The following is a 222,054-nucleotide window of genomic DNA, read 5'->3' as shown; positions in this document are numbered from 1 at the left end:
AAAAAAAAAAAAAAAAAAAAAAAAAAAAAAAAAAAAAAAAAACTCTGGTCAACTCCTTCCTGACCAGGCGTTGGGCTGGAAGCCAGACAGGAGGATGACTTTGCCCACACGGCACTAGTGGGACTCACCCAGTGGCCATCCCGTGCCCAGCATCATGGGGATGCTATTGCTAACCTCTCAACTCCTCTGGTACCCCGATTCTACAGGTGAGGCACATGAGGTCAAAGACGTGAACTGAATTGCCTCAATTCAAATAGCAGGCCCGTATGATAATACTAATACAAGTAATAACAGTGGCGCATCTGAGTGGCTCAGCTGGTTAAGCATCTGACTGTTGATTTCAGCTCAGGTCATGATCTCACGGTTTGTGGGTTCAAGCCCTACATCGGGCTCTGGGCTGACAGTGCAAAGCCTGCTTGGGATTCTGTCTCCCTCTCTCTCTGCCCCTCCCCTGCTTGTGTTTTCTCTCTCGCTCTCTTTCTCAAAAATAAATTAACTTTAAAAAAGTAGTAATAGTAATAATAGCAATTATTAAAGCAATTAAAGTAGTACAGTAATAATAGCAATAATGATAGAGTACTATTGCGTCGTATTGAGCTCTTCTGGGTCCGCTCCTGCCTGTTTTATGTGTATTTGCTCATTTAATCCTCTTCACAGCCGCAGTGATCGCTTACAACAGCCGCAAACATTTATGAAGTGCTTTCTGTGGGTCTCAGGCTGGAGGCGCGCCTGCACTATCTCTTTGATTCCTCACCGCCATCCTGGGCAGTCACTGCCTCTCTATGCGGGTTTCCTCATCTAGGCAAAAAGGCTCATCACGAGGACTGAGTTATTTCTTACACCTCACATAGGACAGTGCCAGGCACGTACCAAGTGCTCAGTTAGGTATTATTGTCACTACCTGTATTATTAAGGATAATAGCCCCAGGGTGGCTCAGTCGGTTAAGCATCTGACTTTAGCTCAGGTCATGATCTCACAGTTTGTGAGTTCAAGTCCAGCTTTGGGTGAGCCCCGCTTCTCTCTGCCCGTCATAGGATTCTGTCCCTCCTTCTCTTCACACTCTCATTTGTGCCCTCTCTAATTAAAAAAACCAAAAAACAAAAAAAGCAGATAATAGCCTCAGACCTGTGTGGCTCATCAATGAAGCTTCTGTGCGGGGCGCGTCATGGTCTGGCGCAGGGCTCTGCCCAGAGACTCCGGGGGCGCGGGCTCCTGCCACCGTGCGGCTGCGTCTCTTGCAGGTCCCCTGGATGCTCTCAGCGAGCCAGCAGGAGAGAGAAGGTGATGCGGGTCGTGTGCGGGCTTAGCAGGGGCCAGGCCTGCATGGGGCACTTGGGCTCACTTTCCGGGGGCAGTGCCAGTCACAGGTCACACACCACAAGGGGACCGGGAAGCTCGTTCTGGCCAGTGCTCATGAGGCGTGGCCATGCAGGTGGGGGGTAGCCACACCGCTACCGCGTTAACCGTGTTTGCAGGTGAAGAACAGGGACCCGGGACCAGAGGGCAGAGGAGCCAGGTAGGGCCCGGGCCCGTGGGACCCAGGGCTGCCCCCTGACCTGCAGTGCTGGCCGCCCCACCCCTGGCCTCTCCCCTTTGCCGCCACCCACGGGCTCCTGCGGCTGCGTCCTTTGTCCAGCGCCCGTCCCCTCACCCCGGAGGCGGCCTGGGCCTAGCTCCCATCCAGCCTTTAAGAAGCCTCCGCACCTGGCGTGACATGGGCCGCGTCTAACGGATGCTCACGGCAAGGCGGTTCCGCGCAAGGAGCGCCTCGTGCGCAGGCCGTCCGGGGGCTGAGGAGAGCCCGAACGCCCTCAGGCCTGTCTCCTGGTGGAGGAGAGCAGCAAGCAGCCCCTGCCACTCTGGGGCCCGACGCAGGGCCCCCGGCAGACCCTGAGGGTCACCGGGAATCAGCCATGAGGCTGGATGCCCGTTGGCAGGATGGAGGCAGAAGAACCTGGAAGGGCGTGTGGAGAATAGACGTCAGCTGGGCCCGGTGGGGGAACCCAGGCCTGGGGCAGCTGAGATAGAAACGTACCCAAATAACGACGTACTGGTATTACCCTCGTTTCACAGGTAGGAAAGCTGAGGCACAAAGGGAGGCCGTGTCACCTGCTGGAAACAGGCAGATATGGGACTTGAGCCCTGATGTGTCTGAGGCTAAACCCCCGTGTTCTTCCATATTCCATAGACTGTGCTGCCTCCCCAGAGCTGGGGGGGCTGGGCACTGGCAGGGGGTAAGAGCCAGGAAGACACAGGCAGGCACCTGACTTGCCCGCCCCCGTGCACAGTGGAGAGACCTCCAGGCTGAGGGCAGGGGACCTGCTGGGTAACTTACCTAGTTCTGCCTCCCTGGCACCTAAGACACCAATGACTGGGACAGACTTGGTGTGGGGGTCCACATTCTGGACTCCCTCCCCTGTCCCATCCCCTCCCTGGGACTCCTGCTTTATGGCTCCTAGGTCTCCTGGGGGCAGAGTATGTGCTCAGCAAGCACTTTTTTTTTTTTAAATTTTTAATGTTTTATTTATTTCTGAGAGAGGGAGAGAGACAGCGTGAGCAGGGGAGGATCAGAGAGAGAACGAGACACAGACTCTGAAGCAGGCTCCAGGCTCTGAGCTGGCAGTCAGCACAGAGCCCGACGCGGGGCTTGAACCCACGAACCGCGAGATCATGACCTAAGCGAAAGCCGGACGCTCAGCTGACTGAGCCACTCAGATGCCCCAGCAAGCACTCTGTCAAATAGATGAGTGAGCAAACAAAAGAATGAAAATATATAGCCTTTTCTCTCAACATCACCTTGCTTTTTTTTCTCTCTTACTGTATTTCATATTTCGTCCATTACAGGAAGTACATTTTCCACATTTTACCACATGCAGTTGGGTCAATCAATCTCACGATTGCTGTCGGCAAGGTGACAGTCATGATAAAATTGTCATTGCCTGAAAAATATCTTCATCCGTTTATTTCAACTTACGCTTTTCTTTTTATCTGCACAGAGATGATAGGTTATGTGATAAAGGAACTTCACCAATGAGAAAAAGGATAGACATCCTAAGCAACAGTTTTCTGCCCGTTTAATTGGCAGCGCTGTTTTCTTAGCAACGTGGGAAATAAGGATGTGTCCTTATGATCCAAACATTTTGGAATCGATGACACACAGCATGTCAGGAGCATCAACATACCGAACGCTGAGGATAAAAACAGCCAACGAGCCCCGAGCTCTTTCCAGACTTTACATTCTCTCTCTGATTATAACCTAGATAATTACCACCTAGATGTTATTATGAGTCCCATTTTACCAGTGGGGAGACTGAGGCACAGAAGAGTCAAGTAATTTCCTCACAGTCACCCAGCCAGTGAGGCCAAAAGTTGGCCAATAGCAATTTCATACTAGAGCCTGGGTGCCGACCACTGGCATACCCTTCCTTCTGCTTAATGAGTGAAGAGAAGCATTGACATAGTCAACTCCCTTTGTACCACCTGTTGGGGGTAACACATTAATCTGCCAACATTTATGGAGCACTTGGTGTGTTTGGAATGAGCCCTGTGCGGGGGGCCATGGGGAATCCCAGTGAAAAGACCCTAGGCCTTCTAGATGTGCCAGATCATTCTAGGTATTCAGAATCTTCACGCACCATACCAACTTAAACATCTGTGTAATGGTCACAGACTATATCTGGGCAAGCTGGATATTTTAAGTACTATTAGGAGCAGAATGGAGGGGTTCAGCCAGTGGGACAATCCAGTAGGGCTTCATGGAGGTGGTAGCTTAGCTTAAATCCATAAACCTCGGGGCGCCTGGGTGGCTTAGTCGGTTAAGCGTCCGACTTTCGCTTAGGTCATGATCTCGCGGTTCGTGGGTTCGAGCCCCGCGTCGGGCTCTGTGCTGACTGCCAGCTCAGAGCCTGGAGCCTGTTTCAGTCTGTGACTCCCTCTCTCTCTGACCCTCCCCTGCTCACGCTATCTCTCTCTCTCTGCTAGAAATAAATAAAACATTTTAAAAAAAAAATCCATAAACCTCTTCCAGGGCTTCAACGAGGACTCACCAGTGCAGCCGCCTTCCCATGAGAACAGAAGGCAGATTTCACAGGGAGGTGGTGCCCTTGCTCACTGTCGGCTTTGCACCTTTGTGGCTGTCCTAGCTGGCACTTCAGCCCAGACTTTGGCTTTGGCCCCTCTCCTGAACCAAGCAGGCTATGAGTCAGGGGAACACAATGCCTGGGGACTCCTGAGGGGCAGAAACCCGGCCCAGCTGCCGTGTACTATCTGGGCTGGGATAGCCATCAAGTCCCAGATCCTGACGGAGAGGGTGTCTTCTCCATGCCGAGGCCACGGGCTGCTCCTTGACTGGGCTGCATCCAAAAGCAGTCAGTCCATGCTGTCTGATGACTGGTGTAGCGCTGGGTTCAAGTTCTAGATCAGTCATTTATAAGCATGACATTGGCTTGCCAGGCTGAGCCTCAGTTTCCTTCTTTTCTAGAAAGGATGTTAGTAGTACTGACTCGGCAGTGTTTCCGGGAGGATGTAGAGACGAGGTCCGCAGGCCCAGTGCTCAGCACAGTGCCTGGCAACTAGCAACTGGGGATGGGTGCTGGTTGGTGGGCGGGCACCGTGCTGCTGCTAGGCAGGGTGGGGGATGCCTGCAGGGGCCGGCGTCAGCTCTCTGCATCGGGCTCTGTGATGACAGCATGGAGCCTGCGAGGGATTCTCTCTCCCTTGCTCACTGCCCCTCTCCCATGGGCACACTCTATCTCAAAAATGAATAAATAAAACATTAAAAAAGGTTTTTTAATTCTTTAAATTTTTTTTAATGTTTTATTTATTTTTGAGAGAGTCAGAGACAGAGTATGAGTGGAGGAGGGACAGACAGAGAGAGAGAAACACACAGAATCCGAAGCAGGCTCCAGGCTCTGAGGGGTCAGCACAGAGCTGACACAGGGCTCAAACTCACGAAGCACCAGATCATGACTTGAGCTGAAGTTGGACAATGGACTGAGCCACCCAGGTGCCCGTAATTTCTTTCTTTTTCTCTCTTTCTCTCTTTCTTTTCTTTTCTTTCTTTCTTTCTTTCTTTCTTTCTTTCTTTCTTTCTTTCTTTCGTTCGTTCGTTCGTTCGTTCGTTCGTTCTTGTTTATGGTTTTGAGGGAGACAGCGAGCATGAGCAGGGGAGGAACAGAGAGACAGAGAGAGGGAGAGAGAGAGAACCCCAAGCAGGATGCACGCTGACAGCATGGAGCCCAGTGCAGGGCTGGATCCCACGAAACATGAGCTCATGCCCTGAGCCAAAACCAAGAGTCAGTCGCTTAAACGACTATGTCACCCAGGTGTTCCGTCTCCATTTTTCAGTAAGGAAAAAGTACACAGAGGTGGAGTACACCCCCCCAAGTCATGCCATGGAAAGGGGTGGCGTGAGCCTGGGTGAAGGTCCTCAGCCGCACCAGCAGTGCTCCCTGCCCCCAGCTCTGACGAAGAATCGGCGGTTGCAGATGACAGTCCTCGGGTTGGAACGATGGCCTCGGGTGCAGCAATTCACTAACGGGACCCAGGGCTTCTGCCCCTTGTCTCGCATGTCTGCTGACTCAGCCGTCCCCTGTGTGGGCCCCCTTCCTGAGCAGGAGGTGTTAGTGACACTTGCCCCCAAATTTCCCTCATTCACTACTGAGAGGAGGGACAGGGAAACTAGTGTGTGTCCACTACATTAGTTCTTCCGGCCTCATAACCCCCGGAAGCCCCACTTTATACAAGGAGCAGGAGAAATCCAAGCCCAGAGAAGTTAAGAAATCTGCCTGAGGTCACCCAGCTTAGACATAGGAGTTTCACGCTTCTAGCTGACTGAAGGGGGAGAAACAAGGGAAGAAGGAGCAGGAAACTCTGGGGTTACAGAGTGTGCCCCCCACCTCCCCACCCCTCTGCTTCAGTGCCTGTCGCCCCCCTGCCAGGGCCGGATGTGCCCTGGAATCAGCACCCCTCCATCCTGGTACCCTCAAGGGAGATGGAGCATAGAAAGTCCAGCTCCCAGGTCCCTTAGTCTGCCCATTCCATGCTGTCTCCAGGGCTCCCCTGCGGTACCACTTGGGTTCCGGGTGCCCCGGTGATAACCTGCTCACTCGTACACCTGGTGTCAGCGGCCCCTCTTCCCTGTCGCACTTCCTCACCTCTGCTTCTACCTCCTGAGAGCCTCACCTCAAGATCTGCTTCTGGGATCATCTAGACCAGGATGATCATCTTCTCAACCAGCGGTGATTTTGCCCCCAGGGCCATCTGGCAAGGTCTGGGGACGTTACTGATTGTCACATTGAAAGTGGGGCGGCGGGGGGAGATGCTACCAGCTTCTAGTGGGTAGAGGCCAGAGATGCTGCTACGTATCCTACAACGCACAGAACAGTCTCAACCGTGAGGAACGACCCAGTCCCAAACGTCAGTGGTGCTGAGGTTGAAACTCCCTGACTATAAACTAAGACACTGAGTGGCCCCTTCCGAGTGGTAACCCTCTAGCATCCTAGCCTGATGAGGATGGCCCACCAGAGCCTGAGTGTGCAAAGGCTACACGGGTGGGGACCTAGCCCTGGCGTCCCGGGGCTCTGGCCTGGCTTCACCTCTTCCCCCTCTACCCCGCACCCATTCCGTGTGGTTCCGAGGCTGTCCTGGCCCCACAAGATCCAATGCCAAGATGGGCAAGCAGGACAAGGCATGGCCAGTCAGAAAACCCCCTCCCCGGGCCACGCTGATTTGTTCAGGGAGCCATGTGACTCAAGGTGAGCCAATCAGAATATTCTCTGGGACGTTTCTGCCAGAGGCTCTCTTTGTACCAGGGCCAGGGCGCTGGCGGGACCTGGGCCCGGGGCATCCGCGGGTGTAAACAGCGGGCAGGCCTGACTGATAAATGCCGGTGAGGCAGAGTCTGACAACAAATGGATGGTTCCATGAATGAATCAGAACTTTCCTTTTTTGGAATTGCTTTCTGTCTTGACTAACAAGGCCCTGTCGCTCCCACTGGGTTGGGAATTTCCTGTTCTTTTATCTCCTCCCCTTCTCAGAGCCTGATGACACCACCACAGGGTCACCCAACCACTCATTTATGAACTCAGGTTACTCACCTACCGTCTGGCCAGTGGAGGACACCTGATGTAGTGTCTCATCCGGTCACACGGCTGACAGAACGGTGTCTGGGAAAGAACGGCGCCCACCTCGTCAAAGTCCCTGGGCCAGTGGTCTTTTCGGGTTCCCTTGGGGTGTCTGCCGCTCCCCATGCCCAGCCCCTGTCCTCACATCGCTCTGTTTTGTTTTTTCAAGGGAGCCGTGTGTGCATTTTGGGCTGGGCTGAAATCCTGAATCTGCTGCTTCCAGACTGAGTAAATCTGAGCAGTTCACTTCCTCCCTCTGAGCCTCGGTTTCCACATGTGCAAACTGTGGACGCTGAGAACGCTAACGCCCAGGGTTGCTACCGGGCAAAATTAAAGGAGATGGTGTAGGCAGAGCCCTTAGTGTCTGGCCCTTAGCGGACAGTCAACACTTTGGGGGAATAAGAATATTCTGGAAACATTTTCTGTTCGAAAAATAAAGAAGAGACGCCCTGGGCCACCCCTCCTGTCCTAAGCCAGCAGGGCGAGCCATCGTCCCTCCTCTCTGTGGCCGGCTGTCAGGAGGTGGGTGTGGAGGCCGGACGCACTCCCACCGGGGACCTCCCTGCCCTGGCCCGTTGGTGCTTGGCGGTGCAGCCTCGCCGGCACACCCAGCCCCCCACCCCGTGAGTCAGCCCCACTCCTTAAGGCACAGCAAAACCCGCAAGTCACTTCCTGGCGGCCCCAAACAAAAGCCTAGAACCCACAGTCCAGGAACTGGCCCCTTATCGCTTCTCAGGCCTGATAAGAAGGGCGACAGGGTCTGAGTCACCACCGGGTGGTAGCTGTTTCATGACTCCCCTGGCCTCAGGCCTGCCCCCGCCCAACCTGGCGGCCTCAGCCCTCCTTCTACCCTCTTCCTCGCAGCCATGCTGCCCTGCAATATCACTGCCAGAAGAAGCCGGCTGAACACTTCCTAGAAGCCGCAGCAGGCCACGCGGTGGGGCGCTCCTGGATTTTGTCAGATGGGCAGGCTCTCCCGGGCCCTGGGAGTGGGGCAGGGGGGGCCCTGGGAGTGGGGCAGGGGACAGGAACGGGGGGAGGGGGGAGGGGGGAGGAGAAGGTGAAGGAGGGGTGGGCCCACGCCCTGTTGCCGAGGCATTCCACAGGGAATAGCTCCAGCTGCAGTCTCCTGGGTGGGGGGGCAGCCTCCCACCCAGCCCCGCTCTGGTCCAACTGTCCTCCACCCAGCAGCTGGGATCACCCTGTTTTAAGGCACATTGGCTTGTCCCACTCCCGCTGAGAGCCCTGCTGTAGCTCCCCACTACCCCGGGAGGAGAGGCCAGGGTTTCTTCAGATTCCCAAAGCCTCACCCCTGCCATGCTCCAGATGGGGCTGCTCACAGTTCCTGGAAAGGAACTTCTCACACTTCTGGGTCTCTGCTGCCAAGACTCAGAGGTGGGGTCGCGGCAGGGGAGGGGTATCAGAACTTTCTGGGTAGGTAGGTGGAGGTTTGAGGAGAGACTTCCTGGAGGAGGTGGCATCTGAGTTGTCCTGGTATTCTGACAAGAAAGAGAGAGGCGGAAGGAGGGGAAGGCAGGTGATTCCCAAATAAGCCAGCTGCTCCTGTTCAGCCAGCTTCCACCTGAGCAAGGAACCTGGCTTCTTCCTAGGCAGCGGGGTTCTAGCGGAGAGAGTAGGCAGCTCAGCACTCATCACTGTGTGACCTTGGACAAGCATCTATCTCTCATCACCCCTGTAAACCAGGCTGAGGCCACCTGTCAAGGGCGGCCAGGGGAGAGGAAAGCCCACAGAGTGTATAAATGCCCAGTAGGCACTCTAGCCATTTGATGGGTGAGGGGGTTTTCTCTGGGGCAGTCTCTTGGCTGCTTCTCTGGTCTGGGTCAAGGGAAAGGGCCAGGGTCAGGTTGGGGGAGGGGTGGGGGAGGCGGGGAATGAGGCCAGGCCAACCCGAGTTTCCAATTGTTCTTGGCTGCATGTTTGCTCCTTGCTGGTGGGAGGAAATTCTCTGCACAAAGACAGGAAAGCAGAGGTGCTCTGTGGCAAAGGCAAATCTCCCAGCGGCAGCTGGGTGATCTGAGGGTGTGCAGTGCCCAGGGAGCCCAGGGAGGGTGTGAGAGCCAGGCGGGGCTCCCCTTGTTTAGGAGGCCACCACTTCCAATTCTGCTCCTCCCGACGTTTTTTTTCAAGTTCACAGCCATTGACTGAGGACCTTCTCCAGAGTACCCGGAAGACAGTACCCCCTCACCCATTGTGGTTTTAAATTGTGGTTTTAAGAGAATTCATTTTGTGTGTGTGTGTGTGTGTGTGTGTGTGTGTGTAGACAGAGCAATTTACATGCCACACCACTCCCCCACAGTAAGCATGCTGTATGATCAGGGAATTCACACAGCAGTTCAACCACCAGCACACACTGAGTTGCGAACACTTCCATCACCCTATTTGCCCATCTACAGTCAACTCCTCCTCCAGCCCTAGGCAACCACCGGTCAGCTATCTGTCTCCATACTTTTGCCTTCTCTATAAATCCCCACCCTGTTTTTTTTTAATTTTTTTTAAACTTTTATTTATTTCTAGGAGAGAGAGAGAGAGACAGTGTGAGCAGGGGAGGGTCAGAGAGAGAGGGAGACACAGACTCTGAAGCAGGCTCCAGGCTCTGAGCTGGCTGTCAGCACAGAGCCCGACGCGGGGCTTGAACCCACGAACCGCGAGATCATGACCTAAGCGAAAGTCGGACGCTTAACCGACTAAGCCACCCAGGCGCCCCAATCCCCACCCTCTTAAAAAAAAGAAAAGAAAAGAAAAGTAAAACCCCAGGAAGAATCTTGCTCTCTCCCAGGCCTGAAAAGGGGGAGGCTTTGAGGGCAAAACAGATTATGTCCATGCAGAGCCTGGCCCCTCTGGGCTAAAACTCAGAGAATTCTCAGAGAATAATGGGTCCTACTGGCCCATGCCGTCATTCCACAGATAGAAATCAAAGTGTCTGCAGCAACGGTCACTACTCAGGGCCTGGCCTGGCCGCGTGTCAGCTGCCCCTGGCCCCCACCCAAGAAGAAAGGACAGGTCTGGGTGCAGATGATCCCTGGGCCAGTGTGAGAGGCGCTCTCTAAGCGCAGACAAGTCTTGTCCCGCCCAGCTTGGACGGCAGAGGCTGAAGGGGGCTTCGGTGTCTGCCCAGGCCTCTAGCCTGACCCGCTGGGCCTGGGGTGCTGCTCTCTGGGCCTGGTCAGTTCTAGTTCTAGAGGCAAAGGCTCCTGTTCCCAACCTTAGCCTCTGGGCCCCCAACCACCCTGCCAAGTTCACTATGGGTTAGGAGCATTTAGAAAGGAACTCACTAGCTGCGCTGATTTATAAGTGACAGGAGACCCAGAGGAAGCAGCCGAAAGACAGCTCATTCTCAAAAGCAGGGCTAGTTTGGAAGCAAGGCTGGGTGGCGCCTGGACTGGTTTTTGCCTACAGATCACCTGGGTAGGTGAAAATTGGGGTAGCGGGATGGAGGAGTGTCTTTGTCCTAATCGGGGACCTAACATGCTTCACGGAGACTGGAGGCAGCCTATAAATGTCTGTTTCCCTGCAATGACGAGGCCCAGGAGGCAAACGGGACTTTCCTTTCTGACCTTTTCCAGTAGCGCAGCCTTTCTGACCCAAAGATGAGCAAGGCTGTGAGTCTGTGTGAGTGACTCAATAATAATTCAATAATAATGATGTAACAGTAAACACTGATTCACAGCGTCACAGAACTTGTCGCTCTAAATAGTATCTTATGGGGTATGTACCACTGTCACTCCCATTTCACAGATGAGGAAACTGAGGCTCAGGAGGTCAAGAAATGTCAGGAGGGCCCCGGAGCGGGAAGCTGGCTTTCTGTGTGCCCTGTGCTGTACCGACTTCTGCCACGGACACGCCTCGCCTTTCCCTGAGCCTTGTTAACAGGCCGACACTCAATCCTGGAGCATCAGAGAGCCAGCAGAGTGGACAGCAGCGCTGCCTGTGCCTTTGCTCTCTCTAGCGCCCCTTACTGCTCCTATGAAGCCAGGGCTCTGTGATGCCGGCTCATGAGAACTGAGTTTTGTCAAGTCATTGTTACAAGCTGAACTGTGTCCCACCCCCTCCACCATGTTCAAACCCTAAACCGCCTTCCGCCCCACCCCTCTTACCTGAGCGTGACCTTATTTGGAAACAGGTTCTTTGCAGATGTAATCAAGATGAGGTCATATAGGCTTAGGATGGCTCTGAATCCAATGACTGGTGTCCTTGTAAGGAGAGGGGGATTTGGAAACTGCAGATGCACATACAAGGAAAAGGCCATGTGAAGACAGAGGCAGAGACTGGAGGGATGTGTCTGCAAGCCAAGGAATGTCAGGATTGCCGGCAACTAGCAGCCCAGCAGCGAGGAGGCAGGCCTGCAACAGATCCTCCCTTGGAGCGTCCAGAAGAAACGAACCCTGCCCACACCTTGATTTCCGACTTTTGGCCTCGGGAACCGTGAGAGAACACATTTCTGTGGTTTTAGGCCCCCCACTTGGTGGTAATTTGCAATGGCCACCTGAACGAAGGAATATAGTTACTCTCTGAAACCTCTTCACCAGCTTTGACGTGTGGTCCCTCTCTAGCTGCTTCAGAGTCCTTTCAAAACTTCTCTTTTCCAGGCGCCTGGGTGGCTCAGTCGGTTAAGCGTCCGACTTTGGCTCAGGTCACGATCTCACGATTTGTGGGTTCGAGCCCCGCGTCAGGTTCTGTGCTGACTGCCAGCTCAGAGCCTGGAGCCTGTTTCAGATTCCATGTCTCTCTCTCTGACCCTCCCCTGCTCACACTGTCTCTCTCTCTCTCTCTCAGAAATAAATAAAACATTAAAAAAATAAATTAAAAAAAAAAAAGAAAAGAAACTTCTTTCCACAGCAGACCCAGAGCTGTTACTGCGGCTCACTCCACCCACTGGCCGGGATCCCCTGGCTGCACACCCCTCGGTCCCCAGCACTGGGCAGATCTGGGCTGAGCCCCCAGCTCCCCTTGGTCCCTAGCCTCGGTCATTTTTAGCAGCTGGAGGGCCGAGCCAGCCTGGCAACAGAAAGCTGGGTGGCAGAGGAGGGTTAGGGCAGGGGTAACCTCTCCAAATGTAGCCGCATCTGAGGAGTAAGGCAGAGGAAACACAAGCCCACGCCACCGGTGCTGGGGGCCGGTGCTCAGTGACACAAAACAGACAGCCAAGCGGCCCTCTGAGGACAGCGAGGTCATTTTGGAGCTGACTCACTCAGATTGGCAGAGAAGAGCGCACAAGGAGGAAGCCCGCTTCCCCCCGAACCAGAAACCAGTGAGGTGCACAGGGCGGGCCCGGGAGGCGCCGCTCGGCCCTTCATGGGTGCAGGCCGGTCTCCTTTCTCAGGGCACCTTCAGAGCGGAGGCATGGGGTGGGGTGCGGGCGGGCTGGCCACCGCAGGTCCCTCAGCTGCTCACTGCATGATCAGGAACAAGAGTCTGGCCATCAGTTGCTTTATTTGCAGGATGACCACCTTTGCCTCCAGTCCCCAGGAAGCTCCAAGGGCTCAGGGATGAGAAAGACCCGGCACAGGGCCTGGCATGAAACTTGCACATTAATGGGGAAAAAAAAGTTTTTTTAATGTTTATTTATTTTTGAGACAGAGAGAGAAAACACGAACAGGTGGGGAAGGGGCAGAGAGAGAGAGAGGGGGACAGAGGATCTGAAGTGGGCTCTGCACTGACAGCAGAGAGCCCGTATGGGGCTCAAACTCATCAACCTTGAGATCGTGACCTGAGCTGAAGTCGGACGCTTAACCGATTGAGCCACCCAGGCTCCCCAGTGCAAAAAAAAAAAAAAAATTAACATCAAGTCATTTTCAATTGCAATTCCTTTGGCTTTTGAGGATAAATCACTCTGAGCAGGAGGTTGGGAGGGGAAAGCAACTTAAGTATTTTTTTTCCAAAAAAGGAAAATACATTTTAGTTTTTAAAAACGACTGCATTCTGGGGCACCTGGGTGGCTCAGTCGGTTAAGCGTCCGACTTCGGCTCAGGTCATGATCTCACGGTTCATGGGTTCGAGTCCCTGCGTCGGGCTCTGTGCTGACAACTCAGAGCCCGGAGCCTGCTTCAGATTCTGTGTCTTCCTCTCTCTCTACCCCTCCCCCTCTCAAGAATAAGTAAATATTAAAAAATTAAAAAAACAACTGTGTTCCATTAATTCTAAGATGCACTTTTTTTTTTTTTACATTTTAACATCTCAAAAACCCAGATGTGTCTTACTAATTGGTGACAGGTTGTAGCTTAATTGGTAACAGTTTTCTTTTATGGTCCTATATAAAATAATGGTGCCTTTCAATCAGTGGCATCTTAGCTTTATGAAATGTGGTGCAAACTGGTCTGTGTATGAAGTTTAGACCCAGAGCAGTGTACATAACAACAGCTTCCCGAATGGTATGCTCCACCCGCACCCTAACACAGCAGTGTGAAAGTGCCTGCTTCTGGTTTTGTTCTCTTTAATTGCCAGCAAATCTCCCCCGACCAGTCACCCACACCTCCTCCAGTGCACCAGAGCCAAATTCATGCTCCCCTGAAGTCAGCAACACGTTACAAATTTCGTGATCAGTCACCTTCCCCTCCCCCTCCCCCAGTCGGTGTGCTGGTTCTCCACTGCTGCTCAGCCCCGTCTGGAGCCCAGTGCCCTGGGCCGACCAGAAAGCCAGGGGCTGAGGGAATCAATGACTTCAGCTTAACAAGCAAACAGAAAAAGGTATGTGCTGGGGCGCCTGGGTGGCTTAGTCGGTTAAATGTCCGACTGTCGCTTAGGTCGTGATCTCGCGGTTCGTGGGTTCGGGCCCCGCGTCGGGCTCTGTGCTGACTGCCAGCTCAGAGCCTGGAGCCTGTTTCAGAGTCTGTGTCTCCCTCTCTCTCTGACCCTCCCCTGCTCACGCTGTCTCTCTCTCTCCTAGAAATAAATAAAAATATTAAAAAAAAAAAAGGTATGTGCTGTGTGGCTTGCAAGTGACAAAAATCAGGGAGATGTGGGGCCTAAAGAGAGACAGCCATGGCAAATCAGAAACATGTGTCTTGCACAAGGGCAGGCTTTTCCGCCCACGATATGATTTAGCAGATCCATCGGGAGCCCTCACGCTCGGCTCCATGCCCACTTAACCAAACTGGGAAGAAGGAGGCACAGAGTTGCATGATAAGCCCGGGTGGGCTCTGGTGAAAAGGTGGCGGCTGTCAGGAGCCCCGGGCAGGGAAAGGTTCGGAGAAACACATTTTTCAAAGGAGAAGGGGAAGGTGACTGGTCCAAGGTCATTTGACTAATGATCAGCAGAACCAGTCAGGCATCCATCGGGTCTGGTCACTCGGTGAGCAAATCTAGGGCTCTGTCCGCTATGCCACGTGGCCTCCAAGGGCGATGCCCTCCTCCTCCCATCGGCAATGAACAAAATCTGCGGTGCCCTGAGCCTCGCTCCACGGCCTTCTGTAGATTACAAGCTCAGTACAAGACCACCAGGAGGAGGCGGGAAGCACACCAGCCTGGGGGCCCACTGGCCATGAATGAGACTTCTGTTTGCCTGCCCTGTGTGTCTGGAATTTTGTATGAAAACAATGAACTGGAAGGAGGCGAGAGCATGTTCTCCAAAGCAAGGCTGCCACGCACCCCTCCCTCGCTTTATAAAAGACCTGCTTTGTTTCGAGGAAAGCAAAGGAGAAGCTGGGGGATGTGCTTAGGTTTGGGGGAGTTCAGGCGTTTGGGGTTGACAAGCCAAGGCCTGGGAGGAGGCAGAAAAGTCAGGAGCCCAACCAGAACCTGGGATTTCAGGCTCTGACGATCTTTGTAACTGCTCTCGTATTTGTGCAATGCCTTGCACAAACTTGCAAATTGCTTTCTCAGACATTTTCTCAGTAGAGTGAGAGGCTGGGGGAAGGACAAAGAACACTTCATCCTTCTCCCCTGCTGTCTGGTGGTAGCAGTGTGCCACGCACCGTGGTTTTCTGCTTTGTCCATCACTGTCCCCGTGGCTGGGAGTCTGGCAGACTGAGCTGGGGTCCTGGCCTCCCTGCCTGCTAGCTTCAGGACCTTGTGTGAGATAAATGAATCGTGGTGCCAGCTGCAAAAGGGAGAATGGCCGTGGCTGTCCGGCAGGGTGGCTGTGAGACCGAGCGAGCCCCTGGGGTAGGGGAACTGGCATATGGTAAGAGCTCAAGTGACGGTGGGCCATTAGCTACATGGCTCGTGAGCGGTTGGCAGTAAGGCTGGGCACATGGCTTAGCCTGAAAGCCTCTGGGTATGTTGCCTGGATGGAAGTGCCATCCAGAAAAACAGGATGTGGGGTGTCAGGGGTGGGCAGCATCGCATCAGGCAGGCTGTGGATTGAGTGATGCTCCAGGTAGGGAGGGGACCACAGGGTAGGGCGGGGGTGGGGGTGGGGTGCTGGTTGACAGAGTCCAAGGAGGTGCGTGGCTGTTCACTTTAACTGTGACACACAAGCGCTGAGATCAACTGAGGCCCAGATTATATCACTCCTCTTCCTCAACGAGTCCCCATCTCACTCAGAGGAACAGCTACAATCCTTACAATGGCCTGTAGGGCCCAATACAGTTGGGTCCCCACTACCTTTCTGAACTCCCCTCTGGCCCGTCTCTACCTTATTCACTCTGCCCTGGCCACGCTGACCTCTGCTTGCCCTGAAACACGACAAGCATGCTCCTGCCACACGACTCTTGCACATGCTCTACCGTCTGCCAGATATTCACGCAGCTCCCTCCTTTCCTTCAGACTTCTGCTCAAATGCTGCCTTTTCAAAGAGCCTTCTCTGACCACTTGATAGAAAAGAGGAATCTGCCACTGGTGCCCCCATCTGCTGTACCCTGCTGAATTTTCCTCTAGATCATTCATCAGACCATGACATGCTTCATCATACATCCAAGTTTGTTATCTCTCTCTCCACATTAGAGTGTAAGTCCTGTGAGGGCAAGGATTTTGTTTGGTTAACTTGCTAGTACTTAGCACTATGCCTAGCATGCAATGGGTGCTCAATAAAGTATTTGTTGAGCGAATAAACCGCTGTTAAGAGAAAACAGCTGGCTGCCATACAGTGGTATGGCATGGGTCATTTTGGTTGTCTGCAACTACCATTTGTTGGCAACAGCTTTGTGCCAGGCATTGGATTAAGCCCTTGACATGCGTTAGCTTCTTTAACCAGGTACTATTACTATCTCATGTTCTGGATGAGGAAAGTGGGTCTCAAAGGTTGGTCCCCTTACTCAGGGAGTAATGGCAGAGCCAGAAATAGGTCTAGTTGTGACAACCCCGGGGTGCGGATTCCCAGCTACACGTGACACTTGTTCCTTGACACCAGGACTCCAGTAGGCTTACGAGTGATCTGTGTCCCTTCTTCACATTTTTTCACATTTATAAATTCTCTTTGGCAATAAGCAGGTATGAACTTTATAATCAGAAAGAGGAAAAGGTTGATCTGCCTGTCCCTCTGTCTCAGGGCATCACCAAAGCCTTGGGGATGCTAAAAAGGGCAGCTGCCCACGGCCCTCCAGGGAGCCTCTGAGTCCCAGAATCTCTGGGCACCTGGTTAGGAGCAGGGGGGATGTGGGAACCCCAGCTGCAGGTGATGACGGCAGGAAGACAGCTTCGGGGCCGGGGTGAAGGGAAGATGGAAGATGGAAGAGAAACCTTCCTCCATAGGGCAGTGTGCCTCCTGGCTTCTCCCGGCCTCTGGTACCACACCGACAGCAAACACGCGTCAAGGTCTCGGGCTGGCTTGCTTACCCGATGCCACTTCCCCAATCATGCCTGGCTTTGGTGCTGTGACGAGGCTCATATTTTCACCCAGAAAACAACAGGCAGACTCTTCTGAGAAGAGGATCCAGCCCCACCCCTTGGTGTGGGCTTCTGTCACTGCCAGGTCTAGTCAGGAGGAAAGGGCCGCTGTAACAGTGCCACTAAATCCTTCAGATCCACGAGAACCTCCTTTCCTCCTCAGTAAGCACCTGTCAGGGCCAAGAAACCGCATTCCCAGTAAGGAGTAAAAAAGCCAAATGAATGTCCTTGTTTCTAGAAAATACACACTAAAGCCTACTGGGGGATAGAAACATGATGGAGGAGTTGACTTTCTCAAACACTTCAGAAAGAAATGCGTGCGTGCACGCACACGCGCGTGTATGTGTACAAATACACAGAGTGAGAACGCAGATGGGGCAGAGTGTAAATAATTGGTAAATCCGGGTGAAGGGTGAATGTGAGTGGGTTCCTTGTGCCATTCTTGCAACATTTCTGTACGTCTGAAATCACAAAATAAAAAGTTACAAAGCAAAGGAACTACACCTGTGAGGTGTTCAGAGAAGGCAAGCAAAGGGTCCAACTCCTTTTCTTGTGCTCAACTGCCCGGGAACTGGAGAGACTGGTGATCACCTCATCCTTCTTCCCATGGGTCAGTCTGGACCCCCTGAAGCCTCCCGGAATGGAAAACATCCTGCTTGGACAAGAGTCTTGCTCACAAAGATGCAATAAATGCCCCGCCCGAAGCTGGGATCTTCGCAAGGGATCGGAGGAGATAACGGGAAGGGGAACTCGGGAAGCTCCCCGTGGGACGGCAAGGCCGGGCCAACATGGAGAAAGTCTGGAACTCTCCGGACAGGCTCCCCAGGGCAGCGAGGGCTGGAGGGCAGCAAGGGCGAGTGAGGCACAGCCCTGCCCTCGGAGCTCACGGCTTAATGCGGGGGAGAAGCTACACTCAGGTGACTCCCGGTGTAGGAAGAAGTCTCTCAGGGGCTGAGAGCGGGGATGCTGCCTAGGGAATTCTGGGAGGAGGCTGGCAGGGGCTGAACAGAAACAAGAATGCCCTGTGGCACGGCCTTGTGACAAACCCCCTTTCTGCTCGAGCCAGTTTGCGGGCTCCTCGCCACCAAAAGCGCGAATCCTCCCCCGCAGTGGGGGCAGCCTTTGCACGGTCAGGGGCACGCCCAGGTCCCTCTGCGTCAGCCAGTTCTCCCACCTGAAACCCCTCTTCCCGGTGTCCTCCCAAGCCCAGCTCTTCTGCCAGGGCAGCTCCAGCGTACACGAAAAACAATTAGACACTTTCCTGCCTCCCCCTTGCAATGCCTTGCTGTTATGGCCCCGATAAAATCTCTCCTGCCTGTCAAGTTCTGTTTGCAAGTCTTGCCCCCTTCCAATTTCTCAAGCTGCTCTCCAGAGAAGTCATTTGCTCCTGCAACACTGTGAGTCAACAACACGATTTGGCTGTTCAAACATTTAATGCTCCCACAGTATGGCATGGACAGGAAGCTATTTTGTTTTCAATGTTTATTTTGAGAGAGAGAGAGAGAGAAAGCGAAGAGCATGAGCAAGGAAGGGACAGAGAGAGAAAGGGAGAAAGAATCTCCAACAATTTCCATCCTCAGCACAGAGCCCAACGCAGGACTCAGCCTCGTGACTTCAAGATCAGGACCTGAGCCGATATCAAGAGTCAGATGTTTAACCCACTGAGCTGCCCAGGCACCTGGACAGGAAGCTGTTTTGAACTGACCAATCCCACCATGCTCTGTGGCTCAGATCTTTCTGGGGACCTTCTTGAGAACACGGACGCACTGAGCATGGAGGGCAACCTTGTCGCTTGAGAAGTGAGGGAGCCAAGCTCAGTCACCGGGCCTTCTGTTAGCTTGGAGAGGTGCACTTCCAGTAGTTGAAGAGCCCTCATGGAAGGAATGGAGTCCTGGCTAGATCAGAACAAGGACCAATGCAGTGAGAGATTCAAGGTCCTAGGCTGGAGTGGCAAGGAATACTTGTCATTACCAAAAGCTGCCACATGAGGGAGCTAGAGGAAGGTGGGGGAGCATGTAAAGCTCTGTCTTGGCCTCCATCAGAAACTCCCGTGTGCAGCCATTGGAACAGCCTCCAGTGGTCTAGGGAGACCTGAGAAAAATAGGGGCAACATGCTGAGGTTTTCATAAAGCTAGTCCATTTTCCTTTCTTGATACAGGTCCACAATCCAAAAGGCTCTGAAACCAAGTTTTCTGGTTTGGCACCAAAACTCATTTGGCAGTAGCCTTTACTTATTCCACTTTGTGGAATATTCACATGGTTCCCTGCAGAAATTTGACATCTTATTACAGATTGTTATATGTACCATATTACCTTTCAAAAATGTAAAAATCTTTCAATTCCCAAACAAATTTGGCTTCCAGGGTTTTTAAAATTTATTTTTGAGAGAGAGACAGAACATAAGCAGGAGAGGGGCAGAGAGAGAGGGAGACACAGAACCCGAAGCAGTCCCCAGGCTCTGAGCCTGTCAGCATAGAGGCCAACGTGGGGCTTGAACCTACGAACCATGAGATCATGACCTGAGCTGAAGTCGGATGCTTAACCGACTGAGCCACCCAGGCGCCCCTGGCTTCCAGTTTCATAAGGAATTATGGACCACTCTTAGGTAGGTGCATCCTACTATTTAAGTGTATTAAGGCCTTGTTTAATTAAATGATTCCAGTAAATAGCAGCTGGGGTTTTTTTTTTTGTAAAAAATAAAAACAAAAAATGTTATTGCTTGGTAAAATTAAAGGCTGGCAGCCTTCTGTCTTACTCCAAGATTTCTGAAACATTTTATTGTTCTGTGAAGTCCGACTCTGGCATAACGCACTTCTGGCTCTTTATAAATCTAGTCTTGATTAGAGCAGAGGTTGCCAGCTGGTAGCCCCGCCGGCCAAAGGGAGCCTGCAGACATGTTCTGTCTGCCTCACACAGGGCATTCTCCCCTCCCCTTAATCTGGAAAGTGAACACGAGGTCCAGTTTTCAGTTCTCTTGAAAATTCAGAAGATGCTGACAACGGTCCCGCCCGATAGAGCATCAGCTGGACCTAAGAGGCAGGCAGACCTCTCTGCTTTCCAGCCAAACCCTTTCTACAGACTGGAGTATCCAGTTTGCTTCGCTGTCACTGGACAGACAGGCGAGAAGAGACGGCCCTTTCTAGTTAGGAGGGCTGCTCACCAGTTCCGCAGAGGCCAGCGCCCAGCCAGTCCCCCACCCAAAACTAGAGGGCCGCTGCTCCAGGGAACGGACGGGCGGGGAGGAGAGGGGACCTCGTGCAACTTGCTCGGCTCGGTGCGCTCCTTCGCTGACCCGCTCCTTCCCACAAAGAAACTCCTGACAGAGCTGCAATGACCAGGGACACTGTCACAGCCTGCCGGGCCCAGCTGCTGAAAGCCTGTATGTGATAAGGTCCTTTGCCCAGAAGGACGGCAGAATTGTGAGGAGACAGTTTCAAAAGAAGGTATTAGTGCACTGAAAACACCTTTTTAAGAAGGGCACAATCTAAAGCAAAATAAATGTGGTGATTTTGGGTTATTCAACTTATACCTGTTCAACCAGAGCTAGTACTTTGGTCACTGTGGAATTTGTACAGCTAAAATATGCTTCTAAGTTTATTTACTTTGAGAGTGAGAAAGCATGCACCTGGATGTGTGAACCAGAAAAGGGCAGAGAGAGAGAGAGAGAGAGAGAGAGAGAGAGAGAGAATCCCAAGCAGGCTCCATGCTGTCAGCACAGAGACCGACATGGGGCTCGAACCCACAAACCATGAGATCATGAACTGGGCCAAAATCCAGAGTCGGATGCTTAACCAACTGAGCCACCCAGGTGCCCCCAAATATGCTACTAATATAGAGACAGTCTGCTTAGTGGAAACAGAAAGTAGAACTCTTTTCTTCAAATACAAAGCATGGAAGACAACATAAGAACCACCCATGGACCTGTCATCCAAAATGAACTTTTTTTTTTAAGGAATAAAACATTCATTTCAGTTAGAGCTGGTGTCCTGTCTCTGCCTCTCCTCCACTTCTCTAAATCTCATTTCCTTTCCAGCACCATCCAGAAGCAAATACACCTAGTTAGTATCTCTATTGTCACTAGTTACACCTTTCCTACATAGACAAGAGTGGTGGTTGTTTTTCATTCAATATTGTTTTAACTGTAGCAGAGTTGATACATACAAACCCATTCATTAAAATTAAGTTACTGTTGGATGGTGTTCCTTCACACAGCCACAAACCACAATGTATCTGTTTCCTTCCTGATGGACATGCAGGCTATTTCTCCGTTTTTGCTATTCTCTAGCATGCTTTCATGAATAAGGATCCTTGGACATATTTCCTTGCGCATACACATCTGAGTTTCTCCAATATAAATAATCAGAAGGGGGACTGTTGCTCAGGCTTATCCATTTTCAATATTAAGTAAATATTGTTCAATTCTCTCCCAAGAGGCCCTATCAGGTTACAGTCCTACCCACAATACTATTTTTCTACACCTTTGCTAACACTTAGCATTGTCAGACCTTCATTTTTTTCCACTGTGAAGATGCATGTAAAACATCTAAAAATTTTAAAAAGCACAATAACAAGCAAAATAAAGACAGTGACTTTTATGATACGCTACCTTATTAGAAATTCGCATTTCCTTGAATGGTCTTTCTGTATTTTATTAGTCATCTGGATTCTTTTTCTGAGACATGCCGGTTCACAGCCTTTGACCATTTTTCTTTTGAATTTTTCTTACCAGATTGTAGCTACATATAAATTTGGGATACTAATCGTTAATATATTTGTTAATTTTAATGTTTATTTTTGAGAGACAGAGTGTGAGTGGGAGAGGGACAGAGAGAGAGAGAGAGACAAAGAATGCAAAGAATGTGAAGCAGGCTCCAGGCTCTGAGCTGTCAGCAGAGAGCCCGACATTGGGCTCAAATCCACAAGCTGTGAGATCATGACCTGAGCCAAAGTCAGACGCTTAACCGACTGAGCCACCCAGTGCCCTCTGTGTTATATATTTATGTATATGTTACAAATATCCTCTCCCATTTTGTCTTTTATTAAATACTTTTCTTTGTATAAGTTTTTAATGTTAATATAGTTGAGTTTATTTTTACCTACGTTGACTCAACACCAAGGTCATAAATTACTTGTCCCACCCTCTTTTTTCACTAATAATTTGTCTTTAATTTGCTTGGCATTGTTTGTAATTTTTATTTTATTATTTTTTAATGTTTATTTTTGAGGGGGGAGGGGCAGAGAAAGAGAGGGACAGATGATCCAAAGCGGGCTCCGAGCTGTCAGCAGAGTCCAATGTGGGGCTCAAACTCATAAACTGTGAAATCATGACCCGAGCCGGTTGGACAGTTAGCAGACTGAGCCCCCCGAACCCCAGTGTATACTTTAAATAAGGCCAAAAGTCTGTAAAAAACAGTCTTCCTCTACAGTCAAATTTACATCCATGGAAACAGAATGTTTGCTGGGACTAATCGATTTTATTCCAGACTGGTGAGCACATCATCATACTATCCACCAGAGGCTACCACTAACATCTAGAAAGTAGAGCTTCAAGTCGACCTGAAAACAATTTCTACTTCCTTTATCTAACAAGTATTTGTTGAGTATCTAATATGTGCTAAGCACTGTACTAAGCTCTAAATGCACCAAAGTGAGTTAAGCCCCAGGAGTAGTCACTCCTCAGGGGCTCATGGTCTAGTGGGGAAGGCAGAGAAGGAATGAGCAATTACAGCGTAGGGAAGGAGGGGTAAGCTGTGAGAGGTGCACCTAGCCCAGAATGTCCATTAAAAACTATTCCCTCAGTTTCTCACATAATGGTTGAAGATGAAGGACATAGTTTTAAGAGATCTACTTTGAGAAATCTTGATAAAAGCTTCTGAACTTAGGTTGTAGGTATGACAGTTACCTTGAAGCACAAGCTTGAGAATTCATCACCCAAAAAACTCCATTTCCTAAGTGCTGTCTTGTTTCGGACTTTCTACAACTCATTTGGAATCAATAATATCAGTGACACAAGGGAAAGATGTAATTCCTATAAAAGCCTTCTTAATTTGTCCGGTTTGATACATTTCATACAGTCTGCCCATGATCTAGGTTTCCTAATGGGAAGTTAGGTGAGGAATCAGTCTCCAAACTGGCTCTCAGTGATCCCTGCTGCCTCTTAGTATCCATGCCCTTGGTTAACCCTCCCAAACTGTAACTGGGTCAGTCTATGTAACCAACCAAATATAGCAGAGTGATGTTAGGTCACTTTAGAGATTCAAAAGACTTCCCATCACTTGTCGTGGGGGAATGCCAGCTGCTGTGTCTGAGTGGCCCTATGGTGAGGCACTGAAGCCTTAGGCTAACAGCCATCTGAACGAAGGTCCTCCAGCCCCAGCTTGATTACAACTTCATGAGACCCTGATCCAGAACTCTCCAGCTCCTGGGTCCTCAGAAACTGATAATAAATGTTTGCTATTCTGGGGCACCTGGGTGGCTCAGTTGGTTGAGTGTCCGACTCTTGATTTCGGTTCAGGTCATGATCCCAGGGTCATGGGATCGAGGCCCGTATCATGCTCTTCACTGAGTGTGGAGGCTGCTTAAGATTTGCTCTCTCCCTCCCCCTGCCCTTCTCCCCCACTTGTGCACCCTCTCTCTCTAAAATTGGAAAAAAAATCTTTAAAAAATAAAAAACTAAATGTTTATTATTTAAGCTGATATTTAGGGCTAATATGTTATAGGACAATGAATAACAAACTAAAAAACAGGTTTTGAGACCAGAAAAACAAATAAGTATTCAAAGACCGGTAAACTAGAGCACGCAGAAGGTACTATTTTCTCCAGGTGCAATCACAGTACTTCATCATCTTCACCAAGAATAAGGGCTTTATGTGGACAAAACACATATGTAATTCACCATCTAATTTAAAATAGAAAGCTTTTGCAGGTGCCTGAGTGTCTCAGTCAGTTGAGCGTCCAACTTCAGCTCAGATCATGATATCATGAATGAGTTCCTGAGTGAGTTCGAGCCCTGCATTGGGTTCTGTGCTCTCATCGCCAAGCCTGCTTCGGATCTTGTCTCCCTCTCTGTCTGCCCCTCCCTCACTCGAGCTGTCTCTCTTAAAAATAAACATTTATACACACACACACACACACACACACACACACACACACGTATATATATATAAAGCTTTTTTTTCCTAAAGTTGCATGACTGAACAATAGATTCATGAATTCTCTAAGATATAATGGACCTGTTCATCATGTCATTTTCTCAGAGCAAATAGGTCCATTCCTTTGGTGACAGCTTGTACAATGTATCAGACAAGGTGGATCTGAAGAATCACCTCAGATATGCTGGCTATGAAGTATTTGGAGTGATCCTTTCGGTGTGAAAACTCTTACCTATCACCTTAGTTTATTTCTGCACTTAGAAATCCTACAAATGACCTTGTAAACCATTTTATATTTGCAGAGAGAGAAAGAAAAAGAAATGTTCTGAGAAAATGACAGGATAAACATCTCATGGTTTGTGTGTGTGTGTGTGTGTGTGTGTGTGTGTGTGTGTTTTGCCTCAAATGTTCACTGAACTCTCCTAAAGACCCAGACACGGCGCTAGACACCAAGGATTTACAAATAAATAAAACTTGGTCTCTGCGGTCAAAGAGGTTTAGACCCGGCAGGAAAGGCAGGCATGTAAACAGGTAAGAGTATGAAGCAAGCCATGGTACAAAGATGGGGTCTAGGAAGAAGTGCCCACTTCTGCCTGGGAGGGTCAGGGACGGGCTCCTAGCTTGGGCACACACGTTCAAATGGAGTGCAGCATTGAGCCACAGGGACAATTTGAACACCCATCTCAAACTGCTTGAAATTTAAGTAGGGCTTTGATGAAAATCAGACCAATATCCAACATCAGGGGTCAGATATTTAGCTGGCGTTGCATGGATTAAAACGTGTACATGCTGAAGCACTGACAAGAAAAAACATCTGGTGTGTTAGGATCAATTAAGAGGAAAATGGGGCTGTGGGGAGGTGCACAGGCCCCCCCCCCCCCCGCCCCAGCAGGTGCTGGCTCCCACAGCTCCAGTCATCGACATTTTTAAATGGGATTAACTCCATGAAGTGCAAAGTTAAAATGTCCAACTTCAAAACGATACCAAATTTAGTTTGTAGAAGCAAAGGTGATCAGCTTTATATATACTGACTTTATAAGGAGAATAAAAATTTGATTAAAAATACCCACGTTAACTCTTTACAGTTAGTTAAGGAGTACACGGAGGGGAGGGGTGGGGGGCACTGTGTGATGTGGGTGGTTAAAAAAGCATAGGCTAATTATCTCAGAGCAAGTTTTCAGCAAAAACCACAATGGCATAGCTATGCAAAGATTTGATAAAAAGTGAAGTCAAATCTAGTGGAAACCTGGGATTAAAGGAGTAGAAATGGCTGAGGTTTTTAATGCCTCTTTCCTTGGCTGCTTGAGGAGCCTGCCACCAGGAAGTGATCTTAGTCTGGCAGAAATGGATCCCTCCCGTTTAAGAGGGCACGTATGCTGTCTCAGCAGACGTGCCTGCTTCAAATTCCATGTGGAACGAGACGATAGGATGCACACACACATAAGAATTCAGGATAAAAAAACAACACAACGCTGCAGGCTGTGATTTCATAGAGTGGAGGTTTCAATCTCTCCTAAATGAAGTACTTGGGCCAGTTCAAGAGGCCAGAATTGGAAAAGATGAAGTGAACAGCATCTGTAGACAGTGGAAGCAGCATAACTAACTAGCAAAAGTTCTTTTATGCTCAACCCCCTCCCCAAGCCCCGATTCGTTTTGCTTTTTACTTATTTTCAATGTTCTTCTCTTTTCCAGAGGCTTGATCTCAATGTCCCTGCATGCCAGGAGTAGTAAATTATGTATTACAAGATCTGGGCTGAAACATGCTTCATCTTTAGGAAGAAATATAGAGCTGCTTACTCTCCCGAATGAGCAGTACTGTAAACACATGCAGTAAGATACGGCAAACATGTGCCACAATGTGCTAGGGGTTATTGATTACTGCTTCCATCCAATCCATGCCTCAGCCCATTAATGGAAGATCACTTTCAAAGAACTTGTCTGGTTAGGACACTTCGCTGCCTTAAAAAAGTGTGGCGGGTTGGGGAGCCTGGCTGGCTAAGTAAGTGAAGCATCCATCCAACTCTTGATTTAGGCTCAGGTTATGATCTCACGGTTTGTGGGTTCGAGCCTGCATCAGGCTCTGCGCTGACAGCAAAGAGCCTGCTTGGAATTCTCTCTGTTCCTCTCTCTCTCTGCTCCTCCCCTGCTCATGTGCTCCCTCCTCTCCGTCTCAAAATAAACACTTAAAAAAAAATTAAAAAACAAACAAACAAACAACACTTAACCCTAACCTGTTACTTGCAAAGTACAGTTCAGATCATTTAACAGGGCAAAATTCCAGGGAAGTAAAAATGCTTTTCAAGCACAATGTCTTTTCAAGGAAAATCAATCTTCAGGTCTTAATGGTTTTACAAAGCCAGGTACTTCGAGAAAAAACAGTCCTGTTACCCTGACTTCCTAGAAGGGAAACTCACCTTTGGCTCTGGCGTGGATGGCTGAGTGGCTGAAATTCAGTAAGAGGAAATGTGAGAGGACCTCTTCAATGGTACCACTGGCTCCTACATCTTCCTCTAGTGCATGGTATTGTAAATGCCGACTTCCTTGCCTGTATTTCCCCTCTACCTCAAAAGCTTTGTGATGAGAGGGACTGAGTAATGTCAGTACCTAGCACAGTGCCTCCTCGTGGTTGCTCAATAAATATTTGCTAAATGAATGGATATAAAACCATCAAAGCCTGCAGATACAAAGTGGAATAGCAAAAAAAGAAGTAATCCTCTTAATTCACAACTTCATAATAATTATTCTGACTTGGAGTAAAAAATTCTCTGGATTTCTTTCCCCAGAGAGGCAAAAAGGTGAAAATGGCTGGCTGGCTAAGGCCTCTTCCAGCATTCTATGTATGTGCATGCACGAAGCATGTTTAAAACTGTATGACTGAGTCCAAAACGAATACATCAGAATTCCTAAGTGCAAATGAACGTTAGTCCCTTTAAATGTAGGTACTTTGACAAGTTACTTATTCAGTATGAAAACAAATTTGGAATTCTGGAGAATTCTTTTTGTTTCCAATTTAAAGCAAAACCAGGGGCGCCTGGGTGGCTTAGTCGGTTGAGCGTCCGACTTTCGCTTGGGTCATGATCTCGCGGTTCGTGGGTTCGAGCCCCGCGTCGGGCTCTGTGCTGACTGCCAGCTCAGAGCCTGGAGCCTGTTTCAGTCTGTGACTCCCTCTCTCTCTGACCCTCCCCTGCTCACGCTGTCTCTCTCTCTCTCTCTCCTAGAAATAAATAAAACATTAAAAAAAAAAATAAAGCAAAACCAAAAAGCTTTTTAAAAATTCACAAAGGCAATATATATGTGCTACTAAAAACAAATCAGAAATCATAAAAGGAGAAGATAACCGACCCACAATCATACCAACAAAAGCACTACTTAGCTTGAGTAAATCTGAGTCCTCTTCCTATAAACATATCCTATATGTCTACATTGTTTCTTCATAAAACCAGAGTTATTCTATGCTGGCCAACTTCTCGCTTTACCTTAATATAGTATGAATATCCTCCCATATACTTTGCAAGCACAATAATCTGTAGTGTGGCAATGCCAATTTATTTAACCAATGACCCACTGCTAAATATTTAGGTTATTTACCCATCACTATTATATATAAAAAAAAAAAACCCACAACAAACCAAAAAAAACTACATTAAATGTCCTGGCAATCACAATTTAGTGCACACATATTATGTTCTCAGAACTTCCAGAAGCGAATTTTTTGAAACAAGGCTGTACATCTGTAACAAAGTTGATTTGTAGGTAGTTTGTATGTAGCAGATTACCATCTTTTGACAGTAGATATAACCACTGGAAGGAGCCAAGAGTCAGCTGGGATTGAATCTGGTGATTACAGTCAGACATCAAAGGAGGCGATACTATTTTTAGTTGCAAGCCTCTGACTGTTCAGCAGTGTGACCGGTTTTCACATGTGACTCAAAGTGGCTCTGAAGGCAGTTGCAGCAGGAATTCCGAACTGTTGTAAGCTTTGGCTCATTATCAAATTAAGCATATTACTTCCCAAAGACAAAACCATGAAGGGGACACACAGAGCTAGGCGATGCCACTTCCTCAGATTCCTAACACTGCAGCCACGTCTCGTTCACGTGAACAGAAAGTCTCAATTGTTGGGTCAATTCATTTTAAATAGCTGTACTCGTTCTCTGAAAACGTACATACTGGTGGCTTTCCAGGGTGACACTCTCACACAAACACTTATTTACCACTCAGAGAGCCGACACTTCACATGTATCATCTTTTTAATTTTCATACTACCACTAAACATATGGATGTTGTTCTCTCCATTTTACATACAAGGACCAGGAGACTCAGGGAAGAGAAGTGATTTTCCCAAGGCAACAGAGCTGATAGAGGGCAGAGGCAGATGCCAACATGACCTGTTTAGCCTCATGAGCCACATTCCTTCCCTTTTCTGAGCAGCCACGTAGCACCTCTGAGTAACTCTTCAACGTGCCATTACAGGGGTGTTCAATCTTAACTACTAGGATTAAAACTTCTTAATGACTATAACTACCAGTGAACAATCCTATTCTTTATTTAACCTGGAAGTGAACTGAACTGGAGGTATTGCTTATGAATAGGCTCATTCATATTCTTAAGAAAAACTGGCAGTGACTACAAAAACCCATTAATTCAATTTGAATGAAGTAAATATTGATACTAGACTTTACATTTAAAGAGACTTGTCTGGCAAGTGAGTCACGTTTTAACAATAACCATAGTAAAAGGGAAAAAATTAGAGGAGTAAGTTAAATAAAAGGCTAATAAAACTTGAAGGAAACAGCTCAGTGTTTTCTTTTAAACCCTGAAAAACACCATATATATATTTCGTTGCATAGAGTCATTTCAAGAAAAGACTATTAACAATCTAACAGTAAAGTCAACACTAAGAACTTCAATGATATCCAACTCAAAAATGCATAGGGAGAGTAAAGTTATTTTATTAAATCATGCACATCACGTGTGTTAGTGCAAATAGTTTAATCTGTACTCCAGAAATTCTATTGTACTTTATATCTTTACAAAATAGATTTAAAACAATTATTTACTTTAAAAAATGTAATTCTGAAGTTAAGCATTTCAGAACAATATTTGCAATAACCTATATACAAGAGGTACTGGGTACCACTGGCATATTAGCATTCTGTGGTGGAGTGGCTTCCTGCAACAGAAAAGGATGAAATGAACTATATGACAGCATTTTCTACAAGTCATTGGTGACTAATTCCTCCATAAATCTAGTGATCCTCCCAACAGCAAATCCCAAATAGCTTAAAATATAACCTTTAAAGTATAAACAACGACTGCCAAACATCACAAGGCAAATTATATCCTAAACTTCAATTTCAACACTTGGCTAGGCCTGTGGATGCCCACAGAACATTCGAGCCAATTCACTGACATTCCCTCCCAGTTGCACTGACTGAGAAATTTAACGAGGTGAAACTTTAGGATAGTCTACGACCTCAATAAATTTTATTGACATAACTGTGGTGCCGCACAAAACCATAGCTAAACTTTCACTTTTGTGTTTTAAATTTATAACATCAAGCAGTGTTTAGGTGCTTCACTGTGCATGGAACACTATTAATCTTGGGAATGATGCTTCTCATAAACAGAACGTCCCAATTAACAACAGTAAAAAGAAAATAACCATTTGCATACCTGACCAGGAAATCTGTTGGTAGGTAACAACAGCTCACCTTGAACATGAATTAGCTTTGAAGTATCATAACCAAATTAAGTCAGTAAAAGCTTATCTAAAGAGATATTAATTCTTTCTTCAATTAAACATGCTTGGAGGAAGAGATGATAGAAAAAAAAAATCATGCTTCCTAAAATGCCGTATATGAGAAAGTAACTTGGTTTTTAAAGAAAATATCTCTTTAAATACATGAGGTTTAATAAATTACATTCCAATTGACTCAACAGTTTGGTTTACTGCACTGAAATTGTAGAATTACTGTTTTTGCTCCCAGAAATACTTCAGTTTGCTCAAGAAAATACACACTCTCATGGAAAGGTTTTCAGAGTTGACGTCCTCCACATCGTCAAGTCACATTAAGGCTGAACAAGCGTGCACACAGTCCCCGAATTATCACTAGAACAGAATATTTTCCAAGTGTATTTCTCCTTAAAAAAAAAAAAAGAAAGAAAGAAAGAAAGAAAATCCACGCAAATAGTTGTCTCTAAGTCTTGTTCCCAATAGCTCAGTGGTTTTATAACAAGTAAAAATGGCGTAAATATGTAAAAAAAATATATATATGTGTATATATTTCAAACTGATAGGCACTGAGCACACAGGGCCTCTCTTCCCATGTATGTATTGGTTGTTTGGTTTGGGTAGTTATCGAATCAGAAAAATGAATCATCTGGCCATTAGAATTCAGAGTAAAATACCCATAAATTTAATGTTATAAATAATTTGGTGTACCAAGAAGCCTACTTTAGGCCACCATAATATTCAGAATCTCAACGTACTAATTTAAAAATTACATGAAAAATTGCAAGCAAATTATTGCTTACAGTAGAATAAAGTCACAATTTTATATCCTCTTTATAGATAGATACATTTTATATAAGTTAAAGCAATGACCCTACAGCTGTATTCTTGCACTTCTGCTGTCTTAAGAGGTAAAAAGGAAGAAAATGGTTCTGTTTGTCCCCAGCATGAGTGTGATGCCAGCTTCTAAAGGGAGGACGGTGTACGGACTCAAGAAACGCTCTCATGGAGAAGCTCTGGCCAGACCTGGCACGTACAGCACGATGGCTGTCACCGCAACCAGGGCAGCCAACATGGGCATCCAGGGCCAGGGTTTCTGTGTGGAAAGAAACCAAGAGTCAATATCACATTCTTCCCTCTCTTTTCATACCTATTAACCCTTTGGTTCCAGAGAGTCCTGAATACTTAACAGAATATTAGAAAAACCTTATCTTTGCATAAGAATAAATTTTAACAAGAAAAGAAAACAGATGAGGGAGTGCAGGTTAAATGGCATAAATACGTAAAAAAAATATATATGTGATGTATATATTTCAAACTGATAGGCACTGAGGAGAGTCATTAGAGCAGGAATGCTTTTAGAGGACGGTTGTATGGAAGTTACATTCAGTCTTGGGCAGTTTTCAATTTTGTTACAGTTGAAACCTAATAGTGACCTCTAAGAAACCCTATGGGCTGGGCTTGCTTTCTTTACTCCAGTGTCCAAATACTGCAACTATCTGATGTACACAGATGCCTGGAATACTGTCGGCTTAAAATGTTTATTTCTTCTTTTTTTAATGTTTATTTCTTGATAAAAACCAGATTTCTATGTGGGGGTGGTTTTACAGAAGGGGCTGGGGGGTAAGATGATAGAAAGAAAATGGTCTACACTTTGATCCTCTACTTGGAAACCACAGAAGACAAGATCAGATGGGGTTCAAGATGAGGAAGAGCTATTAGGACCCCTGCCTCTTTGATACTTTGGGTAAAAACCACGTCCAGTGCAGTAATGTCACATGATTATCTCATGTTCTACTAACACACATGCCTGTTGCAGGCAAGCATGGGTGGGCTATTCCCTGTTAACTTTTGGAGGGTTTACGTGCTCTGGTTGATAGCTTTATTTTCCACTCATGTTCTAAGAGGCTTACTGAGAAAATTGGCTTTTAGAGAAATATTCTCATGTTGCAGATCAGGGCTCAAAAAGATATGGGATAGGTTTATACTCGTATAAGTAAATGCATATTGGGGTTGAGATCATGAGCCAATGGTCCATTATGCTAATCGCATCCTTTTTCATCATCATAGTCACAGTATAAATATAGGCAAAGGTTGAAATGAAGAAATTCTACACTACAGAAAAGAAGAGGGAAAGGAGGAGGGGGAAGAAAGCTGGCTGAAAACTTCAAAGAGGCAAACGCTTCATTTCTCATTCAAATCTGATTAAACATGTAATTGGGAAGAGGGTACTAATAATATTGCAACAATTCACAGTCTATTCCGGTTTGCTAGAGACAAAGACTCAGTTAAAGGCAGCACATTAACAACTGGTTAGGTTGGAATTAATTCGTGGTTAGCATTACTACAAAGGAAACAAGACAAAATGTTATGCGATTAGTTGATTGTTCAGTTCATTTGTATGACACAATACATGGCATACTAAATGAAGGGTTTGCTTCAGGCAACAGAATACCTGTGTGATTCTGCCATGCACTATACTACAAATATGGCACAAACAGGTGACGGGGACGAACAGACAGGACTCAACAGTAGTGCTTGTACCTTTCTCTACCACAATGGACCGAAACACCAAAACAGGAAAGCCAGGAATAGGCCGATGAATACGGCTGGGACGGGTTGTAATATGGAAGGCTAAAGAAGGGAAGGGATATTAAAATCATTTTATGCTATAAAAAAATCAGATAAGATGATTTAGACCCCAGGGGGGTGGGAAGAAGGGTAGGAAGACTGAGGTAATAGAATAGCACTCAGGTTTTGAACTGATTTCAAACATTTTAAAGACATCTAATACAATTCAGAATAATGGACTGTGGTGTGTAACCAGCAGTTTAAAGGGACGGCTGGAAGCAACAGGCAATGTGGGTGCCCCTAGTGCGCTAATTAAATGCGGCACGTTAAGACAGAGCCATGGCAACATTTTAGTGACTGATGTTCTGCTGGACAGTACATTGTTTTTGCTCTGTACTTGGAATCCATTATTTGACAATGTAGTCCCTTAGAAATGGCTAAAGATTATTTGATCCTTCCATCAAAACCTTTTTTAAACCAAAACTTGTTTGTATGAGATGGTATTGCTTTCAAGCTTAAAAATGCCCTGTGATGTATGCTTCCTAAACCGAGCAAGAGATCTGACACAATGTGTGATAAACATATGATATATAAAGGTAGGCAGTTGAGTCTCAGGGCTTCCAGTTATGTTACTGGAATATAATTAATTTTTTAAAATGGATGGAGTTACTGCAATGAGTTTTACTACAGAGAAAAATTTAGTGCCATAAGTCTAATACAATAAAAAAAGGTAATTCACCTTTTAGGCAAATTACTGATACAACTATAAATAATAAAAGCCAGGTTACTTTTGAAAAGGCTCTAAAATAGTACAAGGGGATCCATTCTGATTATGCTAGATGTCTTCGCAGGTTAATTTAGTAGAAGGTGGACTGAAATTCCAAATTCAGAAAGATATGATTTAACACGAGAAATAATCAAACCATTATAATCTGATTTCAGAAGACTTCTGTAATCTACATTTTCAAAATAAATGCAATTTTGCTTAGCATGGAGCCTCATGCCCAATTTATCAACTTCTCAAAGGCTCCACCTAAGCAACAAGGCTTTATTTTCTAAAAAACTAATAGCGAAGGACAGCTGGACACAACTCATGAGCATTCTGGACGCAACTGTGTCACTGGATGCCATGCAACATCAGTCTCTTGTACTTGTGCGGCAAAACCAAGCAGAGTGTTTTCCTCTGCAGGAAGGATTTGGCTTACACCACTGCAGTGTCCAAGCCATGACACGGATTTGAAATAAGTCAGAGCACAACCAACTACACTGAACAGCCATCAGTTAGGTCCCACAAAGGCAATGGTCACCGAAACGTATAATAACACAACATTTATTTAGTACAACATCTTTTTAAAGACTATCTGCCTTCTTGGTAATGAAAAACAAATATTAAACTCAATTTATATGAAAATGTTCCAATTTCTCTCTCTCTCTCTCACACTCACACACACACACACACACACGCACACACACACATAGCTTTACAGAAACTCACCAAATATTCCCTAATAGTTATAGGAAGTCAAAAAGACACCAAGCTTTTTAGGAATATGTTGTAGTGAGAAAATTATTAGTATAAAATGAAAACTATAACGAAGTCTCCATTTTTTGATATACCCAAATGCTAAGGAGTTGACATGCACTACTCTTTCTTAGGTGGGTCTCTGGTGGTACAATGCTTCATTTCCCAGTAAGGGAAATGAAGTGCCAGATGATGGCTTGGTGACAGAACTTTAGATTCATCTGGGAAAATCTGACAGTTCTTAGGTAGATTATTTTCTTGCAAATAAGGCTCTTCTTCCAGGCAGTCCTCAGGTTCTTCTAGGGATACAGATTAAAGGGGCAGATTTTTACTCAAAAATTTGATAGCACAATGATTTCATCATGGAATTTTATAATGAAAAGCTCAGTTTATGTACTACAGGCCTCAGTTTCTCAAATCAGTATTAAGTCCTCTGAAGACACTTATTTCGGGGCTTTCACCTGATTCTCAGTCAAAGCTAAGGCAAGTTTGCAAAGACTTACATTATTTCCTTTCTCTCGGAGCAGCTTCAGGTTGTCTTTACATTGTTTGAGCTCATCTGTGATTGATTGTTTTTCCTGCTCAGTCATTTCAAACTTCAACTTCAGTTCTGAGAGTACAGTCTGTGTCTTTTCATACTAAAGGCAAAGAAAAAAGAGTGTGCAGACTCAACTTAAAATGGGTAGGAAGTTATGGTTCTCCTCAGGCTTAATACCAGACCCTATTTAGCCACCTGGAACACCAAAGTCAAGCCTTTTTGTTTCAAAGATGGTAAGAATCATTTGCACTAATAATAGGAAGTCTTTAATGGTAACTTTATTTTATGTAAGAACTTTCTGGCCCTGGAGTTAAAAAAAAAAAAAAGAGAGAGAGAGAGAGAGAGAGAAAGCACCGTTATGTCATCTGTTTCTAATATAAAGGGTCACTCTTTCCATTAAGTGAATTAGAGGAGGAAAGTAAAGTAATTTTCAAACTGAGCAAAAGAAAAGCAAGTGAAGAAAAACTCCAAAGGCTAATTAAATGGCAAGATTAGGAAGTCTGAGTTTATATCTTGGTAACCAATGTCAGCCAAGCTATTTTAGTCTTGAAGTAAAAAGTATTAACTCCCATCAGGCTTTCTTTTACCCAGGCATCACTAAAGTGTTCTGGATAAATGAATTTCTAGGCGAATGAAGTAAAGAAATAGATCCAAAGTACTGACTGACCACTGTGACTGGGGCATTTCTATCTTTCTACCTAAAACTTATAAACATCAATAAATAATTTTTAAGAAGCTGTTCCTGATAAACACTTCTCTATAGTGAAACATGCCACTTCCTGCTCTGAAAACCAGTTCACTGAATAACTTAATGTTCCGACAGATAAGCTATCCTTTGAACACAGGTGAGGCCAATGCAAGACACAGCATGGTTTGCCCCTACTTCAAATGCCCCAGGAGGTAGGAATTCTAGATTGGTTCTGCTTCTAGATACTGCATCTTATATGCAAGCTAGGCTCCCAATCACAGAGCAAAAACCATCCTGCTGCTGGTTATGCTTTTGTCTCAGCCTTTACTGCCCCACTCTCCCATCTCTGAAGGTTTTAGAAGGAAGAAAGGCAGACAGGGCTGAGTATAATATAAATATGTCATGGGTCCAGCATACCAGAGAGATTTCTCCTTTTCCCTCCTATATCCCAGATATTTCTCAATAAAGGAATGCCTTTATGTGGTGCTTCTGAATAAACCAAATACTTTGGAGTGATTAATTAGAAGCTCATCTTTATGCACTCCAAAGATAAATATTAAGCAGGATGCAAATGTATAAAATCATTAGTCAGAAAAGGTGGGGACAGGGGGATTAAGGTCAGCAGAGAGATCACCAGTAAATGGGAAGAAAGATATGGGTCTAGAGAGGGAGGTCAAATGTGAGAGGAACTCCTTGTTACCTAACAATGTTCCCCAGAAAAGGCCAGGTAGTATGCCAGACAATGAACTAAGGAGTAAGATTCATGGACTTAATGACAACTTTTTTTGTGGGGTCTGTGGACTTCCTTTCAGAAGGCAGAAGGCTGCTGGCGGGCTGCCAAAGCAAATTCAGTGTACCTAGACTAGTCTCTTAGAACATAATCAATTCTCAATGATCTGATTCTTAACAGTGAGTAATAAAGGATAAGTGAAAAGTGCTTTGCTGACCTAAATTTTCCCTTACATTGCTTCTCCACCATTTTTACATCCAGCTTTCCCTTTACACCAAAGCACTTAATCATTTCTCCATTCCATGGGGTGTGAAGCAGAGTGACAGGAAGGCAGCCAGTCAGGAAGTGCCTGCTGTTTACCTTCAGCCTGTGTGGAGGGTGGGAGGAGACTCGCCCTTGCTTCACCGCCAGCTGGTAAAGCCAAACAACTTTCTGGAGGTAGTCCTTGCACGACTGGCTTGTGTACACAACGTTTTATGAATTCTCAAATTATAGGTATCCCTACTAAATTCAAGTATCAAGATGCTTTTAGTCAAATATAAAGATGATATACCATTGTTTTTCTCTATTTTAATACCGAAGATTAAAAATTACTTCCTTAAGTACTTATGTTTCGTTAAATGTTCAAATAAAAGTTGCCATATATATAAAACTCAATTGTTGGAACAAAGGTCACTTTCTGCAGCCTTACTTTCACACCTGGCTTGGGTATCAGTTTTGCTCCATCTTGCTTTCTAACTCAAAGGTAAGAAACGAGCTCAGTACTGATTAAGAGGGAAATACCACACAATATTACCAACACCTTTGGTTCTTCTTCATAAAAATAATCATATGTGGCTTGCTTAGCTTGTAATGTTTTAGCCTGTTACAGTGCTGAAGATACATGATACTGTGCACATTAAGCATGATTCTATGAGAGAAAGGAGAACAAAGGGGAAATGTTGAAAGAGAATATATATGCATTAGTAAAAGGTAGTAATTCATTTGCAGTGGATTACACAGATAAAAGAACCTCATTAAAGAACATCTCAGTTACAGACTAGTATCCAGTAGTTGACATCAGGACAAACAGAAAAAGAAGCAATTTTACATTACAAAGGAGTGTGATGACCATATCATTTCACAATGGAAAACACTGAACAAGAAAATAGAAAAGAAACATACTGACAAGTTCAGACATATTTTTAAATGTGCTGCATTTAATGCAATCCAGAGCTATCAACAGTTGAGATGCTGTGACAACATGCCACTGCCATTTGAGGAAGCAGTTAAAGCATTTCTCACTGATTGCTCAGTGACCAGAAACAGGCAAACAGATAATGCAACGCAACGGCCAGTGCATTCACAGTAACATACAACAGAGTCGTCTTGCAACCACAGCATTCTCCCCAGATTCTGAAAGGACTATGGCATATGGACTGGAAGGGCACAAAGTGCTTACAGTATTAAATACTAGGATATTTACTTTGGCACAAAATTTGTGTTCCAACTAAATAAAATGAGGTTTCTCCCAGAATGCATATCCTTAGCAAGAAGATAAAAACGAACATGTTACAAAATCAGTATGGCCACATGTAAATAATATGTTACAGTTTTTTTTTTCTTTAAGAACAAACATGAAGACAGAGGAACAACAATCATGTCCACGTTCAGGATACTACAAGGAAAGGGAAGTGCAAAGAAAAACTGCATTGGTTAAACAGATCTTCTAAAAACAACTTTGGGCAAGTTTGTTATTAAAGACAAAGAGTTGTCTTCAATTTCCTTTTATGTATAATGAATCCTTCATTTAAGAGAGTCTACAGCTGGGGCACCTGGGTGGCTCGGTCAGTTAAGTGTCTGACTTTGGCTCAGGTCATGATCTTAAGGCTCGTGAGTTCGAGCCCTGCACCTGGCTCTGTGCTGACAGCTCAGAGCCTGGATCCTGGTTCAGATTCTGTGTCTCCCTCTCTCTCGGCCCCTCCCCACCTTGTGTGCACTTGCTCACTCTCTCTCTCAAAAATAAATAAATAAACATTAAAAGAGAAAGAGAGAGAGAATCTGTAACTGGGGTGGGCCCCGACCAGTAGGTCAAGATGCACCAGCCTTCTCTGTCCCCGGGGTTGGCCAGGACTCAATGTAGGGAGAATAAGGCAGCAGGACTGAATGCAGTTCTTTGCCTCATTGTCACCTTCAAGGCTTTGCTCAGAAAGAGGCTGGGTGGGGTCTCTACTCCAAAATCAAGTCAAGGTTTTACGCCAAATGATATGAAAAGTGAGCATACATATTTGTGAAGAAGGGAAGAAGAAGGGGGAAAAGGGGTGGCGGTGGGGGAGAAGAAAGTAAAAGGTCACAGAATCTGTGTTTGGCTGGCTGGCTATGAGGTGAATTTTAAGTAACTTTCAGGCTATCTAAACTGCGGGGTTTAGATAGCATTATGGTACAGCCCCACTTTGCTTTCCAAAAGTATTCCAAGTTAAATCTGATATTGTCTTTGAAAGATAAACAATGAATTGAGTAATCTGGTACAAAGGGCTTCTCATACAGGTCAGCTACCTGGTAGAGAAAAAATTTTAATGTAATTTTGCATATTTATATTTTTGAGAGCGAACTCTCTACTAATGAATTCTCTCTATATGGACCATGATACGCAGCTAGAAATCACCAAGCAGAGATGCTCCAATTATCAACTTTGTGACAGGTAATGGGACTTCTGCTTCTCTTTATTTCTAACTAGCATGAATATCTGATTTGCTTTTGCCTTTAAGTCCAACCATAATTGGGCTCATAATGTCTTTTCGCTTTACCTCTTTCTGTACATCCTTTGCTTGGTTTTCAGCCTTACTGAGAAGAGTTTTTAAATCAGCTGAATCCCGAAGATGCTGTTCTTTCAAGGATCCCACTTGACTCTCAAGCTCTTTCCTAGTCATCTGAAGGATGCTGAGATCACTGGTAAGCTCTAAACTCTGCTTCTGAGAACTGCAACATAAATATTAACAGTTATTCAATTCATGTAGAAACTAGACATAGCAGGAAGTCCAATTGCTTATACATTTCACTAGGAGGGATGGAGTAAATTTCAGAGGAGGAAAAAGTACATTAAAAAAAAGGTATGTTCAATAAATAAAAAGCATTAAAACACTAAAAAATTGCATGTTTAAAGCTGTGTTCTATTTTCAGATTATCAAATATACAGAGAGGCTAAAATCTTGAAAGCAGAAGTAGGAGGTGACTAATTGCATTATTTTGTTACATCACATTATATTATTTGTATTATAAAAAGATAAGTGTGGGGCTTCCCCAGGAAAATAGCAAACTTTTCAACTATCTTCTTATTTAAGTACTTGACAAATAGAAACTTACAGCTTAGGAGCCACTGTCAATTCAAGTAAAGATAAAGCTCCTCAAGTGAAAAGACACACCAAATTGGGGTGAAAGCCTGAAATGAAGAACCAGGAGGCTGGGTTCTAGACTCTAGCTCTGCCACTATTAAGTTGTGAGATGTTGAGCAAGTCACTTAACTGATGCAGTTTACTTCTCTGAGCAAGCATTTCCTGAGCTCTTAGGTCTGTGCCAGGCACCACGTTGCACAGACATAAATAACACAAGGAGCATCTCAGTGCCTGCCACCGTCAAATAAGATTGAACTCAATAATTTCAGAGGCTGTTTTCTGGCTTAAATTCTATAATCACTTTTACAACTTGATGTAAAAAAAAAATCCAATTTACACACGAGGAAAACAGCTTGATAGGCATGAATAGAAATTCTTTGTTCAATTCCTTGTGCATCACAAACAACAAAAAACAAAAGACCTTCACAGTGTAGCTGTTTGAAAGAATGTGGCTCCCATCTACAACAGAAATAGCTAAAGAGGAATAAAGTTTTCAAGATGACAGTTTTATGCTCCTCAGAAAGGATCATAAGATTCAGGCTCGATATTATTAACCAAGGCACTATGGAGTGTAAATTTCATTCTGATCGTATGCCAGGCAAATTCTTAGGGGTGAGTGTGATGTCAGCCCAGTATAGCTAGGAACTAAATGGCACAGAAGACTCTGTAAAGGAAGATTAACTTCTAAATGCTACTTAAATGTTGAGGAGGCTTACCAAATAAACTTAGAGGGCCACTAAACTAGAAAAGTTTAAGAAACAGAATTAATTTGTCTTAAATAGTTTGTGACTTTAGGCAGACAACCTTGACTAATGATATAATATATTCCACCCTTCTGGGACCTAATATTTTTATAAAATGTATGTCTTTACCTTATAAGGAGCTTGTTGCTCTTCAACGTTTCAACAAAATTTGAATTAAAAAAATAGCACTTAAAAATCTGCCAGATTCCAGTTAACTACATTTCAAGAATGAAGGATCAAGTTTAAATCTTTAAAATATCAATAATCCCAAAGCAGGAATGATTTTAGATAATCAATATTAGTAATCAAAGATCAGTATTCCTCTTCTTTTATTTTCTTTTTTTGAGTAGTCTCCACACCTAATGTAGAGCCCAACATGGGGGGCAGGGCCTGAGTTGAGATCGAGAGTTGGATGCTTAACCAACTGAGCCACCCAGGTGCCCCAAAGATCAGTATTTCTCACTTATGATAGAATACCAAACTACATGGATTCACTAAGATTCCAAATATAAGGAATTTGAGAGTGTCTAAATCCCTTATAATCCCTTTATACCAAACAATTTGCCCAAATGTGCTGTCAACACAGACATCAGTTGGTACATACATATATATTCACATGCATATAGTTGTGTCTGGGCCTTTATTTTGTCCTCTTCAGATTTTGGAATTGTTTTAATAAAATTTTACATGTTATAAACATATTTCCTCTTTGTTGTTAATTACCTCTAAACATTTAAAAAGTATAACACATAAATGTGTATTACATTACATAGATATACAAAAGACTAGAAAGATAGGACACTGAAAGAGAAAGAAGTTTTATAGATATTGATAACACATGGTATTGTAAGAAGGCATCTTAGGGGCGCCTGGGTGGCTCAGTCTGTTAAGTGTCTGACTTCGGCTCAGGTCATGATCTCATGGTTCGTGGGTTTGAGCCCCGTGTCGAGCTCTGTACTGACAGCTCAGAGCCTGCAGCCTGCTTCAGATTCTGTGTCTCCCTCCCTCTCTGACTCTCCCCTGCTCATGCTGTCTCTCTCAGAAATAAATAAAACATTAAAAAAATTTTTTTAAAAAGACATCTTAGAGAATAAATGAACACTCCTTGTTCCTTCAACCAGTTTTTGATTTTTAAAAATGTATAATCTATTGTAATTGTTTATAAGCAGATGAGGCTTACCATTTCCTGATATATCTAGTCCTTTCTTTTTTTTTTTTTTTAAATATTTTTATTTATTTCTAGGAGAGAGAGAGAGAGAGAGAGACAGCATGAGCAGGGGAGGGTCAGAGAGAGAGGGAGACACAGACTCTGAAACAGGCTCCAGGCTCTGAGCTGGCAGTCGGCACAGAGCCCGACGCGGGGCTCGAACCCACGAACCGCGAGATCATGACCTAAGCGAAAGTCGGACGCTCAACCGACTAAGCCACCCAGGCGCCCCTATCTAGTCCTTTCTTTATTGTTTTCCCCTAAAGCGTGTTTTCCTAGGAACGACCTTGATCACAGAGTTTTTGCTAACCTTGATGCTCTTGAGGAGTAAAAACACAAGGCTAACTAACGAGAGTAAGGACTCCCATTTCTGGTGTACTGTGGGGAGGGAGATGGATTCATTAAGATTAATTAAGAGTAACTTCAATAATAAACATGTATGAGGGCGCCTGGGTGGCTCAGTCAGTTAAGTGTCCAACTTTAGCTCAGGTCATGATCTTATGGTTCATGGGTTCAAGTCCTACTTTGGGCTCTGTGCTGACAGCTCAGAGCCTGGAGCCTGCTTCGGATTCTGTGTCTCCCTCTCCCTCTGTCCCTCTCTCACTTACACTCTGTGACTCTTTCTGTCTCAAAAAATAAACATTAAAAAAATGAAGAAAAAAATCCACGTACTATTTTCACATTCTGAATTATAACATAAACATTGTTTAAATAAAAATATGGAATGGATCAAATTTTTAAGGAAGAAATTGATTTTAATTTTTTTTAATGTTTATTCATTTTTGAGAGACAGAGCACAAGTGGTGGAGGGGAAGAGAGAGAGGGAGATACAGATTCCTAAGCAGGCTCCAGGCTCTGAGTTGTCAGCACAGAGTCCGACACAGGGCTTGAACCCACGAACCATGAGATCATGACCTGCGCCAAAGATGGATGTTCAACTGACTGAGCCACCCAGGCACGCCAGGGAAAAATTGATTTTAAACTATACATCAAATGTTGATGGGGAAGCAGGAGTCCACTAAATCTGCTGGAGTAAATATATTGTCTTCGTTGGTTTGTATGTAAAGTATTGGATATTAGAAAGACATAACTGATCATATAATATTATTACTCTTTATATAACTGTGAAATTCGAAAGCTGAATTTGTATCTTTCAATCTTATAAATTCTTTATTATAGTCATCTCCTGATCACCCTTACTAACAGAAGGGATCATTGGTGTGAAAGAAAAATAATTTGTATTTGAAATTTTTATCACTTAATCTATAGGAAAAATTCAATCACTGATTTTAGATCTTTGCCATTTGTTCAGCGCTTTGGTGAGAAGTTGTATTCCATGAATATACCCTGAGTACACCAAAAGGAAAGGACATGTAGAATGAAGGTGGAAGTAAAAAAAAATACTGCTGAAGTATTACTGCTGAAGTATTCCGCTATTGTGCTTAACTTGTCAAATAGCCAAAAAGAGCCTGGCTGATCATTTTGCTGCAAGAAGGTAATTAAGTATCAAATTTAAATTCAATTAGATGAAAATTTAAGATAAAGAAATATTTTGAAGCTAAAAAAGAGTTCTTGCATACTTGTGTAATTCTTTTTCTTGCCGCTGCAGTTCTGATGATAACAAAACATTTTCCTTTTTTAGAGAATGGCATTCGGTTTCCAATACATTCCATTCCTTTCTCAACTTCTCTAGTTCACCTAAAATAGTCCCAAAATATATTCATTAATATAGGAACATAACTTCCATAGTAATTCAGAGGATAAGGGAAATATTTCAGAGAAAAACATACCTTTCCCCCCAACCAAAAACTATATATTTTACATGGCTATTCTTTGATTCCTGTTTATTTTGCATCTCTACCTCAGGTAAGTCCCACCACCTTGAACTTCATATGACAAATCATTCTTTTATATGACGAATAATTCTAGTAGTATTTAAAATATTGTAAAAAATGTCAATTTAATTTATTGTAGAACTTGCAGACCTGAAGAATTTTTACAGCCCCAACATAAAAACATTACTTTATACAATCAACTGTGATCAAAGAGAAAAATAGTCCAAATGGTTATTCTGTGCAAATTATAAAGTTATCACTGTCAAGAATTAAGAGTTTTACATAAAATACGTGTACTCACCTTGTAGCCTTGTTGCTTCCTCTCTCTGCTGGTCCTCACACTGCTGACACCGAAGCTGAAAACTGTTTTGCAGACTTGTGATTTCTTTCTCATATTCAGACGCTGCTTTCCGCCACCGCTCAAGCTCAGCTCGCACCTTCTTAAGCTCGTCTTGTAATGAAGCAATGTCAGTGTCCCGCTCAGAGGCAGCCTTTTCTGCTGCCTGACGAAGGAGCAAAATTTCATCTCGGGCACTAAGCAGTTCATCTCGAGTGCTTGTGATTTCACTGTCCTTCTCCTCCCGGAGATTCTCAATATTGATGTGTAACCTCTGCAGTTGGGCTACAAAAGGAGATTTATCTGTCATTTTCTTTGTCCAAAGCAATTACAAATCAATGAACTGCCCAATTGGGTCTATAGTTACTACAAACTGTACAAACAATCTGTGTTTAATGCAGAAATGTCAAAATACAGAAACACAGAGAGTAAAAACCAGAGTGATCTTTTTATTTCTCCCACACAGAAAGTTCCTTCTAACATTTGGTATTTATATCTAGATTTATTCTAGATTTTTATACACGTATAAAAGCAAAAACAAAGAGGGACTCTAACATATATGGTGTTCTCTTTCCTGTTGGTAATGAATATCTTTTACTAACAAAAAAGTTACACTGTGATTTCTTTGACTAATCCTTTATTTTAGATATTTTAGGCGTTCAGTTTTTAATTACTATATATAATACTGCAAGCCTGATTTTTTTTCTTAGAGTGAATTCCTAGACATAGAATTGCTTGGTCAGATGGTATGCATTAGTTTCCTGTTCTTGATTCAATTTTCTGTTCAAATATCAATTCCTTTAAGAAGCTTTCTCTGATGACTTATCTAAAAATAGCCCTTTCATTCTCTAGCCCATTACTCTGCCTTTATTGGATGCCACATTATATATTTGCTTACTGTTTATCTTTTCCACTGGACTGTAAATCTCTTGCATATTCTATCTTCAATATTAGCAAATAACCAGGAATTATTGGTTGAATTAATGAACTGACAACATTAATGAATACTGCCCAATCAAGGAGGTGTATTTTTAAGATTTATTCTTATGCCCTCAAGACTTGAACTGGAAAGAATCTGTATAATATACTTGGTTCAGAACTAGAAAACTAGTGCTAGTTACTATAACACTAGAAAATTACAGGTGGAAAAATTCCTTAGGGTAGAAAAGAATAATAATTAAAATAATTAAGAAGAAAGGCTGAGAAAGGGGGAGGCTACTCGATAAATAAGCATTAAAAAATTAGGCCTCTTAGAAAGTTTGCAGGAAGCACTGAGAGGTTAACAGGTTCAAAACCTGAAAAGACATAATGGCCAGAGATGAACAGGACCATATGCTTGTGAATAAAGTCATGAAATACACATGCTGGCACAGGGGGAGCTCAATGATGCCTAGGTAAGACAGCTTTAAGAACAAACGCAGCTCTAGTTATAGAATCTTTAGGGAAAATTGACCAAACGCAGTACAGAACGGAAATATAGATTGAAATCAGATTTATATAAGCTAATCGATAAAGGCTTAAATTATAATAAGAGTTTAAAGAATTTCCTATCAAAAAGGCAATCTACCTCAAAATTCTAACTTGACCATAATAAAATTTAAATTTTTAAGAAAACCCAGAAGACTGCTTTTTCTCAGGGATATTTTAGGGTAAATATTATAGGCCTCAGACGGTGATTTCCTATTTTTTCTGTACTGAGATTACTTGACTACTTTCTTCTCACCCTACATCTCAAACTAAAACTTTCAAATAACATTAGTTCTTTCTTTCAATAGCAATTTTGTGTTATAGGAATTTTACAATCGCATGGGAAAGAAAGGTCTCTCCTAGGGCTCTCACATTTAGAGCCTAACAGTGCCAGGAACTCTGGCTCGAAGAAAACCCTTGGCAGGCAGGGATCTTTCTGGTCATTTCTGGAATGAACCTGTGACAGCCCACACAAAGAGACAGCAAAACGGTGGGTATGAAGAGCAGCCTCTACCAATGAAGGCAGTGCAGGGATCATTGTGCTCTTCCATGTGATATATAATTTTTGTTGTAATGGAAGTATGTTATGAGCATTAGAAATGATATCATCAAGCTAAAAGTGCTAATGCACAGAGCAGCTCAAATTGATGTCCTGTCCAAAGACCCCCTGTGTAGTAACTCACTACATAACCCAGAAAGTGACAGTCTTACCAAACCCATGTCTTCACCCATGTTCTTCCCACTCCAAGTGTCTACTATTGGAGTATTAGGGAATCTTCTCTTGTATCTTCTTAAAACAAACAAACCAACACACCAAAAAAAAAAGCCTACCAAGAGGTCTAGTTATAGTCTCAGATTCTAGGGACAAACGAAAGCCGTGAAAAATGGGAACCCACCCCACTCTTACTTTCCATTCCTTTTGAATCACAACAAGCAAACAATAATAATCCCACATAGCCCTGAGGTGTTTCATACCTTGAAGAACCTGTATTTGTTTACTGGATTCCTCAACTTGATTTCGATAGGCTTTTCTTTCTTCTTCCAAAAGAGCTAAAAATAAAATACAATATATCTAATTTTGTGAGTTAATCGAAGTATTCAGAATTGAGCAGCTGGAAATTTCTAAGAAATTAAATTTTATTTCTAAGAAGGAAACAAGCTATGGAGTAAGTATTATCAGTATTAGCTGTTAGATAGTTTAAAGATTTTAGGAGCACAAAAGAGTAGTAATAAATACATTCAATTGAGTAACAGTTTTTTAGACCTTGTATCACCAAGATAATATGTGCTATTCTTTACATGAGAAGCATTCTTGATAGTTGTTAATCAGCATTTTTGAGCTTAAGTTTTAAAAATAGACTTAACATCCTCATGTTTACCATCAAGGACATGGTAAGTACCGACTAACAGAAAGTTCTGAGTTCCTCTTAGGATGCGAATCTTCCTCCTGATCAGGAAGGCCATCTTAGAGAACATGAGGACTCCACTGGCCACTTACTTTCTCTTTGTTTTTCTAAGACTTTCTAAGATACCAGTGACTGCAACTAGGTAGTTATTGTTAAAGATATGGAAATGTCAGCTCTGGAGAAAGAACAGTCCAGACTCCACTGGCCTGTGACACTATGGATGAGTAAACTACTAGAGAAGAAAGTGGCTGGGACACCGTGAAATCCTTTTATCTTGCCTGGTTCCTCCCATTTCCTGAAGAATATGCTATAAAATCACAGGGAAGGTAAGTTTCCCTCATCTTCTACTGAAGAGCCAACATTAGGTGTAACTAAAACTTTGGAACTGAAATACATCATTTTTTTCCTTTTGTTGTACTTTATAATTAACTGTTAAGACCTTTTATTGGTACAAATCCTTCTTGATTTTCACAATGGAATGTGACCAATAATGGAAGAAAGTAGAGCAACTGGGGCTCTCCCCACTTTATTAACCCGAAACATAAGTTCAGGGAGGGTAAGTGAATGTCCCAAGATCCCATATCCAATAATGTTGTGGATCTGGAACAAGATACCATACCTCTGGACTCAGTTATATCACAATGCTTCCACATCCCCTAAAGAATCAAAGTAATCTTGATCTCACCTTGAAGTTCAAAGCATTTTTGTTTACTTGCTCTAGCTAGTTCCTGGGCTTCAATCAATTCCTTGCGAAGATGCTGAATTTCTTGTTTTGCCTCAATTTCTGACTGTGCACCCTGCAAGTCATCTGACAAAAATATGTTTATTTTAAAAGCAAGAGTTAGTATCACACTATAACCTCTACAATCAAGTATTAGCCCTCTCTATCATGTTTAGACATGCATAGTTAAAGAACATAGCACAATGAGTTAAATAAAATTTAGAAGCAAATTATATTAAGGATTTTAGTCATTTTACCCTGGTCAAAGAACAAAAGTACAGTTAAATATATATTAGTAATTCATAGCAATGGTATTATAAATGTGTATTAATATATACTAAGTTATACATTTCACTCATGTAGAGCTCATGTAAGGCTTGACATTCAGTAAGATGGGCATAATGCCATTCTTCTTTATTTTGAAATTGCTTGATAACAAGTCAGTAAAATTTCACTTGGAACTGGAAATGGAAAACAAAAACAAACTTTTCTTCAAGAAAAAGTATTTTAGCATTATTTCCCTAGTTGTGGGAAACATAATAAGAAATCTCCACCATTCTCACTTTGTCATCAGTATCTCCCCAACACTACACATACAACAAATGTCTGCTGAATAATTAAACGATGTAATCTCAATGATTTTATCAAAATAAATTAGATCCAGCATTACATCTCAAATATGCTCCGTCCTTTAATGTCTTTTCTCTAGTCACTCTGCTCATCTTTCACCATATTAAAATTTTCTGCAATTTTTTAAAAGTTTATTTATTTAGTGTGTGTGTGTGTGTGTGTGTGTGAGAGAGAGAGAGATAGAGAGAGAGCATGAGCAAGAAGGAGAGAGAGAGAGAGAGAGAGTGAGCATGAGTGGGGAGGAGCAGAGAGAGAGAGAGAATCTCAAGCAGGCTCTGTGCTGTCAGAGTAGAACCCAACATGGGGCTCAATTTCACAATCTTGGGATCATGACCTTGAGCTGAAATCAAGAGTTGGATGCTTAACTGACTGAGCCACCCAGGCACCTCCAAATTTTCTGCTATTGAACACTGACTTAAATAAGTATATCATCAGTTAGGCCATATTCTTCTAGTGCATTCTATTTGACTATTACTTTGACTTACAAGTAGCTCAGGCATAATAACTTTATTAAAAAAGAGCTAGGAGGGGCACCTGGCTGGCTCAGTTGGTAAAGCATGTGATTCTTGATTTTGGGGTTGTAAGTTAGAGCCCCAGGTTGGATAGAGAGATTACTTAAAAATAAAAGTCTTAAAAAAAAAAGCTAAGAATAAAAGTTTACAATATGATTACAGCTGGTCTTAGATGTTACATACCCATATTTTCACACTCCTAGACTATATCCTACTTTCTCTTGCACAGAAAAGTAATTTTGAGCCTAATTTCATTTATTCTAGTCAACCTATCAATTTTTCCTTCAAATGGTCTCTTGGTAAAGAGGGGGTCATGTAAAGAGAGAGAGACAGACTTTCCAGTTGGCAGGAGCATTGTCACAGCAACTACAAAATTTCTCTTCTAATGCCACACACTAAGTTTGCAGAAATCTTGGGGTGCCTGGGTGGCTCAGTCAGTTAAGTCTCTGACTTTAGCTCAGGTCATGATCTCTCAGTCTGTGGGTTCAAGGCCCAAGTCAGGCTCTGTGCTGACAGCTCAGAGCCTGGAGCCTGCAGCCTGCTTCGAATTCTGTGTCTCCCTCCTTCTGCCCCTCCCCCAGTCTGTCTGTCTCTCTCTCAAAAATGAATAAATGTTAAAAAAAAATTTAGAGTCTGCAAACGTCCTAGCTGACCACCTCTGGATTTATCATTATGTAGGACAATGTCCTTATTGTCAGGAGTTTTTAGGAGGGATGTGTCACAATGCCTAAGCCTTATTTTCAAGTGGGTTAGCAAAAAAAAAAAACCAAACAAACCTCCAAAACCAACCAAAACTGACATAAACGCCTTAGTTCTATGTTTGTGTGTGTTTTATTTTTTTAATCTTTTAAAAAATTTTTAATATTTATTTTTGAGAGTGTGTGCACGCACACACACAAGAGGGTAAGGGGCAGAGAGTGAAGGGGACAGAGAATCGAAGGCAGGCTCCAGGCTCCAAGCTGTCAGCACAGAGCCCAATGTGGGGCTCAAATCCATGAACTGTGAGATCATGACCTGAGCTGAAGCTGGACGTCTACCTGACTTAGCCACTCAGGTGTCCCAGTTTATTTATTTTTTTTTAATGTTTATTTATTTTTCAGAGAGACAGAGCACATGAGAGTGGGGGAGGGGCAGAGGGAGAAGGAGATAGAGGATCCGAAATGAGTTCTGCAATGAGCCCGACATGGGGCTTGAACTCAGGAACTGTGAGTCATGACCTGAGCTGCAATCAAGAGCCAGATGCTCAACCAACTGAGTCAATCAGGAGCCTCTGTTTGTGTGTTTCTGTTTTTTGTTTTTGTTTTTTAATGTTTATCCTTGAGAGAGTGAGAGAGACAGAGAATGAGCAGAGCAAGAGAGGGACACAGAATCTGAAACAGGCTCCAGGCTCTGAGCTGGCAGTCAGCACAGAGCCCGACGCAGGGCTCGAACCCACGAACCGTGAGATCATGACCTGAGCTGAAGTCGGACGCTTAACCGACTGAGCCACGCAGGTGCCCCTGTTTTTTTTAAACTAAGCACTTCTGACATTTGGGGCTGAATAATTCTTTGTGCAGGGGGCTGTCCTGTGGATTGTGGCATGGTTTGTTTTGTTTTGTTTGGTGCAAAAAGGTGATTTTATTAACGCACAGGGGCAGGACCCATGGGCAGAAAGAGCTGCCAATTGTGGTATGTTTAGTAGTTTCCCTGGTCTCCACTCACTAGATGCCAGTAGTATCCCCTCTGAGCTGTAATAACCAAAATGTTTCCAAATATTGGCAAATGTCCCTTTGGGGATAAAACCACTCCATGTTCAGAACTACTGTTTCATCTTACTAATTTGATAACCAAGAAAAAACAAATCTTTATGTAGATTTCTCTTCCACAGAAGCACTGGTTAGCACCTCTGAAACTGCTTTTTGTATATTCTAAAAGTGATCAAATAAATACTGTAGATAAAGAGAGCCAGTTTCTCACTGCTGGAGAACAGAATTAAAGCTATGGAAACAAGGAAGACGAAATTAATCCTATGGTGTAGGGTATGAGTTAGAGTATGAACTCAAATAGACCTGAATGTGTAGACAAATGCAGATGTAGAAATAAATACAGGTATGTGAGGCTGTATATATACATATACACATATGTGTGGGCATAAGTATGCGCGTATATCTATTTCTTAACTGTCTGTTGAGTGGGCCTAGATGCAATGAACACACCAAATACTCAGATCTCGGTTTCTAAATACTATTCTCCAATGAAAGAGCTCTTTGGAGAAATTGCTGACTTCATTGCTAAGGGTAGGAAAGTACAAGATGAATGTAGAACATCTTTTGTGTCAGAAAGTAAGAAAGGGCTCAAAGAATGGTTGGTTCGTGTTGAAAAGATACAAGGGGCTCCCACTGACCAAACATGGGACAATGTGAGCAACAAAATAGGGGCACCTGGGTGGCTCAGTCGGTTAAGCATCCGACTTCGGCTCAGGTCATGATCTCACGGTTCGTGGGTTCGAGCCCCGCGTCGGGCTCTGTGCTGACAGCTAGCTCAGAGCCTGGAGTCTGCTTCAGATTCTGTGTCTCCCTCTCTCTCTGACCCTCCCCCACTTGCACTCTATCTCTCTCTCTCTCAAAAATGATAAATGTTAAAAAATCTAAAAACAAAAAAACAAAATAAATAATGACAATGAAAGGTTATAGGCCACTGAATAACACATTAGTCCATGAATTCACAATAATATAGATAAACGAGAGGGAGGGAAGGAAGAGAAAAAAAACAAAACAAAATAAAAAAAAAACCCTCTTCCTTGTATTAGAAAACCAGCTGACAAATGTAAAAGTAATGACAGAATTAGGAAATTACTATTTGGCAACTATTCAGGCAAGAATCCTCAGCAGATGCTAACACTAAGTAGATAAAAGTTGAGAAGTAACAGGATATGTATACAAAGTTAACATCACCAGTGACAAAACAATTCAATATCAGTTGTCACTTGATATGACGTCCAATATTATTATTGAGACACATTTCACAAATAACTGTGGTTTTCAAAAATGTCAATGTCACGAAACGCAAAGACAGACTGAGGCATTGTTCCAGTTAATTAAAGGAGACCAAAGACATATGACAACTGAATACACTGTATGACTCAAGATATTCTTTTATAATGACATTATTTTTCTTTTATAAAAGACATAATTGGGACAACTGACAAGATGTGAATAAAGTCTGTGGATGTGATAATGTAATATATCAATGTTACTTTCCTAACTGTGAAACTTATATGGTGGCTATGGAAAAGAAACAGAAAATAAACACTGGAGTGTTTATTCGGGAGTAAACGCTATCAGGTCTGCAATCTACTCTCAATGGCTCAGGGAGAGAGAGGAAGGTGGATGGAGGGAGGGAGACAGATAAATCAAATCCTGTAAAGTGGTCACAACAAATGGAGTGAAAGGTTAATATCTGGAGAAATCTGAATGAAGACTACATGGAATTCTCTGTTCTATTCTTACAACTTTAAGTCTGAAATTGTTATTAAAATAAAAAGTCAGTTAAGCATTCAACTCTTGATTTCAGCTCAGGTCATGATCTCAGTTTTGTGAGATGGAGCTCCATGTCGAGCTCCATGCTGACAGCATGGAGCCTGCTTGGGATTTTCTTTTCCCTCCTCTCTCTGCCCCTCCCCTGCTTGTTCTCTCTCTCTTTCTCAAAATAAATAAATGAATATAAAATTTAAAAGATATTAAAATAAACAGTTAAAAGAAACATTTCTAAAAAAAGCATTTCTACAAAAATACACATACAAATAAAAAACTGAAACAAAGAAAATATGGCAAAACCCTAACAATTGTTGAATCTAATTGTTGGAACAATTCAACAACTGTTGAATCATAAATATATGAGTGTTTTTGGTACACTCCAACTTTTCTTGTGTTTGAAATTTTTCATAATTAAAAAAGATAAATTTCAATCCTAATGCCACAATCGTAGAATAAACCCCAATCTTTTCTGTCTAAATACTTACCCTTAATCTATTCTGCCCTTCTGCATTCTACCCTACACTGGGATACTAAAGCAATTTTCTTACTTAGATCAAGAACCTATATTGACTTTCTTTTGTATTAAGTGCAGACATCTTTATCTGACTTCTAAATTTCTCCATAATCCAGTCATTACTTATTTTCCATTACTCAATTCCTACTAGTCTCCTTAGTAGTTCTGCCTCATGACTACTTTCCTCACACACCTTTGTTCATGCCATTCTCTTTTACTCCTCCAAGCCTGCCCATCCTTTAAAGCCCAGGCTGAAGCCTCTGCATCCAAAGCCCTGACATCTAACACCTAGTGCACAGGGGCCTCTTGCCTGATTTCTAAAGCTTGACAGTAAAACCTAAGCAAACCAGTACGCTCTTTACAAGTTCTCTTAACTGTTCAATAGCATTTTGTTTTATTAAAAATTTTTTTTTTAATTTGAGAGAGAGAGTGGGGAACGGGAGTGGGGAAGGGGCAGAGGGAGACAGAGAAAGAATTCCAAGCAAGCTCTACAATCTGCGGAGTCCAATGTGGGGCTCAGTCCTACGACTATGGGATCATGATTTGAGCCAAAATCAAGAGTTAAATGCTCAACCAACTGAGCCACCCAGGCATCCCTAGTTTGACTTAAAAACATTTTTTTAATGTTTATTTATTCTTGAGAGAGAGAGAAAGAAAATGCAAGTGGGAGAGGGACAGAGAGGGGGAGACACAGAATTCAAAGTAGGCTCCAGGCTCTAAGCTGTCAGCACAGAGCCTGATGTGGGGCTCAAATCCAAGAACCGTGAGATCATGACCTGAGCTGAAACCAGACACTCAGGCACTCACCCTTAAATTCATTTTTTATAGTTTTTTAAAATGTTTTTATTTAGTTTTGAGAGAGAGACACAGAGTGTGAGTGGGAGAGGGTCAGAGGGAGAGGGAGACACAGAATCGGAAGCAGGCTCCAGGCTCTGAGCTGTCAGCACAGAGCCTGACACGGGGCTCGAATCTAAGGACTGTGAGATCATGACCTGAGCTGAAGTCGGACACTTAACCGACTAAGCCACCCAGGCACCCCTAGTTTCATTTTTTAAAGGAGAATGAGCCCCTGTGATACTTAGAATTTTGGAAGAGACCTACTCATTTCATTTTACAAATGAGGAAATAAAAGTCCAGAGATCTGAAATGGCTTAGCATCTGGGAAGTGGTAGAGATAGGACTAGAATTCTCACTCTAGCCCAGTTGTCTTTCCATGGTAACTTCTTAGTTATATCATAGAAATTACCTTTAATTCGCATGCATTCCTCACAACTAACTCTTATTTCTTCTTCAGAAATAATAGGGTTCCTATCATGGATTTCCTTTTAGTAACACATGTTAAATGCATATATGTTTCACGCTTATGTTCCATACTCTATACTCCATCTAATACAATGCTAGACATATAATAAGCTCTTAATTATCTGATTAATATACAAGGTAACCAAAGGTTTGCATCTAAAATGTGTAGATTTAAAAAATAAACCTAATAATCATATGTGAATTGATATAATAACTAGAGAACTATTTCATTTTGAGGAAGGGTATCATTCTGTAAATGAAGAACTGTATATAATCCATCTTTAAAGTCTATTAAAGGAGACAGCTCTTGTCTGCAGCAGAACAATTCCCTTGATCAGTGATGCTGTGAAACAAAACTAATACCTCCTTTTTAAACTAAAAATAATGGGGGTTGCCTGGGTGGCTCAGTTGGTTAAGTGTCCGACTTCGGCTCAGGTCATGATCTCATGGTTCATGGGTTTGAGCCCCACATGGGGCTCTGTGCTGACAGCCAGCTCAGAGCCTGGAGCCTGTTTCAGATTCTGTGTCTCCCTCTCTCTCTGACTCTCCCCTGCTCAGGTTGTCTCTCTCTCTCTCTCAGAAATAAATTTAAAAAACCATTAAAAAAACCCTAAAAACAATGGACAGGACTTTATGTTAAGTAATTATGTTTCAGAAAACTATAATCTAGGCATTAATAAATTGTGTTAACAAGGAATTTACTATTTGCAAATTATTTCTTTGTACCACATAGTAAAAAGGATCGGCATTTTAATTAGAGCAAATAAGATGCCATGATCAAATAATGGACACATACAAATTCTACATAGTGTTTGATCACAGAAGTTGAAGATACCAAAAATCTTTACAAATTAAATTTAATAAACACAATGGCTATATTCAAACTAATAAAGTAGTTAGTGTACAGATCCTGTTTTCAGAAAACCAAGTGCCATTTTTTTTTTTTTTTAAATCAAAGACCAATAAGCAAATCATTTTCTGCTAAGGTCGATAAGGGCACACTGTATTTCATATGGTTGTTGGAAAAATGCATTATTCGTTTACTATGGCTTGGATCACTCTCAAAGCGTCTCACTTTTGTCACAGGAAGGGACTTTTTGTATCAAGCTACTTCACAATCTTGGGAAAAGTGTTGTGATGATGACTAGTGGAAAGTGTTTACATGAAAATAAGTGAAAGCCTTTCCAAGCCAAACCCATTTTATATAGATGTGCAAGTCAAACAGAAATAAATCATTTTGAGGAACAATGATGAGGTGGAAAGATGAACAGAATCTGTTTTCACTTTCACGTAAATGGTGTATCCTTAGAACTGCCTGGTGTATACAGTCTGGGCTAGGGGCCAGCTTTTCTTAGACTAAGGCTGGCTAAATTCTGTAAAGTGATCCACACCATATAAGAACTCACAAAACGAACCAGCTCTGGCACACAGAATACTAAACTGAATTTGGTGTTTTAACTTTGAGGTTTTAACTTAAATTCTGAAGTTTTAATTTAAAGTCTGACCTTTGCTTTAAACATGGTTGAGATACTCTGGATCACTTGGAAAAGGGCCAAATCAAAGCACTTCTTCCCAAGTTTATTTTGCACACGTGTGTGTGTTGAAGGCTGATGTAGCCACCACATCATGATAGTTACCTCATCAACTAACAGAAGTGATCTGGCCAAGGCAGCTGGCCAGGCGGGTGCACCCTCTTTTAACTGACTGCCCTTCCCTTTGCAAGGTCTGGTAGATAGCTGCAGGCTGGGCTGATGAGAATAACTAACACAGTGGAGAAAGACCACTTTTCTGTCACGGGTATGTGCAGCCATGTGAGACAGTCCTGGGTGGCACCCTGATTACGAATGCAAGTTTGGCCGCAGCCTTTTCCTGTCAGTTCTCGCCCGTTTGCCATTCCTTCTGACCAGCCGGGTTCTTGAAAACTGGTTCTTTTGTTGGCTCCTCCGTCCTCCCCATCATCCTTTTTTTTCTCCATAAACTCCCCTGCTATCATGGTCCAATTCTCTTATGCGGAGAATTCCCAAACATGTTACTGCCTTCTTTCTGACCAAGTCTTTCATCACATTTGTGCCACATGGCCTGTGCTCCATCACACTTGTGTTCTTGTACACTTCCCCCCCTCTGACAGATGTTATTCAGACTTTAAACATTGTTTCTACTTGTAAATGTAGGTAGTATTTTAAAGGAATGCACGGCCCTCTTTTCCTTCCTGGCATACTCTCACTTATCTTTAACCACCTCATTTGGGAAGCCTATCCTGACTACTGCTCAACCGGAACCCTGCCCTAGCCAGGAAGTTAGCTGTGCTGTCCAAAGTTTCTACCACACCCATTAAAACATTTTCTAAACTATCAACATATCTCTTTTCTTCAGGCTGCAGCCTCATGTGTCTTATCTCTCTATCTCCTGGGTCAATAAATATCTCAGAAATAAATGTAAATGACTTTCTAGTCTTTGTGTCTTGTACTTTCAACTCCATTTCTGGTTCCTAGGTTGACAATACAAAAACTGGGATACCTTTGAATGTGAAAGGAAGCACTTTTAATAATTGTGCTGGGCAGAAATGGTTCCATGCAAACCAGAATCTACATTCAGGTCACCCTTTCTGTTCAACAGTGTGCCAAACTTAAACCATCACTTTCCCCAGAGGACATCTCTTCTTCCAGAAATAATATTCTTGTTAATAACACTACCATCCTTTGAGTAACTCGGGGGTCAAATGCTGGAATTATATCTAACTTTCATTTATCTCTCATATTCAGTTATTTAGGACTACCGATTCAAGAGAAGATTACTGAAAAGAAGATGATAAGACCAGAACAACAGGGACCCAAACTGGATTTTGTTCTTTTGTTTAAATTTCCACAGCAGGCATCCTAGTTCAAACTCTCAGTGATTACCTAAGCCTCCCAACTGGCTGCCTTACCTCCGGCCTCTACCTATTCCAGTTCATCCAACAAACTGCCCCAAAATATAGGCCTAATCAGATCATTTGTGCACTCAGAAGCTATAGAATTCTGTCAAAAAGAATCACCGCAATCTACAAAATACTCAAATGATTATGTGAACAAACTTTAATTGTACTTGTCAAACTCAACCAATATTATCTGGCTTGTAGTTTTTAATATTCCCTTTGTCTAAGAAGGTATCTCGATCTTTACTTCTTATAATCAAACCCACTTAAAAAAATCTATCTATATCTAGATAGATAAGAAAAACAAAAAAGATCTCTAAAAGAAAAACAAAAAAATAAATAACTGTGATGCTATTATCACGCTGCAAATAACGAGGAATTCCTTAATATCAAGTATCGAGTCAGTATTAAAGTTTTACCACTGTCTCAAATTCTTTTTGAGTTGGACTGTATGAAGTTCTAAACAAGGCTCATACACTGCATTTAGTTGACATATCTCTTAAATCTCTTTTAACTTATAGGCTTCCCCATCCTCCTTTCCTCTTTTCCCACAAACCCTGCAATTTACTTTTTTGTGCACCCTAGAAAATTCTCCACATTCTGAAGTTCACTGTTGTATCCCCACAACATCATTTAGATATGTCCCTAGTTTTTTACACATCCTGCAAGTTGGCAGTTGGATCTAGAATCCCAACGAGGTTCAGGATTGAGTTTTTGTCACTGAATAGGCCATACATGGAATGACACACTTTCAGGGTCATCTCAAATGATACATCTTTCATGAGGCTCAAATTGCCTTTCCTGCCCATCTTCCCAGATAAACGAAAAGAAACAAAAATCCTGCCCAGTCTTTCTCTGTTCTTGAACTGCTAATGACTACAACCACCAGGAAGCAGCTTATTATCTATACCTCGCCTACCACCAATCGGACTAGAAATTCCTCTAACCCCAAGGACAGTCTTATCAGAGCTCAAAACCACTGAAGTCCCTGGCATAGTTCCTTAAATAGAACAAACTTGCTTTAGATACTAGTTACATTGAATTCTGGTTTTCTTCTACCTTCTTGGGGGAAATGATTAAATACACAGGAGCTTGTGGTTCAAGCCACATCTTTATTTGTCCTTCAGAAATGGCATAAATTGGTTGAAAATAATATTTCAGGAAAAAGGCACTACTGCTATCATCATTTTATTTATATCTCATGGTGAATATTCAATCTATTTCAGATTCTCTTCCTAATCCTAGGTGATGAACATGAAAGGTAGCACAATATAATTCTAAATCAAGATTGCCCCCCCCCTTTTTTTTTTAGAAGGGAAAGAATAAAATTTAAAAACAGTGGTTCAAGAAGTTAGGCACAGGGTTTCAATGAGGAGAATAAAGGGGCTACTTTGTACAACTCTCAATGTTAATCCTGTGGCCTAATAATTGATATTCTTCATTTAAGAGAAAAGTTCTATCAGTCTACTGAACCTAATTATAGAGATTACAAAGCATCACCACACACAATCAACCATAATCTAAGTGTTTCTAATAGGTGCCAGTGAATATATTATTTTCAAGACATTATACAATTCTTACAAAAGAAAAACAATGGAAAAACAACCATTTAGGCTTTTCTACCAACTGCTTTCCCCTAAAAGATATAGTAAGAAGTATAGTTTTTAAACCCCATAATCTTATTCAATTAATGAAAAGTTACTCTTTAACACATAGGTCTGCTTTTATCAATCACCAACATGATTTTTTTTTAAATTTTTTATTTATTTCTAGGAGAGAGAGAGACAGCATGAGCAGGGGAGGATCAGAGAGAGAGGGAGACACAGACTCCGAAATAGGCTCCAGGCTCTGAGCTGGCAGTCAGCACAGAGCCCGAAGCGGGCTCGAACCCACGAATTGCGAGATCATGACCTAAGCGAAAGTCGGACGCTCAACCGACTGAGCCACCCAGGGGCCCCACCAACATCATTTTTAACAGTGTCTCCATTATGATGCTTAACAGGTTATGTTCCCAGCACCATGGTGAGTGATCTACCTGCATTATATCATTTAATTCTCACAATAAGTCTCACTGACAAATGAAAAAATAAAAAAACAAACAAAAAACGGAGGCACAGAGGGGTTAAACAATTTGCCTAAGGACAGGTTACAAATAAATGGCAGAGCTAGGATTGAACCCACAGCTCTCTGACTCAACTTCTTGGGTAGAGTGTGTTACTTTCCTAATGCTCTTATGGTTTTATAACTTTGATGTAAGAGGTCTATTATCAATTCATTCAACAAATAACTGAACATCTGGCATTGCGGTATGCAATGGGATAAAAATAAAATCTAAAACAGACAGACACATAAAATCACAAGAGCACTTGTAACCACTGAATATAATTAACACAAGCATAAATGTTACTTATAAATCAATCTGCACTCGGCTGCTGAAAAGATTTCTGGCAGATTTCTATAGTAAAAAAGACCATAAAATAGCTACTTTTGTATGACAGGTGCTCATTACTCTTGTTTCTCTATGTTCCCACAAAGACCCAGGGGTTCTGACAGTTTTTGAGCATCAGTAACAGTTTATACAGCAACAGTACTACATCTCTGAGAAGAATTAGAAATGCTCCAAGATGAGATTTTTAGACTAGGCAAACATTAACTGAGACTTACTACTACAACACTAGGGTGGGTAAAAATCATGCCTCATCAACACCAAAGGTCACCTGGGAAGAGTGCAGACCAGTAAGAGGGCTAGGAAAGTACTGGAAACTATGACTGTACTAAAAGGCAGGCTGACAACTGTGCTGTAATTGGTCCAGTGATCCTCAGAGCTTCCCTTAGTAATGGAATTCAGTCAGAGGTAACTCAGCCATGCAAGCTTCAGTATCCAGGATGAAGAAGAAAGGCCAGGATGCCCAGATTAAGGACCTCTAAGAGAATCTGGGTAATAATCTCTTGCTAATTCCCATCACTGACAAGTAGGTCAACAGCATGGTCATGCAGGGTGAAACTAAGTCTTCCTCATATAATCCAAAACCCAGGTTCTAGACTGAGATTCCTTAAAAGCCCAGCCAGAAGCATAGGCATCTATCTCTACACAGAGAAACTTCCACAGGCTGTTTTTGCTAATTCCAGACAGTTGCCCAGTGTTATTCCATTGCTACCAGCATGTTTAACCCACTGGGCTGAACTTCTATATTAACTTGTCCTGTGTACAAAAGGCAATATAAAAGAGACTCAATGGTGACAATCACAAATTTATCAGTAGGCCACCCAAGGCACTTTATTTTAAAAACACTTCTATAAATATTGACTTATTTACTATTATTATCAGTCTAAATAAGTAAATATCAAGAAACAAATGTAGCTCTCATTTAGAAGTGATTACAAGTGAAAGTTTATTACATGCACTGCTTATCTTAGCCCTACCTAAAATTTCTAGAAGAGGGCCCTAAGAACCTAGGGATGTTTACTGGAGGATAAGGAAGACCAGAAAATGAGGAAATTTACAACTGCTACCATATGACGATAGAGCAAACAGGTAATTATTTCAAGAACATTATTATTGTCTTTTTCTAATTTATGTTAAAAGTGGTAATGAGCTTCTATGAGCGATATCAAGGTAAACACAAAAAACCTACAGCTGCATTTCATATTCTACCACTTACTACTCTGCCCTTCATAACCTTGATTGATCTAAATTATTTTACAATAGAAATATTTTATTTGAAGCATTGGCATGAACACCAACATTTTAAATTTTAGTTCCTGCTACCTTAAAGACCCTATCTTAATCTTTTAACTAAACTTAAAACTTCACATAATACATACGATTTTGTGGTGAATCTGATGCCCTGATTTAAAGTGTTGTAAAAACATGTTGAAGTACCTTTTAATAGGGACACTTTAGCAAGAGGTTCATTTAGGTCTTGCTCATCCATTTGGGCGTCTGCAGGGGAAAAAGATAATTACAAACAGCAATCAGCTCTATCATTAAGCTATCATTATCAAAATAAACAAGTGAAATTTATACAGGTATTATATTTGGATAGGTGAAAGTAATTTTAACAACATATCCAAGATTCAAAGGATTATCTCCATAAATGGAAGGAGGCTGCTTTTTCCCCCAAACACAAACTTTGAAATATACACTCACATTAACCTGCATACCTACACTGCTCAGCCAGTAACAATAACATCTGTAGATTTGCAAATACTAGGTTACAACTCACCTGTAGTGTCGTCACTACTCTTTTCCTTGCTTGGACTCAGAGTATCCGACAAATCAGATTCCTTTGCTCTTGCCTGGTTTTCTACCAAGAAAAAAAATAAAAGTAGAATCTCATTACAACTGTATCAGTAAAACCACCTTAGGTTTTGAGTGCTCTAAATCTACTGATAGTGCAAAATACTTTTAAAATTAACTGAGGTCACTAAATCTCTTACTTCTTTACCACTCTACTCCAAAATGGAATGCTGGTTATTACATGTGGCTCATATTAAATTATATTGTGGATCATGTCTGCTGTGCAGAGGGCTGCGGCTTTTGTCAAGGCTGTCCACTGGCCAACTAGAAACAAAAATGAAGCAAGCTTTGCTAAAGTATTTAGAGAACTGCAACAAATATAGCAAAATTCCAGGACAATGTGGACATTGTTTGAAGATGATGAAAGGAAATGGCTCTCTTATATAAAAACACTAGTTAGGTTGCCTTAGCAATAGTTATACTAAGCTTTGGGATTATTTGCAAGTGGTGTGCTGCCTGATCCAATGAAGACATCCAGGCCCCGATTCCAATAAGTTGCTCTCAAAAATCCTAACTATAAGCCCAACAATTTTGTTAAAGATGGTCAGCAATTAATTACACTATAGATCCTTACCTATAATGGCACTTCTGCATGTTCTATGGCATGCATTATAATAGAATTTATAGAGATGGTCATTTCCCCATTCTCCACAAGGCCTCGGCCAAGCTTTATATTCCAGGACTTAGCTATAATTTGGTCCCTGCATTAATCCACACATGAGCTCTGTTTCAGTCAGGCTAGCTTCTTTACAGGGCTGAGACATGCAAGTTCACTATGATCTCCAACTCTGCTTGAGTTGATATTTTGCTAAACTCAATGACCATTCTACTTGGCCTATTCATTAAGATGCAGCTTAAGCCCCAACACCTCTAAGAAAGTCTTCATTTCTCCATCATGCTGCTCTTTTTTACTGCATCTTCTCTGTGTCCTACAATTTTGTAATTAATCATGTTCTATTTTATATCATTCTCTGTGTATATATGTATCTTATTTCTTTAGTTAGATTATAAATTCCCTGGGCATATGATTATTTTTTATAATGTTATATGATTGGCTATACTGTTTGTGGTAATACATACCAAATATCTAAATGTGCATATCTACTTCTAGTATTTTTCCTTAGGAAAAAAGACTCCATATAGTATTATAAGGATGTTTACTGCAGCAGTGTTCATCATTGAATGGAAAACATTCAAGATATATTCCTATTAAGTAAAACTAAAGGTTGCTAGAGAACAATATGCATAATACGACCGCATTTAGACAGAAAATAGCTATACATTTAGCTATGAATTTTCAGTTGTACATATTTATTGAAGTCTAGAAGGATCTACAACAGAGATACCTATGATCATATCTGAAGGTAGGGACATGGCAGATATTTACTTTCTAGCTTCATATTGTCATACATTGTTTGAAAAATTTATTTTTCAAATAAATAAAAAATTTATAATTTAATTTATAAATTTTTAACAAAAATTTTTTATAATCAACTAAATCAAGATATTTTCCATTTTTAAAGTAATCAGAAACATATCTAAAACTATTAATATTAAAATATATTTAATAAATATTAGAATATAAGTTATTATGTGTATTCCATTAAGAACATCCCTAGAATTTGTAGCTTAATTTGTGAAATAGGCAATAGATTGCAAGAAGCCTCTTGCTTCTTTTCTCACCACCATTTCTAGTCCAAGGCCAATTGCTGAGAGACACAGAGCTTAGATTAGAAGTGAAGTCACTTACAACAGAGGCCCATGGGAATCCAATCCATGACCTCTGGTGCATTCAGTGTGCTATAATCAGACATTTCTGAATATTCCCTGTTTTAATGACCAAGTTACAATCTCAAACAAGGCAGGCTAATACATCTAATCTATACACAGAACAGGAACCACTGTCATAGAATAGAAAAGTGACTCTCTTCTGATTTTAAAATTCTTGGCAACTTTGTGATCAAGATATTGAGGAAAACCACAAAGAACATATTTTCAAAAGTATTCTTTTGGCTTAGAAGGAACTTTATTTTATATTAAAGTATTAGCCAGGAAGGTAAAATTAAAGGTGGGACCAAATCTTCCATTAAGATCTTAGTAGAATATTAAGTTCCATGAGGGCAGAGATTTTGGTCTGTTTTGTTAAGTGCTATCTCCCCAGTGCAGAAAACGGTACACGGTGCATAGTAGGTACTCCAAAAAGAGGCTGTCTGAAGGCACAAATCTACTTTGAATAAGAAGACAAAGTTGTGAGCAAGTCAAATCATGGTCCATCACTGTTATGTCCTGATATTACATTATTATATGGAAGCAAACCAAATCTATTTACGAATCAAACACAGGACACAACAAAAGAGAAGTAGAGTATCTCCTTCTTTTTAAAACATCCATTCTTGGGGCACCTGGGTGGCTAAGTTGGTTAAGTGTCCAACTTCAGCTTAGGTCATGATCTCACAGTCTGTGAGTTCAAGCCCCGTGTAGGGCTCTGGGCTGACAGCTCAAGCCTGGAGCCTGCTTTGGATTCTGTGTCTCCCTTTCTCTCTGCTCTTCCCCTGCTCATGCTCTTTCTCTCCTTCAAATAAATAAATAAACAAATAAATATCTTAAAACATATTAAAAAAATAAAATACATTCCTTAGCTATGAAGCAGTACCCAACTTTCTAGTATTAAAAAGTCCTGGGGCACCTGAGAGTCTCAGTTGGTTGCCTCTTGGCTTCAGCTCAGGTCATGATATTATGTCTTTCTGTCCCTCCCTCACTCTCTCAAGATAAATAAACTTTAAAAAAGAAAGAAAAACCTCCTTACTGGTTGATTTTCTGTGCAGTACTTAATCATTAAGATACACACCAATAATATATAAAAGAAAATAGAAGAATAGCTACCAACATCATTATCAAAACTGTTTCCAAACTGGAAAGCCTACAAGGTGACTATTTTCACTGTATCTCTGAGAAGACATATGATGGATGGGTGAAACAAATATACTGGCCACAGACCACTTCCTACACCAACAGAACCATTAGTTGGAAACAAAGCAAGAAGGGAAATGAGAACTAAACATTTGTTGAATACCAGAACAATGTCCCTAGCTTTGTTAGCAATATTTCATTAAATTCCCACAGTTAAATACTGTCAATTCTATTCTACAAATGAGGAAACTGAAGTTTAATACGTTGCATATAGCTAGTTAGTGGCAGAACCTAGGGTTGAAGCCACCTGTTTCATCTACTAGTATTTTTCTACCTCCACCCTCAGGCCACAGTAAACATACAATGACTATACATTGAGTTAGGGTTTAAATAGAAAGCACATGTAACCTATGATTATATTTTGTATTAGATGAAATATCTGAAGGAAACACTAAGACTTGTAACTGCTGGTAATTAGCAATTTCTAACAATTGATATTTTCCTTTTTTTAACGTTTTTATTTGAGAGACAGACAGAAAGAGACAGATCACAAGCAGGTGAGGAGCACAGAGAGAGGAGACACCGAATCCGAAGCAGGCTCCAGACTGAGCTGTCAGCCCAGAGCCAGATGCAGGGCTTGACCCATGAATCGTGAGATCAAGACCTGAGCTGAAGTCAGACGCTTAACCGCTTAACTGACAAGCTATCCAGGTGCCCGACAACCAATATTTTCAATGAAGAAAAATCCTATAAAAAATGTCACTGATGAGAGCATTTTAAAATAAAACAATTTAGAGGGCACCTGGGTGGCTCAGTCGGTTAAGCATCCAACTTCGGCTCGGGTCATGATCTCACGGTTCGTGGTTTCGAGTCCCACGTTGGGCTCTGTGCTGACAGCCAGCTCAGAGCCTGGAGACTGTTTCAGATTCTTTGTCTCCCTCTCTCTCTGACCCTCCTCTGCTCACGCTGTCTTTCTCTCTCTCTCAGAAATAAATAAAAAAAAAAACATTAAAAAATTTTTAAATAAAACAATTTAGCCAAATCCAAAAGAAATATTTTATAGCCAGATATGAAACGTTTAATTTGTAACTTATTTTATCTAGTTTGTTACAAGAATTAGTGTTCCTCTGCACAGAGAAATGCTTGTAACATGTTGGCTGCTGACAAAAAAAAAATCTCTGGGTATGTAAAACTTGTATCTGTATTATTAATTTTAATGGATGTATTTTATTCACTTGTGTGGACTTACTTGCTATAATTAATAAATGTCCTTATTATTGGACACTTACGTTTTCCTCTTTTCGCTTTTAAAACATTGATATAAATACCCTTGCATATTTGTCCAATTTGTTCCTTAACATAATAACTCAGGAGTGGGATTGCTGGATCAAAATGCATGCTCTTTAAAGCCTTTAACACATATTTTATGGCCAGGTTTCAAAACCAAATTAGTAAGGTGGCACAATCTTTTTCAACAATTACATCGCATAATTTCAAGCAAATATATTCTAACTCAAAATGCATTAAATAGAAGCACTATAGCAAGATACTTTTCTTTAATTAAGAGCACTGAGCTTTGTTTCTCCCTAAGGCTCTCCTTCCACTTCAGAGTGCTGGCTCTTCAGCTCATTTGATTAGGTGCTTCGGTGGTGAAGTAAAAGCTATGTTGAAGTCTGTTCTCATCTCACTTTAATAAGATGAAATAAATTGCCACATGTACTAAAAATAGTCCATTGCTCTGAAACCCAATGCCTGTTTGCCAGAACAATATTAGTGATGCATATTCTATGCATTCTTTCCCCAAATATGGCATCTGCCGTGCACGAAATTCAGAATGGAAGCCACCGGATACTTGAAATAACATTCTTTTTTTAAATATTTTTAAAAGCTGAAATGAATCCAGTTGCTCTCATGAAACAAAATGTACTGAAATAGAGTATTTCAAACTTTTATCACTCATTGTTTTAACTGACCAAAAAGATTGTGACTCTAGTTATAAATTTTATACTGGTACCTTCTGATGAAAATCCTAAAATGATAATGAGCATATCATACCAAATTTATTTGACCAATTTCCCTAATGCATGAAAGTGACTTGACAATACTTTAAAACTCACTTTTCTTCTCTGACAACTGTAACAGAAGAGAATTAATAGAATAAACTATTTCAATTTATAAGACTCTCATCATAAAATACAAGGCGATGCTACATAACCACTTTTGCTTAAATCAAATTGAGTTGCCAGAAATTAACAAAATATTAAATTTCATAAGGAATGTTAAAGGTATAATAATTACAGAAAGAGAACTGCAAGCATTTTTCACCTGTTTTACATTTTGTTTAATTAAAAGATTTACATTGTGTTTAATTAAAATTTTATATCAAATGTAACAAATATCAAACACAAAACCTGAAAATAATGCTAGAAGAGAGACAGATCAGAACAAATCTTTTAATACCTAAAGAATCTATTTCAAATGTTTAAAAAACCCACACATATATGCCCATTTAAAAATTAAAAAGAAACTTTCCCATTAAGATATCCTTCTTACAACAGAACTCCAACTATTTTATATTTTATGATACCATTACTGGATTGTCATTTGGTGAGCTATAAGAAATAAGTTGATGGTTAAAATACTATGACCTTGGAAATGTACACCAACCTCCATTACCCAAAAGAATTGTTAAAACCCACAGAGAACTCACAGAAAACGAACCTTTTGAAAGCTTTGTTTCTTCTACCACTTTGGTTAGATGCCCCTCGACGATCAGCTTCTCTGCCAAAGAAAATAAACGTTACTATCCAAGCCCAAACTGAGTAGCCTTTCCCTGAGCGGGGCAGGGTAACACATTCCATGACCAAATTTAAAGATGATAATATTACTCCCATGACTAGGCTTATACAAAAACCTGAAGCTGGTAGGAGAACTAAGAAAACTCAAACTATAATTATAATAGTGCAGTCAGATTAATACGGAAATCTAGGGGCAGGGGGGCAATTTGTCTTTTATTTTCATTAGTTTTTACCTTAGCTAAAAAGCCTAGGCCTTTTTAAAAAGGACTCATAACAAATAAATCCTCTTTAAATCAAGGATATAAAGTTGAAATAAAGGAATTCTGAGAAAGTAATAGTTAAATAAAGAAGTAGTATGAATTATGTTATGTGAATAGTGTCCCCATTGATACAATTCAGCTTAGATGCATATAGGACATGCTTCAGTAAAACAAAGACGAGCCAATTATTTAAAGATTTTACTGTTTTGTTTTGTTTTATAGGTGATTCTCTGTAAATGTATGAAACGTAGCTTCTTCATAATTTATTTAAATTCAGATTTTCATATTCTCTGTTTCACTGAGAATGATATCTATTCTACACCCCCCATTATTGAATCCTGTATGTCAGCTGCTCTCCTTGAATTTACACATTTGCAGTATGTGAAGTCATTTCTCTATTCTTTCACTCTTCAAATCCAATGTGGCTTGGTCTCTACACCCACCATTCAACTGCTAAAACTGTTCCAAGGTTACTATAACCTCCAAAGCCCACAGCTCCTTTTAATAATTTTGCACAGGCTTCTTGCCATACATGGCAGTGTTTGCCCCTGCATCCTTAAAAAAAAATTTTTTTTTAAGTCAAAGTAACAGATTTGGATCCTACAAGATGTATAATGTAAGCTGTCCTACCCATCTTCTTTCCTCTTGTACTCCATTCTTGAAATTCACTTCCTAGAAGCAACATTTTTTTTTTTTTTTGAAGAAGGAACAACTTTTTGGGGGCCTTGATGGCTCAGTCCAGTCCACTGAGCATTGAATTCTTGATCTGGGCTTAGGTCACGATCCCTTGGTCGTGGGCTTGAGCCCCACGTTGGGCTCTGTGCTGAGTACAGGGCCTGCTTGAGAGTCTCCCATTCTCCCTTTCTCCCTCTCCCCAGCTCATGCTTCCCTGTCTCTCAAAGGGGAGAAAAAAAAAAAAAAAGGCAACAACTTAACTTAGATTCCTGAGTAACAATACAGAACAGTGTTCTACTTCACCATATACATGTAGCATGAGTGGAAAAAAAATACTTGTTGAATTAAGCCATTTAGATTACAGAAGTGTATTTATTGCCATATTATAATTTACTTTATGTTATGACTAACAGAGTATGAGGTCCTTTGTTTCTCTCTGCCAATTTTCAGAATCTTCTCTTTATCCCCGGTGTTCTTATATTTCATATACTCAGAACATGATCTCTTTTTTTTTGAGGTGAAATTCACATAACATAAAGTAATCATTTTATGATTATTCAGGGGCATATAGTACATTCACAAAGTTATGCAACCACTACCTCCATCTAGTTACAAAACATTTTCACTGCCCCAAAAGGAAACCTCATACTCGCTAAAAGTTTACTTCCCATCCTCCCTTCCCTGTCTCAGCCATCACTGAATTGCTTTCTGTCTCTATGAATTCCTATTCTGGATACTTCATTTAATACTATCATAAAGTATGTGAATTTCTGTGTCTGGCTTAGAGTGTGTGCTCTTTTAAAGTATACTGGAATAATGGGGTGCATGGGTGGCTCAGTTGGTTATGTGTCTGACTTTGGCTCAGGTCCATGATCTTGCAAGTCTGTGTTTGAGCCCCACATCAGGCTCTGTGCTTACAGCTCAGAGCCTAGAGGCTGGTTTGGATTTTGTGTCTCCCTCTCTCTCTGCCCCTCCCTTACTCACTGCCTCTCTCTCTCTCTCTTTCTCTCTCAAAAATGAATAAACATGAAAAGAGAAGAAAAGAAAAGAAAAGAAAAGAAAAGAAAAGAAAAGAAAAGAAAAGAAAAAAGAGAGGAGAGGAGGGGAGGGGAGGGGAGGGGAGGAGAGAAAAGAATATTGTGTTAGGGTGCATGGGTGGCTCAGTCGGTTAAGTGTCTGACTCTTGATAATCGGCTCAGGTCATGATCTCACCATTCATGAGATTGAGCCACATGTGCGCTGTCAGCACAGAGACTGCTTGGGATTCTTTCTCTCCTCTCTCTCTCAGACTCTCTCTCTCTCTCTCTCAATAAATATTAAAAAAAATCTAGTGTTGAGCATTCAGTGCATCCTTTCAGTTTAGCAGCTCATATCTTCAATTCCAGGGAATTACCATCTATTCTATTTCACTGACAAATTCTCTTTTTCATTCTTCTTCTCCCACTCTCTCCCTTACTCTACTCTAGAAATCTTGTTATTCAGATGTTAGATCTTCCCCCTTTTTTATTATATATTCTGGAATATTTCCTCTACTTTCTCTTCCAACACTAACTCAAAAAGATATATGCACCTCCATGTTCATTGCAGCATTATTTATAACAGCCAAGATATGGAAGCAACCTAAGCATCCACTGATGCATGAATGGATAAAGAAAATGTCAGGGCGCCTGTGTGGCTCAGTTGGTTAAGCATCCGACTTTGGCTCAGGTCATGATCTCACGGTTCGTGGGTTCGAGCCCTGCATCGGGCTCCGTGCTAACAGCGAGCTCAGAGCCTGGAGGCTGTTTCAGATTCTGTGCCTCCCTCTCTCTGACCCTCTCCTGCTCACGCTGTCTCTCTCTCTCCCTCTCTCTCTCTCAGAAATAAAGCATTGAAAAAAATTAAAAAAAAAAAAAAGAAAATGTGGTGTGTGTGTGTGTGTGTGCACAAATACACACAAAGGAATATTACTCAGCCATTAAAAAGTAATGAAATCTTGCCTTTTAGGATAACATGGATGGACCTTGAGGGTATTATACTAAGTAACATAAAGTCAGACAGAGAAAGATAAATACCATATGATCCCATTTACATGTGGAAATTAAAGAAAAACACAAGTTCACAGATAAGCGAACAGATTGGTTGTTGCAAGGCAGGAGGGATGGGGGTGAGAGGAATGGGTGAATGGGTTCAAAGGTTAAAAAAAAAAAAGCCTTAAGCATAATAATGCAGAGCACAAAAGCCATATGTGAAAGCACAGACAGATTTGCCTTCATAAAGATTAAAATTTTCTGTATGACCACTCACTAAAACACAGGTAATGGGCTGATGACAGACACGGAGAAGATATGTGAAAAATTAACAGATAAAAGGTTATTATTTATTATTATAATAAATAATAGGCTATTATTAAATAAATAATAACCTATTAAATATAATAAAAGGTTATTATTATTATTATGTATTATTCATACATTCTAATGGGGTGAAGAGGGAGAGATGATAAAGAAATAAACAAGTAGTATGTCAGATGGAGGCAATGTATAAAAATAAAGCATGGAAGAAAGAAAGGGAGTATGGGGATGGCAAGCAAAAATGTGAGGCACTTTGGAAATGAGTAAGAAAAGTCAAACACCACAATAGAAAAGGGGCAAAGAATAACAATATGTAATTCACAGGCCCAGAAAAACAAATGCCCAGCAAACATGTGGAATTCATGGTCTATCCACTGAAACAATACTATGGCATTATGCACTTATCAGTTCAGCAAACATTCAGTACCAGGAGGGGTGTGTAAAACAATAACCTTGTGTCTTTCTGGTGGGAGTGTAAATTGGTATCATTTTATTTTTAGAGGGCAGTTTTGACAGCACCTATGCAGATGCTGAAAGCATATGTCCTTTGATCCCACAGCCCCTATTTTATGTATTACTCTGGAAAACGACAATTGTACAGATTTTCAACAATGCAGCACTGTCTATATTTATAAAGGTGGTGGAAAATTTTTTACTTCTACCAAAAAAAAAGTGTTAATCTTCAAGATCTCTGTCAACAACAAATTCATTTTAAATAGCATGAACTACCTGCAGTATTTGCATAACTTCTAAATGTTGATGCCTAGTCTAACTCTCTCGTAGGACCCAGAACACGAATGATTGTCTAACTACTTCCCAAACATCTTCACCCAGTAATCCCATGAGAACGTAATCTCACCATGTCTAAACTAGAATTTATTTTCTCTTCCTTTCTCTTGGACGGATTTGGCATCTCACTCCTCATCTGTAGCCCATGCTTCACGTCTCTAATAAGCTATACTGATGTCTACCTTTCCCAACAGACTATGAACTCTTTGAGGAATACACTCATTACTTCAAATATTTACCATGTGCCAGGTACAAGACTAAGTACTCCTCATGGATTACCAAGGTAAATGTGATCAATATAGGAAATGAGAGTCTAGTGAAAACAGGAGGGTATCTCATCAGTAAATTAATTCCCAACACAATTCTGACATATAAAACAGGTTCCACAAATGCGGCCACATGAATATAGCAAAATAATAAAATAATATAAATGCAGACTTTGAAAGTCATTTCAATCTGTCTCTAGTATGTTGAAGATCTAGGTAGAACCTTGTTTAAAAAATCATAAACATACATTAAGAGTAATTTGTTGCTAAAAATGCTCACCCTTAGAACAAAATCTGAAGTCCCTACCATGACTTACAAAGTCTATATTATCTAGCCCAGGGGTCAGCCAACTAAAGCTCCACAGGGCCCAATGCAGTCTGCTGCCTGTTGGGTAAATAAGGTTTTAGAGGAACAAAGACAGGTGCATTCATGTACATACTGTCCTTAGCTGCTTTCCACTAAAATGGCAGAGTTTAGTAGTTGCAAAAGAGAATTTATAGCCTGCAAAGCCTAAAATATTTACTACCTGGCCCTTTACAAGAAAGAAAGGAAAGAAAGGAAGCAAGCAAGCAAGCAAGCAACCAAGCAAATATTTTCATTGTTCTAAAACCCCAAATTCAGACCAGTTCTAGTTTTCACACAGTTTCTCTCTCACACACTCTTTCCCCAGATACATGTACACCTCACTTGGCTTAGTCCCAAATCTGTTCAAATTCCACATGCTACCTTTGTTACTACCTACTGTCTTATATTCTTTCATTTTTCTTCAGTGGACCCATCACTACTTGACATGTTATTAGTTTATTAGTTTTTGTCTCCTCCAGAGAATGTAAACTCCTTGAAGGCAAATCTTTCTTTGTCTTGTTCATTTTTGTACCCCCAACAGCTAAAATAATGCCTGGTATATACATAATAGATGCTTAATAAATATTTGCTGAATGAATGATTTGAATATCTATTTTTAAAGGGATCAAACTTAGAAAAGTTATTTGGATGTTTTTATCATTCTAAAAAACTAAGAATTAAATATGCAAAAAGTTTTGCACAGTACTAGTATTAAAGTGCTAAATAATAATCTGCTGCTATTGTCACTATTGAAATATTTAAGGGTAGATGATCAAATCTGGTGAGTCATTAATGGCTTATAATCAAATAATTGAGGAAAGGGATACTGTTTTGTTTTAATGCTTATTTATTTATTCTGAGAGAGAGAGAGAGTGTGTGTGAGTAGGGAAGGGGCAGAGAGGGAGAGAGAATCCCAAGCCAGCTCTGCACTCAGCAATGCGCGGCTCAATCCCACGATCTGTGAGATCGTGATCTGAGCTGAAATCAAGGGTACAACGCTCAACCAACTAGTCACTCAGGCACCCTGAAAAGAACACTGTTTAAAAAAAAAAGTTTCTAGCCCCTGGTTCTCAAACTTGGAGTGAACACTTCAATTCTTTGGGAACACTAAAAGTTGGAGGCTACCAGAGACTCAGAAGAGAACCCCGTATAATGATAAATGCAGGCCTTGAAAGAACTATTTGGCCTGGCACAACTGAAAGATAAAATAGAGGATTTACTTACTTTTAAAGAACTCCCTCTTTTAAGGGATACTCTATGGAGATAATTATTCATTTTCCCTATTTTAAAGCCATACTTATTTACTGTGAGAAATAACATACAGAGAGGAACACAAAACACAAAAGTACAGGTTAATAAATTTTTTATTTTAAAGCAAATGTCTGTATGACCACAGCTCAAATCAAGAAACAGAACCTAACCACAAGGGCGTCTGGAGTCTCTGACTCCTGGTTTCGGCTACAGTCAGGATCCCAGGGTTGTGGGATTGTGCTGAGCATGGAGCCTGCTTCAGATTCTCTCTCTCTTTCCCTCTGCCCAGCCCCTGCTGACTTTCTCTCTCTCTCTCTCATAAAGAAAAAAATAAAACAAAAGAAAGAAAGAACCCAAACACAACACCCTAAAGCTTCCCATGTTTCCCTTTCCAATTAAAATCCCATTAAGGTAACCACTATCCTGACTTTGTGGTATTTAATTTCTCGCATTTCTTTATAGTCACACTATCCAAATGTGCATGACTAAACAATATACTATAATTTTAGTGTTTTGAGCTTCACATAAATGTAATACTATAGTATGTATTCTTTTGTGTCTAATAACATCTAGTTTAAATTAAGAATTTTCCTATAATGGGGACATAAACTACTATGAGCAGGGAACCATACCACATATATTCTACTCTGTCATAAATAACTTGCTTTGGCTTAGAGAAATAAAAGTTTAAAAAATGAAAATTAAAAAATATTTCAAGTGGAATATGTAATCAGAATAAGCCTGAGATTGTTCAGAGGCGCTGATCTCACAGAGTGATGAAAAGTAAACAGTCACCGAGCAACACTGATTCAACGCATTACTCCAAATAAGGTAATTTTTATGTGAGAGCAAAGCCCTAAAAGGAAGGAGGGAATGAGACAAACATATACAGACAGTGACTGTAATTTCAAAAGGGAGGTGGGAAGCAGGAAGAGACTTTTTCTTAAATCAGGCAAAAAACTTACATAAAACATGAAATATTAAGAGAATTAGACTTCTGCTTCTAATAATAAAAACCATGAAGTCTCATAGTAACCATGGATTAAGAATACAAAGACATGAAATTTATTTCAAGGCATTTGTTAACTCAATCATCAAAAGGAAGATGCCGTTTAGGGAGAGGGCAGTTTGCATGTACAAAGTGGACCTCAAAAGAAAGTTTCTCTGGTACACAGCTGTGATGCCTCTGCCCTCACCCAGACAAACAGTAGCAGAAGTAAAGTGCAGGCAGTAGCCTGGAGAAAGCTGCTTTTTACTCTATGCCCATAAAGTGAGTCTCCATGTCCTGAGATTCTCCACCTTTTACCTTTTATTTTTGTGCTCAGCATACAAGTCAAATGACAGAGTTCACGGGATATATATAAAACAGATTTAGAGATGCACAATTTAACTCAGAAAGCACACTTAGCAAACACAACAGTCTCAATGTATTAGTCTTCTTTTCTTTTTAAGTTTATTCATTTATTTTTGAGAGAGACAGTGTGAATAGGGGAGGAGCAGAAAGAGAGGGACAGAGAGAATCCCAGGCAGGCCCCTTGCTGTCAGCACAGAGCCTGAGGTGGGGCTTGAAGTCACAAAACCAGGAGATCATGACCTGAGTTGAAACCAAGAGTCAGACACCTACTCAAATGAGCCATCCAGGTGCCCCTTAACATATTTATTAAGTTTACGTGGTAAACCTTGAGTAACTAAAATTTGCAGGGAACATGGAATGTGGAATTCTACTTAAATCAAACTTCATGCCTGAATCCCTAAAGAAGAAAATATTGCTGGAGTTTTTTAGCAAGTTTTATTAAAGTTACTTGTTAGTTCTAGATTTTACATGGTAATTTTTACAGAGAAAATTACTTCACAGTCCTGGAATTATGCAAAAGGTTATATTTAAATCTGTTCAAAATCCAATCTCTTTGCCTGGGATTAAAAGCTTTTCTCCTAAAAGAGAATTAAAAGAAACACAGTTTCTTTTACCATAAAAGGAAAACAAACCGAAATGTGTTCCAACTCATTTAATTTCATCAAAATCACCTTGTAAATGGAGACAGCCAACAACTAAACCATTCTCTTATGGGTTCATATACATAAACTGAAAACCTCGGTAAATATATTAAAAAGACATGAGGAATCCTACAGAAGTGAATTATTTGCTTTCTAATTTTAAAGCACAAGGTGAATTTGGACTATACAACAAGTACCGTAAACAATGAAATCTAAGTACTTAACATCTGCTTTTTAAAAGACTGGTAATAGGGGTGCCTGGCTGGCTCAGTCAGTAGAGCATGTGAGTCTTGATCTCGGGGTTATAAATTTGAGCCCTACTTTGGGTGTAGAGGTTACTTAAAAATAAAAAATCTTTTAAAAAATCAATAAAAGACAGGAAAATAAGACTATAGGGTGTCACTGCTCACAAAATATAAACTTCATGTTCAAGATCATAAATCAGTTCAAGATGTCTATCAGTGAAAACAATGGCAAAAAAGTTTGTGTGAGATTATAAAAAAATAAACCAAAATTATTTTGAAAGTTCACCTGAGTAAGATTTTATTCAAATTTGCTTTGCTTGTCATAATACTTATTAAACACCACAATTTCTGTACCAGTAGCTTGTCATAAAATGATGAAAACACCCCTTCTGACAACAAATCAAATCAGAGTTAACTCTTACTATGCCACCTCTGGCTATCCAAATTTAAGGAGCCAACATATTTGAAAATTTCTGAGATCCAACTGGTATCCTCATTAACCAAACTCTTGCTACTTGCTACCAAATCTCAGGAACAGGGAAGATTCAGATAATGGACTATATCCCTAGTTATATCCCTAGGTATATACATGAATTTACAGTCCAAACTTCCGTTTGCACTTAGGGACCCAATGGATTCAGATGTCTATTAAGACTCATATTTTATTTTTTGTTCTTTGGTTCATTCATTCTTTGTCCACAAGGAAAGCATTTTGTATTCTCATTTCTCCCTCTTTATACCACAATTAACATTTTCCCATGCCACTGTATAGTCTTTGTAAACATAATTTTATTGGCTAATATCCTTGTTGAGCAGATTGCGGTAACTTATATAACTTCTGCTGTATCTCTGAATATTTACTGGCCCATTTTCCCCCCATAACTACGACAAAACAAATATCGCCATATTTTTCGTAATGTAAAACAAACATTGTTCTGTGTTACAACTACAGCTAAATATTTTACATACACATTTTGTGATAATATCTTAAATGATTTTTGCAAATTGTAACTTAGTAAGCTTTCCTTTTGGATAGTTCTCTGTTCTTGTTTCTTTGGGCTCAAAATAGAAGCCCCAAAAGTTTAAAATAAAATTAACTTATTAAACAATGGTCACATGTAATGAAACTATAAAATCCTTCCCCTAAAGATTTATATTTTAAATTCTATATTCTGCTTTTAGTCGGTTTCAGTGGATGCCAATTATTTTGCCCCAAATTCCTGTGCCAATTTCCTGTAAAAGTATAATTTAGTAATCAGAAGATAACAAAAACATAAACTAATCTTTGCTTTATGAAAAAAATGTAAAGGACAAACGAATGTGCCATATTTATTCATTGATTTTCTTCAAAATATTAAACTTACATACAACATAAAATGGACAAAAATAGAAGCTCTTCTAGAACTATTAAATGAAATCCCAGGTTTCCTTAAGGCATCTCTAAGGAGTATATAACATTGGATCTACTGAGTTTCTGTCTGCTATCATTACCAGGTGTGACCCTGTCAACCTCCCAACCTGAGACTGGGGGGCGGGAAGAGAGCAAACAGGCAGAGAAAAATGTTCAACAAAGTTGTGTGTCTGGTAGGAAAAGTATAGATAGCATCAGTAAATCTTTGTTACACATGACCTTTAATTGTCACTAAGAGGACCAAGAGAATATCACAACCTACTGATTTAAGCAGCTATGTGATTTTCAAGTATGAGAAAATTCATGATACTTTGGCTTAGAATTCAGCAGAGGTCTAAATCACCTCAAAAGCTAACCTCTCTATCTTTAATGTATTATTAAAGATAGACTTCCCAAGGGTAGGTGGCTGATGTCAGAATGTGGGACAATCTATCCCTATTCCTTCCCTAGAAAGTTCCTGCTGCCCTAAGGGTCATCTTCAGATCTGAGTGCCCAAACTAAATCATGTTTTCATGGCTTCATTTAAGAACTTACTTAAGAAATTCAATTCCAAATCTGTGATAGAACTAGAGAGCAAATCAAACAGGTTAACGTTATTACTCTTTCTTAAGTGTACACACAGAAAGTTCAGGTGCTTGACATTCAATTTCATTCCCTGCTCAACTACAATTTTTTATTTAAAAGCTTGAAACTTCCTCCTTTTTGTGTGCAATATGAAATTCATATTTGAAGGCAAATGCCACAAGAATATTTTTCTCAAAAGAGAGAAGCCAAACTGGTATGAGAAGAATCGATGCTGTCTGAAGATGGCCCTCTGTGTACTTCTACCATAACAAACACAGTGAGATCTTTATTTTTCCTCTCATTTTTCAATGTTAGCCCCTGACTTCATTAAAATCAATGTGAAAAATACTCTGTACTCACTCTGGCATTCTATGAATTGATGAATAAAAGTGCAGTCCCCGCCACTCTTTGAAAGCAAGTGCTCTAATAAAGAAAGAAACACCTTTAAGGATATCGTTTGTTGCTGTTTTTGAATACCAACAGCAAAGGTAGGAAAACTGAAATGTATTAACATGAGTAACTCTGAATAAGATTCATAAAAGTTTAAGATATTTTTAATATTAATAGCAGACATATTTTAGAGTTAATAAAGCTAAATGACTCAGAATTATATAATCATTCATTTGTACACTGACTGGTTAGCTTTTAAAGGTGCAGTTTCTATCCAAAGAGCTCAAGAAAACCACAGACATATATTGCTAAAAAGCTTCTTTTCTTTTAAAATATACCTTTCTCCATGACAGTTTATTAAATACATGTAAATAATTTTTAAATTTTATCATATGCTTTTACTGAATTGTCAAATAACAATTCTCTAACAGTCCCTCTTCAAAGCTATTCTTAAGAGGCAAAAAATAAATATTTTAAGAATACCATAAAATAACACCTTAAAATTTAACAAACTGATGCAATATTTTCATTTTTATGCTTTCACTTCACAAATAACCTTTCCTTTGAGTCATTTAATCTGTACTTTCCATACTCTCAAAATATTACCCAAATGATTAAAATCAATGCCAGGCATATTTTAAAATAAGAGCTCAGAGAATGGTTTTGTTCACGTCAAAAAGAATTTGTTTTGTTTTGTTTTAATGAATGAGAAGAATCAAAACCTAACAGTAGAGCTCTTTTCAGCTATTATAATAATCTTTATTTACTTTGATTCAAAGGGTTAACTTCTAAATCTGGATAACATCTTTCAATTATATCTCTGGATTTTTCAAAACTACTAGAAAGACTTTGGAAGTTCAAGTGTTAAAAATATATCACAATAGGGATGACTACCTGGAAGGTGGGAAAGCACTAAAACCTGTGAGAGAGGACATGGGTTAGTAGCACTCTGACTGTGAAAGTCTCTTTTCCTTCTCTTTTCAACCCACCTTACCCCTTATCATCTCAACTTTGAGGGGCAGGCATCTCCTACTCTAATCATTGGTTAGCTTCTCTTGACATCTTTACTAATAGACACCTTCTTTACCTTCATACTCGAATCTATCATTATTTTTTATCTATTTACATGGTACACAGAGCCTCCAGTCAACAATTATATATATGTAATATATGTGTGTATATAGTTGTACATAATTGCATAGTTATATAGTTATACTATATAGAGATATGATATAGCCCCAAAAGGAAGAAAAATGGCTAACTACAACAGAAATTTAAAAAAAATCTAGGGGCGCCTGTGTGGCTCAGTTGGTTGAGCATCTAATTCTTGATTTTGGGTCAGGTCATGATATCATGGTCTTGGGATCAAGCCCCACATCGGGCTCCACACTGAGTGTAGGACCTGCTTATGATTCTCTTTCTCTCCTTCTGTCCCTCTCCTCCTGCTCTCTCTCTCTCTATATATATATAATAAAAATAATAAAATACAAAAGATAAAAATTATACAAGTCTAATAAATAGCATTTGCTGATTGGCGCCAAGAAATCCTAAACAGGAGCCCTCAGCTGAATAGTAATTACCAAGATCAAAAGTTGTTTTACGTAAATCCTATCTAAGCTGTGATAACATTTTCAGAACTTCAACTACACAACATCATGGTTAAATATGAAAACTCATTTGAAGCCAAATTTTAACCTAAAGGACTTTATGGAACTTATTTGAAACAGAATTTCAGACTATCATCACAGGACTTTAGATGACATTTATTGATGTAGTACATCCCACCATTACTGATCAAGCCTCAAATCAACCTTTTATCTACTCTGATTTTGCTATCTGGACTCTACATTAAAGTGTTTATTATACTAGTTTAGATAAAATGCAAGATTAATATATTATTATATATATATTATATATATGATTTCTACAAAGGCATTTTCTAAGACACCTGAGAGGAAAAATATTTCAGATAGTACATGTAAAGGATTTGGATGATGATACTTTAAGTACTTCATTACTTGAATTCAGTTCCTTGGGAATTCATTTTGCCAAAACTATAAAAGATGTCACTGAGATACAAAAAGAATGAGCTACTTAGCGCAGGGAAGGCAGGGACAGGGAGGCATGTGTAAGATTCCAAACAGGGCTGTGGAAATGCAAAGAAAAAACAGATACAGAAACATAATAGAGAACTGTGCTACTTAAAATGTGTTTTATTTATACACATGTGGGTACTGAGCCCTGAAAAAATGGCTAGTTTGAATTGAGATGTGCTGTAGGTATAAAATAAATATCTACTGGTTTCAAAGGCTTACTAAGGAAAAAAGAAGGTGAAATACTTCACTTATAGTATTTTAATATTGATTATATTGTTGAAATAATATTTTGGATGTAGTAGGTCAAAGTAATTAACATTATCAAAACACATTATTAACACTTTACCTGCTTTTTATATTTTTAATGTGGTTTCCATAAATTTTTAAATTATATATGTGGTTCTCATAATATTTCTATTAGACAGTGCTTTTCTATATTAAGGTATATTCAAATATGCCTATTAGAGAAGATACAGAAAATTTTATAGTATAAAACCTATGCTTATAGCAGGTAGTTTAAAGTAATTTCAAAAATAAAGTTTATTAGATAAATAGTATTGATCTTAACATCTTCAGACATTTTAAAAATATTCTCTTATAACTATAATTGGTTCTCTACTATTTAAAGACTAATTTTAGTTAAAGTCATATCTGCTGGCATATTATGGTTATGGATTTTTGGTAATATTAGAATGCTTGATAACTAGCTTGCTATTCTTTAACAAATGATTCAGAGCAGACCCATCTTACTCCAAAATCCACTGTACACTAAATCTGGTGTAATGAAGCTTTTGTGCATATCAAGATATTTACTATTCTGTCTCATTAAAGATATACTATTTGTCACCCCCACACCAATTTATCACCACTAAAAAACCAAACATACTAGCAAGTGAAAAATTATAGAAGAACAGAAGAAGTACCTTATTTAGTACCTTATAATCAGTAAATTATATCCAAAATAACTTATTCAGTCTTAAATCAAGTTGTCTCTAGCTATTCTCATCTAAATCAATTGGAATTGACAAAAAAAAAAAAACCATTTAGCAGTAATCTTATAACCCTAAATCTGATAACATCTAAAGATGATTTAGTGTACATTAAAGGATTCTCTTAACTGAAGGAATAACGTGTTTCCAGCTTGAATTAACACTAACATTATTAATAAATACATGCTCCAATCAAAATGGTGATTGGAAGGTGTTCATGTCAGAAAGAGGAAAAAAAGGCAAATAATGACAACAAAAAATAAAAACTCATTTAATGATAACAACCTTTTAGAAAATGAGGATTAAGTCATTTTATATGCTCACTAAATATAGGTAATAAACAAATTAATAATATTAGTAATATTAATAAAATTAGTAATACTGGGATGAATATAAACTACACCTTTAAAAATTCTCAAATTGAAACTCAAACTGGAATTCTAAAATGTTGACGTATTTTATAAAATATATACAGAATAGTCAAATAACAATGATTAATGACAATAATTTCTAATTTAGAGTTTTGAGATTTTTATAGAACATATGTAATATTATTAGGTCTTGAACTTGCAAGCTCATACCTAGATAATTACCTAAGCCTATTTTGCCAATTCCTAACTAAAAACCAACCAAACAAAAACAAGAGCAAAAAAAGCACCCCTAACTTTATCAGAGTTGGTTGCTGCCCAAGAACGATAAAGATATCCCCTGATACATGAAAAAAAAAATTTAATAAGAAGTTCTGAGTACTGACCTTGATGTCTTCCACTTACTTCTATATAAAAACTAAGATCAGAGGTACACAGATTTGTAAATACAGAAAATAATTTTAGTCATTCTGAGCTTCAAGCGTCTAATGCAGAATCTGGCACATAGTTGGTGCTCAATTAATGTTGGATGGATGGAAAGGGGAGGGCGAAGGGGGATCTTCATGACTGAAGGAATGTACAAGTCAATGGGTAAAAAGTACCCCATGCAGTAACAGGAAAACCAATAGTGGCTATACATTTTTGGCAAGAGATAAGGCAAGCTATCCAGAAAGAAGGGTCACAGTATCAAGAACTAATAAAGGATTTTTCAGATAGTAGAAATGACTGACCCTGTTTTCTCTGATTAAAGAAAGAGATGTACAGTATAAAGAAAGCAGCTTCAATGACACATCCAAGAGCTCAATGCACTGTTAAGTAAACTCATGGCCAGGGATGGGGCAGGACACAAACATTAAAAACAGAGGCCCCATATTCCAAGGAAGCAGTACTCAATGGAAGAAAATGATAGTGGAGTTCTTTGAAAAATATATTGGGGGAGAAGTTAATTTTATGCTATATAAATCAATGCTAAAGTTGCACTTGAGCATTTTCCTGTTAGTTAGATCATTAAAATTTCCATATAACAAGGGATATCTAACCAAAAATCAGAGCTTTAAGAATTACAAAATAAAGGGAAGCTTTTTATAAAAGCTGGGATTCAATGGTCCATGAACAGCATGCTTTTTATTCCAAACAATGAAAACCTTAAAATGCTGATCTCTCTATCCTGCTTAAGTAGTAAAAGGATATCATGAAAGGAAAACATTTAAGGTTTTTACACTACCTTTTTCTGTGCTCCCATTTATTTTAGGTAAGAAGTCATCAACTTGTATCCCTAGGATTAAGACAGTGTATCATTGCCTGATCAAAGAAAGGGTTACTTTAAAACTGGTCTCATGGCATTTTGTATTCCTACTTGCATTAAGACAGTATAGAACACTTTGAATTTATTTTTCCAAGAAGGGTTCAAGGGATCATTTTCTATAAACTCAGAGAAAAAGCTACAACTGCCTAGGAACCTTCCAGTGAACCTCAAATGAAAAAGAATCCTGCTGTGTTTGTACTTTTCTTACTTAAGTATCTCTAAGTAGAGCTTCTCAGATGCACAAATTTCATCTCAAGGCCTAAACAACAGTGCCCACTAGTGGCAATGAAGCATACTTTTGTAGAAAATTTTCTGAAAGAGTGTGGATATATTCTACCTAATACATAAAAAATAAGTACCCAATGAGACAGTAAATATCAGAAATTCAATGATAAAAATTCAGCTTTAGATAAGAAATGTGGTGACACACCTACCTAAGCTGCTGCACTCTTTAAGAGTTTTCTCCTGAAGATGTTCTAACCGTACTGCAAATAAAAGTCCAAGAAAAAGGTATTTCACAGATAAAAGGAAAAAAAATCAAATCAAATCAATTTCTGGATTAGCTAACTTACCTTGTAAAGCCGTTAGCCTTTCATTGGTAAAGTCATTATCAGCTTGCAAAGCTTCTATTTTTGCCTGGAGCTCCTGTTCTTTTTCTTCCATTTCATCTATTTTATGTTGTAATTCTTTTTTCTCAGCTTGTCCCTTCTGTTGGATTTCTTCTTGTTTTCCTTCTGCTACCTGTTTAGAGAGAAAAAAAAAAATCAGTTATTTTATAGTCTGAACTTGCTTTTAGAGGCCTTAAGGAGGACTGCTTTAATTCACATAAATTTCTAAGAAAAATATTCAACATTATAGGACATATTTGTAAATGTTAAAATGATGTCACAAGTGTTGTGCGTTGGGGTCATACTTCCATGACATCTAGGAAAGAAAAACTTGTAGCAGGCAAGCAGGCCTAATCCATATAGATAACAGTGTCAAAATTAAAAACTCCACAGTTTTCAAGAGGGAAATATATACAGTTTTTCCCTGAAATTACTATTGTTTAAATCAGTTTGTAAGTTCTAAAATGTAACTTACTCTGAAATTGTAAACTAAATTGTGTTTAGTTGAAGGAATGATAATTATAAGCACTTTTCAAGATGACCTCCTTTTAACAAGACCAATCTTTACAACTATTAGTGGTTCTCACCCACCACATAGAGGAGATGTTGCCCGGGTCTTCTCTAACAAATACGTATCTTCTAGCCACTGAATCATGCTTTGAATGATATAAAGATGGGACTTCACAAACTCAGTTATAACATTTTAAAGGACATTTATGGTCTGGTCTTGTCCTTATCCTAAGAATCCTACACCCAAGCTACAGGGAGCTGCAGTTGAAGCAGTTAACAGCATCCCTAGAGGCTACAAGGGTCCATTGCAAATCACTCCAAGGTCCCCTGGGCTTGCTCCAGCACTAATATCTGCTTTTGGGGCTGCCCAAGGATAAGCACATTCAAGTTTATAGAAAGTCTAGGGGCGCCTGGATGGCTCAGTTGGTTAAGTGTCTGACTTCGGCTCTGGTCATGATCTCACAGTTCATGGGTTCAAGCCCTATGTTGGACTCTGTGCTGAACACTTGCTCAGAGCCTGGAGCCTGCTTCAGATTCAGGAGCGTGCTTCAGATTCTGTGTCTCCTCTCTGCCCATTCCCACTCACGCTCTGTCTCTATCTCTCAAAAATAAATAAATGTAAAAAAAATTTTTTTTGAAGTCTAAATATCTTGAGGCTCGCAGATTTGCATCTACTTCCTATTATATATTTAAAAATGCCTGTTGTGAAGTACTATTTATTTCCTTCCAAATGAAATATGTCAGCTTTTACAGAGTTTCAATTGTCTCTGGCAATGGGGCTAAATGGAACCTTATTATTTTTTTTTAATTTCTGAGAGAGAGAGACCACGTGAGCAGGGGATGGTCAGAGAGAGAGGGAGACACAGAATCTGAAACAGGCTCCAGGCTCTGAGCTAGCTGTCAGCACAGAGCCCGACGTGGGGCTCGAACCCACGAACTGTGAGATCATGACCTGAGCCGAAGTCGGATGCTCAACCGACTGAGCCACCCAGGCGCCCCAATGGAATCTTATTTTTACAACAAATTTTAACTATTACCAAATTTAAATCAACAACTATTCAGCAATGCCTAACCTCTTAATCTATCCAGTTTGTTAGGGACAATTAACACATTTTCAGGTTGAGTAAATACATACCTTTAATTTATCAGATAAATCTTTAATCTCATTAACTGCTCCATTATATTTATTGGCTAATTCTCTTAATTCTTCCTGAGTCCGTTCATTCATTTCTTTCAGATGGGTACATTCATCTTCAGTATTACTCAGACTTCGCTGTAATTCAAGTTTACAGATTACTGATTTAAAATAAATGTATGTTATAACTTCAATTTATAGAAAGTATAATTCTATGGGCTGTTCTAAATTAACATCTGCCCTGGCTTTATATAAGACTGAGTTAAATAATATAAGAATTTTAATTTATTTTAGGTACATACTAAAACAGAAAATACAACAAAAAATTTGAAAAATGAAACAATAGAAAGGGGACAGGGAGGAAAGGATGTTACTTTTATATAACTACTCCTTTAAAGAGCCACTGGGTATAACTTGGTCTTGAAAATATTTTAAGCTTATCAATTCTTGAAACCAAGTTTAATAATTGCACAATCAATAAGAAAACAGAAGACAGCTAGCAACTTTCTTGTATGTCAAATTAATGACACAACAGTGAATTAGTTATTATGGGATGAGGCTATTACAGAAACTATTACTATCCTGTATACCACAGTATGTACTATACACTATATATAATATTTTTATTATTTCATTTATAATGGACATTTTAGCTAAATCCAGTAACAAATAACTTCTGTAGTAATTCTGCAGTGGTTCAAAGGAATGACCTCCATTTTCAACTAGGTCATTTTTAAAGTGACGAGAATCACATTTTGATTGTTTCTAAAAGACTTAGAAAGGGCCTTAGAGATATTTTCCCCTTTGACCTCCAAAGTTAGACACAGTTTTATTCTCTAGAGGATGGGTAAATAAGAATACTGATGAGGTTCTCCACCTTTCAATGACTATCCTCAACTTGAAGAAAAGCAAAACCAGGTAACCCTGGCACATATTATGGTCCACTGTGTGAAGGCTGAATCCTAAGCAGAGTGCAAATTGTAAGACTCCTTGATTAGATTTTCATTTGCCCAGTCACTAACTAGGGACCACAAGCACCAAAACTCACATGGTTATGTTGAAAATTCCCAACAATGAAAACAGCATACTACCCCTTCCTACTTGATAGAAGGAAATAATACCCAAGTTTAAAATGTTCTAGAATATTAGCAATTTTAGGCTAAAAATTTTAAATCATATTACCATAGTGTATTTGTTAAATTAAAATACCTCAACTTCTGAAAGTTTTCTAACCACTTCAATTTTCTCCTGAAGAACCCGCCTCAGGGACTCTTTGGCTGTTGTCTCATAGTTGTGTTTATCCTCTTGTAATGCTATAAGTTCCTTCCGTAAACTATCTTCGGTTTGATTCTAAGATTAAAAGATATTTGTAATTATAACCAAGTTATTTTTTTAATTATTTACCATTTGAAAAAACAACACATTATGATGCTCTTTGAATTTTATATTACCACAAATCCAAATGATGTTGCCCCTATATTAACTGAAGCTTGAAGCTCTATTTAAAAGTTCCATTAGTAATTTATGCCTTCACAAATATACTAATTCACATTTCCAATAAAAAAAAGTCAAACAATTTCTCAAATGTACAAAATGAATTAAGTCTCCTATCTGTCATATTCTCTGTAAGCTACAGTATTTCCATTTGTGTGCAAAAATAATCTCTTACTTTCAAAGGGGCCTAGCATTTTAACACAATGGTTAAAAACAAAAGCAATAACAGTACCTAGAAGAAAAAGCTGATTCCAGCTCTGAGGCAGGAAATGTACAATATGAATCTGGAACATCTTGTCTAAAATGACAGCAGGAAGCTATGAAAACCTGCTGAGATTGTACCAAAAGGACTCAGACACCAAACTGAAAAAGCTACAGTTGATCAAAGGTGAAATAATTTGAACATCAATAAGAACAACAAAATGGAACAGGTTGAAACACCTGAAATATATTTAAATCTAGTTTGGAGGGGAAAAAACCACTTCATGGTCATTCTTTGGTGGATGAGAAAGAACTAATTCATTATTTTGGAATATAGTAAATAAAAAAAGAAAATCACGTATCTGCCTTTCCTAAAGAAAATGACTTCAGGTAACAAAATAGTTTATGAGAGGGACATAACAGAAGTATTTATAGAAGTAACCCAGCTACAAATAAAGGAATGATAGAATTACAACATCACCATTTTTGCAACCCTTAATAATGGATCAGGCAAGGATCATCAAAGGCTGCTAATATGTCAAAAAGAAAGACAACTAGATTATGGTGCCTTTTGGTGAAAGTACACAATACTATTCACGAAGTACTGTTGGCAAAAAAGAGTTGAGCCTAAATCAGGTAAAATCTCTAGATCAAATTACCAATTTACAGTGTGGGTGGGGAGTTAGAAGAATGGTTAAGTAACAGTCCAGATTGAGGCAAACTATAGAGGACAAATGATTCAGTTTCTCCAGCAAATGTCAAATGATAGAAAAAAGAGAGTTATACATGGATATTCAATATACAATTCTTTGTCCTTACATGTATATTTGAAATTTCCTATAATGACAAAAGATTTAAAAGAATGGAGAAAACATATAAATGCTTTAGAATGTACTCAAAATGACAGGCAAAGAAATGAAGCTATACAAAAAAATTTTACAAATTTTTCTTTATGAACCCTTACTTGAGATTAATACTTACTTTAGAGCATGCCTGTAATTGGTTTCCCATAACTTCTAACCGTGATAAGAGTCTATCTTCATCTATTAAAGCCTGTTGAAGAAAAATTAAATATAAATAAAATCCCAGGGTAATTAAAAAATAACACATATCAAAATGGTTGCTACTGCCAAAAAAAAAGATGTAAAATCATAACACTGACCAACACCCACTGTAAAATGCTAAATGTTTGATATTTGGTCATTAGGAAATAACTGCCTTTGCCTGCTAAAAAATTTCAGTTTTAGTTTAATCAACATTTAAGAAATATTAAACTATGAATACAAAAGCAACTGGAATACCTGCCAACTGGTATCTGAGGCCTCCTGGGTGATGGCAAGTAGCCGCTGAAGTGTGGCTAGCTTCTGTTCCAACATCTGTTCCCGGTGTAAGGCCTCCTAATATTACAAATCATAAAAGAGATTCTAATGAACTCAGTATAATCCCTTGAAGAGTAATCAATTTTTAGCACATTCTGAAAATATTCTCCTATCCCACTTTGTATTTTACTTTCAAACCTGACAAATCCAGCTTGTAAAAAATATATAAGCCACATCATTTTAGCCTTATTTCCTGGTCTGTTAGGGGTACTCTAGCTGCACCTACCACTGTTAACAGAAAACAAGTTCTCTTGTTTTTGTTTTCTTTTTACTCATAATTCACAAGAGTGACTTTAAAAGAGAAGCATGGCTGGTTCAGTCAGTCGAGCATGACTCTTGATCCTGGGGTTGTAGGTTCAAGCCCCACGTTGGGCATAGAGCTTACTTACTTCCTTACCTCCACACCTCCATACCCCCATACATACATTCATACATAGGAAGAGTTAAGGGGGGAAAAAAAGGAAACCCAGAATAGAAGAATACAACAAATGGTTAGCCCTGCATTTTATATATACATACTTTCAAAAATATATACATATCTTTCAGAACAAACTCATTCCAACCTAAGCCAAACAATGTGGTCAGTAAAAAAGATACTTCTTAATGGCTTAGCTGCATGGATGACATCTAAATTAGAAATGTCTTTTAATTTTTCCTTTTAAGAATGTGATATATATAGGGGCGCCTGGGTGGCTTAGTCGGTTAAGCGTCTGACTTTCGCTTAGGTCATGATCTCGCAGTTTGTGGGTTTGAGCCCCACATCGGGCTCTGTGCTGACTGCCAGCTCAGAGCCTGGAGCCTGTTTCAGTCTGTGACTCCCTCTCTCTCTGACCCTCCCCTGCTCACGCTGTCTCTCTCTCTCTCCTAGAAATAAATAAAACATTTTAAAAAAAAGAATGTTTTATATATATATATAAATATATATATATATATGTTTTATATATATATGTTTTATATATATATATATGTTTTATATATATATATAAGGGGAGAGAAAGACTGTTTCACTTTCACAATCTATTGCATTGTCAGGTGTTCTGATTCTTTGAGACTGTATATTACTTAGGAGAAATCGAATATGCCAAAAATAAGAGTCCACTAATGTAATTAAGGAGTCAAGGAGTTATATAACTATCTGGCAACTCCAAAGGAATATTTTTCCAGAGAAGGACATTAACAAGCAAACCTTCTCTCTAGATCACTTAACATTTGATAGCTGTTAAGAGGGTCTCCTTCACTAGAAGTCAAGGTGGAAATGTTCACACAGCATTCAACAGTGGTTATGGCACAATTTTAAATTTCACTTTCTTCAATTCCTGTCATTAGCCAAAGAAGAACACTTACTACCCTAATACCTGTGGAGCCACCTCAACAAAGAAGGGTATGCTTCAAACACAATTCTTGAGGTTTAAAGCATGCATTTATTGTTGTCCACATCCGTGATAAATAATGATCAGAGAAAATCTGATCTAATTAGAGTTAGAGGTAGTTTTTTTATGTAACTCTGTAAGTATAGATTAAGGAATCTAACAAAGGCCATAAAACAGCCTATACTTAAAAGAGACTAGTTGTCAAGTTTATTTTAAGCTCTTAACACATTCCTAATATTCAGAAAATTACACTAATGCTGCAAAAAATTTTACTTAAAAACAAAGCCACCAAATAATCACTACTTCCACTAGGTGGTGTAATTTCACCTTTTTAAACTCAATTCCATTTAGAGTTTCATAATTCCACGAACCACATCCTAACAGAAATCTAATACTTCCAGTTCTTTACTTTTAGTTCTAAGGCATGACATGTATCTATACCAGCTCTTATTCAAAAGTTTTACAATTTACATTAGAACTTCAGCAATTCACACAGAGGTATACAGAAAAAAAAGCACAGTATAATATTCTCTCAAAAATCAGAAAAGAATAGGGGCGCCTGGGTGGCTTAGTCGGTTAAGCGTCCGACTTTCGCTTAGGTCATGATCTCGCGGTTCGTGGGTTCGAGCCCCGCGTCAGGCTCTGTGCTGATTGCCAGCTCATAGCCTGGAGCCTGTTTCAGAGTCTGTGACTCCCTCTCTCTCTGACCCTCCCCTGCTCACGCTCTCTCTCTCTCTCCTAGAAATAAATAAAACATTAAAAAAAAATTAAAAAATCAGAAAAGAACAATGAAAGATTATGCCCACCTACAAATATGCAAAAAACAGACAAAGTTGGAAAGAGTATTGAGTGAGTCAGGACATTAGATTCACAATCCGTGATGACTGATAAGTATACAGTGTATATAGCCTTGGGAATCATTTTTATCTAGATGAGCCCCATATTTCTCATGTGAAAAATGGAAGGTTGGACCAGATTAATCTCAAAGTTTTCTTCTACTTCTAAAAATAAGAGAGATCTAGGTCAATTAACGTACCTTCTTTTGAGTGGTACACAACTGCTAACACGTATGGCATATATTTTATGTGCCAGGCACTGTTCTAAGTGCTTCACATATATATATATTGATTCATTTATTCCTAACAATTCTGTGAGATAAGTGCTATTATTATACTCATATCACACATTAAGAAAATGAGGCACACAAAAGGGTTAAACAACTTTCCCAAAAGGTAGGAGGTTAAAGCCTCAGATTGAGTACAGGGAACTCTGGCTACAGTCTGTGCTATTAGACATTCTACTTAAACTGCAAATGTGCAACTCTGCTTTTCTATGCACCATTATATAACACCCAGCAGAAGGTAAGATGTGATTATTACTCTGACAATTTTCACAGATTTGTACATTCTTAACCAAGAGAGAACTGCTTTTAGTGATTGATTCCTTTAAAGGAATGTAGGAACCAGGATCACCAGTTTGGTCTTATCATTTTAAAAAGCAATGGAAGACCTACAAATGTGATATGAGTCACTCAAAGTCATAGAACTCAGCAACAGAGCCAAGATAAAAAGTCCAATTTCTAAATTCCTTATCTAGGATTTTTCTTCATTATGCTCCCTCACCAGAATAATAAGAACATAATCCAGCCCAAATCTCCCAAAATCAAGAGAAAACACACACACACACACACACACACACACACACACACACACCACTTGTTTCCTTTTTAAAGATTTATATAGCTCTTTCTCTTCAGGAGCCCACTCCATGTATCTGCCTCATCAAGATGTCTTTCTACAGACTCAGCAGCATAGCACAGTGGTTAAGGACAGAGACTCTGAGGTCTGACTGTCTGGGTTCAAATCCCAGCTCTACTACAGAGTAGGTATGTAATACTGTGTAAATTATTTAACCTTCCAGGCCATCAGTTCCTCTGTCTATAAAAATGGGAATAAAGTATGTACTTTACAGGATTGTTCTGAAGATTAAATAAATGGAAGCAAAGAGGTAGACCAAAGTCTGGCATACAGTAAGTGCTATATAATTATTTGCTATTATACTATGCAACCAAAATCTCTCCAGATTTAATTTTCTTTAAAAGTCATCTATGGATAAAGAATTATTTTGAAACTGTATCATATTTAAATGACAAAAACTTCTCTTGTACAGAACCTTATCTTTTCTAGATTTAATAATCCTGATTCTATCTTTCTTCACAAGACCTAATTTTAATCCTTTTTTTTTACTTTGAAAAGATATTCTTTTGTACTTATAGCCAGCCAGTATTTCTTTACCTTGTATTTGTGAACTAGCAAAATTAAACCTAAGTTCTTTAATTCTCCTTTTAAAAACTAAGAATTTTCAAGATTTACTTTTACCTGTAGATACTGAGAAAGCTGGAATAGTTCCTGAGAGTACATACTTGGAGTGTTAGCAGCAACCTAGAAACAAAATGACACAAATACCAATAGTCACACAAAACATTTATAACAGACTTTAAAGCAAACCAAGTCCTTGAAATGTCTATTTACTGAAATATGCAAAATAAAAATTATTTTTTAGCTTAACCAGTTCCTTTCATTTTCAAAATATTTCTGTCCCATGTGTAGAATTTGTAAATGGTATTTTGTTGACTAGTCTGAGATTTATAAGCAGGGTGGTGAAACAAGTACTACTCATGAAAAAACTCCTTGATAAACCAAATCACAAGCACAGCCAAAAGCAACAAAGCCCTTTCTTAATCCAGAAATAACTCCTAAATCAATAGATCTGTATTTTCCCCCTTTAAAATTCATTGTTAAATACTTCTCCAATATGTCAACAAATCACAATTCATTTACAGGTAGCCATCTTCAAAATGGGATTTGTATGTGAGGGTATGGGGAGAGACAGGACATGAAATACAATGCTTTGTCCACTAACCAGAAGCAATGAAAATAGGTCTCTAAAAAACAAAAAAAAGAGGGGCGTCTGGGTGGCTCAGTTGATTAAGCGTCCGATTTTGGCTCAGGTCATGATCTCACTGTTTGTGGGTTTTAAGCCTCACATCAGGCTCTGTGCTGACAGCTCAGAGCTTGGAGCCTGCTTCGGATTCTGTGTTGCCCTCTCTCTCTGTTCCTCCCCCATTCATGCTCCCCTTGTCTCTCAAAAAATTAATAAATGTTAAAAAAAAATTTAAAAAGAAAGAAAGAGGGGATCCTGGGTGGCTCAGTTAAGTCTCTGACTTCGGCTCAGGTCATGATCTCATGGTTCATGGGTTTGAGTCCCGTGTCGGGCTCTGTGCTGACAGCTAGCTCAGAAATTGGAGCCTGCTTCAGATTCTTTGTCTCCTCTCTCTGACCCTCCCCTGTTCACTCTCACTCTCTCTCTCTCTCAGAAATAAATAAAAATTAAAATTAAAAAAAAAAAAGAAAGAAAAAAGAAAAGAGCTTTGTCTGTTTTTTCTTCTTTAAACTAAAGTAGGTTTAAGAAGAAAAAGATAGGAAATAATGGTGTTTTAACTACAAATTGCAGAAAAAAAATACTTAGAATTCAAGAGTATTATGAAACATTACCTTCTATAAGGGTTTCTCCCAAGTGTGGAACATAGAACCGTGCCATTATTTCTGCACCCCCCAACACCACCACCACCAAAGAAGGTACTGATAGGTTGCTGTAACATCTGTCCATATCCTTAATACCACCATGCCTTTTATATAACATCATTACTAATGATGTTAATAGCATCATTCCTGATTAAGCTCAGAAAGCATATTTTTTAAAAAATATGCTAACTAGAATTCAGAGAAGCGGCATTATTTTTAAAAGTTAGTCCTAAATTGGCAAGGTCATTATTTACTACTGAAATAATTCTTGGGATCGCTGAACTTGATGATTAACCACTTTTACTTCTAAAAAAGGAATTTAACAGAGAACTTCAGTTTCAGGCTGGCTTTCAGTCTTTATCCACATGGAAGAAAAAAATGTAAACTATTTTCCCAATAGTTTAGTCAGTACACTAAGAAAAAAAAATCTACATTAATATCAAAAGATATATATATTTTTGCTATTAAGCAATGATATCTACAGTTTATTACCACATTATTTCTGAACAAAAGGAAAAATACTAACAAGTAATTATCGCAAAGTTTCTGACCAAATCAGGTTAAAACTGATTTTCAAGGACAATAAAAGAACAATTTCTGTAAACCTGTATTTCTGTTATTTCTGTATTTCTACATATATGTTGGGGAATGTTTGGGCAGAAAAACTAATAAATATTTCTAGACAGAATTGTATTCCAGAATAAACATCAGTCACTAACACTTTCATACTTCTGGCTAGGCACAAAATAAGATCTCCTAGTCTATACAACCAGCCCTTTACTTGAGATAACAAGGGCTTCTCCTAAGAAACACCCACCCTAAAATTTCCAAATAGTAGACTGCAATTAACCAAATATACACTGCATGTACTTTGTTACAGAAGAAAAATAAATTTCTAGGTAAAGCATATTAAAAACCAAGAAAAACATTTTCCAAAGCAATATAGTTGAGTTAATTTGGAAAAAAAAATCATTACTAACTTACTTTGTCAACAGGACTTGGTAATGGAGCATGGATGACACTGAAAAGAAAAATTTAGACTTTTTATCTAATTTCCTGACAACAGAGGACACAGTATGACAGTACCGGAATATCTTAAACTCCAAAGTTGCTACACATGCTTTCACATAATTAAAAGAATGTGAATTATTTTTTAATCCTTCATAAATACATAGCATTCTTAGAAAACAAGGTAATAAATACACAGATCTACCTTTTACACATAATATATTTTTAAAGACAAATTCGAAATTCAAAATATATTAAATGCCCTTTGAGGATCCACTATTTAATGAGGGCTCTGGTGAGTTTCATGGCTATAGAACTTCTAGATATCCATTTTTCATTTTGGAACGTGTAAATTACTTTCCTTTAAAATTAAATGTTCCTATACACGAAGTCTTAAAAATCAAGGTTCTATTTGAAAGAAATCTATAATCTGGAAACTTGTTCTCGTGGAGAACAATTTTAGCTAACCAAAGAGTATTACTATTCTCCATCGAGCCACTTCACACATTAATAACTGAAAGCTTAAATGTAAGTAGGAAACTAAACTCCGTATACCTCTTTAAAACTAAGCAGTAAACAGACAGTATAATTGGTACTAATTGCCTCTTCAGCCTTATAAAGTACTGACAGATAGGCAGTGTCGTGTAGCAGTTAAGTAGGCAGGCTCCCTGGGTCCAAATTCTGGCTCTACTTACCAGCTGTGCAATCTTGGGCAAGTTACCTAATAAGCACTAGATGTCTCAGCTTCCTTCTCTATAAAATGGGGATAACCATTAAAAAAAACAACTCCAGGGGTTACTGTATTAAATGTGTTAATATAAATAAAGAGCTTTAAACAGTACCTTGAACCTAGTAGCACTTGATTCTACTACCACTCCCAGGAGAACGCAGCAGCTAAGGAAGCCAGGGACCCTATCTTACAATACCTGGTAAGCTACTGTGTGGGGACTGGGGTGAGTAGAGAGAACACAAAGCAAGGTTACCACCCACATCCCCTACCAGTTGCTAATCACTCCATATCCATATCATAGCTGCTACTCTGGTAATGGTCACCTTGAAGGTTGACTAGAGTAAAGCTCCTAGATTCAACTGGTTAATCACGTGTAAACTAATGGGAAACCGATCTATGACTTACACATAAATGACAATTTACACATAAATGACACAGAAATGACAACTCTGATCCCACTGTAGTAACCACAAACATCCTAAGAATTGTTTCAATCCAATTAGTCACAAATACACTAAAACACTGAATAAAATGGAGTAATATGAACCAGCACACCCCTCCCTTCTGAGCATACATGGTCCTGTACAGACTCCCATTGAGATCATAGAACCCTTTACTTCTTCATTTTCACATGTGTGTTTTTAGGCATTGTGACCAATTTATGTCTGGATCCCCAGAATCTATCACAATGCCCTGGCAAAGCTGGTGCCTAATAAAGGCTTAAAAATTAGGCCAACTTTAGCTTTTCTCTCTACCCCATAAACATGGGATAGACATCTTAAATGTAACTTTTGTTTTCTTCACTATACAAGTAATACATATTGATTACGTGTGTGCAGTAATAAGAGGAAATAAGTAAAAATTACCTAATGCCAGCACCCAGAGGTAACCTTATATACCTTTTTCTCTGTTGATATGCACATATAGGAAAATGAACTTAATAAAGTCTAAATGAACCAAAAAGTACTCAGGGGTTTTTATTCTATTTTTCTTAGTGACCAAAGTACAAAATTTTCTGTTCTTGTGAAAATTTAGTTAACCAAAGTCTAAAAATCCAGCTAAGCATTCAGTAAGTAATATATTTATTTGTGTGTGTGTGTGTGTGTGTGTGTGTGTGTGTGTGTGTGTGTGGTATGTATTTTACAGAAACTATCTTGGAAATAGATGTATTTTGTTTGGATTATAAGAAAAGTTCATATGCAATAGGGAATGCAGAAGAAGAAAATCATATTTAGTGTTAGGATTGTGGAATTACAGGCAATTTCTCTGTTTGTTATCATTTAAAAATTATTTGTAGAGGGGTGCCTGGCTGGCTCAGCCAGCAGAGTACACAACTCTTGATCTCAGGGTCATGAGTTTGAGCCCATGCTGGGTGTACAGATTACTTTATAAAATAATATTTGTGTGATATAATAAAAATCAAGGAAGAAAAAGAATTTTTTTTTCTTGAGAGAGAGAAAGAGAGAGAACAAGCAAGGGAGAGGGGCAGAGGTAAGAGAGAGACAAGCTTAAGCAGACTCCATGCTCAGTGTAGAGCCCAACATAGGGCTTGATTCCACAACCCTGGGATCATGTCCTGAGCAGAAATCAAGAGTTGGATGCTCAGCCAAGGCACCCAGACACCCAATAACCAACTTTTTGAGAATTATCTAGTGAAGATCTTAAAAGCATTAAATGGTATGTATACAACGTACCTTAAACTCTAAGCATTCTGTTGTACCCAAAAAATATCTTGAATGCTAAGAAAGATTACAGTAATAGAACGAACCAATGATTATCGTGTGCTTAATATATGCCAGGTAGTACACAAAACTTTAAGTGCACAAACTTGCTTAATCCTCCTTATAAAATTCCTGCTCCACAGGTACTCCTGTTATCTTCATTTTTCAAATGAGAAAAAGGAGGTCTGATCAAGTCACAGAATAGGTGGAGTCGGGCTTTGAAACAGACTATCTGCCTCTAAAGACCGTTCTGATCTTCCTCCAGCTCTGGAGCAGTGCCTGTCCCAAATCATCTTTTCCAGAAAGTCAGCCAGATTATGTACAATGAAATTGGCTGCAAAATTTTAAATGATGCTAATATTTAACCACATAAGAAAAACCAAACAATGAGAAGGAAAGAAGGACAAAGATGAAAAGCAGCAGGAAAACAAGAAGGACAGGGGTACATAGTTCACGAAACATAGACTGAGAAATTCACATGCTCTACTAGACGGAACCTGAGATTACAGATAACCCTTTATATAACTGCTCAAAGCTTTTAGCTCCATGGAAGAAAAATCTCATTATCACACAGAAACATCAAGGTCTTTAAGAAGCCACGTATCATTAGCTGATTAATAGTTATTCTTATTTTTAAAAACTTACCCCTTGACTCATAAAAGCTGAGTCACATTAAAGTTCCCAAAGTTAACTGTATTTTTAATAACTAAACTATAATATAGACTAGGAAACAGATTGTTTTGAATTTAAAATGTTAAGGGGTGCCTGGGTGGTTCAGTCAGTTAAGCCTCTGACTTTGGCTCAGGTCATGATCTCGCAGTACATGAGTTCGAGCCCCACATCAGGCTCTGTGCTGACAGCTCAGAGCCTGGAGCCTGCTTCAGATTCTGTGTCTCCCTCTCTCTCTACCCCTCCCCCACCCCTGCTCCCAACCTCTCCCCCTCTCTCTCAAAAATAAACATTAAAAATTTTTTTAAATAAATAAAATGTTTAAAAATTTTTGTTTTGCTTCAGATATCCTTAAAGCTAAAAAAAAAAAAAAGGTAGCTTCTCACTGAAGCAAAATATATAGTAATTCTAATGAAAGCACAGACTGCCATGGTAATAGAGGAGCCTCTCTTTGCTTTCTTTTTCATTCTTTCCTCTTACTACTCTACTTTGCCTTCAACTTACTGCTTATCTTAACCTCCCAACCTCAAATCTTTGTCTTTGCTTTTGAAGGATAAAAAGTATTATGCTGGGTATAGAAAAAAGGTCTATACCTCCCTTGCAAATAAAAATACTTAAATTTAATTAGTAATTACTACATAATGATAATCTGTGAAAAGCGCCAAGATTAAAATGTACTCATATTTAGATCTTAACATTACATTTTATGAGTAACTCCCCTCTTTCAAATTTGTCTTCCTTTAAATAATCTTTCCACTGCTTCAGGAAAAAAAAAAAATACATAGCATTGGAAAATCCCTCCAAAATTCCCATCAAAATAGGCTACTAACTATATTAACACCCCTCAAGGTCCTAAAAGATCATGATACCAGCATTAACTTTAGAGGGAATCATACTTTAAGAATCCTATGTTAAATGCAGATCAAAATACAGTTATCATTCAGGGCACCTAGGTGGCTGGCTCAGTAGGTTGAGTGTCAGACTTGATTTCGGTTCAGGTCATGATCTCAGGGTTCATGAGTCGAGCCCCTTGTCGGGCTCTGTGCTTGAAAGAGCACAGCCTGCTTGGGATTCTCTTTCTCCTCTTTTGCTGACCCTCCCCCATTTTCACCCACAGGAGTGTGTGCACATTCTCCCTCTCAAAATAAACAAACATTAAAAATAATATTTTTAGGGGTGTCTGGGTGGCTCAGTCAGTTAAGCACCCAGCTCTTGGTTTCAGTTCAGGTCATGATCTCACAGTTCATGGGTTCAAGCTCCATAATGGGGCTTGGGATTGTCTTTCCCTCTCTCTTTGCCCCTCCCCTATCTGCACTCTCTCTCTCTCTCAAAATAAATAAACTAAATTAAAAAAAAAAATTTAAATGCAGTTATCACTCACCAGTGACTTACACACCCTAAAAATTTTGAAAAACAACTAATTATCCATCAAAATATAAATTGTAAAGTTAAATTTGGAAACAAAATAACCTATGCCTCCGTATACATTATTATTTACTAGAATTGTAGCTAACGTGAAAAGCAATTAAAATTAAGTATATTATATTCTAAAATTACTGGATTAATTTTCTACCATTATTAGAATAATCCTGAACTGTTAACAGTATACCATCATCCAGAATATTATTAACCAATGTAGCTAATACAAAAACTAAATTATACTCACTCTGAGCGGAGCCGGGCTTCCATACCATCTGGTAGAAAAAGTTTTATTGTAGAAACAATACACCCATGGGTAACTGTTTAAAAAAGCAAATAAGATGGATAAAGTAATTGTTAAAAAATACAAACCTTCATGTCTCTCATACTCAAACATATATTTTATTCTTAAATGTAATATTTTCCAGGAAAGAAAAAAGACTGGTGGTTTAAAGACAATATTCATTCCCTTGGATAAAGTCCTCTCTATTCGTTCTGAATCACAGTTGCAAGAGAGAATTACAGATAGAATCGTTAAGTGTCCTAACCTCCAATGCTGTGACAGTCCATAAAAAGTCAGTTGAACATGTGGAAATACAACTGAAGAGAGGAAATGCACTTTCTCCGCTATCAGTTGGCATCAAAACCTAACTCCAACTATTCCCCAATTTAGAAGTTAGCCCTAATTCCTCAACCTGTAACTTCTAGCCACACCTCACAAAACTCTAAGTCCTGCATGATATGGCTTGAATATGCTCCTTGATTCCCCATTTTATGAGTGAGAAAAAACTAAGACCTCAGACAAAGGAGATTGCTTCTAGGACTCTGTTATTAAGTATCAGAGCTGTTTGCTAGAGCTCAAGTCTGAGGTTTCCAGTTCATTATTTTAACTTGTGGTTCTGTATTCTCAGTGCTTTTTCTTCCTTCACCCTCAAACTTTTTTATATAACATCACACCAGTCACTTTGTGGACAACTTCTTATTGTTGCTTCTTATTTCCTCCTTTTCCTTCTGAAGATCTCAAGAAACAACCCCTCCCCAAAAGCACCATTTATACAGAGCTTCTCTTTGTATATGGGTTTTATAGAAAAAAAACTTTTTTTGCTGCTTTAAGGTTGATGGCTTTTTATGTCTCTGTCCTTCAGAGATGACATTTTCCAGGGTTATGGTTCAAAGTATTAATTTCTTTACTATACCAAAATCTAATTAAAAGCTATGGCATAATATACCATATGTGTATAATCTATTGTATCATGATAAGAGGGATGGCAGTTATATGACTGTATACATTTGTCAAAGTTCAGTGAGTTATGCTTGTAAAACTGGTGTTGCAAGTAAATTATATTTCAATAAAACTTATTAAGAATAGAGCTAATGCATTTATGTATGGGTTATTCATTAAGTGATCAGACCCATGAATCATCAAGATGATCTTAGAAACATGAATATTATTCTGACATCTGGAAATACACAGTAAACTTAAGAAATTTAGCATAGTTTACTCAATTTTCATTAACTTAGTATTGAAAAGTGCTAATACAAATCAAGAACCATCTATGAGACAGTTTTCCAAATTCTGCCTAACACAGCAATCAGAGCCCTGAAACACTGGGTTCCTTCCTTCCTTTCAGGCCTCATTCTCCATCCTGCCACCAAAAATACCCTGTGCAAGACCAAGCTACCTGGATCTCCAAATCCCTTGCTTTTCACAACTCCATGCACTTTATAAGCTGTTCAGTCAGTGATGTCCTTTATCCCCTTTCCAGCATGACCAAACACCACTTATTCATTCAGCTCAGACTTTCTACTTCCCTTCACCAAACTCAGTATCTGAGTTAGGGGTCCCCAAAGTCTCCTATACCTACTTCTTATAATACTGAGCACACTGCATTATGAATATTTATCATTTTTACAACCATTGCCTCACCAGTTAGAGTCAACTCTGTGAGAGGAACAAGGATTGGTTGCTTTTCACTTTTAAAATCCTGTTCTAGGGAGAGTTACCTGGTACACACCAGGCATTTAATAAATGATTACTGAATATGCCAAAGAACATGTCTGTTTAATAACTTACAGCTTTCATTACACAGAGGTGAAGACATCTCTTACTTTGAGGACAGCAGGGTTCACCTACACTTTCAAGAACCACCTAACTCCCTCTTTTTCCTGGCAGAACACAGGAAGGGGCGGATTTATCTCAGCTCTATGGCTCGCCCAGAGATTTACTATAAACAGGCTACAATAAATACATGAGCACAATACAAGAAAATCCAGGAGTACTGACACCTGACCAGTATATTTACTAAATTGATAATAAAGTCTAAAAAAATCGGTGCAGTGAGTTACAGAATAAAACTACAGTGCCAGAGCTGACAAGCTGTGATATATTACATCACAATTTCCATTGCTCAGACTTATCATCCCAAAGTCCAACAACGGGAATGAGGTACAAATCTGTGAGATGAATCCAGGGCTAATACCGATTGGGCAGCACAGGGTTGCTGTACTACTGAAAGCAGTTAAAGATCAGGTCTGACTAAGTGACCATCTAGTCTAGCCAACCGTGCCTTTGAAAAGGTTCTTGTGACTACTAGATACACAGATGCACAAAACAAGATGGTTTTTCTAAATTTGCAATAGGTAAGTATTTAAAACTACCTGATAAAAATGTTTTGTTTTAATACTTACATAAATCAACTCTACATAGCAGGATTTTCCAAAATGGACTTCTAGCAGGTGTTAACAGAAAAGGATTTGGGGGGGGTCACAAAAGTTTGGAAAATACTTGGTAAAAAGAGATGGAAAGAATTTTTATTTTTTCAAATGAGTCTTTCACAGAGCTTAAAAGGCTTTTTGTGCATCATAAGGCTCTAAAAGTAAGACACATTTTCTAAATTTATTTGACCATTGAGCATCTCAGTCCCCTGTTTTTGGAACACGTAAGACAGGAACTAATATTAGGATATTTTATATATGATATTATACAGTATTATGAAAAAAATAATTTGGAAGGTACTGCTCTAAAATACTCTATAAGCACATTGTAAACAAATTTGACTCAAAATTCACCCAGAAACATCATTTACCATTTTTCCAAGACTCAAAGACAAAATTAATATTGTAAAACACACAATTTAAAAGTTTCTTGGGCAGATTAAGGAGGCCACAGGATCACTGCCACATTAAATACAAGTACCTGTTGCTTTTGAAAAATCTGTGTTATATCACTTCGCATCTATGAAAAGCCTACATTAGTACCTGTTTTCCTAACTGAAAGAAATAACTGAAAGGATTCTGGCTAATTATGAAAATCAAAGTGTAAGCAGTATTCAGCATCTGTTTTGCAGCAAGCTGTTACAGAGGCAGTAATAGAGCCCCACGAAGCTCCTTCCCCATGAACTACACTCAGCATCTCAGCTTTGAGCTGCCATAACTTGGAACTGTGTCTGTGAGCACCTGTACTTTATCTCAGTTTATTTTGTACAACCATTAGCAAGATATCTCCTAAGGCAACAGAAAAGCTTGAGAGGTTACTTTTTGGGTCTGGGAACTCTAAAAAATTTTTCCATTAAATTAATGGTAATTACTTCTTTATGCCATTTTTAAAAGGTTTCATAGGAATGCTCTGCTTTCCGATAGCAAGGAAACCTGTATGCACATGCATTATAAGCTACATGAAAATTTCAGAAATGTTAAAACGTGAAAACAGATGTGTCTGAATCAAAGAAACAACGTATCTATGGAGAAAAATCTGCAATTACTTATAACTGTAAAACTTTATTAAAAATCAAAACGAAGGGGCACCTGGGTGGCTCAGTCGGTTGGGTGTCCGACTTCGGCTCAGGTCATGATCTCATGGTTCATGGGTTCAAGCCCTGCGTCGGGTTCTCTGCTGGCAGCTCTGAGCCTGGAGCCTGTTTCGGATTCCGTGTCTCCCTCTCTCTCTGCCCCTTCCCCGCACATGCTCTGTCTCTCTCTGTCTCAAAAATAAATTAACTATTGGGGCGCCTGGGTGGCTCAGTCAGTTAAGCGTCCGACTTCAGCTCAGGTTATGACCTCACAGTTTGTGGGTTCGAGCCCCGCATCAGGCTCTGTGCTGACAGCCAGCTCAGAGCCTGGAGCCTGTTTCAGATTCTGTATCTCCCTCTCTCTCTGACCCTCCCCTGCTCACGCTGTCTCTCTCTCTCTTTCTCAGAAATAAATAAAACATTAAAAAAATTAAAAAAAAAAAACAAATAAATTAACTATTAAAAAAATTTTTTAAATAGATTTCTTATTTAAAAAAATCAAAATGAAGACTACCTAAGTTGTCCCTTGTGGGTTTTTACCTCTATTATCTCACACAGATTAATTTGTTTTTGAGTTAATATATTTACTTTATAGTACGAAGGAAACCTTTTCTATTGCCTCTTCACACAAGCATCACTCAAAAGACCATGTTCACTGTGATTAATTTAAAAAGCTGTTTAAGGTCCTGGACTGGGAGACTGAAACTTCTGGGGTATGTTGTAGTCTGGTTCTGTCTCTGTTCCTGCACTGAGTTGGAAGATCAACATTATTCCATATTTGAGTAGTTTCAAAGATCTCTCTCTCTCTCTCTTTTTAATGCTTTTTATTTTGAGAGAGAGAGAGAAAGAGAGCATGGAGAGTGGGGGAGGGGCAGAGAGAGAGAGAGAGAGAGAATAAGAGAGAGAGAAAGAGAGAGAGAGAGAGGGAGGGAGAGAATCCCAAGGAGGCTCCATACCCAGTGCACAGAGTATGATATGGGGCTTGATCCCACAACAGCGAGATCATGACCTGAACCAATATCAAGAGCCAGATGCTTAGCTGACTGAGCCACCCAGGCGCCCCCTGAAGGATCTCTTGAAATGACTGGCAATAACAGGAAGCACAACGAGTGAAGACCAAAGAAGTACAAGAAACATTTATAAAACCAAGACCTAAATGAGAGGTGTTAACATTTCCAAACTGGGGAATAATCTGCTTAATTGTCTTTTGGCTGCAATCTAAGATAAAAGTTATCAAACTTTCATTCCTGAATTTTTTGCTTCATAAAACTTTTGATTTAAAGATTTTTTTTTTAAAGTCAGAAAAGAGGCAGGGAAAGTTAGCTGAAGAGACGAGTAACATTAATTCTAAAGATTTTTTTTGGTATTGATATTCTATCATTCTGTCTTCATTTGTGAGCTGGAGTACAGTAATAAAAAGCTTTCTCTCCTCAACCACTTATTTATATCAGGAATAACTCCTATAGGAAAGGTAGCATAAATGGTTTATGCCTTCTCTTTATTTACTTGTTTTCAGATTGGTTTGTCTAGGCTTCCAAGGATGATCAAATCTTTTTGCCTTCTTTTTAGTATTGTTTAAATGTATGGATTTATACACATTTGATATATTTCAATCCATTGCTATTATTTGATGCTCAAACTGTCCCATCTTTGATCAGTTGGAACACCATGTTAATTCCTCAGTTTTTTGACACAGCCCTACCAGTCTTAGATAGCTTCACTACTTTATAATATGACAGAATCTTCTAGGCTCACCCTGTACATTTCCTGCCTAGACTCAGAGTCAGCTATTTCTCCCAGAAATCCTGTTTTTAGCTATTTATTTGGTGGGGAAAATCCTTTCTCTGTGTATATGAATTCATTTGCTACTTTATTTCTCTAGCATACACTGGAGCAATACTTATTATTGGTTTACTTTTGTATTTATGCACATGGAGTAGTGGGTCTTTGGCTTTACCTGTCTGCTATAATAGTCACTGAGAACCTGCTGGCTACAAAGCAGTATGGTGGTAAAGATGGGGAAAACCAAGATGATTATGACTAGGTCATTGTCCTTGAGGAGATTTCAATTTATTTTGTAGAGAGAACAAGAAATATCTAACATAACAACCAAGGGGGACATTTTTCATAAATGCTACAAGGGGTACATTACGGTAACTGGAAATGGACAAGGCAGGGGAAGGATTTATTAAAAAGGTAAGAGAAAAAAAAAGATTTCAATAGCTAAAAATGGAAGGAAAGGCCGAGAGAACGGCCTGAGCAAAGACACAGAAAGAGAAGGAGGGCAGGACGAGGAGACTGGAGAGAGAAGGTAGAAAATATATTTCAAGGCCCTCTGAGTGCCAGGCTGCAGGCTAATTACACAACACATGTTAATCACTTACAGCAAACCATGTAAATAGTCATTTTTACGTCTCACATTACAGATGAGACAGATAAGACAAGGTCAAAGAGGCTAAAGTTAACTTGCTTGAGATTATACCTTTGGCAAGTGGCAGTGCTAGGATTCAAAATAATCTTTTCTATACACCATCTTATCTTAAACTGTAGTTTAACAGCTTAACATATATTAAGGAAAGTAATGGGAAACAAAATCAAAACTCTGAACTGAGTCTACGTTTTTGAGGGCCTTAAGTGTACAATTAAGCACTTCGGACTTTATTGTACAGTATGGCACAGCCTTCTAAAAGCAAGAGAATGACAAATAGAGCTGTAACAGAAGAATATGCTGGAGGCAAGGGGATGGCAGAGTATGGCAGTGGGAAGTGGAGAGCTAGTGTAACCCCTGAGGTTGGCAATAAGAGAAACAAGTAGGAGCAGGGAAAGGGGACAAATGACCTGGATGGCACAGCTGTTAGGGGTAAGGAAGAGACAAGATTCAGAAAAAATACCAGAATTCTGAGTGTTTGAGAGAATGATGGAGTAATATAAGAAATTGGAAAATCGGTAGAATGCTCTAGTTTGAAGGGGAAATTAAGCTTTGTACAGGGTGATTATAAGCGGCTTGAGGACAAGGGAAAGCATATAAAACAGCTGCTGCCAGAGACGTAACTGAGCAGGGTTCTTAAACCTGTTTTCCAAAAGACCAACCAAAGCTTTTAAAAAATAGGTATGTTCAGGGACACTTGGGTGGTTCAGTCAACTAAGAGGTTGACTCTTAATTTCAGCTCAGGTCATGATCTCGCAGTTTGCAGGATTGAGCCCCACAAACGGGCTCCTTGCTGACAGCATGGAGCCTAGCTGGGATTCCTTCTCCCTCTCTCTCTGCCCCTCCCCAATGCGTGCACATACTCTCTCGCTCTCTCTCTCTCTCTCAAAATAAATAAACAGACTTTAAAAAATAGGTATGTTCAGTCCCCACACCTTGCAAATCTCCTTCTTAGGACTGAAGAGTGGGATCCAGACATCTGTAGTTTTAAAAGTTCTGCAGGTAATTGTGATGCAGATAATTCCTGAATCGAGTATCCATTTTGTAAATGAACAAAATAAGACTGCCATGCCATCAGACAGATTCTCTTAGTCACCCGGCAAACCTGGCAGAGTCTCTGCTGAATCAGCGTTGTGATTTTCCCTAGCAGCCGGAAAGTGGAAGAAAGTAAAGCTTCTGGTGAAAGTTGCCAAAAGCCAGGAATGAACAAGGACAGCAAAGCCAAAAGTGAGGGGGTAATCTAGTAGTAAGTAAGAATACCTTTGAAATGGCCAGTGACAGGTTTGAAAGAATAGACAGGTAAAGGAGCTTGAGGCTGCAGCTACTGAGAAAGAGATGTAGACTTAATGGCAAGAAAAGATGATACAAATGACTGGCAACGGTTTTAGGAATAATAAAAGTACCTGGCCCAGAGATGAGAACTTTGTATATACATTTTACCAATGTTCACATCGAACATCACACCATAAACCTTGAGGTAGGTAGTAGTATCAAGAATCCCATTTTATTAGGGTGCCTGGGTGGCTTAGTCGGTTAGGCGTCCGACTTTCGCTTAGGTCATGATCTCGCGGTTCGTGGGTTCAAGCCCCGCGTCGGGCTCTGTGCTGACTGCCAGCTCAGAGCCTGGAGCCTGTTTCAGTCTGTGACTCCCTCTCTCTCTGACCCTCCCCTGCTCACGCTGTCTCTCTCTTTCCTAGAAATAAATAAAAAAAACATTTGAAAAAATCTTAAAAAAAAAAAGAATCCTATTTTATTACATGAATAAATTAAAATTTAAATAGGTTAAAGAGAGGTAACTAAGTCACAGCAAAATAAAAAGGGTGGTGGGGAACAAGAAGGTTGCCAGTTTCTGATCCACATATTAAGCTTCTGGGTTAGGAGGAAGGTTGTCAAAATCTTAGTTGAGGTAAGATGGTAGAAAGAACTTATGTAACATGGCAGAATAAGATTCATAAGACATTTTAAAATTTATTAACCAGTATGTGCCAGGTTGTGTGTGGGGATTGAACAATGAAGACAGACACACTGCCTGCTCTCGTGCAGCTTGCAGTTCAGTTTAGTGAGGGAGACAAACACACGAAGGAGACTGTAGTGTGCAAAAGGAACATAGAAGGGCACCTTTTCTAGCCTAGAAAAGTTTCTAGCCAAAGGAAAATGCATGTGCAAGGGTTTGAAGACCAGAAGAGACAAGGTCTATTGCGGGGAGTAAAAGTAATTGAGGGAAGTTTGAGCACAATGCAAAAGGAAGATACCACTGACCTTGCTCATAATAGGCCCCTCGTTCACAGGGGCCTACCTACGAACAGATATTGGTGAAGTGGACTTTGGTGACGAACTTCCTGCAGTTATATGTTAAGTTTACAGAACTAACTGGTCCCAAGCTTTGCAGCAGAAGGTTACTATAATGTTATGTGACCCAGAAAACTCATGCCCTGTCTGAACAGTTTGTGGGTTTGGGAACAGAGGAACAGTTAGCACTGGGCTCCTAAGGCCCCCATTCCAGGAAAATCTGATAGGCTGGCTTTCTCTCTTCCTCACTTCTTAAAAAAAAATCTGTTAGAATGCCATCCTATTTGTTTACAATATTTTATATCTTTAGGGCAAGTTTGTACAATACTGACTGACCAGTGAGTTTTCTTCCTAAAGTCACACTACGTGGAAAGCTAAACATCAAAATCAGCTTGTTTTGGAGAGGCTGGAATAGAACAGACACTATTATGAATGGGTATGTTCAATGACATCAGGTTCCTATAATCTTAATAAAATTATGATTTTACACACACACGTATATGTATTAAAAAACCACTTTCATATATATATTTTGAAATTTCCTTTTATACATTATTTTACATAAATACATAAATGTCACAGATAGTGGAAGGTTTTTAATTGCAGTTTTATTAACCCCACGCTTTTTAATTTGGCTCCCTCTCCTTTATTCCTCCTTTCCACCCACTCCAGGATGACTCAGGTAGTGACCACATGCATCCTTCCATGCTTTTCTCCCCGCGTTCAAATAATCATCTACAAACATACATATATGTATACATTTAAAGGAATTGGTGAGACCTTTTAAATTTTCTTTTTTTTTTTCTAACATTTATTCATTTTGAGAAAGAGACACAGCGTGAGTAGGAGGGGCAGAGAGAGGGAAGCACAGAATCAGAAGCAGGCTCCAGGCTCTGTGCTGTCAGCAGAGAGCCTGACGCCAGGCTCGAACTCACGAACTGTGAGATCATGACCTGAGTAAAGTCAGCCACTTAACCAACTGAGCCACGCAGGTGCCCTGAGACTTCTTAAAATAATGAAATTATTAGTAATAATTCCTTCCTCAACAAGCTATTTTTCATAATTTTATATCCTTACTTTATATGTATTCAAAAGCACTATGTAGTACTGTTTTGCATTAATTCATGCTTTACGTAAATTGTGTTGTACCACACACATCCTTTTGTAATTTGCTTGAGATAATGTTTGAAAATTATCTTTACTAGGGATATGCAAATTCACTTCATACATTTTTATACCTGTATAGTATCTGTGTTATTTTTATTCTATTTTAATTAGAATTCTTACTTAATTTTTTCTATTCATTCTACTTATTTAAAATTTTTATTAGTAACAATTCCTAAACTTGATCAAATGTCTTTTCTTTCTTTTGAGTTTGGCTTTATTTTGCAGTATAGAAATCATTTGGGGCCATTTGGAGACAGACATCATTGAAGTGAAGGCTCTGTCACATCAATACTGCATTGCAGCTTGGTCTACTGAAGAAGCCAGACCTGGGACACAAAAGAAGCTTCTACCTTTACGTGTTTTATGATAGGTTTCTTTCCCCTTTTCTCTAATCAATTTTATAAGGTTAAAATACCAACATGGGCTTCCTCCAAAATGACTCTCACAGTCTGGAGTTGGGTTAGAATATTCAGCGCAGAAGAATTTTAGGCCCACATAACCCCAACTTTGTGGCCGTGTTACATGGGCACTCATTAATACTTGACAGGACACAGAATGTAAAAGTATAGGGAAAACGTAGGGATGCTGTCCCAAATTATGGAATATTCAATTGTGAATCTCCTTAATGTTAATGAGGATATCACACAAGTTGTACTGATCCAACTCTTGAGCAGTGAAAGCACATAACTGCGAAGGCTACAATGATTAAAAAAACACAAATACTGTATTTAAAGTGCTGTGTATCAATATCACAATGTTTTTTTTAAAACTAATCCTTCACTAAGGGGGGAGGGGGGAGCCAGTATTGGTTAAATTGAACAGAATACAGTAACCTGCCAATTCTGAATAGCCATTCCATGAAAACAATACATATTAGAAAGGAGAGGAATGACGCGTCTGGGTGGCTCAATTTGTTAAGTATCCAACTCTTGATTTCAGCGCAGGTCATGATCTCAGGGTCATGAGATTGAGCCCTGAAAGGAGCCTGCCCAAGATTCTCTCTCCTTCCCCCTCTTTAAAAAAAAAAAAAAAGGAAAGAAAGGGGAAGAATATTTAGTTTAGGAATATGTATGAATCTCAGTTTTGATTATAAAAGCAGGCTTTACAATATTGATTTCATGTAGTATATATCATTTGCCAAAAGCTAAGTTTGTCCTAATTAGTTGATAAAATGTACCGCTGTTAGTCTTTCCCACAGATGTCATTTTTCTTGTGCTTCATTTCCCCAAAGTCAAACTTGGATTCGGTTATCCTCTTACGAATGTCTTTAATGTCATCACAAGCTGTCTCAAAGTGAGTTGGAGCATCATATGTGCAGGAAATAAAGATACGGCTTTTTGTTATCAAATCTTTTGGTACAAAGACGTCAATGATGCTAACAAATTTTTGTTCAATTGTTTCCAAAAGCTCCAAATCTGGTCTGATTCCTTTCTCTAGTTCCTTGGTCTCTACCACTGTACTATGGAGATGTTCCTTTGTGCTGCCATATTGTGTGTGGAGGAGATCAAGCAGACATGACTATGTGACTTCCAACTGACTTGGTTCTAGGGAATGATGATCTGGCAGGAGTTGGCATCACTGGTGTTCTTGATGGGATGGCTGAAGATGCAGATAACTCTGATCAGCTGGCCCATTTTTTCTACCCAGTCTTTTAAATAGCTGGGATCACAAATGAGCTGCTTATAGCAAGCAACCTCTCCTTCAGACTTCACACCAATCACTTTTCCATTTTGCAGAATGATTTCTTCAGTGTTTTACTGAGCATGTAGATACCACCATAAATAGCACTCAACCCTGCAAATTCTTGTGGCAGTTCTTCAAGGCCACAGAGTGGATAAAGGCATGCCATATATTGCCAGAGACTTACCGTAAAGTTTAATCCTATTAATGGTTTCACAACGTGGTTGATCTAGTCATCAGTTCTATCAAGTGCCAGGGCATGGCCAGTAAAATCAATGACATCATGTCCCAAGTCAAATTTCTTGTCAACCTCTCGCATTGCAGTCTTCTTAGGATCAACACCCTCAAAAGTTCTGGGAAGCCACATTTTTTTAAACAGTCCCATTAAACTAGATGCCAGGGCTTCTGCTTCAGTGGAAGGAACCTTGTAGATTTCTCCTCCCTTATAGACAAAGTTCTTTTCAGTCACTTTGAAATCCAGATAGTGAGTAACCTCTGTATAAAGCAGCATCTTTTTTTTTTTTTTTTTAAGTTTATTTTGAGAGAGAAACCGAGAGGGCAAGTGGGGAAGGGGCAGAGAGAGGAGAGAGAGAGAAACCCAAGTAAGCACTGCACTGTCAGCACAGAGCCCAATGCGGGGCTCACATCCACAAACCGAGAGACCCTGACCTGACCAGAAACCAAGAGTCAGATACCTAACTGACCAAGCCACCCAGGCACCCATGTATAAAGCATCATCTTAACCAGCTGACCACTGGCCATAAGGAACTTAGGAATTAAGACAACATTCCAGTCCCTTCCTCTCCCCAGTAATGATGGTGATGCTCCTGGTATTTTAAATCTTTTGTAGAAATCTTCCAGAGGTGTTGTAGGTGCACTTTTTCCTCAATATAGGTTTCTATCCATGTGAAGAATTTTCTTTTCATTCACTGATGTTATACCTCACAGGATATACTCCAACAGGCCGGTGCCCAGCGTAATCACAGGTCACATCTTACTCCTCATTCATGGCAAGGGGAGAGCAGGGACCAACACCCAAGGAAAGGAGAAACACAGGGACTCTAGGGGCCGGGGGCTATAAGGCCACCCTGAAGTGACATGGGAAGTGCTCAGGCTCCTCAGGTCCTGACAGAAAAGGAAAGCCAGGACTATATGTAAAATGGGGCCGGAGAGGAGGGAGGCCAGCTGCCACCTCAGATAGAAAAAGAAGGATCAAGTGTCTTTTCAATACCTGCTGGTTATACAGTTACAGGTTTTTCAGTTTTAGTTTGTGGATGATGTTGGTCGATTTCCCCAACACTGAATCATTTTTGCATTCCTAGAATAAAATCTCCTTTGTTATTTATTCTAGCTTCATTTCTGAAGTTAATTTATTAATACCTTAATCAGAATTGTTCATCTATTGTCACAAGTGAAATCAGTTCTAGTTTTCTTTTTTTGTACTATAACTTTATCGGAATTTGGCACTAAGGATTTTGAAAGCTTTCCACCTTTATGCATGTTTGGATTATTTAAATAACATTGAATGTATCTGTTTTTAAAAATAAGCTAAAATCCAGCCATGAATGCCTGTTTCTGGTCAATCTATAATAACTTCCTCTTCTCTTTTAAGGAAATCAATGTACTCAAGTTTTCGAAATCTTGGGATAATTTTGCTAGGAAAACAATTTACTCTGGTTTTTTTTTTTTCCTTTTTCTTTGCCATAGGTTGACATGTACTACTTTCTCAAAATTCTTTTAGTATGTCCTGTATCTGTATTTAGTATCCTTCCTCATTCCTTATCTTACATTTTTTGCTAGTATTTTTTTAACCTAGTAAGAGAATCAAGGCTTATGAGTTACCCATTTTATTGTTAGCTGGTTGGCTGGTTGATTTATAGAGAGGTTGATTTATAGAGAACCAGCATTTGGTTTGTTTATCCCTTCTATAGTTTTTTGCTTATTTCATTAATTTCTGCTTTTTATTTCCCAGTTTCTTTTTTTGTTGTTGTTGTTTTTCCCTAATTTCTTCTAAATACCAGGCTCCTTCATTATCTTGCTTCTTTAGTACAGAAGGAATTTAAAATTACACTTTTTATCTGAGCAAAGGATTTAGTGTACTTTGGTATAAAAGTCTCCTTTCCTTTCCTTTCCTTCCCATATAAAGTTTCCCTTTTGATTTTTTCTTTGATCCAGGGGTTATCCTGCAGTGCTGTATAATTTCAGTAGGATTTTCCAAGTAATATAAAGCTTATCACAGTACTGGTTAGCATGGGGCAAAGTCTAACTTTTATCCCCTGGTGTGTGCTTAAATGGGTAGCTCAACTTAGTGGCACAGCTTATCCCAAGAGGCCATGCATATCGTAAGTCAACTTTCTGAAGGCAATAAATAACAAAAGAAACAACATTTTAAATGATGAAATTTTCTTAATTTCCTTAAAGTTGGCATAAAAGATAGTTAAATTTTCAAAGAAGCCTATAAGAATCTAATGTTGCTGAAATAATAGTGCACTAATAATAACAACCTGAATTTCAGGATTGTCCTTTTAGCTTCTTACTACATGTTCTAAAGAATGTCTCTCATAGCTATATGGGAAAGAAGAGTAGGAAGGAGTTTGGAAAGAGTTACATTCTAGAACAGTCAGCCTTCTAGACTTCTGCATATATGTTGGCATATTAAAGACTGAGAAGTCCTGTTTACCTTTGGTTAACTAATCATTTCCTACATGTATCTGATAACCTCATTCTTTTATTAATTAACACCGTGAATTCTCTTAGGGAAATGCAAGCCAAGAAGACAGACGTTCCTTGGAGAAAACACATAATCAAACTGTCTTCTCTGTGGGTTACTTACAGCTGAGGCTCACTAAGTGTTTGCTGAATGCCTTGGTACCAGAGGTGGTGTGATGTGGCAACAGATGTTACAGTGTCTGACATAGCTGTTCTCAGTACGATCTTAATTTAGTTGAGATCTCTTAGTAAGGAGGACTCAATATTCTGCCTCAAAATATAAACTTTCTTTTCTATTTTACAATTGTAAATGCAAATTCCTAAGACTTTGACTCTACCCAAATACAAATATCAAAACCTAACTCCTGGAGGAGACCATCAAAGCCCAATGAAAATAAACTGTGGTTGCAACAACCAGTGAAAGTTTATAAACATATACACACATGTACACACACAGCAGCAGCATCACCACCCAGCCGCTGTCATTCTTCCCCATGCCTACTGTGAAAAATGTCAGAGACTGATGACTTAGAGTATCACCAGATCCAAGTATGCTCCAAGAAGCCAAAGAAGAAACTTGTCAATTGCTTCCACTGTCCATATTAAACTAAGAGAGTGGAACTGCACACTTTGGTTCCTATTTCATTTAGTTTATGATCCAGCCATATAATTTCATGGTCATAAAGTAGATAGTAAAGCCAGGTAGAGCCAGGAAGCTTCAGAATTATAAAAATAGAGCCAATCTACATTTATTTAGCTAGAGAACTTCTGGTTTCAAAACCTGTTGAGATGTGAAATTTTCTATTTCATAGGTACTATGAACTGCTTACAGAACCCTAATTTTGTTTGAGCCAAAATGTATGCAAAACTGGAAGGGTTAAATTATAACCTATGACAATCATAGAGTTCCTGATACCACCTGCTAAGTAAGTAACTTCCCAGGCTTCTTTGTAGCCAGAGGTAGCTAGGCATGTGGGCAATGAGACAAGAAGAGTAAAAACCTGCTCAGAGAATTCTATGGAAGATTATTCTTTCAACATTAAAAAAAAAAAAAAAAAAGCCACACAGGAAGACATTTTGTCCCAGCCTCACAGTTTTTGCCAAGGACACTGGCAGGAGGAAAATAAGGCATGAGGCTGCAGCCGTCCCTCTTTAACCATGAGGTGACAAGCAAAGACATAAGGAAAGGCGTAAGAAAACATGTTAAGGACAGTAAGATGGGAGGGGAGTGAGAACCCTGGATTCCTGATAACATCACTGAGTCAGGTGTACAAAATCTGACCCACCCTTTACAATAAATATCCATATGGTTTCAGCTCCTGTTGGATGAATATGCTGTTACTGCAGCCAACTGTTTCCTAAATTAACACAGGAATGTCCTATATTTTCATACTGTGATGAAAAATATAAATCACTTATTAATGTTTCAGAATTTAAATTTTTAGAAAAGCAGTAGGAGAAGAGATTTTCAATTTTTCACTGCATATAATGCTGAATGTAAGTTGCTTTTACAAACATGAAATGTTTTATAGCATTAAATAGACTTTTTTTTAACTGAAAAAGACAAATAATAGGAAAATCGATCCATACCCGTACCTTTCCGTGTGTTCTCCGTTACATCTACCCCAAACTGGATAATGTCACCAGAAAGAATTTCACATGGTGGACTTTCTTCAGAGCCTCGACTCAATCTCTGGCTATTTATAAAGGTACCGTTACTACTTTTAGTGTCTTGGAGATAAAACTGCAAACAAACAAACAAAAAGAGCCAAAGATTAATATTTATAATTCCAAACCCACTTTAAGAAAAAGGACTTCCAACTTTACAAACTACAACAGGTGGATTTTTCCCCCTACCAATTCAAACCACTTGTTTCAGCTATGAAACATATATATGAAATGAGAACCTGGACAGCAAGTGATTTAAAATCCAGCTAGCTAGACAAAACGGTGCAATCACTCTGGAAAAGAGTTTTATAAAGTCCTCAAAATGTTAAACAAGAAGTTAGCATATGACCCAGCAATTCTACTCTGAGGTATATATGCAAGAAAACTGAAAATATGTCACAAAAACTTCTACATGAATGTTCATAGCAACATTATTCATAATAGCCAAAAAGTGAAAACAACCCAAATATCCATCAACTAATGAAGAGGTAAACAAAATGCAGTATGTTCATATTATATTATTTGGCAATATAAAATAATGAACTACTGACTCATCCTACAACACGGATGAATCCTTAAAATACTAGGCTAAGAAGTTAGTTGCAAAAGGCCATATACTATAGAACTTCATTAAAATGAAATATCCAAAATAAGCAAATCCACAGAGATAAAAAGCACATTTTTGGTTTTAAGTGGTTGAGGTGCCAGAGGAAAAAGGTAAAGGGGTGAGAGATTAGTGGTAGAGAATGACTGCTAATGGGTACAAGTTTTCTTTTTGGGATGATTAAAAAATTAAGCTATAATTTTTTTTTTTACAAGGCAGGTAGACAAGATTCTAATTCTATACTTCCATCCCCCTCTTTGTAATTTTGTTCCTAGAATATCTGGGTTAAATCAAAGGAAGTGTATATTTCACACGCAAGGACAACCGGTTTTAGGTAATACCTATAATTAATAGCTATCAGCTAGCTAACGTACCTGGTATCAGGAATGACACATCTTCAGTAAATTCTCTGTAATAAAGCAAATCAGAGACACCAGGAACTAAAATACTAGAAGTGGCTACAAAGCTACTACTTCCTGGCCTCCTAAACTTGCCTATCATCACCTGAGTAATTTCCCTCTTTTTTTTTTTTTTAAATATTTTTATTTATTTCTAGGAGAGAGAGAGAGAGACAGCGTGAGCAGGGGAGGGTCAGAGAGAGACGGAGATACAGACCCTGAAATAGGCTCCAGGCTCTGAGCTGGCAGTCAGCACAGAGGCCGATGCGGGGCTTGAACCCACGAACCGCGAGAACATGACCCAAGCGAAAGTCAGACGCTTAACCGACTAAGCCACCCAGGCGCCCCAATAATTTCCCTCTTTAAAAAGGTGAGGGAGGGGGTGCCTGGGTGGCTCAGTCAGTTAAGCATCCGACTTCGGCTCAAGTCATGATCTCGCGGTTCATGGGTTCGAGCCCCGCGTCCGGCTCTGTGCTGACAGCCAGCTCAGAACCTGGAGCCTGTTTCGGATTCTGTGTCTCCCTCTCTCTCTCCGACCCTCCCCTGCTCACACTGTCTTTCTCTCTCTCTGTCAGAAATAAAACATTAAAAAAAAAAAAAAAAAAGGTGAGGGAGGGGTGCCTGGGTGGTTCAGCAGGTTAAGCGCCCAACTTCAGCTCAGGTCATGGTCTCAGGGTTTGTGAGTTCAAGACCGGCATTGGGTTCTTTGCTGTCAGCGGGGAGCTTGCTTCTGATCCTCTGTCTCTCTCTCTTTCTGCCCCTTCCAGCTCGCTCGCGCTCTCGTTCTCTCTCTCAAAAATAAACATCAAAAAAAAAAAATTTAAGGGGACAAAGGGTGTGCTAGTGTGGCTCAGTCAGCTGAGTGTCCAACTCTTGATTTCAGCTGAGGTCATGATCCTAGGGTCTTGGGATCAAGCCCCGTGTCGGGCTCCATACTGAGCATGGAGTCTGCTTGAGATTCTCTCTCTCTCTCTCTCTCTCTCTCCACCCCTTCCTTTTGACCCTCTCCCCTGTTGACGCTATCACTCTCTCTAAAATAAAAAACATTTTTAATTAATTTAAAATAAATAAATAAATAAGGGGGAGGTAGCAGGATGCATAGGAAGTCTACCTACTTATCACCTACCTTTTCTAAAAGAAATTAGACAAAATTGGGATCATGCACAATAGACTTACTAGGAAGAAAACAACCAATAAAAAAAGATGTACCTTTCTTTTTGCATTTTTCTACACTCTCCAGCCCTGCTTATTCTAGCAACATATTTTCACTGAATTCCTTCCTAAGGAAGACAGGAAAGAAGAAAACTAATATTTATTAAAATATATTTTACACCACCAGGCCCTCATTTAATCTTAACATTAAAGCTATGATATAGATATACGTCCATATATCTCATTTGTAAATGAGAAAAATGAGGCATAGGCAAGTTATCTTCCAAAGGTTTAAGAACTAGGAGCAAGGATTCAAATAACAGAACTGAAAGGGCCATTTTTTCCCCATAACCTCACACTGACCTTCAAATTTCATTTATCCTTCACTCCTTCCTTCCATAAGCTCTTTTCCAAAATGAAATACAAAAAACTTGCAGCAAATATGAATATGACATTCTTGTCATTAATTCTTAGGTGACAATATAAAGGCTACCAGGCTGTCTATAAATGACTTATTCTCCATTTGTAATTCAAAAATGACCAACTGTTAACTTTGGCTAGCAGTTTGTATATTTAATTACAGACCACGAATAATAAAAATTGTGTTGATATGTAACAAGTCCATTTGAAATGGACGGGCCTTCCCATTTCACACCATGGAGACAGGCACAGGCAATACAGTCAAGTAGAAACACTTATCCTCCAAGTTTTTCCTACACTAGAATCTGCTATTATATAAGGAAGTCTGGTTTTGTTCTTTAATGAATATATTCTTGGGAAATGTGGCAATATCTGGATTCTGGGTTGGTCATCTGTAGATACTGCGTGTCTTGACAGGTCGAATAAAGGGATTATACTAGATTTACAGTGTTTTACAAACTTCAAATTCTGATCCATTAGTATGTTACTAAGTAAATTAGTAGTCTGTGGCTAGCATTTATTTAAACTGTACAGAAATAAGTACATATGAAATGATGTTCAGTACTGTTCAGCAAACTTTGGCAAACAAAAAGATGTGTGTTTCAACACTTCTTACATAGCTCTTACATAACTCTAAAACCACAAATTTTCAAATTAAAAAAATTTAAAGTCGACAAACTAGACTTTAAATTAAAGACAAACACAAGAGATGAAGAAAGGCACTACATAATAATTACAGGGCCCATCCATCAGGAAGAACTAACAATCATAAATGTCTACACACCGAATATGGGAGCACCTAAATATCTAAAACAATCACAAACAGAAACAAGCTTATAGATAAGAATGTGCTAATAGCAGGGGACTTTAATACTCCGCTTACACCAATGGATAGGTCAACCAGACAGAAAATCACTAAAGAAATAATGGACTTGAAAGACACATTGGACCAGATGGATCTGACGGATATATTTAGAACTTTACATCCTGAGGCCAGGGAATTTACTTTCTTCTCAAGTGCGCATGGCACATTCTCCAAGATAGATCACATACTGGGACATAAAGCAGCCCTCAATAAATATAAAAGAATAGAGATCATACCATGCACACTGTCAGATCACAATGCTTTGAAACTTGAAATCAATTACAGGAAGAAGTCTGGAAAACCGCCAAAAACATGGAGGTTAAAGAACACCCTTCTAAAGAATGAATGGGCCAATCAGGCAATTAGAGAGGAAATTAAAAAATATATGGAAACAAATGAAAATGAAAACACAACAATTCAAAATCTATGGGATGCGGCCAAGGCAGTCCTAAGAGGAAAGTACATTGCTCTCCAGGCCTATTTCAAGAGATTAGAAAAAGCACAAGTCCAAAATCTAACAGCTCACCTAAAGGAGCTAGAGGCAGAGCAACAAGAACGCCCTAAACCCAGTAGAAGAAGAGAAATAGTAAAAATTAGAGCAGAAATAAACAACATAGAGACCAAAGAAACAATTGAACAGATCAATGAAACCAAGAGTTGGTTTTTTGAAAAAGTAAACAAAATTGACAAACCTCTAGCCAGGCTTATCAAAAAGAAAAGAGAGAGCACCCAAATAGACAAAATTATGAATGAAAATGGACTTATTACAACCAACCCCTCAGAAATACAAGCAATTATCAGGGAATACTATGAAAAATTATATGCCAACAAATTGGACAACTTAGAAGAAATGGACAAATTCCTAAACACACACTCACTACCAAAATTCACACGGGAAGAAATAGAAAACCTGAACAGACCCATAACGAGTGAAGAAATCGAATCAGTGATCAAAAATCTCCCAACAAATAAGAGCCCTGGACCTGATGGTTTCCCTGGGGAATTCTACCAGACATTTAAAACAGAATTAATCCCAATTCTTCTCAAGCTATTCCAAAAAATAGAAGTCGAAGGAAAACTCCCGGACTCATTTTATGAAGCCAGCATCACTCTGATTCCCAAGCCAGACAGAGATCCAGCAAAAAAAGAGAACTATAGGCCAATATCCTTGATGAATACGGATGCAAAAATTCTCAACAAGATCCTTGCAAATCGAATCCAGCAGCATATCAAAAGAATCATCCACCAAGATCAAGTGGGATTCATTCCTGGGTTACAGGGCTGGTTCAACATTCGCAAATCAATCAATGTGATACATCATATCAATAAAAGAAAAGATAAAAACCATATGATCCTGTCAATAGATGCAGAAAAAGCATTTGACAAAATACAGCATCCCTTCTTAATAAAGACTCTCGAGAAAGTTGGGATAGAAGGAACCTACTTAAACATCATCAAAGCCATCTATGAGAAGCCTTCAGCTAACATCATCCTCAACGGGGAAAAACTGAGAGCTTTCCCCCTGAGATCAGGAACACGACAGGGATGTCCACTCTCACCACTGTTGTTTAACATAGTGCTGGAAGTCCTAGCATCAGCCATCAGACAACAAAAGGAAATCAAAGGCATCAGAATTGGCAAAGAGGAAGTCAAACTTTCACTCTTCGCAGATGACATGATACTCTACATAGAAAACCCGACAGACTCCACCAGAAGCCTACTAGAACTGATCCAAGAATTCAGCCAAGTTGCAGGGTACAAAATCAACGTACAGAAATCGGTTGCATTTTTATACACCAATAATGAAGCAACAGAAAGAGAAATCAAGAAACTGATCCCATTCACAATTGCACAAAAAACCATAAAATACCTCGGAATAAACCTAACCAAGGATACAAGAGATCTGTATGATGAAAACTATAGAAAACTTATGAAGGAAATTGAAGAAGACACAAAGAAATGGAAAAACATTCCATGCTCATGGATAGGAAGAATAAATATAGTTAAGATGTCATTACTACCTAAAGCACTCTACACATTCAATGCAATTCCAATCAAAATTGCACCAGCATACTTCTCAAAACTAGAACAAACTATCCAAAAATTTGTATGGAACCACAAAAGACCCCGAATAGCCAAAGTAATACTGAAAAATAAAACCAAAACGGGAGGTATCACCATCCCAGACTTCAGCCTCTACTACAAAGCTGTCATCCTCAAGACAGTATGGTATTGGCACAAAAACAGACACATAGACCAATGGAACAGAATTGAGAACTCAGAAGTGGACCCAAAAGTATACAGCCAACTGATCTTTGACAAAGCAGGAAAGAATATCCAATGGAAAAAAGACAGCCTTTTTAACAGATGGTGTTGGGAGAACTGGACAGCAACATGCAGAAGAATGAAACTAGATCATTTTCTCACACCATGCACAAAAATCAACTCAAAATGGATAAAGGACCTGAACGTGAGACAGGAAACTATCAACACCCTAGAGGAGAAAGCAGGAAACAACCTCCTTGACCTCCACCGCAGCAACTTCTTACTTGACACATCCCCAAAAGCAAGGGAATCAAGAGCAAAAATAAACTGTTGGGACCTCATCAAGATTAAAAGCTTCTGCACAGCCAAGGAAACAACCCAGAAAATTAATAGGCAACCAACGGAATGGGAAAAGATAGTTGCAAATGACATATCAGATAAAGGGTTAATATCCAGAATCTATAAGGAACTCACCAAACTACACGCCCGAAAAACAAACAACCCAGTGAAGAAATGGGCAGAAGACATGAACAGACACTTCTCCAAAGAGGACATCCAGATGGCCAACAGACACATGAAACGATGCTCAGCATCCCTCCTCATCAGGGAAATACAAATCAAAACCACACTGAGATACCACCTCACGCCAGTCAGAGTGGCTAAAATGAGCAAATCAGAGAACTCTAGATGCTGGCGAGGATGTGGAGAAACGGGCACCCTCCTACACTGTTGGTGGGAATGTAAACTGGTACAGCCCCTCTGGAAAACAGTGTGGAGGTTCCTCAGGAAACTAACAATAGAACTCCCCTATGACCCAGCAATAGCACTGCTAGGAATTTACCCAAGGGATACAGAAATGCTGAGGCATAGGAACACGTGTACCCCAATGTTCATAGCAGCACTCTCCACAATAGCTAAAACATGGAAAGAGCCTAAGTGTCCATCAACAGATGAATGGATCAAGAAGATGTGGTTTATCTATACCATGGAATACTACATGGCCATGAGAAACAATGAAATCTGGCCAGGTGTAGCAACATGGATGGATCTTGAGGGTGTTATGCTGAGCGAAATAAGTCAGGCAGAGAAGGACAAATATCATATGTGTGCACGTATAGGAGGATTAGGAGGAACTTGACGGAGGACCAAGGGGGAGAAGAAGGGCGGAAATGGTGGGGGAAAAGGAGAGAGGCAAACCACGAGAGACTCTTGAATGCTGACAAAAACTGAGGACTGATGGATGTGGGGGGGAGGGGGGGTGGGCATAGAGGAGGACACTTGTGGGGAATGAGCACTGAGTGTTATGTGGAAACTAATTTGACAATAAACTATTTGTAAAAAAAAAATAAAAATAAAAAAAAAAGTAAAAAAAAAAAATTTTAAGTCAGCATTAAACCAGGTTCCTTTCATTTTGACATGCCTGTATTACTGCCCGAAGTACAGCCTCCATTTAGCTTGAGCATATATCATTTACAGTATTTGTTCACCTTCCCTCTGCTCTCAACCTACTAGTGGCTTCCAGACACCAAGGATGAAACCTAAAGCTCTTATCATTACAGCCTGTAGGGCCCTACGTGATCTTGCTCTCTGTTCCCTCTCCAAACTCATTAAGTTCCACTGTTTGCTATCCTCATCCCTCTTAGCCACACTAACCTCCACTCATGCCCCTGAGCCTTTGTCCTTGTGTATAGCTAGACCACATTAGTCTACTTCCCTGAAAAACTATTTTCATTGATATGCTTTAACCTTCTGCCCTTGGCTGTTTTGAAAGACTGCTATTAAAAATTATGCTTCTGCATCTTCTATGAAACAATCTACTATTATTCAGTCTAAATTGTACAGAAACTATTCTACGTACATGTTAGGCTCCTGAAGGTATACAGAGGTCAATTTGTTCGTAAGGGCCTGGGAAGGGACTGTGTTTACTTACAGTCCCTGGATGCATTCCCCATATGTAGGTATGTCAACTGATCTTTTGTCACTTTTAAGCCAGAAATATTTTTCTTGTCTATGCTGACAAACCTTCTTCTATCAGGCTTCTTCTTTTTTTTATTTTCTCCCTTAGAAGAGATCAGTCTTGTCTACTCTAAATTTTTTTTTTTCAAATCCTGTTGAAGCTTTAACTATCTTTATTTCCTAGTAGCGTTAAGAAATGTCCGAGTAGCTATAGTGTTTGCACTAACCACCACGTATTCACTTAGAGCAGGTGTTTAAGTAGCCCTGAATTTATAAAACCCTCTGTAGCTTGTGGCCAAAGTTCAACTTTCACTGTTTTCAGAAAGATTTTATATCCAATGAACCACTTGTTTTCCCCTGAATAAATGTTAAGCTCCCTGAAATCAGGCATTGACTTTTAACTGAGAGGTTCTCCCTGCTCTACCACTTTTCCCTGGCCTGTTGATTCTGATTAGTTTCAATGACACAGGAACTATACTTCACAGGTTGCATAATTTGTTCTTTGGCTTTCAGAAAGATTTTGTTGTTCATTCCATAAACAAATATATTTTGCATCACTTTCAAATTTGCTAAAATGTGTAAATACTTTTTTCATTTCCACAATAATGATAAATTGCTTCTTTCTAACCCGTTCTACACTGGTAGGTTCTGCAATATCCAAACACCAATAAATCAATAACATTTGAACTGAAACTTCAGAACAAAGCACTATATAGTAGACATGCAGTAGCCCAGGGGCCAGAACCTCTAAGCCCATACAGGAGAGTTTTTGAAGTGTGAGCACAGAATGGATTATGGATTCTAGATGGCAGTACTGCGACACAAAATTTTCATCTAACTAAATTACCACCTAAAATCAAACAGATTGGCTAAGATAGCAAACCAAAACCCTACAGAAAATATTTACAACAAAAGCAGGTGATGGGGCACCTGGGTGGCTCAGTTGGTTGAGCATGCAACTTCAGCTCAGGTCATGATCTCGCAGTCCGTGAGTTTGAGCCCCACGTCAGGCTCTGTGCTGACAGCTCAGAGCCTGGAGCCGGCTTCATATTCTGTGTGTGTCTCTATCTGCTTCTCCCCCACTCACACTCTATTTCTCTCTTTCTCTTTCTCTCAAAAATTAATAAATGCCAAAAAAAATTTAATTCTTAAGAAAAAGTAGGTGACAAGGTATCCACACAAACCACAAAATAAAAGTGAGGAAAACATCAATAGCCACCAGACATACATGAAATCTGCATCTGTGCCAGAGGATGCAAGGGAAGCAATGGTGAATTTGAGGGACTTGAGAACACCTAACTAGTTATTAGGTATTCACTGGACAGTGTGGCAGCCAATTTGAGAGGAGAAGCTGAAATTGGAAAAGGTTTAGCCCAACCCAATAACAAGTGAGCATGAGTTAAATTCTGAAAAATGCTGGAACAGCCTGAGTCATATAAATTCTTAAAATCAACCTACCAACCAAAACTGCCTTTCAAGGCAGGGTTCCATAGGAAGGGAAGTTGCTGGGTTGGAACCAAAATTGAGCCAGGTAGGGACAACACAGACAAGGAAAGAAAAGATCAAAATAAAAATGGAGAAGGGGAAAGGAGCCACTATAGTTTTAAGCATTTTACAAAAACAACAGGAGAGGGAACTCTGTGACATTAGAAAAGTTCTCCTGAACCATGAACCATAAAAGTTCAGGAAAACAAATTTCACATAAAAATGAGCAACAGAAAAATATCAAAGCCCCATCCCATATGGTTATTTTAAGAAAAATGAGACTAAAGAACAGGACAATATCCCTACAGATTATGAAAGAAAGACCCTGAAATCAAAATTATAACATACAATTTCAAAACAAGCTAGGAGACATCAATAATTCAAAACACGAGAAAGAAATATAAATCACAATTACAAAACTCCAGAAAAGGTGAAAGAACTCAAAAAAGAAAAGAAAAAGCATCATTCTGAAATGATGAATACAAAATTAGAAGGGCAAAGTGACTAAATATAACAATCTATTAAGAGAAATAAAAGGTGAAAAGAAGGACTTTTTTTTTTTTAAATCAAAAAGCAGTGAAGAAAGATACATCAGCAAAATGGCAAAGCAGGCAGCACCAAGCTCCCACCCCTCTTCAGAAACACTGAAAAACAAGTAGAAACTGTCAGCACCAACTTTTTCAGAATTAGAATTCTGGAAAATAGTCTTACAGAAACTAAGTGAACACTGAATCAAGAAAAAGGCAACTTAAAAATGGTAAGACATCTTTTGTGGCATTACTTACTCTTGTCCCATACCCTTCCCCAGTCAACAGAAGTCTTGAAGAGATCAGCCTGCATTTCTAGTGTGGGACCCTGGTACCCGGTTCCAGAGAGAGCAGAGTAGAACTAAATCACAAATTATTTTGTCTATCTGTTCTAACCTGTCTGAGACTACCTAAAGGACTGATGCAAGGCCCCATCTCTGTTCAGCCTAACTTGCAACTCACACAAGCTGGAAAAGCAGAGGCTGGATGAAACAGTGGAATTTATCCCAACTGGTTCAATATAAGAAAGTCAATCAATGTAACATACCACATTAACAGAAAGAAAAAAAAAAACCCAAACAATCATCTCAATTGATGTAGAAAAGGCACTTGACAAAAACCAATACCCTGTCATGATTTTAAAAAAAGCTAGGATTAGCAAGGAATTTCCTCAACATGATAAGGGACATTTATGAAAACCCCAGAGCTAACATAATACTCAATGGTGAAAGAGTGAAAGCTTTCTTCCTAAGATGAGGAACATGAAAAGGAGGTCTGTTTTCATCACTGCTATGCAATACTGTACTGGACGTTCTAGCTAGATACAAGAAAAAGAAACAAAAGGCCTCCAAATTGGAAAGTAAGAAGTAAACTGTCTATTCACCAATGGCATGATTCTATATATGAAAAATCCCACAGAACCCACAAGAAAGCTACTAGAGTTAATAAACATAAAGTTGTAGCTTACAAGATAGACACACAAAAATCCGTTGTGTTTCTACACATCAGCACTGAACAATCCAGAAAAGAAATTAAGAAAGCAATTTCATTTATAATGATATCTAAATAAAATAACTGGGAATAAATTTAACCAAGACGTAAAAGACTTATACACTGAAAACTACAAAATATTAACGAAATAGAAAGGCATCCCGTGTTCATGGATTGGAAGACTTAATATTGTTAAGGTGTCAATATTAACCAAAGTGATCTACATATTCAATATAATCGCTATCAGAATTCAAACGGCCTTTCCTGCAGAAATGGAAAAGTCAATCCTGAAATTCATATAGAATTGCAAGGGACCCTAAAGAGGCAAAACAATCTTGAAAAAGTACAACAAAGTTGGAGGATTCACACTTACTGAATTCAAAATTTACTACAGGGGCGCCTGGGTGGCTCAGTCGGTTAAGCGTCCGACTTCAGCTCAGGTCATGATCTCACGGTTAGTGAGTTTGAGCCCCGCATCGGGCTCTGTGCTGATAGCTCAGAGCCTGGAGCATGTTTCAGATTCTGTGTCTCCCTCTCTCTCTCTGACCCTCCACTGCTCGCTCGTTCTCTCTCTCTCCTCTCTCTCTCTCTCTCAGAAATAAATAAAACATTAAAAAATTAAAAAAAAATAAAAACAAAATTTACTACAAAACTACGGTAATCAAAACAGTGTGGTACAGGCATAAGTACAGATATACTTAAAGTAAAATTAAGAGTCCAGAAATAAAACTGTACATCTACATCCAACTGATTTCAACAAAGGTGCCAAGACCCTCCAACAGGAAAAGAATAGTCTCTTCAATAAATGGACCTGGGACAACTAGATAACCCCACGCAAAAAAATAAAGCTGCTTTATCCCATATACAAAAATTAACTCAAAATGAATCAAAGACCTACAAGAGCTAAAACCATTAAATTCTTTTCATTCATTATTTCTTCAAAATTTTTTCTGTTCTTTTCTCTCCCTCTCTTTGCCTTCTGGGATTTCCATAATGTGCATGTTGGTACATTGATGATGTCCCTTGGGTACTGTTCATTTTTCTTCATTTATTTCTTTCTGATTCTCAAACAGGGTATTTCAATCACCCTATCTTTAAGTTTGTTTTTTTTTTAATTCCTTCTTTTGCCTGTTCAAATATGCTACTAAACCTTCCACTGATTTTTATTTCAGCTATTTTACTTATTCTAATTTCTATCTCTCAATTGATATTCCCCATGTGTTTATACACTGTTCCCCTGATTTTCTTTAGTTCTTTGTCTATGTTTTCCTTCAGCATTCTGAGCATATTTAAAATAAAGTCTTCATCTCTTAAATCCAATGTCTGAGCTTCTTCAGGGACTTCTTTTTCCTGTGAATGGGCCACAATTTCTAGTTCTTATACATTCTAGTATATTTTGTAATTTTTGTTGAAAATTGGACACCTTGAAACTTATAACATAGCAATTCTAGAAATTAGGTTCTCTTCTATTTCTAGGGATTGCTGTTGTTATTTGATTAAGGATACAGTTGTTGGGTTAGTGATTTTTCCAATTTTTTTTCTTTTTGCAAAGACTATATTCCTTGTTGTGTGTTGTCATTGAAGTCTTTGATCTGTTATTTCTGTGATCAGTCAGGGTCCTGATAGAGATTTCTTTAAATGCCAGGATCCAGTCAGAAAAAGGGGCTAGAGGTATTTTGTCTCTTTAAATTCCTTTGGCAGATGCCAGAGAAATCACATTAGCCTGTGGATTTTGAAACAATGGTCAGTTTCTGTGCTGGCCCCTCAGCAATCAAAAGCAGCAGTCAAAACAAACAAACAAACAAACAAAAAAAAACCCCACAATTTTTGAAGGACAGGCAAAATGCACAAGGTACCATGGGCCACCATACCCACAGCTGACTGCCACAAGGCTGGGGGATAGAAAATGGTAGTCACTATGTAAAACACCAAAATTCCCAGCAATTTACCAGCTTCTTCACTAAGCATTGCACTGGATGCTGCAAGTCTATGACTAGACTAAAGAATTTCAAAACAATTACTTCAGACAGTTCATGCTAACTTAATAGCTGTCTTGGTAAAGGAACCAATTTTTGGAGCTTCCTTCTCTACCATTTTCCATGACATCATCATCCCCATTAGCTCTATTTCAAACTACAAATCTTTTCTTGGGCCAAATCAAACAAATCCCCAACCTATAATAATAGCTACCATTTACTGACTACTTGCTATGTACAGGTACTCCTGATCCTCAAACAATCCTACCAAGTAGATATTACCATTTCCATTTTATAGAATAAAAAACTGAGGCTCAGGTATTTTAAGTAAATTGCCATGGTCTCGTAGGTATTGCAGATTTGACATTATTCCTTTAAAACCTCCACATCGTCTTCCTCCTCTCCTACTTAGATACACATTCTCTGGTCTTTGAGTACAAACTTATGAAATCCCACTTTGTTTATGAAGCTATGCTGAAGCAATCAGAATAGTAAGTCAAATTTAACTCCACAATTAAAGCAAATCATTTACTTGGCACCTGTCTTGGAGAAATTGCACATCTATAATATCAAATGCAAGCACCTCTATACTGAGAATATGTTAAGAGAGTATGAGTTAAGCACCAAAATCCAGAGAGGCTGCTAAGCAGAATAGTTAGGAAGAGTCAGTTGCTAAGGAGGCACTTACAAGTGAGGGTGGTGATCTGAATGAAAGGCAAGGCGATGGAGGAGGTGGAAGAGGAACAGGTATTGCAGTACATTTATATATAGTTAATGCCCAGCCGCAGAGGGTAACAAAAACCAAAGGACAAATGGGGAAATGCAAGATAAAGTGAAGCTGTAAGAGAGGGTCTTGAACACTACACTGTATTAAGGAGTTGAGACTTCTTAAGAGAAACCACTACTAAAGGATTTGATGCAAATATTGTTTTAGGAAGATTATTCTAAAAGCTCTGATAATCTAGCAGCTGTGTGTAGGATGATTTGCAGTGGGTGTAACTAGAAATAGGGAGATCCATGACTTATACATTTTTTGCCACCAATAATTTAGTTACTTCTTAGAATACACCATGTATGTTATATATGAATGTTTGTTTATATATTTTATATATTTTTGTTTATATAATGTTCTTGGCTTCCTAACTACCAAAGAACCACATGTTTCAGAGGCTGAAATTTTTAAGCTGTGCCACTGCAGGGGGAAATACAAAATTCTATTCATATGCTATAGGAAAACACATGGAAAAGTGGTAAAATGTTCCTCACCAAAATGAAATCTCATATGTAAACCAGAATGAACTTGTCCACTTAAAGATCTTGCAAATGTTATGAATTTGCCAAGATTTGTTCCATCTCCAAGTGATATTCCAGACATACTCATTGTACGATAATTTCCTTCTCACAGAAGAGAAGGAAAAGTATTTCTTCTACCTCTCTACATAGGAATGGAAATAAGATTATGAAGAACAGAGAAAGTGGGAAGGAGAAAATTTTTAATATTTAGTGAGAATAATACAAAACATACAAAATAAAGCTAGAATGACCACATCCTTCTTAAATATGCAAATTGTGACAATCTTTCACTGAGAATTCAGGCAAAGTAAACTAGATTTCTGAAGCTCAGCGAGATATAAAATAAATATATTAGAACATTAGTTCTGAGAGGTGAGACTACCGAAGGCCTACACTAAATTCTAATTCAAAGATGAACATATTTCCCACATCCTAAGAAGTGACAGGTTGACAAGCAAATACTGATTATTATCTCTTCTCCAGGTGTGTTAATCACAGCAAGAGCCATTCAATTTTGTCTTTGCGGCTCCTGTTTAAGTAACTGGTATTAAAGAACAGATACTGATCCTAAACTCAGTTTTTTAGATGCCAAGAAATCTCTAATTACTTCAAAGAATGTCAAATACTTTATTTCAATATTTAAAATAGATATTTATTAAAAAAAGTATCATGTATTTTAGCATAGTAGAGATAGAACAAGGAGATATTATGATATTTTAATACATAATACTCTGACTATACTTTATAGGTCATTATTTTCCTCACAAAATGTTACCTTAAACCATCCTGAGATCAGCTGAAACAACAAAGTTGCACTTCCACTCTTTATCTCTGATTGTTAAAAACCTCATCCATAGAATGACAGCCTTGTTTGCCACAAAAGTAAATCACTGTGATCATATTCGTGGGAAACATTGAACAAAGTACTACGTTTAAAAGATGCACTTACATATTATTTAGTAATGCATACAACAGGATCAATCTAAGGACAGCTGATATTCATCTAGATAGTCACTAAGATAGGGGGAGAGGGAGAAACTTTAAAAAAAAAGTTTCCATTAAAGACTAGCAAAATTGGCAAAATATAGGAATCTAGATCTTTTTTTTTTTATTTCTAGGAGAGAGAGAGAGAGAGAGAGAGAGAAGAGGGGAGGGTCAGAAAGAGAGGGAGACACAGACTCCGAAATAGGCTCCAGGCTCTGAGCTGGCAGTCAGCACAGAGCCGGATGCGGGGCTCGAACCCACTACCGCGAGATCATGACCTAAGCGAAAGTCGGACGCTTAACCGACTAAGCCACCCAGGCGCCCCAGAAATCTAGATCTTACTTAGAAAAAAAAAAAAAAACCTGCCCACACGTAAAACACTTTATTTGGCAAATAAATTCAATGGAAATGTTAAAATATACAAATAGTACACCTACTCCCAAAAGAACACTCATAACTTTTTAAAATGCTTAATAAGGTACTGAAAATAACTGCAATGGCCTTTTCCATCCTTTAGGCACAACCCCTCAGGTTGGCATATAATTTTATTTTTTTTTAAGATATTATTTTTAAGTAATCTCTATGCCCAATGTGAGGCCCAAACTTACAACCCCAAATCAAGAGTCACAATGCTCAAGCAACTGAGCCAGCCAAGTGCCCAGGCATATAATTTCAATTTTAAAACATCTTGGTCTTTACTCATGACTCTTCATTTTTAGTGATGGTTAATTCTTCAAGAGGTTTATCTCCTTAAGGTTTTGACAATTCACATATTTGCAACTAAATTCTTTGGCTATTATGTGAATAAATAGAAACAAAGCAACTTATGAAACAATCCTTTTGACTGAGATAGGAAATGATGTTGGAAGTGAAGAAAATAAACCCCACAAGACTGAGTGTAACACAGAGGCCCCCATTTGCTGTCACATGACTCAGATGTTCAAATGTCATCTATCTCCCATATCCCTCATGACATCCATGCTCCTGAGGATGGGTAAGACCCCCAGTTAAGAGCTACTTTTTTTTATTGTGAACTGAAACTTATTATCCCATTCAAATTCTACCTCCACTCATGACTTAAACACAAGGCTTAAAATATTTTTCCCTAAGAAACTTTTAGGCCAAAATGAAGTTTCCTTTGAAAAAGATCACTGATTTCCTTCACTACCATGAAATGTAACATGACTTATATTCAGAATTAAGCTATATAGAAATTTCACCTACAGAGCAAAGTCAAACCAAGAAGACTTCACTGTTCAATAATGTCAAAAGCATACCACATAATATATAATAATCACAAGTTTTTGAGTGCTTACATGTGCTTAGATAAACTACTTGCCGTGCATTCATTCACTTACCCTTTACACGAACCTTATAGTGACATGTATTATTATCCCTATACTACAGATAAATTGGACTGAAAGAAGTAACTTGCCAAAGGGCTTCCCAAACTAGTAACTGTAGAGATGAACATATGAGTACATAGCTGAATGGCTGAGGTCAATGGGCTTAAGCATTTTAAACTCTTTGACCTCAACCATTCAGCTATGTACTTATGTTTGTCTGGCAATTTCATATCCACTATCTCTAATATTTCTCTCAATCACCCTGTGAAACAAAAGTGATTTTGATCATTTTATAGATCAGCAAATCAAGGCTGACACACAAGCCAAGTGACCTATATATACTCACAATGGAAAAATAAGACACCAATCAGGTTTTATGATACCAAATCATCATGAAAGATAAACTTTAAAAATCTCTTTCAAAAATGCATTTGCTACCTACTGCCACTTACTTGACAAATAATCCTAATAAATTTGTGTTTCCTAGTTTCCGTGCCCATGGCAGATTAAAAGAAAACAAATATTTGCTTATGCCAGGGACTATGCTGGGCACTTTACACACATTACCTCATCTAAACTTCAGAATACTATTATATAAGCAGTTATCCCACATGATCAGACAGGATTAGGAGTTAAATCATATACTCAAGGATTACAGAGAAAGTAAGAACGACAAACAAGGTCTATTAGACTCCTCATCACTACAGCAAATTCCATGAAGATCAGGATCAGTGGTATCCCTTTTTTGTCATTAATATCCCTAGACGTTAACAAAATGTCTACTGAATAAACACCAAATAGTATTTTATTTCATTTCAGGTCATTTCATGTCATTTTTGAGAGAGAGAGAGAGGGAGAGAATCTTAAACAGGTGCCATGCCCAGTGCAGAGCCTGACATGGGGCTCAATCTAAGAATGTGAAATCATGACCTGAGCTGAAATCAAGAGTTAGATGTTTAACCGACTAAGCCATCCAGGCAACCCCCCCCAAATAGTATTTTAAATAAATATTTCATGAGTGTAATACTTACAACCCATCATTCACCCACCATTTCTTGAACACCTCTGGACAAGAATTCAACCATCAGCCTACTAATAATAGAATAAATGTGACTATGAGAAGCCACTTAGAGCATACGCAAAACAATAGTAAAAATAAATATTATTAACAATAAGTAATACCAATAACCCCATAAGACATCCATTATGTCATCAATTCCTATGAACTGTGATCCAGAACAATCTCTCAATTCCACCCTGCCTTTGCCTTCCCATTAGCATCCTTCTAACCCAGGTCCATAACCGTCGCCAAGATGAGGACTGTGATTCCATCCTCTCCACCTTTCACACTGATGCTAAAGTTATTTCCTAAAAATGCAAACTGAATCGCTTTGTTTCCCTTTAAAAGGGCTGTTGACTCTCTACTGTCTTCAAAAATCAAATCCAAGAGCTGTGATAACTTTCAAAGTGACAGCAATCACCCTAGCTAACCTGATTTTCCACTCTTCCTAAAAACTATCATCCATTCCAGCCTTGCTTTACTAGCAATTTCCTACATAAGCCCTAGGCCTCCATGTGTCTGCTTATGCCGTTCTTGGACCCTTGCTTCCACCCACTCACACTCTTCAATTGTTAAAAGCATTCTTTTCTTTGGAAGCCCAGTTTAAATACTTTAACAAGTAAGATTTCTTTCTCAGATAACATTTCTAAGTAAACATCTAAATTAGAGACTCGAGGCTTTATTTGAAGTTAACTTCCAAACCTTGATGTCCAAAACATGCTTGGAAAAGCGCTATTACCCCATCTTTTCTAATCTATAACATTCACTGCCTCTCAGGAAGTTCCAATAGGCACAAGTCACAAATGATTTTTTTTTTTAATGTAGAACGAATACGTTAAATGATTCATACTTTACAATGGAAACTAAAAGTTTCAATTTAGCATGGGATAGGCGAAACTGTATTACATCTAAATAACAGCATTCAATATAAGACAGAGCATACATTAAAGGTTTGAATTCCAGCTCTATCACGTTCTAACTTACTGTGTGACCTTGAGTATTACTTAGTGTTATTTAACCTCTTTGAGCCACTTTTTAGTTATAAGAAGATACTTATAAATCACTATTTATAAATTGAAAATAATATCAGTATCTAGCTCAGGGTGGTTGTTGTAAGGGTTAAATTATGGTAAGCATGTAAAATACTAAGCACACTATTTGTACATACTAAACAAATGGCAGCATACATACATACATACATACATGCATACATATATATGTAAAACACTGTCAACCAGCTAGATCAGTTCTGATAATTATAGGTTAGTATAACACATTAAATTGTATTTAAGTTATAAAAACTAAACAAATGGAAGCTATTATTAAATCCATGGAATATGCATAAATATGTAATCACTTTGACTTTCTTCAAAGAAACTGATGCAAGATTTTCCCGTAATGGTTAAAGTTCTTAAAGTCCTTTGCTGATTAATTAAATAGTAAACAGCTGATAGAGATTTATTTTTTTAAGGTGTCACCCTTTTATTTATTTATTTATTTTTAAATGTTTTTTATTTATTTCTAGGAGAGAGAGAGAGAGAGACAGTGTGAGCAGGGGAGGGTCAGAGAGAGAGGGAGTCACAGACTGAAACAGGCTCCGGGCTCTGAGCTGGCAGTCAGCACAGAGCCCGACGCGGGGCTCGAACCCACGAACCACGAGATCATGACCTAAGTGAAAGTTGGACGCTTAACCGACTAAGCCACCCAGGCGCCCCGAGATTTAAATAGATCAGTAACAGCTGAACTCTAACACATACAGGTGTTAAAAATAGTATATTATTGCCCCCATTACACATGAATATTACCATAAATAACTACAACCTGTGCATAGAAGGAAAGCAACCTTTGTCTCACAGCACAACTAAAAACTTTTTATGAAACACATTTCACAATATGGTTCAGGGACTCCCGAATCAAAGTTTTCAAAAGGAAAGTACTACTCTCAGGTATATGTAAATACTACAGGGTGACTCAGTAGGTTAAGCGTCCAACTTTGGCTCAGGTAATGATCTCACGGTTCATGGGTTTGAACCCCGCGTCAGGCTCTGCGCTGACAGCTAGTTGAGAGCCTGGAGCCTGCTTCAGACTCTGTGTCTCCCTTTCTCTTAGACCCTCCACTGCTCACACTGTCTCTCTCTCAGAAATAAATAAAACATTAAAAAAAATTTTTTTAAGTATTACAAAGATTAGCAATCTACAGTTCATTTAACATTATGAACCAACTTACGAATAAATTAAGCCAAGAGATATTTAGTGATGTCATAATTCCATTTCTAAACAAGAGTCCTACTATATTCCTGGCCCTGAGTGACAGGTCTGGAAACCCAGTCAAGCCACAGAATAATGCAAATAGAAGGCCATAACTTCTCAGTTCAAAACTCAAAATGCTACTTGGACACCCTTTAAACTATCAGGGTGGAGACAGAGTTTTCTACACTACATCCTTGTGTATTATTTGAATTTCCTGTTTAAAGAGAAAGAGAGTGAGATGTATGGGAAGGGGTAAATAAGCATCTAACTCTAAAATTCTCAAGAGAACTAAAAGCTGAGGAAGATGGGCAATTAACAAAGTGGTCAATATCAGTTTGATAAAGACTAAAACTAGTGTGATACCTGGCTCTGGCAAGAATGTGAAGAAATAGCACTCTCATATACTGAGCATGAGAATATAAACTGCTACAACCTGAAATTAAAATATATCAAGATATATAGTGGTCCTTTTTTACAAAAAGAATAATATATGCTAATACACTATCGGAAAACAAAAATCTGAAAGAATGTATAGAAAATGTTCACCATGCTTATCTCCACCAAAAAATATCTTAAATTGGGGTGCCTGGGTGGCTCAGTTGGTTAAGCATCCAACTCTTGATTTTAGCTCTGGTCATGATCTCACAGATGTGGGATTGGGCCTCACACATTGAGCTCTGTGCTGACAAGTATGGCGCCTGCTTGGGTCTCTCTGTCTCTCCACCCCGCCCCCCCCCACTTCCCCTGCTCACATTAGCACGCTCTCTCTCAAAATAAACATTTTTTTTAAATGTTTAATTTATTTTTGAGATAGAGAAAGAGACAGCGTGAGCAGGGGAGGGTCAGAGAGAGGGAGACACAGAATCTGAAACAGGCTCCAGGCTCTGAGCTATTCCTCAGCACAGAGCCCGACGTGGGGCTCGAACCCACGAACCGTGAGATCATGACCTAAGCCGAAGTCGGACACTTAACCGACTGAGCCACCCAGGTGCCCCTAAACATATTTTCAAAAAAGAAATCTTAAATACTTAAACTTTAAAATTAAGAAAGAGAATATTTTATTCAATAGCCTAGCAAATTTTCAATTCTACATTCTGGTCATTTAGAGGAATAGATCAAGGGGCACCTGGTTGGCTCAGTTGGTTAAGGTCTGCCTTTGGCTCAGGTCATGATCTTATGGTTTGTGGGTTTGAGCCCAATATCAGGCTCTGTGCTCAGAGCCTGGAGCCTGCTTCGGATTGTGTCTCCCTCTCTCTCTGCCCCTCCCTTGATCACGCTTGATGTCTCTCCCTCTCTCTCTTTCTCAAAATAAATAAACATTTAAAAAAAAATTAGAGGAAGACAGTGAAAAGAAAATAAAAAGAACAACAAGGATACACACTCAACTGCATGACATACAAAAACAGAATCTGCTAGAGAGAAAACAGGTAAACAGAAAACAGATAAACAGCAAGGGAAATCAAAGAGGAAAGAAGTCCAATAAATTCAAAAGGTCTAGTCATCATCTTGCACACATGAAGAACAGACTTCATATGTAAAATCACTGACTTTTGAACTGTACTTAAGAATTTTTGCAGCTCATGGGGCTCCTGGGTGGCTCAGTTGGTTAGGCGTCTGACTTCAGCTCAGGTCATGATCTCACTGTTCGTGGGTTCGAGCCCTGTGTCAGGCTCTGTGCTGACAGCTAGCTCGGAGCCTGGAGCCTGCTTTGGATTCTGTATCTCTCTCTCTCTCTCTGCCCCTCCTCTGCTCACGCTGTCTCTCTCTCTCTCAGAAATAAAGAAAACATTAAAAACAAATTTTTTAAAAAAGATTTTTTGCAGCTCACTTCCTTTTTGCTCTTTCAGTTTATAAGATTCAATTCTGAATGGAATAGCTTCAACAACCCACCACAAGTCTAACCTGGGGTGATTCAAACTAAGAGACTTGATATAACTACCGTCTTTAGGATTTCTGCCCTTAAAACAAAATAGTGTTATAAAACTGAAAAAGCATTAAGATTAAACTTTATACAACACAGCAAACACAGTAAATGTAATTTATACAGCACAAGATTTCCTCACAGATTGGATGTATGAATCTGTATAAATGAATATGAAAGAAAGGAGTTGAGAACAATACCAAAGTTTTTAACCCAAGAAACTTGGAAGGATGTAGGTGCATCTGTGAGCTGGGGGGAGGGGGCTGAAGGAGGGAAGTTTTTGGTTGTTTTTGATTTTATTACTGAGGTTGAGGGAGAGATTAGCAGTTGGCTTTGGACATATTAAATTTGAGGGAGCTGTTAGGCATCAAGTGGAAATGTCAAAAGAACAGCTGGATAAGAACTTAGAGTTCAGGAAAGGTCTGGGCTTGAGATAAAAATTTGGTTGTTACCACGCACATACAATGTAAAGTCAAGAGATGGGATGAAATCGGGGTGCCTGGGTAGCTCAGTCAGTTAAGCGTCCGACTTCGGCTAAGGTCATGATCTCACAGTTCATGGGTTCAAGCACCGCATCGGGCTCTGTGCTGACAGCTCAGAGCCTGGAGCCTGCTTCAGATTCTGTGTCTCCCTCTCTCTCTGACCCTCCCTTGCTCTCTCTCTCTCTCAGAATTTAAAAAAAAAAAAAAAAAAGAGAGATGGGATGAAATCACCAAGACAGCAAGTACAAACAGACAGGAAGACCAAGGAGAGCGCCTTGGAACAGTCCAAAATATATAGGTCACGGAGAAAAAGACCATGCAAAAGAAATTTAAAATGTGGCCAGTCAAGAATGAGAAGAACCAAGGGAAAGTGATGTGTCCCAAAAGCTATGGGAATGATGTTTTCCAAGAATGCAGGCGAAACTTTGTCAAATGATGCTGAAAAATCAACTAAGAAAAAAAACAAAAACTGACTACTGGAAAAGCAACTTGGAAGTCACTGATGACCTTGACAACAACTGTATAGATGTAGCAGTGAATGAATGCTTGACTGGAATGATTCAAGAGGAAATGAATGTAGAGAAATGAGAAACCACACCTATAGACAAATCTTTTAAGAAGTTTTGCTCTAAAGGGAAGCAAAGAAATGCACATGCACAGCCAAGAAAGCCATCAACCTACTGAATGAGAGAAAATACCTGTGAATCATTTATCTATTAAGGGGTAAATATCTAAAATATATAAAGAACTCATCCAATATAAGACAAAAAAGAAACCAATCTGATTAAAAAATGGACAGAGGATCTCAATAGACATTTTTCTGAAGAAGACATACAGATGTCTAACATGTACATGAGATGTTCAACATCATTAATCATGAAGGAAATATAAATCAAAACCACAATGAGATATCACTTCACAGCTGGTGGAATCACTATTACCAAAAAGACAAGAAATAACAAGTGTTGGCAAGGATGTAGAGAAAATAGATTCCTTGTGCACTGTTGGTGAGAATGTGAATTGGTTCAGCCATTACATAAAATGTACGGAGGTTAAAAAAACAGAACTATCATAAGATCCAGAAATTCCACTTCTGAATATTTACCTGAGGAAAACAAAAACATTAACTCAAGAAGATATATGCACTCAAGAAGATATATTGCAGCATTATTTACAATAGTCAAGGTATGGAGACAACCTAAGTGTTCACTGATGGATGAATGGATAAATACATACACACACACACACACACACACACACACACACACACACGCCATGGAATATTATCCAGCCATTAAAAAAATGAAATCTTGCCATTGTGATAACACAGATTGACCTTGAGGGCATTATGCTAAGTGAAATAAAGCAGACAGAGAAAGACAAATACTGCATGATCTCACTTACATGTGGGATCTAAAAATAAACAAACAAAAAAACAAGCTTATAAATACAGAGAACAGGCTGGTAGTTGCTAAAGGCAGGGGGTGAAGATAAGGAGAAATGGGTGAAGGGTGTCAAAAGGTACAAAATTCTAGTTATAAAATAAATAAGCTACAAGGAAGTAATGTACAGCATACTTACTACTGTTAATATTACTGCACTGCATATATGAAAGTTGTTTTAAGAGTAAGTAGACCTTAAAAATTCTCAACACAAGAAAAATATTCTGTAACTGTGTATGATGATGGATATTAACTAGACTTATTATGATGATCATCTCACAATATACACAAATACTGGATCATTATGTTGTATACCTGAAACTCATAGATTGTATATCAACATTATACATCAAACTCATATAATGTTGTATATCAATTATACCTCAATAAAAAAATTTTTATCAAAAAAGATGAGCAATAGATAGAAGGGAAAGTAAAGATAATTTTCTTTAAATAAGAGAAAAAACATTTTCATATACTAATAAGAATAATCCAGTAGAGAAGAAGGGCACTTGGAAGGGCACCCTGAAGATTAAAAAATGACTTCCTAAAGGAACGGTCTATGCTGAATCATGAAGGCTGAGTAAGGGTGAGTCAAGATGAATGGAGAAGGGATTTAAGCAGAATGAGCAAACGGAGGTAAGAAACAACATGAGGGGCAGCAGCAGGGGGAGACTGAGGAGAGGGTCTGGCATGTGAAACACAGCACTGAGGCTGGAGAAGCAAGCAGTCACCAAGCCTTTTAAGACGACATATCAAGCAGTACAACCTTTATCGTATAGATGACAGGTTACTTGCCACTATAGAGTTTAGGCAGGAAAGTACTGAGATCAAACTGACATTGTTTGAGGGGTACAAGATTGAAGGCAAGGAGACCAGTTATGAGTACTAAAATAAAGAAATAATAAGATTCTAAAGTAGAATCTTAGTAGTAAAAGGGACTGGGTGATAGATCCTATGTGCTCAGTGTTGAAGACAACAGTTTCTAGCGTGGGCAACTGGGCAGATGAAAACGCCATTATCTATATTTGGAAATACTGGTTGGCGGGGGGGGCTGGATGAATGATTCATTTCAGTTTGGAGTATATTGCTTTTGGAGTCTCTATAGGACATCCAAGTGAGTAAATGTAAGCAGGCAGAGGATAAAAAACTTGGAACTTTAGGGCTTGATATATCTGAAAGGCATCAGCATTTGAATGGTTACTAAAATTATTGTGATGTATGAAATGATCCAAAAATAACAATCCAGGGAAAACAATGAGTGAACTTTTAGAAACACTAGGATTTAAGGAGAAATTAACGGAGAAAATGCTTGAAGGAATACCAGATAGGATAGTCAGAAAGGTATACAAAACTCAAGGAAAAGAAACATCCAAGATGCCAGGGAAATGGCCGAGGGCTAACAATACCTTTCCCAGTGTAAAAAAGAGACACCGTAAGTGACCTGAATAAGCTGGCAGAAATCAGAGCTCAAAAAAAGTCAAGTCACCTAACTGACTGGACTTTCCAGTTCTGCTGCATTAATTTTTCAAAAACTAATAGAACCTACAGGGCCATCCCTTCCTGAGATCCTTAAGTAGTTAAACCAATTTGAGTAGCAACACCTAAAAGGACTAAACCCAGTTACACAACTACCTACAAGAAAAGATTATTTACAGTTTCAGCAGAAGACTATGGTTGCTCTATATAAAGGAAATTGATAATATATTTCTTAGTAAACCAAAAAGTGTTGCCAAGCATAATAAAATGAATACAAATTTTTTTATTTTTTATCATTCTTAACTTCTTGTTACACACTACCTATGACTTCACATAAGCTCAACAATAAAAATCTTACAGCCTTGAGGCGCCTGGGTGACTCAGTCGGTTGAGCGTCCAACTTTGGTTCAGGTCATGATCTCACGGTTCGTGAGTTCGAGCCCCACGTCGGGCTCTGTGCTGACAGCTAGCTCAGAGCCTGAAGCCTGTTTCAGACTCTGTGTCTCCCTCTCTCTCTGACCCTTTCCTGCTCACACTGTCTCTCTCTCTCTCTCAAAAATAAATAAAACATTTAAAAAATTTTACAACCTTAAATAACAAGTATGATGATGTAGAAATCTATGTTAACTAGGGAAAAATATTAATCCAATAAAAATTTATTAGAAAAAGAAAAAATTTCTGATGTTAGAAGAAAAAAGATAACTTGAAAGATGCAGGGGGAAAATAAATAAAGCAAGCATCAAGTTCCATTTCTTGATTCAATGAATGTTCTACTTTATCACTTTTTGGCAGACAACTTGTCAAACTAAAAAACCACTTACTGTTGGATGACTGTACTGTAGTGTACTAACTGGGAGTGACACAAGTGTTTGGTCCCACCCATACAGAAGAACACAAAGAACTTAAAAAAAAAATCAGTAGGAAGCATATTTTTCTATGAGTGCCTAAAGCAAATTTACTGATATAAATTGTAGACAGGACAGAATTATTTACTCCAAATGAGAAAGTTAATAGCATATTCATGGAGTGGGGTGGGGAACTCCTAAGGTGTGAGTCATTGGATTAAAGAACAACTGGATCCAGGATTTAGCCAAAGCTGTAAAAGCAGGGTTCGGGCTAAAGGAGAGCAAACATGTGCTCTCTGGGCTGGAAAGAAAAGCAGCTGTGTTGAGTTAGTGCCTCCAGAGTTTAGAGTCACAGAGACAGAGTGGAGGAGACAGAACAACCAGACTCACCTTCAGCATATGGGGAAAATCTGTACAATTTTCTTATCTTCTGATTTATTCCTTCTCTTAACAATTTACTATTAAAATGTTTTAATTACATTGAAGGAAGCTAAAATGAAAGTAACCTCAGAACCTATTATTCCAAGGATCTGGATAGGCTTTATCACATTGCTTTGTACATGAACTAGATCAACACACAAAGCAACATCACTAACACAATCTTTCTAGCACATTTTGCTAATTTAATATACTCAATTTGTTAAATATTTATTTCTGTGATCTCTAGCAAGAAGGAATGTTTACTTGCTGTATATGTTAATCTTGAATGAAATGACTGCTTATATCTTTGGCCTGTTTATCTACAAAAGTCTTGATGGCCTTCTTTTATGTTAAGAAGGGCATGTTATGTGTTACATACTTTCATTTTTCTGTCAAAATAAATGCAAATGATATCCCATTCCCATTTTTCTCATTTTTCATGGAACAAAAGTTTTCAATGTTTTTTTTTTTTTAGATACCCATTAATTTTATTTGCCTTCACTTGGTTTTAAGTTCTGGTCGTTGCTCATCTACCAAAAAATCCTGAGGTGGTTCCCATTATTACACAGTCATACTACATGTGTTAGAACTTTTCACATGCCTACTCTAATCATTCCACTTTAACTCTTTTACATCGTAGAACTGTCTTCCTTCTCAAATCTAGTGCTATCATCTATTCTTTTAAAGAAACATTTTTGTGGCTAAGTAATGATAAGAAATTTAATGGATTTCAAGCAACTGTACTCCCAGATATCTACTCAAGAGAAATGAAAGACAGAAAAAAATGTACACAAATGTTCCTAGCACAACAGTTTCTTGTTTATAATAATCAAAAGATGGAAATAAGCCAAATGTCTATCAATTACTGAATAAATAAGATATATTGGCAATAAAAATAAACGAACTGGAGCATCTGGGTGGCTCAGTTGGTTAAGTGTCTGATTCTTGATTTTGGCTCAAGTTAGGATCTCACAGTTCTTGAGTTTGAGCACGGCACCTGGCGAGGGATTCTCTGTCTCTCTCCCTCTCTCCTCTTTTCCACTCACTTGAGCATGCACCCTCCCTTTCTCAAAATTAAACATTTTTAAATAAATAAAAATGAACTACTGATATATTCTACAAGATAGATGAACCTCAAAAACAATGCTAAGCGAAAGAAGCCATATACAAAGGATTGAGTATGATTTTGTTTATTTGTTATTTATAGAATATGCAAATTTATAGAGATAGAAAGCTGATCCGTGGTTGCCTAAAGCTGGGTGTGGGATAAAGGACTGAATGCAAATGGGCAAAAGGGAACTTTTTGGGTGATGAAAATGTTTTACAGCTGGATAATGGTGATGGTTACAAAACTACAGATTTACTAAAAATAATCAACTTCACGTAAACTCAACTTACATGTACAATAGGGATATTTTATGGAGTGTAAATTATACTTTAATAAGGCTGTTTTTGAAAAGCCAATGAACAGAGGAAGGATAAGAAGAATAAATACAGGGATGCATGAGTGGCTCAGTTGGTTAAGCATTTGACTTCAGCTCAGGTCATGATCTCATGGTTCTTGAGTCTGGGTCCCACATGAACTCCGAGCCTGGAGCCTGCTTCAGATTCTGTGTCTCCCTCTCTCTCTCTGCCCCTCCCCAACTCACTCTCACGCACGTGCTCTCTCTCTCCCTCAAAAAAATAAACATTAAAAAAATTCTAGGAGGTAGGAGAGAGAGGAAGGGGGGTGATGGGCATGGAGGAGGGCACCTGTTGGGATGAGCACTCGGTGTTATGCGGAAACCAACTTGACAATAAACTATGAAAGAAAAAAAATCAGTAAAAATTAATAAAAATTATATTTAAAAGAAATAAAAAAGAAATAAAATTTCTGAAAAAAAGAATATATACACACACATATTGACCTTAAAATATAACAATTTAAGGGGTTCAATTTGTTAATAATAAAAGTAGCAGGAAGTATTTTAAATAATATTTGGTGGTTCCAAGACTGACATAAAAGAAACATTTTCACAAGCTGATCATGGGAGAATAAACTGTCTGAAAAGCAGTCTGGCAAAGTATACCAAGAGAGCTTTTAAAATGTGACTTTTGGGGCGCCTGGGTGGCTTAGTCGGTTAAGCGTCCGACTTTCGCTTAGGTCATGATCTCGCGGTTTGTGGGTTCGAGCCCCGCATCGGGCTCTGTGCTGACTGCCAGCTCTGAGCCTGGAGCCTTTTTCAGTCTGTGTCTCCCTCTCTCTCTGACCCTCCCCTGCTCACGCTGTCTCTCTCTCTCTCTCTCTCCTAGAAATAAATAAAACATTAAAAAAAATTAAAAAAAATAAAAATAAAAAAAATAAAATGTGACTTTTGATTCACTTCTGAAAGTTTAGCCTAAAGAAGTAATAAAAAAAAAATGTGACTAAAGACAGATCAGATATGAGTATAAAGATATTCAGCAAAGCAAAATTTATAATAGTTTCCAAACAATGGAAACTATGTAACAATGGAAGGATGGTTAAGAAAATTATAGCCCATTCATGAATATTGTACACCCTTATAAAATGTTTGTGGGCCTATGGCCTAGTGTAGAGGATGACACCATCACCACCACCAGAGCTATCACCAGGGCCTGCACTCAAGAGGAAGATGCTCTAAAAAAAAAAAAGACACCCTCCATTTCCTCACTATCACAGCTAGGAGACTGCTTGCTAGAGGCATATCCGACAACTTCACAAATGATGCTACATTTTAAATTAAGAAATGTGACCTTCATGGATTAGAAGAGGGCCCTCCTATCATAACAGTGCTCAACAGGGAAGAGGGACTCAAATAGTAGAGAATGATACAGACTATTCACCGAGAGCATTAACAGAATATTATTCACGGTTTTTGTCACTTGTAAAGTGTCAAGAGGTTATGGGGAACTTGAGATTGGATAAATATCACAGATCATCTCATCTCAACCTACTGGGCTCATGGCTTTTGCTTATTTGTGGATCTTCTGTCCCAGAAAGAAATCTGCAGAGCTTACAGAACAAAGAGAAGGCTGCACTAAAGAAAAAGAAGGATCAATGCACATGTATGCAAACAAATGCTAGCTCCTGGGGGAATGGCATTGTCAGAGCTCAGGTGCCTCTGGGAGCTGGTATTGGTCTGGCCTGTAAATACAATGGGAAAGAGGAGTTCTGCTTGACTTTATATTCAAAAATTACAATATGACAGTTTTGTGGAAATCACTACTTATTTTCATCTGTGGGAATAACTGCTGCGGAATGGGAGCATCTGCTGAGAGAGCAGCAGCCAGCACTGATTACTACAAGAGAGAGACAAGTTTATTCCTGGGGTAAGAGCAGATGGAATGTATGTTCTATGTGTCTAGGAAGCAACAAAAATCGTAGCTGCCTATTATAGATCTGTGGAGGGGGCCATGCTGATGGAGCTGCAGATTAACCAATATCAAGGACACAGTATGGGTGATCCTGGAGTCATTTATCATATATAAGAAGAAATACAAGAAGAGTGACCTCATTATGTTTCTCAAAAATAGAATAGTAGACAGCACTATAGCCAGTGTTGAAGACTTATAAGAAATTGAGATTGAAGTGAGGAAAGAAACTGAGATGAGTGACATCAAAATGGTCCAGTGTGCAACAGTTCATTATGAACCAGCTTTAGAAGAATTAAGCCATCAAGCTACACCAACAATCCACCTTTTAGAGTTATGGTGTGAATCAGTGAATCAAGTTTAAGTGGATCATTTAAAGGAAAACTGTAAATTTATCGTTATGCCTTGAATGAAACATTCATGGTCAACTTTAAGAGATTTTGTGGTCTCAACTTTAAAAAGGCTAAAACCCATAAAACAAACAAAACTTCTGTGAATGTGTTTATGCTATGCTATAATATTAGATTTAAAAATTTGGGAGAAGGGGCGCCTGTGTGGCTCAGTCAGTTAAGTGTCCGACTTCAGTTCAGGTCATGATCTCACGGTTTGTGGGTTCGAGCCCCACGTCAGGCTCTGTGCCGATGGCTAGCTCAGAGCCTGGAGCCTGTTTCAGATTCTGTGTCTCCCTCTCTCTCTGACCCTCCCCTGCTCAATCTCTCTCTCTCTCTCTCAGAAATAAATAAAACATTAAAAAATTTTGGGAGAAAAATGTAATGGGTTCCAAAGGTTCAGTGATGCAGTAGAAAGCACAATGTCTCCCCTATATCCCATAGTTTCCTAATTTCCCTCCATAGCAGCAGACATTTTACCTGTCTCTTCTGTATTAAAAAAAAATTTTTTTAACTCAAACAAATCAACAAACATTTGAAACCGTAGCTCAAAATGTTTAAAGGAAAAAACTCACAAATTCTTACATTCAGAAAGAAAAACATGGAGGAAGAAATATAAACATTATGTAATTAACATGACCCAAGTAGCAGATGGTACAAAGGTATACATCTGGAGAATTTGGAGGCATTGAATTAAATCTCTGGGAAGATAGAATAAGAGATCTGACATATAGGGTAGGAACTCTCTCATATCTGTATTTAGACAAACCACTCATCCTAAAATAAAATCCAATCCTTAATTCCAGAAGAACTCTTCCCTCTTCTGTCAGTGAATCACAAAGCTGTCTTGAGCTGATTTTGTCTATCAAATCAGAAGACACAGCACTTTTCTCCTGTCATGGGAATTAGATAGGTATGTTTTATAAGCAAAAGTTATTAATAAGAGGAAAATATCCTCTAATATCTGTTTTCAGTAACAAACTATATTCCATAACTATGGAGTCAAACTCCGGCCTTTTGCTTCCTGACAATGTTACTCATCTAATTTGTTCTCCAACACAGAAATAATGACTCCTGTAGTGGGCTACCTACTGCAGCTATAACCCTGCAGAGAAGGGGAGAGCTTCTAAAGATCTAAGAATAAATGTATTAAAACACAACTTTCATTCTTATCCCTCTCAGGATAAAAATATAATCATCTTCATTATGACTGCCATTATAAACTGAGGTACCATACAGTGACTTGCTTACAGACGAAAATTTCCAAAGGGATGGAATAGCTGAGTCACTTTCCAACTGAAGACTTAATTAAGTATCTCATATAGTCAGTGAAAGAAAATGATATATTATGAAAGTCATCTATTTCTGTAGTCTATGTGCAGAGTTCCAAAATGAATTAACATGGTTGCTAACTCTGAATGTGATTTTGATACTCAGATTTCTCTCTTAAAGCATTTGGATACATTCTTTTTCTGGGATTAAATTGAGTAACATCTATGCCTCAACTGTGTCATACTATAGGTCATGCTCTACCACCATTCAGTTGTTTACCTTTCAACATTAGTTTTTACTAGAATGGACTAATTGACCTGTAATAGTCCCTAAGTTTAAAATTGAAACATCAGTTGAAGAAAAATAGGTACAGCCTAACAGCCTATGTAACTTAATTACAAATATATTAAGCTGCATACATTAGCTTCAGAACAAAAAGAACTGGAAAAAAAAAAAACTCTATAAAATCAAATGAGATTTTTACTGTTGAAAAATACCCTCAATGATAAGATAATTTAGGGCCCCAAAGAAGCTGCCTATACTAAATACAAGATATAATAGTAAAGCTGGGGGAGGGGAACAGGGACTCCAAAATACCTAAATTAAAAAATCAGCCAAATTTCAAATGATACACAAATTTAAGAATCGCTCACTTGACTAACAATATTATTGGAAATAAATGACTGCATTAGAAAGGATCTTATATACCAGTAAAAACAGTTAACACTGACTGAACCTTTCCTGTGTCAGACTCTATATTATTAAGTCCTTTACATGTAGTATTAACTCATTTAATTCTCACAGCCCCCCTATGAGGTATTATTACTATACCCACATTATAGAAACCTGAGGCACAGAGAGGTTAAATTACTTGCCAGAAGTCACCAAGTGACTAGGGCATGAACCCACACAGTGATCTCTTCAACTGCAGTCCCTAACTCTTCCCTCTCAGCTCCCAACTCTTAATCAGTCTACACACTGTCTTTTTAATTTTAGTTCAACTTCCCATTTTATGGATGAGGAAACAGTGTCTCGAGGTATACAGAAATTTCATTCAAGGCTGAAAACTATTTAAATAATCTGCCTGCCCAAAGTGGGATGTGAATTCATGACCCCAAGATCAAGAGTTGCATGCTCTACTAACTGAGCCAGCCACGCACCCCAAGGCTTGAAACTAGTTAATAGCAATACTGGTACTAGGACTCAGGTTTCCTGTTTACATTTTGCTTTCCTATTTCACATTGAGCTTTTCCAATTTTCCTGTCATTTTTCCTATTTTACAGTGGGCTTTCTCCATATTTGGTCTTTTTAAAAAATAACTTAGGGGCACCTGGGTGGCTCAGTCAGCTGAGCACCTGATTCTTGATTTTGGCTCAGGTCATAATCCCAGGGTTGTAGAACCGAGCTCCATGTCAGGCTCCGTGCTCAGTGTAGGGCCTGCTTGGGATTCTCTTTCTCTTTCCCTCCGTCCCTCTCCCCTGCTTGTGCTCTCTCTCTCTCTAAAATAATAAAAATAAATAAATAAACAAAATTATTTGGTTTTCTGTGTATACTTATTGTTGAAGTCAGGAGAGTACAATAAAGTACAGAAGAAAATTAAAACCACTCCTCCCAGCTTCCAAGAATAACCACTGTCAACATTTTAACATACTACTTCATATGCATTATAAGACCAACACTCTGCTTCCCTGCCCCATATTTTCAAAGAAGTTTAGAGACATTATTTATATATAGTTATATATTTACTTGACTTTTTCACTTACATCATTATTTTTCATGGCTTTAAATATTTTTGAAAATATGACTAAATGGCAGATGACATTTCACAAATTTCATTAATTTAGACTATATATGGTCTAAATTCTTGGACTAATTCTTTACTAATATGGTAAATTCTTGCAATTACTCTATGATAAAACTGTTATACCTACATCTTTATGCAACATCAGTGATAATGTTCTAGATTAGGTCCCTAGAAATGACATTACTAAAGTTAAAGGGTACAACAATATCTAACATGTATGTGGTTAACACTACTGCCAAATTACTCTAAGCACTTCACAGATATTTGCTTGTTTAACCCTTGCAACAGAGAGAGCAAGGGACCCTCTAAGAGAGGGAATGAATGCCTAGAGAGAACAAGTGACTTGCCCAAGATCATACAGCTAGCAAGTCACAACCAGGATTGTCTACCTCACACTCAAGTAGTGAGACGCCGGGATCCATGCTCTTAATCACTACGTTGGCCTATTTTACTTCCACACTTTTTCAATGTGATGTGAAGTCTCCTAAAAGTTTACTAAGAACATACAAATATCCTCTGAGGAATCTGTAGTTTTAGTAAGCATCCAGGAGATTTTAAAATTTGAAAGCCACTATCCTGACCTAAAAATTAAACATTTAGGGGTACCTGAGTGACTCAGTCAGTTAAGCATTCAACTCTTGATTTCAGCTCAGGTCATGATCTCATGGCTGTGAAATCTAGCCTGCATCAGGCTCTGCACTGTCCGTGCTTGGAATCCTCTTTCTCTGCCCCTCCCTGCTGTCTTTCTTTCTCTCTCTTTCTCTCTCTCTCTCTCAAGATAAATAAACAATTAATTAATTTAAAAAACATTTAATAAAGCCTTCTTATAAAACCTTTGATAGTTATATTGATGTTTTAAATATGGATGAAAGAACCAAGTAAGAGAGTACTCAAAAATGATTAAAATAAATCTTCATGACCTTGGATTAGGGAATAGCATCTGAAATATAACATCAAAAGCACAAGTGACAAAATAAATGAAAGAATTTAAGATCATTAAAAATTACTTGAAAAATAAAACAGGTAAGCTGAACTTCATCAAAATTAAAACTTTTCTGCTATAAAAGACACCATGAGAACAAATATTGTATTATTCCACTTACATGAGGCACCTAGAATAGGCAAATTTATAGAGCCACAAAGTAGAAATAGCAGTTATCAGGGACCGAGGTAGAAGAAAAAGGAGAGTTATTGTTTATTGGGTATAGAGTTTCTGTCTGGGATGATGGAAAAGTTCTGGAAATGAATAAAGGTAATGGTTGCACAGTAAATGTGTTTAATACCACTGAACTTTACCCCTAAAATGCTAAAAAATAGTAAATTTTATGTTATTTATGTTTTAATGTAATAACAAAAAAAGGCACTATCAAAACAATATATAGAATGGAAACAATTTTTTGAAATCACTCAACTGATAAGGGAATTATATCCAGAATACACAACTCAACAATAGAAATATAAATAATTTAATTTTTTAAATGGGTAAAGGACATGAACATTTCTCCAAAAAAAATATACAAATAGCCAATACGTACATGAAAAGATGCTCACAATGTTATTAATTAGGGAAATGCAAATCAAAATCACAGTAAAATGACTTCATATTAGCTGGCTACAATAAAAAAGACAGTAAGGAGTGTTGACCAGGAAGTAGAGAAATCAAACCTTCATACACTGCTGGTAGAAATGTAAAATAGTACAGCCAGTTTGGAAGACAGTTTGGCTATTTCTTAAAACATTAAATATGGAGTTACAATATGACTCAGCAATTCTATTCCTAGGTATATAATCAAGAAAGCTGCAAACATATGTCTACAAAAAACGTGTACATGTATGTTCACAGCAATATTACTTTTAATAGTCAAAAAGTAGAAACAACACAAACATCCATCAACTGAGTATGTGGTAAAAGTGATAAATGAAATATGGTATATGCCTAAAATGGAATATATTTGGCAATAAAAGGTATAAAGTAAAGATATATGCTACAACATGGATGAACCTTGAAAACACCAGGATGAATGGAAGAAGCCAGACACAAAAGTCTACATGTTATACGATTCCATTTAGATGAAGTATCTCCCGAATAGGCAAATGTATAGAGACAGAAAGTAGACTGATGGATGCCAGGGGCCAGGAGAGGAGAAAATGAAGAGTGATTGGGTACAGTTTTTTTGGGGGAGCAATAAAAATGTTCTGGAAATAAACAGAATTTTGTGAGTATACTAAAAACCACTAAAGTGTAAACTTTAAGAAGTTAAAAATAAACTAAAAATATGGTTAAGAAATTCCTAAGTACATAAATTGTGAAATAAAACTCTTTGAAGTAGTAATTTAAGACTGTAAATATGTGAATTTTGAGAGAATTAGGGAGGAAATTTGACAGGATAAAGTCTTTATGAAAACCACAGACAATGGAAATAAAGATAGAAATGTCAAAACTGTCAAAAAGTTAAAAACTAGAAAAGTACAATGTCAGGCAAACAACAGTTTTAAAAGTTCTATTAAAATCATATTGAGGAAGACAGAAAAGTAAGTTTCAGACTAGAGAAGAAACTAAAGAAATAACCATCAAAACAAAATCATTCAATGACTTATCTAAGCAATTCCCTGATGACTTTGAAGAATAATTTAAGTTTACCTGTTCGTAAAGAAGAGACCAAGAACATACATATATACGATCTAAATTTATAAAATTAAAGGAGATATGTACAAATTTCACCAAATGTAGAGCACTAGGAATTCAGGACAAAACTCAAATTTAACCAGGATACTTTGGGGCCATGTAATAGCATTGCTTTTACACCACAAACTTACAGGACAAGAGGAACTGAATTATGTTGGATTCCCTGACAACAAATCAGAAACACCCCAATTTGTCCTAAACAGGCTGAGGTAATAATGAAAGCTGGATGATGGTACATGTGTGCTAGAATGTTAGCTTCATGAAGCCAGGGACTTTGTTTTGGTTACAATAGTATGTGGCACATAGGAAGTGCTCAATGAGGGCTAAATGAATCCACAGGATTTCAAACTCTGTAGAATACTGGGCTTATGTTTTAGGAATTCGCATCTAGATTAAGGAATTCTACACATCTAGAAATGGAATTATAATGGATGAAAAGCCAGAGATATAGGACCAGAGTTTCAGAGAAAAGAATTTCTCTTTAAATATCACACTGACTAGAGGCAGATAAGCCTATATAACTTGCTGGTGTTGTTAAATGCTTACACATGTTCACAAATTTCCTCTATTTTTTTTACATAGTATAACGGAAAATATAATGGCTCTATAAACTTCTAAAAAATTAACTGTTTAATGCTAAAAATAACTATATACATTTAGGATTCATCATAGTCAAGTAAAAGGAATACATAATATAGTAAAATCTAAAGGAAAAGATATAATTTAAGTAAAATATAATAGATAAAATCAGTATCTACAAGATCTAAGAAGAAAACATAAAACCCTGTCAAAACCTATTCAGTACTAACCAACCTAATAAAATGAGCATAGAAGACAGAGGTCTGCACCTTAAAAGAATTCAAGACAACAGACAAGAAAAACTACAATGACAATCTCATAACAGAGATGAGAACAATTTCTAACAATGACGAATTTGACTAAAGACATCCTATTATAAAGCATTAGTGTTTCATAAAAAGTTTCTATGCCTTTCACATAAACACTAAAATCAATACCAACAGAAGTATTTTATATAAAAATATCACTGACGAGGTTGCATTTAAACATTTAATTAGCACAACTATGGCAAAATTTTAAGTCAAAGTATTGTTAGAATGACAACTGTCACTATTATTTCACTTTTCTTTTTAAACAAGATACCTGCAGGCAACAGATGTGCAATTAAAGCTGTAGTTCAAGTTCAAACAATTCCCTTTGAACATACCAAAAAAATATCCCACTAAAATATCCTGTCATACTTCTCACATCTAAACACTATTTTGGATCCACCTCAATTAAGGACTTTATTTAAAATCTAAAATATCTGGGGCACCTAGATGGCTCAGTCAGTTAAGTGTCCAACTCTTGATTTAGGCTCAGGTCATGATCTCATGCTTCATGAGCTAGAGCCCCTCACTGGGCTCTGCACTGACAGCATGGAGCCTGCTTGGGATTCTCCATCTCTGACCCTCCCCTGCTCATGTGTATGCTCTCACTCTTTCTCTCTCTCTTAAAACAAATTAAAAATAAACATTTAAAATCTAAAATATCGGGACGCCAGGGTGGCTCAGTTGGTTGAGTGCACAATTCTTGGTTTCAGCTCAGGTCATGATCTCACAGTTCATGGGCTCAAGTCCCATATTGGGCTCTGCACTGACAGTGTGGAGCCTGCTTGGGATTCTCTCTCTCCCTCTCTCTCTCTGCCCTTCCCCCACTCATTCTCTCCTTCTCTCTCTCTCTAAATAAACTTTAAAAAAATAAATAAAATCTAAAATATCAAGCAAAAGGGCACCGGGTGAGTCGGTTAAGCATCTGACTTCGGCTCAGGTTATGATCTCACCGTTCATGGGTTCAAGCCCCGCGTCGGGCTCTGTGCTGACAACCAGCTCAGAGCCTGGAGCCTGTTTCGGATTCTGTGTCTCCCTCTCTCTCTGACCCTCCCCTGCTCACGCTGTTGCTGTGTCTCTCTCTCTCTCTCTCAGAAATAAATTATAAAATCAAATAAAACAAAATATTTTTAAAAATCAAGCAAAATTTAAGATGAAATGCCTTTACAGAGTTTCAACTCTAAAGTTTAGCAATGAATGTAAATTGGTTCTGGTATGAAAGACCTCTATTACTAAAATTACAATTTTTGAGTATTTTGAGCAAATTTAGATGCTATGCCATAAAACAAGGAATTTTTAGAGTTTTCCATTGATACAGGAATTCATTTGATAGTTTTTGAAAATCATACTGAAAATACTGAAATAAACTTTTAAATGGTCGTAACATATGAAATTAATCATACCTTAAATTTTATTTTGTTTTCAAACTGTTTTTCAAGATCCTGAGAAATTTACACTCAGTTTCAGGCATGTTATCTTAGAAGCAGAGCTAGATTTACAACAAGGAAGTGACAGTGCAGATTCTGGGTTTTGACATACATGCTTTACGAGAGAAATTATGCAAGTAAAAAACTACTAAGGTTTAGAACTGCAGCACATGCTAAATAAAATGGTACTTTTTTTTTTTAGGTAAGACTGGTGCTATATACTTACACTGGGCCAAACTCACAAAAAGCCATTCCTCCGAAATTTTTCCCTGCCACCCCTCACCCCACTCAAAATAAATTTTTCCAACCTAGAACCCATATAAAATGTATTTTTAAAATATATTTCAGTACATCTTTATGATCTTTAAATTCATGAATAAAACTCTCTGAAATTGAAAATATTTTACTTGACCCCTTTGCTCCAGAGTAACTTAATTCTGTTTTTCTATTAAATTTAGAATGAATTTTGAATATTTCTTCTATATTTAAAACCAGCTACTTAACTAACCAATACTTTATAAAAACAGTTCCACGTACATGACCTCATTTTACATTATATAAATTCAGAGGAATTATTAGTCTTACATATTTAATAATTGCTTGATATCTTCATTTTTACTTAATGTTGAAACTACATTTTAATCATCACATATTCAGCACCTACCACAAAAATAAGAATGTAAAACTGAAAAACTATTATAAAATTACATGAAATGAAAATAAGTGACCAAAGTAACATAAAATTAAGTAAGAGAATTTGATAATTCACAAAATCTATCTTGCACTGAAAAATATTTAAATTTGATCAGTGTTTCATTTTTTAAAATCTTGGTTTATAATTTCCTATAACCACTCTTTAATAGGTAAGTGTTCATCAGAGTAGATACAATGACATTTAACTCTTGTTGAATATTATAGAATATGCACTAAAAATTTAATTTTGGCCAAATATAAAATAACTATCAATCATCCCCAGATTAAGCAGTCCTCAGAGTATCTCTCATTCACATACTGTGGACACAGTAAGAGCTGGACTACACACACACACACACACACACACACACATACACTGCAGAGACATAATTTTTTGTACCAAGAGAAATGCAAAGATAAATTCCCAGATAAATACTCAGAACATCAAAGAGTACTAAAGAGCTGGAGACATTACAATTCCAGAATTTGAGATGTATCACAAGTGCATTATAGTAATCAAGACAGTATGGTACGGGCACAAAAACAGACACAAAAACCAATGGAAAAGAATAAAGAATCCAAAAACAGATCCACAAACATGACCAATTAATCTCTGACAAAGCAAGAAAGAATACCCAATGGAATAAAGACAGTCTCTTCAGCAAATGGTGCTAGGAAAACTGGACAGCGACATACAAAAGAATGAACCTGAACCACTTTCTAACACCATACACAAAAATAAACTCAAAATGGATGAAAGACCTAAAGACAGGGAGCCATCAGAATCCTCGAGGAGAAAGCAGACAACAACCTCTTTGACCTTGGCCGCAGCAACTTCTCACTCAACATGTCTCTGGAGGAAAGGGAAACAAAAGCAAAAATAAACTACTGGGACCTTATCAAGATAAAAAGCTGCTGCACGGTTAAAGAAATTTAATCGGCAAAACTAAAAGGCAACCAACAGAATGGGAGAAGATATTTGCAAATGGCATATTAGATAAGGGGTTAGTACCCAAAATCTACAAAGAGCTTATAAAACTCAACACTCAAAAAACAATTAATCCAGTAGAGAAATGGGCAAAAGACATGAATAAACACTTTCCCAAAGAAGACATCCAGATGGCCAACACACATGAAAAAATGCTCAACATCACTCATCATCAGGGAAATAGAAATCAAAACCACAATAAGAGACCACCTCACACCGGTCAAATTGGCTAAAATTAACTCAGGCAACAACAGATATTGGTGAGGATGTGGAGTAAGAGGAACCCTTTTGCACTACTGGTGGGAATGCAAACTGGTGCAGCCACTCTGGAAAACAATGTGGAGGCTCCTCAAAAAATTAAAAATAGAACTCCCTATGACCCAGCAATTACACTACTAGGTATTTATCCAAACGATACAGGAGTATTGATTCAAAGGGGCACATGCACCCCAATGTTTATAGCAGCACTATCAACAATAGTCAAAGTATGGAAAGAGCCCAAATGTCCATCAGCTGATGAAGGGATAAAGAAGATATGTCTATGTACAACAGAATATTACTCAGCAATCAAAAAGAATGAAATCTTGCCATCTGCAACAACATGAATGGAACTAGAGCATATTATGCTAAATGAAATTAGTCAGAGAAAGACAAATATCGTATGACTTCACTCATATGTGGAATTTAAGATACAAAACAGATGAACATAAGAGAAGAGAGCAATATAGAACAGGGAGGGGGACAAAACATGAGAGACTCTTAAATACAGAGAACAAAGTGAGAATTGCTGGAGAGGTTTTGGGGGAATGGATTAAATGGGAAAGGGGCATTAAGAAGGACACTTGCTGGGATGAGTACCGGGTACTATATGCAGGGGATGAATCACTGGATTCTACTCCTAAAATCATTATCATACTATATGCCAACTAACTTAAATGTAAATTAATATATATTATATATGTGTGTGTATATATATATGTACTAAGAGAATATCATCTATGCAGTTAATGTGTAGAATTACAAAATTTTAACATTTCAATACATTTTTGACATCTGGGATTCATGTCCCATTTACACAAATCATATTTTACTCAATAAGGTATCAACTTACATTTAAGTCTACTTAAAATTTAATGTGGATAAGGAATGCCTAACCTAGAAGACCTTTCTCATCCCACCCACCTCCCCACCCCACCCACCACAGTCTCCTCGGAATTACCACCAACTAAAACCGGAGGAAAAAAATTACCATCATGGAAGTGTACATACACATATATTTTACATGGTAATCTTAATTACCCTCTGTATCCACTTATTCAAGCACTGTCAGAGCTGTAACACTAATTTATAACCTTTTACCCATTGCCAGTGAGCTTCCATACCTATTATGCCACTAGTAGCCCAGGTTTTGCTACTTACACTCCCTATAAAGTGACATTTGAGTGCTGTTAATAATTGTCTTCTCAAAATTTCTCTCTTGCCTTGTATCTCACAAATCCAATCTTTCCTGGTCCTCCTACTTCTCTGGCTGTTCTTCCAACTCGGTTTTCTTTTTCCCTGCCAGCTCTTTAAATGCTGATCATCCCCAGGGTTCTCTAGCCTCTACTTTTCTAGATATGTATAAACTTCCCTGGAGTATATTTCCTACAACCTTCACTACTTTGGTTGATGACTCCCAAATCTGTCTCCCTCCATGCAGATAATTTTGTTGCACTCCAGTTTGTTTCTAACTGTCCTACTATATCATTCTACCAGGTCTCCTTGCCTCTAGGCAATGTCTCCCACATTATCACCAAGACTGCTCCTCTAAAAACAAAGACCTAACCATGTGATTCTTTTGAAATCTTTTGGAATTCCTCACCACCAGTCCTAAAGGAAAAAATACCGTAACATTAAAATCCTTCATGATTTGAGGGGCGCCTGGGCAGCTCACTCAGTTGAGCGACCGACTCTGGCTCAGGTCATGATCTCACGGTCTGTGGGTTTGAGCCCTGTATCAGGCAGCTCAGAGCCGGGAGCCTGCTTCGAATTCTGGGTCTCCCTCTCTCTCTGCCCCTCCCCTGCTCATGGTCTGTCTCTCCATATATATCAAAAATAAAAACATTTAAAAAATTAAAATCCTTCATGACTTGATTCTAAACTACTTTTCCTGCCTCATCTTCTCTTCCTTGCCCCATATTATGGCATATAAAATCACTTAAAGTTTCTCAAACAAGGGGCAACCTGGCTGGCTCAGTTGGTATAGCATGAGACTCTGGATCTCAGGGTGGTGAGTTCAAGCTCCATGTTGGGTGTAGAGATTATGTTTAAAAACCAAAGTTTCTCAAACAAGCTACCTATTTTTTTCTCCTTCAGCTATATTACTCATGCTATTTATTGATGCTGCCTAAAGTGTACTTCCCCCTCATTTGCATGCTAAAATCTTGTTCTTCTTTTAGGACTTGTTTCAGATGTCACTTCTGGTCACATTCTGTTTCCTCCTTCATTGCCTTATTAATTGCTCATTCTAGCCTCAACATTTCTACTGCAGTTCATTTAAACAACACCTCTCTTAGCAATTACTTCACTGTATTACTGTGATTATCTGCATACATGTCCACTTATGTAGAATCACTAAAAGCAGGGATCACATCTTGTTACCTCTGTATCCCTGTCAAGTTGCAAATATGCCCGAAAGTAATTGCTTAATAAAGAGATCCTTGATAAGCAAATGCTATGTAATTTATGTCACTCTCTATCTACTCTACTGTTTGACCCTAGGAACTCATATATCCCAGTGTTTTATCTGAAAATATGACTAATGTCGATTCAGTCCACGACAAAGCAGATGAATCGGCAAGATAAAGTAGGCTGAAGAGATGTTTGGGAAAAGGCACCTATGATTAAATCACATAATTCAATGTCAAATGTTAGAGTTATTCACAAAAGACACTAAATATATTAATGATACAGTCTTCTATCTCTGCTTAGAGGAACACTACTTCAAATTATAATTTCTTTATGTCTTAATTTTCTCATCTGAAATATACAAAACATTTACCTTATGAATATTAGAATACTAGTAAGGGAATGGAAAACAACTTTATTTTTGTTAAAATACATTCTTAGTTGATTGTTCCCAATGCTATATAATTTTCACTTTGAGTTAGGAAGTAAGCCGAATGTAATAAAATACATGACTGTGTTCAATTATTCCACTGCTTCTTCCTATATGAATATTAAATTACACTTCCCTGCTCAACTTCATCACATCTGTCCATGTGACTTGCTTTGGGCAATAAAATGTGAATGGAAGTGGCATGTGCCACTTCTAAGCAGAAGTGTTAACTGTAACTCTATGGCTGTGCATAGCTCTTTTCCTTCCATCAGAACATGTCCCAGACAGGAGCTGTTTCTTTGGTCTTAATTCCAGAAAGAAGAACAACTGTGAATGAAGCTGCTACATACCCAAACATGAGCAAAAACTAAATCAAGTGAGGTCTTGGGTTATTCACTACCAAAATATAACTAGCATACACTAACTGATACACTGAATTAGATGCTCCTCCTCTATAATATCATAACACCCAGCCATATGCCACTATAATATTATACTACACTCAAAGTTTTTTTATTGTTTTGTTCAAATAGACTTATGATTTCAAGAAGCCAGACATTTGTTTTTTCATCTCTAGCACCTGGTAGAAGACTGATAAATGTTTGCTGAAAGAATTATAAAGGTATCCATCATATAGTCTCCAATAAATGAAGCTAGTTACTGAAAATTTTGAATATGTAATACAAAAATAACATATTGCAAAGAAAGGCTAAAGAGATCAAAATAGCTTATAATGTAAAAAGCTGAAGAGATTCCATAGCCATTGTTAAAGTGATCTTACATACAGTATCTTAACATTTTCCTAAAAGGTTCCAACATTATATTTATTAAAGATTCCAATAATACCACTTTAAACATATTCCCTTGATAACCAGAAGGAGAGAAGAGAAGTGTGGGAGAAATCCAAGTTCATGCACTGTAAAATTCATGTTTCCTCACAGATCCATATTTACATATATGTTTTAGACACATACATTTATATATATGTTTAAAACATATATTTTGTTTCTAAATAGTTCCTCTAGTAATGGCTGACCCAGAAAACTGGCAAGTAACAATCCAGAAGAATCAACACATTACAAAAATGCATTAATTCAGTTATTTTAAAACATTCTAATACAAAGTCACCCAGCACAGGGGTAAAAAAAACTTACAACCTCTAATGCCTTTAAGTGCATAATTCTATTAGTAAATGCAACCAGGTCATTAAGAAAAGTTTTTGTCCTTTACTCTATTTAAGGTGACAAGGAAATGTTTAATCACTTTAGACAAATTTCCATCCAAAAATTATTTGCTTGTAGAAGGTGTACCTTTTTAATTCACCAGAAAATCCTGTTTTCTGAAATGACTTATTCCCTGCAGTTATCAAGAAACTATGGCATAATTGTACCTGGTATAATCTCTAATCTATTAAAATATATTTGAGTTTTAAATTTTATCTACATGGAGATGTACTTCAAATTCCCTAAACTCAAGTAAACATTTATATTTGCTAAATCTTGCTAGCATTTTATTCTATACTGGAGTATATGCATTAAAAACCACATAGAGTGATAGGAATAGAAATTTTAATATTAAATTGCTATGAAAGTCTTTTAAATTTTTTTAATGTTTTATTTATTTTTGAGAGAGAGATAGAGACAGCATGAGCAGGGGAGGGTCAGAGAGAGAGGGAGACACAGAATCTGAAGACAGGTTCCAGGCTGAGCTGTCAGCACAGAGCCCGACGCGGGGCTCAAACCCACAAACCGTGAGATCATGACCTGAGCTGAAGTCGAACACTCAACCGACTGAGCCACCCAGGCGCCCCCTGTATTACAAAGTCTTAATCTTTGTGATTTTCCTAAACACTTGTACAATTTTTATTCTAAAGTACATAAAACTATAACAACACTTAGATAAGTTATATATTCATTTTGTATGTAAACTTCACAATGATGTTATATAGGCAGTTATTTAATAAAATTTTTTTAATGTTTATTTGTGGGGGGCGGGGGGTCAGAGAGAGAGGGAAACACAGAATCTAAAGCAGGCTCCAGGCTCTAAGCTGTTAGCACAGAGCCCAATGCAGGGCTTGAATTCATGAGTGGTGAGATCGTGACCTGAGCAGAAGTCAGAAGTCTGATGTTTAACCAACTGAGCCATCCAGGTACCCCAAAGTAGTTTATAAACATTATTAACCAAAACTCATACAGTATCTTTTGTATATGGGTTTGTTTTTTTTTCTTGTTTTTAAGTAGGGGGTTTTAGCTGATATCAGCAGTCTGAATAGGAAAATTCCACTCAGGTCATGATCTTGAGGTTTAAGTTTGAGCCCTATATGGGGCTCCCTGCTGTCAGCCTGTTAATGCAAAGCCTGCTTCTGATCCTCTGTTCCACTCTCTCTGCAACCCCCTACTGTGCTCTCCCAAAAAATAAATTTAAAAAAAAATGCCTATTGACAAAAATTGCCACCTTATTCCACTTAATGCAGAAATACATGATTAACTTAATGGATTTTCGCTTCTCAATATTAAGTCAAAATAGCATAGTCATGCAGCCAACATGATCTTCATAGGTATTAACACTTTACAGATTTTAAAATGTGAATAAATTAAAATGTCAGTAATTAAAATGTGCCTGGGCCCAGGCATCAATGTGTTTTAAAAGCTCCAGATGATTCTAATATGAAGCTAAGGCTGCAAATTGTTTATTTCTTTCAGTGTCCCTACAAAAGATTAACAACTTTTTCTTTCAACTTAATTCTGGACCAGATTTTTAGGCAGTAGCTTTAAACATTTCCTTAAAATAGTATAGACTTATAAGCTTAATTTCCATTTCGACTTCTGAAGATTTTGATTTAAACAATAATTTTTTATCATGCTTATAAAATGCATCTTAATAAACCAAGTTTGAAAAAGAAAAAAGGGACAGTTTGGTCATTTAACATTAACACAATTTTTTGCTTTAAGTTAAATCATATCAGATAGCTCAAAGTCACAGTACCAAAGCAATTTTAAATCACAAAACTCTTTACATATAAGGTCATATTATTAACAAAAAGCTTATTCATTAAAAGAAAACTTCTACTGAGGCAGCTAGCAGGCTCAATCAGAAGAGCATGGAACTCTTGATCTCAGGTTCATGAATTCAAGTCCCACCTGAGTATAGAGATTACTTAAGTAAAAAGTAATTAAAAAAGAAAGAAAAAGAAAAGTTCTGCCTATAGATGTACAGCATCTAAAAGAGGCAGGAGATAATTAAAAAAGAAGTGAAACAGCACTTGAAAAGGAGAAACTCTGAAAAGATTTTGGGAATTTAGCTGAAAAAGTCCTCTATGAACATAACTGATGGCATAGTATTTCCAAAATGTCTCTTATTTCAAGAGATACAATACCAAATATCCTGAAAATGGAAATACTCTATAGTCAACAAATAAATAAATATGAGTCTCAAAAGGACATAGTCTGAATCTACCTAAAGGAACCATGTTGGGGCACCTGGGTGAATCAGCTGCTTAAGTGTCTGAGTCTTGACATCAGCTCAGATCGTGATCTCACAGTCACTAGATGAGCCCTCAATAGGGGCTCTCTGCTGAGCGTGGAGCTTGCTTGGGATTCTCTCTCTCTCTCTCTCTCTCTCTCTCTCTCTTCCCCTCTCCCTCCCTCTCCCCCTCCCCCTCCCACTCCACGTGTGGTCTCTCTCTCAAGAATAAATATATAAATAAATAAATAAATAAATAGGCCAGGCTTAACACGTTTTCTATTTAACTTAATAAGTTAATGTTTATTTAGAATAGGTGGTATAGTTTCAAGGTTCCAGAAATACTAAAAAGATATACACACTGAAAAGTATTCCTGTCGCCCTTATCTCATAAAAACAGCTTCCACCCTACCTCACTTCCAGATAACCAGGTTGCTAACCCCTTTATATGCATCCTTCCAGATTTCTTTATGCATAAACAAATAAATAACAAATATGAATTCTTATTTTCCTTCTTTTGCATAAAAGGTAGATTATTGTGTATATTGTGCTGTGCCCTGTTTGTTGTTTTGTTACCTGATAATGTATCTCATTCTTTTTATAGATTTTTCAGTGAGTAGAATCTCAGAAAGTCAATCCATTTGCTTTTTTACTTTATAACTTATAATCCCCTTATGCTCATCCCAACAAAGACAGACATAATGTAGCTGCAATAAGAAGTCTTTGGAATTTAATAATCTTATATGATATTGCTATTTTTTTTAATGTTTATTTATTTTTGAGAGACAGCATGAGCAAGGGAAGGACAAAGAGAGAGGGGGACAAAGGATCCAAAGTAGTCACTCACTGTGCTGACAATAGAAAGCCTGATATAGGGCTCAAACTCACGAACCATAAGATCATGACCTAAGCCAAAGTCGGACACTTAACCAACTGAGCCATGAGCCACCCAGGTGCCCCCTGGCATTATTATAAAGAATTTATTGAAGTATAGAATGCCTATAAAGACGTGAACAAATCAAAAGGGTATATAGCTTGATGAATCACCACTAAATGAACATACCTTTATAACTAACTACCACCCAGGTCAACATATAAAACATTAGTAACACATCATCTATCTGATTTTTTAATATTTTATGACCTATTAGTATCTAGGACACATGTTAGAGAAAATTAATAGTACTGACTTCCTAAACTTACATTAGGGATATAGATTATGGAGTTAGGTTTCTTACTTTCCTTTTCAGTTGGCTTGACCTGTTACTTTTCTTTTAAAATTTTAATAGTTCACATATACAAAAATAAACAGAAACATAGGAGTAAAAACAACAGAATATTAAATTAAACTTTCAGGGCTCCTGGGTGGCTCAGTCGGTTGAGTGTCCGACTTCGGCTCAGGTCATGATCTCACAGTTCGTGGGTTCAAGACCCGCATCAGGCTCTGTGCTGACAGCTAGCTCAGAGCCTGGAGCCTGCTTCACGTTCTGTGTCTCGCTCTCTCTCTGACCCTCCCTGCTCACGCGGTCTCTCTCTCTCTCTCTCAGAAATAAATAAAAACATTAAAAAAAATTTTTAATAAAATAAAATAAGATAAAATAAAAAACTTTCATGTACCTAACACCCAGCCTAAGAAGACCCCTGCCCCTCCCATAAGGGCAAGCAGTATGGCTTAATTAATAGTTAAGAGTAGAGAGTGCAGACTCTGGAACCAGGCTGCCTGCATTTGATTACAGGATTTATTTCTTATTAACAGAATGATCTGGGGTAGTTAAGATTTTCTGCACCCTTATTTATAAGCTCCTTTATTCAGAAATGAGAACAAGAATAGTGCCTGCTTCACAGCACATACTCATTTAATTATGAGAATTAAATAAGTATATATTTGTAAAGTATTTAAAACACATCCCAGCATATATTATGTAAAATTTAGCCGTTTTTATATCCACTCTCTGCTTCCCTCTCAAGGAAATATTCATCATTCTATTACTATATATAAAATAACATACATATATTAGTAAGTATCATGATTTCTAAGTTCTATATTAACTGGCATCATAGTCTAAGTATTCCTTTGCAACTTACTTTTTTCATTCAACATTTCTGAAATTCATCTGCACCGATAATGTATAGCTACTGTTTATTCATGTTCACTCCTGTACAATATTCCACAGTATAAATTAACAGAAGTATTTACATATTCCTGTTGATGAACATCTTAGTTATTTCCAGTTTTTTGCTACCAAAAACTGTTTGAGGGGCATCTGGTTAAGTTGGTTGAATGTCCAACTTTGGCTCAGGTCATGAGCTCACCGCTCATGAGTTCAAGCCCTGCATTGGGCTCTGTGCTGACAGCTCAGAGCCTGGAGCCTGTTTCAGATTCTGTCTCCCTCTCTTTCTCTAATTTAAATAAACATTAAACATATTTTTTTTTAATTCTCTCCCTCTTCTTCTGTCCTTCCCTACTTCTGTGCATGTGTTTTCTCTTTAAAAAAAGCTTGAACATGTCTCCTGATGTAGATATAAAAATGTTTTTGTAGGGTATATGCTATACTTAGGTAAAGAACTGCTATTTCATTATACATGTTTAGCATTTTAACAATGTCAAATTATTTATTGAAATGGTTATACTACAGCATTACATACTTTTATTAATAAAGAAGAAAGTTCTAAAATCAATGATCTAAGTTTCCAATTTAAGAAACAGAAGAGAAAATCAAGCAGAAAAGAAACAGAAAGCATTTAGTAAAGGTAAAAACAGAAATCCATGAACTAGAAAACAGAAAAATAACAGAAAAAAAAAACATTTAAAATAACTGATTATTTAAGATCAATAAAGTTGATAAACCTCTGGCCAAAGTGATAAAGCAAAAAAAAAGAGAGAGAAAAGAAACAATCCTAGGAATGAGAGAGGTAACATCATTACAGAATCTAAAGATACTGAAAGGGTAATAAGGTAATGTTACAAATAATTTGTCAATTGACCCAAAAACTTCAATGAAATATGTTTCTTTAAAGACATAAAATACCAAAATTAACTCTGGAATAAATAAGTAACCTGAAAAGCTCTGTATCTATCAAAGAAACTGAACTGATAGTTTAAAACTTTCCACACACACAAAAAATAAACACAAATCTAAATGACTTCATTAGTGAATTCTACTACATATTTAAGACTAACCTTTCATGAATAGATACGCAAAAATTCTTTTTTTTTTAAATTTTTTTAATGTTTTATTTATTTCTAGGAGAGAGAGAGAGACAGCGTGAGCAGGGGAGGGTCAGAGAGAGAGGGAGTGACAGACTCTGAAACAGGCTCCAGGCTCTGAGCTGGCAGTCAGCACTAAGTCACCGACTAAGCCACCCAGGCTCCCCATAGATACGCAAAAATTCTTGACAAAATTTAAGATCAAATCCAGCAGTGTATTAAAAAAAACACAATATAGGGGCGCCTTAGTCGGTTAAGCGTCCGACTTTCACTTAGGTCATGATCTCGCGGTTCGTGGGTTCGAGCCCCGCGTCGGGCTCTGTGCTGACTGCCAGCTCAGAGCCTGGAGCTTGTTTCAGAGTCTGTCACTCCCTCTCTCTCTGACCCTGCCCTGCTCATGCTGTCTCTCTCTCTCTCTCTCTCTCTCTCCTAGAAATAAATAAAAATATTTAAAAAAACAAACAAACAAAAAAACACAATATAATCAGGTGGAGTTTATCCAGGAATGCAAAGTTGGTTTAATATTCAAAAAGTCAATCAGGGTTTAACTCATCAAATCAATAACAGAGCGTGGAGGTTCCTCTACAGTGTTACTCATACTTGGTATTATCCAACTTTTTTAAAAGTCAAACTCAACAACCAAAAAACAATTAATCCAGTAAAGAAATGGGCAAAAGACATGAATAAACACTTTTCCAAAGAAGACATCCAGATGCCAACAGACACATGAAAAAATGCTCAACATCACTCATCATCAGGGAAATAGAAATCAAAACCACAATGAGAGACCACCTCACACCGGTCAAAATGGCTAAAATTAACAACTCAGGCAACAACAGATATTGGTGAGGATGTGGAGTAAGATGAACCCTCTTGCAAACTGGTGCAGCCACTCTGGAAAACAGTGTGGAGGCTCCTCAAAAAATTAAAAATAGAACCACCCTATGTCCCAGAAATTGCACTACTAGGTATTTATCCAAAAGATACAGGAGTGCTGATTCAAACAGACACATGCACCCCAATGTTTATTGCAGCACTATCGACAATAGGCAAAGCATGGAAAGAGCCTAAATGTCCACTGACTGATGAATGGATAAAGAAGATGTGTTGAGTATACACACACACACACACACACACACACACACACACACACACACTGGAATGTTACTCAGCGATCAAAAAGAATGAAATCTTGCCATCTGCAACAACATGGATGGAACTAGGGTGTATTATGCTAAGCAAAATAAGTCAGAGAAAAGACAAGTATCATATGATTTCACTCATATGTGGAATTTAAGATACAAAACAGATGAAAATAAGAGAAGGGAAGGAAGAATATAAAAACAGAGATGGAAACAATCCATAAGACTCTTACTGAAAACAGAGAACAAACTGAGGATTGCTAGAGGGGAGGGGAATGGGAAGGGTGCACTAAACGGGTGAAGGGTATCAAAGAGGACACCTGTTGTGTTACGTACTGGGTGTTACTTACATTTTACTCCACATCCTCACCAATAGTGAGGATTAAGTGATGGATGGATCACTAAATCTTACTCCTGAAACTAATATTACGCTATATGCTAACTAGAATTTAAATAAAAACTTGAAACATTTTTAAAAATTAAATTAAAAACCACAACAAAAAAAATAAAGGCAGAAGAATTTTTTTTAAGTTTATTTATTTATTTTGAGAGAGAGAGAGAAAATGAGTGAAGAAGGGGCAGGGGAGGGGGGAACAGAGGATCCAAAGCAGGCTCTGGGTGACAGCAGAAAGCCCAACACAGGGCTCAAACCTGCAATCTGTGAGATCATGACCTGAGCCAAAGTTGGATGCTGAACAGACTGAGCCACCTAGGCGCCCCTATCCAACTTTTAAAAGTTTCTTACCCCAATAATCTCTACACACAACATGGAGCTCAAACTCACCACCCTGAGATCAAGAGTCTCTTGCCCTACTGAACCAGCCAGGCACCCCAATATTATTCAACCTTTTAAATGAGTATAAATGGAAGTGAAGGCTTAAGTTTAGTTTCCTAGTTATGCTGAACATCTTGTGTTAGTTTATTGGCCATTCTTATTTCTTCTGTGAATTTTTATTTGTGTCAGTCATTTTTTTCTCTCAGTTTGTGTTTTCTGTCAATTTGAACAAACCCTTTCTATTCTGGACACTTATCATTTATAAGTGATGTGTTTTACAAATATCTTACCCTAGGATTTTTTTTTCCTTCTTCACTTTTTACGTTCTTAATGAAAAAAAAATTTTAATGTATTAGCATTATCAATCTTTTATTTCAATTATGCTTTCATGTGAATTTTTTTATAATTTATCCTTCCCTACCCCAAGGTCATAAGATATTTCACACTCTCTTCTAAGAGGCTTAAAAAAAAAAAAAAAGACAGGAGCACTTGGGTGGCTCAGTCGGTTAAGCGTCCGACTCTTGATTTTGGCTCACGTCATGATCTCACAGTTTGTGGGATCGAGCCCCATATCTACACTGTCGGCACAGGGCTTGCTTGGGATTCTCTCATATCTCTATGCCCCTCCCCCATTCTCTCTTTCTCTCTGAATAAACATTAAAAGAAATTAAAAAGACAAATTTCTACAGTTAGTAGCTCTAGAATTTCTTTGTGGATATGGGGCACCTAGGTGGCTCAGTTGGTTGAGCATCCGACTTCAACTCAGGTCATGATCTTATGGCTTGTGGATTCAAATCCCGTGTCAGGCTCTGTGCTGACAGCCTCAGAACCTGGAACCTGCTTCAGATTCTGTGTCTCCCTCTCTCTCTGCCCCTCCCCTACTCAGGCTCTGTCTGTCTCTCTCTCTCAAAAATAAATAAAGAACCACAAAATTTTGTTTTGAAATTTCTTTGGAGAAAGGTACTATGTTGGTAATAAATGTTTTAATCACCTACTAAATACCAGGCATTGCACCTATGTTGTAGGACTGCAAGGCAGCAAAGACTATTACAATTACCTTTAAGGAGAACTTAAACTAATTGTTATTATTCTTGTTAAAGAACAAAGGAAAATGACATAATCAAGGGCTAAGTTTTGTGATAAACATGATCAAAGTTCAAAATATTATGAAAAGGAATAAATCAGTGAGAATTGTCGCAATCAGTAAAATTCCATGAAGAAAAGCATTAAACCTTCACTTAGTAGTTCTGACTTAGAATAACAAAATAATCTAGAATTTATCTATAACATATTGATATTTAAAATAGCCAACAGAGGGGCACCTGGGTGGCTCAGTCAGTTAAGCATCTGATTCTTGATTTCAGCTCAGGTCGTGATCTCCTGGTTCATGGATCAAGCCTCACATAGGGCTCTGCACTGACAACGTGGAGCCTGCTTGAGATTCTCTCTCTCCCTCTCTCTCTGTGCCCCTTCCCTGCTCTCTCTTCCCCCTCTCTCTTTCTCAAAATAAATAAATAAACATTTTAAAATAATAATAAAAAGGCAACTCTTTCTGCCCATAGGTCCTGTCCACATGTTTTAATAAAATCACCCTTTTTGCACCTAAATAAATAAAATTTTAAAATAAAAAATAAAACAGCCAACAGATAATGGCACCTAGGTGGGTTAAATGTCCAAAGTCAGCTAGGGCCATGATCTCACAGTTTGTGAGTTCAAGCCCAGCATAGGCCTCTCTGCTGTGGGAGCTGAGCCCACTTTAGATTCTCTGTCTCCCTCTCTCTCTGTCCCTCCCCCACTCATATTCTGTGTCTCTCAAAAAACAAACATTTAAAAAAAAAAGCCAACAGATTAAAAACCATGAAGTCTGAATTAATGCAAGATTGCATATGACAGCAAAAGGAAATAGAAAATGTAGGTAAAAATGTACAATATAAATAAACATTATATTGCTTAGGGCCTTATGTAAGTCAGATTTACCCAGTCCAACTCTGCACACAACCAGGAAATTCAAAATTGAAAAGCAAAAGACAGCTGGCAGGTTACAGTTGGCAGGCTAAGTGAGTTGGATAACAGAATTAACTGGTACTATCAGAATAGGATATAATCATAAAGCTGGAGCTATGACACTGATTCCAGAAAAATGAAAGAGGACTCTTTCTAGCAAGTCTTTTTAAAAGTGACTGAACTTAGGCGGAGAAGGACAAATATCATATGTTTGCATGTATAGGAGGATTAGGAGGAACTTGACGGAGGAACAAGGGGGAGAAGAAGGGCGGAAATGGTGGGGGAAAGGGAGAGAGGCAAACCAGGAGAGCCTCTTGAATGCTGATAAAAACTGAGGACTGATGGATGTGGGGGGGAGGGGGGATGGGCATGGAGGAGGGCACTTGTGGGGATGAGCACTGGGTGTTATGTGGAAACTAATTTGACAATAAACTATTTGTAAAAAAAAAAAAAAAAAAAAAAAAAGTGACTGAACTTAGAAACTTGAAGGACTTTAGGACTTTTCTCCAGCCTCAACATTCAGATACCAATATTCCAAATATTTTGCTTTGGGAGAATAATATTTTGGAAGCAGGACTTAAATATCAGAATTAAATACTTTACAAGTGAAACACAGCAGGTAGCAGTCATCAGTAGGCCTATAACAAAACAGTTATTTCAGAAAATAATTCTTAAAATGTATAATTTACTAGCACACCTAAACCTCTAAACTGGTAAGATAACAGCGGTAATAACAAAAAGTAGTAAAAGTAGGAAGGAATAATGACTAATTTTTACAACACAGCCACATAATATTTGAAAGTACTTTTTAATCACTTTCTCACACATTAACAGTTTACCTATTGTTATATCAGCTTTCAAAATAGTTGCAGCTAAAACAAAGGATAAAATTCTCATTCAATTCTCAAGTCAGGTCACTGGTGAGGGAAGTGGGAAGAAAGAATTATTAAAACCAAGTAACAATGCCGATAAACTTAACTGATGCTTATATGAAAACTGCCTCCACACAACTGGCAATTATGAACATCCATTTAAAATGGCAAGACTAGCACTATCACATAAGTTTTATGTTTCAAAATGTATTTCTACTGAAATTCTAATATACATTCTATCACTTAACACCTGCCTCTGACTTGGACATTCACATGCATTATTTTCCTCTTCACTGTATTTGTAACTTCCTTCATTTTTCATTTAAATATTAAATTCTATATTTCTGGCAATATCAGAAATGGTATTTAAGTGAATTTATTCCAGGGGCTCCTGGCTCAGTCAGTAAAGTGTCCAACTCTTGCTCTCGGCTCAAGTCATGATCCGACAGTTGGTGAGATCGAGCCCCATCTTGGGCTCTGCACTGACAACATGGAGCCTGCTTGGGATTCTCTCTCTGCCCCCGCCCCCCAAAATAAATAAACTTAAAATAAATAAATAAATAGATTTATTCCAGAATTTAAAATGACTGACAAAAGAAACACACCTTAAAATGATGCATACTGGGGCGCCTGGGTGGCTGAGTCAGTTGAGCGTCTGACTTCAGCTCAGGTCATAATCTCACGGTTCGTGGGTTCAAGCCCCACGTCAGGCTCTGTGCTGACAGCTAGCTCAGAGCCTGTAGCCTGTCTTCGGATTCTGTGTCTCGCTCTGTCTCTGACCCTCCCCTGTTCACGCTGTCTCTCCCTCTCTCTCAAAAATAAATAAAACATTAAAAAAAAAATTTTTTTAATGATGCATACAAGCACAATCTTTTCATGTGCCAAGAAAAAAGCAATCTTGAAAATAAGAACTCATACCCTGGAACCTTTAAATTTTCTCTCCTCACTACAGCTATGGATCCAATCTTCACCACTGCCCAATCACCTTATTATGAAGTCAGTATATTAAAGCAGATGAGTGTTTTATAACCCACTGTAAAACATATCAGTTTAGTTAATAGAGTTACCTGGGGAGATTATGGGACAGTTTGGCCTTTTCCAAAGTTGCAAATCCAAGACCCTTACTTCCAAGGTCTGTGCCTTGGTTCCCTCAATGTTTCTGTGCTACTGCTCCAGCAACCTTTGTACCTCCATAGCCTTCCTGAAATGCAACCTGATTCAGACTCACCTCTACCATTTAACCTAACGATCTGATCAATCCAGTAGTAGAACTCCTTTTTTTTTTTTTAATGTTTTATTTATTTTTGAGAGAGAGAGAGAGTGACAGCATGCGCAGGGGAGGGTCAGAGAGAGAGGGAGACACAGAATCCGAAGACAGGCTCCAGGCTCTGAGCTAGCTGTCCGCACAGAGCCCGATGCGGGGCTCGAACCCACGAACCGTGAGATCATGACCTGAGTTGAAGTCGGACACTTAACCGACTGGCCACCCAGGTGCCCCCAGTAGTAGAACTCCTTAACATACAACTGTCTCCTGACTCTCTCTCTGGGCTTATGCCTTTTTATGTAGACCTTTTTGTACCAGGACATCTGTTATTTTCTACCTTAAATCTTCAGAGTCTAGTTCAAGTCCCCCTTTCTAGACAAACAAGCCTTCCCTACCTTAATCATATAGATCTCTTAATTTCATTTAGAACTTTATTCTTCCCTAATTTGTTTATGGGAGTTAGTTAGCTTCCCAATTAAACTATACGTTCATTATGTCCCATGCTGCCTAATGCAGAATATGCATTCTTTCACATGTTCCCTGACTAGATTCTCATATTATTCACTGAGCTCCTTTCATTTCAAATCTTCAAGTAAAGCAAACCAAGTATGCTACTGATTTTTATTGCTATTACCAGGGAAATTCTACAAACTTAGTAGTATTGGATAATGAATATTAATTGTAAGACTATTTGAACTATTTTTACACACAACAATTCTGACACCAAATGCATGGCGTCTTCTAACATCACTCTCCAACTCTCTAATACAAGCCGGATGTCCTACAATTCCACTCTACACTATCTACCTGGAATTAATGTTAGGTCTCACAAGTTAAGGACTCAGTCCTACAAGACTGCACCCACTTGACATACCAGTCAAAAGTCCCAAGTTGTTACTGATACTTCCAACCAACCAGCTATAAATTCAGAGGATTCTTAATTCACTCCTTGGTTTTGATAATTCATTATAATTACTCACAGAACTCAGGAAAGTGCTTTCCTTACTATTACCATTTTTTATAGAGGATACAACTCAGGAACAGCCAAATTAAAGAGATGGGCAAGGTATGGGGGAAGGGGCTTCTATGCCCTCGCTCTCCTGGTGAGCCACCCTCCCAGCACATTGCAGTGTTTACCAAAACTAAAGGAGCTACATTGCTTCCACTCTTGCCAGCAGTGCTCAACTACTCCAAAGATTTGATAGCTCTATTCTCCCCTTCCCAACTGCATTAGGTGAAAACACCATTCTTTGTCAGGCTTTTCTGCTTTAAACACATACCGTTCCCTTGGGCTGGAATGCCCTCCATTTTTTTTTTTTAAGATTTTTATTTTTAAGTAATCTCTATACCCAATGTAGGGCTCAAACTTAACAACCCCCAATAAAGAGCTCCATGCTCCACCAACTGAGCCAGCCAGGTGCCCTCAAAATGCCCTGCTCTTTCTTTTATCCAGCTAGCAAAACCCTACTCACTCTTCAAACAGTAATGTTTTAAAAAACACCTTTCTCTATGAAGTCCTCTTCCTTCCTTCCACATTTTCTGCCCTCTGGTTTTGGGGAAAGGAACCATCACTCCCTTAGCTACTTGGAAACAATGACTAACAAATACTTTTATTGTTGGACTTATTTGTATTATATTTTTCAGTACTACTTACTGGGTACTATACCACAATGCAAGCATTAAACACTCAGATACTTGTTAAAAAAACAAGAATGCATAATGGTCCCAATTTAAGTTCAACTATAATTTGAGTGAACAATTTCTTCTAGTCAAGATAACATCATTCGTTCTAATAATCTTTTATCACCCTCTATGTGCCTGCATACCCAAAAGATTCCTGGTGACACCCCCATGTCTACTGCAGCATTATTTACAATAGCCAAGATATGGAAGCAACCTAAGTGTCCACTTGACAGATGAATAAAGATGTAGTGCATACACACACACACACACACACACACACACAGTGGAATGTTACTTAGACATGAGAAAAAACCCATGAGATTTTGCCATCTGTGACAACATGGACAGACCAAGAGGGTATTTTGCTAAGTGAAATAAGCCACATAGAGAAAGACAGTCTATGATTACATTTACATGTGGAACCAAAAGACCAAAATATATGAATAGACAAACAAAAAGTAAAAACTGACCCATAAATACAGAGAACAAACTGATAGTTGCCAGAGGAGAGGAATGTGGAGGGATGGGTAAAATGGATGACGAGGAGTGGGAGATACAGGCTTCCAGTTATGGAATGAATAGTCACGCAGATAAAAGGTAGAGCATAGGGAATATGGTATCGTAACAGCATTGTACGGCAACAGACAGTAATAGCTACACTTGTGTTCAACATAGCATAATGTATAGAGCAGTACAATCACTATGCTGTACACCTGAAACTAATGTAACGCTGTATGTCAACTATTCTTCAATTAAAAAAAAAAAAGGATTCACTGGTGAATAAAAATATTAGCTTATACTTTCCCAGGTTCAGATCAGGGCTTTTAAACTGTATCCTTCCACCATTTCCCAACTCCTAAATTAAGACCTTGGCACTACAGTTTCTCAGTAATATCAAAATTGTGCATGTTAATAAACATTTCAATACAGGAAACACTTTCCATCCACTAAACATTTTAGAACAAATGTCTAACCAATAAGATACACTAAGGAAGTAGTGACAAATATTAAGCTACATGGTACTTCAAAAGCGGCTCTGCTAATCCCACCCACATCTGAACAGTCATTCTGCACCTTCTACTTCCTACACCCTAATCTGTTTGCACTAAGCTATTACTCCATTTTTCTTTTTAGAAGAGCTGATTTGAGATATAATTCACATGCCACACAATTCCTTGATTTAAAGCATACATTTCAGAGTGGTGCAACCATCACCGCAATCAATTTTATAACATTTTCATCATCTCAAAAAGAAATCCATACCATTTAGCAGTCACTCTCTGTATTAGTCAGCATTCTTAAGAGAAACAGAACTGATAAATAGGATGTGCGTTATGTATACAGAGAGATTTATTTTGAGGAATTGGCTCACGTGACTGTGTAGACTGTCGGGCCTGAAACATGCAGGGCAGGCCAGCAGCCTAGAGACACAGGGAAGAGTTGCTGAGTATGACCGTTCTATGAAGGCAGAATTCCTTCCTTCGGAAGAACCTCAGTTTTTTCTCTTAAGGGCTTCAACTAACTGAATGAGGCCAAGCCTCTTTCTGAAGGGTAATCTGCTTTACTCAACGTCTACTGATTTAAAGGCTAATCACATTTTAAAAGTACCTTCACAGAAACATCTAGACTGGTATTTGACTAAAAACTGGATACTGTGGCCTAGCCAAGTTGACATATAAAATTAACCATCACACCCCGTTATTCCCAAACGCTGGCAACCACTAATCTACTTTCTCTCTATGGAATTGCCTATTCTACACATTTCATACAAACAGAATGATACAACATGTGGCCTTTTGGGGCCAGCTTCTTTCACCTGGCATAGCGTTTTCAAGGCTCATCAATGCTGTAGTATGTAGCAGTACATAATTCCATTTTATTGCTGAACAGTATTCCATTATATGGTATACCACATTTTATTTATCCATTCATCAGTTGATGGTAAATTTGGGTTCTTCCCACTTTTTTTTTTATCACTATGAATAATGCTACTATGAAAATTCATACAAGTTCCTGTATGGACATATGCTTTCATTACTCTTGGTATATATATACCTAAGAGTAGAATTGCTAGATTATACGGCAACTCCATAACATTCCTTTTTACCATGCAAACTGCTGAAAAATTCAAAACTACAAATTTTGTTCATTCTACAAACATAACTACCATTGCTATACTGGTAACATACAGCATGATCTTATTTTCCAGCCCTAAATTTCTGAAATAGAAGGAACCTTATAACTAGCATCTAATAATATAGTTAATATTTCAATAAACAAAAAACCAAGAGTCATTTTTTCTGTAACAGATTTACTTATAGGGGGGTCACACATACATATATACACACACATTCTATTTAAAACACAACCTCCTGGGGCGCCTGGTGGCTCAGTCAGTTGGGCATCTGACCTCGGCTCAAGTCATGATCTCACAGTTCACAGGTTCAAGCCCTGCTTCAGGCTCTGGGCTGATAGCTTAGAGCATGGAGCTGGCTTCAGATTCTCTCCCTCCCTCTCCCTCCGCCCCTTCCCCACTCATGCTCTCTCTCTCTCAAAAATAAATACACATTAAAAATTTTTTTAATAAAACACAACTTCTAAACATACTAAACTTAGAAATTATCTGATGAAAGAAAAAAGTATATTTTTTATTATAGTATCTGAACAGTGATACTCCAGTATCCTTACATTTAAAGAGCTGTTTTTATTCAATCTGTAAAATGTTAAGTGATCAATAAATACTGTTTGAGAAGCTAATCTTCAATTAAAACTCTAGACTGATTGGGGTGCCTGGGTGCCTCAGTCGGTTAAGCGTCCGACTTCAGCTCAGGTCATGACCTCACAGTTCATGGGTTCAAGCCCTGCATCGAGCTCTCTGCTGCCAGCTCAGAGCCTGGAGCCTGGAGCCTGTACAGATTCTGTGTCTCCCTCTCTCTGCCCCTCTCCGGCTTATACTCTCTCTCTCTCTCAAAAAATAAATAAACATTAAAATTTTTTTTCAAAAACCTCTAAACTGATTTACTGTATAAAATATCTAAGAGCTATTTGACAATACAGTTTTTATTTAACGTGTTTTTTTCTTCTGATCATATTTTTCACTAACAGGCTGATGATGACATTAATGATTAAGAATGTTGAGGTAGCAAGAGTGGTCGAAGGTGTGCATTCTGCAATGAGATGACTGGAGTCTGAATCCTGACTCCACTACTTTGTTACCCTGAACAAATTCCTTCACCTCTCTGAACCTCAGTTTTCTCATCTGTAAACAGGATAATACTACTACCTACTTCAAAAGTTTGTTGTGAGGATTAAATGAGATAATGCACATTAACTCTTAGCACACCACCTGGTAAATAATAAATGATAGCTATTAATTTTACAGTACTCTAGATGCTGGTCAGAACTCAGAGCACATTACCATATTTCAGATAAGGCCTGCCACAACTTACTTAGTATCATCAGCTAAAAAGTACATTTTAAAAAAATTTTTTGAGAGAGTGCACATGCACATGAATAGAAGAGAGACAGAGAGGGAGAGAGAGAATCCCAAGCAGGCTCCATAAGCCTGACACATGGCTAGATCCCACAAACCATGAGATCATGATCTGAGCCAAAATCAAGAGTCAGAGGCTTAACTGAGTGAGCCATCTAGGTGCCCCAAAAGAATATTTTAAATTATGATCCAATCACTTATGAAAAAAGTAACAGAAAACCATGTTTCTTTACCTACATACCCAAGTAGGTAAATGCAAAGAAAAAGTTTTGAAAATTATGTACCAAACTAATATTAACAGTTACTTCTGGAGTAGGGGAAGAGAATGGGAGGTACCTATGTTCAGGAAGACATATTCTCTATATAGTTTCCTATTGTTTGAATTTTTGAGAATTTATTCCTGATATTTGCATAAGTAATAAATAAGAAGTAACAGCGTTAAAGTCCATATTGGAAATTCATTCTGCTTGGCTCGGCCAGAACAAGTCAGCAGTTATAAACATAGACAAACCTATAAGCCTAAAAGAATTGACAAAACTTAATACAAATAAATAAGAAAACAAAGTTTCTTATATCTTTAAATTAAAATCTAACCCAAATTATATATTTGACAAAGAATACAATACTAATCACCAAAAACTTCCATGTTTTCAAGTGCCTATATAAACTTTTTAACTTTTTTCTTTATACTCATTAGGAATTCTCCTTAAAGGATAAAAGATTTACATGGGAGGCAAGTTTTTCCAAGGTTGTTTCAGTCATTTGCATAAATACCAAATCCAAATCAGCTGCCAGAATGCAAACCTAAGAAAAAAATATATTCATTGCTGGAAGTATTAGAGGTATGTTTAAAAAATGCTAGCTGACTCAGAGAAATAATTAACTCAGGTTCACAGTCTTTGAAAGTCTGTCATATGATAAGCATTTCAGTTATGCTCCCAGAAAATAATAACTTAGCCTATCTTTCAAAAGAGCAAAAGATAAATTTTCATTATAACAGTTCTGTCCATAATAAGATAGTTTAAAATAAATGTCTAGCAGTTGGCTTTCATTTCGGGGGGCCGGGGGGAGGTGATGGAGTGGAATGTAGATTCTGGTCCCAACTCCCATAGTTACTAATAGATGACCTTGTACCAACAACCTCTAAACATCCAACTCCTTTAGGATAAAATGCACCCAGCCTATTGCTGCTCTACCTACCTCCTAAGAGTGTTACACAGATCAAGTGAAATAAGAAAGTACTCTGACTATAAAATCTTTAAAAGTAGTATTTTGCATGAGAATGGATATGTATGTAATACATATAAAATTAATGCCACCAAACACAGGATTATCTATGGTCCCAAAACGGTTAGCAAAGTGTCTTGCACACTGCAAATTCTCAATAAGTAATGATTTGTACAAAGACTACCTATTGGTAATTGAGTCCATGATCTCAAATTAAGAACTAATTCAAAGGACCTTCTGGCCTTTGACCCCCCTCAGGGTTTGTAGAAGTACAGACTGCTCCATTGTTCGTACATCGCTCATTCAAACATTTATGTAGTGCCTATCCCCTTGTTCTCAAGAGCTCACATCTGGCAGGGCAATAGCACATTTGCATTATAGTTATTTTGTTGTCTGTGTCCCATAATGAAATTATATACAAAGTTCTATGGGAGTATAAAGGAAGCAGCAATTAATTCTTTAGTCAGTGGGAGTTAGGGAAGGTTTCTCACTGGAACTGGGCCTCAAGGGATGAAGGGGAAAGGTCATTCTGGAAGACAAAATAGCAAAAAAGGCACTTGTTCTAGGAACAGTGAGCACTGTCACACAGCTACTGCACAGAGTATGGGGCAGAGGGGAAAAAAGAATAAGAGAAGTTGGAGCTGGAAAAAGGAGAAATGAGAGATTCTGAATGGGTGCTTACATCACGTTAAAAATTAGGGGCGCCTGGGTGGCTCAGTCGGTTGAGCGTCCGACTTCAGCTCAGGTCATGATCTCACGGTTCATGGGTTCGAGCCCCATGTCGGGCTCTGTGCTGACAGCTCAGAGCCTGGAGCCTGTTTCGGATTCTGTTTCTCCCTCTCTCTCTGACCCTCCCCTGCTCATGCTGTCTCTCTCTCAGAAACAAATAAAACATTAAAAAAAAATTAATGGGGCAACAATTAAGATCTTTGAGATTTGTAAACTGTTCATTCACTTGTAGTGGCAGCGAAAGGAGCGCCAGCAGAGAGTCCTTAGAACATTTCTGCAGCTAACAAATGCCATCATTTTTCTGGATTCAAGTAACTGACATACATTAAGAACCAATCTCACAACCTTTTCACTTAAGTCTAAATGACAGACACTCTCCTCCCTATTTACCAAAGAGAATAGATACTAAGCTCTAACATAAATACCACTTGAAAAAACCAAATAGGAGACTGAGAAGGTAGGCAAAGCATAGATTAAACCTAACAAGTAAAGTCAAATACCTAAACAGGAAAAAAAAAAAAAGTTTCAAGTATCTATACCATCCATATTTTTAACAGCTTGAATAGATAAAATGTTTCATGTTTCATTAATTTTCCACTATTGTGAACAGTGTGAAAGGAATCTGTGTTCGGATATACAACTTGGCCTTCTAAACATGTTTACATCAATGTTTCTTAAACATAATATTGGTCAATTATAATGCTTTCTCACAAAAACCAGCACCTCTTAATGAGGTTTTTTACTTCTATCAACAAAAAAGTCTGGTAAAACAATATACAAACAAATAAAATCAACGATCTCCTAAAAGCTGAGGCCAGGATCTTTGCTGTCAGGTTAGATATGGGGAAGAAGAAGAAAGGCATTATCTTGGCTATCAAATTCTGGGGATTCTTCCCTTGCAATGACTTCTTTGCAATGTCCTTTGAATGTGACATATCATACCTGCTTTTATGCCTTTACATCATCAAGTCTCACCCAGAACTCCTTCTCCTGTTATTTACATCTGCCTTACTTTAAGTCCTAAGGTCTACCTCAAATTGTATCCCATCCATGAATCATCCCTAAAAATCTCCAGAATTTACAGAACCTCTCTTTTTGCTCAAGTCCTAATAGGCAAGATAATTTGTCTTTTCTCACTTTCTGGCATTTAATAATTTCTATTCCTACTGTGAGCCTGGTCTATGTCCTTACAAAATTACATCATATCTAAACTGTTATAAAGCCTTGGAGTAGCAGAGTAGTTAAGAGCTTGGGTTCTAGACTCTAGAGTTAAAGAGTCCAAATACCTACATTCGAATCCTGGCTCTACCACTTAATAGCTATGTGAATTTAGGTAAATTAATCTAATCTAATCTCTTTGTGCCTTAATTTCCTCATAAGTTAATATGGGAAAAATAAGCACCTATCTTAAATAGTTATTTAAGGATTAATTGTTAACATGTAAAGCAGTTAAAACAGGGCACGGTACACAGTTACTGCACAAAGAGTGTTAATTAAGCAGTTACCCATTTGTCCTCGCTCCAGGCCTTCCTACAGTGTGTTGTTGTATCACTTTTAAATGGTGGTTCTGTTACATCAGTGCACAGAACTTTCCCTGGTCTTCCACAGTGCGTGGATCCATGCCCTTGGTAATTAAGGCACTCTACAACTATCTACTCAGCTTCAGTTACTCAGCATCTACTTTATACAAAATAATAAGAGACAGATAAAATATAAGGCAGACACACCTTCTCTTTCAGGGTCTGACAACTAATTATAAAAAAGGAATACAAGGGGCGCCTGGGTGGCTTAGTCGGTTAAGCGTCCGACTTTCGCTTGGGTCATGATCTCGCCGTTCGTGGGTTCGAGCCCCGCGTCGGGCTCTGTGCTGACTGCCAGCTCAGAGCCTGGAGCCTGTTTCAGTCTGTGACTCCCTCTCTCTCTCTGACCCTCCCCTACTCACGCTGTCTCTCTCTCTCTCTCTCCTAGAAATAAAATATTAAAAAAAAAAAGAATACAAACATAAGATGTCACACAGAATGGATGTTCACCCATAGTTACTCTCCAAAAACACTTTCCAATCCAACAAAATTGATTTCATCAGTGATTGGAAGATGTCAAACTCATTCAAAACTACCTGCTTTCATGTGTTTTATTCTACCCTCAACTGCTCAAAACACACAAAATCCACACAAAAAGGATACCTTTTCTTAGTGTGTACCTATCCGCCTCTATTTTAAAGTCAAATTCAAACACCATCACTCTTGCATTTAAATTTATTTAATACCATCTTGTCTCAATCGACTGTTCTCAAAGTGTATAGTCATCCTCTCTATCCAAAATATAGGTTCCTAGGGGCCCCAGGGTGGCTCAGTCAGTTAAGCATCAACTTCAGCTCAGGTCATGATCTCATGGTTCGTGGGTTTGAGCCCTGCGTCGGGCTCTGTGCTGATGGCTAGCTCAGAGCCTAGAGCCTGTCTTCGGATTCTGTGTCTCCCTCTGTCTCTGACCCTCCCCTGCTCACACTGTCTCTCTCTCTCAAAATTAAATAAAACATTAAAAAAAATTTTTTTTTAATATATAGGTTCCTAGAAAGAAGGAGTAACAATCTCTTACTAGTTGTTTTCTTTCCTCTCATCACTGTGCTTCCACTAAAACAGATCATGATAGAACAGGTGCTCAAAAATATGCTCTGAATTTAAGTAAAAAAGTGAAACTGGAAGTAGAATACTCCTCCTCCTACTACTTATTACTAATTACTAAGTAAAGTACAGTAAGAGTGGACATAGACCACTATATCAACCACTAGACTATCACTTTCCACAAAGCCTCAAATCCAGTGGGACCATCCAAATCCGGAGGCAGTCCACTCACTATCCCTTCTATATAACCACCATATGGAGAGATTTGCTTCTTCAGTGGTACCTGGGAACAATAGAAGGATTTAAAACTATTCTATTATCAGCCATCTCTTTTCAAGAGCTTGACCTCCAAAAAGAAGTGAAGGATGATACTCAGGGCCAGCATCCAAACAGGGCAAAAACCAACTGCTACACCCTTAAGTAGATGATTTGGGAAAACTTATTAAATTCCGCTTTGTCACAAACCTGTTGCCCTCCAACAAGCAGGTTTTAAGTGCCATAATACATTCTACACACTAAGTATTAAAAAGTATCACCCAGGGGCACCTGGGTGGCTCAGTCGGTTAAGTGACCAACATTTAATTTCAGCTCAGGTCACAAACTCACAGTTCAGGGATCGAGCCCCACATCAGGCTCACACACTCTCTCAAAATACATAAATAAAAAAACATTTTTTTAAAAAGAGCATCGGGGCGCCTGGGTGGCTTAGTCGGTTAAGCGTCCGACTTTCGCTTAGGTCATGATCTCGCGGTTCGTGGGTTCGAGCCCCGCGTCGGGCTCTGTGCTGACTGTCAGCTCAGAGCCTGGAGCCTGTTTCAGAGTCTGTGACTCCTTCTCTCTCTGACCCTCTCCTGCTCACGCTGTCTCTCTCTCTCTCTCTCCCCTAGAAATAAATAAAACATTAAAAAAAAATTAAAATAAAATAAAATAAAATAAAATAAAATGTAAGGAAGTAGGACTTGTCCATAGCTTTTCCATAAATACCTCCCCTAAATTCTTTCAGTTCAGCTTTTATAAATGCTAATTTTAACTCACACCTCCGAATTATTTCTTTTCCCATTTTCCTACACTGACCCCAAAGGCTTTAGGATATCCTCATCAGTCAAGTTGGGCAAAGAATAAACAAGACAAAGANTGACTGCCAGCTCAGAGCCTGGAGCCTGTTTCAGTCTGTGACTCCCTCTCTCTCTGACCCTCCCCTGCTCACGCTGTCTCTCTCTCTCTCCTAGAAATAAATAAAACATTAAAAAAAAAAAAAAAAGAAAGGTTCAAGTGTTTATTACTTCTTCCAGCTCTTTATTTTTGAGAGAGAGAGAGAGAGAGAGAGCACAGGGAGGGGCAGAAAGAGAGGGAGAGAGACAGAATCCCAACCAGGCCCTGCACTCTCGGCACAAAGCCCAAAGTGGGGCTCAAACCCAGGAACCATGAGATCACGAACTGAGCCAAAATCAAGAGTGAGACGCTTAACTGACCAAGCCACTCAGGCGCCCCATTACCTCCTCCAGCTTTTATTGGGTCTCTCTTAATGGCCAGTGCCGAAAACAAAAATCACAAGTTAGAAGTCAACCAAAGGGCATATTACTCCAGTTTTCCACCTCCCAAGGAAAGTGCCAATTTGAACAAAGTTCCCAACTTCATAGGTTTTTAAAAATTATTTCTACATATGCCATCACATGAAAGAAAAGCAATTCTCATTACCTTCCTAAGACTCCACAGCAATATACCAAGTTGCAAAGAGCTGCCTAAATGGTTCCTTCTTTCCCTACCTTAAATGCCCTCCTCCCTAAGTATTGATGCCTTAAGAAGGGCCAGAAACAGAGTGCTAACTAATTTATATGATTATCTCAATCCTCAAAACAGTAGGTACCATTATTATCCCCAGAAGAGAAAACTAAAGTTTCAAAACATTTGAAAAATAAAAGCTTGGGGGTGCCTGGGAGACTCAGTTGGTTAAGCCATCTGACTCAATTCTGGCCCAGGTCATGATCTCACGGTTTGTGAGTTCAAGCCCCACATCAGTCTCTATGCTGACAGCATGAAGTATGCTTAAGATTCTCTCTCTCTTGGGGCACCTGGGTGGCTTAGTCGGTTAAGCGTCCGACTTAGGTCACGATCTCGCAGTTCGTGGGTTCGAGCCCCGCGTCGGGCTCTGTGCTGACTGCCAGCTCAGAGCCTGGAGCCTGTTTCAATCTGTGACTCCCTCTCTCTCTGACCCTCCCCTGCTCACGCTGTCTCTCTCTCTCTCTCTCTCCCTCTCTCTCTCCTAGAAATGAATTTAAAAAAAAACAAAAAACATTAAAAAAAAAAAAGATTCTCTCTCTCTTCCCCTTCCCAGCTCATGTTCTCTCTCTCTCTCTCAAAATGAAATGAAATTAAATTAAAAGAAAAACTTCTGAGGTGAGCTTACAGGAGGGGATTCTGGTAATGTACAAAGAAATTTGCTGGGAATATATATTAGGCTCAATGACTTTTGCTAGGAGAAATCCTCAAACAGAATATTTCACACAGAAAGCATAACTAATATTTGGCCAAACTGTGTGTTTTCTTTGACACTGTGTATTTCAGGATACCTGGCACATAATAGGTGCCAATGAAAACATGTCTGTTCAAACCTAAATTTTAAATAATTCATAAAACAATTTGATTACATGGCAAAATCTGACAGGTTATTTGTTTTAACTAGATTAGTCTGTACAACAATCAATAATTATATTTACACCTAAAGTAATAACCTCATATCCTGAAGTGTTTTTAGCTAAAGCAGAAAAAAAGTGAAAATGGTGGAAATAGCTGTGTATCTTTTAAAGTTTTTCTCATTACAAAATTCCACTCAAAATTTTAACATGTCATCTCAATTTATACAATACTATTGATTTATTCTTAGCCATCTTAAAATAACCTATCGTGAGAGTTTTAGCATAGCCATGAAAAGCACTGTTCATTTAACCAATATTTTTCAAATAAGTAAAAGAAAAAATCTGAGCCACCTTTGAGTAGTGTATCAAAGAAGGTGCATCTGCAGATTATGTACTGTAAGGAAACCTGTTATCTGATTAAGTTGGACCTTAGCTGAGACAAAATGGTAAAGCTGATTAAGTTAGGGCACTAGCAGTTAACTGATGTTTGAATTTGATAGCTGGTAGGATGAGTTCTGTGAACACTCACTTTAAATGATTATGGGTAATCTACAAGTCTTTTAGGCATCTACACTTAAGTTTCCAGGGAGAAAAAAAGGTCTGTTCCATAGGTAAATGAACATCTGGTGTTATACAGAAAAATTAACATATTTTTCAGTTCTCATCCTACACACAGAGTAGGGCATAGGTATTATGCAAGCACAATCTTTTCCTCCTTTCTTTTAAAAATGATTTATATAATAATTCTTTAATTCAGTAGCAACAGAAATATTTTTTTTTTTTTGAGTCTCAGGCTTCTTTCATTTCAAAACACTACTCTTGAAGACTTAAATTCTTCTTTTAAAAAGACTTAATCATTTAACTCAGAAAGAGAGCAAAAGGTCAGGAGGTGAAACCCAAGGTATTCCTATTAGTCTTACATAACTTACTCTAAATTGGAACTGATTCAATAGCTCAACTAAAACCTGAGGTATAAGCACAAAAATGAGCTTAGTATACTCTCCACACATAAAAGAGTTTTAAAAATTGAAAGGCCCTTACTTTTTTTTCTTGTATTCTTAAGCTATAAGCACCCACTACAGAATTAGGGTGCCGACGTAAAAATACAAAAGAGTCACACTTAAAGAGCATTAAATTCATCCCATCACCTCGAAGTAATGCAATTGACAGAATTCGATATAATTTCAGAAAATAAATTAATTTCTTAACGCTTATTTTTAAGTATCACCTCTGTAAGTGTGCGTTAAGTATTTTTTTAAGTTCTTGCAGGGAACATCAAAAAGTAATTTTCAAAAGCAATACATGTATATTTATCCATCTTGCAAACAAAACTGAAAATGTAAAGTTACAGTTATTAGTGCTTAATGAAATTGACTTTGAAAATTGCAAATTACTCCTTCAAGGTAAATATGTATCAAATCTTTCAAAAATGTAAATTTACATAAACAACTGTCCTTACTAGGAAGGCTCCGATCTGAACTCAATTAAAAGCTATGTTGTTAACTACATCTCACGCTGAGACAGCTGAGCCTCAGTGTAACACCGGCCACGGATTCCCTGCATTGCTTCAGAAACTGCTGCTGGCTTTATTAAAGCACTCAACTGCAAATCCACCTTTCTAAAAAGACTGGAAGCAAGAAGCCAAGTTTCACTATCTAGTTTTCCAAAATGAATTAGGGTTTGGGATTTCACTGGGAATGACCACATTATCAAGATGCCATCGCCCTCCCCAGGCATTTAATTACAGTACCTTCTCTGTTTCCATTCAACCACCTCAACTAAACTTCCAAAAGAATCAGACACACAAAAAGTTGCTTCCGTGGCCTTGCTGAGAGTCTCCTCTGGGTGCAAACCCTAGGATTCTGCGTGTATTAGGCAGAAAGGGCAAAGGGAAACAAAAGTAAAGATTGTTAGATTACGTGGTGACATTACCTTGCCCGTCTTGTGATCAAACCAGACGAGAGCATGGTTCCTTGACAGCACTTTGCAATCAAAGGTAGCATTATTCTGCGCTGGTCGACAGCGGGCCACGGAGCGGCCGATTTTAATAGGTTCGTCCAGGTAGACATGGCGCTCCTGAAACGGGTGCGAGTTCGGGCGGCAAGTGAAGATGGCCAAGGCTGACGGCATCGAGGACAGACTGGGGTGTCTCTCCTACCAAGGGACAAAGAGGGGTTCCACCGGATCCGGGCTGCCCTTCACAAGCCTTTACCCCCCCTATCCCCCCCAAAATTTTAAATTAAAACAAACTGCGCATTGTCTAAGCATAACCAGTGAACATCAACAACTCTTCACTTGAGGGGGAAGACAAGCCAGCGCAAGCCCCATCACCTCCTTTAAAACCCAGCAGCGCCCTGATCACCCAAAGTCCCCAACTGGCAGCTTTCAGTCCATCGTCTTCCCTGGGAAGAAAAGGCTCAAACATCGGACAGCTTCGGCCAAGAAAACTCCTGGAAGACAGTTGAGGGACTGGAGGTATCCAAGCAGATGAGTCACACCCCAATTCTTGTGTTTTGTTTGGGATCGCGGCCGCTTTTCCCCCTCGGTGGCGGAAATGTTGCAGCACTGCAGCATGAAGGAAGGGTCGGTTCCGTGCGGCCGGGAAGGTCCTTTCGGGCCGAAGGAAGGTGTAGCCGAGCACCCCTGGGCAGCCACCGCTCGTCTTCGAGGGCCCCGGGAGCGGAAGGGCAGAGGCGAGGGGGTCTAGACGGCAAGCGGGACAGTCTGCATTGCTCTTGCTGCGCGGAGGCCGCCCGGGAGGTGGCACGGGGTCCCTGGCACGAGCCGAGGCGGCGGCGGCGGGGGTCCTCGGCGCGAGGAGCGGGGACAGGCAGAGGCGCGGGCAGCGGCCGAGTGTGGGGACTCCCGGGCACCTGGCGGGCGTCCCCGCGCCCGGGGCGGGGATCCGGCTGGGCAGGCCGGTGCGGACCGAGCGAGGCGCAACCCCGGGGAGGCTTGGGGGGTCTCGGCCCGCAGGAAGTTGGTCCCTGAACGCCTGGGCTCCTGGCTGCTGCTCAGCACCCGGGCAGCCTTCCTTCAGGGTCGCCCCCACGAGGGTCGCATCTCAGGGACGGCAGCCGCAGCTCCCAGCGGACGAGGTGGGGGAGGGAGGCTGGCCCGGAGATTGGGGGAGAGGCCTGGAGGCCCCGGGCTGGGTCCGCCGCAGCCTCCACCACTCGCGGCCGGTGGAACACGCTCAGGCTGGGCCCGACAAGGCAGGAAACTTTCCGACCTGGTGGGGAAAACATCAAAACAAACGGCCGTCAGGCGCCGGTGCCCGCCCGCCTCAGCCCGCACCCCCTTCAACCCGCCCCCTGCCAGTCCCCACGACTGGCCAAGACCTCGGCCGACCTCTCCGCGGGCGAGCTGCAGGGATTTAGAGCCCGAACGCCACGACGGGTCCAGCCTCCCTCGCCGCCGCCGCCGCCTCAGCTTACCTTGCCAGCGCCGGCCGCCATAGTGACTCTGACTGAAACCTACCCGGTGCACCGCCACGGGAACGCGCACCCTTCAAGGGCCCTCCTACCCCCTCTCCCGCGCCGTAGTCCAGGTCGTCACGTGTTCGACGCCGTGGAAGCCATGACAGTCAAGGGCAGAGAAGAGGGCAAGCTAATTTTTAAAGAGCCTCCAGACGCCATGTTAGTTAAGGGCTGGAAGCTTCAAACCGTGGGACAACCGCTACAACCATTTTCGTTAAGGGCAAGAGAAAATTTGACCTGTTGAAGGCTTTCCGAACAAAAGGTGACAACTTCCTACGTTACCATCTTGGTAAGAAGACCAGATTTTACTAAATTTTACTTACTGTACTCCTCGCTGAAGATACCGATAAGCGAAGAGAACAGACTCATCTGAAGGAGATGTTCGTTTGCAGTCATCTTAGCTGTGGGCAACAGTCCCCTACGGCCGCCTTAGGTGTGGCCAACCAGATTCCCACAAGTCTCAGGATTTGTGCATCTAAAATGAGATCCCTCCTCCCCCTGCTAAAGTCTTCTGTGAATCCTGCCCAGAGAAAAACTCTTTCTTAGTCTCCGCATTCCATTTCGAATGACCCTTCTTCTCTTGGGACCTATCACGTCCCCCAGGGCTCCAGTGCAGATACTATCCCGGAAAGAGTGTGACTTCAGAAAGTTTAAAATCACTGTGCTTCCAGAGAAAGGTCAAACAATTACCAATATGACAAAAAGGGGGTATAGTCCCCACTCATAATATGGTGGATGAGGAGTCATTGGTCTGTAGAAGGAAAGAATACAAAATCTAAACGGAAATTTCAAGAAAAGATGGTGGGAAGGAGTTTTATTCATTTAGAACCAATGGTGGCTTCATTCTTCAAATTCCTTTGACAACAGGCTCTACCACTGTGTGACCTTGAGTTTAAAACTTTTCTAAACCCTTTCAAGCCTCCTTTTCTCATCTATAACTTGGAGATAATACATAACTCACCTGTTATTGTGAGAATTCATTTCAATCCTTACATATAGGGTCTGGGCCCTGTCCTACCTGTCTTAAATTCTGTGCCGGGCCCTGGAGACACAGGTGAACAAAACCTCAATCCCTGCCCTCTGAAAGCACACCTGGATATTGTGGGATAGGAAGGGGGACGGGGAGGGGACAAACACAGATAATTTCACTTTGAGGTAATGAGAGCTAAGGTGGAAGCAAGCACTAAGTGAGAAAGGTGTCAGGGACTGCTTCTGGGGGAGGTAACTGAACTGAAGGAAGGAAGGTAGGAAAACCACAATAAATACAGTATTTGTTGAATGGCTTCTTAAATTTCCAGCAAGAGAGAATAGCAAGAAAGGAACAAAGCTGTTTGAAACAGTGGACCAATGTGCCTGGCGCATAATAGTGAATAAGTATTTATGCATGAATGAAAATTACATACTGTTACTCATTATTACAGGATGAAGAAGGAGTGGCACAAAATGAGTCTGGAGAGAAGAATATGCATTAGATTATAAAGACATTGTGTATTTGTGTACTTTTCTAGGACTCTTCACTAATTCAGCAACTATGTATTGAACTACTTCTGTGTTCCAGGTACTTTATTCTGGGCAAAAACAAAGGTATGTTGAAAAGTTTTAACATAAGAAGATAAAGAGTTTTCATTTCTGGTAACTTTTAGACTTATGTGGAATAAAGTAATACAAATCCCTCCACAAATATCTAATGAGTCTGGGGCATGGATTTATAAGTTATTTGTACGTGCTTTCATTAGTTCATCCTATAAGTATTTAATTGAATGCCTACTGGGAAATAGCTACTTTGAAAAGCCTTACAACAATGAAAAAAAACCCAACTCCGTCTAGCTGCTCATAATGCAGAAGGTGACATAGTAAGAGACTTGCTATTGTAAGTATATCAGGAGTAATGGGAGCATGGCAGAGTACTTTATTTTATTTTATTCTATTTTATTTAAAAAATTTTAGGGGTGCCTGGGTGGCTCTGTCAGAGATTGATCCTGAGAAAGATCTTGTAGCAAGAACCACATCAGAAATACAGAAGAGGGGCACCCGGGTGGCTCAGTCGGTTAAGTGTCCGACTTCGGCTCAGGTCATGATCTCACAGTTCATGGATTTGAGCCCCGCATCGGGGTCTGTGCTGACAGCTAGCTCAGAGCCTGGAGCCTGCGTCAGAGTCAGATTCTGTATCTCCCTCTCTCTCTCTGACCCTGCCCTGCTCATGCTGTCTCTCTCTGTCTCTCTCAGAAATAAATAAAACATTTAAAAAAAAATTTTAATAAAAAAATAAAATACATTTTTTCATTTCAGGGGAACCTGGGTGGCTCAGTCAGTTAAGTGTTCAACTCTTGGTTTCAGCTCAGGTCATGATCTCACAGTTTGTCAACTTGAGCCCACGACGGGCTCTATGCTGATAGTACAGGGCCTGCTTGGGGACTCTCTCTCTCTCTTTCTCTCTGCCCCTCCCTTGCTTATCTCTCTCTCTCAAAATAAATAAACAAACTTAAAAAATAAATTTAAAAATATAAATAAATTAAAATTTTTTTTAAATTCTAGTGTAGTTAACAAACAATGTTATATTAATATGTTTCAGGCATACAGTATAGTGATTCAATAATTCTATATATTACTCAGCGCACATCATGATAAGTGTGCTCTTTAATCCCCTTCACCTATTTCACCCATCTGACCTACCCACCTACCTTTCCTCTGGTAACCATCTCATTGTTCCTTATAGTTAAAAGTCTGGTTTTATGGGGGGGAGGAGGGATGGGCATGGAGGAGGGCACTTGTGGGGATGAGTACTGGGTGTTATGTGGAAACTAATTTGACAATAAACTATTTGTAAAAAAAAAAAAAGGAGAAAGAAAAAAAAAGTCTGGTTTTAGGTTGTTTCCTTTCTTTGTTTTATTTCTTAAAATTCCAGAGATGAGTGAAATCATATGGTATTTGTCCTTCTCTGACTGACTTATTTTGCTCAGCATTACACTCTCTAGATCCATCCATGTTGTTGCAAATATCAAGATTCTATTCTTTTTTAATGGCTGAATAATATTCCATTGTATATATATATACACCACCTCTTCTTATCCATTCATTCATAAATTGATGAAATTTGGACTGCTTCCATAATTTGGCTATTGTAAATAATGCTGCAATAAACATAGAGGCACACATATCCCTTTGAATTAGTGTTTTTGTTTGCTTTTGTTAAATACCCAGTAGTACGATTACTGGATTGTAGGGTATGTCTATTTTAATTTTTTGAGGAAACTCTGTTCTGTTTTCCACAGTGGTTGTACCAGTTTGCATTCCTACCAGTAGTGCACGAGGGTTCCTTTTTCTCCTCATCCTCATCAACGCCTGTTTCTTGTGTTTTTGATATTAGCCATTTTGACAAGTGTGCAGTGATATCTCACTGTGATTTCAATTTGCATTTCCCTGATAATGAGTGATGTTGAACATCTCTTCATGTATCTGTTGGCCCCCTGTATGTCTTCTGTGGAGAAATGTATGTCCATATCTTCTCCCCTTTTTTTTTTTTTAATGTTTGTTTATTTTTGAGAGAGACAGAGACAGAGTGCAAGCAGGGGAGGGGCAGAGACAGATGGAAACACCAAATCTGAAGCAGGCTCCAGGCTCTGAGCTGTCAGCACAGAACCCAACGTGAGGCTCAAACTCACAAACCGTGAGATCATGACCTGAGCTGAAGTCAGATGCTTAACCAATGGAGCCACCCAGGTACCCCTTCTCCCCATTTTTGAATTGAATTATTTGCTTTTGAGGTGTTGAATTGGAGAAGTTGTTTATATATTTTAAATACTTAAATTTTTATCTGCTATGTCGTTTGCAAAAACTTTTCCCATTCAGCAGGTTGTCTTTTAGTTTTGTTGTTTCCTTTGTTGTGCAGAAGCTTTTAATTTTGATGTGGTCCCAATAGTTTGTTTTTGTCTTCCTTGCCTCAGGAGACATATCTAGAAAAATGTTGCTACTGCTGATGTTGGAGAAATTACTGCCTGCACTTTCTTCTAGGACTTTTAAGGTTTCAGGTCTCACAATTAGGTCCTTAATCCATTTGGAGTTTATTTTTTTATATAGTAGAAGAGAGTGGTCCAGTATCATTCTTTTGCATGTAACTGTCCAGTTTTCCCAACACCATTTATTGAAGAGGCTTTTTCCCGTTGCATATTCTTGCCTCCTTTGTCGAAGATTAATTGACCATACAACACTGTGGAGTAATTTGAACTGAGACTTGAAAAATGAGTAGGAGTAAGGCAGCCAAGAAATTTTAGGCCAAGAAAACATCATATACAAAGACTGAAAAACTTGAGAGAACAAGACTTTAAGGGAATTATAAGTAGGCCTATATTAGTGAACGAAGCATAAGGGCAGGAATTGGTCAAGAAGAGGGGCACAGAAATGAGTTTCAATGGCTGAAAGACTTGAGGGCAAACACAGACTTCAGAACATTTCCATCTTTCTCCTAGAAGATCAGAGTAGAGTAACAAAAATCAAGGTGTCAGAATCAGACATTGCATCACCATTTACCAGCACTGTAAACCATAAATTATTTAGCTCCTCTAAGTCTGTTTCCTTATCTGAAAAAAGTAGATAATACCTCACAGAGTTTTGTTAGGATTAAGTAACGCAATGTAAAACAAAGTGCCTTTCTTCCATGATGCCCAGAAAATAGTAGATACTCAGATGATGTGAGGGTTTTTTTTATGCTTATTAACCATAAGAATTCCCCTAGCCTTCCATTTTAAGGAGCAAGTTGTATTATCCTAATTCACATATGGAAAAATTTGTTCATAAATGTGGAAATAAAAAGTATCTCCTTATGTTAAGTTCTACTACAATATCTCTTAAAACAAACAGAATAAGGTTGTTTTGTTTTGTTTTGTTTTGTTTTGTTGTTTCTGTGAGAAAAGCTGGGATTGCTGTAACCTGGAAGGGTAAAGAATCCAACCAAGCTATGCAGGGTGCTAGAAATGCCAAAATGGCCCTGAAGGCGTACTTCACCCACTGGTATTCGGCAGGCACAGAAAAGGCTTAAATTAAGAAATCTCATACATGAGATATTTTGAATTCTAAGCCATGTGGGTGTTCCTCTCTCTGATTCTGTATCCATACAATATTTTAATTAAACAAGAAATATGGCATGTTTTGGGGTGCTTGGCCGGCTCAGTTGGTAGAGCATACAACTCTTGATCTCAGGATTGTGAGTTCAAGCCCCATCTTGGGCATGGAGCCTACTTAAATATATATATATGTATATATATATATCTACATTGTATATTGATACATATCACATTTTGAAAATTTTGGAATGGTAGTATTTCCCAATGTTGTAGCTTTCTCTCCTTTTTAAAATTTTTACCTTTTTAGTAGACTGATAAGTATTATCACTGCTATGATCCATGCTTGTTTTCAATCTTAGAAAACCATAGAGAGATTGTAAAATCAGTACCCTGGTACCATGAAAGATAGACCATCATTAATATTTCAGATGTGTAGGAGACAACTCTGTAAACTCACTTAATATCCAACCCCCCTAAGTGATTCTGATCTAATTGGACTTTAACCAATGACATATGATAAAATGAATTATGGAAACTTCGCATAACTGCTTAAGCAGAGTATCTGGATTGCAAATATCGGTAGGCAAACTAATTAAAGAGGAAGTCTGGAGTAGTCAAAAATTAAAATTGAGAGCATATAATATTTTTTACAGCACACAATAGCTTGTTAAGAGTAAAGTTTCATCCTCTTTTCAATAAAGAAGCTTCTCCTCATTAGGGAGGTGGTAATGAGTGGAAATACCCTGTCATTTCCCAGGTGCCCAGGGCGGAGTGGCCCAGACATTCCAGAGGAACTGCTCATCTGTTTTTGGTTTCCTGGTTCTTCAGGAAATAGGAGAAAACTAATTACCTGAAGACAAGTAAAGACATTTATTTTTCATCTAGCAATCTTTTTCTGTGAACATAAATAGAGGGAATCAGAATATAAACTCTCAAAAGGATTATGGACAACTAATCCACCTTCCTCATTTTGCAGGCAAAGAACCTGAGGCTCAGAAAAGGGACTGTTATTGAATATGTATTTATCATGTGGGAAGGCATCTTCCTTATGACATCTTTGTGTGGTATTATTCCCATTTTATCAATAGGGAGACTGAGGCTCAAAAAGTTTAAGTGACTGATCCTAAATCAGCATACTAGATGTAAAGTACATGCTGGTTTTTTTTCTTTTTAAAAATATCTTCACTGATTTTTTTGGCTGTATAAAATTGATACATATTCATTGCATATATTCAAATAAGCAAAATAAGGAAAATAAAATCCTCTCCAGCCTCATCACAAATCTTCAGTGTACAGACAATTACTGTTAACAGTTTGTTAGCTATATCCTTCCAGATGTTTTTCTAAGCCACATGAGGCATGCCCTTTTAAAAGTATCTTATAATTTATTATATGAAAATCAATACCAGGAGCCTTATTCCTAAAAGTGATAAATACTTTTTATATCAATAGCAAAAAGCCTGTATTGGGGAGATGGTTAAGGAAGGAAAGAAATTATGTTTATTTTTGTCAATTTTGTGTCAGTTCCCTTTTGATTAATTTGAGTATTCTCTTGCTTTTCATAATCAATTTAAGAACGTTACTTGGAATGCAACATATGCTGAAGAATTAAAAGAGATGGGTCAGAAAGCCACATAAGGCATTTTTTATGACTTTTTATTGGTATATTTTGGTTTGTTTTCATTTATTTTTTTTTAATGTTTTATTTATTTCTGAGAGAGAGAGTCAGCGCAAACGGGAGGGTCAGAGAGAGAGGGAGATACAGAATCTGAAGCAGGCTCCAGGCTCTGAGCTGGCTGTCAGCACAGAGCCCAACGTGGGGCGTGAACCCACGAACTGTGAGATCGAGATCATGACCTGAGCCGAAGTCTGTCTCTTAACCGATTGAGCCACCCAGGTGCCCAGGTTTGTTTTTAAATAACTTAGTTACCAATTAAAATATTAGAGATTGTTTATATGTGGTGGTTTTGTTCATCAGGTGATTTCTTAAAACTTTTTTAATGTTTATGTATTTTTGAGAGAGAGACAGAGACAGTGTGTGAGTGGGAGAAGGGCAGAGAGAGAGGGAGACACAGAATGTGAAACAGCCTCCAGGCTCAGAGCTGTCAGCACACAGCCCGACGTGGGGCTTGAAGTCACAAACCGCGAGATCATTACCTGAGCCAAACTCAGATGCTTAACCAAGTGCCACCAAGGCACCCACATCTAGTGATTTCTTAAAAAATATTTTAAATATACTCTTTATCTGGGAGAACGATGACATTTTGAATCTTCCTATTTTAATATAATTATTAGTGTTTCCTTTTAACAAATTCCATTAGAACTTTTGTTTTAGATACATGCATTGTTCCTGCTACCATACAACACTGCCACAGCTAATAGTCAATAGCATCTTACCAAATGGCTGTAATTTGGGGAATTGATAGATATCTCAGGGATCTTTGGTTTTTAGGTATCCATAAGAAGAATGGTTGAAATGGAGTGAAGAGACCTCTGCAGTAAGATGAGTCTGGAGTGTCTGCTCCTTTTCCACCCTCCTCCCCACTGAGCATGCCCAGTGTATGAGGATTGGTGGGGAGGTCATTGGTGGAGTCCGCTGAGCTTTGTACAGGGCCAGTTTCATGGGTGTGTAGACTTACACAGGGACAGCATTTGAAATTCTTAATCTTTTTTTTTTTTATTGTTTTAACAAAGGGGGCCTTCATTTTCATTTTGCACTAGGCCCTTCACATTATGGAGCTGGTCCTCTTCCCAGTATCCTCTGTACAAGTCTAGGATGCTGACATGCACAACACATGAAATGCTGTAGGAGTAATTAGTGAAGAGGCATTCCTATAGAAATGAGACCCTGTTAAGTGAAACCAGACAGGCCCATCTCCCCATTTCCTGAAATCTAATTATTTAACTTGATATCAATGGCAAAGATGGTTGCAGAAGAAAACTTGCCTTAATTTCGTAACTTATCTTCTCACTCGAGATTAGACTCAAGTTACTCTTGGAAATGATAACAAGAATAATATAGAATCAATATAGAATCTCTGCCCATTAAATTTTTGCATTTTATTATAACTTTTTATTACAAAAATTTTCAAGCGTACAGGAAAATTGAAATAAAATTACAATGAACACACATATATACCCCTCCTTGATTCAAAGTTGTTACCATTTAGCCATATCTATTTATGTGTTTTCTGGACTTTTTGACAGCTAGTTGCAGACACCAATACACTTTACTCCAAAATAGATCAGCATGCATTTCCTAACGATACAGACATTCTCCTAAATAACCACAATATCTGAGGGTGAGTCTGTTTTTTTTTTTTTAGCATCTTGTTTTTAATGTAGAAAACTTAGTTAGAAAACAGATAAGCATAAATAAAAACCATCCATAAATCCAGTGCCCAGAGATAATCACCATTAGCAGTTTGGTACTATCCAGAAAAATAGCATCATCTTGTACCAATGCTTTGTCCACACAGAATGAAGCACATCTATTTTTTTTTTCATCCTTAACAAGAACATTCCTTATGCTTTCTGTGGTAGGCAGTATAATGGCCCTTCAAAGATATCCATGTCCTAATCCCCAGAATTTATGAATATGTTACACTACATGGCAAAGGAGACTTTGCAGGTATGATTAAGGGTACAGAATGTGAGCTGGGGAGATTATTCTGGATTATCTGGTTGGATCTAGTTTTAATCACATGCGTCCTTTAAAGTAGATAGGGAGGCAGAAAGTAGGTGGGAGAGATGTGACATGAGAACTAACCCTCTTGCTGGCTTTGAAGATGGAGAAAGGGGGGCGATGAACCAAGGAATGAAGGAAGCCTCAAGGAGCTGGGAAAAGGCAAGGAAACTGATACTTTCCTAAAGCCTCCAGAAGGGAACTCAGTTCTGCCAACACTGAGATTTTAGCCTAGTGAGACCCAGGTGGACTTCTGAACTACAGAATTTTAAGATAATAAATTTGTGTTATTTTAAGCCACTGAATTTGTGGTAATTCACTCTAGCAGCAGCAGTAGGAAAGGAATACATACCCATTTGGAGGGGTTGCCCTATAGTCCTTTTAAGAAATTCATTTGGACAGCACCTCGCTGACTCAATTTGTAGAGCATGTGACTCTTGATCTCACACTTGTGAGTTCAAACCTCACATTGAGTATAGAGTTTACTTAAAAAAAATCACTTGGAATTATGGAAACTTTATTTTGAGGAAAACAGTTTACTCTTAATCTCTTTCACGGATCTTTGTATTTGCCTTTCATAGCACTTGTGACAATTTGTAATGGTGGATGACTATAACATCTTAATGAATGTTTGCTTTTGGACTATAAGCATTTTAAGAGTAAGGTCTGTCTGGTTTTGCTTTCTGTTGTTTCTTTAGCACTTAGTGCAGTGCCTGGCACATAGTAAGCACAAAAATATTTGTTAAATGATTGGATCTTTGGCTATGCAAAGATCTGGTTCTTGAGGGCTATTGCAAAAGTAAACTGTGCAGTATAATAATATTTAAAATAATGTTAAACTACATATAACATTAAAGTAACTTTTTTTTAAAGAAAGAAAGAAAAAGCTGTGTTTCAACAAGAGCTTGGGAACTTCTTTGCAGATGAGTATGCTTTTATGGAGATTTCTTTCCTGGATATAGAATCCGACTACACTTTCTGAATATCATTCTGGAGACATCAGTGTGTTCTTGTATATGTGTGAGTTCCTTCCAAAAGTTCTTTCAAGAGGTCAGGAACAGATTGTCAGGAAAGACAAAGAGCGATGTCTTAACTTCCAGCTGACAGCAGACCCTCGAGTCAATCAGGCAGGGAGCCTATCCCGGGCTATTGTGCTCAAATATTGTGCTCAAATCTGTGCTCAGCTTGTAATTTTACCATTCTGGGGCAATGGAATTAAAATAGCCACTGACTAAGAAGTGCCCCCTTGCTAGAGACCTTTCTAAGAGCCACACCTAACAGAAAGGTTGCTCTATTTTTCCAGGAACTCACTTCTGGAGGTGTCATTAGCCTGAACACCAGTGTGTTGATCCTGAAAAGCACTTCCACACTAAGCTTTGAGGAAGGAAGGGTGGACCCAAGCCCAACTTTTTTTATGCAACTTAAGTTACCATTCTGTTTAGGCAAGTGTTTTTGAAAGCAACATTTTTCTTTTCTTTCTTTCTTTTTTTTTTTTAGTCATCTGTTACTAGTGAGGCAGGCAACACAAACTAACCCTGACCAACCTAAGCCTGTGAAAATTATTGGAAAGACAGGGGAGTAGCTCAGAGAATGGAAATAGATGCTGAAGAAGCAAATCTCAGGAAGGATGGGAAGCAAAGCTGAGAAACAACAAGAGCCAATAAGCAGCCTCTTCAGGAGGCCTCTTCAGCACCAGCTGCAGGAGAATTCAACAGACCTCTTTCAGTCCTTGAGTCCCTCTCCTTGAGATTCAAATGCCACAGAGACCACTGACCCAGGTAAGGTTACATGCCCATTTCATGGCCAGGAGGGCGGGGCACTTTGAAGGACCATCCCACTAACTCCATCCAATGACAGAGAGATGGTTTTCCAAAGCTGTTGTCAGAAGGGGAAGGATTGCTGGGCAGGAAAAAGCTCTAGATGTCCACTTAGCTTACTCACTGAGTGTGCATTCAGGAAAATTAGTCTTCTCCTTGAGCACCTTAGCAAAGAGATTTAGCTCCCTATGGAATCCAGGCCAATAACCTCCCATGTGACCTTAGACAAATCTCAAACCCTCTCTGAGCTGTAGTTTACTCATTTATAAAATTTATTGAACAGTTTCGGGGTACCTGGATGGCTCAGTCAGTTAAACATCTGACTCTAGATTTCAGCTCACCTCATAATCTCATGGTCTGTGATTTCAAGCCCCACATCAGGCTCCAGGCTGACAATGTGGCACCTGTTTGGTATTCTCTATCTCCCTCTCTCTCTCTCTTTGCCCCTCCCCAACTCATGTCCTCTCCCTCTTTCTCTCTCTCTCCCTCATTCTCTCTCTAAAAATCAATCAACTGAAAGGGAAAAACCACTTTTTGAAATTTATTGAACTGTTTGGACCAGATGATTCTTAATGGCTTATAGAGTGGAAAGAGCCAGAAGAGAGGATCTCATCACAGTTACTGGCAATGTGACCTTGCCTGACTCATTTGCCAAATTCTGGTTTTCCACTGTATGTAAAATAAAGTAGACACCTTAAGGTTCCTTCCAGCTCTTAGATGGAAGTAGCCAGGTCACTTTCCCCCACCCCAAAATCAATGGGATATCTTTGTTTTCAGGAAACACATACTGAAGTACTAAGGGATAAAGGAGTATTATATTATATATGCAACCTACTTTTTTTTTAAATTTTTTTAATGTTTTATTTATTTCTAGGAGAGAGAGAGAGAGACAGCGTGAGCAGGGGAGGGTCAGAGAGAGAGGGAGTCACAGACTGAAACAGGCTCCAGGCTCCGAGCTGGCAGTCAGCACAGAGCCCGTCGCGGGGCTCGAACCCACGAACCGCGAGATCATGACCTAAGCGAAAGTCGGACGCTTAACCGACTAAGCCATCCAGGCGCCCCTATGCAACCTACTTTTAAATAATTCAGAAAAAAATATATATGTAAAAAGAGAATGTGGCCAAACCTTTTAAAAATAGTAAATTTCAATAAAGTGGGAGTTCTTTGTGCTATTCTTGAAACTTTTCTCTAACAGTAATTATTTCAAAATAAGTTTTAAAAAAAGTCAAAAGGAAATCTGCTCCTCCACTTGCATGTCCAAAGGCTTTTTGATGAATATTTGTGTGACAAATGAATATTTGTATGTCCAGATTGTTAGATCCAAACTCTCTCGGGGAAGTTGGTAGTGCCAAGGCATGGATTCTACAATGAGTTCTCACTGTCAGTGTGACAAAGCTCCACTGTGGACCTGGAAGACCCTGGATAAGGCCCATCTATTTGCTCCTCCTGAGGAGTCTAAGTGGGTGGAGATTTCCTGTCAGCTTTTATGCTTTTCTTTCATTTTAATGGTTGTTTGGGGGAACATATTTCAGACACAGCATCTTTAATGATCTTTTAGTACTCATCTATAAGCCAACAAACGTCTCTATCAAGTTCTTACTTATTTGATTTGAAGCCTAATATTACTACCTTCACACAGTCATTTCTTATTCCAAAATGCTGTCAGTATCTAGAGGGGTATTCATTGCAGGGTTATATTAGCAAAATGTTGGAAACAACCTACTGGTCCATTAACAGAGTACTGGTTAGTTACATTCATGCAATGAAAAATTGTGTAGATGGTTAAAAAGAATGAAGCAGCTTCCATTTTAGGCTACAGAACAATCTCCAAGTTAAAAATAAAGGAAGCAACTCTATATGAATACATATGGAATAATCCCCAAGGTACAATTTTATTAGCAACATGTAAAATTATGTGTAAGTGTAACACTATTGTATTTAAAAACTGCTTGAATGAGTAAGCCATGAGTGGACAATTAATGTTTTTGTCTGCTCAGCATGTCTGTGTACACATATGCAAAGCATTTTCTGGGAAAATATACAGGAAATAAGTAGCAGTGGTGACCTCTAGAGAGAGGAGCAATGGGTGAAATTACAAAGCCAGGGAATAAGGATGGGAGAGAGAATTACTATTCACTTACATCTTTATACAGAGTTTTTTACCAAATTTAAAGCAGGAGTCATTGCCCCTTTAAGAGTAAATCCTTAGGGTCCATTCTTATCATATAGGCTTAAGTAAAGATAAGTCACTGTAGCCGAGGAATTTGTGCTATTAGGGTGTGAGTATTCTGGATCTGAGTTCATGGCTTCTCATCTTTTTGCTCCCACCAGCTAACCTTATCTTTGCATGTGGTAGTCACTTATTTATTTATTTATTTATTTATTTATTTTTTACTGTATTGAGTTCAACTGGATTTATCTACAGTGCTTTTAGGGGCACTTTAAAAAATTTTTTTAATGATTATTTGTTTTTGAGACAGAGAGTGAGTGGGGGAGGGGCAGAGACACAGAACCGGAAGCAGGCTCCAGGCTCTAAGCCATCAGCACAGAAAGTGGGGCTTGAACTCATGAACTGTGAGATCATGACCTGAGGTGAAATCAGTGGCTTAACCGACTGAGCCACCTGTGTGCCCCACTTTGGTGCTCCACTTTTTTTTTTTTTTTTTTTTTTTTAAGTAGGCTCCACAACCATCATGGGGCTTGAACTCACAACCTTGACATCAAGAGTCCCATGCTGTACCTACTGAGCCAGCGATGCCCCTTTTAGGGGCACTTCTGTATGCATTCTCACTTGCTGGTTTAAATCTAGGTATATTAGCCCTCCGTTTATTTCCCTCTTTTCTATCCTAAAGGAAAAAAGATAAAATACTCATTTTCTATTCTTAAAAATTTAAAGCTTAGCCATTCAATAGAGATGTAAATTTCTGCCACCTTTCTGGCAGGTATTTTGGTATCATAAACCAGCATGTAAAACATATTCAGGTTGTAACCCCAGTAATCCCATCCTTAGCAATTTATCCTAAGGAAATAATTACATAGTTCAGAAGAAGATGTATGTACAAGGATGTCCATTGCAGCGTTGCTGATAATTTTGAAAATTTGGAAACAATCTTACATGTTCATGGGTAGATAAGTGGCTAATTAAAGAATGGTATGTCCACCTACTGTGCCCATATCGATGAGGAAAGATATCTGTAGCATATTGTTAAGTGGCAGAAACAGATCGTATATGTGTATGATCCCATTTTTATCAAATTACATAAATCACTTCACTATAGGTATATATAAATAGATACATGGGAGAAATTCTATCAAAATATTTTAAATGTTTATCCCTGTATGATGAGTGATTTTTAATTTTCTCTCTGTATTTTTTCATATTATTTACATTTTTTCTGGAGTACACATTGTGTCACTTTTACCAAAAACTGAAATTATTAAAAACAAAAAGTACTGCAGTGATTTCCCTAGTTTTACACTTTGATTCAATAAATATTTGTTGAGTACATCAGAGTATTCTAGATTTATCTCTATCTCTCCTATTTACAGTCTGAAGAATTTTGTATGTGCCATGTGAGAAAATGTTGAAGTTAAGTACTTACTAAACTTATCTTTAAGTTTTAAAAACTTAAGGATCAGAAAAAAAATCAGAATAATAGTTGTCTCTGGGGGAGGTTGGGATGGGGATTGATTGGGAAGGGGTATAAAGGAATGTGTTAGGGTAATGGTGATGTTCTAGAGGTTTGGTTTACAGAGGCATATGCATTTATTGAAACTTGGCAAATTCACTCTTAAAAACAATACATTCCTCTGTATGTCAATTTTACATCAAAATGAAAAAACTAAATAAATTGGATTTTAGTTAGTGATATTTGTCTGGAATTTACTTTGAAATGCACCAAAAATAAGACAGATTAATAGTTGATTTGAAGAATGGATAGTAATAAAGCAAATATAATAGAACATTAGTTGGAGAATCAAGGTGGGGTGTATACACATGTTCATAATAAAATTCTTATAATTTTGCTGCTTGAACATTTTTCATAATAAAATGTTCAGAAAAATGTAAGCACCAATCATCTATTGATATACTGAATAGGTATATATTTTATCCTTGTAAAGTAAATTCAGCAAATTGAGTTCTGGAAGTTGCCTCCAAGAAAAACTCAACCTTTTTGGATAGATAAGCTATATAAACACATACATGTACATATGACATAATTAGTGATAGGACTATTTTTGTGAGTGTGCTCACTGTACAGTTACCCAGGGTCCCACACTTTAGTTTAATGTTGTGTGCTGTTGCTGTACTGAAATTCTTAATAATTTTTTAACACGAGGCCTTGCATTTTCATTTTGCACTGGGCCCTACAAATTATGTAGCCAGTCTTGACTAATGAACAAAAATAATATCACTAACACAAATTATCTTCTCCTTGTGCCAACCACTGTGTTAATCATTTTACATACATTATTTCACTGAATCCTCAAAAAAAAAAAAAACGCCTAAGGAGGTAGGTACTATTAATATCCACATTTTACTGAGTGGATGAACATACTGAGGCTCAAAGAAAATAAGCTATTTGCTCAAGTTCACAGATTCATTGTACCTTTATGATGCATAGTAGTGTAGTACATATGGTAGATATTCAATAAATATTTATTGAATAAATAATAATGGTTTCCATTTATTGAGCCTAGATTGCTCTTACTAAAACCTGACATGTTTCCCTACCTGACACTCCCCATCTTTGGCAGTACTACCTCAAGGCCACATTCCCTGGCACCCTAATTTAGGTCAGGTATCCTTTTATAATACCCTAGGCTGCTGCTTTATAGCATTCACCACACATGTAATTAGGTACTTCTTCATTTAATGCTGGTCTTCACTTCTGGAACTGGAATCTAAGTGAAGACAGTGACTCATTTTTATGTGTTCACCACTCTATCCCCAGCACCCACTGCTGTACCTGGAGCACAGCCTAATCACCTGCCAAGGTTTGATTATATATTTTCTTTCTTTCTTTTTTTTTTTTTGGTTATATATTTTCTCATTTAATCTTCAATCCTATGAGGTATAGATTATCACCATCATTTTATAGGGGAAGAAACCGAGGCTCAGAGAAGTGACGTCTGAGTTACCCCCATAGAGGAAGCATCACTGTGATGTGGCCCAACATTTGCCTGACTCCAAAACCTCCGATCACTTCACTGCAGCCCACTGTTTCCACATGACAATCTGCTCGACATTATTTTCTGTCTCTAGGCACCACTTATTCCTTTAGTATCTCTTTCGGCTCCTATTTTTGCTGTCTGACCTCGGGGCTCTCTAATGAAAAGAGGCATGCTTTCCAAGAAGTAATTACAGCAGGTGACATAACCGGGCTGGCTGTAGCCAGGGTTTTATTTTTTAACCTTGGTGAGTAAAGCAGCTGGAAACACTACCATCTAAAAGCAAAGGATCCAATTTCCTTTTGGTACTAACTCTTCTTTAGTTCTGGGAAACACCTTAAAGTGATCTGTTGGGCTATGTAAATGTAAAGCAATCACCCATCTCTAGTTCTTGGGGAAGGCTCAAAATAATTAAAGTAAAGCAAATGTAGATGCTTTGAGATATTAATAAGACATCTCTTAGTACTTTTATGCCACGACGGTTTATTACTAATGTTAAGTGTGAATTTAGACTGTGCTATGCTTATGCATCACTGAATGTCTTTGCAGAGCTGAGAGAACTATTCTTTGGGCAGTTGTTTGTAAATATCATGGAAGTGGGATGGAAAGGAACGTTGGGAGGGGGCACAGGCTCACTTCCTTTAGCCAGTGCTAAGAGAAAGGCTGTGAACAAAAAATAGAGAGTGCTTGGCCCAACATGCCATGGTGTGGATTGCTGAGTTCCACCTGCGGAGTTATTTAAAGACTGAAAATCCAAATCCTTAGGACTGGAGTGATGACAGCTTATGTTGCACCTTGTCTTTTGTAGGACATACAGCGAAAGAAGACCAACTGGCAGTGATGTAGTTTCCAGAGGACCTGTGTTTAAGCTATTTGAGAATTAGTGCAGACAGTGGACTTGTCAGAGTAACCACTGTGAATAGCAGTACTTCTTTTCAAGTACTTCCAAAGACTTCCAAAACGGTTTGTTAATGTCACAGCCTGGCCTTAGTTGTGCTCCTGAGCTTGTTCCACTTTCTTAGAGGAATATCAAGTATTTGCTAAAGTCAGTGGTAGAAATAGTGGTGACAGTCATCTGTGCAAGACAGTGGTACCCAGTGGGCTGCATCCTCATAAGGGTGAGAGACGGCAGGGCTTAACTAGATCCAGAAAGTTGGAGCATAAGAATGAAAGGGATTGATCCTGAGAAAGATCTTGTAGCAAGAATCACATCAGAAATACAGAAGAGGGGCGCCCGGGTGGCTCAGCCGGTTAAGCGTCCGACTTCGGCTCAGGTCATGATCTCACAGTTCGTGGATTTGAGCCCCACGTTGGGCTCTGTGCTGACAGCTAGCTCAGAGCCTGGAGCCTGTTTCAGATTCTGTATCTCTCTCTCTCTGACCCTCCCCTGCTCACGCTGTCTCTCTCTCTCTCTCAGAAATAAATAAAACATTTTAAAAAAAGATACAAAAGAGAGAGGTTTCTATTTCTAGGAAATAGGCCATGAAGGCAGGCTTATACCATCATAATTTGAACACTGAAGGTATGTATTATATTTTGTCATCACTGGCTAGTGAGATATGATGAATATTTGTTACTGTGTGTCTTAGCCAGTCTCCAAGATGGCTCCCAATGATCCTCACTTTTTTGCATTCATGTCCTTATGTGGTCTTCACCCACAGTGAATCAGCGTTGGTCTATGTAAACAGAGGTTATAGTAGGTAACTTCCAAGAGTTGGTTGTAAAGGACTTGTCACCTCTGCTTTGGCCTCTTGGATTACCTGATTTGGAGGAAGCCAGCAGTCATCATATGAAGACACTTAAGCAGCTCTGTAGAGGGGCCCCCAAGAGGAGAAACTGAGGCCTCCACCAATATCCAGCACCAATTTGCCAGCCATGTGAGTAAGCCATTGGAAGTGGATCTTCCAGCCCCATTCAGGCCCTCAGGTGACTGCAGCCTCAGCTGACATCTAGCTGAACCTCATGAGAAGCCCCTCGCCAGACCTTCCCAGCCAAGTGGCTTCCATATTCCTGACCCATAAAAACTATGAGAGATAACAAATGTTTATTATCTTTTAAGCCACTAAGTTTTGGAATGATTTGTTGTGCAACAATAAATAAAACACTACACTACTAGAGATTCTATAGAATAAATGTCTATCTGAAACTCTGCCTAAATAGGTCAGAAAAGTCTTCAGAAAATGGGGACATGAGTTGAGTCTTCAAGCACGAGTAGGAGCTTACAGATGGATGTAGGGTAAAGGGGAGTCATTTCAGGCTGAAGGAACAGCATGCCCACAGGGCCAGAAGTAAGAGGGCATGACTTGTTCAAAAAACAAAAATCAGTTCACCATGACTGGGGTGCAGTATGTTTAAAGAATGAGGCAGAGAGAGATTAGAAGAGTAGACAGGAACCAGTTCACAAAAAATCTTATGTGCTATGCCCAGGTGTTCGTTTTTTTTTTTTTTTTTTTTATCCTGAAAGCAATGAAGAGCCATTGAAGACTTTTTTTTTAACATGATCACTTTTAAATGTACAGTTTGTAATTGTACATTTTAGAGTGATGGCCAAATGGAAACTGGATTGGAGGCAGAAAGGCCATTTAAAAAGCTATTGCAAGTCCAGGCACTAAGTGATTAGCACCTGAACTAAGTCCTTAACATTGTGAACAGAGAAGGGGGAATCGATTCAGAGGGCTTTTAGGAGGAATAATTTTTAGAATGTGAGGGATGAGGGAAAGGGAAGATGTGGGATCCAGGAGAAGGAGCAAGTTTTGGGGCAGTGAGTTTGAGTGCACTGTGGTCGAGCATGTATAGTGGGCCACTAGAAACACTGGTCTGGCAATGAACCCAAAGGGGGCAAGGTCAGGCTGAAGATGAACACTTATGTTTTGAAGGCTTTTTTATGCAAGCATCCCCTAATAAAAATGTAAATAAGCCCATGGGTGGAATAAAATCTGAATAAGATTTAGAGTTTTAGGTTTATCTTTCACTGATAGTAAAGCCATTTATACACATGATTTACAGGATTGAAGGAAGAAAATTAGAACTAGGTACAGGTAGTGAGAGTTAATTTTAAAGCCATTATTTTTTTAGGTGAACTCTTCACCCAACGTGGGACTCAAACACATGACCCCTGAGATCAAGAGTCATGCTTTATTGAGTGAGCCAGCCACGTGCCACTTGACAATTATTTTTTAATATCTTCCAGTTTTGCTGGGAATTCAAGCATCAGCAGGACCTGGTGACTGATTAAATATAGAGAAAGAAGGATAGGGTAAAGTCTAATAAATTATTATTTGCCCATCCAAATAAGTTTCCTTTTTTATTTAGATATACTTGTTTCATCACCTCTAATATCTTATGGTCTATGCCCTATTTCTATTATCACTGATCTACATTTTTTCAAATTTAATTATGCTTCTGTTTACTTTGCCTCTCTTCCAGTAAATTTGTATCTGTTTCATGATCTACTTTGTTTTCCCTTTTTCCCATTCCTACTTTTTGTGAACGAAAGAAAATAAAATGTCTCCTTTATTGACTATAAAACAAGTATGGCTTGATTTCCTTTATTCAGCATTTTCCAGGCATGGTACAGGTCTTGATTGCATTGTCAATGGCCTTCTAATTCTTTGAAATTGTCTTTCAACTAATATAGTGATTTTCGTCTTTAACACGTAATAATGGCCTTGAACCTAACACTCCAAGAGTTGGATTTTAACCAGTCATCTGATTTGACCTCATCTATTTATCCAAGAACCATATATTTAGAAATATCATAGAGATAAACTCAGTGTCCATAGCATTAGCATCTTAACGATTATCGAAAAAGTAACTTGCAGGTCATACAGCCTTGTAATCAACTTGGAAAGAAAGAATTATTGTGAAAAATGTGATAAAATCCCAGACTTTGAACAGTACTTTTTTCTTTGGTTGTTTTTAAACTATTTCTGCCTCAGTAAAAAAAATTAATATCAATGGAATTCATGTAATCTTATTGGTGGAAATAACTGTGGTTTAAAAAAAAACCACTTAATTTTTGTTAGGAAGAAAGCCCAAGGAAAGTAATGTTAAAAATTAGTAAATGGAGCTGAGTGCTTTTACCAAAGTGCTTAGCGGTTAGCATAAAAAGACACCACTTAATGTACCTAATGTTTCAACATTTAATTGATAAAAATGGAGGCTTAATAAAAATTTTCCAAGGCACAAAATTCTAATTAATATTCTAAATTTAGCTTTAGATAAAACTGTTTCACAGAACAATTAAAGATAAAACTGCAAAATTCTAAGATGAAACATTTTTTCTGATTACATAATCAAGACATGCTCATTTAAAAAATTCAGTTAATCCGGAAAAGCAGGAACTAAGTTAAATTACATAAACCTCACTAGCCACAGATAAGCATTATTAACATTTTGTGAACTTGCTTCTGTCTCTTCATATACATATTTGTTTATGCATATGTATGCACATGGTTTGACTTGCACAGAATCATACTCCACATTCTGTTCTGTAAACTGATCCTTTCATTCTGTAACACATTGTGTGTCCACCTTTCCATATCTATAAATATAGATCTGCTCCAACTTTCTAAACAGATACATAGTATTATACTCTATATAAATAGCATAGTTTAATCAATTATTCTCACACTGTTGAACATTTAGTTTGTTCCCAGGGTTTTCCTTTAATTAGCAATGCTAGAATGAACATTTCTTTCAGCTTTCTTTCTTTCTTTCCTTCCTTCCTTTCTTCCCTTCCTTCCTTCCTTCAAATAAAACATGGCTCAGAGCTCCCACTCATCAAAGTGGGCAAGAGTTATTCCTGGGATTCTTTTACCCACTTCAGTGAACTGTACAAAACCTCTAGGGCTTGAGTGGTCCTGGGACACTGAATTGTTACGCTATTGATGCTCCTTTGTCTGGCCAGAGACAGTCGTCCCCAGAGGTCTTTTCCATTCTGGGCAGCAAAACAGCCCAGCACTCTAATGGCACTTAGGGCCTTAGTGTTTAGTAACCTGTTTTCCAGACATCCTGCAGCCATCCCAGCCTGAGTACTGTCCTTTGCTGGGTGCTCTGGGACAGGGAGACACTCAGAAATCCTAAAATCCTACAAACCGTTCCTAGATTCAGTGTTGCCTTTACGTAAGAAGGCTGTTTTCTTGAGGAGATGGGAAAAAGGCAAACTACTACTCAGTCTTTCCAGATAAACCTATAACAGACAACTAGACAGTTGACTTTGGAGGAGTTATGGAACTTCCTTAAACCTCAAATTCTTTATCTATAAGATAACAACAAATAGCAATTTCATCCCACTAATTGTAGAGGCCCAAACACTCAGCTGTCTTTAGCTATTCTCATTCTCTCACTGCCACCTATATTCTGCCTCCTGAACCTTCTAAATAAATGCAGAATCTGTCCACTACTCCCTGCTTCCATTGTTTCTAACTTGGGCCATGCCTCCATCATGTCTTACCTGGATCTTTGCAGCAGCTTCCTAACAAATCTCCGATTCTCTTAAAAAAATTTTTTTTAATGTTTTATTTATTTCTGAGAGAGAGAGAGGAGAGAGAGAAAGCAGGAGAGGGTCAGAGAGAGAGGGAGACACAGAATCTGAAGCAGCTCCAGGCTCTGAGCTGTCAGTACAGAGCTCGACAAGGGACTCGAACCCACGGACCGTGAGATGATGACCTGAGCCAAAGTTGGACGCTTAACCGACTGAGCCACCAGGCACCCCCAAATCTCCGATTCTGCCCTTGTTCCCCTGTGATCAATTTTCAAGGCAATAGCTCCTAACTCCTTTAAAAAGGACTATGGCTTCACATCTAATTTAGAGGAAGAGGCCTTATGTTATAAGACCCTCCTATGGGATTTAGCCCCATCTCCTCTCAACTCCAACCATCCTCTTCTTCAGTCACTCTCTCCTTGCCAACATGTGTCAAGCAGACCTTTTGCATTTACTTTTTTCTCTGCCTCCAGTAATCTTCCAAGGTAGCAGTTGTCTTTATTCAGGCTCAAATCATTCCCTTTGCCAGTATCCCTATAGTCTGCTTCATTTTTTTCCCCTATAGCATTTATCACTGACATATTGTATGTCTATTACCTGTCTCTTAAACTGCAATGTAAACCTGTTGAAGAGAGTTGTCTATTTAGTTTTAAGTGTCTGGCACACCTCAGGGGCACAATAAATATTTGCTGAGTTAATGAATGGACAAACGCAATCATCATTACCTTTCAGAGTCATAGTAGGAATTCATTCTGATAATGTGGTGCCTACCAAACAGTAAAGATCTGGCATATAGAGATTGTTGTTAAACATCATCATCGTTATTATGTTTAAAGAAAGCTTTGAAGAATATATTAGAAAAAAGGCATTCCAGCAAAAAAAAAAATTTTTTTTTTTTTTGACTAGAGCAGAGGCCCTTCAAATAGGAAATACCCTGAACAAAAGTGGATATTGGTGAGAGGTAGAGCTGGAAATTCAGGGCTAGGGCAGAAGTGGAATAAATGAGGGTGGCTCAGTTGGATAAGTGTCCGACTTTGGCTCAGGTCATGATCTCACAGTCCGTGAGTTCAAGCCTCGTGTCGGGCTCTGTGCTGACAGCTCAGAGCCTGGACCTGTTTCAGATTCTGTGTCTCCCTCTCTTTCTGACCCTCCCCTGCTTGCCCTCTGTTTGTCTCTCTCAAAAATGAATAAACATTAGGGGCGTCTGGATGGCTTAGTCGGTTAAGCATCCGACTTTCACTTAAGTCATGATCTCGTGGTTCATGGGTTCGAGTCCCGCGTCGGGCTCAGTGCTGACTGCCAGCTCAGAGCCTGGAGCCTGTTTCAGTCTGTGACTCCCTCTCTCTCTCACCCTCCCCTGCTCATGCTCTTTCTCTCTCTCTCCTAGAAATAAAAAAAAAAAAAAAACATTTAAAAAAATAAATAAACATTAAAACTAAACCAAAAAAAAAAAAAAGGAAATGGAAGAAATTGAACTCAGAGCTCAGAAGCCTAGATTTATCCCTAATAGGGGGAACCATCCAAGATTTTCAGCAAAGAAAGATATAAAATCTAGAAGTTTTTGAAATTTCTGTGGTGATGATCAGTTATCCTGTGTGACAAAGTTGCATTTTCTAGCTTGTGGGAGGTGGGTTTGTTAATCAGAGAGAACAGTGAAGCTTCTTAAAGGCTGGAGTTTTTGAGTATAGGCTGATAAGACCTGGCCTGTGACCCTATCTGTGACCACCCTCTTTTCATGCACACATAAAACATGCTCCATGTAGGGGGAAAACCTTGGTGATTCACTCTTAGCCGGTATGAGTTAACCAGCTACCTCCCCTTTCATGATTCTGATTTGTTTAACCTTTGGATTAAGTCTTTTTTAGACCGTGGCTGTGTTTCATGTCTTAGTTTTCCACTTCATTTGCAATTTCTGACCGTGTCTCTCTCCATTACATAACCCCACTTTCAGCTGAAAGAGCGTCCTGGGACCATCAGCATTGGCATCACCTGGGAGCTTGCTAGACATACAGAATCCTCAGACCCACTCAGCGCCACTGAATTAGAATCCACATTTTAACAAGATCTCTGATGATCTGTCTGCACATTAAAGTTTAAGAAGCACTCTTCTTGGGGCACCTGGGTGGCTCAGTCGGTTAGGCGTCCGACTTCGGCTCAGGTCATGATCTCACAGTTCGTGGGTTCGAGCCCTGCGTCGGGCTCTGTGCTGACAGCTAGCTCAGAGCCTGGAGCCTGTTTCAGATTCTGTGTCTCCCTCTCTCTCTGACCCTCCCCTGCTCACGCCGTCTGTCTCTCTCAGAAATAAATAAAACATAATAAAAAATTAAAAAAAAAAAAGAAGCACTCTTCTTCAGCATTCCTTAACCAATTCCTGCACCAGTGTCCCTCATCATCTTAAATAAACATACAAGGTGTCTCTTTTCTTTTTCTTTTTTTGAAGTCTATTTATTTATTTTGAGAGAGAGAGAGAGAGAACAAGCATGCAGATGGGAGAGAGGCAGAGAGATAGGGAGAGAGAGAGAATCTTAGGCAGGCTCTGAGCTGTCAGCACAGATCCTGACTCAGAGCTCAATCTCATGAACCAAACCATGAGATCATGGCCTGAGCCGAAGTCAATAATCAGATGTTTAACAGACTGAGCCACTCAGGTGCCCCCAGTGTGTTTGTCTTCTAAGCAAACTTTCTGGATGAGTCCCCCTAACCACTCTCTCCAACTAGAGAGATTTCCACACTTTACGTTCTGTACAGAAAATGTGAAATATTGACTGCTCTGAATGTGCAGTGTTTCTCAAGGTACAATCCTCAGATCACCTACATTAGAATCCTATAGGGTTTGTTAAAAATGCAGATTCCTGCCTCCATCTTATATAATATTATATATCTAAACACTATACTATTCTTCAGGGCCTGGGAGCTGAGGAGCAGAGAAGTGCTAAAACAAGGCCTGCGGTTTACTGCTCTATCTCCTTATCCCTACAGACCAGGTCAAGGGCTCCTGCCACTGACATGAAAGCTGAAAAAAGTGGGTGAAAGAAGGGTAGCACTAGTTGCATAACTATTATGAAATTAGATTACACACTTTGAATTCACATTAATAGATATTAAATGTTAAATTAATAAAATGACACCTCTTGCAAATTAAATTTAAATGAAGTCTGAATCTTAATGAAGAGGGATCTGGAGAGAGAGAGAGAGAGAGAGAATAATTTGTATTCCAGCCTTCAGTAAACATCAAATATACTATTAGGCAGGGTATCCCAAATATTACAGAACAGAAGCACTCACCGATCAAATTAAAATGCTTCAGTCACAATAAACTTAAAAAAAAACTTTAAAAAATGCTTGAGTCACACAGTTTATTTATTTAAAATACAGTGAAAACCAAGGGAAAAGAGATGCAAGGGTAAGTTAACACATTATTAGGAAAGGGTGCAAAAGAAGCAAAAGATCATGCTACTTAAATCCTAGGTTATGAAATATTTGTATGTCCTACATCTCTCTGCTGCATTAGCCTTCTCTGCTAATGGACCAGAGTTGAAGTTCAAGCAAGGGAGCCTACAGACAGAATGTATCCAAGGCCAATGACATACATTTGCTCTACCAGAAAGACATGGAGCCAAGCACACCTTGCCAATAGCTGTAGCTTGCCAGTTAACCTGCTAAACAGCTATGGGTTTTATTTGAGCCATGGGTTTATGTGTTTTAGGCAAAGGACACATGGACCAGAAGAGATATTACTAATGAGTTAGTGGATTATGACCTTATAAATATTAAGTGCTCATGTATATTTAGTGTATTCTGGACATTAAATACCTCATATATATTTAATTTGTCATGAATGTTTAGTGCTTAGGTGCCTCATGTATATTTAGTGCCTCTCAAACATGGTCCTTTAATCACTATCCACAATTAACACACATGTGCTCTATCCACCAACTACTTCTCTATACTTTAACATACCTGATGAGTTTCATCTATCCTGTGTTTTCTTCCTCTGTATCCTAACTCAATATTCTCTAACAGTGTAACAAATGCATATCATACCTCTGCATGTTTCTTCTGTGTAGTGTGACCTTCCTCTGGCTCATCCCATAACAAGCTCCTATAGCCTTTAGGTCTCAGTGGAAATGTCAACTCCTCTGAAAGGCCTTGTCTGATCACCCTTCTGTTAGAGACTGAATTGTGCCCCCCACTCCCCTGGCCATATTCATAGTTGAAGCCTTAAACCTAATGTGGCTATTTTTGGTGACAAGGTCTTTAGAAAGGTAATTAAAGGTTAACAAGGTTAAATGAGGTCATAAGTGTGGGGTCATAGTCCAATAGGACTGCTTGGTATCCTTAAAGGAAGAGGAAGAGATGCCAGATACTCCTAGTCTATGGTATTTTGTTAAGGCAAATTTTGAACTGTTTTTACTAACAATACTTTTGACACCAAATGTGTCAGGTTTTCTCTTACATCAACCAATTCTCCAACTCTCCAGATACCAACTGGGTGTTCGACAATTCAGTTTTGACACTATCTACCCAGAGTTAGCATCAGTTCCCTCAAATTAAAGGGCTCAGTTCCGTAAGACTGCCCCGTCTTCAGATGTCATTTGGAAGTCCCAGGCTGCACCTGCACTTCAGAATGGCTATAAATCAGGGGTTCCTACAACCCTTTCCTCAGGTTTGATGATTTGCTAGAATAGCTCACAGAACTCAAGAAAACCCTTTACTTACTCTTTCCCATGTATTATAAAAGATACAACACAGGCACCTGGGTGGCTCAGTTGGTTAAGCATCTGACTCTTGGTTTCAGCTCAGGTCATGATCTCACAGTTCATGAGATCGAGCTCCATGCTGTCAATGCAGAACCTAATTGGTATTCACTCTCTCTCTGCTCCCCTACTCACACTTTCTCTCTCTCATTCTCTCTCTCAAAATAAATAAACGTACAAAAAAAGATACATCATAGGAACAGCCACATGGAAGAGAAGCATGGGGAAAAGTAGAGGGGAAGAGTGTAGAGATTCCATGCCCTTGGGGCGCCTGGGTGGCTCAGTCGGTTAGGCGTCCGACTTCGGCTCAGGTCATGATCTCGCGGTTCATGGGTTCGAGCCCCGCGTCGGGCTCTGTGCTGACTGCCAGCTCAGAGCCTGGAGGCTGCTTCAGATTCTGTGTCTCCCTCTCTCTCTGACCCTCCCCTGCTCGCGCTGTCTCTCTCTCCTAGAAAAAAAAAAAAAAAAAAAAAACATTAAAAAAAAAAGAGAGAGATTCCATGCCCTGTCTGGGTGCACCGCCCCCTGAGTCTCCATGTGTTCACCAACCCAGACACTCTCCAAATTCCACAATTTAGGAGTTTTTATGGAGGTTTCATTATGAAGGCACGATTGATTAAATCACTGGCTGTTGGTGGTTCAGCTTCTCTTCTCTCTGGGAGGTCATGGAGTGGGACTGAAAGTTCCAACCCTCTAATCAAGCCTCTGTCTTTCTGGCAACCAGCCCCCACGCTGAAGCTATCTAGGGACCCCAGCCACCAGTCATCTCATTAGCACACGAAAGATACTCTTATCACTCCAGAGATTTCCAAGGGTTTTAGGAGCACTGTGCCAGGAACTAGGGACAAAGACCACATACTTACTTTCATTATATCACTCAGAGCCTGCAGGCACATATGCCAACTATCAGATACATCTAAAGTAAGACTTCCCACTCCCGTTAATCTGCTTCTTACCATGATGTTTACTTCTTCACACTTAACATTAATCATCATTATTTTAATTATTTGCTTTTTTTGCTTTCTTTTTACCTGTTTTCCCCAATAAACTGTAAGCTTGCTATGGCTGCAACGATGTCTGTTTTGCTCATTTTTGTAACCTCAGCAAGTTATCAATATTTATAAATGGAACTTCAAAGCTCATGCTGAAACTGAATGAAGGAAACTCCAAAGAACATATTAATGCTTGACCAAAACAATAATCCTACAAATCAGCAAGTCTGGCCCTCAAAATTTATTTTTATGTACTTACATGCCTAATTTCTTTTATTGTGGTAAAATACACATAACATAAAATTTACCCTTTTAACCTTTTTTTAAATTAAAAAAAAAATTATTATTGAGAGCCAGAGAGAGACAGAGTGTGAGCATGGGAGGGGCGGGGCGGGGGGAGACACCAAATCCGAAGCAGGCTCCAGGCTCTGAGCTGTTAGCACAGAGCCTGATGTGGGGCTTGAACTCACAAACCCTGAGATCGTGACCTGAGCTGAGGTCGGATGCTTAACCAACTGAGCCACCTAGGGGCCCCTTGTAACCATTTTTATAAGCATAGAGTTCAGTGCCATTAAGTCCATTCACGTTGTTGTGCAACTTACCACTATCTCTAGAATTTTTCATCATTTCAAACTGAAACTTTGTACCCACCGAACAACAACTTCCTTGTTTCCTCTTTCTTCCAGCTTCTACTTTCTGCCCCCATGAGTATAGGTACCTCATATTAAGAGAAATCATACAATCTTTGCTGTTTCCTAAATTTTTTTTTTAACGTTTTATTTATTTCTGAGAGAGAGACAGTGTGAGCAGGGGAGGGTCAGAGAGAGAGGGAGACACAGAATCTGAAGCAGGCTCCAGGCTCCAAGATAGCTGTCAGCACAGAGCCCGACGTGGGGCTCGAACCCACAAACTGTGAGATCATGACCTGAGCTGAAGTGGGACACTTAACCGACTGAGTCACCCATGTGCCCCACAATCTTTGCTTTTTGTGTCTAGCTTAATTTCACTTAGCATAATATCTTCAAGGTTCATCTATGTTGTAACATGTCCCAGAATTTTTCTTTTAAGACTGAATAATATTTCATTGTGTGTGTGTGTGTGTGTGTGTGTGTGTATAAACACATTTTGTTTATCCTATATAGATGGACATTTGGGTTGCTTCCACATTTTGGCTATTGCGAATAATGCTGCTATGAATACTGAGGGACAGATATTTGTTTGAGTCTCTGCTTTCAATTCTTTTGAATGTATACCCAGAAGTGTGTCTGCTGGGTTATCTGGTAATGCTATGTTTAATTTTTTTGAGGAATTTCTATACCATTTTCTATCATGGCTGTATCATTTTAAATTCCCACTAGCAACATACTAGGGTTCCAAAACTAACACTTTTTATTTTCTGGGTTTTGTTTGTTTTTCATAATAGCTATCCTAATGAGTGTGAAGTGGTTTCTCACTGTTATTTATTTGCATTCCCCTTATTCTATAGCCATAGAAATTCCCCTAAAAAAGAGGTTTTTGAGCATCTTTTCATGTGTTTATTGACCATCTGTACCTCTTATTTCGAGAAATGTCTATTCAAGTCCTTCTGCATTTTTGAATTGCGTTGCTTGTTTTTTGTCATGGTTCAAGTTGTGGGAGTTCTTTACATATTAATTATTAGATATTAATCTCTCCTCAGATAAATTATTTGCAAACATTTCCTCTCATTCTGTAGGTTGCCTTTTCACTCTGTAGACGGTGTACTTTGATGTTCTCAATTTTGATGAAGTCCAATTTACCTATTTTTTTATTTTGTTGCCTGTGCTTTTGATGTCCTATCCAAAAAAGTCATTGCCAAATGCGATCGCATGAGGTCTTTTTTCCTATGTTTTCTTCTACGAGCTTTATAGGTTTAGCTCTTATGCTTAAGTCTTTGATGCATCTTGAATTACGGTTGACTTTTGAACAACACAGGGGTTAGGGGCACTAGCCTCTTGCACAGTTGAAAATCAACATGTAACTTTTGACTCCCCAAAAACATTACTAATAGCCTATTGTTGAACAGAAGCTTTACCAAAAATATAAACAATTAACACATATTTTGTATGTTACATGTATTATAAACTGTATTCTTACAATGAAATCAGCCAAAGAATATGTTATTAATAAAATCTTGAAGAAAATACATTTACAGTAGTGTACTATATTTATTTTAAAAATCCACACATAAATGGACCTATGCAGTTCAAACCTGTTTTATTCAAGGGTCAGCTGCATTTTTGTATATGGTATAAGGGCACAATTTCATCTTTTTGCATATGGGTATCCAATTTTTCAAGCACCATTTGTTGAAAAAACCATTCTTTCTGCATGGAAAAATCATTTGATCATACACCTAATGGTTTATTTCAAGGCCCTATATTCTATTCCATTGGTCTACACGTCTGTCCTTAAGCCAGTACTATACTGTTGAGGTAACTGTTGCTTAAAGCAATGTTTGTAATCAGAAAGTGTGTCCTCTGACCTCTGACTTTGTTCTTCTTTGAAACAAAAATTTTAATCCACTTTCTCAAATCATTCATAGGGAGTTCCCACCTTAGTGACACTGCAAAAATACATACTTCATAGAAATTCTTTCTTTCTTTACAAAGTTTACTTATTTTTTTTATCTGTGCTGTCAGCATGGAGCCCGACACTCACTTTCACGAACCAGGAGATCATGACCTGATCTGAAATCAAGTGTCAGACTTTTAACTGACTCAGCCACCCAGGCGCCCTAATAGCAATTATTTCTAATGAGAACTAGTCTTCTTTGTAAATACTTAACATCAAGGCATTAGGAACAGCAGTACTAATTTGGAATCATTGCATTTCCTTTATTTTCTTTAGACACAAGTCTTACAACAGAATTAGAGTTGGCAGTGTTCTAGTATTTTCTGCAGGCTGGCACTGCCTCGTTGGGAAATCAGCCAGGAAGGCTTTCTGGATTAAGTTTAACTTAGCTAACTCTTTTAGTTTCAGCTACCAGACCCCATTAGTTTGCTTAGAATACAGAAGAGAACAAACATGTTCTCGCTGTTTGGGATTTTTTTCCAGGCAGGGATGCTACACATTCAAGGTTAGCCTAATAAAAAGCAAAAGTCAACAAAAGAAAAACCATTATAGACATCGAAGGCAATCTCTGATAATTGAGGCAGAGCTTTACTATTTTCCCTCTGTAAATGATAAAAAGAGAGTCAAACTTATTTTAGTGTGATATTTGAGATTCGCCATTGTAGCTCGAACAGAAGAAAAGTTTCTCAGTCAGAGAAACTTCTTGGTATTTTGCTGTTCTCCTAACAGAGGTAGGGTGGGGTGGTAAGAAAGAATGTTGGACTGTGTCTAAGGAGGTCTGGCTTCTAGTGGTATTTTGCCATGGGAACTAAGTCACTGGCTCTTTGAGTTTCAGTTTCCTCAACCATGTGTTGAAAGAATTCTTGGATCTCTAAGAACTCTAGTGGCTATAATAATATTACAGATTTTTTTTTTACCTCCCCTAGATATTATTCCTTAATGTTCTCTGATTTTCAGAGAATATTGTATATAACTGTTATTAGCATTAATGTTTTATCTGCTCTGCTAAATTATAAGGTCCTAAAAATCACATTCAGTTTGCTATCCCTCACAATTCAGCACTATAAGTTTCATAAATTAAGTAAGTATTTGAAGAAGGAAGAATGAGTTTTCTTTTCTGGTTCTGAAGGTCATTTACCAATGATAATTCTTTCTTTCTTTTTTTCTTTCTTTCTTTCTTTCTTTCTTTCTTTCTTTCTTTCTTTTTAACTTTTTGGTGAGATAAATAGCCTTTGGCTAGAGTATAATCATTATATTATAGTAATCATAATATTTTTTCAAATTAAAAATAATTTGTGGGTTATTTTATAATATAAAACCAAGAAGCAATACATTATATTAGTATTCTATAATACTGCTTTTTTGGTAAATAAACTTTCTGGGCAGATTTCCTATGAGCACTTGATGTGGTAAAATGTTAATATGATGAATCAGGATTATTTACCATGTGTAACTATATTAGTCAGGACTCTCACAGTTGCAAATGTCAGAAGATCTAGCTGAAACTGGTTCAACCAAAAACGAAAGTATATTTGACTCATGTATCTGAAAAGTTCAGACTTGACTGAATCCAGTCCCGAATGATGTCATTAGGACTTAATCTTACTCTTTACATTTCTTGGTTTTTTTCTCTGTTGGCTCCATTCTGGGCCTAGCTCTTCATTTATAGTGATAAGGCTGCTAAGAGCTCCAAGCTTACCTTCTATCCTGTCTGCAATCCTGATGTTAGGACAGTGCCTCTTTCAGAACAGCTCAAATGACTGACAGAGTTAAGTTGCACTGTTTGATTGGGTCATGCATAAGGATGTGTCCATACTCATCATTGTTCTAGGTATACGGAATACACTGATTGGCTAAGACTCGGTTAGGTGCCCGCACTGAAGTTCAGGGATAGCATTTACCTCCTCCTGACGCATGGACTGAGAATGATGGGCGGGCGACTTCCTGTTGAAAAACTGGGGACTCTCCAGCAGAAGAAGATACAATGGATGAAGGGCAAATAAGAGCAGTGCGAATCCAGAAAAAAAAAAAAAACAAAAAAAAAACCCAACCAAACAAAAAACCAAATCCTAGTTCTGCAAAACAAAACTATTTTTTAAGTCTGTTTTTGTATAAAAGCAATTAACTGAGTAGTGAACTCTAAATACAAATTTGTTCTAACCCTGCCTACCATTTGAGTTTTTTGATGTAGCTTTGTACATCGTAATAGTTTTAATGCAAAAGCTGACTCATGTCAGTTATTAATTACATTTAGTTGCAAGTCACAGTTCTAACTACAGAGGCTTAAATGGATGAGAAGTCCAGAGATAGGTTGTTGGTGACATTGGTTTGGTGTTTTATGGATATGGGTCTCTTGATATTTTCTTCATAGTCCCAGAATGGCCGTTGGAATTTTGACCCTTATGTCTAGGTTGGCAGGAGGAGGAAGGTAAGGAGTACAAAAGGGCAAGAACTGCTTGCTGTGTTTATTTACTTTTTTTTCTGTGTGCTTTCTAAAGAATATAACCAGATGTCCCGATGACCACTTTTGCAAACATTTTATTCATCACATGGTCACATATATTTTTCTATGGAGGCTGAGAAATACAGCATTTGACTTGTGCTCAGTGCTACCCCAAATTAAATCAGGCTACATTCCTAAGGAAAAGGGGGATAATGGCTATCGGGTGGCTATGTTAGTCACTTTGAGCTGCTGTAACAAAATACCATGGACTGGATGGCTTAAACCGTAGGTATGTATTTCTTACAGTTCTGGAGGCTGAGAAGTCCAAGATGAAGATGCTGAATGATTTAGTTCCCTGGTGAGTGCTCTCTGCAGGGCGTACACATGCCCCCCTTCTCTCACGTGGCAGAGAGAGAGAGGGCTCTGGTCTCTTCTTATAAGGACACTATCACATCCCGGGGCCCCAGACTCATGACCTCATCTAAACCTAATTATCTCCCAGCTCCAAACACCATTACATTGGTAGTTAGAGCTTCAACACATGAATTTTGGGGACACAGAGTCAGCCCATAATATGCTACCCTCAGCCCAGCCCCCAAATTCATGTTGTTGCGTGCAAAATCTGCTTATTCAATCCTAATAGCCCCCAAGTCTTAACTCATTCTAGCATCAATCCTAAAGTCCTAAAGTCTAAACTTCAAAGACGCATGAAATATCTTCATAATCAGATATGGGTGAGATATGATTCATCTTGAGGTAAAATTCCTCTTCCTCTCTAGCTGTCAGCCTACAAAAACCAGATAAGTTATATGCTTCCAAAATAGGATGGTGGGACAGGCATAGGATAGACATTCCCATTCCAAAAGAGAGAAATTGGAAGGAAGAAAAGGGTGTCAGATACCAAGTAATTCGGAATCCCGGTAAGGCAGATAACAATAGGTCTTGAGGCTTGAGAATAAACCTTTTTGTTGTTGTTGTTGGATGCTCTGCTTTTGGACTCTCCTGCTTCTGCAGCTTTGTCAGGTGGGGGGTCACACTCCCTAAGCTTTGGGTGGCCCTGGCCCCAAGGCTCCAGGTGGCTGCTGTCTGGCATAATGAATGGAAGCAACAGCCACTACTTCCTGCACCTCCCACCCCCAACAACACACACACACTGAACTGAGGAGGCAGCCCTGATGATCTCTGAATCACCTCTGTGGTTATTCTTCCTTTGTCTTGAAGAATAGCACATGTTTGCACCTGCATAGCTCGATGGTCCAGCCCTGTCAGATCAAAATCTGATAGCCTTCCCTCATTTTGTGATGGGGTGGCTACTTGTTCTGTGGTTAATCTCCTCATCAAACTGTTGTTTGGCCACATCCTAGGGTTCTCTTCAGACCAAATTCTCTCTCTCTCTTTATTTTTTCAGTATGAATAGGCTGATGATTTTCTGGTTAATTTTTGCTTAACAATTCCTTCTTTGATTCATTTCTCTCTTGCATTTTTTTTTTTTTTATTTCTAGGAGAGAGAGAGAGACAGCGTGAGCAGGGGAGGGTCAGAGAGAGAGGGAGACACAGACTGAAATAGGCTCCAGGCTCTGAGCTGTCAGTCAGCACAGAGCCCGACGCGGGGCTCGAACCCACGAACCGCGAGATCATGACCCAAGCGAAAGTTGGACGCTTAACCGACTAAGCCACCCAGGCGCCCCCTTCTCTCTTGCATTTTACTATAAGCAGTCAGGAGGAACCAAACGGCCCCTTAAGTACTTGGCTTAGAAATCTTTTCAGTAACTATCCAATTCATAGCTTCCAAGTTTTACCTTTCCCAAAACACTAAAAATATAATTTTTAAAAAAAATTTTTTTAAATGTTTATTATTGAGACAGAAACACAGCATTAGTGGGGGAGGGGCACAGAGAGAGGGAGTCACAGAATCTGAAGCAGGCTCCAGGCTCTACGCTGTCAGCACAGAGCCCGATGTGGGGCTTGAACCCACGAACCATGACATCATGACCTGAGCCCAAATCGGACACTCAACCGACTGAGCCACCCAGGCACCCCAAAACACTAAAAATATAGTTAAGTTCGTTTGTCATTTTATAAGGATCACCCTTTCCTCCACTGTCCAAAACCATGTTCCTCATTTCCTTCTGAAATGTCACCAGAATGGCCTTTACCTTCCATATTTTATTAACATTCTTTTGCTGATTATTTATGTATTCTCTAAAAAGACAGAAGCTTCTTCTCCAGCTCTCCTCTTTTCTTTGTGAGTCCTCACCAGAATCATTCCCCTTACCAGCCATATTTCTGTGCACATCAAAACTCCTCTAGCCTCAACCCCAATATCCAGTTCCAAAGCCATTCCACATTTTTAGATATTTCTTATATTAGCATTCCACTCTCAGTACCAAAGTCTGTATTAGTCTCCAGAGAAACAGAACCAATTGGATGGAGACTTACACTGGGTGGGAATTTTATGAAATGGGCTTCTGCGGTTGTGTAGGCTAAGTCCCACAATCTGCAGTGGCAAGCTGGGGACCCAGGAGAGTCAGTGGCAAAGCTTCTATCCTACTCAAAGACCTACACACCAGGAGAGCTGATGGTATAAGTTCCAATTTCAGTCTGAGTCAGAAGGCAAGAGAAGACTGATATCCCAAGTCAAAGACAGTAAAGCAGAGAGCAAATTCTTCCTTACTCAGCCTTTTTATGGATTGGATGAGGCCCTCCCACACTGGGGAGAGCACTCTACTTTACTCAAGTCTACCAATTCAAATGTTAGTCTCACCTAGAAACACCCTCATAGACACACCCAGAATAATATTTAACCAAATATCTGGACATCCATGGCCGGTCAAGTTGACACATACAATTAATCATCACAGTGGCATAGCAGTATCTGCCACAAAGATATAAGTAAAAGCATTGTAATTTAATGTCTTTCCCTTCTGCTTTAGCTGATTTCTCATTACATATATTGAAAAAAAGCTTTCAGGGGCACCTGGATGGGTCAGTTAGTTAAGTGGCTGACTCTTGGTTTCAGCTCAGGTCATGAATCTCACAGTTCATGGGTTTGAGCCCCACGTTGTCTGAGCTGACAGCTCAGAAGCCTGCTTAGGATTCTCTCTGCCCCTTCCCCACGCACAGGTGCTCACCTATGCTCTCTCTCTTTCTCTAAATAAATAAACTTTAAAAAACACCTTGTAGTTACCTAAATCTTAAACAGATGAAGAAAACAATGTTTAATTCCAAACAAAAAATTTCTATGTCAGGATATTTTGCATCAACTCTAGCGCTTTTTTTTTTTTTTTTGCATATAGTCCATTAAAACAGGATCGTTCACTATATATTTTGTGGCCTACCTTTTTCTACCTAAATATGTATGTTGAACAGTTTTATGCTATAAAATATTCTTCTATGACATTTTAAATGGCTGTATGATACTCTGTTGACTGGATATAGGATATTTTTCAGTCAGTTCCCTATTGTTGGACATTTAGGTGGTTTCCAGTTTTTCACTATTGTAAGCAACTCTTTTACACTCTTGTTATTTCTTAATGTTTAGTGACAAAAGCAATATATGCCCTCTCTAAATAACTAAAACAATACAGACGTGTATAAGATAGAAAGCAAAGTTCCCCATTTCTATTCACCAGCACCTCTATTTCCCACCATTCCTATTCCCCATGAGGCAACCACTGTTAACAGTTCACTGTGTCCTTCTGAACTCTGTTCTCCGATTCTTTTTTTCCTTTTCCTTCTATTAACCTGCACCCTTTTGTTTTCTGCTCTTTTCATGCTTAGCCTCAAGCCTCCTCATTTCCTTACTTGCTGCTTACCCTTGTCTGGGAAGCCAGGCAAGCATATCTTTAGAGTTATATGTGAATTTAGACAAAATAATGTGTAAGTGAAGGCCTCACACCTCTGATAAATGATCATGAACTTTATGGGTTACTTTTTCTGATTTGCGTGTTGACTGCTAATAGGCCTACTAACCTGTCTCCTGGTACAAACGGGGTCAGGAAGTTGGAAAAGTAAATTTTCAAATACGTGAGGTGTTACTATCTTTGGTTCTCATAAACTGAGAGGGAGCTACCTTTAAGAAACATTTTTATATTGGGGTGCCTGGGTGGCTCAGGCAGTTAAGAGTCCAACTCTAGATTTCGGCTCAGGTCATGATCTCACGGTTCCTGAGTTTAAGCCCTGCAGTGGGCTCCATGCAGGCAGTGTGGAGCCTGCTTGGGGTTCTCTCTGTCTCTATCTCTGCCTCTTTCTTTCTCTTTCTGTCCCTCCCCAGCTCGCTCTCTTTCTCTCTCAAAGTAAATAAATAAAACTTAAAAAAAGGAAACATTTTTATATTAAGTTTTCATGTGTTCTTACAACTGACCATGAAAGGAGAACTCTAAAATAGGAGATGAGCAATTAGAGATTTTTTAAAGTGCATTCATCCACTCAGTAAATATTTACTGAGTTCCTGTCATGTACGAGGCACCAAAGAGCCATAGAGATATTGGGAATGTAAAGATGAAAACCAAAAGCTCTTCATCTTCTTTTGCTAAGCTTTCATAAACACTATTTAGGAAGCACCCAACAGTGTATTTTAGTGTCTTCTTTCTCTGGATTCTCCTTTATAAATGTGCAGTTAACCATTTTGTCTCCCAGAGATGTGGCAATAAACTCCATTCTCTGTGTAACACATTGGCATTTGAGCCTCTGTATCTTTCTCCGTGTATTTTCTTACCACCACAAGTGGAGTTATGCTGCAGCAGCTGCAGCAGTATTTAGCTCAAAAGCAAGAGGGAAGTCCTCTAGCTGCCTACGTAGGTGGATATCTGGGGCATTTGGACTCCCTCCCTTTTAGGAAAATTAAGTCCAGATATCTGGCATTGCAATTCACACCATTATCTAAAGCTCACCCTTTCTCTTCAATTTTCTTTCTTCTTCTTCTTCTTCTTTTTTTTTTTTAACCATAAAAATTGCTGAAATGCCAAGAGTTTGGTTGGGGTAAACAGGGAAGTTTGGAATGTTTTTAATCCTGTCCTCAGTGTTGTTGGTAATATTAGAAGAGCAGCAGAGCCATGAATACAGTCATACTCTTGGCTAAAGCAGCCTTCCCTGACTTACGTACTCCTCACATGAAAAAACACCCAGGGATTTAGTTGACAGTGAATGCAACCTGAGCCAGTGATGTGACCTGGCTGCCAAAAGAAACAAATGTGATCTGAAGCAGCATTAATAGAAGGCTGGTGGCTGGGACAAGTAAGGTAATAGCCCCCGAGGACACTCTACAGTGGTCAGATCACACCTGGAGGATGGTGTTTCCTCCCGGGCTCTGCATTTTAAGATTGATGTTGATAAGTTGGAGTATGCCCCAGTTGGACAACAGGCTGAATGGCCTACAAACTACATCCTTTGAGGAATGGGGTAGTTTACTCTGGAAACTAGAAGACATGTGGATGTGGGATAACCATTTTCAAATATTTGGAGGGCTATCATGCAGAAGAGTTGGACCCTTCTGTGTAATCTCAGCAAACACAACT

General features: G+C 39.0%; 1 protein-coding gene and 2 pseudogenes across 31 annotated transcripts; 1 reads left to right on the top strand and 2 right to left on the bottom strand.

Annotated features, from left to right (window-relative positions):
* Positions 1-29,036: 29,036 nt before the first annotated feature.
* On the bottom strand, positions 29,037-183,269 carry LOC120238610 (sarcolemma associated protein). Of its 31 annotated transcripts, none has more exons than XM_039242411.1 (24): positions 182,989-183,269; positions 113,088-113,241; positions 97,684-97,756; positions 92,874-92,910; positions 90,684-90,746; positions 86,858-86,953; positions 86,538-86,609; positions 85,071-85,211; positions 83,862-83,999; positions 82,181-82,349; positions 82,043-82,093; positions 81,528-81,578; positions 76,820-76,882; positions 66,248-66,307; positions 60,543-60,623; positions 60,200-60,259; positions 46,894-47,016; positions 45,778-45,852; positions 43,300-43,620; positions 42,744-42,861; positions 38,629-38,800; positions 34,390-34,524; positions 32,338-32,427; positions 30,802-30,889 (listed from the first exon to the last, which is right to left on the bottom strand). In XM_039242411.1, exons 1-23 carry the CDS (start codon positions 183,184-183,186, stop codon positions 32,344-32,346), a joined length of 2,535 nt encoding a protein of 844 aa, XP_039098342.1. In that variant the 5' UTR covers positions 183,187-183,269; the 3' UTR covers positions 30,802-30,889; positions 32,338-32,343. The 31 variants fall into 31 exon arrangements, with proteins under 31 accessions (XP_039098340.1, XP_039098341.1, XP_039098357.1 ...); XM_039242412.1 differs by having other exon boundaries at positions 113,094-113,241; XM_039242409.1 differs by lacking the exon at positions 32,338-32,427 and having other exon boundaries at positions 29,037-30,889.
* Positions 108,291-109,775, bottom strand: LOC120238625 (annotated as a pseudogene).
* On the top strand, positions 137,839-143,074 carry LOC120238624 (annotated as a pseudogene).
* Positions 183,270-222,054: the final 38,785 nt, after the last annotated feature.

This window comes from Hyaena hyaena, unplaced genomic scaffold (genome assembly GCF_003009895.1).
Source record: "Hyaena hyaena isolate Hyena2069 unplaced genomic scaffold, ASM300989v1 scaffold_212, whole genome shotgun sequence".
In the NCBI taxonomy this organism is placed as follows: Eukaryota; Metazoa; Chordata; class Mammalia; order Carnivora; family Hyaenidae; genus Hyaena; species Hyaena hyaena.
The sequence above is the reverse complement of the archived record's forward strand: the minus strand, read 5'-3'. Positions and strand labels throughout refer to the sequence as shown.

Excerpts from the sequence above, each read along its gene's own strand:
- LOC120238610 (XM_039242409.1), bottom strand. The coding sequence starts at position 183,186 with ATGCCGTCAGCCTTGGCCATCTTCACTTGCCGCCCGAACTCGCACCCG. Across the intron at positions 66,308-76,819 it reads TCAATTCATAGAATGCCAGA|AGAAGCTGATCGTCGAGGGG; the intron begins GTGAGTACAGAG and ends TTTCTTTGGCAG. Across the intron at positions 60,260-60,542 it reads GAGTAGTGACGACACTACAG|ACGCCCAAATGGATGAGCAA; the intron begins GTGAGTTGTAAC and ends TTTCCCCTGCAG.